Raw genomic sequence first — 256927 nt, forward strand, 5'->3', positions numbered from 1 at the left:
ATACAAACGTTCTTTCAGCTGGTCACCTCCCAGATGCCTGGGCAACCTTTCTGACGCTTCAGATTAAAGTCAATATGGTTTACAACTGGGGAATTTCCACAGGGGAAAGGCTTCAGGGAAATTTGTGCTCAAATGTCAATGTTTTCAGTGTTCCAACATCAGGGGGGATTTGGTGGGCCCTGAGGTAGCTGCTGTCTGCCCTCCATTGTCTCACTGAGGTCCCCACACTGTCCGTGGACTAAGGCTGCACTTCCCTCTCACCTCCCTCAGGCTAACAGCCTGTGAACCAGACCGGAGGGGAGAGAGAACCCAGCCAGCCTTGTCTCACTGGTGTGGGCTTCTGGCACTAAGAAGACTGTGGAAGCAAAAACTGCGTGCCCCTGAACTGCATATGGCTGAGGTAAACTCTGCACTCGCTGGACACCTTTTAATGCCCACTTTTTTGACTCTTCAGCAGCTTTTGGAAACTCTTTTTGGCAATTCTCCTTCCCTTGGGTTTTCATGGCAGCAGGCAAGCTCCTGATTTTCCAGCCTGTCAGGAATTACCCTCTCAGTCATCTTTTCGAGATCCCCTTTCAACACCCTCTCCCCAATGGTTCGTTCATTCACTTGTTTCTGTAATAGAAATCTCCCTTTAGCTACGATTCTGTGCATTGCCTCCAGCTGTCTACTGGATACCCACACCTTGATCACCCACAGGTCCCTCAGATTCAAGACGTTCAAAATGGAGTTCATCTTCTTCCTCAAACCTGCTCCTTATCAAGCACTTCCTCTTGATAGCACCTGATAGAAAGGCACTGTCATTCTGCCAGCACTAGGTCAGAGACCTGTCAGTCACACCAGAGTCCATCTTCTCTCTTCCCACGACATACAAAATACAAACCCTCATGTCAACCCAACCTTCTTATCATCTCTCAAAACCATCCTCTTCCTTCATGCAAGCTTCCAGAGCTCAGGACCTCATCATCCCTCACTTGGTCTGTTGTTCCTAGTCGGTAGTTCTTTATCTCCCTGTTTAGAATCTTCCCTTCAGTGCATCTTCACAGTGGTTGTAGGAGTAAAATGTAAATTTTGTCACACCAATCCCAGTCTCTCTCAGGCTAAAGTCCAAATCCCTTGATCCAATCACTCTGAAAACCATTTGTGCAGTGTCTACTTAAGCAAAACATGACTACCTGCTTTTAGGTACATACCCAAGAGAAATGAGTGTTTACTCAAAAAAAAACACATACAAGAATGTTCATAATGACTGTATTCACACTAGCACAAAACTAGAAATAACTCAGATCTCCATCAAATAGAGGATGCATAAACAAATTGTGAGATATTCATTCAATGGAATACTGTAGGACAATAAAATGAACAAACTCTAACACATTCAATGATGCAGAGGCATCTCATGATTATTTATATTAAGTGAAAGAAGCCGAATACAAAAGGGTACATATGGTACAGTTCCACTTCTATGAAGGTTAAGAACAGATAGAACTAATGAATTGTGATAGAGGCCAGGATAGTAATTCCCTCTGGGAATGGGTGTTGACTGGGAAGAAGCATGAAGGAACTTTCTGGAACACTAGAAATGTTTTAGATCTTGATCTGGGTGATAGATGTATACATATGTAAAAATTCACTGAGACGCTGGCTTACACGTTAAACATTTTATGCACCTTATTGTATGTGTTTTACCTCAAAAAGTAAGTTAAAACAAGAACTGCCTAGCCAAAGAGCTTTGTGGTCTGCCTGACACCCTCTGCCCTTCCAACTTCTCTCCTACCCACAAATTATGCTCCAGCAATACTGAATTACTTGTATCAGGAGTTTGCCATTTCCCACCTCATGTATCTTTTCTTTTGCTCACACCCTTCCCTTCGCCTAAAAGACACAAAGTGGGTCTCAATAAATAAAATGCAATGTCTTGATTAACAAATGATACTGTACCCCAGGGGAACGGTGTTTGCTGAGATGTCCTCCAGACAGCAATGAGATACAGATGAAAGTACTAGAGTCTGCAGGTTAGCAGGTCCTGAGAACTAATGCAGAAAAGAAAACCCATCAGCTCTCTCACACACATTCATTTCTCCTCCGTGGATGGCTTTCAGATCTCCTGAAAAACCTTTCCAGTATGTTTGATCTGGACCCACCTCCATCTGATCTTTTGTCCCTCGCAACAGATGTTTTCCCCTGCCCCAGATACCCCCTGTTCCTCAGAGGGAAGCTGCCCCACCTTCAACTTCAGGCTCAGGAGATGGTTTAAGAAGATCAGTACTTTCATTCCATTCCCCCGCAACAATCATTGGTTCAGGGATAAACACATGACAGTGTTCCAATCAGAAGCAATTTCAGTCTCTTTGCTTGAAAGGTTGGAATGGAAGAGTCCTCTTTTCTTGCTATGATATGAGTGTGGTGAATGAGAGACTGTGGCAGCCACCTTGATACCAACCCAAAGAGAGTAAATCAAGAGGAACACTGAAGCCAACCCGCAGGTACACCCCAGCTCAGGATCTCCAGGTGTGTGTGCCAGCACACTTCCTTACTGTTGTTGTTGTTGTATGTCTTTAGTTTTGGCTGCGCTGGGTCTTTGCTGCTGTGCAGGCTTTCTCTAGCTGTGGAGAGGAAGGCTGCTCTCTAGTTGCGCACTGGCTTCTCGTTGCAGTGCCATCTCTTCTTGCAGAGCATGGGCTCTAGGGCACTCTGGCCTCAGTACTTGCAGCAGGTAGGCTCAGTAGTTGCGGCTCCTGGGCTCCAAAGCACAGGCTCAGTAGTTGTGGCATGCAGGCTTAGTTGCTCCACAGCAAGTGGGATCCTCTGGATCAGGGATCAAACCCTTGTCTCCTGCATTGGCAGATGGAGTTACTAGGTAAGCCCCTTCCTTATTGTTTGAAATGGTTTTTAAAGTTATTCTTTGCTTTTTAAATTGTAAAAAATATATAACATTTACAATTTGAACCATTTTAAAGTACACAGTTTAATGGCATTGAGTATATTTACACTGTTGTGCAACCATCACTACCATCCAGATCTTTTCTCATCTTGCAAGACTAACACTCTGTACTCATTCAACAGTAATCACTCACTCCTCCACCCAGCCCCAGTTCCTGGCAACCATCGTTCTACTTTCTGTTTCTACAGATTTGACTACTCCAATCAAGATTACAGGGAGAAATATCAATAACCACAGATATGCAGATGACACCACCCTTATGGCAGAAAGAGAAGAACTAAAGAGCCTCTTGATGAAAGTGAAAGAGGAGAGTGAAAACGTTGGCTTAAAGCTCAACATTCAGAAAACGAAGATCATGGCATCTGGTCCCATCACTTCATGGCAAATAGATGGGGAAACAGTGGAAACAGTGGCTGACTTTATTTTCGGGGGCTCCAAAATCACTGCAGATGGTGATTGCAGCCATGAAATTAAAAGACGCTTACTCCTTGGAAGAAAAGTTATGACCAACCTAGACAGCATCTTTTTTTTCTTTTTTTTTTTAGTAGACAGCATCTTTTTAAGCAGAGATACTACTTTGCCAAAAAAGGTCCATCTAGTCAAAGCTATGGTTTTTCCAGTAGTCGTGTATGGATGTGAGAGTTGGATTATAAAGAAAGCTGAGCGCTGAAGAACTGATGCTTTCGAACTGTGGTGTTGGAGAAGACTCTTGAGAGTCCCTTGTACTGCAAGGAAATTCAATGAGTCCATCCTAAAGGAAATCAGTACTGAATATTCATTGGAAGGACTGATGCTGAAGCTGAAACTCCAATACTCTGGCCACCTGATGCAAAGAACCGACTCATCTGAAAAGACCCTGATGCTGGGAAAGATTGAAGGCAGGAGAACGGGCCACAGAAGATAAGATGGCTGGATGGCATCACCGACTCAATGGACTTGAGTTTGAGTAAACTCCGGGAATTGGTGATGGACAGGCAGGCCTGGTATGCTGCAGTCCATGGGGTCGCAAAGGGTTAGACACGACTAAGTGACTGAACTGAACTGAAACATTTAATACATGTTAATTCTCACATGTATGAAATGATATTATGTACAAAGCTATTCATCACAGCATTGTTTGTAGCAGCAAAAGATTAAAAGCAACTAAATGGCCAAAAATCCCAGGCAGAAATATAAATTATATGACATACATAAAATAGAACATTAACATAGCTATAAAAGAGGAAAGAGGAAACTCTATATGTTTGCATATGAAAAGATCTCCAAGATATTCTTTTAAATGAAAAAAACAAAAACAAACTACAGAACAATGTATATGTATATTTACCTTTTGTCTGGGAAAACAGAAAGAAAAACAAGAATCTATATTTGTTTGTTCTTGTATATACATAAAGAATTTATAGAAAGATATATAAGAAATTAGGAAGATGGCTGGGTACGTAGAGGCAAAGAATAGAAGTTTCAGTGATTGTCTTTATACTTTTTAGTTGTTGAACCATGTAACTGTTAATATATTGCAATAGAAGGAGGAGGAGGAAGAGGAGGACTGGAGCAGAAGTAGTTTTTATTGTCATGACCACAAAAGTAACTTAAAATTGAATGAAATCAGATCCCAGCCATTTTTGAAGATCATAGGACTTTTCAATGGGAGTCTTATTTGTAGTTCATTTTAAGCCACAGAGTATACATGCATTTCTTATGCTACCTGCGAAATGTGGATACCTGATTATAGTGAGTTATCATCCTGGACCAATTTAGGCTAGACAGGCAACAGATAACATCTTCTAAATTCTTGTGGCCACATTTTTAACTATTGCCTAAAGCCTGTGGGAAGAGAATGGGCAACCAAAACACACACACACACACACACACACACACACACACACACACACACACACACAGTGGTGAGTCATTAAAATCGTCATATAAGATTACTGATATGAGAGATGTTATAATCCTTTTAAATTAGCTCATAGAGCCTATTAATAAGATAATAAGTTAAGATGTGACCTGTGATTCCTTTCAATTATCTATTTTGCAATTTTACTGCAGATAACTATCTTAGCCCTTTCATTTATTAAAAGGTCAACACAAGCCAGTCTGTCAATTATTTCTCATTTCTGAAATAGTTTTCATGCCATTCAATTTTTTTGAAAAGAGGAAAAAAAGAAAATGGAGTTCATATATCAAAAACTGGGCAGCATATATAATAGAAGCAAAGACGTTACAATTATGTAAATACACATGTAGAAAAAGCAGCCCCTGCTTCCATCCTGCTACCATGACAGCAAAGGGATGATGACAAAGTTTCTACAACGAACACACATTACTTTTGTAATGAGGAGAAGAACACTTAAAACTGTAAATGTATATATGCCAAGTGTGTAGACGACTCCAAGCATCTTGATCAGGTCCTGTTAACCTCTCGGATCCTCAGTTTCCCCATATGTAAACTGAAAGTAATTTCACCTGCCCTGCAGGGTTACACCGAATTGTGGATGTGACAAGGGTTTTGAAGCACAGAGCACAAGTGCCGGCAGAGTGGGCACATAGTACAGGCAATTCTCATCCCGCCATACACCCATCGGACCCACGGAAGCCACACCTGGCTGGTGTCCTTTTTCCTCACTTCCTCTATCAGGGCTCTTCTACAGCTATGCCAAAGCACAGGTACTTTCCCCTGCTTGTTGGGAGAAACTTGGCTATTATTCCACACCCATAGCATGATTGTAATTAGGAAACCTGGAATTTGGGGAGATAGGGTGTTTCCCTTATTATGTTAGTGAGAAGGTTTCAGTGCAGGAAACTGAAGTAGCTCTGAAAGTATATAAGAAAAAATTAAGCACTTACAACATGTTTGGAAGCAGTGAATGGGGTGAGGTCTAGGCTGGGTCTTCAGGATCAGTACCCAGACCTAACCCGCCAGGGAAGCAACAACTGTGCAACTGTGGCAAACTTTGAGAGCTCTCCAAAGAGCTATGAATTCAGACACCTGAGCTTGAACCCTGTCACTTTTTGTCTGCGTACTTTTAACAAGTTAATTAAACTCTCAAGATTCAAGATGAGGAGGTTGCCATCATAGCAACTGCTTCTCAGGACCTGGAAATTGGTTGTCAGGTTTATCTCCATAGACTTATTCACGACCAAATCCAAACAAACAAAACCAGAAGCAGTTGGAAAATAGCCTCTGAATCACTCATACTTTTCAGTCTCATGTAAGTACATTTCACTGGCAGGACATAAGTCATATCCAGGATCCTAGCTGCAAGGGAGCCTAGAAATGCTGTTTATGATGAGGTTTTTCAGCTTGTCAGCTTACACAGTGCAGAAAGGCATTCTAGAAGGACTTGGAAGTCAGTGCTGACTACCAAACAGACAAATTCCTCACAGAGTTATTTAGTTTCTGCAAAATTTAGAACTAATTTCCCTGCCAATACCTGTTTGTGCTGCAGAGGCTCCAAGAATATTCAAGGCTTAAAGTCATTGGAAAACGTAGTGGATATTTTTTGTTGCCCTTCAAGCATCCATTACCCATGATCTCTTCCTAACAATTCATTCTTTTCATTTAGGTATCCACTTCTCCCCTAAGCCCCCTGTGTGCTTTGGAAAAAGGACCCCAACCCCATCTCCAGGAGTGTGCCTTCATTGTTTTTGACAAATTAGCACATTCCATCTTCTTGGCCATAGTCATCGGTACAAAGGCAAGTCTCTTAAAAGGAGGTAACTTAAATCTCACATTCTCTCTTCACACATTCCCTCTTCATAGCATCCAAATGGTGAGAGCACAGTTTACAATTTATCTTTGAATAAGGCCAGAAATCTAGTGTACAATGTGATGACTATAGTTATATAATACTGTATAATATACTGGAAATTTGCTTTTTAAAATAGTTTCAGGTGCTCTCACTACATACACAAAACTCAAAAGTTTGTATTTATAAAAATTCACCATTAATAGGGTAAACCATAGAATGGAAGAAATTATTGCAATATGTATTACCAACTAACAGTCATATCCAGAATGTATCAAGAATCACTACAAGTCAATAAGAAAAAGATAAATCAAGAGAAACATGAGCAAGAAGCTTGAATGGGTACTTCATCCAAAAGGATATCCAAGTAACCAATACACTTATGAAAAAACAATCAATATCAGTTATCATGAAAATGCAAAACCATTTTGCATGAGATAAACCACAGTGAGATACCACTGCACTAGAATGGCTAGAAATAAAAAGATTGGTGACATCAAGTGTTGTGTAGAATGCAGAGCACGGAGAGCACTCACACCCTGCTGTTGGCAGTAAAAATTGGTACAACTGCTTTGGAAAAGAGCTTGACCCATACTGTGTACCAGCAATTCCTCTCCTACATGGACATACCCCGCAGAAATGTGTGCACATTTTCACCAAAAGACTCCAAAAGAATGTTTGTAGAGCCATTAATTATAGTAACCAAACACTGGTAATAGCACAAATGACCATCAACAGTAAAATGGATAAATAACTTCATACTATAGGGTACAGTCATACTATTCAGTAGTTTAAATGAATGAACTTCAGCTACATGTGTTTTAAAAAAGGATAAAGTTAATTTTGAACAAAAGAAACCATACAGCAAAGAGGAAACACTGTTTGATTCCATTTGTTTTCAGTTAAGGAATAGGCCAGTAGTTCTCACCATCAGCATCACTTGGAACTTGTTAGAAATGAAAATTTTTAGACTCCAACATAGACTTATTGAATCAGAAACTCTGAAAGTGAATGCCATAAATCTGTTTTTAACAAATCTCCCAGGTGATTCTGATGTAAGCTGAAGCTTGAAAACAACAAAATTGATTTATGATGTTAGAAGTTAGGATCATGATTGTTTGGGGGAGGAAAGTGAGTGGTGATGAGATAAACACACAGGAGAGCTGCAGGTAATAGTTCTCAGCTACTCTTTCCCTGGGTTGGAGCTAGGCAAGCGTCTTCAGTTTCTGATGAGTCACTGAGCTAAAAGCACACTTGTGATTTTTACACTTTGCTGTTTATGTGTCAGGCTTCCTTTTAAAACTCTACTAGAAAAGTGCTAGATGATAAAACTGAGGAAATTTTCCAAAAATAAAAGCAAAAAACCAAAAGATGGAAAAATGAGTGAGTGGTAAGATGAAGTGTCTTAATCATAGACATTCCAGGAAAAATATAAAATGAAACAGAAGAAAGAGAGGAAAATATCCAAGAAAAAGAACTTAAGAAAATTTCCTGAGAATGAAGCCCATGAATTTCCAAATAAATTGAAAGGGTCCCTCATGTGCCTACAATGGATGAAAGAAAATACCCACACAGAGGCAAATTTTATCATCAGAAACAGAAAAGATTCTACAAGTTCTCAGAAAGGAAAAACAGGGCTCAGAAAAAGGTCAGACATCAGAGTGGTTTTGGACTTCTTAGTAGCAATGCTGGAAGCTAGAAGGCACAAGGCAATGCATTTAAAACTGGGGGGGGGGGGGGGGGGGGGGGGAGTATTTCCAAGCTAGAAGTCTTTTTCCAAACTAGCAATCTGTAAGGAAAGAATGACAACATTTTCATATATTTAAGATCTCAAAAAAATATATGTAGCCCATTATTCTGCTTTCTGTGGATGTGACTAGAAGATATGCTCCACTAAAACAATAGAATAAACTAAGAAAGAAGGTGGCATGGAACACAGGAAAACAGAATATCCAATACAGGGGAGTACAGTGAACCAGAAACCTCTGTACAATGGGCTGCCCTGAAGCCCAGAGTGATGTGGAAACAAGAGCCTGGGGCGACAAAAGCCCCAGGAGCAAGGGCTGGAGTGCAGTGCAGTGGAGCCTGGAGCACCAGTGCAGCCTGGAGTAGGTGCAAGGGTCCAGGAGAAACTGCTTTGAGAAGATAGGAATACATTGAAAATCTGGTGCAAACCAATGCATTGAGAGGAGATTTTGCCAACTGACCAAGGGTTAGGGGTTAAATGAGTGACTAATGCATGTAAATGAAACTGAAGGGACTATTCCTAAGTTACCCTCTGGCTCCAGAGCTCCCAGGGCATCAGTCAAGGCTGTGCTCAACCTGCATGACAGTGTGACTTCTTTCTCCCCTAAAACCTCAATTCTGTCTGCTCGCCCTCTATCCACAGGCGTTGATCCTCAGGATATTCTTGTAATAAATATCCTATACCAGGATCCATCTCAGAGCTTTGCTTCTGGAAACACCAACCTGCAACACAAGGCAATCCAGAGAAAAGAAAATCTATGGGGGAAAGGACAATTCATCATATTTTACTACACCACGTAGCCATCAACAGTGTTTACATAACCATAATAATGTAAACTCTACACACTGATCTAGCCAAAACTACCATAGCATTTTATCAGGAGGACATAGGGAGATGTCTCCTGGGAATACAGGAGGAACGTGAGGTAAGTCCTCAATTTCCATATCAAGAAGTGAAGAAATCATACCTAAGATGAAAAATCAACAAATAGCAATGTGAGGCTGTTATTCAGAGGTGCAGAAGTAAATACCAAAGTAATTAGCTTAATAGGATGGACGTGAAAGTGGTTGCGTCTGCTCCTGGGCAAAGAGGGAGAATGTGTAAGGGATTGCTATCTTTCATAGCAAGATTTATAGAATCATTTGACTCTTCAAACTATGAGCATTTCTAACTTTTATAAAAATACAACTAAAATCAAAACTTTAAGGCTTGATTGTCAACTCTAGTATCTTCATACAAGATATCACCCAGCCCCTAGAAAAGATACAAGATGAATATTTATTGAAACAGAAGGATGTTCATAATACTATGTTGAGGAAAAAAAGCAGACTTCAAAATTATGTGCACATTAAATCAACTTTTAAAATTAGATTCATAACTACAAGGAAATCAAGCTTGAATATTCGCTGGAAGGACTGATGCTGAAGCTGAGGCACCAGTACTTTGGCCACCTGATGCAAAGACCTGACTCATTGGAAAAGACCCTGATGCTGGGAAAGATTGAAGGCAGGAGGAGAAGGGGATGACAGAGGATGAGATGGTTGGATGGCATCACCGTCTCGATGGACATGAGTTTGAGCAAGCTCTGAGAGAAGTGAAGGACAGTAAAGCCTGGAGTGCTGTAGTCTATGAGGTTGCAAAGAATCAGATGAGACTGTGCAACTGAACAACAGAACTACACATGTGCATAGAAAAAAGTCTGAAATATATATGCCAAAATATTTGGAGTTATTCTCTTTACCTGGTAGAGAAGGATTTTTATTTTCCTCCACTTGTTTATCTTGTTTATCTCTGTATCCTGCAGTCTTCCAGCCTCACAGGATCATCCTTTCGTTTAACATTTAAATAAAAATGGCTGAAACCATCATCCTCTGTACTAAGGAAAGCATATAGCAAATGTATGTAAGCAAGTATACATATGTGCAAATTCCAATGCCCTCCTCCACACTGGTGTGAATTTCCAGATGACTAGTTCTCCTATTTGGGTTTCCCTGGTGGTTTAGTGGTAAAGAATTTGCCTTCCAATGCAGAAGACGTGGGTTCAATCCCTGGGTCAAGAAGATCCCCTGGAGAAAGAAATGGCAACCCCCTCCAGTATTCTTGCCTGAGAAATCCCGTGGACAGAAGAGCCTGGAGGGCTGCAGTCCATGGAGTTGGAAAAGAGTCAGACACAACTGAGCAACTCAAGAACCACAACAAGTTCTGTTTACTCCCATTTCCTCTTCCTGCCAGTCTCAGTTTCCCTGGCATCTCACTTTCCACAGCTGTTTCTTTCTCTGTCCATAATTAACACAAATATGAAACATTGTCCCTTCTCCTTGATTTCTCCAAAGAATATCTTGCACGAGGCACTGCTGAGGGGCTACCATTCTGCATGGTGTGGTAGACAACTTAAAATCAGCAGGAATGCCTGTGTCCTGGTGTGTCCAGGCTGATCCTTCTGGGGGGTTCTCACCGGACATTCTTCTCTGACCCCTGCCTCTCACAGGTGGCTGGGTCCCTCTCTGGATACCCTCACTTCTGCCCCCGGGGTCCCACTTTGCGTCCTCACCTTTCACCGAACCACTAAATTCTTCAAGTCCTTTGTTTTCCTTTACAGAGTATGAGGCCTCCCTTGTGGAATGTGCTTTTTCCAGCAGGAATATCCTGACCTTTCATATCCTAAAGACCATCAAGAACCCTTTAAAAAGTCCCCTCCTCCAGGCTGAATGCTCCCCATCCTTCAGGAGATGCTCATGAGGGCAGTGTGGGACTTGGAGGCCATGGCAGGCCCAGAGTTCCATGGGGCTGCTGAATCCAGTTTGGGCAGGTCAGCAACAGGATTCCAAGGAGACCCGTGGCCACTGTAGTCAAGGTCACCTTGCCCCAGCCGACTATGATGCCAGCCCCTTTTCTCTCTATTGGTATCATCAGCCGAGTCCTGGCACAGGTACAGCCCTTCCCCTGCAAGTTTTCCCCACCCACTCTCTCAGAAGCCCTGCTATTTATCAGCTGTGTGGCAAGTTAGTCCATCTCTGCCTCAATTTCCTCATCTATGAGATGGGGTTAATATTTGTAAGAATCAAAGGAGTAATACTTGTAAAATGGTTGGAATGGTGCTTGACTCAGAGTGTCAGCGATCATCACCATCATCATTCTTGTCACCATGTCTACAGACTCTGCCCTTGATGAAGGCATCATATGGGCAGGTGTGGGTGGCCGCCCTGGGAGAGCCTTGTTGTGATTTATCTCTGTTAGCAGAGCCAGCACAAGCACCAGATGGGATTTATGCTCAATGCCTATTTGACTAAAACTTTGGAGAGAAGAAACAGCCCAGCTGAGAAACCACACACGAGCATTATCTTCCCTGAAGACCATTTTGAGTTCATTTCTGTATGTGGTGCTAGGTAGGGGGTACAACTTTATTCTGCATGTGGCTATCCGGTTATCCCAGCACATTTGTTGAAAAAGACTATTCTTTCCCCTTTGAATTATTTTGGCAGCCATGTCAAAACTTAATTGATGTAAATGTGAGAATTTATCTCTGAATTCAATTCTATTCCACTGATCTATATACGTCTATCTTTACGCCAGTACCACAGTCTTGATTACTGTAGCTTTGTCATTAGTTTTGAAATCAGGAGGTGTGAGTCCTCCAACTTAGTTCTTCTTTTTCAAGCTTGTTTTGGCTATTCTAGGTCTCTTGAATTTCCACATGAATTTTCAGTTAGGATTAGTTTATCAATTTCTGTGAAGTCAGGTGGAATTCGGTAGGGACTACATTCAACTGAGGAGCTTCCCAGGTGGTGCTAGTGGTAAAGAACCCACCTGCCAGTGCAGCAGACATCAGAGACGTGGGTTCAATCCCTGGGTCAAAAGAGCCCCTGGAGGAGGACAGGGCCAGGCAGCCCACTCCAGTATTCTTGCCTGGAGAATCCCATGGACAGAAGAGCCTGGTGGGCTACGTCCATAGGGTGGCACACAGTCAGACATGTCTGAAACGACTTAGCAGGCACGCACACATTCAACTATAGATCAGTTTAGGGAGTACTGCCATCTTACCAATATTAAGTCTTCTGATCCATGAACATATTCTATTTATTTCCATCTTCTTTAATTTCCTTCAGTGATGTCTGGTATTTTGCAGAATATACATCTTTTGTTAAAGATTCTTCAGTATTTTATTCTGTTTTGATACTGTTATAAATTGTTTTAATAATTTACTTTCAGTTTGTTTATTGCTCCTGTAGAGAAACACAATTCATTTTTATATTGATCTTGTATTCTGAAACCTTGCTAAGCTCATTTATTAGTTTTCATAGATTTAGTAGACTCCTGAGAATTTTCTGTATACAAGATCATGTCATCTGCAAACAGAGACAGTTTTTAATTCCAATTTCTGATATGAATGCTTTTTATTGCATTTTCTTTCTTAATTGCTATGGACTTATTTTCAAAAGGCATTTATTTGCTAGATCCTTTCCTCTTTAGCACACAGCAATAACACAAGGCTAAATTATTTTATATACGAGAAGCAGGAAGGCACACTATCTGGGTATGTGGAACCCACAGTATTCTAAGACTAAAATCTAGCTTCCCAAATTAAAGCCTGCCTTTGGGGTTCACCAACCTTATTCAAAGTAAAGCATTATCCATGATCATCACCCACAATTGTGAATTCAGTACATTGAATCTGTTGCAAATGAAACCAGGCACCAATTTTAATTCAATTTTATGATTACTTTTTCGTACAAAGGTATATAAACCCATGTGTTCTCATGATACTAGAGGGTTAAGCTTAGCAAATCACACAGCTTGCTGAGTAACAACGGTGGGCTGAGGTCACTGAATTCCAGCTCTTGCCAGAAGTGCCTCCAAATGCCAAAACCGAAATAATAAAGCACAACCACAAAATCAGGAAGCTTTCACAGAATCTTACACAATCTGGGCTAAAGTTTTCTTTACTGGAAAGCCTGAGCCTACCGTGTTCTGTGTTATGGTTCTCAGGTGTAACTAACGTTTTCGACAAGTGAAGCATCATGATTCAAAGAGCTGCCTGGCCCATGGCTGCCTTTAGAGGTAGGGGTGGTATTGCCTGTCCCCTGAGGCCAGAACTTACTAAGGCAGAGCAGGACATCAGGAACCAACAGTTTGAACTAATCAACAGTTTGGTCCAGGGTTGCCCTTGGACTAGCTCTGGGGTCAGCATGCAAGCTATCAAAACCAGGTTCTCAGCAATTAATCCTGTAGTTCCGAGATTGCTGGAATTGTCCAGCTTGTGAAGCTCAAGTTAAAGGTCAGATCCTATAATAAGCCTCTTTCGGAAGTTGAGATCACTGAGACCCAAATCTAAACAGAAGTGTTCAGGGGCTGCCCCACCCCGGAGGAAAGAGCAGAGTCAAGGAAAGGGCAGGAAGGAAGGAACCTCAAGCCCAAAGATTCTGTTGTGCCCAGGCAGTCTCACCTCCTACAGAGTTAGTACAAGTAAAGGAAGCTCAAAACAGATCGTGTCCCACAGGTGAATGAAGCACAGATGTACTCACCATCACCCCACACATTTTAGCTTGGCTAACAGCACAAGTCTGGGTGTAAACGATGCACCCCTAATGCCTAGGAGACAACCTTGATAGCCCCTCACCTGTCAGAGGCTAAGTCCTGTCAGTCCTGCCTCTTGAGGCAACTGTAAAATCCTTTCCTTTCCCTCTCATTCTACCACCATTAGTTCAAGCTGCTCTTGTCTCTCTTATCTCCCCTTTGGCCACTAGCTGGGAAGTTTACATCAGTTCAGTTCAGTTCAGTCGCTCAGTTGTGTCCGACTCTTTGCGATCCCATGAATCACAGCACGCCAGGCCTCCCTGTCCGTCACCATCTCCCGGAGTTCTTCCTCAGAATGCAAATCTGAATGCATCCTCCACCTGCAGGAAACCCTTACCTCTCAGAGCTCCAATCAGTTCAGTTCATCCAATATCTCAGTCGCGTCCAACTCTTTGTGACCCCATGGACTGCAGCACACCAGGCTTCTTTGTCCATCACCAACTCCCAGAGCTTGCTCAAACTCATGTCCGTTGAGTCAGTGATGCCATCCAACCATCTCATCCTCTGTTGTCCCCTTCTCCTCATGCCTTCAGTTTTTCCTAGCATCAGGGCCTTTTCCAATGAGTCCATTCTTTGCATCAGGTGGCCGAAGTATTGGCGCCTCAGCTTCTGCATCAGTCCTTCCAATGAGTATTCAGGACTGATTTCCTTTAGGGTTGACTGGGTTTGATCTCCTTACAATCCAAGAGACTCTGAGTCTTCTCCAACACCACAGTTCAAAAGCATCAGTTCTTTCCAATGGTAAAGACAGAACTCCCTCAAGGTGGTCTTGAAGGCCCCGCACAGCTGGGCTCCAGCAGTCACTCAGCCTCATTCCCACCACGTTCCCCACCAGCCTCTGCTTCAACTGAGCAAACCCCTTTTGGGTCTGGTGTGCTCTGTGCTCCTTCCCACCACAGAAGGAGACACTTGGCAGAAGGTTGCTCCTTCTCCCTAGAAGTTTCTCTCCTCCTTGCCCATCTGCCTAGTTAACTTTGACCTTCAACCTCAGGGAAGTCCTCCTGACGCCTCATGTAGGCTCTTATAGCACTGGATATCTTCAAGGAAATTATCAGAGTTGCAACTTGACATTTATGTGATTTTTAAAAATTAGTATCTAACTCATTAGATTGCAAACTGCCTAAAGGCAAGAACCATATGGGTTTTTTAATCTTTTTATTATGGGAAGTTTCAAACATACAGAAGTAGAGACATCCATTGGTATAATGAACCTCCATGTTCCTCACCCAGCCTCAACAGTTAGAAACTCATGGCAACCTTATTTTCCCTGTACTCTCACTCACTCCCCTTACCTTGGATGATTTTGAAGAAATGTATTTCACTATATAGTATCTGCAAGGAGATCCAACCAGTCCTTTCTGAAGGAGATCAGCCCTGGGATTTCTTTGGAGGGAATGATGCTGAAGCTGAAACTCCAGTACTTTGGCCACCTCATGCGAAGAGTTGACTCATTGGAAAAGACTCTGATGCTGGGAGGGATTGGGGGCAGGAGGAGAAGGGGACGACAGAAGATGAGATGGCTGGATGGCATCACTGACTCAATGGATGTGAATCTGAGTGAACTCCGGGAGTTGGTGATGGACAGGGAGGCCTGGGGTACTGCGATTCATGGGGTTGCAAAGAGTCGGACACGACTCAGAGACTGAACTGAACTGAACTGATATAGTATCTGCTCACAATTTCTTCCTAAGTGCCTTGAACAGTGGCTGACACATCTAATAAATATTTGTTGGAAAAGTGAGTTAAAATACTCTTGGTGTTTTAACAGTCAAGCTAGAAGACTGGACTATGCTGACCTACTGGACCACCTGTGAACAAGACCTTTCAGTGTGCAGAGTGACAGCAGGCCCGTATGGAACTACAGGAATTCTGATCAGCAGAGAAGATGCCAAGATGGTGTCTAAAATTTTAAGTTGGATTCAATCCATGAAAGGTATGACCTGGGTCAGAGTGCTTGTTTCCTCCAAGATGGGTGTTACAGTCACAATGAAAGGAAAGCTACCCAAGGCCCCTCACACTGGAAGTGCACACCATGTACCTGAGACCACTATCTAGGGCAACCAACCTCAAGATGTATTTTAGTAAAATTACTCAACTTTAAAGAAGAAAAACCTTTTGAGCATTTGGAGGCGGGGGAGATCCAGCAGACTCTATATTGCTGGAAGCGGCAATGATGGGGAAAGATGCAATCTAGAGCTCATTGCAAAACCCAGCAAAAGAATCATAAAGTTGGCCCCTGAGAGTCTGGAGCAAAGTCATGTCATCTACAGCAGAGAATTACACACCTTTTGAGAAACAGCTCCTGGCATGTGACTGGGCCCTGGTTTAGATGAAATGGTTATCCATGAGCATCAAATGAAAAATAAGTCATGAACTTCCTGTTATAAACTGGGTTCCATCGAGCTGGCCAAGACAAAGTCAAGTGCAGCCAGCAGTAGTTTATTGTAAGATGGAAATGGTAACCTCATTTGGCTTGCAGATGGGTCAGCTTGGTATGTGGATGGAAGTCAAAAAGGACAGGGGCTGTGTGATAGCCACATCCAGGAGCTGCCTTGAAAGACAGTGGGAAGCAAGGGAAAATCTTGCCAAAGCTGCAAATGGTAATGTCAAGCAGACTCTATAGTCTTCCCAATTAGCTGCCCCTGGTAATGGAAGGAGAAGTATATACAGGAGGCTAGATACACATTCTTCAGCAGTGGTCAATAATATAGCAGGCTTGTCAAGGGACTGGAAGGGTCTGGAAGATTGGGGACAAGAAGGTTTGGGGTAGAGACATGTGATTGGACATTTAGAAGGAGGCAGGCAGTATGAAGATTTTGGAGTCATTTCATCACCGCTCACCAGAGAGCATCCATCACAGAAGAGGACTGAACTAAGTAGATTAAATGACTCAGCCACTTTGTCACTGGCCATCCTGGAACTGGCACAATAAGCAGATGAATGGAGTTGTCTATCATAAGATAGACATGGAGGCTATGCATAGGCCCACCAGCACAGACGCCCAAGTACCAAAGCTCATCTAGCTGCTGCTGCCTTCTGCCAGTGAAAGAAACAAATGCTGAGCCTCAGATACGGCATTATTCCTTGAGGAGAACAACAAATCCCTTGGTGGCAAATCAACTATCTCAGGTCCCTTCCATCCAGGGAGGGTCAGCAGTTCATCCTCGTAGGGATAGAGATCTACTCTTGAAATAAGTTTGCCTTTCCTGCCCAGAGCCAGTCAGCACCAATATCCAGAAGCTTAGAGAGTACCTGATCCCCAGGTATGGAATTCCATTGCATCCAACCAGCATACCCAGTTTGCACGGGAGGAAGTTAGGAAGTGGGCCCATGGCATTAAGATCTACTGGTGATTGATAGATACACATTCATAGTTTTTTTTTTTTAATTGTGCCATTCAGAAGACACCAGCCCTAAGGGGCCCTGGAATAGCCTTCTGAAGGCATCTGAGGCAACAATCTGCAAGAATGGTATGTCATCCTTCAGGATCTAGCATATGCATTAAATCAGAGAAGTTCAAGTGCTGCTCTGTCCCTGTGGAAGAATACCTGGTTCCAGGAACCAAAGGGCATAAGAAGTGGCCACACTTCTCATCACTTCCAAGAGTCCATTGAGGGCCACTGTGCTTCCTGTTTCTGTGGTTCTGGGTTCTGTGGGGTTGGAAGCACTGTCCTCCAAAGGGAGCACATGCTTTCCAGGGGACACAGAACTACATTCTACAGATCCCAGTCCATGGAACTACAGGTCCCAGCTGCCACCAGCCAGGGCACTTTGCATTCCATGTGTCTGAGGACCCATAGACAAAGAGTCACCATCTTGGTGGAGATAACTGAGCCTGAACAGCAGGGCGTGGCAGGACTGCCTTTATACGTAGGGGCAAGGCACACATGAAACCCAGGGCTTCTTAGAGAAATAGCTGATTCCAAGTTTAGGATAGAAAACATACAAGAGGAACTTAGGAAATGCCAGAAAGCAATCACAAGAGTCATGGCAAACAACTCAGGAGCCAACTTGAAGGGACTCCCAACAGCCAAGATGAGACAATAAAGACAATAACTGTCACAAAATGAAACCCATCAGGTAGGTTTTAACTTCTAAGTTCATAACAATTGTTTTAAATAGCCACCTTCTGAGGATAGCAGGGAACCAGTCCAGTTCATTATCTTAAAAGTTGAGTAAATAAAAGGAAATGATTAAATATTTATCCTACCTTTCCTATACAAACTCTATTCAGAAATCAAATAGATGAGAGGGTAGCATCTCCTTATAAAATTACTCCCTCTAATAAATGAAAACAAAATAATAGCTTAGAATATGTCTGTATTGCAACCTCCAGTGCATTGGTTACTGGATGTAGGTGTTGAACATCAGTGGCTGCCAACACCAATAGAAGTGACCACCAGACATGATGTACCACTTGGTAAATGAACACATGCCTAGAGTCTCATCAGTGCAGTTCAGTTCAGTTCAGTTCAGTCATGTCCGACTCTTTGCGACCCCATGAACTGCAGCACACCAGGCCTCCCTGTCCATCACCAACTCCTGGAGTCCACCCAAACCCATGTCCATTGAGTCAGTGATGCCATCCAATCATCTCATCCTCTGTCGTCCCTTTCTCCTCCTGCCCTCAATCTTTCCCAGCATCAGGGTCTTTTCAAATGAGTCAGCTCTTTGCATGAAGTGGCCAAAGTATTGGAGTTTCAGCTTCAACATCAGTCCTTCCAATGAGTACCCAGGACTGATCTCCTTCAGGATGGACTGGTTGGATCTCCTTGCAGTCCAAGGGACTCTCAAGAGTCTTCTCCAACACCACAGTTCAAAAGCATCGATTCTTTTTTTTTTTTTTTTTCATTTAGGACCACAGTTTAGTTTTGTTTTTTTTTTTAATTTAATTTTTTTTATTTTTTAAATTTTAAAATCTTTAATTCTTACATGCATTCCCAAACATGAACCCCCCTCCCACCTCCCTCCCCACAACATCTCTCTGGGTCATCCCCATGCACCAGCCCCAAGCAAGCTGCACCCTACGTCAGACATGGACTGGCGATTCAATTCTTACATGACAGTATACATGTTAGAATTCCCATTCTCCCAAATCATCCCACCCTCTCCCTCTCCCTCTGAGTCCAAAAGTCCGTTATACACATCTGTGTCTTTTTTCCTGTCTTGCATACAGGGTCGTCATTGCCATCTTCCTAAATTCCATATATATGTGTTAGTATACTGTATTGGTGTTTTTCTTTCTGGCTTACTTCACTCTGTATAATTGGCTCCAGTTTCATCCATCTCATCAGAACTGATTCAAATGTATTCTTTTTAATGGTTGAGTAATACTCCATTGTGTATATGTACCACAGCTTTCTTATCCATTCATCTGCTGATGGACATCTAGGTTGTTTCCATGTCCTGGCTATTATAAACAGTGCTGCGATGAACATTGGGGTACATGTGTCTCTTTCAATTCTGGTTTCCTCAGTGTGTATGCCCAGCAGTGGGATTGCTGGGTCATAAGGTAGTTCTATTTGCAATTTTTTAAGGAATCTCCACACTGTTCTCCATAGTGGCTGTACTAGTTTGCATTCCCACCAACAGTGTAGGAGGGTTCCCTTTTCTCCACACCCTCTCCAGGATTTATTGCTTGCAGATTTTTGGATCGCAGCCATTCTGACTGGTGTGAAGTGGTACCTCATTGTGGTTTTGATTTGCATTTCTCTAATAATGAGTGATGTTGAGCATCTTTTCATGTGTTTGTTAGCCATCCGTATGTCTTCTTTGGAGAAATGTCTATTTAGTTCTTTGGCCCATTTTTTGATTGGGTCGTTTATTTTTCTGGAATTGAGCTGCAGAAGTTGCTTGTATATTTTTGAGATTAGTTGTTTGTCAGTTGCTTCATTTGCTATTATTTTCTCCCATTCAGAAGGCTGTCTTTTCACCTTGCTTAGAGTTTCCTTTGTTGTACAGAAGCTTTTAATTTTAATTAGATCCCATTTGTTTATTTTTGCTTTTATTTCCAGAATTCTGGGAGATGGATCATAGAGGATCCTGCTGTGATTTATGTCTGAGAGTGTTTTGCCTATGTTCTCCTCTAGGAGTTTTATAGTTTCTGATCTTACATTTAGATCTTTAATCCATTTTGAGTTTATTTTTGTGTACAGTGTTAGAAAGTGATCTAGTTTCATTCTTTTACAAGTGGTTGACCAGTTTTCCCAGCACCACTTGTTAAAGAGATTGTCTTTACTCCATTGTATATTCTTGCCTCCTTTGTCAAAGATAAGGTGACCATATGTGTGTGGATTTATCTCTGGGCTTTCTATTTTGTTCCATTGATCTATATGTCTGTCTTTGTGCCAGTACCATACTGTCTTGATGACTGTGGCTTTGTAGTAGAGCCTGAAGTCAGGCAAGTTGATTCCTCCAGTTCCATTCTTCTTTCTCAAGATTGCTTTGGCTATTCGAGGTTTTTTGTATTTCCATACAAATCTTGAAATTATTCGTTCTAGTTCTGTGAAAAATGTGGCTGGTAGCTTGACAGGGATTGCATTGAATTTGTAAATTGCTTTGGGTAGTGTACTCATTTTCACTATATTGATTCTTCCGATCCATGAACATGGTATATTTCTCCATCTATTAGTGTCCTCTTTGATTTCTTTCATCAGTGTTTTATAGTTTTCTATATATAGGTCTTTAGTTTCTTTAGGTAGATATATTCCTAAGTATTTTATTCTTTTTGTTGCAATGGTGAATGGAATTGTTTCCTTAATTTCTTTTTCTACTTTCTCCTTATTCGTGTATAGGAATGCAAGGGATTTCTGTGTGTTGATTTTATATCCTGCAACTTTACTATATTCATTGATTAGCTCTAGTAATTTTCTGGTGGAGTCTTTAGGGTTTTCCATGTAGAGAATCATGTCATCTGCAAACAGTGAGAGTTTTACTTCTTCTTTTCCAATTTGGATTCCTTTTATTTCTTTTTCTGCTCTGATTGCTGTGGCCAAAACTTCCAGAACTATGTTGAATAGTAGCGGTGAAAGTGGACACCCTTGTCTTGTTCCTGACTTTAGGGGAAATGCTTTCAATTTTTCACCATTGAGGATAATGTTTGCTGTGGGTTTGTCATATATAGCTTTTATTATGTTGAGGTATGTTCCTTCTATTCCTGCTTTCTGGAGAGTTTTTATCATAAATGGATGTTGAATTTTGTCAAAGGCCTTCTCTGCATCTATTGAGATAATCACATCGATTCTTTGTCACTCAGCTTTCTTTATAGTCCAACTTTCACATCCATACATGACTACTGGAAAAACAATAGCCTTGACTAGACAGACCTTTGTTGGCAAAGTAATGTCTCTGCTTTTAAATATGCTATCTAGGTTGGTCATAACTTTTCTTCCAAGGAGTAAGCGTCTTTTAATTTCATGGCTGCAGTCACCATCTGCAGTAATTTTGGAGCCCCCAAAAATAAAGTCTGACACTGTTTCCACTGTTTCCCCATCTGTTTGCCATGAAGTGACGCGACCAGATGCCATGATCTTCATTTTCTGAATGTTGAGCTTTAAGCCAACTTTTTCACTCTCCTCTTTCACTTGCATCAAGAGGCTCTTTAGTTCTTCTTCACTTTCTGCCATAAGGGTGGTGTCATCTGCATATCTGAGGTTATTGATATTTTTCCCAGCAATCTTGATTTCAGCTTGTGCTTCTTCCAGCCCAGCATTTCTCATGATGTACTCTGCATAGAAGTTAAATAAGCAGGGTGACAATATACAGCCTTGACGCACTCCTTTTCCTATTTGGAACCAGTCTTGTTCCATGTCCAGTTCTAACTGTTGCTTCCTGACCTGCATACAGGTTTCTCAAGAGGGATCCAACCTGAGGCTCTAGCTGCTGATTTGCAGGAAATGCAGAGAACAAAAGAGCAAACTGAACTGCACCCTCAGCATAAAACCAGCAAAATCCAGGCTGTGGAAAAACTACAGATCAAAGAGCCCAGGTTCCTCAACAGATAAACTGTAAGGAAAAGACAGGGATAGAGGAGACTCCAGATTAAAAGAGATGCATCAAGTTAAAACACAAAAACAACAAATAGTACAACTATGGAGTTCCCTGGTGGTCTAGTGGTTAGGACCTGGCGACTTCACTGTCGGGGGCCCAGGTTTAATCCCCAGTTGGGGAATTAAGATTCCATAAGCCGAGAGGTGAGGCCAAAAATATAAATAAATAATAAAGTGGGTTTCTGTTTTTAACAAATAGTAAAACTACCCTATAGAGTATAGGGATGCACACGTGGGTGATAAAACAATAAAAGAAACTCAAGGAAGTGGTTTCGGTGGTCAAGAAGTTGGAAGGAGGGGAGTGGGGAACCTGGAAATGTGGGTAAATCTCTATTCCTGTCCTGGTGGTGGTTACAAGGGTGCTCGCTTTCTAACAATTCACTGAGTTCATCTGCTTGTTTATTGACCAGTCCCTGAAATCTCAGAGTCTGGGAAGCACTGATTTAGCGCAGGTGCAGAAGCCGAGGCAGGAAGGGCTGCTTGCTGAGCAAACTGAATGCATTTGACCTCCCCGGAGCTGCTGGAGAGGCAGTTGACTTGAGTGTCCTTGAAACATTGAGCTACCGAGCATGTCTGTTCTTTTCTATGTCATTCGAAAAAGGATTTGCAGCAGATTATAAAACAAAACACAGTAGAAAGTGAGACACAGCACGATCAGCTGTTAGAAGGGGCAGAGAGCTGGATGTTTCCAGGAGAGCCTTGATTTGTAAAACGTGATTCACACTCACCTTCTCGGAAGCATCTGCTAGGAAGGGCGTTGTTTCTCCACTGTTTTTTGGCTTATTGAGGCCACCAGCATCCTCCATTTAAGCATATAACCAAGAGCAGGGTGCCGTGCACCCACCACACATAGCCAAGACCCACTGGACCGTTTGCAAGTCAGTCATATCACCACATCCAGGAAGGCCATTTATCTCCAAATGGCTTGAGCACTGGCTCAGGTAATCGGCACCCACAAGCTAGAAGGAGGCAGAGGAGAGATACCCCCAGGTTACCTATATGATACTGCCCCCTCTTGCTGCTCTGAGATGTGGTCCTGTCATGGGTGAGTCTGCCCTGAGTGAGACCATACATGTGGTTATGAGCACATACTCCAGGTGACCTGTTCAGACTGCACGCTGCATTGGGGACACGCAGTTGTCATGTCTTAGCCCAATAGTTACGCTCTGACCCCAGGTTTCCATTCCACAATCAGACAAGGAGGGCTCGGAGCAGCAGCATTCTTCACAGGTGCACATGTGCACAAGGAGGGCCGCATAAAGTGGCATGGCTTTGGTTTCTGGTGTCTGCAGCGTGCATTCGCTCATTCAGTCCACATATACTGAGCACCAGCAACGTTCAAGGCCCTGGGATACCTGTTAGCCTTTTGTCTCCCATTTTGTGGGCTCATACATCTGCTCTCCTCCCTGTCTGACTCAACACTAGTACTAGGCTTCCCCATGCATCCCAGTCGGGAGGGCACATTCACATAGCCACGCCTTCGCCCATGCAGTTCGCTCTACATGCAACCTCCACTCATCTGAAAATCCTCCATCCTAAGCAGATATGGTCATGGTGAGCAGTATCTCTCTTGATGTCATGCTGCTGCTAAGTTGCTTCAGTCATGTCCGACTCTGTTCGACCCCATAGACAGCAGCCCAACAGGCTCCGCCGTCCCTGGGATTCTCCAGGCAAGAACACTGGAGTGGGTTGCCATTTCCTTCTCCAATGCATTAAAGCGAAAAGTGAAAGTGAAGTCGCTCAGTCGTGTCCGACTCTTTGAGACCCCATGGACTGTAGCCTACCAGGCTCCTTCGTCCATGGGATTTTCCAGGCAAGAGTACTGGAGTGGGTTGCCATTGCCTTCTCTGATCTCTCCTGATGTCATACTCCCCCCGAAATACTTGCCTCTGAGCTCCCTGAGGACAGGGAGTCTGGGTCATAGGAACCAGGACAGGGCTTGATACAATACAGTAATAACCATGACCAGCATTTACATACACTTGACCTGTTCTAGGTATACATGCAGTTATTCAGTCCTCACAACAAGCCTATGATACAGTCACTATAACCATTCCCATTTCATCGACAGTGAGTAAACAGCTTGCTTTCTCAGTCCCAGTTGCAGAGCAAGGATTCAACTTTGGCCCACAGTTTGTGATGTTAACAACTGCCAATGAATTCACATATTCCAGAGACACCTACTAGATACAAAACAGGTGTCAGTTAGTACTTCATGAACAAAGTCGATCGGGTTCTTCCTCATAAAGCTTACGTTTAAAATTAGCAAATAACTAGTATTTGCAGGTTACAGGTGTTAGGAAGGAAAATAAAGAACAGGGAATAAAAAGTGACTTGGTATTTTAGTGGTCAGGGCAGGTCTCTCTAAGGACATCTGAGCAGAGACCTGAATCCAGTAAGGGAGCAGCTCCAAAGCCACAAGCTTGGAGTAAACAGTGCTGGTAACTGCCGATGACTTACGTGATGTGTGGCCTTGGGCAAGTGACTAAACTTCTCCAAGTTTCAATTTCCTCACTTATAAACAGAATAATCTAAATTTGCCTTGCGAGTTGTGAGGAAAAGGGAGAGGTGTGTGTGCAAAGCATTTGGCTTAAGGTCATCTCTGGCCGAGCGCCCACAACACACAGATGCTCTGAGGCACTTTCCCTCCCACTTCCCCAACCTCAGCTTCCAAAAACACCTGGACTCCCGCGACCCGCTCACACCCCCTGCTGGCAGGACGGTGCACTGCGGCTGCCCTGAAACCTCCAGTTGCTTCCTCACCTCTTCAGAAAGCCTCACCTCAAGAATGCCTAACCTTCCCTGGTAGCTCAGACTGTAAAGCGTCTGCCTACAATGCGGGAGACCCGGATTCGATCCCTGGGTCGGGAAGATCCTCTAAAGAAGGAAGAACCCAAGAGTGCCAGGCTGCAACAGCGCAGGAGCGGCCAAGAGGAGCTACCCCACGTCCAAGGTCAGAGGTGGCGGCCAGGAGGAGCTAACCCCACCCGAGGCCATGGGAGGCAGCCGAGAGTAGCAACCCCACGTTCAAGGAGCGGCAGCTGCATGGGCACAGGAGGGCCGAGAGGAGCTACTCCATGTTCAAGGTCAGGATGGCGGTGAGGAGATATCTTTCGTCCATGGTAAGGAGCAGCGGCTGCGCTTTGCTGGAGCAACAGTGAAGAGATACCCCATGTCCAAGGTAAGAGAGACCCAAAAGACAGTAGGTGTTGCAAGAGGGCATCAGAGGGCAGACACACTGAAACCATACTCACAGAAAACTAGTCAATCTAATCACACAGAGCACAGCCTGATCTAACTCAATGAAACTAAGCCATGCCCTGTGGAGTCACCCAAGATGGGTGGGTCATGGTGGAGAAGTCTCACAGAATGTGGTCCACTTGAAAAGGGAATGGCAAACCACTTCAGTATTCTTGCCTTGAGAACCCCATGAACAGTATGAAAAGGCAAAATGATAGGATACTGAAAAAGGAACTCCCCAGGTCAGTAGGTACCCAATATGCTACTAGAGATCAGTGGAGAAATAACTCCAGAAAGAATGAAGGGATGGAGCCAAAGCAAAAACAATACCCAGTTGTGGATGTCACTGGTGATAGAAGCAAGGTCCAATGCTACAAAGAGCAATATTGCATAGGAACCTGGAATGTTAGGTCCATGAATCAAGGCAAATTGGAAGTGGTCAAACAGGAGATGGCAAGAGTGAACATCGACATTCTAGGAAATCAGTGAACTAAAATGGACTGGAACGGGTGAATTTAACTCAGATGACCATTATATCTACTACTGTGGGCAGGAATCCCTCAGAAGAAATGGAGTAGCCATGATGGTCAACAAGAGTCCAAAATGCAGTACTTGGATGCAATCTCAAAAACGACAGAATCATCTCTGTTCATTTCCAAGGCAAACCATTCAATATCACAGTAATCCAAGTCTATGCCCCAACCAGTAACACTGAAGAAGCTGAAGTTGAACGGTTCTATGAAGACCTACAAGACCTTTTAGAACTAACACCCAAAAAAGATGTCCTTTTCATTATAGGGGACTGGAATGCAAAAGTAGGAAGTCAAGAAACACCTGGAGTAACAGGCAAATTTGGCCTTGGAATACGGAATGAAGCAGGGCAAAGGCTAATAGAGTTTTGCCAAGAGAACGCACTGGTCATAGCAAACACTCTCTTCAAACAACACAAGAGAAGACTCTACACATGGACATCACCAGATGGTCAACACTGAAATCAGATTGATTATATTCTTTACAGCCAAAGATGGAGAAGCTCTATATAGTCAGCAAAAACAAGACTGGGAGCTGTGGCTCAGATCATGAACTGCTTATTGCCAAATTCAGACTTAAATTGAAGAAAGTGGGGAAAACCACTAGACCATTCAGGTATGACCTAAATCAAATACAGTGGAAGTGAGAAATAGATTTAAGGGACTAGATCTGATAGACAGAGTGCCTGATGAACTATGGAATGAGGTTTGTGACATTGTACAGGAGACAGGGATCAAGACCATCCCCATGGAAAAGAAATGCAAAAAAGCAAAATGGCTGTCTGGGGAGGCCTTACAAATAGCTGTGAAAAGAAGAGAAATGAAAAGCAAAGGAGAAAAGGAAAGATATAAGTATCTGAATGCAGAGTTCCAATGAATAGCAAGAAGAGATAAGAAAGCCTTCCTCAGCGATCAATGCAAGAAAATAGAGGAAAACAACAAAATGGGAAAGACTAGAGATTTCTTCAAGAAAATCAGACATGCCAAGGGAACATTTCATGCAAAGATGGGCTCGATAAAGGACAGAAATGGTATGGACCTAACAGAGGCAGAAGACATCAAGAAGAGGTGGCAAGAATACACAGAAGAACTGTACAAAAAGAGATCTTCACGACCAAGATAATCACGATGGTGTGATCACTCACCTAGAGCCAGACATCCTGGAATGTGAAGTCAGGTGGGCCTTAGAAAGCATCACTACGAACAAAGCTAGTGGAGGTGTTGGAATTCCAGTTGAGCTATTTCAAATCCTGAAAGATGATGATGTGAAAGTGCTGCACTCAATATGCCAGCAAATTTGGAAAACTCAGCAGTGGCCACAGGACTGGAAAAGGTCAGTTTTCATTCCAATCCCAAAGAAAGGCAATGCCAAAGAATGCTCAAACTACCGCACAATTGCACTCATATCACACGCTAGTAAAGTAACGCTCGAAATTCTCCAAGCCAGGCTTCAGCAATATGTGAACCATGAACTTCCAGATGTTCAAGCTGGTTTTAGAAAGGGCAGAGGAACCAGAGATCAAATTGCCAACATCTGTTGGATCATCGAAAAAGCAAGAGAGTTCCAGAAAAACATCTATTTCTCCTTTATTGACTATGCCAAAGCCTTTGACTGTGTGGATCACAATAAACTGGAAAATTCTGAAAGAGATGGGAATACCAGACCACCTGACCTGCCTCTTGAGAAATCTGTATGCAGGCCAGGAAGCAACAGTTAAAACTGGACATGGAACAGACTGGTTCCAAATAGGAAAAGGAGTATGTCATGGCTGTATATTGTCACCCTGCTTATTGAACTTCTATGCAGAGTACATCATGAGAAACGCTGGGATGGAAGAAGCACAAGCTGGAATCAAGATTGCTGGGAGAAATATCAATAACCTCAGATATGCAGATGACACCACACTTATGGCAGAAAGTGAAGAGGAACTAAAAAGTTTCTTAATGAAAGTCAAAGAGGAGACTGAAAAAGTTGGCTCAACATTCAGAAAACGAAGATCATGGCATCTGGTCCCATCACTTCATGGAAAATAGATGGGGAAATAGTGGAAACAGTGTCAGACTTTATTTTGGGGGGCTCCAAAATCACTGCAGATGGTGACCGCAGCCATGAAATTAAAAGACGCTTACTCCTTGGAAGGAAAGTTAGACCAATCTAGATAGCATATTCAAAAGCAGAGACATTACTTTGTCAACAAAGGTCCGTCTAGTCAAGGCTATGGTTTTCCCTGTGGTCATGTATGGATGTGACAGCTGGACTGTGAAGAAAGCTGAGCGACGAAGAATTGATGCTTTTGAACTGTGGTACTGGAGAAGACTCGAGAGTCCCTTGGACTGCAAGGAGATCTAACCAGTCCATTCTAAAGGAGATCAGTCCTGGGTATTCTTTGGAAGGAATGATGCTAAAGCTGAAACTCCAGTACTTTGGCCACCTTGTGGGAAGAGTTGACTCATTGGAAAAGACTCTGATGCTGGGAGGGATTGAGGGCAGGAGGAGAAGGGGACGACAGAGGATGAGATGGCTGGATGGCATCACTGACTCGATGGACATGACTCTGAGTGAACTCTGGGAGTTGGTGATGGACAGGGAGGCCTGGCGTGCTGTGATTCATGGAGTCACAAAGAGTCGACACAACTGAGTGACTGAACTGAACTCAACTGAAGAATGCCTGTCACCAGGGAGGGAGATGAACCATAGACCCTCTCCACCCTCTAGAAGCTCAGTCTAAGAAGTGGGCCCAACGTGAAAGCAGACAATGCCAACCCAGAAAGGAAGTCCTAGCATCTAAGAAACTGCCGGAACACAATGAAAGAGATTAACATTGCCCAGGGAGGAGTCAGTAGATGATTCCTAAAGTAAACCCTGAATAAAGAACACAAGCAGACATTAGGGTAGGCATACCAGGCAGAGGGAACAGAACATGCCAAGTCAGGGAAGCATACAAGAGGACACTGATTGGCTTGAGGGGCTGTACGTGATTGACTGCTACACCTCTGGAGCTTCCTACCAAAGCAGCTTGGTTGAAAAATAAAAACAAATCAAGCTGACTTACGGGGCCTCCCCGATGGCTCAGTAGGTAAATAACCCGCTTGCCAATGCAGGAGACAAAGGAGACACAGGTTCGATCCCTGGGTCAGGAAGACCCCTTGGAGGAGGAAATGGCAACCCACTCCAGTATTCTTCCCTGGAGAATCCTTTGGACAGAGGAGCCTGGTGGGCTACACTCCATGGGGTCGCAAAGAGTCAGACATAACTGAGCACACCACACACAAGCTGGTTTCTGGGAACCTGACAAAGCTCTATCACCTGTCACGTCGGGAAAAAGCTTTCTCTCCCGAGGGCAGACAGATCTCATGTGTCCAGTGTTCCCGTAGCTGGTCTTTCTTACCCTTAAGAAATGGCCCATCCTGTCGCAGTCAGTTGACCATCTTTGCAACTTAGGTCTTTTTTCCCCCACCTCAGCCTCCTCTGGAAGGTGGGAAAATAACCCTTATCTGCATTCCTCTCAAACAGCCATGGAAGCTCCTGGCACCACAGTGGATAGGATCCAGGACCCAAAGCCCCTCATCCCTCTGGGCAGGTCTGCTGGGGCAGGCAGTGGTATAGCCCCTTCCTCTCAGATCAAGCTGTGCTCTCCACCACCACTCCACACAGCCCCCATGCCAAAGTCAGGGGCCCACACAGTTTTGTTTCAGGTGTTTTATTAAGTGGGCCATACTGCAGCTGGTTTGTAAGTTGCAAAACAACATAAATTTAACAGTAATAACAGCCAGTTAGACTGGGACAGCTTTTTCTTTCCTTAAAAAAAATAGAAAAAATAAAAGAAAAACACTTAAAACATACAATGGAGGGTTAAATAAATAATACATTTTTTAAAAAAAGGAAAACCTGTTAAAACATGCTTATATTTACTTCTGTGCAACTGTGTGCCAAGAGGAAACATGATTCTCCGCACGATGATATATCCCAGCATGTCACCTTCCCAAATAATACTGACAAAACAGAAAAGACGTAGGGCTGACTCATCAGTGCTTACAGAGGCACTACTAAAAATCCCTTTGATTGGAGTGTGGGGATTCCTGCTCAGCACACCTGTGTGGCCCATGAAAGCCAAATATCTATAATAATGTTAATATAGAAAACATTAGTTTAAAAACGATGTGGAATGGCCTCATTAACGCGGCAGGGCGAGGAGGCAGAACTGCCCCGTGGCGCCACAGGCTCAGTCCAGGGAGGCCGCAGGCTCCAGCGTGGCCACGGCGAGGGAGGGCGCCAGCTTCAAAATAAGCGGCACCAACCTCACCTCCCTCTCCCTATCACTCTTTCACATGAAAGTGTGTAAAAAGCAAATCAGCAAATAAACTCTAAAATAGATTATTTATTCCAAAAATCCTCTACTTTTCTTTTTACAGTGAGTGTACATCTCCTCTCATCTCCTGCACAACTCGCTTAGGTCCCTCTGGGAAGAAGGGGCGAAGTTGCAGGCGAGTCTCTGGGTCCTGCTGCTGGCTGGTGCTGGGAGGTCAGATATCGATGCCCTTGACCAGAGACGTCTCCAGTGTGATGTTGAACTCCTGCAGCGTCTGCAGCACGCGGATCAAGGAATTGACAAGTGTGTGGTCTTTGATCAGTGCCACATCCTCATACATGTGTGCAGTGATGGGGCAGTCGGCCAGCAGGGCGATCCAGTGGTGCAGGAGGTGGTCTCTGGCAGGGAAGGATCCGTTCCGATGGGTCAGAAGGACAGGAGAAAGTTAGCGAAAGCCCAAGGGGGAACCTGCCCCATCACCTCCTGAACCAAGTGTGAAGCAGGAGAAGCAGGTCTCTCCCCACAGTCCCCTTCCCCCTCCCCTAAGAGCACCTGGTGAAGATGCCTTATAAGGCTTTAAAAGGCTCCTACTGGGAGGTACCTGGCTTCCCAGGTGGTTCAGTAGTAAAGAACCCGCCTGCCAATGCAGGAGACTTGGGTTCAATTCCAAGGTCAGAAGATCCCTGGAGAAGGGAATGGCTACCCATTCTAGTATTCTTGCCTGGGAAATTCCATGGACAGAGGAGCCTGACCAGCTAGTCCATAGGGTCACAAAGAGTCAGACACGACTGAGCATGAGCACAGTCAGAATCTGCTTGGGGGCTACCCAGTCCCAGGAATGCTGATCCAAACAGACCCTGTCATCCGCACAAGGCCTGCTCCTCCTCCCCTGCTGCCCCCTCTTCCCTCCAGACACACCGTCAACCAGACACTACATCTCCTCTGCATCACATCCTCCATCTCCTAGAACCTCACTCCTCTCCACAGCCACCACCACCAAAAATACACAACAAACTGACACACAAATAGCACTTAGCATGTGCCAGGCCCCTTTATAAGAGACAACCTTCATGACAACCCTATGATGTGAGGGAGCTGCTATCAGTGCTATTATTATCCCCATAGTAGAGATGAAGAAACATCTACTGGTTGATGGAGACAAGCATTTATTCAAGAGCACACCGCCAGAAAGTAGCTGATCTGCAATGTGAACCTGGCGACTCTGGTTCCAGAGTCTGTCTTTAACCACTATGCCAACTCCTCCCTTCCACGGCCTAAATAAACCGCCCTGTTTATCTGGTCTTTGTGCTCTCACCTGACCCCTGGAATAACCCCTAACAATCTTGTCCACTCTGATGTGTGCCATTCCTGATATCAAATGACTATCATTTCAGTCCGCTGATTAATCAACTCTGTCCCAGCTCCTCAAGGCCCCCATCCTACTACCGCCCATCCCACCTTCTGCCTGCTAATTCCTAACCCCACATCCTCTGCTTCGTTTAGGGCCTCTCTGCTAGTTTCGTCTGCTTCAAGCCCCCTCCTGACGTCTATCCTTTTGTTAAGGCTCACCTCAAACGCCACCTCTTCCTCAAAGCCTCCTCTGGTCTTTCTCCGCTGCGTTTTCAGCAAACCTTATCAATGAGTACTTTATCAAACTCTCCCAAGCTTCTGCTTTGTACTGTACTTAATTAGGACAAGTGAACTTCTAAATGGTAGGAACCATGTTTTTATTCAGCTTTATTCCCACACCTTCCATGAGACCTAGCACATTCAAATGTTTGTTGAAGGAGTGACTAGATACATATACTCTGCTTCAGATTTTACCAGGGGGGCAGTTTTATTCCTTCCCATCAAAATGTGGCCCTTCCTCCCCAACTAGACACACGTTCTCATCCCCACACCCCCCACACACATGGTACATGAAGGAAATTAAGGGCGTCCACCAAGCTCACAAGGCCTTACCCACCCAAGGGCATGTGGTCACATGATACTCCCCACCCCCAGCACCTCCAGCACCACCTGCAAGGCTGGCTGCCTGCACGCCGGGCCACGGGGCTGCAGTACCTGGCTCCCAAGCACACCAGCATCTGAAACTTGCCATCCTTGCCAATGTTCCGGGGATTATTGTTGATTGCTGTGACAAATCGGCAGAAGTTCCGGGCCCTCGTATGCCAGTTTTCCTCAGGGACAAGTTCGTTCTGCTCCAAAGTCTCATAATAGGTTTGTGCTTTTTCTGTGAAGAGGAGAAAAGCTTGCCAGTGACAGAGACTTTCAAAACGAACCTATCCCTGACTGTCCTACCTCAGGCCCCTCCATGTCAATGCAGGTAACTCAGTGGGAACAAGGGTGTTCTGATGTCCCTGGTCACAGTTCAAAATGATCTTTCTGTTCCCTAGCTCTGTGTTCTAAATTCCTTAATGTGACCCTTGATATAAAGATGGTCCTTTCTCAACAAAACTCCTGAGGAAGAAGCTTCTTCCATCTATTTCTCCAGGTGGGGTCTAACAAAGGGCTTGGACTCCAGTGCTATCAACTGGCCTCTTGGACCTACAAGCAGGAAGTGTGAGGGCTCATGACTAAGCCCATATTATATATAACAGATGCCTGGAAACAGTCTTTCCAATCCAGTTCACAGGAGATGAGGGGTGAATGGTGGGGTAGGGTAGGGGTAGGGGTGTTGTCTCATTACCTTCAAGAAAAGCCAGGGCCACCAAACAACAGATCTAACCTGAGACTCACTTGATTTAGCTTCTGTATCTCAGACCCTGGTGGTCAGCACCCACACATTAGACTGATGATCCCCTCATGTCTGCATGCTTCTCCCACCCTCAAGTCCTAGCCCAACTCACCCAAAAAATCCCAAATGAAGACATTTTTGAAGAGCCGTGGTGACTTAAATCCATGCTGGAAGGCCTGTTCCAGGGCCGAGACAAGGCCGCATTCTCCACAAAGCAACAGCGTCAGACTACCTCGCTATATAAGGAAACAGGGGAGAGTGCCAGGCTAGCCTTGATCAAGATGCCCTGCAACCACTACACCCCAAGCTCACCACCCAAACCTGGGACGGCAGCAACACTCAGGCAGGGACCTTGTCTAGTCTCCCAGCACCTGGAAGGGCCCAACTCAGAGCCAGTCTCAGTGAAAAGCTGTTGAGTGAACAGATGATAGTTCTGGGTCCCCAGTAGGAGACAAAGCCAATGTGGCCGCTATTAAGGAGACGCAGACAGATTCATAAGACAAGAGAAATACACACAGCTCACTGGACTCTCCTGTGTTGTCAAAATGTAAGGAAAACAAGGTAACCCTAGGCACAGGTCCCCGGAGGAAGGAATATGCTGAATCTCAAACTAACTGAGGCACATCTTTGAGCCTGGAACAAAGTTATTCTCTCTTATTCAATATAAGGCCCTGGACTGGAGGGTAGGGAGGCTCACCTCTTTCTCAGGCTTATGGAAGTGCTTCACGATGCCATTGACTGCCTCACCGATGGACTCTTGGATCTGCCCAGTGTTCAGCTCTGATTAAAAAATCAAGCAGATATCCAATCTCAGAGGTTAATAGTGCTTGGTTGACAGAGCAAAAGACTCAGGACATAGGGAAGGCCCACAGGAGAGGTGGGGCAGCCTGGACCCTGGGAAGAGTTGAGTTGTTCTTGGCTCACCCAAATTTGTGGAGCTAGCTCTTCCTAAAATCTTAGGACAAAAAGCAACATCTAATACCTTGGAGTCTAGTCTCTAACAGATGCTCGGAAAATTTATTATTTGCCCTGGAATTCTGGCAACCAAAAGAGTGCCAAGCCTTGACAGTGAAGCCAGGAACTTGATAGTGAAAACAGGCAAGGCCAGAAAAATAGACCCCTCTCCTTCATAGGGTCACATACAAATAGCACAGAGGATCGGGCCTGGCTCCAGGAGCTCTCCCCTCTCCTCCCAGTCCTCTAACGGGAGTGCCAAATCCCTGCACTGCTTCATGAGAGGAGGGTGGCAATGCCTGATGCTGCTTTGCAGAGGTAGTTCCTGAAGCAGCTGTGCAGGCACGGATCTGGGCTCCCTCATCAGGGCTCCCAGAAATCTGCCCACTCTCCAGGCTGGGCAGTATGAGGGCCCAGCCCCACCTTCCACTTACTGGGTCTGTTGTTGGGTGAGATGGTAACGAGCCTCCGGATGACGCTGGGAGACTGCTGCAGGGGCGGGGTCCGGCACGGCCTCTCATCCACCTCTGGCTGGGATGTGAGCAGCTCCCCGACCAGAACCCGCTCCAGGCTCCCGTCATCCATGCCCTTCCCCAACCAGCGGCCACATGGAAACCTGAGGTTCAGGCAATAGCCTGTCAGAGCTGTCAGCTCCTTCACTGTCTTTCCCTTTGCTGATTCACAAAGGCCATCAACAAAGCCGATCCCTGGCGACAGACTCTGAAACTGGCCTGGGACCCCTCGTGGCCCTGCTCCTCATCCCATTGTGAAGCATCAGGGAAGCCACCTGAGTGATGGGTGGCCTGGACAGTGGTAGCAGACACTTCCACTTGGAAAACCCTTTTTTGTCTCTTCCAACAAGAAGCCTCAGCCTATCACACCTAAAAGGTCTCCCTGAGAAGCCCACATACCCAAGCATCAAACACAGCCCCTGGTAGTACACCAGGCCCCACTGTCTCAGGGCAGAGCTGAAGAACACTTACTTGTAGGTATGTCCGGTGATCTCATTCCTAACCATCACATACTCCACCAACCATTTGGCGTAGAGTCCAGAGTTATCATGGCCTATCTGCACAGTAGTGAGTTTCCCCAAGTTCTGGCACTGTAAGAGAACAGGGAAACAGAGATGATAGGAAGGTCAAGAAAATAGGAGAAAAGTGCCACACTGCTCAGAGGCAGAGATCTTACTAGCTGCCTGCAAGCTGCAGAGCTCATAACTCCACCTGCCACCAAAGCTGGCAGTACAGTACTATCTCATGAGGAACGATGCTGAGAAAGAAAGATACTACAACCTAGAGGAAGACCTAGGGCCTGGGAACAGAAAGCTCTGGAAGTGGCAGAGCAGTCTGAGGTTTCTGTGAATCCTTGGGTTCAGCAGCTGAAAGAACTCTTGAGAATTCCTCAACACGCCATGGACAGGGAGGTATGCAAGTCCCGATGGGTACCTTCCAGCCAGAGACCATTTACATAGGACAGGCTCCCTCTCCTCAGGTCAACCCTTGGCTCTGGCCTCTGGTCATCCTGGGACAGGTCAGCTGTGCTGAAACATAATACTATATAGAGCAAGGCCTCTATAGAACTCTGGAGGAAGGTGCCAAAGTAGCAGCTGAAACTCAGACGCCCAGAGCCTGGGGATGTGGTCCCTGGGTAACACATACCTCGAAGGTCATCTCTAACAGGTTCCTGGGAATCTGCAGGATCTGTGTCTCACCCAGTTCTCCTGAGATGCAGATCCATGGGTTGGCGGTGAACATAGAGCCCCCCAGCTTCTTGCTCGGTACGATCAGGATGTGGTAAGGAATCACTGTTTAGGGGAAGGCATAAGGCATTGGAGGAGATCAGGAATCCCTCCCTTACCTGAGAAGGCCCTGGCCTGCCCCAGGTGTGCTGGCGTTGTCTGCAGCTCCTGGTGCAGAGCCTGGAGCAGCAGGGCCTGAGGCCAGTTTAGAGCATTAGCCAATCTTCTCAGTCTCACTCCTCCCAGGGTTATCACCCAAACGTCCACACCCACGCCCATCTGTGAGCTCAGAGCTAAGAAAAACTGTCCCTTAAACATGACCGCCAACTCAACACTACTGAATGGCTTTTCAGAGCACTTTTCTATCTGTCATCTCAAGGACTCTAGTAACAATCTCCAGGGAAGCCAGGCAGGCATCACAATCCTTTCCTAAGTCCCCGAGAGGGAAACAGTTTCCCTCAGACCTCCTACATTCCAGTCCAGCGCTGCTTCCACCCTGGGGAGGAGAATGAGTGTCATATGAAAACAAGAGTCCACAATGCTGAGTCACTAGCCAAACAACTAGCCATGGGCAAATTCAGACTCACTTCAGTTTAGCTCCTCAGTCATGTCCAGTTCTTTGCGACCTTATGGACTGCAGCACCTGTTTACCTAACAGAGCATCCTGGGCCTTTCTGAGACCATTTCAAACCCTTTTCCTCACTCTGCAAATAGGGAGATGGAGGCCCATTGCAGGGGCAGACACTGCTCACAGATCCATAGTGAGTTAGGGCAGAACAGGGTCCAGACCCAAACCTTCCACAGCTATCTGGAGTTCTTCCTGCTACTTCAGGAGCTACTTTTCCCTGAGGACGAGTCTGAAACTTTCTCTGATATTGAATGACTTTCTCAACCCAAAACAAACGGGAGATTTCTTTACAGGTGTGCAGAGCAGGCAGTGAACTTCACCATCCCCACCCCACTCCATCTTAGGCCCCCAGAGCTGTGCCCAACCACCGTGATAACACAATGGCCAAAAGTATGAGCATCCTAGTTCAAAACAAGAAGAAGAAACTTCAGAGAAAAAACAACCTCCAAGGAGGGCTAGTAAAGACCTCTCTCCCAACAGAAGAAAGGACAAGTGATCATCTTTATTTAAAAAGGGGACAGTAAGTTAGCCTCTGACAGGTTCATGAAGACTGGCAATGGGAAGGCTGGGGGGAGCACAGGGCCACTCACGGATAGTAGTGAAGACATTGGTGAAGCAGAAGTAATCGACGGCATTGAAAGAGAGGAGGTGATAGAGGAACTGCTCCTTCTCGTCGTCACAGCGCAGGAAGGCGTAGCGCTTGTAGAGTTTTCTGTCGGAGAGGAGGTAACACATCAGTCTCTCAGCCAAAAGTAGGGGAAAGAGGCTAAAAGTATTCAGTTCCGGAGGGAGATGGCTAAGGAAAGAACATGAGGGCAAGCCTCAAAGTTCTGTAGCCACCTAAAAAAGGAACAAAGCCAGCAACTCCATCTGAGGGGTAACACGAAAGTAGCTTAACCTATAGAGGAACAACAAAAGCCAAGCTCTACTCGTGTCCAAGAGCTGACGTTACTGTAAAGTGTCAGAGGTTGTGGGACCTCTTTGCTAACCTGAAGGCTTCTACAGGGCATCATGCCAGTGTGTGGCATGCAAGTAGCAATGGCAAGAGGCAGTGGTCAGCATTCCTACCAGAGCTAGTCTCAGACCCTCAGCAGACCTGAGACCCAGAGGTCAGAACACTGCTCTGAACATGTCAGAGGCAAGGAATGGAATGTCCCAGGTCACAGGTAAGGAAAAGCTGTACAGAGAATGTTCTTACCTTCTTTTCAAACTTCCTCCCATCCCCATCCGTCCAACTGCTCACTCCTCTGCTGGACAATGCAGGCACAGAGGGCCTATCTTCCCCAAGTATCAGGGACACAAAAAGCCCAATGCAGAGGACCACAGCACAGAGAAACACACAGAGAACAAAGCAAGGTCCCTGTCCTGCCTGCCCAGACTGCCATCACCATGCCAGAGAAGTGTGGGATTCAGCAGACCTGTGAGGTTCTACCTAAACAGTTTATACAGTTCTTCACACAGATAAATCACCAACCCAGGAGCCAGAGAGGGAAGCCTATCCTCAAATACGGTCTAGATGAATAAACCTGCTCACGGCCACAATACATAACATAACAAGTTGCCAAATAAAAGGCTCTAAAAGGTTCTCTCTGGAAACTGAAAGAGCCGTAAGCTTTGATGGTCCTAGAACAGAAGGGGCCTGAAGGACAGTACGTATTCAGACAGGGGTTGCAGAAGGAGGACAGGGTATAAAAGCCAGTTTAGCTAGCGTTGAGGGCTCGGGGAAGTAAACAGTTAGCAAGAGACTGAAAAGTCTGGCTAGGGTAAAATGAAAGTGAAAGTGAAGTCGCTCAGTCGTGTCCGACTCTTCGTGACCCCATAGACTGCAGCCTACCAGGCTCCTCAGTCCATGGGGTTTTCCAGGCAATAGTACTGGAGTGGGTTGCCATTGCCTTCTCCGTAAAATGAAGGCAGGCCTAAATATTCAGGCTAAAGAGATTGCAATCTGCGCTACAAGTAATAGTTTTCTTAGAGATAAAGGGAAAGACATGACCAACTTCAAGAAATTTAAATTCAGCACAGCTGAAGGGTGAAAGTGGCATGAAAGTGAAACCCAGGGAGTGGCAATAAATAAGGAGACAGATGGAACAGCAGCTAAGGCCGTGAAATGTGTATGTGGGAGGTAAAGCTAAGCAAGGGGTCACACGGACTCAAAACCAGGAACCTAAGTAGGGAAAATGCATACAGGGAAAGGTGTATGGTTCCCACCACCAAAGAAAGCAAATTTTATTTTATTTTATTTTTTGTATAGCAGAGTTTTATTAAAGCATAAAAAGCGACAGAGAAAGCTTCTGACATAGACATCAGAAGGGGGCAGAGAAAGCCCCCCTGGCTAGTCTATGCAAGGAAGTTACATACTTTTAAAAATTAGTTATAAATCAAAAGAATGTCTCAAGTTTGTAAAGATCTTACTAGACCTACTCCCATAATTTATATTTTAAGATAACAGGATCAGCCAGGTTTCAGGAAGGAGAAACTGTCCTCAATCAGGATACACTGTTGTTATATAAACCTTAGAAGAGAAGTCGCTCAGTCATGTCCGACTCTTGCGATCCCATGAACTGTAACCCACCAGGCTCCTCGGTCCATGGGATTTTCCAGGCATGAATACTGGAGTGGGTCGCCATTTCCTTCTCCAGGGGATCTTCCCGACCCAGGGATCGAACCTGGGTCTCCCGCATTGTAGGCAGACGCTTTACTGTCCAAGCTACCAGGAAGAGTTTAAACTGAATTGTTTGTTGTGTAATCATCAGTTCCTGGCTTAAAGGAAAAACTGTTTTATGTAACTAAGACTAATGAATGTAGAGAAAAATAAAAGGAAAAAGACGTTTGTCCTTTCCTTCTCCCTGAGAATTTCAGACCCCATCTCTGCTTTGAGAGCCACAGACCCCTTTCTCCTCCTCCAGTACCCTGGACTTCTTATCAACCCGCCTAGGAACTGACTCTCTCACCCCTTCTCCTTTTACCTTCCATCTTTCCCAACATCAGTTTCTCTTTTATTTTTTAATTTATACTTTAATATAAATTTATTTATTTTAATTGGAGGCTAATTACTTTACAATATTGTATTGGTTTTGCCATATATCAACATGAATCTGCCACAGGTGTACATGTGTTCCCCATCCTGAACCCCCTCCCATCTCCTTCCCCATACCATCCCTCTGGGTCATCCCAGTGCACCAGCCCCGAGCATCCTGTATCATGCATCGAACCTGGACTGGCGATTCATTTCACATATGATATTATACCATTTCAATGTTTCAATGCCATTCTCCCAAATCATCCCACTCTCGCCCTTTCCCATAGAGTCCATAAGTCTGTTCTATCCATCTCTGTCTCTTTTGCTGCAGAGAAAGCAAATTTTAATAAGTGGCAAACAAATAATGATAATGATAATATACCCCACCTGTGGTTAAAAAAAAAAAAAGGAATGAACAAGTACTGTAACAAATGCTATGGGTACCTGGGGAGGAATGGACCAGGTCGCTGGGGTGTCTGGGCAGACTCCAGCAAAGAAAACCTGTGACTAGGCCTTGAAAGAGCTTAACACATCCTGAGAAGTATGAGGGGTCTAAAGTGGCTGGAGCTGTAAGCAAACTGACAAGAAAGATGAGAGGGGTAGGATGGAGGAGTAGGTAGGTTTTGATGAAGTATCTTTCTCTCTCCCTATACCCCACCCAAAATGCAGTCTGTGGCAGCAAAACTCTCCTCATTTTCTAGTCACTGAAGTAGCACAGGGGTCAGAATATCATGTGAGAAGTTACTGTGTAGTAAATGAATTCTGAGCTGTCGTCCTCTAACAGGGCCACAGTTTAAAAAAAAAAAAACAAAATTAGCCTCCTCACCAAGGTCTGGGCCCTGTCTGCTCCTGCCTCAACCTTTAAGTTTACAGGCCCTAGACCCATCTACTGCCCTGGACTCTATCATAAAGTTCCTGGACTGGGCCCCCTTTCAACTACCTGTGTACCCTGTCCTCCTGCCAACCTGCAGCCATCTCCTAACAGACAATGCCCACACCACCCCACAGGAATCTCTCCTGTCCTGTCAGACCCCAGTGCCCACACAGCCACAGATTTTTCTAGGACACACAACTGGCCTCCAGACACTGGTATGCAACTGACTCCCTTCCAAACTCCAGGCTTAAATGTTCATTTGTTTTCTTTTAGTTGTCTCCCAATCTTCAAATTTTATTCCTATACCTTTTCATCCTTAAAGGGAATCAAATTCAAGCACTTTAAGAACTGCTATTTCATAACCTCTCAAAATGAGCTCCCTAACCTATCAAGCTTTTGAAACTAGCCTCTTGTTGTGGTTTAAACATACAATAAAGTCTTTAAAAAAATCACAGTTTCACTTTAAATAAAAACAGATTCTACAGTTTTAATCAATTCACTTACACAAAATTTCTGCTTCTCTGCTTTATCATCAAGGTCTGTTTCTCTGCTTTATTATCAACAAGCAAGTCACATAATAAAGGATACCATTAAAAGATGCTCAAGGAAATGGCAAAAAGAAAAATCCCCAATAGATTTGCTGATGATGAAAGAATCAAAAGTATTACATATAGGAGAAGACTGAGAGATGGTAATCAGAGAAGGGGGACAGCCGCCTTCTCCCTCCTGCTCTAGTAACCTGGGTACAGAATGAACGCAAACATAATATCAAGAGAAGAGAGCTGTAGGGTTAGCAGTTCTAGGAGCGAGGAAAAGCGAGAACTTAGCTACTTTGGGCTAGCCCTAGGCTCAGGAGAGAACAAAAATAGTAAGCGGATATATTAGAAGTTTCTTTTTAATTCTCCAATCCTTTCCCCCTGAAGACAAAAGAGAGACCAATAAAACATCCTATGCCCAGGAAGTATACAGGTCATTTGAGTGCCACAAAGTTTTGGAGGATCCCCAAAACTCTCAGGTACTCAATGAGGATTCCATTCTTCTCACTACCTCTGCAAGAAAGCTATTTGGGGAGGTGAGAGATGCAGGTTGAGAAGATAGGAAGAATAGATAACAGATAATAATAGAATTATCTTCTACAGATAAAGAAGGAGAAGAAGAAATGCTGCATCACAAAAATCACCCAAACAAGAAAAGTCCTCCCATCTTCTTTATGGGAACTGACCCAAGGTAGAACTCAACAAGAGCTCACTGGCTGACCAGCGGCTGAAGGAGCCAGAATAGACCACAGGAGGTCCCATAAAAGGAACCAACAGCCAAAAGGGAGGACCAGGGCTTCCTGTAGTGGTTGTGGCTTAGTCTGAAGAATCCAGGCCTTCAGAACTCAGTTCAGAGAGCACCCAGTCGACTGCTTATGTCTGAATGTTCCTACTAAAACAAGCATGCTGTGCTGAGCACTGCCAAAAGAGTTGTTATTCAACAACAGGAAAACAGAAAACATATTTTGCAGTGTAGTACACAATAGTGTTCTACACAGAAAGGAATAAAGAAGAAGAAGAAAGGCTGCAAAACCTTCCCATGCAATTTGAGTTTAGCTGAATTCAGCAGTAATGATACACCACATACTCTCCTTTCCCATGGGTTTCCAATCCCTCCCACCACTCTCAGGAGCTGGTTATACTCCAAGTGGAATGGCCTTACTTGGTGAGCTCATGGTCTGAGAGAAGCTGCTTCAGGTGTCTGGAAAGTAACTTTTTTTCCATGGACAGACGCACCCATGCTCTGGCTTTTCCCACATCAGTCTTGATTTCTCCAATGTTCTGGATGTGCCTGAAGGACAAATGGGGAAAGCGAAGTGGAGGGTGGGGTGGGAAATGAACTCACTACCAACACCTCCCCTATAATGCCAAAGGAAGCCTGGTGAGGCAGTCCCACCCTGTCCTGAGAGACTCCATCTCTCTTGTTCTCAAAATCCTGAGCTTCCATAAAGCTTTGAAGGATAGGCTCACCATAATTTAGGGAGTTGGTGAGGAAGACACTACAGCTTTCAAAAAGCAAGGCTAACCCCAGAGCTCTTATGCCTTGAAACACCCTGATATAATTCTCCAAAAATCTATGGAAACACAACTGCTTGTACAGCTCTACAAATGCATCATGAAACACAGGACCAATGAGGAGGCTTCCTGGTTAAATGAGAGGCTGTAGAAGCCCAGGTCACTGAGACTCTGCTATTTAAAGTGTACTCCTAAGCAGCAACTGAAAACAGAATTTGAGTGGCTAATCACAAATGAGCCCAGACTGACCTCATATCCTGAATGAGGGAGATTCTCAGGGGAGACATGACGGAGCTGGCATCAGACTTCCTCCGTTCTGAATCAAGAAATATTCCTAGGAAAAAAAAAAGTTGCTTAAATCCAAAGAGATCTGACTACCGAAATAGCTAAGTACTCTTTTTATCTCAAATCACAAATTTCTACAGAAAAAAAGCTGGTTACTTTGAAAACACTTTAATCAATCATTTCATGAACATTAAGTACCTATCAGGTACCAGATTTTTATACTTTTATGCATGCTGTAAACTTAATTCTCTAACAACTTATAAGATAGCCATGGACAGTATCACAGAGGAGAAAACTAAAATTCAGAGAGGTGAGCTGCTTTGCCCCCAGTCAGCAAGCAGCGAAGTTGGGACTGGAAGGAACACAGATCCTCTGGCTCCTAATCCAACATGTTCTCATCATAATCCTTGGAAGCAGTGGTTCCGCTCAGAGCTATACTCATGTCCTACTCCTGCCTCAAAATGGACTACAAAAAGACCAAGGGGATGTGTAAGGAATGCTTAGGACTTCTAGACACAATTCCTGTATATCCCCATGTCTGGCCCAATGTTTAAAATTAGTATCCTCATCATTCAGCTGCTGAGACTTTGTGGCTACACTTTATCCCTTGGCAATAACTTCCATGGCTTTCCTAAGAAGATTTTGTTCTCATACCCAGAGAGTGGACTCAAAAACTCCTTATGAGGTTACTCAGGGAGATTTTGAATCTGATTTTTTGCAAACTATTGATATTTTCCCCACGTGCAGTGACTGCTTGTTGAGATCAACTATTTCAAGGGCAAAGACAATAAACACTGAGTTGATGACTACCTTTTCACCTTCACTTAAACTGATTTTTACCATTAGGACAAGAACATTTAAGAAAAGTAAACAAACTCCCTGGCAGAGAGAGGAGAATGAGGGATGGTATGAAGAGGAGATGCTGCCAAGAAGAAAAAGGAAGAAGGGAGACAGTCCTAGAAAAGACACTGCACGAGGTTATAAAGAACAGCAGACCAGGAGACAAGAGGCCTGACTCCTGATCTGACCTCTTCTATCAATTCACTGTATGATCTTAAGTAAATTCAGTTCCTCTCTGGATCCCAGTTTCTGTCTCTTGTAAAATAAGGGGACTGGACTAGATGATTTCTGGGGTCCTTGCCAACTTTGATATTTTTAAAAATAGAAACAGAAAGCAACTTCAAGGGATCATGCACACCAGGCCTGGACTTTGAGAAGTTCCAAGGCAGGACATTGACAAACAGGCTCTCTTAATTGATGGGAAATCATCTCAACGCTCATCTCAGAGAAATAAAAGAGTCTGAAAACACTTGCTCCAAACACAGGACATCAGTGTCAATCCAAATTCATTTAAAATCCAAATTTATTCTAAGGGTGGCCTCTTGCTGATATAAATCTTCTATCTCACTCATTAAAAGTGTATAGAAACACATAATAAAAGCAAACCCCACGGCCTTGGCATGCTCTGTGGTCCAGAGAGCCCTGTGGCTTAAACACTACATAGTGAAGGCTTCATTGACATGGAACAGTCTGCTAAAGAGGATCACTTCAGTGGGGAATGGGAAAGTGAGTGGAGGGAGCTTGCCCAATGGTGCTAAGACCATCTTACCTGAGGTACTGAAGCTTCCTGATGTGAGTTTTCTCTGCCGGTTTTCCTGATAATGTAACAGGTGGGACCACAAGGCTGATTTCCCCTGGAACCAATGCAAGGGAGAAACATCTATCAGTTTAGATTTCTAAGGGTAAGTCATCTAGTGAGCAAAGTCAGAGATAATTTGAACATACAGATGTGGGCTTTTGCTAAAAAGTATCTGTCCTATTTTTTATCTCAATATATGCCCAGATGCATATATCCCCTACCTAAAATTAAGGAGAAATACAAAGAATGGAAGGGAACAGAAAAAAGAAATGGTCCCCCACTGGGAATCGGAAGGACATGGTCAAAAAAAGAGCCTGAGAATGGACCAGTGGATAAGAAAGAAAAAAGCAAATAACCTATCAATCTCTAAATGGTCTATTGGTTGAAAGTCAGCTTGGGTAGTGCATGATGGCTTTTGCAGAGGAACAGATACCCAGCCTACAAGGTTCTATAACAGCTCCCAAATTTCCTAAAATAGTTAAAAGCATTCCTGCCCTCTGCAGCCTAGGGAGAGTACATCATCACAAGGATGAGCATTTACTGTGGAAGATATTTTGAAGAAGCCTGCAGAAGAGGCAGCTGGTACTTAACTACATATCTAAGATATACTACTGTCAACACAGCAGAACCTTGGCACTTGAAAATGTAAAAGCTGCAGCTTAAACTGTTGGAGACATGTAGTAGTTTGTCATTTTCAGTTCAGTTCAGCCACTCAGTCATGTCCGACTCTTTGCGACCCCATGAACTGCAGCACACCAGGCCTCCCTGTCTATCAACAACTCCCAGAGTTTATTCAAACTAATGTCCATCAAGTCAGTGATGCCATCCAACCATCTCATCCTGTTGTCCCTCTCTCCTCCTGCCCTCAATCTTTCCCAGCATCAGGGTCTTTTCCAATGAGTCAGTTCTTTGCATCAGGTGGCCAAAGTATTGGTGCCTCAGCTTCAGCATTAGTCCTTCCAATGAATATTCAAGGTTGATTTCTTTTAGGATTGACAAATTTGATCTTTCTGCTGTCCGAGGGTCTCTCAAGAGTCTTCTCCAACATCACAATTCAAAAGTATCAATTCTTCGGCACTCAGCTTTCTTTATAGTCCAACTCTCACATCCATACATGACTACTGGAAAAACCAAAGCTTTGACTAGACGGACCTTTGTTAGCAAAGTAGTGTCTCTGCTTTTTAGCATGCTGTCTAGGTTGGTCATAACTTTCCTTCCAAGGAGTAAGTGTCTTTTAATTTCATGGCTGCAGTCACCATCTGCAGTGATTCTCGAGCCCCAAAAAATAACGTCTGCCACTGTTTCCACTGTTTCTCCATCTATTTGCAATGAAGTGATGGGACCAGATGCTATGATCTTAGTGTCCTGAATGTTGAGCTTTAAGCCAACTTTTTCACTTTCCTCTTTCTCTTCCATCAAGAGGCTCTTTAGTTCTTCTTTACTTTCTGCTGTAAGAGTGGTATCATCTGCATATCTGAGGTTATTGATATTTCTCCTGGCAATCTTGATTCCAGCTTGTGCTTCATTCAGCCCAGCGTTTCTCATGATGTACTTCTGCATATTAGTTAAATAAACAGGGTGACAATATACAGCCTTGACGTATTCCTTTCCCTATCTGGAACCAGTCTGTTGTTCCATGTTCAGTTCTAACTGCTGCTTCCTGACCTGCATACAGGTTTCTCAAGAGGCAGGTCAGACGGTCTGGTATTCCCATCTCCTGAAGAATTTTCCACAGTTTGTGGTCGAAAGCTTTGGCATAGTCAAATAAAGCAGAAATAGATGTTTTTCTGGAACTCTCTTGTTTTTTTGATGATCCAGCAGATGTTGGCAATTTGATCTCTGGTTCCTCTGCCTTTTCTAAAACCAGCTTGAACATCTGGAAGTTCATAGTTCACGTATTGTTGAAGCCTGGCTTGGAGAATTTTGAGCATTTCGTAAGTAGGCTGCGAGATGAGTGCAACTGTATGGTAGTTTGAGCATTCTTTGGCATTGCCATTTTTGGGGACTGGAATGAAAACTGACCTTTTTAAGTCCTGTGGACACTGCTGTGTTTTTCAAATTTGCTGGCATATTGAGTGCAGCACTTCACAGCTTCATCTTGTTCGTAGTGATGCTTCCTAAGGCCCACCTGACTTCACATTACAGGATGTCTGGCTCTAGGTAAGTGATCACACCATCGTGATTATCTGGGTCGTGAAGATCTTTTTTGTACAGTTCTTCTGTATATTCTTGCCACCTCTTCTTAATATCTTCTGCTTCTGTTAGGACCATACCATTTCTGCCCTTTATTGTGCCCATCTTTGCATGAAATGTTCCTCTGGTATCTCTAATTTTCTTGAAGAGATCTCTAGTCTTTCCCATTCCGTTGCTTTCCTCTATTTCTTTGCACTGATCACTGAGGAAGGCTTCGTCTCTCTCCTTCCTATTCTTTGGAACTCTGCATTCAAATGGGTATATCTTTCCTTTTCTCCATTGCTTTTCAATTCTCTTCTTGTCACAGCTATTTGTAAGGTCTCCTCAGACCGCCATTTTGCTTTTTTGCATTTCTTTTTCTTGGGGATGGTCTTGATTCCTGTTCTCCTGTATAATGTCACAAACCTCTGGCCATAGTTCATCAGGCACTCTATCAGATCGAGTCCCTTAAATCTATTTGTCACTTCCACTGTATAATCCTAAGGGATTTAAGTCATACCTGAATGGTCTAGTGGTTTTCCCCACTTTCATCAATTTAAGTTGGAATTTGGCAATAAGGAGTTCATGATCTGAGCCACAGTCAGATCCTGGTCTTGTTTTTGCTGACTGTATAGAGCTTCTCCATCTTTGGCTGCCAAGAATATAATCAATCTGATTTCAGTGTTGACCATCTGATGATGTCCATGTGTAGAGTCTTCTCTAGTGTTGCTGGAAGAGGGTGTTTGCTATGACCAGTGCATTCTCTTGGCAAAACTCTGTTAGCCTTTGCCCTGCTTCATTCTGTACTCCAAGGCCAAATTTGCCTGTTACTCGAGGTGTTTCTTGACTTCCTACTTTTCCATTTTGCATTTTACCAAGACATAAATCTGGAAAACATTTTCAAGCCTGATGTTAAGGGAGCAATTTGCCTATAAAGTAAGTGAGCCCAGCTGGCCACCTAGCAACTGCTTTGTATCCTTAGTCCAGTCATCCTTCTGTACATAGAGACCCTTGTCTCTATGTTAACTTGTTACAGGATTAAAACTTTTACTTCAGATTCATGATAAATATTCTCACATAGCAGATATAATATAAATGTAGTATAATTTTAATAGTAGGATTAGGATTTATTATGGTCATTTTACAAGTGATTTAGTTCTATATTTTACAAGAGTAATAATGACAGAAACTACCATGTCTTGACATTTTCTATGAACTAAGCACTATGTTAAAAGTTTAAAATACAATATTTTATTTAATGCTTCCAACAATCCTATAATGTAGGTACATTTATCCTCATTTTCTTTAGAAAAGAACAAACTGAGAATCAACTAAGTAACTTGTAAAAGATCATATAACTAGTAAGTATTGTGATGCAAGTTTAAGTACAGCTAATATTAGAACCATTACTGTTAATAATGATGCTATACAAATGGAGCTTCTGGAAGAGAGCATTTAGCTTCTGAAGCTGTATTTTCTGAAGAAAATTTTACATTTGGGAATGAATTTGGGGAATTAAGTCTCAAGATTTTTCCCATGAGAATATGGAGGATCTGTTTTATTTTTATCCACCAATTGACCTGATTGGGGGGGGGCGGGCGTGGAACCACGCATTTGAATGGGAAAAACCCCCCATCTACAGATCAGCAAGCTGTTGACATGAACTTTCTGTAGGTTTGGATTTCCTACAAGATTTAACCAACTTAAAACCCAACAACCTTAATGGCAGTTTTTTAAAAAACACACAACTAGAAAAGACCATTTTTTAAATTCACTGAAATACGAAATGTTTGAGAAAACAGATGTTCAACAAAATCAATGAGACTTACAATTCTTATACTGTTACGAGCTGGTTTATTAAGACTATAAAGTAAAAGACAATATGAGAGCTCAAAATATTCATGGTCTTTGATTTAGTTAATTTAACTTCTAGAAACCCATATATCCATCCATTTACCAAAACCACTATTAACTCCTGAAAAAGCAGAGATTGCCTTATGCATCACTGTATCCCCTAAATCTAAGCAGACTCAGGAGGCAGCCTCCTTTAACACAACTTTCTGGATGTGACACAGAAATGCAGCTGGTCACCAGAGTCCTCACATGTAATGATGCCAAGGGGCTAAAGGCAAGAGCAACTCCAGCCACAGTGCCAGGACACCCAGGCGCTCAGTGATTGCAAAGAGGCTGACTGGGGCTTCAAGATTCAATATAGCCCAACTACCCATTTGGGAATGTGGCCAAACAATATACAGCACCAGATTCTCCAAGAATGTCACACGCATGAAAGATGAGAAACAATCCCTTTTCACTGATCAGTCCTGAAATGGCAGCAGTTACTAAATCAGTATGAAAAAACCAAACCTCAGAAAAATATACTAAAGGAAGTCCATATCCTTGGAAAATGTCACCAGAAGCCAAAGAGAGTGGTGAGGTTAACACAGGTTCTTATAAGGACCTGATGTTGGCAGCCTTTTAGGCAGGCAGCTGGTAACAAACTGAGACTAGCAGCAAACACTGTGGTTTGTGTTCTCTTTGACTTTCTAAGCAGGTAAGTAGTTGTTCAACAAGGTGCCCCCAGAGGGGACTGAGACGATCACTCTTTGAGAGTGAATTTGGTCACAGTTGGGTACACTATTGAGGGGACCAGGGAGCCAGGTTATAATCCCTGGACTGAAACATAACTGAAGAACTTCTCATCAGGAGAGAAAAGTGGTCTAAACGAAGGTTAACAAAATGGAGGCCTAAGGAGAACAAGCTGTAGGTATTCAATCCCAGCTGAACATGTGTCCCTGCCAGAAGGCACGGATCTTCAATTCCTCTGTGACACTGTCAGTGCTTCACATTTAGAGCTCCGAAATCAGAACTCAGAACAAAATGGAAGCTCAACTGAAAAGTTCCCACTATTCTGTACTGGTTTCTCACCAGTAAGTAACCTCTGTCTATCCAGACTGAGAGGGGGAGCAAATGGGCTCCAAACAAAATTCCCCAGGCTGTGGGAATTCCTAAAGGATATGGTTGCAAAGCCTCAGAGGACAAGTTTAAGACACCTGTGATGATATGGTATTACTATCTTTTAATAACTAATTCCCTAAAGACTTTTATGGAGAATAAGAAGTTTGGGGGGTGGGGCGGGGGGAGCATATATTTCACTTAAAAACTGAAAGGGCTCAACTATAACCAGGCTTGCTAAACTTAAAAGAAATGATAAAATGATCATATATAGTCTACTAATTTATTACAGAGAAAAGGAAAGAAACATAAATCCATCATATAGAACCTGGCATAGTAAGAGTTATTATATGTTGCATACCTACCACATGCCAGGTACTTTTTTTTTTAACCATATCTAATTATCAACCCTGAAAGCAAGGTTTTATTAACTCTGTAGTATAGATAAGGAAGACGAAACTCAGAAATTGCAAGTCACTTAAAGTTATCAAGAGGAGCTAGGATTAAAAACCAGGTCTTTCTGATTTCAATGCCTATAGTGTTGCTGCTCAGGAGAAGGCAATGGCAACCCACTGCAGTACTCTTGCCTGGAAAATCCCATGGGCGGAGGAGCCTGGTAGGCTACAGTCCATGGGGTCGCAAAAAGTCGGACATGACTGAGCGACTTCACTTTCACTTTCATGCCTTGGAGAAGGAAATGGCAACCCACTCCAGTCTTCTTGCCTGGAGAATCCCAGGGACGGGGGAGCCTGGTGGGCTGCCGTCTCTGGGGTCGCACAGAATCGGACACGACTGAAGCGACTTAGCAGCAGCAGCAGCGGCAGTGTTGCTGCTCTACTACAAAACTCTCAACATTTTAGGGATGTGATACATAACTACTAACATTTTTAAAAGCTTATAATCACAGTGCTGTTCTTAATACTGATAAATCAGAAATAACTTAGATAACCAATAATAAGGGATTGATTTAAGTACTGCACATGTATACAGCGAAAACAGTCATTAAAACTGAACTTTTAGAAGAAGAATAACCACAAACATTTTTAGAGAACCTCCCAGTTATAACAGGCTCTGAACTTAGTGCTTCACTCAAATTATCTTTTCAAATTTTCATAAGCGTCCTATGGAGGTATGTTCTTTTACAATTCCATCATGGACACGAGGAAAGAGAATGTTACAGAAGCTAGGTACCATGCTCAGTTTCACAGACTGAAAGTAGGAATTAAACCCAGGACTATCTGATTTATAGTCTCAGCTCTTATACTGTCACCTAAATTAGTTAAGAACATGGAGAAGACATTCTGAGGCAAGAAAAAACAAGTTCCAAAATATTATGTACAGGATGATCCTATTTGAATTGAAAAAAAAAACAACTTTGAGACATAATTCATATTACCATAAAATTCACATTTATTAGGTGTACAATTTTCTGTACCAAAAAAAAATCAATTCCAAGTCTCACTTCACAAGCACCACGTGCCATTCTTCAAAGCCAGCCAGCTGGAAAAGTGGGGAAACTAGTATGCAAAAACAGGAAGACAGTCTGCTCAAAAGGGAGAGGCCAGACTTCATTACCTGTTTCACCTGTAGCCCATGACTCCAAATCCTTTCCAGTAGGTCACAAAGACTGGCAATCAAGGTGTTCTCTTCCACCCCCGTGATATTCACTTCCCCATGTCCTAGTTCCACAGCCTCTCGCCCCATCTTCTCCACCAGCATCCTCTTGGTCTATAAGAAATCAGTCGGTAAGATTAGACACCCACATTAGCCAGATCCCATTCAACTAGACAGGCTTGTGCCCACCTGCCAGGTACATCTGTTGGGCTGAGAGGAAGACCCACAGGTAAAGAGTGTATTTACTTTTCACCATATCGGTCAGGTTATATAGTAAAGTGCCTTCTTTAAAGAAGATAAAAACACAGAAATCACTGACCGTGGACATGTGATTTCATCACTCAGGATTCAGTTTTCTTACTTATGAGATGAAGAGTTGAATAAAACCCTGTGGTCATGCTCATCTCAGACATTCTCTGATTCTCATTGCCTAACTGACCTTTTAAACAAATCTTTAAAAGCATTTAATCCTAGAAATATATCTGAAGCAGCTGCCAAGGGGATAAAAAGTTAAGAAGTAATTTACTTTTAGGTAAAAAAATTTTCATGTGCTCACTGTAAAACAAAAACCATGCTGTATAATGATAATTGTAGGTTTCATTACTATGTGCCAGGCACTGTACTAAGTATAACATTATCTCAGTTAAGCCAAATAGCTCTGTAAGAAGATATTATTTTAAGTAGTAGCAGATCTGGTCCTTGAATCTAAAGCTGCTTGAATATTGAATCCAAGTTCTTAAGGAAGATTTAATTGTGTTATAATGTGTGACATATAAAAATCTAAGCAAGGAAAAAATCACCCCATACTCTGCCTTGCAGAAGCAACAACTCTTAACACTTTGGCATATTTCTTTTCCAGTGCTACTATTTTTAACATTTTTATTGTGAAATATATCTCATATACATACACATATATGTGTTTATGTGAGTGTATACTATTAAACTAACTTGACCTAAGGTTAAGAAAAACAATAATGCCCATCTATACCTTTGAAGAACCCTACGTGCCTTCTCCAATCACCTTCCCACTCTAGAAGTGATCACTGTCCTGACTTGTACAATAAAACTACAGAAAAACAAGGAAATGATTAACAATGTAGTTTATTTTCTTTTCTTTTTCATTCAACTTTATGTCTGTGAAATTCATCCACACTAAACAGATCCGTTGTGCAATTTAAAATATGTTAAGGTGATAAATCTCATGCTGCGTAAGCACACACACAAAAAAAACTGCAAAAGAATATAAGGAAATTTTTGGAAGTGACAGACATCCTGATTGTGCTAGCGGTATCACCAGTGTATGCATATGGATATATGTACAGCTATGGCCAATATGTGTTGCTATATGGCAGAAACCAATATTGTAAAGCAATTATTCTCCATTAAAAAAATTTTTTTTAATTTTTAAATCACCTATAGATACCTCCAAAACTAAAAAATGATCAAGACGTATACATAAATGTGTGTCATTTTTTATATATCAATTACATCTCAATAAAGTACCTTTAAAAAAATTACTATTCTTATAGAATGGCAAAAAACATGCCAACAGCAAAAAAACTGAATAACATACTTTGGTCTGACACACAGTAGGCACTCAGTGAATTCTTTTGTTTGTAGACACGAGATCAGTGTTATCAGTAAATTAGAGAGGCAAAAATATCTGCATATGTGTAAAATGAATCTCTTGACAATTTAACTACATTAAAACTAATGATTTTAAGTAACACAAGATGTCTAAAATTAAAAACTACCACTGTCTCTCAGTTTTAAAGAATACATATTAAATTTTTATCAAGCAAACTATGCTTGCTCTCAATCAATGTTACATTAACAGGACCTTAACACTAGTACTATCTCAATATTATATTAACAATATTTTAAAAATCAAGAGAAGAACGGTCAGAGCTTAGCCTTGGTCTCGCCTTGGCTGCCAAGGAAAATACACATTCAGAAGAGTCCACAGCTCACCTTGTTGCGGCATTCCTTCAGCAGACCTTCCACAAACTTCCAGTTGGTCTGGGCAATCACTGACGGGGAGAGGTTGGACAGTTTGGGCTGGCGGATGGTGCTGCCCATATTCCTGGCTTCCTGGATGTACTTCTAAAGCAAAAGGAAAAATCAAAGACTTTGTGCCCATGCATACAAATCACAGGCAACCAGTACAGATGGGTGCCTGAAGAGGGCACTACCACCCTGCACTATCTTACTGCCTCATTCTCAGGCTCAGGACAAAGTTTGAAAAGCAACACTTGTATCTTAGGGAAAACTAAGAGAACAGGGTGAATTAATTCTTTTTCTGAGGTAAAGCACTCCTTGAGTGCTGGAATTATCTTGGCTTTAATGATACAAAAGGTAAAAAACACACAGCTGCAACACGTGTGTAAACTCGTGTGTGGACAAACCAACTATAATCTCAGAGAAAAATCATTTTCCCCACCAAGTTGGGAGGAATTTAATCCCTCTGCTCATATCAAAGATATCCATCTTTGCTAAACTGTTGTAAAGTTGTCTCAGACTTTTTGTGACCCTGTGGACTGCAGCACGCCAAGCTCCCCTGTTCTTCACTATCTCCTGGAGTTTGCTCAGATTCATACCCATTGAGTCAGTGACGCTAATCATCTCATCATCTGCCACTCCTTTACCTTTTACCTTTAATCTTTCCCAGCATCAGGGTCTTTTCTAATGAGTCCACTTTTCGCATCAAGTGGTCAAAGCAGTGGAGCTTCAGCATGAGTCCTTCTAATGAATATTCAGGGCTGACTTCCTTTAGGATTGACTGGTCTGATCTCCTAGCTGTCCAAGGGACTCTCAAGAGTCTGCTCCAGCACCACCATTTGAAAGCATGAATTCTTCAACACTCAGCCTTCCTTATGGTCCAACACTCACATTCGTACACTACTACTGGAAAAACCACAGCTTTGACTAGACAGACCTTTGTTGGCAAAGTGATGTCTCTGATTTTTAATATGCTATCTAGGTTTGTCATAGCTTTTCTTCCAAGGAGTCAGCATCTTTTAATTTCATGGCTACAATCACCATCTGCAGTGATTTGGGAGCCCAAGAAAATAAAATCTGTCACTGCTTCCACTTTTTTCCCATCTATTTGCCATAAAGTGATAGGACCAGATACCATGATCTTAGTTTTTTAAATGTTGAGTTTTAAGCCAGCTTTTTCACTCTCCTCTTTCACTTTCATCAAGAAGCTCTTTAGTGCCTCTTCACTTTCTGCCATTACAGTAGTATCATTTGCATATCTGAGGTTGCTGATATTTCTCCTGGCAATCTTGATTCCAGCTTGTGATTCACCCAGTCCGGCATCTCGCATGAAGTACTCTTGCATGTGTGCACACTCAAAACAACTGCATTTTCTTCTTTTCTATAATTTGCTGGTGATTCCCCACATGCTGTGTTTTAACACAGAACCCACATCAATGCAATAAACTGTACGCTGACACCTTCTCGGTACCCCCGTTTCACAACCAACATTTGTACCCAACTTCTTTCTTGCCCATGTTTATTCCAGAAGTACAATTCTGTCCATTCTAGTTTCTGGCCCCTCCTTCTGCCCCGACTATCAACCCTCAAGATTAGGCTTCAATGACTATCACCTGCACTACTGCTATCTGCTTTCTAACTTGCTAGCTTCCTCCAGTACCTCTTGCTTCCAAAATATTCTGCCCACAGTCTCCTTTACACAATCCACCACCACACTTTGGGTCCTGCCATCTCCTCTACTTGCAATGCTCATCTCTGTTCCTAACAATCCTATCATCCTTAAGACTAAAACAGATGCTAGTTCCTCTAAGCAGTCTTGTGTGAGATTATCCCAGACAGAATGGAACTCTATTTTCTCTAATCAGTAATCAAACACTGGCATGCCTCCCATACAGCTCTTTCAAAAAACTCTTCTACTAAAGACAGTTGCATACCTACCTTTGCCCCCTTAATAAACTGGCATTCCCTGAGGACAAGGCTATCTCCTTGTTATTTTTATATTTCAAAGTGTTTACTATAGTAATTTTGACCAAGAAAACGTGCTCAATAAACCCTGCTGAAAGAAATATTATGGAGGGTAGGTAGAAGACCTAGAGGAGAACTTTAAAAATAACACCCACACCCTACACCCATTATGCCATCCTCACAAAAACACTAAGTGCAACTGTACCCTATAAACCAGCAATTGAAAATTCATGACCATACTTTGCAATTTTAATTTATTCACTTAAAAAACAGCAAAAGCAAAATATTTTCCCATCCACGGAGGTGCTAGACACATATGAAAATAATATGCTTTATTTTGTATAATATGCTTGACTTTGTATAAAATGCAAACTGCAGGGTCTTTTCTTAAAGAGAAGTTGCTGAAATAGGTTTCTGAAGCTTAAGCTCCATTTTCACAACTTCACTGCAACTCAGTAAGGCAGGGTCTGCAACTTGAGGTTTATAACTAGAAACTTTACAGGGAACAAGTTATAGCAGTGCTGAGAAACTCTGCTTACAAGCAATGAGGACTCAGGTCAACTGAAGAACCCTCAATCCCCAGGCACCTGATAAAAATATTCCCTTGGCTCCTCTGAGAAAAAAGTCAAGATTACCTCTTTTAAATTAAGATGAAGAAAAGAAACAGGTAAAAAAGGCTTCTCCTCCCCATGTTCAGAGATTCAGAGCATTAACCCAAGTTCAGCTTGTCCTCCATCTCACTCTAACAAATTAATTTCTATCATACCAGACACACACAAAAGCCTCAAGAATTTTCAAAGTAATTTTTCCAAGTTGTAGAATCTTACCTCCTAATGTTCCTGTCACCCCTACCACCCTCCCTACACCTGGGAGAGAGTGAGTATCATGCACGAGTGACTACTGAAACAACAGTGAAAGGCTTTCTTCCAAGTACTGGGAGCATCACTAAACACAAGTGCAAGTCTGGCTCAGGGAGAGGATGCATGTGGTTAGCGGCTGCTGCCACTTGTGAACCACTGTACATCCTAGATTTGTCACAAGCCAGGCCCATATCAGGTATCAGGAACTCACTCATTATTAACCCTTCCCTGTGGGAAGGATGTTTGAATCAGATCAGAGACCAAGGACGTAAAGAGAAGGAGGGTACAGCATGGTAACAGGGTCGTTTCTTATCATTCTCAAGGTGTCTTACCTCTCTCTGGTCATTGTCTAAACGCAGGTGTTCTGTGTGCTGCTTCTGCCGGTCTTTACGCCTCCACTGGGCAGGAGCATTCCTTTTTGTCCACCTGACAGAATCAAAGCAGACAATTAAGAATATTCTGCTAAGAAAGTAAGGTCAACTTATAGGAGAAAACTTAAAAACATCTAGGGACCAACGGGAAGCTACCAAGAAGGCACCAGAGGTAGCTCAAACCTTGATATAAGGGCAGGTTAAAGATCAGTGACTGGGCAATAAAGAGATATCTTTCCAAGGAACCAAGACGTTCTCTCTCTTGAAACACCTACAGAAACTTCACTTACAGATCCAAAACTATTTTCACTCATCTCTGCCTGGCCTTCGATAAACTTATCTCCAAAAGTTAACGAAGAAAAAACAATTCTGCTAAGTTACTGAGTTTCAGGTCAGACTCCAATTATTTCAACCACCACTTACTCTACTCCACCACTTACAGTGCTAGCTAGGTGCCGTGCGGGCCCAGTTATGAGATTTGCAGATTTCAACCCATCTGCAGTCTGGCCTTTTACAGGTCCTGATACATGGAGCAATCCCAATTTGCACAGTGGAGACAGGAGCTGATGATGCTCTGTCACCTGTTTCCTTGTTTAAACAAGTGAACAACCTGGACAGTTTGTATCTTCTCCACATTTGCTTTACAGAAGTCAAGGTCTTCTGGAAATGACAGTCTAGGTTCAGATACTATATTACCACTGTGGGGAATCTCTGGGGTTGACTCACTTGTTGCTGGCTGGCCCAGTGGAAAGCACGTCAGACTGTAGCTTAGGGAAGAAGCCTGGTTCATACTTCCCTTGTCCAATCTTCATGTCAAGTAAATGGGGGTGAATCGCAGTATGATCAATTTTTGCCAGTCGCAGCTCAATTGCTTTCTCTGGATAAGAATGAAAAATAAAGTCCAGTACTTTAAAAAATGTATCAAATTCTGGGCCATAAAACAAGTCTCAATAAATCTGAAATAACTTGATTCAGACAAAGTTAAGTCCTGTGACCAACAACAATCATTAATACCTTAAAACTAAATAACACATTTCTAAATAAACCAGGAGTCAAAAAGGAAATCAAAAAAGGAAATAAAGTATTTTGAGCTAAATAAAAAGGAAAACACAAGATACCAAAATTTGTGGAACTTCATTCTTTAAAAAAGAATTTCCAAGATCCCCTCTAAATGTCACGTTTTAAAGAATCTCTAAAAAGTCGCCAGTAGCTATGTTTTTACCATTTTCCAATCACACTGATTCAAGAAACTGAGATGTCCACGCAGAATGAGATGATGTAGCTGAGCTACTCTAGGCTAGAAATCTGAAGCCAGCAGGAAGAACCCTCAACAAGCATTATTGGATTACATATCTCAGGAATATACCAATGGCATTACTCCTGGGAACAGAGTGTGTAGTTGTGGGGAGGGTCTTTGATACTCATTTTTCTGAAAGGAGTCACAGAAATAAGGGTTAGTTAGCTCTCTTTCCATATCCCAAACCCCACATTCTAACAAGACCACAAGAATTCATGTCCTGGCCACAAATGAGACCAGTGTAATTCATATCAGTATTTGGTATTCAACAAATGGATTACAGATGGGCTGAGAACTGACTGCCTCAACCTCTGGGTAGGAGAAGGTCTCAAGTCACTACAGCCTCTCATTTCAGTCTCTAGTATAAACAGACTCCTCCCTTTAGCCCCACAATGTTACGTTAAGTTGCTTCAGTTGTGTCTGACTCTTTGTGACTCTATGGACTATAGCTTGTCAGGCTCCTCTGTCCATGAGATTCTCCAGGCAAGAACATTGGAGTGGGTTGCCATTTCCTCCTCCAGGGGATCTTCCCGACACAGGGATCAAACCTGCATCTTTTATGCCACCTGTATTAGCAGGCAGGCTCTTTACCACTAGCGCCACCTGGGAAGCCCTCTGACACCACAGAGCTATCTACAAAAGCAGGCTCCTGCTCTGGACACTCTTGGCTACAGAAACACATACCCAGGCAGGCCAGCTCTGCACACAGTGCCAAGGCCACACGTGTGTGGGCATGCAATCCCTGCTCTGTGGGGGACCAGCCTGACCAGCTGTAATGGGTAGACCTGGAGAACACTTCAGGATGTGAGTTCCCTGGGGACAGGACATGCAACCTGACCAAGCAGGCCCAAATTCAAGGCTTCTTGGCCTTAAGTGGTAGACCTGGGCTCTCAAAGCCATATATAAATATTGTCATTTTCAAGTATAACACAACATGAAAAGATTGGGAAGTCCTGCTTTAAAGTGATGGTTTAGGAGATCACTTTGCTCCCCAGGACCAAAACCTTAGGCAGGGTTCTGGAATCTGAAACTGGATGTGCTCTAGGAGGCAAAGATGACTATGTCAGAGTACTCCACCTGCATGGGCAACATGTCCTCAAGTCTTGGCCAAGAGGACTATCATCTTAATGAAAGGCCTAGAGCATGAGCTGAAAGATAAAGTCAGAAGGCAACCAAGCATAACGTTGAGGAAGCCAGTCACCACTTGTATCTTCAAAACCTAAAAAAATGCTTGGCACCTTCATTCAATCATTTAGTAAATACTTGGTGGGCACTTACCATACACTGGGCACGAAGTATTTACATTTAGTAAATGAACAAACAAAACATACCAACAAGCTACAAGGACACTAAATATCACTCACAGAAGTGAGCACAGTACTTAGGTTTGACACCTCAGGCTGAGACTATTCTCTAGTTAAACTGATCCAGACAGAATCTCTATGAACAAAAAGGTGTACTCCACCATGCAAGTAGCAAACAACTTTTAACATCTATATGTTCCAGGTACAATGTTAGAGGACTAGGAGTCAGACAATGAGTAAATACAGTCTCAGATCTTAAATTGCTCCCTGATAATGATACCTTAGAACAGAGATTATAAAGGGGAGGCAAGAACAAGGTACTACAGAGCTTAGTGAAGAAATCAACTCAGCCTGAGAGCATCAGAGAAGGCTCCAGAGGAAGAGAAACATCAGCTGGATTTCTGTTAGCAGCTTACTTACCCATAACTCACTCACCCCTTCTTTCTTGCTAACAGAATCTCAATACAGTTTGGGCTAACATTATACCAGGTCAATACTCACTTTCATAGCCTCCCTTGCACTTAACGGTAGTCACATAATATGCTTTTATGAGACAACAGAAGTTGTTGGGAATTTCTGGGAAAGCTTTTGCTTTCTGATATAAGAGGGACAATACAGCTGGCATCAACTTTCCCCTTTGCCCTGAATTTGAACATAGAAGGCCTCTTGTAACAATGAGGCAATAAGCATGAACATAATAAAAAGTCAACATGTTAAGAATATTGGAGTGAAAAGATAGAATTTCATTTCCTGATTACAATGCTGAGCAGCCGAACCACCACCAGTTCTGCCCTTCTTGATAATTTGAGAACAATAACCCCCATTTATTTAATGCGCTGCTAATTAGATTCTCTAGTACTTACAGGAGGACTCATTCTTAACCGACACAGTGTTAAAGGATGAGAAAAAGTTTGCCAGGCAAAAAAGACAGAGGAAAGCATTGCAGGCAATGGAAACAACTTATGCAAAAGCAGAAAACAAGAGAAAGAAGCTGGCATATTTAGGAATAAGGACACGTTAGTGATATAATCCAAGAGGCTAGAAAGCTAGCAACAAGGAGGCCTCACTTGCTTCTTCCACAGTGGTACACTTCTGGTACATGGATGTGCGCAGAGTAGGTGTCCGAACATTCAACAGCCTGATCTTGTCTACTCGGGAGTCAAACACCCGGAGCACAGGATCTTTATCATCATCGTCATGACACATGATTTTGTTGTCAATGAAAGAAGCAAACATCTGAGTCTCCAAGAATCTTGAGAGGAAAGGCAGGTAGGGCTCAGGCTGATCTGACAGAAAAGATGCCTGGTGGGACCAAAAGGAAACAGAGTGTCATCAAGAGGGAAGAGGTCATGTCAGCCTCAATCAACCAAGCCTACATACCCATGAGATTCAGTAGGTTAATTGTTCTCTGAAGCTTCCCAGGTCTTTATAAAAAGCAAAGCGCAAAACCTCATCATTTTAAGAAATTTATATATTTCAAATATCCTGCAACTTTGACACATTGGCCTAAACTTACTCAGGTAACCTACTGTGGCAATCAACATTCCCAGAATCCTAATGTTCAACCTGCATGTGCATCTTTGCCTAAGAGAGCTCTGACTGAAGGTAAATCACCTGATAGCCAATAACCAGCACTCTGCTCTAAAGCAACCAAACATTTTACCAACATCAGAAGGACCGAGAACTTGTTTCCAGCACGTTTTATGGAAGAAAAACTCATATTCAGTCACATCTTTAAATGTACTCATTTCTTACCACCTCCCCAGCAGGACTATATTAATACTTACTTTATCAAAATTTTGCATCTGCTCTCTGTTGGTAAACCAGGATTCCTTATCCTGGCTGGGCTGAATGACAAACACCTCATAATCTGCAAACATCTGAGTGAAACGATTTGCAAAAACTTCCCGGATCTGAATGTTTAGCTGGTAAATCCTGAGTTCTTCTTCATCACACTGAACTTTGAGATCCTTATTGCTACTGGGGTCTTCACGCACTTCCAGCTACAAAAACAAAACAAAATAAAACAGTTGAGAACACCCGAGTTTTTCTTTTATCCCAAAGAAAGGCAACTTATCCTTTTTTCCCCACAAGAGTCATTCAAAAGAGAAAAAATGGGGGGGAAAAGAAGAAAGGAATTCTGACATGAAGAAGAGATAAATGAGGGCGTTCCACTTGCAGGAATCCAGCAACTCAATGAAAGTGGAGAGAAACTTATTACAGGCAGAGAAATAGCATTAGAAGAAAAAGCACTAGTTATCTCAAGGGTCAGGAAAGAAGGAATTTGGGAAGGCAACAAGAAAATGATAATGTAAAGCACCAAGGTCAGACTCTCATTCTCCTTTCATCTCTTTTTCTCCCCCATATTTACGTTCCCTTTCTCCCTAAAAATTTTTCCTTATTGGTCTCTCTTAACCTTGTAAACCTCTCTAAATATTTCTCTGCTCTTCTTTAACTGGCCATTATTTTTCTTTTTTAATATCTGCGCTACTAACAAACCAGGAAAATGACATTTCACACTGCACTAAAAAAAAGAAAAAGAAAAAGCCCAACAAAATGATTATCCTATTTTGTTTATATGTAATTTAAGAAAGTGATATAACAGTGAGAATGCAGAGGGTGAAGAGATGAGTAAACAACTACAGAAAGCAGTCTCATCAAAGTCAGGCAATGGAAAGCTCATACATCCCCAGGAAGAGCAGAGGACTAGAATTCAAGAGGACCGGGTTCTAACTTCAAGTCAACCACACAGAGGCATTTAATCTTAAGCAAAACACTCAGGCTCTCTAAGTCAACAATTCCTGCTCTATGTGCTCCAGGTTGCTGTGACATTCACATGGCAATGGATCTGAAAGAGGCCCAAACTCAGACTACCACCATCATCCCTCTAAGTCTCTCTGCTGCAGCGTTTAGAGAATGACAGCAGTTTCTCCTTGATGTCCAAAGTGAAAAGCTACCCAGATTTAGATTCAAGTAGCATTCACATGGGGGATCATGTTTGCCAAAGCCAAATCCAGGGTCTTCCACACAGAGCATCCTTTCACTATTCACAGGTATGCACTGCCCTGAACTGGGTACTTTCTTACCCTATACTTTATTTGACACCTTAGCTCAGACCCATATACAACATCTTACCTTCTCCAGGCTCACCCCAGTCCTCTTGACCAAGGCCTGCAGGCGGGCGATAGTTTCATTCTCCTTGAGGAACTCATAGGACTGTAAAGGGGAGCCTGCAATGTTTCCATTCCTCTTGTCAGAGACGAGCTCAGAGGCCCGGAGCCTCTTCAGCTTGGAAGCGCTCTCGCTACAGTGAAGGTTTCCTTCAGGGGGAATGCCAAATGCCATGAGAATCTCAGAGACTTCCTGGACAAACTCCAATTTGTTGGGAAACTGAGGCAAGTCCTCTGGTAACTCAATGAAGTGGTTGTCAATGTCCACAAAGCAGAGGTTAGCCTGGTAGTCAAAACAGGAGGAGGACTGTGAACAACTCCAGAGTTATTTAGAGGAATTATGAAGAGAGGAAAGAGCAAACATCTGCAATGGGCATAAATTAGGTGTGGCATAAAGACGGGGTGGAAGGAGGTTGACCTGAGTTCCAATCCTGCCCTGATGCTTTCCAGTCTTGGGATCTTGGGAAAGTTATGAAACTCTGTTTCCTCAGTTATAAAATGAAGATAAAAATACTTATCTTAGTGATAAGGATTATATAAGTACATAGACACTTAGCATCTAGCACCAAATTCTCACATAGTAAATGCTCATAGAATATTTATTGAACTCACAAATCCTTACAACAGTAGAAAGAATACTAGGAGAGTGTCAGAAAGTCTGGGTCCCAGATCTGACTCTGTCACTATCTCCCTATATGGCCCTGAGCATGCCAGTATTCCCTTCTGAGCCTCATTCCTGATTTGTAAGATTTGATGGCTGGTCTTGTGATTTCTGTGCTTTCTTCTGTTTTTAAGACTGCTTCTGAGAGGACACAGAGAAACAGTACTTTCATACACTGCTGGGGAGGTAGGTAATCTGGATAAACAAAAAGCAACCTGGCAATAGTTATCCTTATTTTACAGACAAACTGACACAGAGAGGTTAAGTAACTTGTCCAAAGTCACACCGCTAGTAAGTAGTACAGCCGGGATTTGAACTCAGCTAGCCTGACTTAAGTCGTACCCTCAAGCTCTTAACCATCCACTCTTCTCCTGAGAGGTCTTAAACGTTTCTTGTTCAGTTTAACTATTTCATAGTTCTCAACCATGTTGGAATTCTCAAGTAATGCAGCTATAAATTAGAAAAGTCTTCTATCTTTGTATATTTATCTTATAACCATGAACTTGTTGCCAAGTATCTTTGTATATTTATCTTATAACCATGAACCAATTGCCAAGACATCCACTCTTCTCCTGAGAGGTCTTATACATTTCTTGTTCAGTTTAACTTAAATATTTCATAGTTCTCAACCATGTTGGAATTTTTGAGTAATGCAGCTATAAATTAGAAAAGTCTTCTATCTTTGTATATTTATCTTATAACCATGAACCCGTTGCCAAGTACCTTTGTATATTTATCTTATAACCATGAACCAATTGCCAAGACAATTGTCATTTGCTTCACTGCAGAGTATTACTATGTGCTTAATTAAGCATTTGTTATAACAAGGATAAAGAGACAACCAACATCAAGGATTTAGGACAGTGTCAGTATACAATAAATGTCAATCGACACTGTTATTATCACTGTGGAATATAAAATTTCAATAAATGAATATACACACAAGTACACACTATATATTATTAAATAGGAAAATTCCATAATGAAAAGATGCTAATTATCCCCACATTTATAAATTTAATGTAAAATGGTTTTAAATCCCAGAAAGATTTTTACTTTTTTGAAGGGCGTATCTGATGAACTGACTGAATCTTACCCATAAAAATAAAAGAAAAAAATAGCCAAGAAAATTCTGAGGCCACATTTACAGCAGAAAGCAAAGAAGAACTAAAGAGCCTCTTGATGAAAGAGAAAGAGGAGAGTGAAAACGCTGGTTCAAAACTCAACATTCAGAAAACTAAGATCATGGCATCTGATCCCATCACTTCATGGCAAACAGATAGGGAAACAATGGAAAGAGTGACAGACTTTCTTTCCTTGGGCTCCAAAATCACTGCAGATGGTGATTGCAGTCATGAAATTAAAAGATGCTTGCTCCTTGGAAGGAAAGTTATGACCAACCTAGATAGCATATTCAAAAGCAGAGACATTACTTTGCCAACAAAGGTCCGTCTAGTCAAAGCTTTGGTTTTTCCAGTAGTCATGCACAGATGTGAGAGTTGGACTATAAAGAAAGCTAAGTGCCGAAGAATTGATGCTTTTGAATTGTGGTGTTGGAGAAGACTCTTGAGAGTCCCTTGGACAACAAGGAGATCCAACCAGTTCATCCTAAGGAAAATCAGTCCTGAATATTTACTGGAAGGACTGATGCTGAAGCTGAAGCTCTAGTACTTTGGCCACCTATGTGAAGAGCTGACTCATTTGAAAAGACCCTGATGCTAGGAATGATTGAAGGCAGGAGGAGAAGGGACAACAGAGGATGAGATGGTTGGATGGCATCACTGACTCAATGGATATGAGTTTGAGCAAGCTCCAAGAGTTGGTGATGGACAGGGAGGCTTCAAACTCATGTCTATCAAGTCTTCCTTCTCCAGGGGATCTTTCCAACCTAGGGATCGAACCCGGGTCTCCTGCACTGCAGGCAAATTCTTTACTGACTGAGCTACAAAGATCCTGATTACAAGAAATGCGTATTTTTCATGCAATCCCTCTTCATATGTTTAGCCCATTTATCTATTGGGTTGCTCATCTTCTTACCGATTTGCAAAAGTTCTTTATAATCCCTTGATGCTAACTCTTTAAAGGCTATATGTGTCCTACACATATCTTCTCCTAGCTTTTATCTTTTCATTTTAAAATGTCTTTTTCTTAATTAAAAAAATCAAATTTGTCAATCTTTTATTTTATGGAAAGTGTTTTCTTCATCTTGTTCACAAAGTCCCTACCCCGAGATCAAGATTGTATTAACGTTTTCTTCTAGAAGATTTAAATTTCTGCTTTTGACATTTAAATGCTTATTCCATCTCAAGTTGACTTTGTTATCCGATTAAGGTAAGAATCTTTTTTTTCCTATGGACAAGCAATTTTTCCAGCTCCATTACTAAAAAGTTCTTTGGCATGGTATGTATTATTATGTATCAAAATGCTGTTCCACTGTTTCTGCTATTTATCCCTGTATCAGTAAGTCTTATATTCTAGGAGGTAGGAAGACCATATGGTAAGTCCAGCTTTATCTAACTATTTCACAGACTTTCAATCTATGAAAACTTCATGTTTTAACATGTCCATGTGCCGTGTATGCATTCATTCAATACACATTTGCTGAGTGCATAAATTACTCCATTAACAAATCCATAACTAAAGAGAACTTTCCCATAACCAAGATTCAAAAATTAGAAGAATCACTTTAAATTCCACTTTCCAGAGTTCCTCCACTAGAAAACAACTTTGAACCCTTCCTTCCTTGTTAAAGAGCTAATACATGTTTAACACCTAAAAATAACACCTACTTTTACGTTTATTCCTTTAAGATTTTAAAATCATAAATGCCTTTGGATCAAGCAATTAAAAAATACAGTAAAGACAGAATTAAATCATCTAGTCTTGAAAATCACCTGCCTCACAAGCCCTGTCCATATAGCTAACGGAAGAAAGCACTGTGACCTCTCCCCTCAGAGGCACACAGTGCAATTATTTATCCTCTTGGTTCTCCTCTCTTTAGAGGGGGGAAAAAACAGTTTGTTCAATAGGAAACACAGAGGCAGCTAAACACAACTACATCCACTCAACAATGCTTGGCTGCCGTTTCTCCCACTGCTCTTGACCAAACAGAACATCTGTGAAGAATCTGATAAACTCCAAATGCTGTATCCACATATTGCAGATACTCCTGGGCAGAGGCGGCTGGAGAAAAGAAAGCAGCTCAGGCGCACTTCGGAGGTTAAGACAGGAGCCTCTGAGACAACACCACTAGCCATTCTTCACAGAGCTGGGCTGAGGCCGGTAGGGATAAGAAGGCAAAATGAAAAGAAGGCCATTCAGCTATCAGACTAACACAAGAGCTTCATGCTCTTTCCTGTCAGGACACAGAGGGCTCTGACAAACAGAAATAACTTGAAATCTACCTTAAACCCCTTTCCTTATGTGAAAAGAGGCCAACTCCTACAAACAGCTTGAGGGACAAGAAGAAGCCTGGAAGAGGCACTGAACCCAAGTGATCAGTTTTCTTCCATTAACCTTCTGTCTCATCAGGAGAGGCCATGGGAAGACTTAGCTACTCTGGGGCAGTGATCACATAGATATCCCAAACCACAGAAGTTTCCCAAATCCCTTCCTACAAAAGGTCACATTGGTCTTTCCCAGCCCTGAGTTCCTAGCACCAAATCACAGACAGCCTCACTGGTTAGTCTCAACAGATTACTGGGGAAAAGCTACTGACAAAGTATCCTGAGAAAGAAGGAAAGAAAGAGCGACCCAAGACAGAAAGAAAGAACACCCCCTCCCCCGACACAGTTGTGGAGGAACTGCCTCCTTCCTGTGCTCAGACAATGAAACCCAAAAAAGAAGCACAGGACAAAGAAAGCTTCACAAAAGCAGCACAGCATTCTCACTTGCTCAGGGCCAGCTGAGCTCATGTGTTGGTGTAAAAAGAAACAAAGGGCTTTTCACAGACTTCGATGCCCAAAGATGGGGCAGCAACTGATGAATTCTGACTTGGGGAGGTTAGGGAATGTACACTCTTTATGCCTCTGGATAAAGTCCCTTTTATACATCAAGTGTGCCCAGCCCCAATACCCTAATGATGCCCACTTGCAAAGGCCTAAGTGAATTTCCCAGCCTTAGTTATCTCTGGGTGGTAAAATCTGAGGTAATTTTTTACTTTATACTTCTGTGTACTGTTAGAATTTGAAACTATAAATGTATCATCTCTGAGACATCCTAAAATTCTCTTTCAAAAATATTATCACTCTCCATTCATTATGTGTATCTTTGATGATGCTTTACTCCTTGAGAAACCCCCTCGTTCTTTACCAGCCTAAAGTTCACCAGGGGGACTTACACAGACTCAGATATCCCAGAGGTCATCTGCTAAAAATTAAGGTAGAAAATATCCAGCTGTGTAACTATCCCCACAAACACATGATCTTCAGAGGGACTGGCTGGATGAAGTGGGACTCTGAAACCCTAGAACTGCCTATCAAGTACACACAGGTATTCTCCAACCTGCCACTCCTTCTCAAGGGGACCACAAGGAGAGGCAGAGTACAACAGATGCAGCAACAGTGGCGTACAAGAGAGTTCAAAAGGTCCAGCAGGCTGGATGCAAAAGCGGAGGCTCCAACATCCCGGAACAAAGTGAGATTCTGGGTTTCTCAAACAACCCACAGTTTCTCAAACAGTCCTGTTAAGAAAACTGCTGGTCTCCCAGCAGCCTCTTCACATACCCACATACACAAAGCCCACACAGAATGATACTGAGAGACCCTACAGGAAATAGAACTTGACCGCAAGTATACAGCCAGCTGATGCCAAAGATGAAAATAAAACAAATCTGGCTTCTTGCCTAGTGACCTATTTATTAGATTATGCATGCCTCTTTGCCTTTCTACCTTCAATCATTTCTACTGTTATTCTTATTTGACTTTTACAAAATTATAGTTAGGTTTACCAGAATGAAGTGTCAATATTAAATATACAATCATTTAAAGCAACAACAAAAAGCTCTCCACACTCCAATCTTTGATATCTACTCTTTAGGCATTTTAGTAGACAAATACATATAAAAACCCAATACCCCAAAATGCAATGGTTTTCTCCATCATTGTGAAAGTCAAAATGGAGTCAGTATTGCTAAAAGAGATCTCTAAAATGGAGCCAGGAGGCCACTAAGGAAGTATGTTTGCACGACTCAGGCTGGATGGATTCAGACCTTTTGGCCTGATGAAGTCACCCAGAACACCTCCAAAAACTCAAGATACTAAAAGGCCCTTACCCTTAAACAATTTGTAACAGTCTATATATTTATAGGACCCCTACCATAAAATAACTTGCGATTTCTTAAGGACAAATATTCTGACTTAGGTTAGAGTCGATCACAACTCCCACAGGGCAACTTTTAACAACTTCATGGTTTTTTGTCCTTATAAGTCCCTGACTCTTTCTTTTCCTTGGAACACTCTTTCAGGGCTACCAAATCTGATTCTCCCCAACTGCAAATTTTAAGTCCCCAAATAAACTCTGTTCTTTTTGCAGACTTCTGAATTTTTTTTAAGCTGACATCATTCAGATCTTTTCTTTCTTAATTCATCTTGTCCCACCCCAAAAAGCACAAAGCACTATAGAATCAAAGAAGCAAAGGAGGCAGAAGAGCAAAAACTACAAAGAAGACATTTTGATTCTAAAACCAAAGGACAGAGAAAAAGAGATGCATCTGAATATAATTTAAATATTACAGGTATGATCTAATTATCAGGATTGTTCATCACCGTGGCTACCCAGACATGCCCAACAACATGAGGCTGCTCAGACCCAATTCCATGAGAATGGTCTCTTCTTTGGAGGTCCTTTTACTCATATTCCTCAGTTGTACATAAAAATCTTCCCCCAAAAAATCACTGGTAGAGGGATGACACCATTGTGTGAATACTCCAAAGTGTTCTTCCCAGGCCTTTCCACTGACTATGAAAATCAGAGTAGTAAAGCCCAATTCCCCCAGCTAGTTTCATACCAGCCACGAATTGACCAAAAGAGGTAGATGAGTTTTACCTGTAGTTCTAGGAAAATAAACAGTGAACAATCTTATTTCTAATGGTGCTTTAAATTTATTTTAGAATGAAGTACTAAATAAATAAATACTTATTTTTAATCAGTTATTTTAGTATTTGAAACAATAGAAATGACCAACAGACCGTTCTCACAGCAAGAGAGGAAACACATTATCTCAAGGCCTTCATTATCTTGAGCAAGGAAAATTTTCAAAGATGTCTCAGTACTACAAGAATCACTATGATCTGGTCAACTTTTACAGAGCCACTGTGGCCTATAAAAGAAAACCAATGATTTATTAATATGTCTGGCTACTAAAGTAGCTATAAAATTATATTATGTGGAATTTCTTTAAATAATATGAAATAGTATAGAAATAAAACACAATTAAATACATGATAACTGTTGAAGCTAAGTATTGAAAACAGATTCACTATGTCCTCTTCCATGTAAATTTAAAATTTTACATAATTAAGATTTTCTAATAAATGTCTTATAAATACATAAAATCCTGTGTTTGAAAAATTGTGCATGAAAAAGGCAGTTCATAATAGTATAAACACAGATTACAATAAATGTTATGTCAGGTGATAAACAAGTGTTTCTGAAATGATATAAATTGAGCTCAATGTTCATTATTTTTACTTTTTTCCTGGAAAGTTATTTATGTTCTCCAAAAAGAAAATAAACTTGGCGATACCACCGTGGGCTCATCCCAAAGCCCTTCTCTCCCAAATCCTGTATCAGGGCCACAGGCACCAGCACCCAAGCTCCACGTTTCTCTTACCTCTTGAGGCAGCTCCAGTTTTGACCGGTCATCCAAGCCATTGGAATGCAAGCCCATCAAGTATGGGACAGGAGCATCTAAGAAATGTAGGAGAGAAGCCGGGAGAATAGGAACATAGACATGCTGCCACTGGAAAGGAAACATGAGAGCTGTAATTGTCTCCGCCACAGTCATCAGTCGCTGGTAATCTAGGTCAAAAAAATAAACACATACACACAAACCAGTCAAAAACAAGGCATCTGCTTCTCCAATAGTAATTTAAAAATTTTAATACAATTCCACATGTAGAAAGAACAGTATAAACTTCAGCAAGGGCGCTCAGAGCATGATTCCCTTATGGGAATCAAAGAGACAACCCAGAAACCTCAGTGGATCACATGCTGAAGTATACATCCTCCCACACACACAGGTCCATACTCATTATAACATTTAATAGAAATACAACAGAAATCATAAATGGCACCTTGCTCTAAATACTAAATGAGAAGGTTAAGTAGATTCTCTTAAGTAGAAAGAGGGTAGAGAACTAGAACAAAAAAAAAAGGAACTGTGGTCTGGTTTCTATTCAGCATAAATGCCAAACACCTCATTTACCGCTTACATGCGTCTGCATTCTCTAAAGAGCTGATGTGAACTTTGCAGTCAAGATCAAGACCAAAGAACCACCAACCAAGCAGAAGCTGGTTTTCTACCTTTAGCCAAGTCTGCCCCCAACCTGACAACCTAGCCTGAATGGAAACAGTATGAAAGTGTCATTTTAACACTTTGATAAAAACCTTCCCTAGAACTTGACAGACTCAGAAGACTGATTTTCATTATTCAAAAGCCTATTCTAGGTCAGAGAGCACAGCTTGGAAGAGAAGGCTTATGTTCAAAGTTTAACTTTTCTTAAGGATGCAATTTCTAGACTTGTTTTTCTTTTAGTTTTTGGAGTTTTATTTTTAAAATAAGCAAAGCCAATACAATAGATTTATTAAAATCAAAATTTAACAAGTTACTATTTACAAATGGTATGATGGTTTCAGATACTTAAGGACAAAGCAGGAACAAAAATTTTAAAACCATATGAGTAATATCCTCCTGGAACAGTTGATTTCAAATGAGTGAGTTTTCACAGGGGTTAAACAGCTTTATGCACTAAAAACTCAGCCCACCATTTAAGCAAATCCCAGCTTAAAGGAGTTAAAAGTAACAAAAAGCTTTCCAGAAAATGAAGACAAATGAATAGGAAGTGAGCAGAAGCTGATATGCATCAACTAGATAGAGAAGTTTTAGCAAAGCATCCTGTGTGGTCACCAATAAAACTCTGGAGCAGCTTACACGTTGTTCCTGGCTAAGCATGACCTGGGAATAGTTTTGGGGTTTTTTTTGTTTAACTAGTAATGCAATAATTAAAAACTGATGACTAAAACTTCATCTTCTCAAATATTTACAGGTGGCCCTCTGCTTCCCTGGTGGCTCAGCTGGTAAAGAAGCTGCTTGCAATGAAGGAGACCTGGGTTCAATCCCTGGGCTGAGACGATCCCCTGGAGAAGGGAACAGCTACCCACTTCAGCATTCTGGTCTGGAGAATCCCATGGACTCTACAGTCCATGGGGTTGCAAAGAGTCAGACATGACTGAGCGACTTTCACTTCACTTCACTCTCTATCTACAGTTCCACATCCAAGGATTCAAACAACCATGGATTGTTCTTATACTATATTATAAGAATACTACTATATTCTTATAGTACATATTTATTGAAAAAAATCCACATATAAGTGGATCCATGTAATTCAAACCATGGATTGTTCTTATACTATATTATAAGAATACTACTATATTCTTATAGTACATATTTATTGAAAAAAATCCACATATAAGTGGATCCATGTAATTCAAACCCATGTTTTTCAGTGTCAGCTGTTTCACCCAGTTTAAGTCAAGAAACATGGGCTTCCTAGGTGGCACTAGTGGTAAAGAATCTGCCTGCCAATGCAGGAGACACAGGTTCAAGCCCTAGGTCAAGAAGATCCCCTAGAGGAGGGCATGGCAACCCACTCCAGTATTCTTGCCTAGAGAATCCCATGGACAGAGTACCCTGGCAGGCTACAGTCCATGGGGCTGCAGAGTCTGACACAACTGAGCAACTAAGCAGTCAAGAAACAGTAACTAAAAAAGCAACAAGACTTACACAAGTCTATACATCAGCCAGAGACAGGAGTCTGAAACATCATTATTTAAAACAAGTTGCAAAGTGAAGCCTCAGGAACCACACTCAGTCAACAGAGGCTTTTCTTGTTTGTTCTGCAGTGTTTAACAAGAACACTGTTGCTGCTGCTGCTGCTGCTGCTGCTGCTGCTGCTGCTGCTGCTGCTGCTGCTAAGTCGCTTCAGTCGTGTCCGACTCTGTGCCACCCCATAGGGTCCTCGTGAAAAACTGGAAGATCTAGAAACATCAGGCCAGGATTTCCAAAGGAATTAACTGGAGCTAACTATTGGCTGTTCATTTTAGATGGGGTATATGCTATTCAATTCAACACAGTCTCTATTACTTCAAATCATATCCAGAATCCAACCAGTTCACACCACTTTGCTGTTACCTCCTTAGTGAAGAGACAACATAGAGTCTCACTTCGATTATTACAATGGTCTCCTAACCAACATTATTCAGACTTTGCCCATGGACCAGATCTGGGACAATTTGACCTCAAAATAAAAAAAAAATTAATTATAGTAATGGACCATATAACCTACTGAATAAAATAAAAATCTATGAGTCCATACAATAATAAACAAGGGAGAATGAAATGTTCTTCCTCACAGCCTGGTAACTAATTCAGACTAGAATTATCAAAGGATGCTAAAGGTATTAGGTAAAAGTTTGAACAGCAACAATAAATTTATAGGGTTTCAAAGTATCAACTCACAAATTAGTTATTAATTACAAAGGTTAAAAATGATAACGTTCAGTTAAGAAATTCAGCAGATCACCTTAACCAAGTGATCAAATTAACATTATCAAAAATGGGACAAGCGAACATCATGTGCCTCCTGTGATAAAAATAGACATGATGTGCCTCTTGATATAATGCACTGAGAGAACCACTACATCACTTCTGTGATATCACAGCCAAAAATGTATAACCTGAATCTAGCCAGAAGGAAACATCAGAAGAAAAACCCAAATGGAGGTTCATTTTACAAAATACCTTGCCTGTACTCTACAAAAATGTCAGTCATAAGAGACATGAAGAATTGACTACTAAAAGCAATACGCATACTACATATGTTACTGGACTAAAATTCTGAACCAGGAATTTTTTTTAAATTATCATTCACTTTTCTGTGGAGTCTAAGAAATTAAACTAGGTTATAACAAAAAAGAAACAGACTCAGAACAAATGAGAGGTAAAAACTATTATGTATAAAATAAGCTACAATGACCTATTGTACAGTGCAGGGAACACAGGGAATATTGTCTGTATTCTCTGACAATATTTTATAACAACTACAACTGGAATATAACCCTTAAAAATCATGAATCACTATGGTGTACGCCTGAAACTTACATAATAGTGTATCAACTATCCCTCAATTTTTAAAAATTTATCATAAAGGACATTATTGGACAGTGGTAAATGAAACCTGAATACAGTATTATTATTTTGTTAATGTTAAATTTTCTAAATTTATTAATCATATTATGGCTATATTAAAAAATGTTCTTGTTCTTACAAAATAAAAGCTGAAGTACTAAGGAGTCAAGGAACATGGGATCTACAGTGACTCTCAATGGTTCATTTACGTTCACACACATACAGAGATACAGAGGGAATGATCAAACAATGCACCCAAATGTTAACAACTGGTGAATTGTGGCAGAGTACACAAGAGCTCTTTGAACATTTCTTACAACTCTTCTATAAGCTGGGAATGATTTCAAAATAAAAAGTCAAAAATCTTCAAACCTCTAATGACTAAACATCTCAGAGTAACAAAGTCCTTACAATGGCCTACAGGACTCTACAATTTGGCCTCCTGTTAAGTCTCTAACACCATCTGCTATTAAGCGCCTGCTCTCTCACAACATTATATCCATCAGGCACCCTCACTGTTCCTGGACATACCAACTACATTTCTGTCTCAGAACCTTTCTATTTTTTGTGCTCTTTGACTGGAAAACTTTTACCACAAACATTAACATGGATCACTCAGAGAGGCCTAATCTTTGTCAAGCAAGCAAAAATCACCTCTTTCCCACTAAAATGTAAGTTCTATTATAGCAGGAATGTTTATCTATTTTGTCCACCCTGAATTTCTAGCCCCTAGAATAACACCTGGCACACAACACACTCTCAGTAAATATGTTCTGAATGAATGAATTTTATGTTACTTAATTCACTCCCTTAATAAATATTTTTTCCTTCTGCTCTATTTATTGTTTTGTCCAAATCCGCTGCTCAAAATCACTTAACCTCTCATTTATAAAAAACAATTCAGTTATAACAAACAACAGAGAAAAGCAACACATTCTCATTTTCTCAAATATATTTTTTTCAAATATATGAAGGGTCATCACTACCATCAGGCTGAGGAAGGGGCAGAAACAACTCTGCAGAGTGATAGGACAAACTAGTAGAAAGTATGTCCCACAAACATCAACTCCTGCCTCCTCTTTTCAGCATCAGTCAGACTTTAGGAGGCAGGATTCTCCTCTCAGACTGCAGAGTCCAGCAAAAGGCCATGATGTTAGTCAATAAGAAATGGTAGACCTCTCATGTTCCATTAGTTTGCCATCCAGCGTGTGTGCATACTAAGTCACTTCAGTCATATCTGACTCTTTGGGACTGTATGGACCATAGGCTGCCAGGCTCCTCTGTCCATGGGATTCTCTAGGCAAGAATACTGGAGTGGGTTGCCATTTCCTCCTCCAGGGGGTCTTCCCAACCCAGGGATCAAACCCATATCACTTCTGTCTCCTGCTTTGGCAGGTGGGTTCTTTACCACTAGCGCCACAAGTTAATTTAGTTGATGCTAAATAGGGAATTTTGTATTTGTTCTTTGCAATTGGTTGAAAATTCACATACTTGGAATTTACAAAAGCTGATGAGTCATGGGAAGCAAAAGATCTGGATTCTGCTCAAACTCTAACAGCCCTTGGCCTTTACAGTCACCCCCACTGTTACCCGGATTGGAAAAAAAGAGAGGCCCTAGGCAGGAAGAGAGCTCTAGTAAGCACTGACTTACGCTGTGAGTAGAGCAGGATTTGAAACTCCAGAAGGGCACAAGTAAAAAGCTGAAAGACATTCTCCACTCCAAGCAGTTCAAAGACCTCTTTGACAGGAAAGTCGAACAGGGGAAGCTCATTGGTACTTGGTCTCTGGCAGACGATCGGCCCATAGACCCCAGAAAACTTCAAGGACCGGCCAGGAGGTGGGAGTGGCACCTCATATAGTACGTTGTATATGTAGCTCTCAAGGGGCAGTGGAGGGGGCTGAGGCGAAGTGACTGCCTGGTGAAGCTGTTCCAGCACACTCCGACATGCTTTCATGAAGGACATGGGCGTGATGAGGCAGATGCACTTAGAGACGTAGAGTGTATCCCGGCTAATGTCGTAGGAGTTGAAGCGCTGCAGCTTGGTCCCAGGAGTGCCATCACCATCCTCCATGCCACTGAGGTCTCGGCTATCACCAAGTGGGGCGTGGAGGACATCATACTCTGCATTGTGCATGTGGTAGAGGGTCTGCATTGCACTGCAGATCTGCTTGCTAGTCACCTCCTCATAAAATGTGAGAGCAAACCCGAAGGTCCGAGAGCCATCCTCCCTAGTGATAATAAAGGCATGGAACTGAGGCTCCCTGGGATCAGCCTGGGTCTTGAATGCCAGCCCTTTGGGCATGCATAGCTGTAAAAGACAACAAGAAAATAACGAGTGAGAACACACTGCTATTCCTCTTCTCAGAACACCATCACTACTTATTTATTAACACTTAAAGAGCACCTACTATGCTGTGTGTCTGGAATATCAAGTCCCACACAGCAAACTATCTGCCCTAAAGAACTCCCATTCTAAGACACACACTATTAACTAAAATTACATTGTAGTTATCAAGGCTATATAGAAGTATACACAAAGTACCAGAGGAACACAAAACAACTCAGTCTCAGTCTTCATTAGAAAAGGCTTCAGAGATGTGCTTATGCCTGAACTCATTAGGTAGACAAGAGAAAGACGGGTATTTCATGGGCACACACACAAAAAAAGTGCATAAAGAAGGTTAAAGAAAGCTTGGAGAATTTAGGTAGGTGGTCAAGCATGACAGCATGTATTAGGAGATGATGCTAGCAACATATCTAAAAACCAGATAGATGCAACTTCATACGTAAAAATAAACCAAGTTTTAGACTCTATCCAGTTCACAAGATTCTGTCATCAACAAAATCTTCTCTTTTCAGAGGGAAAAAAAAGGGGGGGAGGGGGGAAATGTTCATTTCATATAATGCAAAGAGATGACATAATCAGGATAAAGACGTACTTTTTTCACTTTAACTCAGATGCGTTATATAAAGAAACTGAACAGCTAATCAAAGTGACCTGAATCAATCAGTTTTCATTTTCTACTTTTTCACCAACCTAGTCATACAAATGGACTTTGAGGAGCCTGGGTTAACAAGTACAAGGAGCTACATTATGGTATTTCCATTATTCTTGAACTTGACTTCTCAAAGCCTAAATGTTTCTAGAATATACCATGTTAAAAGGAAATAAGAACCAGACTAGGAGTCAAAACACTTGAGGCTCTCTAGACTCAGATTCCTCCCCTGTAAAATGAAGATAATACTGTTTACTCTGCCTACTTCACAGGCTTATTGTGTCCATCAAACAAAATCATCCTCACAAAGCTATTAAAAAATAATGAAGTACAAAGATGTGGTCAAGGGCAGAGTTCTGGAACTAGTATTTAAGCTTACTCAAACAGCTCCTTAGCCATGTGACTTGAACACATTACCTAACCTCTCTGGATCTTAGTTTCCTTACCCATAAAATAAGTGTGTCTGTGTTTATTTAATATTATCTACATGAAGGATTTCATTTTTTGCTGTTTAGTCACTAGGTCGTGTCCAACTCATTGCGACCCCATGGACTGTAACCCACCAGGCTCCTCTATCCATGGGATTTCCCAGGCAAGCACACTGGAGTGGATTGCCATTTCCTTCCCCAGGGGATCTTTCCAACCCAGGGATTAAACTCACATCTCCTGCATTGGTACATGTGTTCTTTACCACTGAGCCACCAGGGTAGCCCACGTAAGGGGTACTATGAGAATTAAATGAGTTAATTCATGTCAAGTACTTATCACAGTACCTAGCATAAGTTGAATACTCAATAAATGTTATTCATAGTAGTATTCTTCTAGAGATTAAAAATGCTGCCTTATCTGTGTACTAAGTCACTTCAGTCATGTCTGACTCTTTGTGACTCCATGGACTGTAGCCCACCAGGCTTCTTTGTTCATGGGATTTTCCAGGGAGAACAGTGGAATGTGTTGCCATTTCCTTCTCCAGAGGATCTTCCCAACCCAGGGATTGAACCCATGTTTCTTTGGTCTCCTGCACTAGCAGGCAGGTTCTTTACCACTGGCACCAGCTGGGTGCTAAAATTATACTAAAACAAAGATTCATTTCTGCCATATTACTCAGATATATACAGTACAAATTAAGATTTAAATCTCAACATACAGTATCAATGCTGTAAGCAACTAAGAGCTCAATCTCACAAAAAAAGTTCATTAACCCAATACTAAGTACTTGTCTGACTCAACAGAAGCACACTGTGAATTTTGGTATAGCTGATATATTCTGAGTATTTGATAAAGTGATCAAAATGCAGAATCATGAACAACATGCATATTACCCCATCTTCAGAAGTTATTGATCCTTGGTGGAATCATAGCTACCATAGTCTGAACTTACAATCCTACTGTAAATTACTCCGTAAATTATCTCACACTTGTAGCTAACAAATACTAACCATTCCCACTGCATCTTGGTCAAAGGGATTCCAGTCCACATTCTCAGGATATCGTGCAAGGACCTTAGACTTGAATGTTCGTCTCAATGGTGTCTGCTCAAAATTTTCTCCTGCAAGAAAAACAACAGAGCAAATCATCTCCACAAAGTCCCTTGAAACCACAGGGTTATGAATATTAGAGCTTGGCAGTCCAGCAAGGTACAGAAATGAAGGCAAAAGGGTTAGTATGTCAACCATCTAAGAACAGGAAAGGCATTATAGTTATTAGATTATAGATCAGTAAGGAAGCTGGAAAAGTTTAGCATGGTTAATACTGGACACTGCTAGATACCTTGGCTTTTGTTTAAAATGAAATCATTACTACAAATCCAATAGTTAATCTTATTGGGAGAAGAAGGGAGAAAACACAAGGGAAGATGAAGGATTATATCATTGTTTCCCACCCCCACCCCCCAAAAGCAACATTTACTTTGGTAAAAGTCAACTGAAAACATGACAGAAGCATAAATTATTTTAAATTAAAAATAAAGTATGCATTTCTATGATCTCTGAAAAAATACAAGGCGGATTTTTCAGGATAAATGAGTTATTTGTCAGTTGAGAATCATTTGAAATTTCTGAATTCCTCCTTTGTTTCCTCCATCCCTTCCTAAAAACATTAAGAGTAGACAGAAATAAGGACATTAAGAAGAAAAGAGGAAGAATCAAAGAACCCACCACCTAGAAGGATAGGAATATGAAAAATCTATTGGTCGAAAAAAGCATAAGAAAGTTAGAATGCCAAAGGGTACAAAATGCCGCCGGAGAGACTTATATAAGAGCCACCAGAATGCTATGGGTGTTTTCAAGTTTGTTTTTACCTTCAGTTGTACTTGAAATGAAAGAGCTGGCACCATCCCTGGCTTTAGAAGCCTGTATGTACTGGCATAATGCTACATGATAAATAAAATAACACAGGATTACAATAAAGCAATGTTAATCAAACTTTTTTGACCATGACTCCAGTATGAAACAAAGTTTATATCATGAAGCAATAAACACATACATAATATGTATACATAAATTCACTTAAAAATTTCACCCAAAAAATACTTACCCTTACTACATGAGATGTCTTTTCATAATTTCTACTCTATATCATTTAAAACCAAAATGCTACCTGCAGACCTACTAATGGCCACGATTCAGTTTGAAAAACATTACAATATAGTATAATGGGAAAAAGAACTCAACAGATGTTAAAGTACTATAAAGCCACTAGTGCTTTCTCTGAAAGTATACCACCAAATATTGTTTTTCCCAAAGAATGAGGGAGAAGGGGACAAATTAAATGCACCTAAATATTTCAAACATATAAATTTACTAGTTATCATGGGAAAATATGTGGGAAACATGACCAAGGACAATTCAATTGAATTACATATCTATTTACTGAGTAATCATGTTATACAAGGGCCTTAGGTACTGTGGAGGATAGAGATGAACCACCTATCTTCAAGAACCGTTCCATCAAACGTATATGAAACATTCTATAGGAAAAAGAACACACACAAATAACAATTTTGCAGGGAGGTTATTAGGTAGGAGGCTCCACTTATGTGATTTATCCATTCAGAGCACACTTGCACAGGATCCTGTTCATGTGCTTCCAGTTGCCAGAATAAACTCTGCTCCAACTAAAGTTTTTCTAAGTTGGCTTAGAACCCCAGGAGGCTGGTGATTATTAAGGGAGATGCACTTCTCACCAACACAAGATTGGGATGAACCTAAAGTCAGAGAGTCCTTCACTTTCAATCAGCCTAGAGGCATCTTGAAGGTTTCTGGGAAAAAAAAGTTTATATTAATTCTAAGGCACCTGTTCCAGAAACTAATAGTCATTCCAGTCAGAAAGTTACTGCTTTTATAATTAAAACTTTCACATCCATTTTCTGTCAGGTTCTGTCCATCACTGTCATCATAAGCCCACTTATTCATAATTTTCAACTTCTGACAAGGCCCAATCTTCTTTCTGTTAATAAAGCCAAGTTCTACAATTTCAATTTCTCTCACATCCAATCCCTTCTTTCAAACTGATTTTTCTGAAACTCGTATCTAGCAAGTTTCATTTCTCAAAATACATTTGGTAATCTTCACTGAAGAAAACTTGCAAAATCAGCAGGCAGCTGGTGATATTGGAAGCAATGCAACAAAGCTCTACAGCTATGTCAAGCAAGTCTCAGAGCTTTCACTAACACCTGCAGAGTGCAAAGAGCCCACTCATGCAAGCCTGCACTCACTGTACAAAGTAATTAAACTGCAAGCAGCTGACAAAAGATCTTGTCTACATTCTGACATTCTCAGAATGTATTTTTAAACTGCATCCAATTCTGAGAGAAGATAAACTATTTCTTCCTCATAAGCTTCTTTACTTTTAATTGTCAGTTTTCTCATTTCTTTCTTAGTAGGCTAAAAAATCCCCTCAGTAAAAACCACAAAATATCTGAACATACACAGAAGTCAGGGCTGTTAGCAATGTCCTATATGAAAGCCTTCAGAGAAAGACATTTTCCTCAGAGGGCTATGAGGTACCCCCTAAGACCTGAAGAGCATTCAAAAGATGAAACAGGGGACTATTTAGGGGGAGAATTTCAAAGCAGTGAGATGAAGAATGGAGCTAAAAGTGAACATGATGAGCTGACCTGGAATGTAGACAAAAAGGAGGAGGAAAGCTATGATCACAGAAGTGGTCCTCAGATCCTCTGTCCCCACCACTACCTCTCCACTTCCTGCTCCTTCTTTAAACAAGCTGAGTAAAGAAGTCTTGTTAAATAGTCAGGTTCTGAGTAAACGCACAGCAGACAGTGCCTCTTAGACAAAAGTCCTGCTGTGTATTAGACTGAACCAGTAGCAGAAGCATAGTATTTTCACTGCAAGGGGAAAGGCGATGTGTAAAGAACAGGTATAAGGGCCCTGAGACCAAATCATGTTCATTATAGACACCATATGAAGTGTCATAAAGTAATAGAGGAAGGAGATCACAAACCTAAGATCTTTTTATTAAAAACAACTTAATCGCTGTTCATTTACTGAGGGCTGAATTTTTCAGAGAATAAGCAACACACACATATTGCCTCAGGAACATCTAGATAGCCCTATCTCCTCGAACCTACACGAAGCTACACGTGTCACAGGTCCCTTAAATCCTGTTATTTAGACCTCTGGAAATATAAACAATACCAGGAATATGACATCACAACCACAGCTGTTCCATTGTTCTATAAACAATAACTAATTATTTGCCCAACACAAATGTCAGCGGGTCTGAACATCAAAAGGCACATTTCTAACAACAACTGAAAAATTAGTCAACTAGGTATCAATCTATCTTTGTGAATCTGCCCCCTGGAAAGTACAGTTCAGATAAAATCACAACAGATTTTCTTTAAAAGCCTGCATGCCTTACAAGGACTTCTAATAGGTTCTTTGTTTACTTGTCCTGCTTTGGCCAAGCCAGAAACAAACTGACATTTGTATTGCTATTAGCTTCTTGGTACTAGCTTGATTTGAATAACCCTGAATGAGGGATGCTGATGCTGAGAAGCTTCAAAGGAACCCCTAAACTCTGCAATGCTTTACAAATTTTTGTAGGAAGACGTCTGCATTTTTCTGGGGAGAAAACACAATTTCTATCAGATCTCAAAGGATTTCATGACTCAAGTTAAAAGCACAGCTCCAAATATTTCTAATATGGGCAGAAAATGTTTTCACCACTTAAAAGTTAACCTAAATGAGCAGGTTTTCACAGAGTCTAAAATGAAATACACATACTACTAAATAACTGCTTTCCAGGTTGATAATGACCCAAATTAGGACATTATTTGTTGATTGCTTCATGTGAGCAAGTTAAAATAGAAAATACCTCAAAACTTCTGTCTGAAGTCCAGGTCATCAGAAAATGTTCATCAAGACCTCCACATTTATATTAAACTTATTATGTTTATATTTTTAAGTGGTAGAGGGGATATGAAAAGGTAGGTCTATCTGAGGAAGACCCAATATAGTTAAATCTCAACCTGGTTTATGCTGAACCACCTAACTTCTCCAGATCATAGTGTTAGCTTAGATTCAAGCAAAATAAAAGTAACCATTATTTCCTGGGAAACTGTTTATAGAATACATCTGTTATACCTACATCTTGGATTAGATACACCAAATAAAATGAGTATCTAATTTCTAAACTATAGTAGTCAGAGATGGGATACACTAAGGGAGCTTTATATAAAATTTGAAGTTTTTTTTTTTTTAAAAAGCTAAAAACATGTTTATATCTGGCCCCTTGGAGGACATAGGGAGGATTATATAAATATCGGTGAAACTAAAATTTAAAAAAATAAACAAACAACAACAAAAAACTGACTTTGTCAAAAGAGTAATTTATATCTAGTTTGATGGAAGTTCTACTTCCAGCCATGGCAGAAAGTCTCCTATGACACCAACTCTCTTACAGATAAACTATGAACTCCAGACAAAATATAAAAAACAACTACCCAAAGGGATGTGTGTGTGTGTGTGTGTGTTAGTAGTTCAGTCTTGTCTGACTCTTTGCAACCCCATGGACCATAGCCCACCAGGCTTCTCTGTCCATGCAATTTCCCAGGCGAGAATACTGGAGTGGGTTGCCATTCCCTTCTCCAAGGCATCTTCCCATCCAGGGACCAAATCCAGGTTTCCTGCACTACAGGCAGATTCTCTACAGTCTGAGCCACTATTGAAGCCCATCCAAAGGTAACAGAGAACAAAAAACAGGCAGATTATGAAAGGAGATGGAGGGTCAACCCTGGGGAAAAGGTAATAACACTGGAAAAGAGTCCCCTTTTGGCTAGGCAGGTCCGAGTCTGTGCCATGAGAGGTAGCTAAAATTCAGATAAAAATCCAGTCTTATTAGCTTGAAGAACCAGAGAACAGACTTTAAAGGCAACCACAACAGCTGAGAAGTGAGGGAGGGAAATTCCAAGGAGAGCCAGAGAGGGGTACCACTAACTGTATAAATGCTGCTCAAGTCTCTGACTGATCCCTAAACCATAAGGGCATGGAACAGACCCCAAACAGCTAAATTAGGGCTAAAAGAACTGAACTGAGATTTAAGCTGCTGCTCACTGCTGGGAAACGAACAAAATTCAATGTTCTCTGGAGGAAAGTGACAGAATTCAGAGTTTCTATAACATACCATACACAATGTCAAGGACACAATCTAAAATTGGTTAGCATATAAAGAAACAAGAAACATGACCCATTCTCAAGAGAAGAGTCAAAAGAAACTGACTTTGCATTGACCCAAATGTTTGGATTAGCAGTCAAGGATTTAAAAGAGGGGTGTTCATAATGAATGAAAAGCCAGTAAATCTCAGCAAAGAAATAGATACTATAATTAAATGGATGGGAAAAGTAGAATGGAGATGCAGAAGAGTTAGTGAACTGAAAAACAAATCAACCACAAAGTAACCAAACTGTAAAACATAAAGAAAAAAGATTAGAAAGAAAAGGGGGGGCAAGGGAGGGAAACCAGAGATATGAGAGACAGCAAGTCTAACATAAATATAATTGGAGCCCCAAAGGAAAGAAGAGCAAATCAGGTTAAACAGAATATTTGAAGAAATAATGATCAAAAATTTCCCTAATTTGGTAAAAGATATAAATTTACAGAGTCAAGAAGCTCAGTCAACAATTCCAAGCAGGATAAATACCAAGAAAATGATATGCAATTAAACTCTTGAAAAAAGAAAAACTTTAAGAGAAAATCTTGAATGGAGCCAAAGAAAAAGAATGTATTACATTAAGAAGAAAAATGATTGAAATTACTACTGCTTTTTATCAGAAACAATAGTGATTATAAGACATGGAAAACATTCTACATATACTAAAAGAAAAAAAAAAGCCTTGTCAATCTAGAATTTCACAAACAAAAATCCTTCAAAATTGAAGGCAAAAATTAACACATTTCAGGTAAAACAAAGCTGAGAGAATTCACTGCTGCAGACCTGCACTTACAAGAATAAGAACAGGTTATATACTGTATGATTCCATTTATATGACATTCTTGTAATGACAAAATTAAAGAAATGAACAGATCAATAGTGGTATTCATTCATTCATCACAGAAATGAATGATCAGAAGTCAGGGATGGGTGGAGGGAGGCTACAAAAGCGCAACTCCAAGAATTCTTGTGGTGACAGAACTATCCTGTATCCTGACTGTATCAGGATGCTAATATCCTGATATTAACATGTATCAATGTTAATATACTGGTTGTGACACTATACTACAGTTTTTCAAGATGTTACCATCGGGTAAAGGAAAATAATCTCCCTGTATTATTTCTTTCAGCAGCATAACTGATTCTACAATTACCTCAAATAAAAAGTTTAATGTATTTAAAAAGCATGTCTTTAATTTTAAAAAAGTGTTTTAATGTTTTAAACAACCAGCCAAGGTTTTAAAGCCGAAGCTGCAGGCAACACAAATCCAGCGTTCAAAGCTAAACCTGGGACAGAGTTCTTTGAAGACAGCTATGTTCTCCCTCTCTAAGACAGAAGCGTCATATAAACTACCTATTCTCACCTCAACACCACCAATCCTATAAGGTCTAGTTCACATTATCTACAGCAAGAGTGATGAAATTTTTTTCCCTAGAAATAGATGTATGCATGCGTGTGAGCATGCTCAGTTGCCCGCCAGGCTCCTCTGTCCATGGGATTTCCCAGGCCAGAGTACTGGAGTGGGTTGCAATTTCCTTCTCCAGGGGATCTTTCTGACCCAGGGATTGAACCTGATTCTCCTGCATTGGCAGGTGGGTTCTTTACGACTGAGCCACCAGAGAAGCCCTTGGGAATGGATATAATCAGATGATTATGCTATCCTTTGCATAATGACAACCTGGGATGTCCTAGAACTGATCCTGTTAGTGACACTGGTCACCAATTCAGTGCTACTCATGCTATAATCAATTTCTTTCCTGCATTAAAAGATTTCACTATATTTTTCCTGTTATAAACATTTCTGAAATTGATTGCCCAACTGAATAGTATTACTACCAACTTATACTTAGGTTTCCAGTGCATGTTGAAAACCAACTGTTGTATCTTCAATTCACTTCCTGCCCCAGCATTTCAATTTTCCTTGTCTTGTAGATAATTTCTGAACTTGTGCACAAATCAGAGATGACCTTCTGTCAACTCTAACAGGGCACAACGTAGAAAGAGAAGGAAATGCAAATTTCTAACTAAATTAACTTGTTATTACTTTTAGATGACAACTTCATTACTATCAGAACTTTTTAAATAGAGACAGCTTTAAAATGACACAGACTAACAAGCAGAGTTTTGGTATCTAAAGAAAACCATCTTACACTGCTCTCATCACTGTCTTCTTGTACAAAGTTGAGGTAAATTCACAGCTCCTGCATGAAGTGAAGAAGACAACCACTCCTTGAAGAGACAGCCTGTACCTTGGCCCCCCATCACCAGATGACTGTGGTGCTCAGGAGACAGACACTCACAAATATCCAGAATGCAGATAATGAGCTGCCCCCCATATGGACAAGCCACAGGCCTCTTCTAAGGCACTATTAACCCAGGAAAACTGTTTACCAGGCTTTCAAAGAAAGAGCAACAGAAACCATCTGTTACCCCTATGTGTTCCCCTGAGACAAATTTCTTCACTTTCTTTCTCAATGTATTTTCTTTGTCAGACTAACTTTAGATTTGTACATATGGACACTACCCTTATTGATGCTTTGCCTCCTACTTGATATCATCAGGGCACCACACCTAGTCCAATTCATGCAATTAGTATTCTTAAAATGGCTGAACTTCTCACATACCCAATTTTAACAAGAGACTGAGATTTGAGAACCCATCTAAAGAGGACTGCTCCAAACCACAGATAAGACAGAATTTAGGTAGCAAGGCATCAGGTACGGACACTGCCTCCCTTTCAGCCCAGCTGAATACCCTGCAGGGGACACAACTGTTGAGCTAACATATTGAACTAAGATATGTAATTTGCTGGTGTTTCGTGGGGGAAGAAAAAAGCTCTCAAGTTCATGGTATTTTAGGCTAGTCTAACAAACCCAGTCCTGTGAGCTGGAAATACACATACTGTTCTAAACAGAGTGAGGGCTCCCAGAGGCTACACATGTGCATAACTGGGGTACTCTTCTCTAAAAGCTGGGCTGTCCAGAAGACCAGGCTTAGGCAAACGCCTGGACTAGAATCTCTAAGAAAGAAGTAGCAGAGGACAAATCTGAGCAATGGTTCCCATGGGGCAATACCAAATTTTAAAATAAACAGTCTAAATTGAGTGTAAGAAACTAGGGTAGAAGGCAGGAAGAGGGTCAAGGTCCTACCTTGACTACCAGTTGTACGACCCTTAACAATTTACTGGGTTTTGTGGGTCTTACTTTCCTCAACGAAAGATTTTTTTTTTCCTAAGTGGAGAACTCATTGGTGATCTGTAAAAGTTTTTCTAGCTCGATCGTTCCATGACTTAATGACTACTGGGTCTGACCAAGCACAGAAATCCTACCTCTCAAATTGTGAGCATTGGTTATTCCTCTGCTGCCTCTCTTCCCCAAATCCCACTGAAACAATAGCAGAAGTAAGGAAGCATAAACCTACAGAATGAAAAATTGAAGATAATCTCCAAAAAGCTCAGAACTTGTAGCATCAGGTACTTATGGAAGTAGGGATAAAGATGGGGCTAAAAACAGAAGGAGTAATTGAAAGTCTATTTAAGAACCAGATGGCATCAACTCATGAACAGATAATACAAAACGTTGTATAACTACACAATGGAACATTATTTGGCTATAAAAATAAATGAAGTACTGTTATATGCTGCAATACAAATGAACCTTGAAAACATTATGCTAAGTGAAAGAAGCCAGACACAAAAGGCCACATGTTGTGCAATTTCACATATATGAAATGCCCAGAATAGGCATATTCATAGAAACAAAAAGTAGTACCAAGGGACAGACTGCTAATAGCTATGTAGTTTCTTTTGGGGATGATGGAAATGTTCTGGAACTAGATAGTGTGATAGTTGTACAACATAGTGAATACACTAAAAACCACTAACGTCTACACTTCAGAATGGCACATGTATGTTACATGAATTATATCTCAATTAAAACAGAAAAGAACCAGCTGGACCCCATCCCATCCCACCCCACCCCACCCCACCCCACCCCTTTCCCACTCCACCTGGCTCCTCCATTGCAGAAGAAAAAGGAAAGTTTATCCTTTACAATGAGTAAATAAAACAATGAGTGGGGAGGGCATTATGAGTGATTGTGGTCAGAAGCTACAAGCTTCCAATTATAAGATAAGTAAGTCCTGGGGATGTAATTCATAGAGATAAGAAAGCCTTCCTCAGCGATCAATGCAAGAAAATAGAGGAAAACAACAGAATGGGAAAGACTAGAGATTTCTTCAAGAAAATTAGAGATGCCAAGGGCACATTTCATGCAAAGATGGACTCAATAAAGGACAGAAATCGTATGGACCTAGCAGAAGCAGAAGATATTAAGAAGAAGTGGCAAGAAGTCACAGAAGAACTGTACAAAAAAGATCTTCATGACCCGGATAATCACGATGGTGTGATCACTCACCTAGAGCCAGACATCCTGGAATGTGAAGTCAAGTGGGCCTTAGAAAGCATCACTATGAACAAAGCTAGTGGAGGTGATGGAATTCCAGTTGAGTTATTTCAAATCCTGAAAGATGATGCTGTGGAAGTGCTGTACTCAATATGTCATCAAATTTGGAAAACTCAGCAGTGGCCACAGGACTGAAAAAGGTCAGTTTTCATTCCAATCCCGAAGAAAGGCAATGCCAAAGAATGCTCAAACTACCGCACAATTGCACTCATCTCACACGCTAGTAAAATAATGCTCAATATTCTCCAAGCCAGGCTTCAGCAATACGTGAACTGTGAACTTCCAGATGTTCAAGCTGGTTTTAGAAAAGCCAGAGGAACCAGAGATCAAATTGCCAACATCCGCTGGATCATCAAAAAAACAAGAGAGTTCCAGAAAAACCTCTATTTCTGCTTTACTGACTATGTCAAAGCCTTTGACTGTGTAGATCACAATAAACTGTGGAAAATTCTGAAAGAGATAGGAATACCAGACCACCTAAGCTGTCTCTGAGAAATCTGTATGTAGATCAGGAAGCAACAGTTAGAACTGGACATGGAACAACAGATTGGTTCCAAATAGGAAAAGGAGTACGTCAAGGCTGTATGTTGTCACCCTGCTTATTTAACTTATACGCAGAGTACATCATGTGAAACGCTGGACTGGAAGAAACACAAGCTAGAATCAAGATTGCTTGCTGGGAGAAATATCAATAACCTCAGATATGCAGATGACACCACCCTTATGGCAGAAAGTGAAGAGGAAATAAAAAGCCTCTTGATGAAAGTGAAAGAGGAGAGTGAAAAAGTTGGCTTAAAGCTCAACATTCAGAAAACAAAGATCATGGCATCTGGTCCCATCACTTCATGGGAAATAGATGGGGAAACAGTGGAAACAGTATCAGTTTTTTGGGGCTCCAAAATCACTGCAGATGGTGATTGCAGCCATGAAATTAAAAGACACTTACTTCTTGGAAGGAAAGTTATGGCCAACCTAGATAGCATATTCAAAAGCAGAGACATTACTTTGCCAACAAAGGTCCATCTAGTCAAGGCTATGGTTTTTCCAGTGGTCATGTATGGATGTGAGAGCTGGACTGTCAAGAAAGCTGAGCGCCAAAGAATTGATGCTTTTGAACTGTGGTGTTGGAGAAGACTCTTGAAGAGTCCCTTGGACTGCAAGGAGATCCAACCAGGAGATCAGTCCTGGGTGTTCATTGGAAGGACTGATGCTGAAGCTGAAACTCCAATACTTTGGCCACCTCACGCGAAAAGCTGACTCATTGGAAAAGACCCTGATACTGGGAGGGATTGGGGGCAGGAGGAAAAGGGGACGACAGAGGATGAGATGGCTGGATGGCATCACCAATTCGATGGACATGAGTTTGGGTAAACTCAGGGAGTTGGTGATGGACAGGGAGGCCTGGCATGCTGCGATTCATGGGGTCGCAAGGAATTGGACACGACTGAATGACCGAGCTGAACCATAGTTAACAATTCAGTTCAGTCACTCAATTGTGTCCGACTTTTTGCAACCCCATGGACTGTTTACATCCCACTTGGCAGGTAAACCCATGCACCATAACTACTGAGCCTGTGCTCTAGAGCCTGGAAGCTTCAAATACTGAGTGCACGTGCCACAACTACTGAAGCCCACATGCTCTAGAGCCTGTGCTTGGCAACAAGAGAAACCACCACAATGAGAAGCCCACACACCACAATTAGAAAGTAGCCCCTGCTCTCCACAACCAGAGAAAGCCTGTGCAGCAATGAACCAGCAGAGCCAAAGATAAATGAATAAATAAAATTATTAAAAAAAATAAAAATACGGAAATAGAAAATTTACATACTGAACATTGAGACCCCCCAGAGCTCTTCCCTTGTCCTCTCTTCAAGAAACCCTTGGCTCTCAAGAAAACTGGCAGCAAGGATTATGACTTCAAGGCGGAGATCTAAGGAGCCGTTTACGTGAACCTGACCAGCACAAGAAAAAAGACCCAGAGATACTGGTGGCCCAGGAAAAAAACTATGTAGCCAAATCAATTCTGTAGTTAACCTCTCAGTAACCAAACCCCACCTACGAACACAGAGCTTCCTAATCAGCTTCCTGGTGCATTATTCTTAGATGTGAATGCATAGCCAGAGATCATGAGGCATTTGGGGAACGACTACAATTAAAGAAAGACATCAAGGGCTTACCTCGTGGCTCAGATGGTAAAGAATCCACCTGGAATGCAGAAGACCTGGGTTTGATCCCTGGATTGGGAAGATTCCCTGGAGGAGGGATAGCAACCCACTCCAGTATTCTTGCCCAGAGAATCCCCACGGACAGACAAGCCTGGCCGACTATAGAGTCCATGGATGGCAAAGAGTCGGACATGACTGAGCCACTAAGCACAGCACACCCAATCGATCAATTAATGCAACTCTGAGGAAACAGAAACCTATACAGAAAAAGAAGTTTCAAAAATACTATTCATCAGGCTTGGAGGCAAGAGTACCCCAGTAACAATGAGCACAACTAATACCGAGATCTTGGTTTCTAATATTATTCTCCAATAAAATGACTTAAGGCTACTTAGAGAAACAGCTGGTTCTTTAACTGAGCAGGAGGTATAAAGGAGGAGCCTGGAACACCTTGTAGTGCCAAAAAGTAAGAAGTATTCAAAAAAGTCCCACAATGATTCAGGCACATCAGACACAAGAGCCCACTGAACCATCTTCCAAGGGCCAAAGCTAGAATAATTTGAACAACAAAATAAATAAGCTGAGGGAAATTCCTGGCGTGCTAATAATTAGGACACCACGCTTTCAGTGCTGAGGGCCAGGGTTTGATCCCTGGTCTGGGAACCAGAATCCTGCCAGCTGCTCAGCATGGCCAATAACAATAGTAATAATAAAGAAGTTGAATTATAACCCAAGGAATAAAATCAATATCCATGAGTGATGAGCGATACTAATATAAATAAGTCATTAAATAAATAGAGGGAGAATAGACAAATCTCATGTGCAGAAAAATTCCAAATAATTTATGTAAATAAATACTCTACTCTCAAAGCGGTGGAAAATAACTCCCCACTCCTTAAGTATGGGCTGCTCATAGGAAAAATCTGACAAACACTACGTGACAAACCTGATAAACATTGGAAAAATCTGATAAATGCTACCCGGAGATCAAGATAAACGTCAACAATGGTAAGTCATGTTCAGAATGTGTGTACTCCTGATATACATAACTCTGTAATATTCCTCTCAAAACACCATAATCCCAGTCTAATCAAGAAGAAAAATATCACATACACCCTAATTGAGGGACATTCTACAAAACAGTTGACCAATATTTTTAAAAACTGCTGAAGTCATCTAAAAGAAAATAAGCCAGTTGAATGATTTAGCTAAAAGAAGCCTAAGCAAACATAGCTCCTATTTATAATATGGTATCCTGAACGGGAATACTGGAACAGAAGGAGAATTATGCAAAAACTAAGAAAATATGAATAAAGTATCTAGTCAGTCCAGGAAGTCTAATATCCAAATAACAGAATCCCATAAAGAGAAAATTAAGGGGAAGATCAAAAAAATAATTCAACAAAATCTTCCAGAAATTAAGTGCCATGAATTCCCAAATTTGAAAGTGCACTTCAAAGATCTAGCAGAGTGGATGAAAACAGATCCACACTTTAATTAATAATGTGACAATACTGGCTCACTAACTGTGACAAATGAGTGTAATGATACTACTATTAGGGGGCAATTGTGTGTGAGGCATATAGGAACTTCCTGTACTATCTTCACAACTTTTCTGTAAGTTTAAATCTATTCTAAAATAAGAAGTTTATTTTAAAGATTTTAAAAATTATATTCCATTTAAACAAAATGTCCAGAATAAGCAAATCTACAAAGACAGAAAGTAGATTTGTAGTTGCCTACATTGGGGGGATATGAACTTCATGGTATGTAAATTATATCTCAATAAAGTTGCTTAAAAAAAGAGAGACAACAGCAAGCTTTGTGGAAATTTAAAAGGTTCTCTGCCAAAACTAAATTAACCAAGAAAGATGTATATATGAGATACAGGAAACTGAATCTATCACAGAAAAGTGTCACAAGTATAACTTCACAATAAAGTAAAAGGACAATCTAAGGTATTAATATTATCTGTGCAATAGGCAAGCCAAGATTTCAAATGAAACAGATTGACAAAGCTAAAGCAAGGATCCACAGTTTGTATCAGATTCTCAAAGGGATCTGGGAACCAACAACTACCTTAAGTTAAAGTATTCATCACAGGTCTCACTCAAGAGACAAACTACAACAAACTCCTATAAACAAAAAGAATCTTTCAAATGCTGCAAATCTCAAAGAGAAGAAATACAGAGAGTTCATTTCAGTTCAGTTCAGTCGCTCAGTTGTGGCCGACTCTTTGCGACCCCATGAACCGCAGTATGCCAGGACTCTCTGTCCGTCACCAACTCCCGGAGTCCACCCAAACCCATGTCCATTGTGTCAGTGATGCCATCCAGCCATCTCATCCTCTGTCATCCCCTTTTCCTCCTGCCCTCAATCTTTCCCAGCATCAGAGTCTTTTCATATGAGTCAGCTCTCCACATCAGGTGGCCAAAGTATTGGGAGTTTCAGCTTCAACATCAGTCCCTCCAATGAAAACCCAGGACTGATCTCCTTTAGGATGGACTGGTTGGATCTCCTTGCAGTCCAAGGGACTCTCAAGAATCTTCTTCAACAGAGAATAATAAAGATTAATATAGTTTTCCTAATTAATTATGATCATGTAGAAATAAGAAAGGAAACCGAGGCACAGTTAAAGCACTCAAGAAGCCTTATGAATGTCACTTCAGATGAAACTTGGTACCTGACTACAGAGCTTAAGACATCCTGAAGATAGTGGTATTTTATTTAACTTTGTGATTTCTGTCCCACCAATCTCAAAAAATAAAATGACATATGATAAGAAAAATCATATGAAAAATTTAAATCAGAAAAAAGAACATAAAAGCAAAGAAACAGATGTTCTTAAGTACTTATAACTTTCCCATAAATTGCAAAAAATGATAGTTTGCTTACTTTATTTTTTATTGAAGTGTAAGCATGACAACATACTCCAGTGTTCTCACTTAGAGAATCCCCATGGACAGGGGAGCCTGGTGGGCTGCAGTCCATGGTGTCGCAGAGGGTTGGACCCGACTGAGCGACTAAGCACACAGAGTTGATTTACGTTTCAGGTACACACCAAAGTGACTGTTTATATATACGTGTGTGTGCATATGTGTGTGTATTCTTCAGATTCTTTTGCATCATAGATTACTACAAGATACTGAATACTACTCCCTGTGCTATACAGCGTGTTCTTGCTGTTTATCTATTTTATATAGTGTGTATCTATTAACCCCAAATCCCCAATTTATCACTCCCCCCACATTTTCCCCTTTGGTAGCCATAAGTTTGTTTTCTATGTCTAAGAGGCCATTTCTATTTTGTAAATAAGTTCATTTGTATGTTTTCTAGATTCCACATATAAATGATATATAATATTTGATATCTGTCTTTCCCTGTCTGACTTACTTTACTTAGTATGATCGTCTCTACGTCTATCCATGTTGCTGCAGTTCAATTCAGTTCAGTCACTCAGTTGTGTCTGACTCTTTGCGACCCCATGAACTGCAGCACGCCAGGCTTCCTTGTCCTCCACCATCTCTGGAACTTGTTCAAACTCACGTCCATGAAGTCAGTGGTGCCATCCAACCACCGCATCCTCTGTCCTCCCCTTCTCCTCCCACCTTCAATCTTTCGCAGCATCAGGGTCTTTTCCAATGAGTCAGTTCTTCACATCGGGTGGCCAAACTATTGGAGCTTTAGCTTCAGTATCAGTCCTTCCAATGAATATTCAGGACTGATTTCCTTCAGGATGGACTGGATGGATCTCCTTGCTGTTCAAGGGACTCTCAAGAGTCTTCTCCAACACCACAGTTCGAAAGCATCAATTCTTCAGTGCTCAGCTTTCTTTATAGTCCAACTCTCACATCCATGCATGACCACTGGAAAAACAATAGCTTTGACTAGACAGACCTTTGTAGTCAAAGTAATGTCTCTGCTTTTTAATATGCTGTCTAGATTGGTCATAGCTTTTCTTCCAAGGAGTAAGCATCTTTTAATTTCATGGCTCCAATCACCATCTGCAGTGATTTTGGAGCCCAAGTCTGTCACTGTTTCCACTGTTTACCCATCTATTTGCCATGAAGTGATGGAACCAGGTGCCATGATCTTAGTTTCCTGACCATGTTGCTGCAAATGGCTTCAATTCATTCTTTTCATGGCTGAATACTATTCCATTGTGTATATATGCCACGTCTTCTTTGTCCATTCACTTCTCAAGAGACATTTAGGTTGCTTCCATGTCTTGGCTACTGTAAATAATGCTGCTGTAAACATTGAGGTGAATTTCAATGTATTTTTAAGTAATTCAACACAAAAACAATTATGGAAAGAAATACACAAAATATTAAACATGCCTAAGTTACTTCTGGACTTCCCTTGTGGCTCATCTGGTAAAGAATCCACCTGCAATGAGGGAGACCTGGGTTCAATCCCTGGTTTGGGAAGATCCCCTAGAGAAGGGAAAGACTACCCACTCCAGTATTCTGGCCTGGAGAATTCCATGGACTTTATAGTCCATGGGGTCAAAACGTGTCGGACACACTGAGAGACTTTCACTTTCAAGTTACTTTTAAAAGGCTGAACTATGGGTGATTGCTATTTTTTCTTTACGCTTTTATCTACTTTCTAAATTTCCTACTTTGAGCATGTATGATCCCAAGATAAAGAGATTATAGTAAAAAAAATATGCATAATAGCACATTTCTCTCCAGTTGGTAAGAGATTCTTTTCAACTTGGATTTATAATAACTAACTTATTCCTAATTTCTATATTGCAAAACTTACATGTCTTAATAATATTAAAGTACAGGATTAAAATAAAAACTCGGGATTCCCCTGGTGGTTCAGCGGTTAAGACTCCGTGCTCCCAAGGCAGGGGGCCTGGGTTCAATCCCTAGTCAGGGAACCAGATCCCACATGCCACTACTAAGACCCGGCACAGCTAAATAAACAAAAAAATTTAAAAAACAAAGAGAAACTCTTCCTATTTACATATACCAATTTAAGGGTAAATATTAGAAGACTAATATATCATGTTCAGTTCAGTTCAGTTGCTCAGTCACGTCTGACTCTTTGTGGCCCCATGAATCGCAGCAAGCCAGGCCTCCCTGTCTATCACCAACTCCCAGAGTTTACTCAAACTCATGTCCATTGAGTCGGTGATGCCATCCAGCCATCTCATCCTCTGTTGTCCCCTTCTCCTCCTGCCCCCAATCCCTCCCAGCATCAGAGTCTTTTCCAATGAGTCAACTCTTCGCATGAGGTGGCCAAAGTATTGGAGTTTCAGCTTTAGCATCAATTCTTCCCAAGAACACCCAGGACTGATCTCCTTTAGAATAGACTGGTTGGATCTCCTTGCAGTCCAAGGGACTCTGAAGAGTCTTCTCCAACACCACAGTTCAAAAGCATTAATTCTTCGGCACTCAGCTTTCTTGACAGTCCAACTCTCACATCCATACATGACCACTGGAAAAACCATAGCCTTGACTAGAAGGACCTGTGTTGACAAAGTAATGTCTCTGCTTTTGAATACGCTATCTAGGTTGGTCATAACTTTCCTTCCAAGGAGTAAGTGTCTTTTAATTTCACGGCTGCAATCACCATCTGCAGTGATTTTGGAGCCCAAAAAATAAAGTCTGACAGTTTCCACTGTTTCCCTATCTATTTCCAATGAAGTGATTTCTTTTAAACCAAAGAAACATGTATTAAAATAGTTCCACAATATTAACACAGTATTTGAAAACTGAAATGAATAAAGCTTAAAATTTAACTCAACACCAAAACAATTGTAGGAGTCCTGACTCATCACCTACAAAAGGGACTTGCATAGCTATATTACTCCCTGACAGCAAAAGGGAGAAGAAACATCACTTCCTGGCTTGTTACTAAAATTCCTCTTAGGAGGAAAAAGTATTTGAAATTCATGACCCAATACTACCTTACAGTGAAAACTCTACCAAGACTCTAAATTCAGTTTCCAATTAGGTTCAGTTTCAACTAGACTCAGCATGGTTCTCCCTTCCCAGATTACCACAAGTGAATAAAGCATGAACTACAGCATACCAGGCTTCCCTGTCCTTCATTATCTCCTGGGGCTGGTCAAATTCGTTTCCACCAAGTCGGTGATGTCATTCAGCCATCTCATCCTCTGTTGTCCCCTTCTCCTTTTGCCTTCAATCGTTCTCAGCAACAGGGTCTTTTCCAATGAGTCAGCTCTTCGAATCTGGTGGCCAAGTACTGGAGCTTCAGCTTCAGCATCAGTCCTTCCAGTGTCTATTCAGGGTTGATTTCCTTTAAGATTGACTGATCTCCCTGCAGTCCCAGGAACTCTCAAGAGTCTTCTCCATCACCACAATTTGAAATCATCAATTCTTTGGCATTCAGCCATCTTTACAGTTCAATTCTTACATCTGAACATGACCCCTGGAAAAACCATAGCTTTGACTATACAGACTTGTTGGCAAGATGATGTCTCTGGTTTTTAATATGCTGTCTAGGTTTTTGTCATAACTTTCCTACCAAGGTGCAAGCGTCTTTTAATTTTATGACTGCAGTCACCATCCACAGTAATTTTGAAACCAAAGAAAATAAAATCTGTCACTGCTTCTACTTTTTCCCCTTCTATTTGTCATGAAGTGATGGGACCGGATGCCATGATCTTAGTTTTTTGAATGTTGAGTTTTCAGCCAGCTTCTTCACTCTCCTCTATCACCTTCATTAAGAGGCTCTTTACTTCCTCACTTTCTGCCATTAGGGTGGTATCATTTGCATATCTGAAGTTGTTGATATTTCTCTCCTGGCAATCTTGATTCCAGCTGTGATTCACCCAGCCCAGAATTTCTCATGATGTATTCTGCATCGAAGTTTAAAAAGCAGGGTGACAATTTATCACCTTGCTGTACTCCTTTCCCAATTTTGAACCAGTCCTTTGTTTCATGTTTGGTACTAACTGTTGCTTCTTGATCTACATACAGGATTCTCAGGAGACAGGTAATGTGTTCAGGTATTCCCATCTCTTTAAGAATTTTCCACTGTTTGTCGTGATCCACACAGTCAAAGGCTTTTAGCCCAGCCAATGAAGCAGAAGTAGATGTTTTTCTAGAATTCCCTTGCTTTCTCTATGATCCACCAAATGTTGGCAATTTAGTCTCTGGTGCCTCTTCTCCCCTTCTTTTTTTTTTTCTTTTTCTTTTTATTTTAATTGGAGGCTAATTACTTTATAATATTGTGGTGGTTTTGCCATACATTCACATGGATCAGCCATGGGTGTACATGTGTTCACCATCCTGACCCTCCTCTGCCTTTTCTAAACCCATTTTGTACATCTGGAATTTCTCTGTCACATACTGCTGAAGTCTAGCTTGAAGTATTTTGAGCATAACCTTACTAGCATTCGAAATGAGTGCAACTGTACAGCAGTCTGAATATTCTTTGGCATTGTCCTTCCTTGGCAGTGTCCTTCTTTGGCATTGTCCTTCTTTTCCAGTCCTGTGGCCACTGTTGAGTTTTCCAAATTCGCTAACACACTGAATGTAGTACTTTAACAGCATCATCTTTTAGGATTTGAAATAGCTCAGCTGGAATTCCATGACCTCCACTAACTTTGTTCATAGTAACGCTTCCTAAAGCCCACTTCACACTCCACAATATCTGGCTCTATGTGAGTGACCACACTATTGTGGTTATCCAGGTCATTAAGACCTTTTTTGTATAGTTTTTCTGTGTTCTTTTCACCTCTTCTTAATCTCTTCTGCCTCTGTTAGGTCCTTACCGTTTCTGTCCTTTATTGTGCCTATCCTTGCATGAAATGTTCCCTTGATATTTCAAATTTTCTTGAAGAAATCTCTAGTCTTTCCCATTCTATTGTTTTCCTCTACTTCTTTGCATTGTTCATTGAAGAAGGCCTTCTTATCTCTCCTTGCTATTCTCTGGAATTCAGCATTCAGCTGGGTATATCTTTACCATTCTCCCTTGCTTTTCACTTTCCTCAGCTATTTGTAAAGCCTCCTCAGACAACCACTTTGCCTTCTTGCACTTCTTTTTCTTGGGGATGATTTTGGTCACTGCTTCCTTTACAATGTTATGAACCTTTGTCCATAGTTCTTCAGGCACTCTATCTACCATATATAATCCCTTGAATCTATTCATCACCTCCACTGTACAACCATAAGGAATTTGATTTACATCTAGTGGTCTGAATGGCCTAGTGGTTTTCCCTACTTTCTTCTTTCCCTACTTTCTTAAGCCTGAATTTTGCAGTAAGGACAGAGTTTTCTATATATCTTTTTAAGTGAAAACCACTCCTCTTCAAAAGGTCAATTACATGAACCCAAATTTTTCATAATTATCTACACATTGCTGCTACTGCTAAGTCGCTTCAGTCGTGTCTGACTCTGTGCAACCCCACAGACAGCAGCCCATCAGGCTCCTCCATCCCTGGGATTCTCTAGGCAAGAATACTGGAGTGGGTTGCCATTTCCTTCTCCAATGCATGAAAGTGAAAAGTGAAAGTGAAGTCGCTCAGTCACGTCCGACTCTGTGCGACCCCATAGACGGCAGCCCACCAGGCTCCCCCATCCCTGGGATTACTTCTGCATATTTCCTACTTGCTTGGCAAGATATGGAATGAGAAACCTTGAAGAAGAAAAAGGAAAAAACATATATACCACCTGAAATCCACTGAAAACACTTTCATATTGTATATTAGTTCATTAAGCTTCACCACAACCCTCAGAGGGCTTTTACAGATAAGGAAACTGGCTCAGAGACAGTAACTCACCAATGAGTATAAGGCAAAATGGGGTTAGAAACCCCTCCAGACATCCCATCCAATGTTCTTTACACCTACTGCATGAGCGGATGTCTCTTAAAACCTTAGAATTTACATCACGATGTTAACAGTAAGAAATCTTCATCAGAAGGTTAAAAAGCTATTAAAACCTCAAGTTTGACACTGTGATACAAAGCAGTATCCTCAACCCACAGGTCATAAGAGGGGTTCCTCCCCAACTAAAGCAACCCAAGTTCCCTGGATCCTTTCACTGCTCCAAGCACCATCAATCTTCAAGTTGCAGTTACGACAAAGATGGCCCCTCAGAGTCTTCTCTTGGCACTAGAGATCCAGAGAGAGTAATAGATGAGGTTAAACTGGGCGCCCAACTGAAGAATCAAAGCTACTCCATTTTGTAAGGTTCCAGGAAAAGAGCCTTTGGAAATCCCCTGACCTCACCCCACCACCTGCGAACCAATCAGAACCCTTGGCCAGCCCGGGAAATTCGAGCCAAGCCCGGGAAAGGAGAACCAATCAGAACTCAACACCTAACCCTTCACCAGAAGGTGACCAATCAGACCCGGAGACTCCCGTTTTTTGAATTTTTCGCGCAATAATACCCTATATAAGCAATGTAACCCAGAACTCAGGGCTCCTCCTTATAGCTGCTGCCTCGGTATTGGTGGGAGCCCCAGCTCGAGCTTGGTAATAAAAACTCTTGCTTTTGCATCGGATACCAGCTCCCTGGTGGTCACTGGGAGATTTCGCGACTTGGGCATAACATTTGGGGGCTCATCCGGGATCTCCCACCGGCTCCACGGGAAGACCGATCCGGAGAGTCATCTGCAGCCGGTAGGCTTTTTTCTGTCTTTCTTTTCACTCCTGGTAGGGCCTGGTATCTGAGACCGGTATATGACTCAGGCGGACGTGCCGGAGAGTCACCAGTGGGGGTCGTTGGGAGACGTCCCCGAGCCCGGCGTGGGGGGACGGAGTGCCCCTGTTCTCTGTAGACGATAGCAGGTCGCTCCCGCTGAACGGCTGGAGGCTGTCATCGTTCGGTTTTACCTCCGGATTCCCGGAGGTGTATTTCTCCTGTCTCTCTTGCTGTTTGTGTGGCTGTTCGTATTGTCTGTGTTAATTTACCAACATCTGACTGATCCAGGGACGATGGGGCAACACCATTCTAGCCCCACACCTCTATCCTTGGTTACTGATAATTTTAAGGAGGTCAAGATGCGCGCTCATGACCTCAGTGTAGAAATTAAAAGGAATAAATTAATCACTTTTTGCAGCGCAGAATGGCCGACCTTCCATGTAGGCTGGCCCTCAGAAGGCACCTCTGACTTGGGAACTTTACACCGGGTTCTGACCGCGGATCGGACACCCTGACCAAGTTCCCTTTGTCAGCACATGTGTCTCCTCGGACAATTCATTTCCGAGTGTTAGACAAGAGCCCAGTTTCCGGCCCTGGAAGGGGTCCCTCTTCCTGCAACAAATGGCGACTCTGGCGGGGACTCTTCTTCGCTAAGACTGACATCCTAACCACTTGGGGTACTCAGGGGCCAGCTTGCCTGCCAATGGACCAGACCCAGAGGCCGCAACTGGGACCCTTTTGTCCCTGGTCTCCTCCTGACGTAGACAACTGGCCAGAATGCCCCGACCGGTAAGGAACAAGAGACTTTATTGATCTCTCTCCCCTTCCCTCTCTGTCTCCTCTCCTTAACCCTTCCTATCCTTCCCTGATTTTCTAGTCCCCCAGTCCTGGACGCAGGAATCTGGTCAAAGGGCCCTCAGCCTGAGCTGAGGATTGGAGACTGATCACCTCCTCTTGGCAGAGAACTCGAATTTTGGTTCTGATTTCTGGTAGGGCCGAGTTCCAGTCCTCCCTTCTCTGGAGGCCCAGGAAAAAGTCCCATAAAGCCTGGGTATCTGTAGGTAGCAGGAGACGTCTGTAAGGCCACCCCTTTTGCCCCCCCTCTCCTGCCTCCTCTCCCTTCTTTTTCAACCTGGCTTCCTTTCCTTCCTTGAAATCTTTGATGTTAGTACTTGGATCTGAAGTTCTGTGTCTCTATAGGAGGTTTTCTGAGATACTGTATTTTTGTATTTAATGGCTTCTCTGGTGGAGCCAAGGTTAAAGCGTCTGCCTGCAATATGAGAGACCTGGGTTCGATCCCTGGGTCAAGAAGATCCCCTGGAAAAGGAAATTTTGCTTTGTCTGGCAACCATGTGGTTTAGACCTGCCGCCATTTTGTTAAAACTTGATTTTCTTTCCCTGTGCCTTGAGACCAGGGCTCTCAGGAACACTTATCTAGACCATCTCTAACTCCTGACACTGAGGAAAAAAAAAAAAAAAGACAGTGTAAGCTAGATCTTACACTGTGTCTGTCTAAATATGTCTTGATAATATTTTTGTATATGATCTCTATTTATTTGGCTTAAAAAAAGGTAAGCGCTTACAAATCAAGTAATTCTAAATTAAACAATAAATTCCAGGTTTATGTGAACTGGGAAATATTCAGTGTTAAATACCTGATGTTAATGTTTGTTTGTTGACCTATTTAATATAGACATGTCTTAGAGTACTTAACGTTAAGTAAAATATTTTCATTGTACCTAGGTTTAATATGAGTTAAATATTATATCTGTTACAAGTTTGTCAACAAGAAAATTACCTCAAGTAAGAAAAACTTCTAAAAAATGTAAATGAGATATGAGCATTTAGATAAACTCTATTAAAAATAATTATGCTTTAGGAATGTCTGTCTGAAATAGTCTGTCCAAACTGGGGTAACTTGAATTCGGTTGTGCTAAACTAAGTGATGGAAGTTCACTGACTAGCTAGCTCATTTCCAAATAGAGTAAAATTTTGAAACATTTATTACTGAACATTAGTTTCCTCTTACAAAGAAGCTAAAAAAATTTGGGACTGTTAATGACTAAAAATAAGCTGGCTCAAAAACTTGAATTTGGCTTTTCTCTCTGTTAAAAGGACACACTTTCTTCAGATGTTGAATTGCATTTGACAATAGATTTAAGTTCATTTGCTTCTTAAATGGTCTGTTCTGTATTTGCTTCTGAAATCCCATATTGTTACTTTGGCTGAGTGAATAGCTATTGTTTCACAGTGACCTATAGTTCCATCTGACTGAGTGTTCAAAACCTGTCTGATATTTGTCGACAAAACTTCCTAAATCATTCTATGAAGCACTTTTGGCTTCTAGCTAACTTTGGGGTGCTTCAGAGGGCCCCTGAAGCATCCCAAAGAGATATTAAACTGTGTTTATTTGGTTGGTTAAATTACATTAAAAAAAGATTATCAAATGAGTAATAAATCTGCTCATATTATAATGTAGGGTAAAGTTACTAATACAGATATCCTAAATATTATATGGAGTTTTTAACATTCTGATATGTCCTGATATTTTAATGAAAAACCTGATGACTTCACAAAATTTAGCAAAAAGACTAAAGGAACCAGTGAATATGCTTATAACTTTTATGGTTTCTATCTGAAAAATTATGGGGTTGAATCTTATGTTTTCAGGGTGTAGCGGAAATCTTCCTCTCAAACTAATTATGACAATACTTTGGTAAAATTAAACGTTATAAACAAACCAATTATATTTTCTGACTCCTCCAAAAATTAGAAGTTCTTAGGTTTCCAGTAAGTTTATCAAATGAGTTAGGAAGGTTTTCTAATGGATACAAAAATCTCAAGAAATTTTTGAGACCTTAAAAGGGAAAAATTCACCTAGATTTGTTATGCCAAATCTGTGATAAGCCTTTGGTGTGAGTTTCCCAGCCCTGTTTTATTTTAAAAGTTCAATCTGAGACTCTATAAATGTTTCAGCAAAATAAAAAGCCTATAATCAATTATGGTTATAGAAATCATCAGACCAAAATCAGTGAGAACAGACCTATTTTACAAACAAACTAGCCTTAATTTGGTTATATTTAATAAAAATAAGGGTAACTTTAAGGAAAAAAAGATATTTCGAAATGTTAAATACCAGTTTGTTAATGGAGGTCTGCATCTAGTAAGACATCTCTTAGATAGTTCTTTACTGTTATGTAATGCTAATGTAAAATTTAATTGAATTCTTGAAGAACACCCTAAGTTTGTTTCTAAAGCTTATCTCAGTAATCTATCTTTGGATGAAGATCAGATGCCTCATGACCTGCAACCAGGACTGAAAAAAAAGACATAATTTAAGGGACTGTCGTCTCCAACATGGATGGAAGGACTTTTTTTATCAGGAGAAACTACACTACACCAGGATGAGAAGACGACGACATCAAGGTAGACAGCTTCCCCAAGATGCCGGACCTGATTCGTATGATCATTTATGTTTTCTTGACTTCTTAGACCTTTGCATATAAGTCAAATGCTTTTCTATCATAGGCCTTATCCTATGCTAGTTTCAAAATCAATCCAATTATTGGGTTTGTGGCCAATAACCTGTGTCTAGTTCTGGGTTACCTTGGTAAATTTCTCTATTACCAGACTCTAACTGGTTAGCCCTGGAAAATTTACTTAAAAAAATTAAATCAAACTAAAGATAATCAGTCTAGTGACACTAGAAAACTGGGCTATGTTCCTTATAGATGGTGCCAATATATAATTTCCCTGGAAGATAAAGATTCTACAGGGCAGACTAAGTCAGATAACCTGAAGATATACTGGGCTACATCTAATGGAAGTTCTTAACATAAGTCTTACTTGTGACTTTACTAATACTGCTGGCTATGTTATTTGTATTTCACCTGTTTTACAAAATTGCTGTTTCTTACACTGTATGTGTGTGAGGCCTCTAATAGAATAATATATAGTCCCGTATGAGATCAATGATGGTAACAGTGTAACTCTAGATATGGCAAGAAGCAACAAGAGGGAATATTCTCCTGGACCAAAAAGCTAGTAAGACAGGTGGTCCAGAGAATTTTAGATACTCTTTTATGGCCTAATCCAGTAACAGCACATTGAGTGGCCTGTTTACCTGAGAATGGACACTCTCAGCACCATGGGATAAAAGGGTAATGAACTGCCCCCCTCATAATCATGATCAAGTTTATGAGCAAAAAGGGGCTCTGCCAACTGAAGACTGACACTCGCCATCTGCATCTACAAAGATTAAACCATGGCCGCTGCAACTGCTGACTTTCAACGCCCCTGAAAAAGGAGTTCAGGGTGAAAATCAGGAATGAGGCACTCTGTGCTCTGGGAAAAACTGGCAGAACAGGCCTTCAGATAGTTAGATCTTTTCAGGAAAAGATTTTATGAGTCCCAATTCTTGCATCTTCTCATACCTAGAGAAACTGACATCATTAACAGTGAAATCTGCTTTGGCTATTAAGGAAAAGTTTACAATTAAAAGTCAAAATAGAGTAGCTATGGTTCAGATAATCCTGGGAAATAACTAGGTGATGCTATGGGTGTACTTTCAGATTAGACCTTGTGTTGCTAAACCCTTGAGTTTTCTGAGTCGTGTCAGGCTTGGATGCCACCATTTTCAAAACAATGTCTGCTGGAAGCTACTAACCTGACTTTTTATAAAACTAGGCAACTGGCTACATGGCTACAAGTCTCCCTGAAGTGCCAGGTCCAGACTGGGTTTCAGACCTATTCTTCTAAAAAGAAATGAGATTAAGATTTTAATCATACAAGACTCAGATCTAAAACTTGGAACTCAGAACTACTTCCAATTCAGTGTCTATACTCCAAGCTGGGGCAGTCCTATGCCCCATTTTGACAGGAAGTTATCACAGTCACAGTTGCCTAGTTCCCTAAAATTAAAACTGAGCGGGACTCTGGGGCTCTGGAGTGCAGATCTGTTCTGTGTTCTCTGTTTCTTATCTGTAGGATATAGACTTTGTTCAGCCTCCTTGGCCTTCGCTGAATTCCAAAGCATGGATTCAAACAATTGCTAAGCAAGGAAGGGAGGGTCTACAAAAACAGAAACAATCAAAGGTTGGTACAGCCTCCAGACAGAGTCCTGGTTCCTACTCAAAGAAATATGCATAACAATGTCTTTGAGCCCCCATTCAGGTAGAAAATGGTAACTTCAGACTGAACACAAGATTCCTGGAGCACAGCTCTGTTGCCTCACCACCAACCCATCAAAAGGGGTCACAAAGCCTGCAACCCTCACCCCAAATGTTGCCTTCTGTTTCCGGGGACCAGAGATGACCATCCTGTTAGGTCTCCTGTTTGGCCCTTGTCTATTTCATCTCTGAGAGGGGCCAACTAAACTGCTGTTACTACAAGGGTAGAAGCTGGTTTCAGATGTGGAAAACCCCAACTTAGATCAGGTAGAGAGAGACTTCTGCTCTATTAGGCAGGCCTATGCCCATTCACAGCAGGAAGAAGTTTACAGAAGAAAGAGACCTCCGCCCCAATTCCCAAAAAGTATCTTGAGTATGAAGTCTCTCAGAGGGCCTATGTGCTGTGTTAAGGGAAGAATGTTGTTTTTATGTGAATCACTCAGGGGTAGTCAAGGAGTCCCTGGCCAAGATAAGAAAAGGGCTGAGTTAAAAAAAAAAAAGACAAATGTCTCAAAATTGGTTAGAATCCTGGTTCAACTCATTCCCCTGGTTCACAACTCTCATATCCTCCTTGGTGGGGCCCCTGATTATCTTGTTACTGCTACTCACCCTCAGGCCATGCTTACTAAACTAACTAGTGGCCTTCATTAAAAACTGCATCAACCCAGTGCAGCTCATGGTACTCAGATCCCAATATGTGGCCCTACCAATGGTCCCCTTAGTAGGAGACAATATAGAGCTGACCTCAGACCCATGATTGGGTCTGTCCTGGATCCTAGAGAAGGGGGGAATGAAGAATCAAAGCTACTCCATTTTGTAAGGTTCCAGGAAAAGAGCCTTTGGAAATCCCCTGACCTCACCCCACCACCTGCGAACCAATCAGAACCCTTGGCCAGCCCGGGAAATTCGAGCCAAGCCCGGGAAAGGAGAACCAATCAGAACTCAACACCTAACCCTTCACCAGAAGGTGACCAATCAGACCCGGAGACTCCCGTTTTTGAATTTTTCGCGCGATAATACCCTATATAAGCAATGTAACCCAGAACTCAGGGCTCCTCCCTATAGCTGCTGCGACGGTATTGGTGGGAGCCCCAGCTGGAGCTTGGTAATAAAAACTCTCTTGCTTTTGCATCGGATATTGGCTCCCTGGTGGTCATTGGGAGATTTTGCGACTTGGGCATAACACCAACCTGCCAGTTAACTGAGTTTAGTAAGAGTAACACGAACACATAAGACTAGGGCCTTCTATCGTCCTTGGAAGAAAACCAAGACTAAAAGCCACCACTGTTGCTGAAGCTTTAGATGAAAAGCTTCTTAGAAAGAGCCCAAGAAGCCAACGTTATTTCATCTTTTTTCCCTCTCCGCCTTCTCAACCTCCATTGTCTTCTGTATCTCTCATGGTCTCTTATCTGAACAGACTATGAAAATGAATCAGTTCCACTTATATTAACAACCCTACAAACACTGACCCTACTTTTCCTGGAAAATTACAGGTCTGCTAAAATGAGGACCCTAGCAGAATGACTAACAGAGTAGTAATTTTCCTACAAGAGTTATTTATAGAAGCAATAGTGGCAGCTGATAGTGAGAGGGTAACCCCAGGGGTCTCCAAAGGGAGGAAATAGGCTGCAAGTGTCAGACATTTTATCTCTCTTAAGGGGCAGGAGGAAACAAACTAACAATATTTTTTCCCTTCTCTATACAAATTTAAAAGGAGGTTTCTCTTAAAATACTGTGTTGCCATGACACTTGGTTTCACCTGAAGTCAACTATTCTCAAACCTTAACTAATGCATTTTTCTTATGGAAATGTTTGTCTTAAGCTATGTTAATTACCCCAAACTCTGTCTTCAAGTCTGTTCTGCCTAAGGGCTCAGAACTTACTTGACAAACCAGTATGTTATACTCAGATATTCTCCCCCTAATCTATGTAAACGAAATTATTTGTATGGTAATCTGCCCTTCTACAAGATTCAAGTCAATCGTTTTATGGTCCGGGATGAATCGTCTGGTGTCAAGATTATCCCAAAATACATCTTATGGATGAGGGGCCTGGTGACATTCTGAGTTTCAAGACATTCCTTTCTTTCACTAACAGACTGCTGCTACTGCTGCTGCTAAGTCGCTTCAGTCATGTCCTACTCTGCGTGACCCCACAGACGGCAGCCCACCAGGCTCCCCCATCCCTGGGATTCTCCAGGTAAGAACACTGGAGTGGGTTGCCATTTCCTTCTCCAATGCATGAAACTGAAAAGTGAAAGTGAAGTCACTCACTCGTGTCCAACTCTTAGCGACCCCATGGACTGCAGCCTTCCAGGCTCCTCCGTCCATGGGATTTTCCAGGCAAGAGTACTGGAGTGGGGTGCCATTGCCTTCTCCTAACAGACTGCTAGTGACTATATAACATCCAGCTGAAGAATAGCAGAGGGGTACTCTTTCTGCCCCCATCTGATGCCTATGTCAGAAGCTTTCCCTATCTCCTTTATACTTTAATAAAACTTTATTACACAAAAACTCTGAGCGACCAAGCCTCGTCTCTGGCCCCAGATTGAATTCTTCTCCTCCAGAGGCCAAGAATAACTGTCTTTTCGTGGGTCAACAACAACTTTTCGTCTTGGGGGCTCATCCGGGATCCTTCAGGACAAGGTAAGGATGCTTGGAGCTCTAGCTCTTTGTTCTCCTAGAGAATATGTTTTCTGCTGTACTTTACTAACTCTACGGTGTGCTTGTGTAAATGAATGAAACGCCCTGCACGAAGCAAGTGAGAAGCCCTGCTCTGCAGTTCCACAGTGATCTCATATGGCTTATGGCAGAAACCTGTTAGGAGTTTATACCGACCTGCCAATGCCAAGAGGCACCCAATGTCTCCTTTGGGGACTGACCAGAAATGGGCAAAGCGTGTGGACCGAACTCTCCTTTCTCGGTCAAACTTTTTGGTCTCTTTGACCATTTCATAACTCCTTGGGAATTAGAAGTATTAACCTAATCTATCGGCTCATAAACTTTCAAGGGACTTGTGATCTGTGCTGTTACTGTGTACTGTGACTTAGGTCCCAGACTTGGATTGGTAGTCAGGAAATGCCCAGCCTCGCTAGGAATTGTAAGTTCAGAAGCTAGATGGAGTTCTACCTCCAAGAACATCTCTGAGGTTAAAGGTTACTCAGATTGGAACTACAATGGGTTTTTTCCCTTAGTAACACTGGCTCTTAGTGGACCAGAGAAGGCTCTTATACTGGTGTGGTGACGCTTGGAAGGAACATCTCAGTTTTATGTCGGTATCAGTCTTATTGTGGTCAGGAATATACTCAGGGTAGTGCACAGGCACTCAGGTGACAAATGCTTCCCCCAGCGGTCTCAGCTTGGGAGGCATTCCGGAAGGTTACTCTGATTGCACCCCGGATGACATCAGAGGCAAGCAAGGTTTTAATGGTGAGGAGCTGGACGTCAGTCAGGGATGCCACCAGGTCTACCCCTGGTGCATCCCCACCCTGTCTCGGTGATAGAACCAGGAGGGACGAGTATGACACCTGCGTTGGTAAGGGACAGACTAAGTCCGACCAGGAAAGAAAAGCTTTGGTATACAGTCTGTCTACACCCCCATCTAGAGCAAGGAGGGACGCCTCCGGTAGAAAGATGGCACTGGTAGGTTTTTTTCTCTCTTACAGATGGGAGCTAACAATTCCAGCCTCACTCCTTTGAACTGTATCCTGAAAAAATGGGATAGATTTGATCCCCAGGGCTTAGAGAAGACCCCTGGCCTTCCTGCCTGTTACCCTCTCAATAGTCTTCAAGCTATTACAATCAATTACCATCATTTCTTTTTTCCCACTATTATTTTTTCACAGTCTACCTGGTATATCCTTATTTATTTTACTTGTTCCCCTAACTAACTCTTTAATCCTAGCTTCCATTACTGTACTCTAAATAGCATATGTTATAGCCAAATAGTATGACTCAAGATTGCCTAAACATGCCCCAGAGTTCCATGTTCACCCACCTTTTACCCATCCCCACCATCCTCAGGCTTCCCCAGTGGCTCAGCAGTAAAGAATCCACCTTCAATGAAGGAGATGCAGGTTTGATTCCTGGGTCAGGAAGATCCCCTGAAGAAGGAAATGGCAACCCACTCCAGTATTCTTGCCTGGGAAATCCCATGGACAGAGGAGTCTGGCAGGTTACGGTCCATGGGGTTGCAAAAGAGTCGGACACAACTTTGCGACTAAACAACAACTCACATCCTCAAGTTTAAGTCGTTCCTATCCTTCAATACTCCATCAAATGCCACCTCTGTTATACAGCTCTCTAATTAAGCTAAACAGCAGCAGCTTAATAGACTGACTTCAAGATTTACAGTTAATGCATTTCCATCCTTCCACCTGTTTCCAATGAAAGCTCAGTTCTTTTGAAAAGATCCAATTTATCATTTTTTCGAGACTGTTAACATGCCTTAAAACTTTGGTTCAGCAGTCGAGACTTAAATACTGAAATGGTTCCAACCACAAAGTGACACCTTCGAAAGAAGCTCAACCAAAGTAGCACAACATCACAAAAACTGTAAAATATATATATATATATATATATATATATATATATATATATATATATGCCCTTTGATCTGCTAAATCCACTAAATACCACCCAAAAGACACCAGGAAAACAACTAGCCCCCACTATAATAGCACTCAAGGAGCATTTTTTAGAAAAGCTATTTCTCATGGTAAAGCTATTTATAACTGCAAGAAAAAGAAGAAAAGCAAATGCTTTAAAAAAGGTTAGGTCCATTAAGGCAAAGGGATACAATCTAACCATTAAAGCAATATACATAGGAAAAGAAAGAATTCCTTATTAATTACAATATTAATACAATTGCATTAAGAAGTCTAAATACAAACAAGGTTGATCAAAATTTTTAGAGCCAAGGAGCTTCCCCAGCAATCCAGTGGCTAAGATTCTGCCCTTCCACTGAGGGGGACCAAGGGTATGATCCCTGGTCAGAGAAAGAAAATCCGACATGCCACATGATATGGCCAAAAGATAGAAAAACATTTTTTTAGAGTTAACGGCTCCCAACTAGAGGCCCATAAATGAAATGGTAATGACAGGGGCACCACTTTAAATATTTCAAAAAGCTACACTAAAACATATTTTTAAATGTTACATAAACGAGAAGGTCAAATTTCTTTGCCTGTGGCTGGAAGTACAGACATTCCTGGGCTTCCCAGGTAGCACTAGTGGTAAAGAATCTACCTTTCAGTGCAGGACACATTAAGAGACACGAGTTCAATCTCTAGATCGGACGATTCCCTGAAGGAGGGCATGGCAACCCACCCCAGTCATCTTGGCTAGAGAATCCCATGGACAGAGTAGCCTGGCAGGCTACAGTCCATAGTGTCACAAAGAGTCGGACATGACTGAAGCGACTTAGCACGCATGTACAAAGATAAACCTGAGACAGACTATGGGTTTGGTTCCAGACCACCTCAATAAAGCAGATTATCACAATAAAGCAAGAGTAAGTCACACGAATTTCTTCGTTTCCCAATGCATATATAAGTTATGTTTACACTACGCAGTAGTCTAGTAAGTGTATAACAGTATTACGTCTAAAAAGTTAATATGCAGATCTAAATTAAAAATACTTCACTGCTAAAAACTGCTAACCAACACTGAAGGCTTCAGCAAGACAAAGATCACTAATCAGAGACCACCAGAGCAAATATAATAATGAAAAAAGTCTGAAATATTGCCAGAATTACCAAAATGTGACACAGCGATATGAAGTGAGCAAACACAGTTGGAAAAATGGTGCTGACAGACTGGTTTGATGCAGGGTTGCCATAAATCTTGACTTTGTAAAAATGAAATATCTGTGAAGCCCAATAAAGGGAAGCGCATAAATGGGGTATGCCCATATTAATCCCAAATTGTACTTCTAATTATTTCAAGGCAATCAGATTGCCAATAATATACCTTTGAAAAATTTTTTAATCCAATTATAATTTTATAAATTCGGGAGGTTAAAAATACATAAACTTTTTCTAACTTTTTATTATAAAAAGTACAATGAATTACCTTGTATCCATCACCCAGTTTCAACAAATATCACTGCATGTCCAATCTTACTTTATATCTGTACACCATCATGCTGCTGCTACTGCTGCTAAGTCACTTCAGTCGTGTCCGACTCCATGCGACCCCACAAACGGCAGCCCACCGGGCTCCCCCATCCCTGGGATTCTCCAGGCAAGAACACTGGAGTGGGTTGCCATTTCCTTCTCCAATGCAAAGTGAAAGTGAAGTCGCTCAGTCGTGTCCGACTCTTCGCGACCCCGTGGACTGTAGCTCACCAGGCTCCTCCGTCCATGGGATTTTCCAGGCAAGAGTACTGGAGTGGGGTGCCACTGCCTTCTCTGTACACCCTCATATCAAATTATTTTAAAGCAAATCTAGACATATCTACAATATTTCACCATGAGTCTCTAAAAATAGAAAGACTTTTCTTTTAACATAACCACAATTCTATTAATACACCTAAAAAAATTTGACCAAAAGAATACTTAAAGCTAAATATCTAATCAGTGTTCAGATTTCCTTAATTGTCACACAAATGTTTGAAACTAGCTTTCCAATCACTAAGTGGACCTAAAGGAAAATAGTACATAGTGGTCTTCATAACTTAAAAAATTTTGTTTCCAGGAATTTTTTTAATATTAATTTATTTGCCTGCATCAGGTCTTAGTTACGGCACATGGGTTCTTCGTTGCAGTGCGCAGCACTAGAGTGTCAGATCTGCAACTCCAGATCACATGCTATCTCCAGGGCATGCGGGACTTTTAGCTCCTAGATCAGGGATTGAACCTGTGTCCCCTTGCAGACTGGTTAACTGGTTACAAAGGCAGATTCTTAACCAATGGACCATCAGGTAAGTCTCTCCAGGAATTTTTTTAATAAAATTGTTTAAGAGCCTGAGAAGAAAAGGCAGCAATTTCTCTGTATGAATAAACCACAAACAAATTAGAGAAACTTCATATCTGGCATAAAATGAGGAAAGATGGATGGTGAGCGTTAGACATGATTCTCAAAATAGTTAACAATCAATACAATGTGGGCACCAACCATTTCAGGACAAACGCTGGCCATATACATATTCACATATGGTATACAGACTGGACATCAACCCTGGACAGAACTGTGACTAAGGACAAACAGGCCTCAGGAACTTGCTTCCCATGTGAAATTCACCCGTCTGCAGTGGAACAACAAGTTACAATCAGAGCAGTCACAAGCAAAGTTGCCACAAGGTCTTAGTAAACTTATCTTCTGCTTTGCACAGCTGTAAATGATCATTATAGCTGCAACTGTTAATCCAAGCATCTATCATTTGAACTAGGCAAAGAAAGAATCCTCTTTTAAACAAACAGCATGGAATAACAGAAAGAGTTCTTGATTCTAGCATGACCCAGAATATAGGCTGCTGGTCTCTAAAAGTTAAAACCATAATATCTGGCACTGATAACTGGGAAAGTTATATTGCTTATAGATCACAGCTACTTAAGTTCTTTTAGCTTATTAAAGAATGTAAAAGATAGTCTTACATGATTATTTAGAATCCTTTCATAAACATAGGGCATGCCCTGGCCATTTTAAACTAAATATAGAACAACATACCTAAAGAAAAGAAAGATGGAGCGAACTCCAGAAAGGACACAAGAAAGCCTGGAATTCTAGGCCTGGTTCAATACACAATCAAGACTTATGCAAATCACTTTTATCTTCCTGGATTCCAGTTTCTCCACCTTCATATACAACACCTGCCAATTTCCCCACTTTCACCTCCTATAGCCCACCTCTCCCTCTTTACACAGCATCTGTACTAACTCACTTGTTCCTCAAATGTGGCATGCTTTCTCATGCCTTCATTCTTTCTGTAGATGCTATTCTCTGCCTAGAATGACCTTCATACTTTTTTTTGCCAGATTAGCCAAAATTTACATTTTTTCAAATGAATGCTATCAAAATCTATGGTATTCCAACAATGTTGCCATTTCTCCAAGTTCTTCTGGAACTGTTCTGTGGAAGCTATTGTCAGAGCTATTAACTAGTCAAAAAACAAATCTGCTCCTTTGAAAGTAGTTCATATCATATTTTCAGGTCTCTTACCATCCGAGCTCCTAGAAATAAAATCTATCTTGATAGATGTGGTCTAACATCGTTTAAAACAACACTATCCACTCACTCTTTCAACAGTAGCTATTAATGCTGGCTAAAACCAAAACTTTTTGTCAACCAAACCACATTTTTGCCATAAATCCAATTTACAGGCAACTACAAGCCTTGCATTTTTGTGTTCTTATTAAGTCCTCCCTTCTATCACACCATATTTCTGCATCACCTATTTCTTTTCTCCCTTCTTAGGTTCCCCCCCTCGGCGGCTTGCAGGATCTTAGTTCCCTGACCAAAGACTAAACACAGGGCCTTGACAATAAAAACACAGAGTTCTAACCACTGAATCGCCTGGGAACCTCCTATTTCACCACACAACTCAAATCTCTTAACCCCAACTATATTCTAATCATTCCCTTCAAAACATTCTTGAATCAAAAAATGATAGCTGACGGTATTCCCCTCCTCTAGAAGTCTACTCCCTTAATAAAGAAAAGGTGGTTATTAAGTCACCAACACATTCCTAGTGGGTCCATGTTGGCTCCTAAGAATCACAGCTTTCTTTTCCAAATCCTCATACTACATCCTTAATAAATAAACCATCCGAGATTTTGACTAGGAATATGCCAAGCTCTTACCTTCTTCTCAGACTGAAAACATGTCTACTGTGGCAATTCTATGATTCCTTAAAGATTACTGACAGTGACTAATCATCATTATAATCATCCCAAAATTCTTTCAGAACACTAAGGTGTAATTTGTCTGGGCCATGAGACTTGAATTTATTCAGAGGAATTAAATGCTTCTATGTAAATGCTTAATGATCTCAGGTTTCAGTCTCCTCTTAGCAATTCAGTTCTATCCTTGCCGATCTACTGATAATTTACCCTGACAATGGGCGTTGGAGGGACGGCTTCTGGGGCCATTTCAGTCTTGTGGAGATATTTTTTTCTAATGTGGTTATTTGGGATTTCACATTTAGAATATCACCCTGTATAAAACATCCTTCCTGAAGAAATATTTATCACAATAAAACTTTCTTTTTCTTTTTATGATTCTTCAAAGCAAATCCATAAAACTGTTAGAGGAAGCAGAAATGCTAATTATAGCACAGTTCTTACCACAGCAGCCAACACCAAACTAGTCAATGTATTACAAAATCAGGCTAAAGAAGAATTCTGAAAATGAATATACTGCTGCCACAGACAGGGAAGAAAATGTGTCAAGCCAAAAATTTCAGTTGTCTCTCAAGGTGAAAATATCCCCATAATTCGTCAACATATAAACCAACAGATATTTACTAAATGTGCAGGGCATTTAATCAAAACTTCATTCAAAACCTAACATCATACTCACACCCTCTCAAAAAATCCAAGCTATAAACATAGGCACAGAATGATGTTTCTTCCACTCAGCCACCATGGGACAGAGACACTGTCTACCCCACACTTGCCTATTATGTGACACCACTACATTATTCCATACTCATTTTTCAACCTTCACTGAGTTCCTTCCCACTGTGTGGCATCCAGCTCTAGGCTAAGTGCTACAGAGACACAAAAATTTATCATTCAAAACCAATCCCTCCTGGAATTCATGACAATTTGAATAAACTTGTATCTCTTTCTCCAAAGCAGACAGGCCTCACAGATCTGAATGGGCCTCTCATCCAGAGGAAGCTAAGGAAAGTACTGTGTTATAATACATAGTGGAACAAACAGGATTTTAATGACAGGCAAATCTAAATTCAAATACTAGTTCCATGTCTTGTTGAATTTTAACTAATCTGGACAAGGTCTCTCTCCTATAAATCTCAGTTTTGTCATCTGTATCATATAGATAATGATACCTATTTCACAGGTTTATTGAGAGGACTGAGTGTGTAAATATGTGTAAAGAATACAGGAAACATTCCTTATGACCATATTCTTGTATGGAGCACAGAGGAAAAAAAAAAAAAAATCCATACGTGAAAGTGAAAGTTGCTCAGTCATGGCCACTCTTTGCCACCCCATGGACTGTAGCCCCCCAGGTCTTCTGTCCATGGGATTCTCCAGGCAAGAATACTGGAGTCGGTAGCCATTCCCTTCTCCAGGAGATCTTCCCAAACCAAGTATGGAACCCAGATCTCCTGCACTGCAGGCAGATTCTCTACTGTCTGAGCCACCAGGGAAGTCCTAAACACGCAAGAATCCCATCTAAATCTTTAACCATGGAAACAAGACACAGACAGAAATGCCCTGGAAATTTTCAAATGCTTTACCAAAAGGAAGCCTCTACTGAATGAAAGTGACAGCATATATCAGCTTCACAGAATGAGTACTGAACAGAACTCAGAGAAGGAAACATGGCTGCACCCAGAACACTAATATGTCCCTAAATCCAAACTTAAAACCACAGCTTATCAGGAAGCACCCAACAGTCTTCTTCCCCGGGTGAACAGATTTAAGAATCTGTGAGCCTCCTGTCAAGTTACCCTCAATAAGAGAGAATTATCATCTTCACCCGTAAGTTCTTCACATCAGGCGGCCAAAATATAGGAGTTTCAGCTTCAGAATCAGTCCTCCCAATGAATATTCAGGACTGATTTCCTTTAGGATGGACTGGTTGGATTTCCTTGCAGTCCAAGGGACTCTCAAGAGTCTTCTCCAACACCACAGTTCAAAAGCATCAATTCTTCAGCTTTATAGTCTATTCTTCTTTATAGTCCAACTCTCACATCCATACATGACTACTGGGAAAACCATAGCTTTGACCAGACGGACCTTTGTTGGCAAAGCAATGTCTCTGCTTTTTAACATGCTGTCCAGGTTGGTCATAACTTTCTTCCAAGGAGCAAGCGTCTTTTAATTTCATGGCTGCAATCACCATCTGCATTGATTTTGGAGTCCAAGAAAATGAAGTCTGTCATTGTTTCCATTGTTTCCCCATCTATTTGCCATGAAGTGATATGACTGGATGCCATGATCTTAGTTTTTTGAATGTTGAGTTTTAGCCAGCTTTTTCACTCTCCTCTTTCACCTTCATAAAAAGGCTCTTGGTTCCTCTTCACTTTCTGCATAAAGGTGGTGTCATCTGCATTTCTGAAATTACTGATATTTCTCCCAGAAATTTGATTCCAGCTTCTGGGGCAGCCAGCCTGGAATTTCTCATGATGTACTCTGCTTATAAGTTAAATAAGCAGGGTGACAATATACAGCCTTGCCGTACTCCTTTCCCAATTTTGAACCAGTCTGTTGTTCCATGTTCAGTTCTAACTGTTGTTTCTTGACCTGCATACAGGTTTCTCAGGGGGCAGGTAAGGTGCTGTGGTATTCCCATCTCTTTAAGAATTCTCCACAGTATGTTGTGATCCACACAGGTCAAAGGCTTTAGCATAGTCAATGAAGCAGAAGTAGAGGTTTTTCTGGAATTCCTTTCTTTTTCTATGATCCAGTGGATGTCGGCAATTTTGTCTCTGGTTCTCCTGCCTTTTCTAAATCTGGAAGTTCTCAGTTCACATACTGTTAAATGAGCACAATTGTACAGTAGTTTGAACATTCTTTAGCACTACCCATCTTTGGGATTGTTATGATAATGGACATTTTCCAGTCCTGTGGCCACTGCTGACTTTTCCAAATTTACTGACATATTGAGTGCAGCACTTTCACAGTATCATCTTTTAGGATTTGAAATAACTCAGCTGGAATTCTATTACCTCCACTAGCTTTGATTGGAGTAATACTTCGTAAGGCCCACTTGACTTTACACTCCAGGATATTTGGCTCTAGGTAAGTAAACACACTATCATGGTTATCTGGGACATTAAGACCTTTTTTGTATAGTTCTTCTGTGTATTCCTGCCACCTCTTCTTTTTTTTATTTTTTTATTTTTTTTTTTAATTTATTTTTTAAATTTTAAAATCTTTAATTCTTACATGCGTTCCCAAACATGAACCCCCCTCCCACCTCCCTCCCCACAACATCTCTCTGGGTCATCCCCATGCACCAGCCCCAGGCATGCTGCACCCTGCGTCAGACATAGACTGGCGTTGCCACCTCTTCTTAATATCTTCTGCTTCTGTTAGGTCCTTGCTGCTCTGTCCTTCACTGTGCCCATCCTTGTATGAAATGTTTCCTTGGTATCTCTAACTTTCCTGAAGTATGAAAAGGCAAAAAATATCCAGAATAGGCAAATCCAAAGAAACAGAAAGCAGGTCAGAGGTTGGCAGGGGCTTGGGGGAGGGAGGAATAGGGAATGACTACTGTTGGATGGATGGAGGTTTCCTTTTGTGGCGATGAACCTGTTAAGCACTTACATAATGATGATACACAGTATTGTGCACAATATTGTAAGGTGTACTAAATGCCACCAAACTGTACATTTTTTAATGGCTGCTGCTGCTGATGCTAAGTTGCTTCAGTCGTGTCCGACTCTGTGTGACCCCACAGATGGCAGCCCATGAGGCTCCCCTGTCCCTGGGTTTCTCCAAGCAAGAACACTGGAGTGGGTTGCCATTTCCTTCTCCAATGCATGAAAGTGAAAAGTGAAAGTAATCTACTATCCCCTCTCAAAATAATATATATATAATTTATATATATATATGGTGAAATGATAGCACACTAGAAGTGAGCATAAATTGGCACAGCACTTCCAAGAAGAAATTCATCATACATATGAAATGTGCTTAAAGGTTTATCTAACTGTCTTACTGTTATACATACTAGAGCAACAGATACAGATGTATATAAAGTATATATGTTGTAAAATTACTTATCATAAAAGAGTATAAACAAACCACCCAAGTGCCAGTTAATCATTAAAAATTGTACAGTTCACTCATACTCTGGATAACAAATTAAAAATAAAACCAAGTAACAATTTCATTTGTTAAAAACAAATAATAATTAAAATCATGTTTATGAAGAATATTTAATGACATGGAAAAATATTTAAGACACATTAAAAAATATGGAAAAACGATCAACATATAATAGTAAATTTTAAAAGCAGGATACATTTTTTCTCATATGATCTCAATTTTATACATCTATATTCGTGTCCATATATTTTTTCACTGCAAGTGTTTCTGAAATATTTCCTAACAATCAACATATTCCAAAAGACAGTTTATGCAAGTCAATGAGAAAAAGATAAACAACACAACAGAAATCATGAACAAAGGACTAAACAAGTAATTCGCTGAAGAAATATACAAGTGTACATGAACTATATGAAAAGATGCTCAGCCTCACAAATAATTAAATTTAGATTAAAACAGACATTTTCTTCCTAGAAGATTGAAAACACTGTAGAAAAGCAGCTAATATTCCATTACAGATGTAGAGAAAAAATTGGGTAGCATCTTAAAAACTGTAGGGTCACAAAGAGTCTGACATGACTGAGTGAGCACAGAGTCTAACCTTTTGAGGAAGGCGATTTGGCAGTATCTCTCACTTTTACTTTCACTTCATTTTTAAAACACACTTGTTTATTTATTTAGTTAGCTATTTTTGGCTGCACTGGGTCTTCGGTGCTGCACGTGGGGTTCTCTAGTTGTGGTGCAGGAGATCCTAACTCCAGTGACTTCTCTTGTAGCAGACCCAGAGCTGTACCAGCTCCAGCAATTGTGGCACATCAGCTCAGTAGTTGAGGCTCCTAGGCTCTGAAGTGTGGGCTCAGTAGTTACCAGTGCTTTCATAAACTGTAAAGTGAGGATAATGTCTTGTGGTACCTAGCAATGAAATCTATTCAATAAATAATATCTGTTAATTTAATTATTAGGCATGGACCAGCTTACTCTAGCCTCATTTCCTTGACTGTGTTCCCCATGACCTAGTGTACTTGTGAGTGGGATGATCAGCAGAGGGTAGCATAAAAATGGGTAGAACAAAGTTAACTGGTCCTTAGGAAGATTGATTCAATGACCCTGGCCTCATTAAATTCATCACATTCACTACCAACTGAGCTGAGCAACTAACAGAGCTAGACCAGCAGATCAACAATCTTCCACAAAACACTAAACATTCTTCTAGAAGATAAAACTACAAATGTTTAAATATCAACTTTTCAAACAATAAAACTGCACCAAAAAGACTGTGTTTCACAGTGGGTGTAAAGGATGAATACTAGATAATGATTTAGCAAAGAAAAGGATTAAAAACCATCTGAACATACAGAATCTCAGAATTAAGCACAACTGGTTAGTTTAGCAGGCGATACTTCTAGGTTTTTGTTTTATTTTTCCCAACAAGAGACTGTGATCCTAAGTCAACTTGTCAATAGGACTGGTTAAATAACTAAAACTATACAGATTCACTTTAAAAAAAAAAAAGTTCATCCAAACTGTTATAAAATTTAGCTCTATCTATTAAAAATTATGAAATAATCACAGTGCAATATAAAATTGGAGAAGGCAATGGCACCCCACTCCAGTACTCTTGCCTGGCAAATCCCATGGACGGAGGAGCCTGTTAGGCTGCAGTCCGTGGGGTCGCTACGAGTCGGACAGGACTGAGCGACTTCACTTTCACTTTTCACTTTCACGCACTGGAGAAGGAAATGGCAACCCACGCCAGTGTTCTTGCCAGGAGAATCCCAGGGACGGGGGAGCCTGGTGGGCTGCTATGGGGTCACACAGGGTCAGACACGACTGAAGCGACTTAGCAAAAGCAGCAATACAAAATACCTCTTCTATCACCATTTTAACTCCAAATCTGCCATTGACCCTTAGCTTTTTGAGTATAGGAAAACAGTCTTTGCTACTCTTCTACAAACCTCCACATTCTTTATTACTCAGCACTTGGAAAAACTGTGGAAGTCTGACTTATTTAAGTTTTAAAAAGTTAAGTACTATGCCTTATATCAGGAAAAAAAAGCATGGTTACATACAATTCTTTGAAAGCCCGAATAATTAGGCTTTATCTTTTCATAATTAATACAAATATTTATCAAATACCTACTAGATAAAGCATGGTCTTCTAGCAAAGCTAAGAAATTTGTCTACCTGACTCTAGGACAAGTGAAGCTATAACATGGTTCTGTAATGTTTTAATTTGTATAAAGACCTATGGTCTTTATAATAAGGAGGAACTTTTAAGGTAATGGTCATTGTCAAATAAAGACTCTGGGGAAAGAAGAGACGTCTAACATACTCAAAATAAAACCTTTGGTTTTCTTCAACAGTATAGCAATAATTAATACCTATCTCCATGACACTGTTAAAAAGCTATTTGACAACTACAAAAAACAAGGGGAAAAAGGACACCAGAGATGACACAACTGAGAAAGGAATTCTTCTGACATTCCTGGAAAAGTAATTCTAATGTATTTTTTTAAATGAATCTAAGTTGTTGTAAATTGGGTTTATCCATGCGGTTTATGATTGTTACTTCTAAATCATTTTCTTCTTGCTGACTTTAAAAATCCTAAAAGTTTCTTAGCTGCTTTCCATACCCTTTCATTATAAAGAATATGGTAAATCCGAAGTCCAGGGCTTCCCTCGTGGTTCAGTGGTAAAGAATCTGCCTGCCAATGCACAGGACACGGGATTGAACCAAGACCAGGGAAGATCCCGCATGCTGCGGAGACCAGCTAAAGCCCTGCACGGCAACTACTGCGCCTGTGCTCTAGAGCCCGGGAGCCACAACTATGGAGTTAACGTGCCACAACTACTGAGGCCCACGTACCCTAGAGCCCGAGAGCCTCAGCAACAGAAGCCACTGCAACGAGAAGCCCATGAACTGCAACCAGAGTAGCCCCTCACTCGCCACAGCTGAAGAAAAGCCCTCGCAGCAACAAAGACCCAGCACAACCAAAGATAAACGAAGTTATTTTTTAGAAAAGAAGTCACAGACAGCACCCAATGACAACCAGAAAAAGATGCAAACTGCAGGCTACAGGGAGGGATTTCTGAGGTTAGCAAATGCAAACCTTTTTTTTTTTTTTCTTTCCAGAGAAAACTGACTTCAGACAAAAAGCATAAAACATCCTGAAACAGACTTACAAAAGAGAGCTTCTTAGAAACAAAGCCCCAGTAACTATTTGGTCTTTAAAAAATAAACATTTCCAGAACTGATAAGAATGGGGAGATAGGAAAATATATATATAAAAAATACCAACCAGCCTCAACAATTCAAAAAACAAGTGACCTGACTCCTCCCCTAACAGAGCTCCTCTACTGCATTGTGGTTTGGGGACTGAATCAAAGAGGGCACACAACAGTTCTGCCAGGCAATGATTAAGTTATTGCTTCAGTCAGTTCAGTTCAGTCACTCAGTTGTGTCCAACTCTGCGACACCATGGACTGCAGCAGGCCAGGCAACTCCTGCAGCTTGCTCAAACTCATGTCCATCGAGTCGGTGATACCATCCAACCATCTCATCCTCTGTCATCCCCCTCTCCTCCTGCCTTTAATCTTTCCCAGCATCAGGGTCTTTTCAAATAAGTCAGCTTTTTGCATCAGGTGGCCAAAGTATTGGAGTTTCAGCTTCAGCACCAGTCCTTCCAATGAATACTCAGGACCAGCTTCCTTTAGGATGGACTGGTTAGATTTCCTTGCAGTCCAAGGGACTCTCAAAAGTCTTCTCCAACACCACAGTTCAAAAGCATCAATTCTCAGGGACTCAGCTTGCTTTATAGTCCAATTCTCACATCCATACATGACTATTGGAAAAACCATAGCTTTGACTAGACAGACTTTCGTTGGCAAAGTAATGTCTCTGCTTTTTAATATGCTGTCCAGGTTGGTCATAGCTTTTCTTCCAAGGAGCAAGCGTCTTTTAATTTCAAGCCATCTGCAGTGATTTTGGAGTCCAAGAAAATAAAGTCTGTCACTGTTTCCATTGTTTCCCCATCTATTTGCCAGGAAGTGATGGGACCAGATGCTATGATCTTAGTTTTCTGAATGTTGAGTTTTAAGCCAACTTTTTCACTCTCCTCTTTCACTTTCATCAAAAGGCTCTAGTTCTTCGCTTTCTGCCATAAGGGTGGTGTCAACTGTGCATCTGAGGTTATTGGTATTTCTCCCGGCAATTCTGATTCCAGCTTGTGCTTCATCCAGCCCAGCATGTTGCATGATATACTCTGCATATAAGTTAAGTAAGCAGGGTAACAATATACAGCCTTGACATACTCCTTTCCCAATATGGAACCAGTCTGTTGTTCCATGCACAGTTTTAACAGTTGCTTCTTGACCTGCATACAGATTTCTCAGGAGGCAGGTAAGGTGGTCTGGTATTAATACTTAAGTCACTTCTTAAGTATTGAAAAATCTATCATTTCAAAATAATAATCTCAGGAAGTCCTTGGTGGTCCAGTGGTTAGGACCCTGCACTTTCACTGCCAAGGGGGGAGGTTTGATCCCTGGTCAAACCCCAGGTAAGATCCTGCAAGCCACTTGGCATGGCAAAAAAAAAAAAAAAGAGTAATCTCATCAATGACGAGAAGCAGACACAAGACCTGGATTCTAACAGTTCTTTCTAAATTGCTGGGGAACAGTGGACCAAAAAATATATTCTCAAATGAGGCTGAAAACATTAAAAAGTATTTTAAAACTATTATGTCATTTATAAATATTAATCATTACCACATGTCAAAAGTGGGAGCTGGACTATCTCAGGTCTGGCTCTGACAGTTTTTGATTCTATGACCAAGATAAACGAATTCATACTCAAATTATGTTTTGCCAACCAGGAGTAGTTTAGAAAACAAGGAATTGGACTCACACTCACAGAGGGATGAAGCTTAATAAGAGGAACCTCCACACATCTTCTCCCTGCTCAAGGCCCCTCAGCACTCCATAAAAACATTTTAGATTGATGCAGCTAGGTCATTGAGTACATCACAGATGGCCTAGCAAAGTTTTGACCTGAAATACCCATCACACTAAAGAACAAAACAAACAAATTACTAACTTGGCTTTCTTTAATGGGAAACTATGATAGATCCCAAGGATGAGAATCAATCAATTATCCTAAGTGTAATATTTGAAAACTTGATGGCCTAAACAATAGCCACTCCCATCTAACTTCCTGGAGCCACAGCCGACTCCTAAGAAGCACACTGAAAATAGCTTGAGGGCCAGCGCATGCCCTCATTTTCCACCAGGACAGGACTCCAACATCCAGGGTTCTACATACTTCAAACTAAAATCAGTTATCACAAAACATCTGGAACACAGACATTTAACCAGTATCTGCCTCACCTAAAAACTTTTGAGAACTAAATCTAAAATTTTAGTATCGATAGCCTGTGTGTTATCAATGAATTCCACAAGAAGACACCAGCTTCCAAAAGGCAAGGCTTTCTCTCTTTTACTAGGTCCTATGCCTATCCAGCAGTAACCTAAAACATATCAAGTACAGGTCCCCTCCTGTGTACCCAAGTTCCTGAGAGACCTCTAAGACTACCTGACAATAATTCAAATCCAAGGAAGGCAATAGGAATTGAGGAGCTGAGTCAAGTCCATCTTCCACCAGTCAGCCAAAATAAACAAGGATACACAAAAGGATATAGGACTAGACTTATAAAAGGATACAGGCCTGGAAATGGGCATTACCGAAGGAGGACCAAGGCTAGAACACCTTTATCTATAATCTACTCCAAAAGGAAGGAAGGGCTAAACAGATTCTAAGAATTTGGTTTAAATACCAAACATTGTTACTCAGGATTTCCTCCTAAGAAAAGTGGAGCAGAGCCCTAGTGTTATTAAAGTGAAATCCACTTACCTTCAGCGTGATCCTCCCTACCTAAGAGTGTGTGAAGTAGGTGCTCTTATGTTAAGAACACAGTCTCTCCAACTAAATTTAGCATATAATTCTAAACTGCCTTGGGGCTGCTCTGTAATTGTTTTCTGTGTGTTAGTCTCTCCTCCTGACTTCTTGGGCTTCCCTGGTGGCTCAGACGGTAAAGCGTCTGTCTGCAATGCGAGAGACCTGGGTTCGATTCCTGGGTCGGGAAGATCCCTGGAGAAGGAAATGGCAATCCACTCCAGCACTCTTATTTGCTCTACCTTGTAAAAGGAAACAGATGACCTAACTTAAGAACTCTCTTCCTCCTACCCTGACCTCTGAAAATATCCACAAATGCCTGAGGTAAGCCATCAGAACTTGAGTTTTGCTTCAGCTAAGAGTCTGAGCTTCAGAGAAGATCCCTTTATTAAATGACCATTTTATAAAGAGAATCTGAGAGAATCTGCCCAGAACTGACCAGGCTTGTAGAGGAAAATAAAATCTAAGGTTATTTTAAACTGACTATCTGTTTGAAACTGGCTCATCAAACTTTTTATACTCCATCTCTGAGAAGAGATAAGCTTTTTTTTTTTTTCTTTTAAGTAAAATATCCTTCTGAGTCATCCAGGAATATGCAAATCAAAACCACACTGCGATACCACTTCACACCCCCTAGGCCACCCATGATCAAAAAGATAGTAAGTGCTGGTGAGGATACAGAGAGTGTAACCCTCAAACACCACTAGTGGGAATGTAAAATAGTGCAGCTGTTTAAGAAAACAGTCTTCAATTTCTCAAAAGGTTAAACACTGGCCATTAACCCAGCCATTCCACTCCTAGGCATATACCTATGAGAAATGAAAATATACATACACAAATGTTCACAATACCATTATCTGTAATAAGTGAAAAGTATATAAATAACCCAAATGTACATCAACTTACAATAAGCAAAAGGTGGTATATCTATACAATATCATTCTGCCATGAAAAGAAACAATGTACGGATACATGTCACAACACTGATGAGCCTTGAAAACATGCTAAGTCAAAGAAGCCAGTCACAAAAGACCGTATATTATATGATTCCATTTGTATGAAATGTCCAAAACAGACAAATCCATAAAGATCAAAGATAGATTAGTGGTTCCCAAACAACCTACTGCCCTCAAACTCTCTTCTTTCTCAAACTCATCAGCACTTGTTTTTACAAAATTATAATTACAACAATAAGAGTACCTTTCATTTTAATAAAAGGTCTAGAAGAATCTATATTAAAATGTTAACTACTATTTCTGCATGAAGAGATTACATTTTTCTTATACTATGGATGTGAATAATGATGTGAACTAGTACTGATCTGGTGACAAGAAAATAAAAGGTTTCCCCCCAAAGAAAACAGTAGAATAGTGGGTGCTTACAGCTAGGGTGTTAGGGAGTTGGAAGGATACAGGTAGTAACTGCTAATGGATATAGGGCAAGTGATGGGCAAGTGATGAAAATATTCTAAAACTGATTGTAGTAATGATTGTACAACTCTGTGAATATACTAAAAAACACAGAATTGTGTATTTTAAATAAAAGACATATCTCAATAAAGACATTTTTATATATTAGAAAGAGAAAGGTGATGCATACTAAGTGATAAGGCAAATGGAGCAAAATGTTAACACTGAGTCCAGAAAAAGGAAGCACTAAAGTTCGTAGTACTGAATGACAACGTTTGGTGTGAAGTTACATCAAAAGAAAAAACTAAAAACAAAAAAACAAAAAACCCATCTCTCTCTTGTTAATCACACACTATATCCTTGCTTAACATGAAACAGAAACCTGCCCTAGGAAAAAAAAATGGTATGTCTGCTCCTGCCAAACATTTTACTGTCTCCCTACCACCCATCAAATTTCTACAAAGCATACAAAACATTACTCTAAGAGAAGAAAAAAGGATAAAATGTAGCAAGTGAGGTAAATATTCCCCAACTTTCTCAGGACCTCAGCTTCCTCATCAGTGACAACCAGGTTATATAATCTTTAAGAGTGCTTCCGAGGACTTCTCTGGGGATCCGGTGGTCACATATCCGCCACACAATACTGAAGTTCCGCATGCCTTGGAGCAACTGCCGAGCCCACGTGCCACAACTAGAGAGTCTGCACAGCACAGCAACAAAAATCTCGCAGGATGCAATGATGATCCTGCATGCCACAACTAAGACCTGATGCAGCCAAATAAATACATATTTAAAAAAAAAAAAAAGGTGCTTCCATGTTTGACATTCCATGATTCTGTTGTTCTAACTTCACTGCCCAATATAGTTAAAGAGCAGTAAGATCTATCCAGTCCTCTGGCTTTCCTGGACAGTGAGCCACTTTTTCTCTTTTAATGATATTAAAAGATGATTTCAGGGTACTGTGTTCTAAGTAGGTTCATACAGGACACTGGCTAGTTTCCCATCTATGTTCCCAAGCCTTCTCTTTAATTCTTGACAAAACCCACTACTCAGAGCCTAAGAAACTGGAGTAGCGGATTCATGAACCTAGGATACTTATATCTCAATACTGGGTGCAGGTCAGTGAAAAGGAATATAAAGATTCCAAAGTAAGAAATAGGTTATAAGCATATTGGCAACTTAACTCTCAGACAGAGATAGGGAAAATTAACTCAAGAGTCCCATATCCTGGTAAATCTGCTGCTGCAGTCACCTGGTGGTGATCATAGGAAGAAAAAGCGAAAATGAAGATGTCCAGAACACCCATCTATCAAAGAGGTAGAAAGAGAGACTGGAATCTACAACCATCTGCCTCCCCACTTACAACGGGCCAATAAAATGGGTCAATGTTTGGTAAAATCAAAATCAAAAGTGTTCCTTCCAGAATTGCTTATCTCCTTGACAAACTCAAAACCCAAACAAGCAGATACCATTTCTTCCAGTTGGCTAGACCTGTGCTTCACCAACAGATTACCTTTCTTTCCTTCTGCTCTAAGTAATTCCTCAATTAACTCAAAGAGAAACAAAACAAATTTTCATATCTTCTTCAGTTCCTGCACAAGTAACTACATGACTTGCCTAAATGCTTAAGTGTACAAAAAAGGGGAAGAGGTGACAGGGAGAAACTTCCTATAAAATTAAATGATCAAAGTGTGTTTTCGACAGTGCAAGTTCTATGGTTATTGCTGCAAACAGAAAAGAAGGAATCTTATAATCTTTCTCCATACAGCTAGAAGAACACAGCATTTTTTATCTGTTTGTTCTGGATTCACTTACTAAGAGTATAGAATCTATCTGAGGTATATAACTTAATTTGTTTGAAGAGAACATAGACTTCTCAGTACCTCCCTAGGGAATCTGGGTGCAACTCACAATTTCCTGTAGTTTCATTTACTATGACATCATCAGTTTGGGAGCTATAAGGCAGAGAGAAAATGCACCCTGGAGAGTTTCAACACTGACCCGCATAGAGCTATTCCTATTGTTTTGTTTTCCTTAAAGATTCCCTCTGGGGTCCAGATTCCCCTATCAATCTACCAGAAATGAAATGAAGAAAAAAAATAAATCCTTCAATCAGGGCTTATTCTAGCAAAAGGCCATCTACTGAATAAACAGTCTTGGCATTCCACTACTGCAACCATATTTAAAAAGAAAAATACCCCTCTTTACACATTTTATACATCTCATCCCCCTCTTTATTCTCTCAATAAGCTTTCACAAGGATATAATTTTAGCTTCCTGAAAAGCCAGATAATTAATAGATATTCACTAAAAGAGAACTAACACTTTTGAGAGTCTACTCGATAAGACGCTTTTTATTTAAATTCTCTTTTTTAGAGATGAAGACCCCAGCAGTTATATAACTTGGCCTCCAGTCACAGAGATAGTCAATAGCAGAGTGAGAATGTTTACCCCAAAACCCATGTTCTCACTAACAAATCAAATCATTCCCAATTCGACTCATAAGCTTTATCATCTGCAAATTGTTTTCTTTATTTTTGAAAATCAAATAGACACTCAAAAGCACAGCATAAAAATAACACTGGTTTATTTCACTAACTTAAAGTTTCTTTTACTGAGGAGAACTGTGTCATTTTAAGTCTTTTTGTCAACATGTTAGTGTTTTCTAAAATCCCAGCCAAGCAATGAAATGCAGTTTATGGCACAAGAGGGGCACTGGATCAAAGTGAGGCAATTTACTGTCCTTCGTGGGCTCATTTTCTTCTCTGAGATCCTTCCAGCTCCAGTACCATGAACTGAATTCCAACAACTATATCTCAAAGTCATAAATTTAACAAATAGGAAACACAGATGAAAAATTAGCGTCAGATTACAGGAATTCAAAGACCTAAAAAAGAGAACTTAAAACTACCCCAACAATAGACCAAGTATTAATTGTATTACTGCTTCATGATTTTTTTCTCCACCTGCTATTAATTTGAGGAAGTAGTGTATTTGCTCTGACCTTGTTAAAGGTCATCGATTTATCATTTTTTAAAAAAAGACAGTCCATTTTGATGCATGCATCTAATTTTTTTTCATAAGAAACACTGAAATTTTTCTGGTTGGGGGGGACACACAAAACTTGTCCTGTCATCTCTGAAGCAAAGGAAAATTAGTCAACAGGATATTCGCTTTCAGGAGAAAAACTCTACAGTAAACACATCACGACAGAACAGTAAAAAGCAATCTCTCTCATCCAAAGCAGGATGACACAACAAACCTCCACCTACATAAAACCTGCAAACTGGACACTCCAGACGAAAACTTTTCCAAAACCAATGACGGTGCAGTGGAATTTGCGGGGACTTTACAACTCTGACACCGGTGCAGTGGAATTCACGGGATTTTACAATTCTGACACTCATGTGTAATTAGTGCGAGATCTGATCTGGGCCTTATCTTCACTTCCCCACCACTTCCCTTTGAAAGATGACTTGAGAAGCATCACTACGCAACCCAGGCTCTCCAACTAAACTGCTGCCCTGTTATTCACCAATGACGCTAGTCTCATAAAGGGCATAAATTACTTTCAATTTAAAAAAAAAAAAAACGGCACGGCCCCGGGTTACGAACCCTTTCCCGAACGAAGGGAGTTCTCGCCTTCCTTGGTGTGGCCCAAGTTCACTTTATTACTTCACGTCCCATCAACTCAGGGGGCCTAGCCCAGGGCTGGGTTAAAAATGTTTTGAGGAACTGCGATCACAGGTTTCTTGGGAGGAGGCCAAACGAAACTCACCAAGTTTTTGTTTTCCTTTTTTTTTTTTTTTTTTCCAAAGTCTGGGTGGAACTTACTTTCACCATGAGTGGGATGCCTTCTTCCCTCCCTAACGGGTGTTCGAGAGCAAGCTTCCCTTTTATTTTACACTAAGTCAGTCAACCTTCACCCAACTGAGAACACAGTCCTTCCCTCCTCATCCGGGAGGACCTGGCCACAAGCGTGGCGGGGAGCAGGGACTGTTTGGACCCGTTATGGCTCAGAGCCCCTCTGCCCGTTTCCCGTCCTCAGCCCGACGCCCCCTTCCCCGCGCTCGCCCCTCGCCCGCCTCCCGGGACAAAGCCAGGGCTGAGGAGGACTTCTCGGGGGTCCCCTGCGGCCCCGGACTCAGCGCGCACTCACCCGACAGCTCGTCCGGCTCCAGCCCGGTCTCGGTGTCCAGCCCGCAGATGACAAAGTAGTCGGCGAAGCGACTGGGCGCCGAGCCCCCTCCGCCGCCGCCGCCGCCGCCGCTCATGGCGCTGGGGCAGAGCCGGGCCGGGCCGTGCGGAGCGTCGAGCCCCCGCACCCGGGCGCCCGCCCGCCCTCAGGCCGCCCCTCCCGCCGCCGCCGCCGCTATCGCGGCTCCGGCCGCCGCCCCCGGCCTTGGCCCGGTCCCCGCGGCCGCCGCGGCTGCCGTGACGGGGCAGGGGGGCACCGGGCCGCCCCGCGCCGCATCCTGGACTCCTTCCCCTCCGCTTCGCGGCCGCTGTCGCCAGCCGAGAGCGCCGCGGCCGGAGCGAGCGCGGAGAAGGGCGGAAAGCGCTGAGGAGAACCCCCACCGCGGCTCCCTCCCGCCGCGCCTGCGCAGGCGCCGTTGGGGAGGGGGCGGGCTCCTCGCCGAAAGGATGACGTGATGCTCTTCTGGCCTGGCGGGCCGCAGCTTCCCAGGCGGTCGCCGCAGCGCGGCAGGCAATTGCTGGATCGCCCGCATCCGCCACCCCCTCGGGGCTGCGACTCCGTTAGGCAGGGCTGCGGAGGTGCTGGATGAGTGGACGCATCCTTCAGAGCCTGGCCCCTGGCCCATGCTCCGCCCCCACCCCCGCCTCCCACTAAAGGTCCGACGACCTCCTCCCTAGCCCTGCTCTGTCTCGGGAATAGACTGAGCTAGGAAGCCCAGCTCATCCTAACTCTAGGAAGCCCAGCGGCGTAAACCCCAGATAGTCTTCTCCTCAGCCCCGCTCCCTGACGTCCATGGCTGGCTTTTTCTCTAGTAGAGCTGGGGATGTCTCCTCTTTCGCCAGAGGTGAATCAGCCCGCTCTGTATTTACGCTTGGCTTATAAATGGGGAAACTAAGGCTCAGAAAGAAGCGAGGCCTTTTCCCATGGTTACGTAAACTCTGAAAGACAAAGCCTGGAGTTGAATCCTGAGCTTGTGATCAGTCCCTGCCCTCTCACCCCCACTCCAAGCAGGCCTTTTCCCTTGCACATGGTTGTGCCCTTCTCCTAGAGCCTCCAGAGGCCCCTGTCACTGCGAGCTCCCCTTCTGCTTCTGACAATTCTCAGTTCCATCCCTAAGCGAGTTCTCCTGAGAGAAGTGGGGGACCAGGAGAGAAATTTGCTTCCTGGTACTTGGATTGGGACCCTCCGATTTGATTTCCCACAGAATCTAAGCAGAAAACTGGAGATCAGAAATCAAGAAGGCAATGTGTATAGTGGTTACTTCTAGTAGGCTCTAGAACAGTGCTCAGATTTGAAATCTGACTTTATCATTTACTGTGTGACCTTGGACAGTTTCCAAGTGCCAGCAGTCATGTTTCTTGTGATTACATAAAATGAATGCTCATACGGGTTAAGTGATCAGAATAGTGTCTGGAAGTAGAAGGCACTCAATAAATATTAGAGATTATATTATTATTCCAACAAGAGGTGTGCCTAGGGTCTGTTCTGACAGGCTACTGCTAAAGGCCTGAGAAGGCAGCTGGCTTCCCCAGAGGCTCACCCTGAGTTCTCTCCTAGGTACCTCTCTCAAGTATTGGTTCCCGCGGGGAGGGTGACTTGGAGGTCACAGCCAACATCACTTGAAACCATGGCACCTGATCCTCTTTGTATGTAACCTGCCTGAACCAGTAAGAAAAAAAGTGCAGAAAAGGTAGCTTTACAAAGTGCATTGAGGGTGGTGCCTCACCCTGTCTTGCATGCTGGGGACAGAGACAGGAGAAGAGGCTCAGAGAGCTAAATGGTTACAATGCATGGAAAAGCGGCATCCTTCCAGGATGGGTGATGGTCAGGGAAGGCTTCCAAGAGGAGATATAATCCAACCTGAGTTCCAAAGGACCGAAAGAAATATCTCAAGTAAAACAGGGAGGGAAAGATGTTTCAGACAACATGTGCAACAACACACAGGGAGTGACAGGTTAAAATGGTTACATAGGAGCAACAAGATATAATTCATTTCTCTGGAAGACAGAATTAAAAGATGAAACCAGGGAGAAAGAAGAGGGACAAAGCAGGAAAGCCTTCAAATGCCAGGCTAAAAAATTTACCCTGTGTCAGAGGAATGCTAAACTGGAGGAGTTTAAGCTGAGGAGTGACAGGATCTGATTTACATCTTAGAATGATCACTCTGGGAGTCATGTGGAAGAAGAGACTTAAAAAGGGCTTGATTATTCTCAGTTTGAAGTCTAGAAACTTTTATCCAATGTGTCCAGGGTGATCAGGTGCTAGGAGACCTCTCACACTAACTGAACTCATAAAACAAGTTAGAAACAAAAGACTGTATTAATTTGCCCTGGCAAATGTAACTGCTCAGAGATCCAGAATATTCAACTGTAAAGTGATCTCCTTCCAGTAGGAAATATGTTTGGCAGAGTGATTGCTTCTTCCAGATTCAGAGGAAAACAACAGAGCTGCGTGCTCATGTTTTAGATTAAATCCTCACTTCCACTCTTGCTAGTTATGTGAGCAGAGGTACATCAGTTAACTTCTCTGAAATGGGAATAATCATTCTTACCCCCACAAGATTGCTTTCAAGATTCTTAATTTTTTTCAATGAATGAAGAAAGGAATTTAAATATCTGGAACATAATATTCTCTTTTGTTGAACCAATGTTTCTTTTTAATATTTATTTATGTATTTGGCTGCACTGGGGCTTAGTCATGGCGTACAGGATCTTTGTTGTGACACATAGGCTCAGTAGTTGTGGCTCGGGCTTAGTTGCTCTGTGGCATGTGAGATCCTAGTTCCCTGATCAGGGATCTGACCCATGTCCCCTCCATCGCAAGATGGATTCTTAACCACTGGGCCACCAGGGAAGTCCCCATAACATACTCTTAATAAGCAGCAACTTGGGGCACCCATTTCAGCACTGAGGATCTGAGAGAGAGCAAATCGACATCGGAGGGAAGGTAAATACGGGAAATACTTCTGGGCTTCTCTGGTGACTCAGATGGGAAAGCATCCTACAATGCAGGAGACCTGGGTTCGATCCCTGGGTTGGGAAGATCCCCTGGAGAAGGGCATGGCAACCCACTCCATTCTTGCCTGGAGAATCCCCATGGACAGAGGAGCATGGGGGGCTACAGTATAGGGTCGCCAAGAGTCGGACATGACTGAGCGACTAAGAACAGCACAAATACAGGAAAGGGCATGAGGCAAAAGTGTGCCTGGAGTAGTTAAGGAGCAATAAGAAAGCTAGGGTAGCTAGGGGGTGTTGGAGGTGGAAGGAGTGAGAGAAGATGTGCTTCAGTTCAGTTCAGTCGCTCAGTCCTGTCCGACTCTTTGCAACCTCATGAATAACAGCATGCCAGGCCTCCCTGTCCATCACCAACTCCTGGAGTTCACTCAAACTCATGTCCATCAAGTTGGTGATGCCATCCAGCTATCTCATTCTCTGTTGTCCCCTTCTCCTCCTGCCCCCAATCCCTCCCAGCATCAGAGTCTTTTCCAATGAGTCAACTCTTCGCATGAGGTGGCCAAAGTATTGGAGTTTCAGCTTCAGCATCAGCCCTTCCAAAGAACAACCAGGACTGATCTCCTTTAGGATGGATTGGTTGGATCTCCTTGCAGTCCAAGGGACTCTCAAGAGTCTTCTCCAACACCACACTTCAAAAACATCAATTCTTCGGCACTCAGCTTTCTTGACAGTCCAACTCTCACATCCATACATGACTACCGGAAAACCATAGCCTTGACTAGATGAACCTTTGTTGGCAAAGTAACATCTCTGCTTTTTAATATGCTGTCTAGGTTGGTCATAACTTTCCTTCCAAGGAGTAAGTGTCTTTTAATTTCATGGCTGCAATCACCATCTGCAGTGATTTTGGAGCCCCAAAAAACTGATACTGTTTCCACTGTTTCCCCATCTATGTCCCATGAAGTGATGGGACCAGATGCCATGATCTTAGTTTTCTGAATGTTGAGCTTTAAGCCAGCTTTTTCACTCTCCTCTTTCACTTTCATCAAGAGGCTTTTTATTTCCTCTTCACTTTCTGCCATAAGGGTGGTGTCATCTGCATATCTGAGGTTATTGATATTTCTCCCGGCAATCTTGTGATAATCCATAGTAAAAAAGAATGATAATATTTTTAAAAAGAATGTCTACATGGTGTATAACTGAGTCACTTTGCTGTATAGCAGACATTGGCAGAACATTGTAAATCAACTATATGTCAAAAAAATAATAAAAGTTTAAAAAGAAGCAAATGAGATTAACTAATTAATTAAAATTTTAAGAAACAAATGAGGATTTTTCTATCTCTCTTTTTTGCCTTCCACGAGCTGGAAGTAGAGAATTCAGAGATTCTAAGGAATGGCAAAACAGAAGACAGAGAAACTTGGGTCTCTGAATCAACTATGTGGAGGAAAGGCTCTAGCTGACCAAGAACACCCCCATAGGACTGTTTGGTGAACAGAAAACAGACTTCAGTTGGGTTAAGCCCCTGGTAGTGTGTTGTTTTTTATTATGGCAACTAGCATTACCATCACTCAAGTAGAAGACATTGAGGTGGGGGGAAAAGATTACAGAGAGCCTTGTAGGCACATTGTAAACATTTTACCTTTGTTTCTGAATAAAATGAAAAATCACTGGAGATCCACAATGTGGATCACAATAAACTGTGGAAAATTCTAAAGAGATGGGGATACCAGACCACCTTACCTGCCTCCTGTGAAATCTGCATGCAGGTAAAGAAGCAACAGTGAGAATCGGACATGGAACAACAGACTGGTTCCAATTTGGGTAAGGAATACATCAAGGCTATATATTGTCACTCTGTTTATTTAACTTAAATGCAGAGTACATCATTCGAAATGCTGAGCTGATGACTCACAAGCTGGAATCAAGATTGCCAGGAGAAATATCAACAATCTCAAATATGCAGATGATACGACTCTAATGGCATAAAGTGAAGAGGAAGTAAAGACCCTCTTGATGAAGGTGAAAGAGGAGAATGAAAAAGCTGGCTTAAAAGTCAACATTCATAAAACTAACATCATGGCATCCGGTCCCATCATTTAATGGCAAATAGATTGGGAAACAATTGAAACAGTGACAGACTTTATTTTCTTGGGCTCCAAAATCACTTTTGCTTGTGCTTCCCTGGTGGCTCAGATGGTAAAGAATCTGCCTGCAATGTGGGAGACCTGAGTTCGATCTCTGGGTTAGGAAGATCCCCTGGCGAAGGGAATGGCAACCCACTCCAGTATTCTTGCCTGGATAATTCCATGGACAGAGAAGCCTAGTGGACTCTTGTCCATGGGGTAGCAAAGAGTGAGACACGGCTGAGCGACTGCACTTTCACTTTCCAAAATCACTGTAGATGGTGACTGCAGCCATAAAATTAAAAGCCACTTGCTCTTTGGAAGGAAGCTATGACAGATCTAAACAGTGTATTAAAAAGCAGAAACATCACTTTGCCAACAAAGGTATAGTCAAGGCTATAGTTTTCCCAGTAGTCATGTATGAATGTGAGAGTTGGATCATAAAGAAGAGTGAGCACCGAAGAAGTGATGCTTTCAAACTGTGCTGTTGGAGAAGACTCCTGAGAGTCCTTTGGATAGCAAGGAGAGAAAACTAGCCAATCCTAAAGGAAATCCACCCTGAATATTCACTGGAAGGACTGACGCTGAAGCTGAAGGTCCAATACTTTAGCCATCTGAGACGAAGAGCCAGTTCATTGGAAGAGACCTTTATACTGGGAAAGATGAAGGCATAAGGGGAAGGGGACTGCAGACGATGAGATGGTTAGATAGCATCATTGATACTATTGAATGTATCAATATTGATATCATCAATAGACATGAGTTTGAGCAAATGCTAGGAAATAGTGAGGGGCAGAGGAGCTTGGCATGCTGCAGTCCATGGGGTTACAAAGAGTTGCATACGGCTAGGCCACTGAACAACAAAAGGTACCATTTTAAGCATTTTCTATACATTAACTCTGTCTAGAACTTGTCCTGAACTCAAGATTTGTATATCCAACTGACTTCTTATCATAGAAATCTGGAGAGACATCTCAAAGTTAACATATTCCAAATCAAATTTCTAATTTACTCCCATAATACGATGCCCCTTCCATACACTTTCCCTATCTCAGTAACTGGCAACTCGTGCATTCAGTTCAGTTCAAAAGCTTCACACTCATCCCTCTCTCTCTCTCTCTTTCCCTCCCTCCTCGCACTTATACCACGTGCACACAAACACACAGACACACACATATGCACACATACCACATCATATCTATTAGAAAAGTCTATTGCTTTTGAAAATTTTAACAAAGGGGGGCAGGAGGAGAAGGGGACAACAGAGGATGAGATGGCTGGATGACATCACTGACTTGATGGACGTGAGTTTGAGTGAACTCCGGGAGTTGGTGATGGACAGGGAGGCCTGGCGTGCTGTGATTCATGGGGTCGCAAAGAGTCAGACACAACTGAGCGACTGAACTGAACTGAAAGCATAGCAAGTTGTCTACTTTTAACCCTCGTTTGGTTCAGAAAATTATCAAAGGAAGCTGGAGAAAGAACAGGTTTCTGAAAGTGTAAACCATCTTGGTTACATGAATTCCAGAAAATCACTAAGCATGGTTTGAAAAATATTGGGTTAGTCAAAAAGTTCATTTGAGTTTTTCAATACATTGGGAAAATCTGAATGAACATTTTGACCAATCCAAAACTTTGTAGCTGTATCTTATAAGTTACCCGCACGTTTAGTTAGTATTTCTGGATAATGATATCAATAATGGAAAAACTGAGGAAAAACACAAATTCATATTGTATAAAATATAATGATAGCTATGATAATAAATCCATTATTTATAATATAAAGAAAAAAGTAGATAATTTTATTAATAAGTCAGTTTATTTCCCTTTGCTTAATACATAGTCAATAAAGATTTTTAAAATATCAGGTTGAAATGCACAGGGTTACTTGCATTATAACTCTCATGAGTGTCAGTTCTTCCCTAGAGAAATGTAGGAAGAGTAGGACTAATCTTGCAAGTTTGTATCTTACATAGAAGCACCAAAGTAAAGAAAGGGAGGAAGGATGTGATCCCAATAGATCAGCTCAAGAGCAGAGAAGTGAGTCCCTAGGAATGGTCCACACAGGTCCGCTTACAGACACAAACCTTCCTTCAAAAGCAGGAATGAGGTCATTAGTATATCTTGGGTCAACACTAACTGCAAAATTATATATATTTGCATTGCAGTATTGTTTGTAAGAGCAAAACAAGACAAAACAAAACAAACAAAACCAACTGGAAACAATCTTAATATCCAGCTTTAGGGAACAGGTTAAAGAAACTACAGCTTGTACAAATACTGAAATATGCACCTGTAAAACAAAACAAGAAGAAAAGGATAAAAGAAAAGACAAGAAATAAAGGAGACTCATTAGATACTGATACAGAAAAAAATACAAGTTGCTTTGCTAATGTAAAAAGCAAGGTGCAAAACTGTGTGTATAATAGTTAAAACATGGAAGTAACATAAGTGTCCATCAGTAGGTGACTAGATAAGGAAAATGTGGCATGTAGATACAGTGGAATATTATTCAGCTTGAAAAAGGAAGGAAATTTTACATATGGTACAACGCAAGTGAGGCTTGAGGACATCATGCTAAGTGAAATAAGCCAATCACAAAAAGACAAGTACTGTGTGATTCCATTTATTTAAGTACCTGGAAGAGTCAAAGTCATAGAGACAGAAAAAAAAATGGTGGTTGTCAGGGGCTGAGGCAGGGGGAGAGGAATGAGGAGTTTTTGCTTAATTGGCATAGAGTATCTATTTTGCCCAATGAAAAGAGTCATGGATGATGATGATGGTGGCACAACATTATGAATGCACTCAATGCCTCTGAACTGTAAACTTAAACATGATTTAAATGATAACTTTTATATGTATTTTATCACAATTTCTCAAATTAAGAAAAAAATTACACAATAAAAATAAAAAGTTCAAGGTAGACTTCTGTGGTGGTACAGTGGATAGGAATCTGCCTGCCAATGCATGAAACACAGGTTCAAACCCTAGTACAAGAAAATTCCACCTGCTGCGGAGCAACTAAGCCCTTAGTGCACCCAAGCCACAGCTACTGAACCCCTGTGCCTAGAGCCTGTGCTCCGCAACAAGAGAAGCCACCACAGTGAAAAGCCTGTGCACTCAACAAAGAGTGGCCCCCGCTCACTGAAACTAGAGAAAGCCCAAGCAAAGCAACGAAGACCCAGCACAGCCAAACGCAAATAAATAAATAATTTCAAAGTAATGCGCAATTCTTCAGTTATTCTGAACTTCTTTCTTGGACACTGGTTTTTAAAAATGAAAAGGTAGATATGAGCTAAAGATACAATTAAAATGTGGAAGAAAACAATATACAGGTAGAGGATTAAAAGACACAAAATATTAGGTAGAAAATACGCTACAAGGACACATTGTACAAGGGAATACAGCTAATATTTAATATAAATATAAATGACATACTGCTGCTAAGTCACTTCAGTCGTGTCCGACTCTGTGCGACCCCATAGACGGCAGCCCACCAGGCTCCCCCATCTCTGGGATTCTCCAGGCAAGAACACTGGAGTGGAGAACATTAAAAATTGTGAATCCCTACATTGTACACTTATAAGTTTCATAATTTTTACATCAACTCTTCTTCAAACAATAAATAAAATGTAGAAGAAGCAAACTGACTTATTAAAGAAGAGCTCTGAGTGGAGCTCTAAACAGATCACTGAAGTCAGATACCCAAGGTTCAAATCTCAACTTTACCATTTATGAAATCTGTAATTTTAGGTAAATTTCTTAGCCTCTCTGAGCCTTAATTTTTTCATCTGTAAAAGGAAGACGATAATATTATTTGTCTCATATGTTTGTTGTGTGAATTAAAGTGATACGCATAAAAAAGAATGTGCATGTATTATGCTATCATCTGTTTAAAAAGGATAAAAGAAATATGTACTTTTTTCTTTCTTGTATATGCATATACTGTTTTTGGAAGAATAAATAATTTTGTTAAAATGTATTGTTCTAGAAATGGAAACTGACAGGGATCAAGAATAGAGGGGAAATATTTCATTATACATTGTTTCATACGTTTTTACTTTTGAACCATAAGAATGCATTATTTACTCAAAAAATAGACAATATTAAAACTTTTAAAAACGCTATCCCCTTCCTCCACTGCCCCCTACTCACACAGCAAGATTAATCCTCCAGACACACAGCTCTGGTCATGCTACACCCGGCCAGTCAGAATCCTTGGTAGGGCACAAACTCTTTCCAGTGTGACTGCTAAGGCTTTGTATGATCCAGGCTCAACCCACCCACCTTATTATTCTTCCAACATCCCCCTTTTACACCATCTATCTCCAGTCAAGATTTACTACTTACTACTTTCCCAGCAGTCACCCCACTTGGGATAAAGTACCCATAACCAATCCTCATTTGGAAAGCCCAGAGTTAATCACTCATTTGTGGCTCCTCCTCTGTTACCCACCCAGGGTAACAGACCCTTGGACCCTTTAACCAATAGAAGTTGATAAGAAGCCAGATGAGACATTCAAGCAAGGCTTTATGGGGACTCCTGCTGCAGTACAAGGTAACAGGGGCTCTTGCTCACTCCCTGAGGGGAGTGAGTTGATCCCTTAAATGGGATGAGGATAGGGGCAGATCAGTGGGTTGGGCTTGAGGGGTGGCTTGAACCTGCCCACTCCCAGTTCACAGTACAGCATTCAAGAAAGGCCTGCGGGTGAACTCACTGGTGCTCAAAACCCCTCTTCTCTAATGTTCAGTGAAGAGTTCACCATGTACAAACTGAAATGAATCCCACTGATTATACAGAAAAATGCAAGCTTCATAACACAGGCTTTCTTCCTTAAAAAAAAAAATATTTATTTGGCTATGCTGGCTTTTAGTTGCAGCACGCAGGATCTTGGATTTTCATTGTGGCCTATCAGGTCTTTAGTTGTGGTCTGTGAACTGTCAGTCACGGCATGGGGGATCTAGTCCGGGATCGAACCTGAACCTCCTGTGTTGGGAGCTCAGAGTCTTAGCCCCTGGACCACCAGGGAAGTCCCAATACAGGCTTTCTTAACACAAGAAAATGCTGGGTATAGAGTGACACACTCACAACATCTCAGGCAGTCAGGTCCCTCTGCACACCGATCCATGCCCTGCTGTCCCACCAGCCCCCAGTACCTCATTTGTAACCAGCATCAGGTTCCTCATGTTGCTTGTTGACGCAAGAGCTCTAAATTGGTTGAAAATCAGACATTACATTTAGCCACCATAACTCACAGCAACCAGGAAGCCCCAAAGAAGAGTCAGCAGCAAGCAACATCTCCTGCCCCATGGCCTGAGGAGGTATAAAGTTGAGCAACAGGAAGAGCAAATTGCCGATAATGTTCACAATGGTGCAACATTCCCAGAAGTTGTGCATGACCATGTGCGTGTGTTTATCTACGTATGTGTCTGTTTACTTACATGTGAGTGAACATTTGTATACAGAGTTGGTCATGTATATGTAGGCACTTAAATATTTTAGATGTGTCTTCATATTTTCATGTGTTAATAATTGTATGTGTGTGTCATTGTGAGTGTGTGCATGTGTGGGTGTGTGTTGTCTATATCTGAGAAGGCTGAACGAGTTGCTAGACCAGATAAGCAGAGGCTCTCGACAAACCTAGGAGTGACTCACTAGCGGTCCCTTCCGTCCCCTCTTCCTTTCTGTCCTCCTAGGCTGAGAGTCTTTTGAGAGCCTGGGTGAAAGTCTGTTAGTCGTTCAGTCGTATCCAACTGAGATCCCATAGACTTTAGCCCATGTGTTTCCTCAGTCCATGGAGTTCTCCAGGCAAGAATACTGGAGTGGGTAGCCATTCCTTACTCCAGGGGATCTTCCTGACCCAGGGGTCAAACCCGGGTCTCCTGCACTGCGGGCAGATTCTTTACCATCTGAGCCCCCAGGAGAGCCTGAGAGTCTGGGTGGATGACCTTATATGTGCTGCAGCCCTTAGGCTGTGAACACAGCCCCTTACTATTCCCATCAACTCGAGAGCCAAGAGCTTTCTGAGAAAGCCCAGATGGTCTGCTGAGGGGAAGTGAAAGGCCTTTGGACCAGATCCCAAGAGGAAGATATATTTAACTGTGGTTGAGCTCGCAAAGATTTTGGAGGGGGAGGTGATGAAACTGTTATATATCTTAATTGTGATGGTGGTTACATAATTGTGTATTTGTCAAAACTTACAGAATTGTACACCAAAACAGTAAATTTTACTGTAAATCATACCTTAATTTAAAAATAGGAAAAAGTCTGTACAATTGACAATTGAATAATTTAGTATTTTTTCAGCTATGAACAAAACCAGTGTCACACTATCAGTTTGCTAGTTTACGTCAATTTGTCTTTAGTATGGCAGACAAAAACCATGTAAGAGTAATTACATATAGAAAAATTAAAGAAACTTAATTGTTGAAATGATTAAATTTATAATAATGAATTGACAGACTTAAACAGCACAAGACTTAACACATCAAATATTAACTATAATCAAACTGAATTTCTAAAAAAACTCACAGAATTATGTCCTAGTTTATATTTGGGGACCTCTTTGTTTTTATTCACACGTAAGAAAATGTTCCTTTTTTTTTTGGCTGTGCCACACAGTATACCAGATCTTAGTTCCCCAACCAGGGATCGAACCCATGCCCCTTGCAGGGGAAGCACTGAGTCCTAACCACTGGACAGCCAGGAAATTCCCGAGATGTTCTCTTTTAAGAGTACAGTTTAATGTACTCTGTGGACAAAGAAGAGATATTATTGGGTTGCTGGTAAGTGTGGAGCTTGCAAAAGAATTGTTAATAATTGCTATTCAATGCAATACACTCACAGTGTTCAATAGATTTTAGCAAATGTTAAAGAAATGGTTTGGGTTTTTTCTGAGCCTGAATAAAAGTTCACGAAATTTCAGGAAGAGGAGGAGGAGGAAGAAAGATGCAGATGCCGCTCCTGGGGACTGGAAACACTCAGTGAACGACACTCAGGAACCAGGAAACCTGGGTTAGAATCCCCACTGTGCAATGTGCTCAGATGAAGTGACCTCAGCAGATTTCTCGTTCTCTCAAGTCTTTGGCTTACCCAGTTTTATAGAGAAGTACAGTTTCTAATAGCTGCAACTTTCAGAGTCCTTTTATTGCTTTCCCACCTCAGACACCCTATACTTAGAAAGATATCTCTGAAACAAACTGCATGGATAGTTTTCCCATTTTTTATTAATAAAAGATACATTAATCTTATTTCAGACCTTTTAATTAACACAAGATATGTAGACCGCAACAAGTTAATGTAATTCTAGCCAAAAGCAAAAGAAAAGGAAGCTTGGTGGGGGTTTTTAGCCTGCACAGGCTTCTCCTAGATAAAAATATTATTCTCCTCCACTAGACTTTCTCAAATGTTGGAATTGGCCAAAAGCCTTCACCAAGATAATTTCCATAAGCTCCTAGGGGCAAGGCGATATAAAGCGAAGAATTGGTTTTGATTCTCAACTGAATGTCTCTGAAGCTGCTATTCAGAGGTGTGCCTGGGCCACCCCTTGGCCTGTTGTCTCAACTGCTGCCTGCTACCCACTAAGTTTGCTAAGCTCAGGTTGTAAGTTATCCCCATTCGTGCCTCTGACTCCTGGGGACCCTGAGGGTAACAGGCAGGGCTGCCATTCACAAGTATACAGACTGAGCTCTGCCCAAGAGGTACCATTCATTGTGGTCACTATTCATTCACATAGTTATTACGACAGTTTCCCAACAGATGGCAGTAAAGTATCTAAAGAAAGGGGCATCTTTTTCTAGTTCACCCCATATCACAGCATGAACTACCAGTGGGGCTCCATTTTCTCTGCATTGCCCAATGTAGTGCTGGTAAACAGCAGGACACACGAAGTAGAACTGGGCCTCACAGAACTAGGAAGTCAACTCCAGTTTCTCTCTCTCTCTCTTTCTCCTCTCCCTGTGTCTCTCTTGGCTTCTTTCAGTTCCTCTGCTCTTTCTTCCCCTTCGCCTTCCATCCACTTTCCTTGCTCACCTGTTTATAAGTGCACTATACTGGATATAGTAATTGGAGTCTACAACCATTCTTGCCACCTTCTATTATACTGAGGGCCACCTCCATGGGTGTATGTATGTCCTATGCACAGGACTCTGTATTGAGAACTTGATTTAATGCTGGGTTGTTGCCAGCAATAAATTTTTATTTATTTATTTTTTTGGTTGTTCCAAGGGGCTTGCTGGATCTTAATTCCAGGACCAGGGATGGAATTGGGTCCTAGAAGTGAGTGCACCAAGTCACTGGACCACCAGAGAATTGCCTTAAAATTCTTAGTAACTTTATGAGCAGATGATGTTCCTTGCTGTCTCATTCCCGTACAACCTCTGCAGTACTACATGGGTAGTGAATTCCGATGGACCTATGATGCCCCTTAATTCACAAGACTCAAAGCCAGTACAAGGCAAACTCATGATGTCTACAACTGCATAAGAGGGGCCCTGACTATCCCGACAGGGTGTGCTTTCTGTTCAAACCAGAACTTGCTTCTAACCCAGAAAGAAGGCAATGGCATTCTAAGAAATGCAGGGCTTCTCTGATGGCCCAATGGTTAAGAATCCCCCTTGCAATGCAAGGGACACAGTTTCCATCCCTGGTCTGGGAAGATCCCACATGCTGAGGAGCTGCTAAGCCCAGGTGACGCCAACTACTGAGTCCACCTACTGCAACCACTGAAGCCCTCAGGCCTAGAATCCTTCTTCCCCAACTAGAGAAACCACTGCAATGAGAAGCCTGCACACTGCAACTAGAGAACGCCCATGTCTAACAGTGAAGACGCACCATAGCCCAAAATACAAAAAATCTTTTAAAATGCAGACAATGGGTTGGCCTGTGGTGCAACCATCAAGTTCCTGGCTGGTCTGGGGCTCCAGTGCTCTCTTTCTCACCGAGCTGCTGCCTGGTGCAGAAGAAGCCATGGTGCTTCGGGTCACCAGGAACACAAAGACTAATGCTGAAAATAAGCCAAAGATCAGTATGGCAGGGGCAAAGCGCTTGCCTGTGGCTACTGTTGCAACCTCTAAGCCTGGGCTGAGGCCCACAGCTCTTGGAGACATCCTTAACAAAATCAGTGAACAGCCGCAGGCCAAACTGCCCCGGGAAAAGGAAGCAAAAACTTTAGCTGCAGGAAAAGTTACTGCTAAAAAAGTAGCAAAAACCTCTGGAAAAGGCTCCTGTACCTGTGCTGGAGCCCCAGCTGGGCCCGGAGACAGAACCGGAGCCTGTTAAGGAAGAGAAACTTTCCCCTGAGCCCATTTTGGTCGATACTCCCTCTCCAAGCCCCGTGGAAACATCTGGCTACGCGCCTGCAGAAGAATATCTGCGTCAGGCTTTCTTGGATGTAATTCTTGCAGTGAGTGATGTGGATACAGAAGACGGAGTGAATCCAAAACTCTGCAGTGAATATGGAAAAGCTATCTATGTTTATCTGAGATAACTTGAGGGAAGAGCAAGCAGTCAAACCAAAATACCTAATGGGTCGTGAAGTCACTGGAAACATGAGAGCCATCCTAATTGACTGGCTAGTGCATGTTCAAATGAAATTCAGGTTACTGCAGGAGAACATGTACATGACTGTTCCAAAACTGATCGGTTCATGCAGGATAATTGTGTGCCCAAGAAGATGCTGCAGCTGGTTGGAGTCACTGCCATGTTTGTTGCAAGCAAATATGAGGAAACGTACCCTCCAGAAATCGGTGACTTTGCCTTTGTGACTGACAACACTTATACCAAGTTCTAAATCAGACAGATAGAAATGAAGATTCTAAGAGCTGTAAATTTTAGTTAGGGACACCCTCTACCCCTGCATTTCCCTCAGAGAGCATCTAAGATTGGAGAGGTTAATATTGAGCTACATATTCTAGCCAAATATCTGATGGAACTAACTATGCTGGACTACAATATGGTGTACTTTCCTCCTCAGATTGCAGTGGGAGCTTTTTGCTTAGCACTGAAAATTCTTGATAATGGTGAATGGACACCATCTCTACAGCATTACCTGTCATACACTGAAGAATCCCTTCTTGTTGTTATGCAACACCTGGCAAAAATACAGTCATGGTGAATCATGGGCTTACAAAGCACATGATTATCAAGAACAAGTATGCCACATCTGAGCATGCTAAGATCAGCACAGCTGAATTCTGCACTAGCTCAAGATTTAGCCAAGGCTGTGGCAAAGGTGCAACTTGTGAACTTTCGAATACTATCTGCAAATAAATTTGGCACCATGTGCCATCTGTACATGTTATATGTTACATTTATTTACTTTTAATAAAGTTGTATTCCTTTTTACTTATCTCTTAACTCATTTGAACATGGCTACTTTCCACTTTGGAAGGACTGATGTTGAAGCTGAAACTCCAATACTTTGGCCACCTGATCAAAAGAGCTGACTCATTGGAAAAGACCCTGATGCTAGGAAAGATTAAGGGCAGGAGGAGAAGGGAATGACAAAGGATGAGATGGTTGGATGGCATCACCGACTCCATGGACATGGGTTTGGGTGGACTCCGGGAGTTGGTGACGGACAGGGAGGCCTGGCATGCTGCAGTTCATGGGGTCGCAAAGAGTCGGACACAACTGAGCGACTGAACTGAACTGAACTTTCCACTTGAGGATAAAAGTTGTTTGTTTAAAAACAACTGTTTTAAACAACAATTGTTTAAAAATAAACAAACAAACAATTTTCAGTTACCCGGGTACCCAACTAATATATACAATTGGCTCTTCTTGGTTTTTGTTTTATGTGCCTGGCTTTACTTAAGATGATTTACTAAGCTCCTGAAGGCATTTAAAATCCTGATGTACTTTATATATCATACTGTATGTAAGCCCCTCATCTTAAGAGACTCTACTGCCTAGTTCTATATCAGGAAAAGTCTATCATCTCATTCCTAGTCCTCCTGATTGCTATTTCCTCTGGTGGTTGCTACCATAATTCTAAGTAATCTACTAGTACTGCTTTCTTAAATTATCAACTTTAGCTAGCATCAGCATTTTCACTTGGGAAAATGAGAATTTTATTTATATTCAAAGCCTAGTTTTTGTTTATTAGTTAAGAAAATAAAACAATACTTAAAACAAGATAAAAAAAATTGCAGACAATGGAAGAACCCTAGCATATTCTTATTTATGTGACTTCCTTATAGTAACTGATGACTTGCCAAAAATGATGACATAAAAGGAAAGGGAAAAACAGGGCAACCCATAGTTCTTTTCCTTTCAGGCCTTTCTCATTTATCAGTAAGTCAAAGAATATTGGTAGAACATGTGCTCATCAAGAAGTGAAATAAAATCGGTTGAGTTACCTTTTGCAATATTTCCACTATTCATGTAAGAATAAAATGCATATGCATATGTGAGTTTCAAAGCAGAACTATATAATTTTGGCAATTCTACACGCAGTAAAACCCTCTGGTATTTGCATTTAAAACTGCCACTGCATGATAAGAAATCAAATATAAAATTAAAGCTAATAATTTACTATTTTAATTTTTCTTTGCTTAGACCAACATTAAATAAAAATGCCAGGACACATCAAGAAGATTCTGGCAGGAAGGAAAAACCTCTACATTTTAGTACTTTTAATAGCACTATTTCTTTCCTGCTTTTTGAAAAAGGAGTTCTCTATTTTGTTTTCTTTTTTATTGAAATATAGCTGATGTACAATACTATGTAAGTTTCACGTGTACTACACAGTGATTTGACATTTGCGTGCATTATGAAATAATCACCATGATAAGTTTAGTACCTATCTTTCCCCAAACATAGTTATTAAAATATTATTGACCATATTCCTTATGCTATATATTACATCCCTGTGGCTTATATTTTATAATGGGAGGTTTGTACCTGTTAATTCCCTTCCACTATTTTGCCTCTACAAGCCCTGCTCCCCTTAGGCAACCACCTGTTTCTATCTCCATATCGATGACTCTGTTTCCATTTTTTTTATGCCATTTTTTTATTATACAAGTAATTCATACATAAGAGTATAAGGAAGAAAATAAAATGACCCACAATGCCACCCTGAGATAGCATCACATTTTTGTTATGCTTTGATGATTTCTGTCTTGTCTGATGTCATTTGAGCTGTACTTGGGATCTGGAATACAGACACTATAGCTGAGTGAGACTTCAATGCAACTTTTTCCCACAACTTTATCTAATTATGTTTAGGAACAGGATGCTGCTAAAAGGAATTTGGCAAACTTCCCTGCCTCCACATCCATTTGATTATGGTTATTTTTTTTACTGAAGTATAATTGACCTACAACACTATGTTAGTTCCAGGTGTACAACATAGTGATTCAATATTTCTATACACTGCAAAATGACCAATGTGATCAGTGTAATTACTTTTTGCCATATACAACATTTTTACAATATTATTGACTGTGTTCCCCATGCTATGTATTTCCTCCTGGCAGATGACTCATTTATTTTCCAACTGGAAGTATATATCTCCATTCTTGAAGGAATACCAGTTGATTGGGGCTTCATCAATTTTCCCTCTCAACAGCAAAGTTCCTGTCCTCAAAATATTCATGGTAGGTTGAGTAAATAGACCTAACTACATTGAGAATATTTATTCCTTTAGCAGCTGTACAAAATTTCCTCCTGGAGGAGGCTGTCTTGTGGTTTAAGGCTGAGAGTCCAAAGATAATCTTTTAACAGGGTAGACTCTATTAACCAGTATGCTATTTACTTATGTCTGACAAGCCAGCTACAGCCTCGTTTTAGTTTCAATTTTGTTTATTCTGCTGTTTTAAAGTCAATGATTGTAGCAATTCCAAATAATGACAGTTATATCTTTCCCTTCTTTATACCTAATAATTCTTAGTCTTTCCTTATAGCATTAGGCCAAGACCTTCAGTACCGCATCAAATTGTAGCAATCACAGTGGGACTCTTTATTTTGGTTCCCAGTCTTAAAGAGAATGCATCTACAATTTTCTATTAAGAATGACATTTGGAGGACTTCCCTGGTAGTCCAGTGGTTAGGACTTTGCTCTCCAATTCAGGAGGTGTAAGTTTGATCCCTGGTGGGGAGCTAGGATCCCACATGCTTTGAGGACAAAAACCAAAGCATAAAACTGACGCAATATTGTAACAAATTCAATAAAGATTTTAAAGATGGTCCACATCAAAAAAAAAATCTTAAAAAAAAAGAATAGCATTTGTTATAAGGTTTTGGTAAACAATTTATTAAATTAAAGAAATAATCTTTTATTATTGATTTGTAATTATAAAAATTATAATTTTTATCATATATATTGAACTTTATTAAAAAAATTTTCTGCAGCTATGAAGATAATATATAGTTTTCTCCTCTTAATATAGCAAATTACCCTGATAAATTTTTCCTATGTTGAACTATCACTATACTCTGAGAATAAGTTCTATTCATTCTTGATGTATTTTTAAAATATGAGTTGGATTTAGATATACAATATTTAGAATTTTTGCATCTGTGTTCACAAAAAAAATGTCTATAATTTTGTTTTACCTGAATTAGTCTCACCAGGTTTGGGAATCAAAATTATAAAAGGCTTGCACATTGAACTGGAAGGTTTTCTCTTTTTCTACCCTCTAGAAAAGCTTGTATAAGATAGGAATAAACTGTTCCTTCAAAATTTGTTAGAATTCACCTGAGAAACACCTGCGTTTTGAGAGCTATGTGTCTGATTCTCTTTGCAATTTCTTTTAATACATTTTGGTCTGCACGGTTTTCTGTTTTTTATTCTGCCAGTTGTGGCACTGTTTTTTTTTTTAGTTGAGGTTCATGCCAGCTTAGCTGCCCCATGGCATGAGGGCTCTAAGTTTCCCAACCAGGGATCGAACCCATGTCCCACACATTGAAAGGGAATTCTTAACCACTGGACAACCAGGGAAATCCCCATTGTACATTTTGGAAGTTTTTCCAAGAATCTATCCATTTCATCTAGATTTTTCAATATATGTTTAATTCAGAAATATAAAATTTTTCTGTTGTACATATAGCCATTTTTTCTTCTGTCTATATTTTATTTACTTGCACATTTTCCTTTTTTGCTTTGACCAGTCTTGTCAAATGTGTAACTTAATCTTCAAAGTACTAATTTTTATTTTGTTAATCCTCTCTATTGCCTTTTTGTTCATTTCATTAGTTTGTACTGTTATTTTTTCTTGTTTTTTTTGTTTGTTTTGGGCTTTGATTTTTTTCTGTTTCCAACACATTTATATAATTTGCTTGTTAGGTTATTTATTGTTCTTTGGCCAAGCTGTGTGGCTTATGGGATCTTAGTTTGTGGACCAGGGATTGAACCTCAGCCCTTGGCAGTGAAAGCAAGGAATCCTAAGCACTGGACCACCATGAAAGTTCCATCATTTTGGTTTTGGTTTTTTAACAATGTACTGCATTTTGTTTGTTTTTTAATTAAGCATTTTTTCTGAGATAATTGTAGATTTATGTGTTGCTTTAAAAAATAATGAGGCTTCCCTGGTGGCTCAGATGGTAAAGAATTTGCCTGCAATGCGGTAGACCTGGGTTTGCTCACTGGGTTGGGAACATCCCCTGAAGAAGGGAACGGCAATTCACTCCAGTATTCGTGCCTGGAGAATTCCATGGACAGAGGAGCCCAGCCAGCTACAGTCCATGGGGTCGCAAAGAGTCGGACACAACTGAGCAACTTTCACTTAAAAAATAATATGGAGAGATCTCATTTACTTTTTACCCAGTTCCCTCCAAAGGCGGTACCTTGCAAAGCAATACCACAACCAGAATATCAACATTGTTACCGTCAAGATACAGAACACTTTCATGCTACAGCAATTTCTAATGTGATCCTTTTATAGCCACACCCATTTCTGTCCTACATCTACCCTTTCCTTAGTCTTTGGCAACCACTAGTGGAGAAGGCAATGGCAACCCACTCCAGTACTCTTGCCTAGAAAATCCCATGGACAGAGGAGCCTGGTAGGCTGCAGTCCATGGGGTCACGAAGAGTCAGATATGACTGAGTGACTTCCCTTTCACTTTTCACTTTCATGCATTAGAGAAGGAAATGGCAACCCATTTCAGTGTTCTTACCTGGAGAATCCCAGGGACGGGGGAGCCTGGTGGGCTGCCGTCTATGGGGTCACACAGAGTCGGACACGACTGAAGTGACTTAGCAGCACCAGCAGCAGGATGTTACGGAGATGTATCATATCTATTATATTGTGACTGGCTTTTTTTCACTTAGTATAGCTCTCTGGAGATTAATTCAGGTGATTCATGAATCAATAACTCATTCTTTATTATTGCCGAGAAGTATTCCATGGTGTAGATGGGACACAGTTTAATGGTTCACCCACTAAAGGACATTTGCATTGTTTCCAGTTAGGGTTATTATGAAAAATGCTGTTATAAACATTAATATGCAAGTTTCTTTGTAAACAGTCTGTGTTTCTCTGGGATAAAGGCCTAGGAGCTCAGTTGTTGGATTATATGATATTCCAATCCTAAAAGCTATTTCAAATCCTTAAAGATGATGCTGTTAAAGTGCTGCACTCAACATGCCAGAAAATTTGGAAAACTCAGCAATGGCCACAGGACTGGAAAAGGCCAGTATTCATTCCAATCCCAAAGAAAGGCAATGCCAAACAATGTTCAAACTACTGCACAATCACATTCATCTCACATGCTAGCAAAGTAATCCTCAAAATTCTCCAAGCCAGGCTTCAATAGTATGTGAACCAAGAGCTTCCAGATGCTCAAGCTGAATTTAGAAAAGGCAGAGGAACTAGAGATTAAATAGCCAACATCCACTGGATCATTGAAAAAGCAAGAAAATTCCAGAAAAACATCTACTTCTGCTTTATTGACTACACCAAAGCCTTTGACTATGTTAAGCTCAGTTGCTCACTCATGTCCAACCCTTTGTGACCCAATGGACTGCACCATGCCAGGCTTCCCTGTCCATCACCAACTCCCAGAGCTTGCACAAACTCATGTCCATTGACTCAACGATGCCATCCAACCATCTCATCCTCTGTCATCCCCTTCTCCTCCTGCCTTCAATCTTTCCCAGCATCAGGGTCTTTTCCAATGAGTCAGTTTTTCGCATCAGGTGGCCAAACTATTAGAGCTTCAGCATCAGTCCTTCCAATGAATATTCAGGACTGATTTCCTTCAGGATTGACTGGTTGGATCTCCTTGCTGCCCAAGGGACTCTCGAGTCTTCTCTGACACCACAGTTCAAAAGCATCAATTCTTCGGTGCCAGTTTTCTTTATGGTCCAACTCTCATATCTGTACATGACTCCTGGAAAAACCATAGCTTTGACTAGATGGACCTTTGCTGGCAAAGTAATGTCTCTGCTTTTTAAAATGCTGTCTATGTTGGTCATAGCTTTTCTTCCAAGGAGCAAGTATCTTTTAATTTCATGGCTGTAGTCACCATCTGCAGTGATTTTGGAGTTCAAGAAAATTAAACTGTTTCCATTGTCTCCCCATCTATTTGCCGTTAAGAATGGGACTGGTTGCCATGATCTTAGTTTTTTGAACGTAGAGTTTTAAACAAGATCTTTCACTTTCTTTTTTTTTTTTTTTTTGTCTTTCACTTTCATCAAGAGGCTCTTCAGTTCCCCTTCACTTTCTGCCATAAGGGTGGTGTCATCTGCATAGCTGAGGTTATTGATATTTCTCCTGGAAATCTTGATCCCAGCTTGTGCTTCATCCAGCCCGGCATTTTGCATGATGTACTCTGCATATAAGTTAAATAAGCAGGGTAACAATATTCAGCCTTGACATATTCTTTTCCCAATTTGGAATCAGTCTGTTGTTCCATTTCCAGTTCTAATTGTTGCTTCATGACCTGCATACAGATTTCTCAGGAGGCAGGTAAGGTGGTCTGATACTCCCATCTCTTGAAGAATTTTCCACAGTTTGTTGTGATCTACAATCAAACGCTTTGGTGTAATCAATACAGCAGAAGTAGATGTTTTACCGGAATTCTCTTGCTTTTTCGATGATCCAACAGATGGTGGCAATTTGATCTCTAGTTCCTTTGCCTTTTCTAAATCCAGCTTGATCATCTGAAAGTTCTCGGTTCACATACTGTTGAAGCCTGGATTGGAGAATTTTGAGTATCACTTTGCTAGCATGTGAGATGACTGCAATTGTGCAGTAGCGTGAACATTCTCTAGCATTGCACTTCTTTGGGATTGGAATGAAAACTGACCTTTTCCAGTCCTGTGGCCACTGCTGAGTTTTACAAATTTGCTGGCACATTGAGTGCAGCACTTTCATGGATTCGAAATAGCTCATCTGGAATTCCAACACCTCCACTAGCTTTGTTCATAGTAATGCTTCCTAAGGCCTACTTGACTTCAAATTCCAGGATGTCTAGCTCTAGATGAGTGATCACACCATTGTGTGACTGTGTAGATCACAAACCATCGTTTGACTATGTACACTAAAAGAAACTGGAAAATTCCTCAAGAGAGGGAAATACCAGACCATTTTACCTGCCTGGTGAGATATCTATACGCAGGTCAAGAAGCAACAGTTGGAACTGGACATGGAACAACGGATTGGTTCCAAATAGGGAAAGGAGTACATCAAGGTTGTGTACTGTCACCCTGCTTATTTAACTTATATGCACTATGCAAAATGCCAGGCTGGATGAAGCACAAGCTGCCCTCAAGATTGCAGGGAGAAATATCAATAACCTCAGATATGCAGATGACATCACCCTTATGACAGAAAATGAAGAGGAGCTAAAAAGCCTCATGATGAAAGTGATAGACCAGAGTGAAAAAGCTGGCTTAAAACTCAACATTCAAAAACTAAGATCATGGCAACCTGTCCCATCACTCATGGCAAATAGAGGGGGAGACAATGGAAACAGTGAGAGACTATTTTTGGGGGCTCCAAAATCACTGTAGATGATGACTGCAGCCATGAAATTATAAGGCACTTGCTCCTTGGAAGAAAAGCTATGACCAACCTAGACAGCATATTAAAAAGCAGAGACATTATTTTGCTGACAAAGGTCCATCTAGCCAAAGCTATGGTTCTTCCAGTAGTCATATACAGATATGAGAGTTGGACCATAAAGAAAGCTTGGTGCCAAAGAATTGATGCTTTTGACTGTGGTGTTGGAAAAGACTCTTCAGAGTCCCTTGGACTGCAAGATCAAACCAGTCAATCCTAAAGGAAATTAGTCCTAAATATTCATTGGAAAGACTGATGCTAAAACTCCAATACTTTGGCCACCTGATGTGAAGAACTGACTCATTGGAAAAGACCCAGATTCTGGGAAAGATTGAAGGCAGAAGGGGATGACAGAGGATGAGATGGTTGGATGGCATCACTGACTCGATGGATATGAGTTTGAGCAAGTTCTGGGAGTTGGTGATAGGGAAGCCTGGAATGCTGCAGTCCATATGGTTGCAGAGTCAGACATGACTGAGCAACTGAACTGAACTGAACGTGACTAACAGATAAGGAATATATTTATTTCCATTGCCCAGAACTTTGCTCATCAGGTCTGTAAACTCAATTCCAGCTCAGATTTGAACTGATCCCTCTTTCCAACAAAGCTGGCTAGAATTGTTATCTAAAGATAAGGAGTGTGACACCCTGCTTCTCCACCCAAATCTGAGACCTAAGAAAGATGATTCAAGTGTCTTCCAGGCCTCAGGTTGAATGTGTTTCCTCATTTAAATGTCCCTAAAAATGGATCCTATAATGTTTGACCCCAGGTAGGCCTGATGTCCCAAAAGGTATTTGATAGCACCTTTATCACATGACTCAAGGCAGTCTCCCAAGTCTTACATATGGGTAGAGATTTTTCCTATTTTTCTGTAACCATAAACTATAGACATAAATCCTGACAATTATCCACATTACCATGACCATGTATAATTGTTTTTCTACCAATCACTATTATCATTTCCAAATTCCATCAGAATTCCAATTTTTCTCTGCAATACCTGTCACTATTTTTTTTCCAAATGTCTCAAGAGTGGGCATGTAGCCTCATAGCTCAGTTGGTAAAGAATCTGCCTGCAATGCAAGAGACCCCAGTTCAATTTCTCGGTTGGGAAGACCCACTGGAGAAGAGACAGGCTACCCACTCCGGTATTCTTGGACTTTCCAAAGACTTGGAAGACTTTGCCCTCGTGGCTCAGCTAGTAAAGAATCTGCCTCCAATGCAGGAGACCTGGGTAAGATCCCTGGGTTGGGAAGATTCCCTGGAGAAGGGAAAGGCTACTGACTCCAGTATTCTGGCCTGGAGAATTCCATGGACTGTATAGTCCATGGGGTCGTAGTCACACACGCCTGAGCGACTTCCACTCTCTTTTTTAACAGTAGCCTGTAACCTTTAATTAGGACTCTCCAAAGCAACAGAGCCAGTAGGAGACATGTATAAAGTATTGGGTCATATGATTATGGAGACCAAGAAATCCTATGATATGTGGTCTGCAAGTTGTAGACCCAGGAAAGTCGGTGGTATAGTTTGACGGCCTGAGAACCAGGAGTACCCAGGGCAGACAAGTTGGCACATACAATTACACACAAACTTTGACTGCTGTTCTAACATGAATTCCAATGGAGGCCGGAGTGCTCATCCAGTCACCAGGAAACCCTGTCTCAAAGGTGAAAGTGAGGTAGGGGTCTTAACTCAGCACACTCATGTCTGCCTTGGGCCTGTTAGCTTTCCAGGAAAGACAGGTTTCTAGGAAAGAATCCATTTTCTTCAGGTGATGCTGGGCAAAAGGCCATCTTCCATACTATGATTTTGTGATGAAGATTTTCACAGATTCACTCTAGAGAGAGAATGCTATAATGTGAGCGGTTTTCCATTCAAAATATAGTGTACTTCCCTCTCTCAGCTTCCAGTTTTATAATATGGACCTCAAGAGTAGTTTTCAAAAATTCCATTAGACTTTCAGGTGGTATTCCAGAGCTATCAGAGGCTAACACTGGATCAATTTCTACTCCCCAGCACTCTTTATCTAACAGTTCAGTCATAATGATGAGTGCCCACTTGCAGATCTCCAAATGCTAGATGATACTGAACTTTAAAGCCCCCCCAAATGTTATATAGTTCAATGAGTTCTCCCACATTTTATTCTCAAAGTATCATCCCTGCTAACTCGAAGTGGTCGTCAAACTTGAGATTATGGTTTCTCTTTTTAATACCAAGTCTTTGCTAGGATGAAGACTCTTCAGAAGAGTCCTTTCAGTTCCTTTAACAATTACTATTTTATCCTGTTTATACTACTAGTAAAGTAACCAAATGGGAATAGCTTTTGCTTTGTTTTCTCAAGTATTTCATTACAAATAAATGAGGCCTAGAGCTTAAACAACATCCCTTTAAGTCACCCAGCTTAGCAACTTTTTCCCAGGAAACGAAGCAAAAAGGGAAAAGGCAAAAATCAGAATAGAGCATTGAAACTGCAATAAGACCCACCTTCAAACAACTAAACTACAATCAATGAACAATTATTTAAATACCAGGAAGTTTCAGCCCTTTTGACTTATTCTACTCATTTCAAAAAGCCAAAGAGAACTTTTGCTTTAAGATTCTCCAAAGCCAACTATAAAAATTATAGGTTTAAAGTTTTTTTTCTTTGTTCTTAGAGGTGAAAATGTGCATCAGAATTTCAAGAGTATTTTTGTTCAATATAAATACTTCCATGAAATAAATCCCAAGTGCTATATTTGAGGGGTTTTCAGTACAATTTATTCTTCTTACATTTTAATTTACATTTATTACACTCAAAGTTAATTACACTCAAAGTTAATAGACTTCCAGACAGAGACCATTAACTAAGAAGGAGCAGTCTCACTAAGTCAGCTTCCCTAGTTAGTTTGCTGGCCTCCTCACTATTCACATGCTCTCTGGTGCTTATTACTATGCAACTGTCTCCAAGATGTGGTTGAAGCTTGAATCTACATCTGGCATCAGGCCAAGTCTGAATCCATGAATACCGGCCATCAACTGCATTTAGGGTACAGCCTGCAGAAGGCTCTTTCTTGACAGTCAATGATGATGAATGTGGAAAGACTGGATATTCTCTTGGGAGAAGAAAATATACCCCACCTTAAGTGACAGCTACAGTTTCCTAACAGAAAAAACAATTAGGAAAGAGAAAAGATCAATGCTAAGAATAAGGAAAATACTCTGAGAATAGAGTAATTATATATACATAATGGAGTAAACAGGCTGCTCCTGAGTCCATACTCTTATTTTTATCTTTAAAAGTCTGATAAAAATTTACTCAATTACATTTTATACAGTAATATTTAGTGAGCTTTGTCCAAAAAGGCTACGTTTTAAGTTTGCTTGTAAAAATAACAAAAGCTTTATCAGTCTCTGGTCAATAAGAAAGGAAGAAAACGTTGCTAGAAATAACAATAAATAATTTCACACAAAAGGCCAGATGACAGAAGAATAGTATATTAATGAATATATTTTCTTTGTATTTACAATAAATCCATTTGTTAATACTGTGATAGAAAAAATAATCAGTCCACATTATACAGTAGAAACAGGCTTGGAGGCTGATCATACCTGTCACAATAAAAACATACAAGGATTTCTTCCACAGCTAAAGTACTTTTCAACATGACAGTCTTGGGTGAAGGTAAAACTGACAGAGTACTTCATGTCTTAGAATCAAGGAATCGAGGGTATTACCATTAAGCAAGCAGCAAAAAGCCGTTTGGTTTTTCCAGGACTATTTATATATAGTAGTTACCATGTGAGAATTTAATTTTACTTTGAGATAGAAAAAGTAAAAACCCTCAATAGGGAAACTGCATTAATCAAAAGCAGCCCCAAACAACAAAGCCATCAATAGAGAAATGAAACAAGGCATTCTTATGTATCATGCATAAAAAGGATAATTACATAATACATACTTTAATGACCAGATTAATAAATAAATGTGATAAATTTTACAGTCATTGGAACTATGTTCAACCACTTAAGTGTTATACTGCCATTGCTTTTGTTTCAAAATATTAATATACTTAATCTAACATCTAAAAACTGCATACTTTGAACGTTTGCTTTTTTTGATTCCCTTTTGAGATAGTAAAGGGGAACCATGTAATAAAATATTATCTGAATATAAATTATCAACACCAATGATACAATTATCATGTAATTAGAATTTTGTATATGCACAGTGTAAATATTTTGAAAACTAGAAAAAAGATGAAAACAGACTGGTCAGAATTTTAAATTTCAGACTAATCCATGATAATCTAGAACAGAAGATAAAAATAAAGTTCACCAAATAGACATAACTTGATATCTTTTCCAAATTCAGTAGTCCACTGAAGATGCAACTTCTAAACAAGTCTATTATCTCAAAGGTAAAAAGAGGAAGAAAATGTAAATCTCTTTTGAGCTTCAGTTTTCAAGTTTATGCTCTCAAAAAAGGCTTGACATTAGTCAGAACAGCAATACTGTATCTTTGTTTTTGAACTTTGTATTTGCTTTTCCTATTTTAGCTATAGTACTGAACAGAGAGAAAAATATTAAATTATCGAGTCAAGGGTAACTATTTATGGCAAGCTCATGAAACATATTAAATTGAATTAATCAGCTGGGTCAAGAATTTCCTACTATCCTGCTATGTTTAATACCTATAGTCTTGGAATAGTAATTTAGGAGATGTCTATTGTAACTACTGACAGCACTTTTTATGGTATACCAATTTCCACTCTTACTTTCTTCTCTCCTTTGCCACTTAAATGCAATATTTTAACCATCTGATAAGAAGTTTTATTTACGAACTCCTGTTCCAATTACTGAAGAGGTGATTGTAACACATAAACCTGCCAATCCTGAGATGATGATGATGATGATGGTTAAATTAAAACCCAGAGGATTATTCACTCAAATTTCTGCTTTAGTTTTTTCTGGAAGATGGCTGGCAGAATAGAAAGAAGAGCCAAAATCATTAGAACAAATACTGAGTTCCAGGAAACAGCTTCCCCTGCTGTTGTAAGCTGGTATAGTGTTGTTCCTGCTTTAATTGCTACAAAAGAGGGGGGTGCAACACCTAAAATGAAAAGTAAAAACATACATTAAAAAAACAATCAATTCTAGTGAAAAATTAAAATTCTGTGTGTATAAAATTTCTTGTAAGAATACAGTGACTTACATGTTTTAAACTTTTAATTTAATTTAAAGCCCCTCAAGTTTATTTCCATATAAAGAATTTTTCATAATCACCTCTTCAGGATATTGAATTAAAAAACCCAAGCAAAGTTTCCAGAAAATAATTTTACAAAATTTATCCACAGCCTTAAAAAAAGAATGTGTTATGATTCACTAATTTCAACTTTAGGAGATACTAATGTATATAAGCAAAGATCTGGTCTCAAGGATGTTCATCTAAGAATTATAATTTAAAAATCTGGGGAAAAAACCTCCATCGAAAATAAGATTGAGTAAATTTTCATTCACTCTTGACAGAGTACATTTAATATAAAAATGAGTGGTAGGAAATACTCAGAAATAGAAAGATACTCAAAATATATGAGTAAACAGGGCACTTTATACAAAAGAATGGTGAAACAACCATATTTTATTAAAAATCAGAACTGGAAAAATTACTTTAGCCAAAGCTGAAGTTAATTTTATCTCTAGGTATTTCATCTGTAAAAGTACAAAAACTCTCTCTTCTGATCCCATAAATGTAATATTATTTTACAAAATACAAAAGTACCCCCACTAAGATATTTTTGCCACTTTTATGGGGAACCTGCTAAGACTTTCAGCTTTGTCTATGAATTGTTCTAAAAGTAGCAATAAAAAATTAAGTATTAACTTAAAGATTTAATGTAATACACAACACTTGAGGAATCTGCTCATTTTGTTGATATCTAAACAATTCAACTTAAATTTAAAAGAAACACATAATATTCTTAGTAAAAGAACACAAGAATTCACAAAATATATAAATGAATCTTTTACATCCACTGATTAATTTCAAAATTAGGTGTTAGGTCCTTGAAAGCAAGAATCTTTCTGTTGGTCCTTATTTCCCCTATACTTTTGGTAATGCCCATAATGAGTACTATGTCAATAAAAAGAAAGACAGGATCAATTCTTTACTGAAAATTAAAGTTCATTATTTAAGTACCTGATTAGAAGACAAAGGAGAAAGTACTCAAAAGAGGCACTTTCATTTTTTTTCTCTCCACTGAGGGAGAGAATGGAGTTAAGAAGTCCTGCATAATCCTGTATGACTAAAAGAATATCCAACAGACAGTGCTCTTATTTTTAAAAAGTAACAAAAAAGATTTAAATCAACACAATCCAACAAACATTTCTGAACATCAATTTACATAGACCAGGCTCTGTGACCACCAGTTATATAAACCTACCCCAGTTGGACACAGCAAGACATGTACACAATGAGTTCTGTAACATGCATGAATTCATAGACAAAGATAAAAGTCTTGGCAGGTTCTCCATAAAAGCGGGAAAAAAATCTTAGTGGGGTACTTTTGGATTTTGTAAAATAATATTGCACTTATGGGATCAGAAGAACGAGAGGCCTTGGCCTTACCTAGAAAAGTGCCAATAAAGAAAACTTTCAAGGGCACATTTATCACAGGAGATGTAATATTAATAAACCAATTAGGCAGAAATGGTGTTATTCTCAAAAATATAATGTAGTTAATGAGATGTTCTCTGTGACGTTCAACCTGTGACAAGAAAGAAACAAATTAGGATGAAGACAAATCCAATCCTGAAAATAAATTGCTTATTATAAATATACCTTATTTCAAATTCTTATCCCTGATAGCTCAGCATTTACCCAACAGAAACGATCAAAAAAGGAATTTGAAAATGACAATGAACTACTCATCAAATGCTCATTATCAGAGCTAAATAACATCAGATGAAAGTTTTTATGATAGTGCTTACAGCATAATATTACACTATTAAAGACGTTCTACATCAGCCTAGATAATATGGCTCAACAACATTTTAAACCTAAAAAGGCAAAATTAAATTTATAACTACATAGAAGATATCCAATGGTCAACTTTTTAATGCCTTTAACTTCCTATAAAGGAAGGGCTAGTATAGTACGGCTTCCCTGGTGGCTCAGAGGTTAAAGCGTCTGCCTCTAATACGGGAGACCTGGGTTCGATCCCTGGGTCGGGAAGATCCCCTGGAGAAGGAAATGGCAACCCACTCCACTATTCTTGCCTGGAGAATTCCATGGACAGAGGAGCCTGGTGGGCTACAGCCCATGGGGTCGCCAAGAATCAGACACAACTGAGCTTAAACTTAAACTTAAACTTAACTTAGTATAGTACATCAGTAAACCTAGCCTCCACTTTTTAAAAAAATTCAGATAATCTTTGTTATTACAATTTACTTCACATGAATGAATTCATTCATCATTGATAAATGAGATTAAATAAGCAAATGAAACATTCAGCTGATTAAATAGAACCACTGAATGCAGTTTATACCTCCTAGATCTTGCTATATAAATAATAATTTTGATTTGGGGCAAAATGCTTAATTTCTCTTAATTTCCTAACCTATAAAACAAAGGGGTAAATATCCAAAATTTCTCTGATTTAATAATCTGTTTCTTCCGCTTTTTTTCTTAAAAACACCATGTTAGACTTTCCTGTGTAGTAGTGTTTATATCAATATTTATCAGTGGTAGTCTTTGCAGAGATCCTAACAGAAGATAACAGTTCTTCCCACTGATGAAATGCATTAAAGGAGTTGGCTGATACAAGCTTTTCAGAGACCCACTGACAGCATCCTGCATCAACGTAAACAAGCGAGGTGTTTATATACACGGATGCCTTAACATTGACACTTTGATTTTTCTGCTTTGACTAAACTTACTAGGAATAACGAATTTACTGTTATAGACACAAAAACTTCATATTTGAAATTCTTAACATTCATTATTTGCCTACCACTTAATTTTATTTTGGCCAAAAGATTATTTTTATCAAAGCCCTGAGTCAGTTCATTTATGTAGATATTATACATTGACCTCCCAAGTAGCCAAAGAATCACATCAAATAATTTAAAAATACATGTTTACCTGCTGTGACCATTTTACTGCTTTTTCTGTTAGGTATTTATATACAACTGGCCTCCCAACTAAATAGGAGAGCATATAGCAGAATGAGGCACCGAGTCCAGAACACTAGAAAATAACAAAAACTCATAAGCATTTTGTACTTTTCCATCTTACTCACATGGATATATTCATCTAAGGCAAAACTCAACTAGTTTCTTTCTTCTGGGGTACAGGGAGGTTACTTTGCATAACACCTCTTATGCAGAGAGCAAGAACCCATCTAATCCAGTCCTTTCTCCCACCAAATTATAACTAAAATGAGACCAGCTAAAACAAACTGGAACTTGTGATTAAACTTGGAGACTATATCCAAATAGTTCACATTAGCCATTAGCCTATGAATAAAACCTCAAGAGCCAATATGTTTTCAATTGCTATGCTTGAAAACACCACCCCCAGCCTTGGGACTTAACTCCTTGTGCCCACTAACAACATTCTTGGACTGTTTGAATTACAAAACAGTACTGGAAGCAAAGGCTAGAACAGAGCCTTTGCAATTAAGTCTGTGATATCGCTGTTCTAGAAAAGAAACAAACTATAACATCTCCTTATGGAGGGACAAATATTACTTTAACATTAAACACCTCTTAAAACTAATTAAGTTTATGCTTCCAGAGACTAGAATGCCATCATCATTCCAATCATTCTATTTAAAGTCATTTTTTTCTAGCCTCCCAATTTCATTTTAAATACTTACCAAACAAACAAGAAATAAGGCTAGTGGAAAGGGATAAAGAAACCCTGAGAGTATACTGAGAAATATAGAGCCCGGAATAGCAAATGTTTGCAAGCTGTTAACTTCTAAGTTAAGGATTAAAACATAATTAAATGGATTTTTAAACCACAAATCCAACAATCCAGAAAAAAAGCATCAATGCAGAAGTTATATGTTAATAAGATTATATCCATATTTCAATATTAAAAAATTAAGTGAAATTACATCCAAAGTTTAAAAAATACATGATTACTCAGTTGTGATACCTGTAACTTGAAGCTTACAATTTACTAACATTATCAGAAATCAATGCTAATTAGAGTGCATCACTAAGAAAAAACCAAGACAAACGCCGAATGCGTACCGGACAGAGAACTAGGCACTTTAGGGGAACAGGGACACAGAAAAAAAGAAAAAGAGAACAGAAGAGGTCTTCAGTAACCTTGTAAATAATATACTTCTCTAATACATTGGATTTTTACTCTCAAATACTTTTAGGAAACATGATTTCTGTAAACACACAGGTACACAGAAGATTTACTATGCCTAATTCAATGTGTGGACATTTACCTCAACTTACTACTCATTACAAAAAGGACAAAGGTTACAAAAGACAGTAAAGTCACAAACAAATCTTATTTTTAAATAAGATCTTTTTTTTACTTCTCTGGTTCCTAGTTTGGGCCTGGACCTCTGCATCAACCATAGCATGATTTACTTACAAGTCAGAAAGAAAGAATTCCTTCAACATCTCTGTACTTTAAAACTTGTATCTTCACTCAACCTGTTTGTTCCCTCTAGCTTGCACTTTACTCTTGCTTTTGTTTCAATCTCCTTCTTCCTGGGTTCTTTAACTTCTGGCTCTTTGACAGATTCCTCCTGCATAAAACCGCTCAGATGCCTATAAACTAAAGAAAACCTGGGCTTTTTCCTTGAGCAAGGTATCCTATCCAGCTATTGCCTCTCTCATCTTCACTGCCTTAGATTCTCTCCATGTCCCTTGCCACCTGGCTTACCCATCCGCCACTCCACTGAAACCTCCTTCTGGCTGAAAGTAATGACTTTTTCTCAGTAAGAATTTTTTTAGTAATTCCTGCATAAGATTTGGAGAAGGCAATGGCACCGCATTCCAGTACTCTTGCCTGGAAAATCCCAGGTCTATGGGGTCGCACAGAGTCTGGACACAACTGAAGCGACTTCGCAGCAGGAGCAGCAGCAGCAGCGTAAGATTAGATATCCTTTAATGTGAAACTCACCTCCAGTGAACTGTATTTTTCGATATTACAGATCATTCCTTCTCTAGCTTTTTTCTTCTCCTCACCCTCAAATCTGGAGATTGTTAGCCAATCTCCTCTCACTTTTGATAAATTCAGTTATTTCCACGTATATGGACGCACACATGGCTTCAAGTATATGGTCATATGTATCTATAACATTGAATTCTCTTACCACTCTCAAATTTCCCAGCTGTCTATTAGATACCTCCACTAAAAAGTTTAAAAATTACACTTATTTATTTCAGAGCTCTTTAGAATCTTTTAACGGACAGTCTCAAACACATACGAAAGATGAGAAACTAGTACTATGATGCCCTATATACCCATAAACAGTTTTAACAAGTAACGTACAACCAATCTTGCTTTCTCTGTATCCCTTACACGCAATTAGACTGAAGCAAATCCCAGACATACCATTACAACTACTTTAATACCTTTAAAAGATAAGGATTTCTTTTCTTAACACAACGATAACACCATTGTCAGAAATTAACTATAACTTCCAATTGGTCTAAGTAGCTATTTAGTGTGTTCACAATTCCCACATGCCTTTTTTTTTTTTTGACAGCTGGTTTGTTCAAATCAGGAATGAAATGGGTCCACACATGGTATTTGCTCACTATTAGCAAATAAATATTTTTTTTTTCCCCTTGCAATTTATTTATTGAAGAAATTAGGTCATTTGTAGAATTCACCACTTTTTGAATTTTGCCTATTGTATTCCTTAGGGTGGTTAAATATGTTCCTCTGTCATTTTTTAAAATTAATTTTTGTTGGCATACACCTGATTTAGAGGGGTTTCCCCAGTGGCTCAGTAGTAAAAAATCTGCATGCCAATGCAGGAAACATGGGTATGATCCCTGGGTCTATAAGATCCCCTGGAGGAGGAAGTGGCAACCCACTGCAGTATTCTTGCTTGGACATCCAATGGGCAGGTTATAGTGCATAGCGTCTCAAAGAGCTGGACACGATTAAGCGACTGAGCACGCGTGCATGCAGTTCCTTTACAATGCTGCATTAGTTTCTGCTGCACAGGAGAGTGAATCAGCTATACATATGTGTATTTATATATATTGTTCCTCTGTCATTTATCTTGTAGTAACAAAGCCATTTGCTCTGCACAGCGATATAATTTGACCTTAATTTCCCAGCTCTGTATAGACTGTGTATTTTTTTCTCTAACACTGAAAAATCTTGGTTCTTAATACCATAGCAAAACTAGCTATTTTCATACATATTAATACATATATACACAAATATATATGTATGTGTGCATATATATGGGCTTTCCTGGTGGCTCAGACACTAAAGAATTCACCTGCAACGCAGGAAATCATTAGTATTACATATTTTAAAATTTCAGAACAATACAACTGAAAAGAGTTTAAGATTTCTTTCAAATTTTTTTTGTCCTTAAGATTTATCCCAGAAGGCACACATAATCAAATTAGTTTTTTCAAGGAAATAACTAATTCCTCTTGATAGCTAAACCTGTATCAACTCAATATATTATTAAATTTATTTCATTTTGTTAAAATATATTGAACGTAAAATTTACCATCTTAACCATTTTTAATGTATGGTTCAGTAGCATTAAGTACTTTCACACTGTTGTGAAAGCAATCTCCAGAACTCATCCTGCAAAACTGAAACTCTATACCCACTAAGTAACATTCCCCATTCCTTCCTTCCCCATCCCCCTGACAACCATCCTTTTACTTTCAGTCTCTATGAACTGGGCTACTCTTACGTGTATGCCTAGTCACTCAGTTGTGTCTGACTCTTTGCAACCCCATGGACTGCAGCCCGCCAGGATCCTCTGTCCATGGGGATTCTCCAAGCAAGAATACTGAAGTGGGTTGCCATGCCCTCCTCCAGGGGATCTTCCCAACCCAGGGATTGAACCCAGGTCTCCCATACTGTAGGTGGATTCTTTACCATCTGAGCCACCAGGGAAGCCCACTTTTCATGTGAGTGGAATCTATGTTGCAACATGTTTCAAAATTTCCTTCCTTTTTAAAGCTGATAATATTCCATTGCATGTACATAGCAAACTTTGTTTATCCATTCATTGATTAAAGGACACTTGAATCGCTTCCATTTTTTGGCTATTATGAATAATGCTGCTATGAACATGAGTATACAAATATCTCTTGAGACCCTGCTTTCAATTTTTCAGGTATATACTCAGAAATGGGACTGCTGAATCTCGTTTTTAATTTTTTGAGGTAACATCATATTGTTTTTCATAGTAGCTTTCATAGAACAGTTTTTCACACTGTTTTACACTCCCATCAACAGTGCACAGGGTTTCAATTTCTTCATATCCTCACCAACACTTGTGACTTTCTGGGATTTTTGTTTGTTTTTTTTGATTAGTAGCCATCTTAATGGGTGTGAGGGTACTTTAGGTTTTTACGATTCTTCTTTTTTCATTTTGATTTAGTTGGTTTTATACCTGTATGAAATTATTTATTTGGTTCTGAAGTCAACTTTACACAATGAAGTACACTGGGGGAAGTTCCACTTCCATCACTGTTTCATCTCTCTGTCCCCCCCATAGGTAAACATTCTTATTAGTTTTTAAAGCTATCCTTTCTATTGTTATCCACAGCTCAAAAGTCCTCAATGACTACCCAATACCAAATATTCTAAATTCCTTAGCCTAGTACTCAAAGTCCTCAACAATCTGAGTGCAATATCCAGCCTATCTTTCTAAACTTATTTCTCAAATCCTCCCCTTCTCACTTCCTATACACCAACAAAACTGGACTACTGATCACTTCCTTACCATGCCCTGTGCTTATAAGCCTTGCTCTAGATTTGCTGTGTCTAGAATGACTGTACTATATCTCTACCCATAATTCTCATTATTCCAGAGGGAAACAGTTGTTTTTGCCTTTGAACACTTAAACTAGACTGTATTTAGCATATAATTAGTACTTAAAAAAAAAAACTGGCTAAATGGATGAAATCTAAGTTAAAATTAGTGACTATAACATAAAAAGTAACGGATATATGAGTTTGAATTAGGTAATACCAATGAAAGAGCTACTGAATACAATGGCTACTAGGCACATGTGCTGTGGAGACAAGACATTAAAGTGTGCCTGGTCTGAACTGAGATGTGTTATGAGTGTGAAATATACACATTTCAAAGACTTGGTACCAAAAAAAATGTGAAATATTAATAATTTTTATGTGGTTACATTTTGAAATGATATTTTTGACATTTCAGTTCAACTAAAATATATTAAGATTATTTTATTGGGGACTTCTCTGGGGGTCCATTGATTAAGACACTATGCTTCCAATGCAGGGGACACCGATTTGATATCTGGTTGGGAAACTAAGATTCCCACATGCTGTCTGGCCAAAAAAAAGAAGAATATGCTGATATCATTATAATAAATATATTTTTAAAAATTGTTACTTTTCCTAATGTGCTAACTAAAAAATTTTAAAACTGCATGTGGTTCACATTATACTTCTATTAATCAGCACTGTACTATTAATTATATGCCTAATATACCCTAAGATAAGTCTTCTCTTCTACAGTGAATTTTAAAAAGCATCTTTTTAACACCCAGAGCTTAAGATTCCAAAGTGTAAAATAAATAGAAAATTATAAGAAAATATGGAATTAACACATTATCCTATAAAAAAATTTAAAACAATGCAGAATCATTACAATTAATTATTAAGCAAATAGTTAACCATATGCTATAAAACCTGAACTGACAATATTAACCAATGATTTATTTTTATCAAATGTATTTACAGTAACAAACCTATTCCTATATTTTCAATTCACTTTCTACAAGGCATTTTATTCTTTTCTACTAATTTGCATATGAATATTAAAGACAACTAGGCTATAACCTTTGTTCTCCCATTGACGATCAGATTCACTTATGCTATCTGGCTGATTTGCCATATGGGTGGGTTCCCTTTTATCCTTCAGCCATGAATCCTTCCCAAAGCTAGGGGGCAAATTGGACAGAAAAGATGATTTTCCAAAGTCAATAGAAACTATATGTCTTGTTCACAAAAACCTTATAAAAGCCAAATGAAAGGGATGAATCAAATTTGTTTCTTCTTTGGGGAAAATATTTAATTTTATGGCTAAAGTTTATAAATGTAAAATAACCTACAAGCCTAACACTCTGGTTTTCACAAATAAGTGATGAAATGGAAAGCAAACATCAAGAGTTAATGTCTTTCATTACCCAAGAAGATAGGGAAAATACATGGGACTAGAATAAAAGATACAAAAATTAGAAACTAACATCCACAAATTGGAAGGCTAATCACCAGTTGCACAGGTAGTTTGAAAATATGTAGAAAGAATAAAGCTATTTTCCTGCCTAGTTAAATTATAACATATATTTCTATATAAAACAAAGGAATACATACTGAGAACTATAAAAAAAATCATATCTTTTACATGACTAATTATCCTGTTAAGATTTTTTTACAGGGAACCATTAAATGGAAGAAAAAAATCATGAACAAATGATTCATAGCATAGTATCTACAAAAGCAAAAAATTAAATACAAACTATAACTTCAAATCTAAGAGAATTTTTAAAAATTATGGTATGGTAACTATTAATTCAAAATTATTATTTAAATTAAGACCACCGATTAACTAATAATCCTAAATAAAGTGACTATCTTATATAATACAAAGGAAAGAAAAAAGTTTATGATAAGCGAAATAAGCAGAAAACAGAAAAACAGGTAAATATTCAGAAATGACAACTGAGTTGAATAGACAAGATTAAAATGAGAATTTTTTCATTCTCATTTTTCAATATTTTAATGTTATACTGCGTTAGCAATTTTTAAAAGGAAAAAGTTATAACTGAGCAGCAGATCTTTCAAAACCTTTTTCTTAAACAAAACTAAAAAACATTTTTCAGTTAAAAGGATACAAAATATATGTAGCAAAATAAGCTACAAGTACTTGTACATAAAAGGTGTCCTTATATTTGGATAAAACTTTTCCTAGAGCCTTGGCATCATCCATATCTCTGGGAACCTTCATATTCATTCTTTCTTCTCTAAAGAAATAAAATTAAAGTGAAAAAAATTTTAAATAGAAATTTGCCAAGACAATTCATATCAAAGTCAAGTTCAAAACATGAAGTTTTATCCAAAATGATTTCAATGCCTTGATCTGTAATATGCTAAGTATAAAGTCATAAAATTTAACTTCAAAGTCTATATATCATTTGCTTTTTAATGCTTTAATATAGTTTTATGAGACATATAATTCATATGAAAATTCAGGATGACCCAAATTAAAGGTTAAAAGCATTTGCTCAAATACTGGAGTAAATTTTGAACTAAGAAATGAACCACTGACGTTAGCATATTTAAAACATACTAAACATCATTTTGGGTAATTATCATGATAAGCTACAGTAAATAATTAATTACAACCAAAATTAAATATAAATTTCAATGAATTTACAGTTCGTATCTTTTCTTTAAGTATCCCAGCTTAAAGTTCAGATAAAAACTTAAACATTTGTTACTTTCTATTAATTTTACTTTACATTTGGTGCCTTGTTTGGAACTGAATGTTCTATTTATAAAAGCCCCAAATAATCACCTTTGTGTTTAACATATATTGTGCCCATTTGTTTACATGAAAATATTTAATCTTGCAGAACAATGATAGAAAGCTCTCAAAAGTCCTATAAAAATAGCAGGTAAACTAAAAAGGGTTTTTCTCTATAAGTTTAAAAGATAAACTTTATGGGGAGATGCATACATCTCATACATATACACACACAGAAATAATAAGCAGAATATAGAAGATTTATAAAGCACATTATTATATAAAAGTGTTATAATTCTTAGAGCAGATTGGAAGCAAACAATCTTAAATTACACTCTATATTATATTCTTCCCCTCTTTCAGTCAGTTCTTAATTTCTTACTCCTTTGATAAAAATGAGAAAGGATCTAAAATGGAACGATACTAATATTGCCATCCTTCCGAAGGCATTTTCATTCATGTAAGAAATTAAAAGTATTAAAAATAAACAAGTTCAACTATAAAATTTCAAATATAAGGAAGTGTTAATGAAAGAAATTAACAGCAAACAGGAACTTACTGATACCCTGAAATCACATTTCACAGTTATCCATTACCACACCAAGCTGGCCCTGGTTGAAAGTCTAACTATTTACATTTTAGTAGTATCTCACATAATCTATGATTACCCAAGGGTGTTATTATTGTGGTTAAATAACCCAGAGATATTTCACCCTCATAAAATATGCCTCAGGTCTATAATCTTTTACCTGAAATTCAAAAAGCACTGAAAACCAAAAGTTCTTTGTAGCTTGTCAGCAAAAATTGATCCACATGTATATAAAGTTATTTACAGTCTTTTATGATACAAGTTTTTCTATGTATTTTATTATGGGGTACTGCCCCAGACCCTGCTGGAGATACTGCATAATATACAGTATTTATTCCATGTTATCTTTCCAAAATAGAAAAGCTCTAAATTCTGAAATACATCTCACTCCCAAGGTTTTTGCTAAGGAACTGTGGCTGTATACAAATAGACAAGTCTTTTTACAAGGTGCATTTCACAGCAAAAAGTACTTATTCAAGCCTTATCATTTCTATAAAACAGGGAACAGAAAAAGAGCCAGTAGACAGAGATGCGGTAGGGAAGTAAATGGACTGAATAGAGGCAGACAGAAACTGATCACAAGGAAAAGTAGGAAAAGAGAAAACAACAGTGGAAAAAGGGAAAAAGCAGAGAAAAAGAACATTAGTATTTCTCAAACTGCAGGTCAATTTCTATTCTAGACTGCAAGATAAATTTAGTTGGTCACTACTAGCATTAAAAAAATTAAAATACAATAAATTAATGTGGTTTATTTTCCAAAATTGCTTGAAAGCCATTAGAAAGATGCCTTAGAGGAGAAGAGCTAGAAAAAGCAGGCACAGAAAATCAAGAGACATATTTGGAAAGAAGTATTTATAGACAGTGTCAATATGAACTTGCTACTAACCATGAGAGCTGATATATAATCATTATGACAGTTCTGTTGCTTAAAATTAGTTAAACTTTTAATCCACTTTAATGCCTTATACACATTTTCTATACATATTTTTTTTAGTATACTTACTCACTAAGCTGAGGAAAATTTTTATATACCAAAAACATAACAAAAGCTGCAGCCAAGAAAATGGACACCAGTATAAGAAGTGACATTCTTGCTGACCCAGCTTCTGCACAGGCTTTCTCTGAAAGGGGAAAAAAAAAGTTGTAATTAACATAAATATAAAGGAAGAGAGTATTCGGAGCCAGTAAATAATTTCCTGAAAGATTTTCCTCCCGAGAAACTGTTTACACTTTTGCCCAAAACACTGTAACATAAAATTTTAAGTACTTCCATATTTGATGTTTTATGAACTGGCTGTAGTTCTTCTCACTGAGATATGCATTTTAAAAGCATGAAAAAACAGAATAGCAGCATTTGTAGCACTGATTTATAGATAAGCTAAAGGGGAAAAAAGGGCATTGCTCTAAATGTTATCACTGACTTGGAATTTTATGTATCTACATTGGGAGCTGACAGCATAGGCAGAATGGCTTCATAGGAAAAATGAGCTAATGTAGCAGTTACTTCAACTGTCATAAGAAAGAACCTGGAGATTGACTAATGCAACTGGTGAATGTTACATTTTCTGTTTATATCAAGGGCTTCAGAATAGAGCTGAAGCCTAGATGTTTTGGGTGACTCTGTCTGTGACTCCAAGAATGGGAGAATATGTGTTCTCCAATAAGGAAATCTTAGTGTTATCTTAAAAAAAAAAAAAATCTTATGGAAGATGACCGTATGATGTGAGAGCCAGGATACTAGAAGCAGAAGAATGAGCAGGGTGTTTTTACTGCAAGCAATCAACAGTGAGGAGGTGGGGATACCTTATAGTCCTCACTGGGAAAGAGGCAGGAGGGTGGCTCAATTTGTAGTACCTACATTTACCATAATCCCATGTATACACTGATGACATTCAGGGGACTAAGACACAAACATGAACACTATAATTCAGTTCAGTTCAGTCGCTCAGTCGTGTCCGACTCTTTGCGACTCCATGAATCGCAGCACGCCAGGCCTCTCTGTCCATCACCAACTCCTGGAGTCCACCCACCAATGCCTATTGATTTGGTGATGCCACCCAACCACCTTATCCTCTGTCGTCCCCTTCTCCTCCTCCCCTAATCCTTCCCAGCATCAGCGTCTTTTCAAACGAGTCAGCTCTTCGCATCAGGTGGCCAAAGTATTGAAGTTTCAGCTTCAGCATCGGTCCTTCCAATGAATATTCAGTACCGATTTCCTTTAGGATGGACTGGTTGGATCTCCTTGCTGTCCAAGGGACTCTCAAGAGTCTTCTCCAACACCACAGTTCAAAAGCATCAATTCTTCGGCTCTCAGCTTTCTTTATAGTCCAACTCTCACATCCATACATGACTACTGGAAAAACCATAGCCTTGACAAGGCAGAACTTTGTTGGGAAAGTAATGTCTCTGCTTTGTAATATGCTGTCTAGGTTGATCATAACTTTCCTTCCAGGAGTAAGCGTCTTTTAATTTCATGGCTGCAATCACCATCTGCAGTGATTTTGGAGCCCAGAAAAATAAACTGAGCCACTGTTTCCCCATCTATTCGCCACGAAGTGATGGGACCGGATGATATGATCTTAGTTTTCTGAATGTTGAGCTTTAAACCAACTTTTTCACTCTCTTCTTTCACTTTCATCAAGAGGCTTTTTAGTTCTTCTTCACTTTCTGCCATAAGGGTTAGGAATCTTCATAAAGGTGCATTAGGTGTCACTGCCTACTCCACTACTGCTCCCTTCTCTGAGGCCTAGCATCTTCCTCAAGTTTCCCCTAACAAAGGGGCTAATTTCATTGGCCCTATTACCACTGATGTCAACACTCTACCCGCCCAACACACAAGGCTGACTGGCCCACGGCTGGACACCTGACCCAAGTATCGGGACGGCCAAAATGTCGTTTGGGTTTTTCTTAAGATGGTATGGAGAAACCCAAACAAACTTTTTGGCCAACCCAAGAGAAACAATTCATTATTGATTGACCACATTTTCTCTTGAGAATATGAACTAAGAAAAAGAGATATACTACTGTCAAGGTGTGATGGATCTTGAGGCCAAAATGTCAAACAGCAAAAGGACACAGTCAAAAGACATGGCAAGCCAAAGACGTGTACCAGAAAATCCAAGAGGACAGGTTCAAATGGAAACCCAGACAGAAGAGACAGGAGAGGAAGCTAACCTTCTTGTTGATTTCTAACTGTCCATTTCCCTTGAAGGCTGGTGAGAATTCATTTCTTGCTCCTGGATACCAGAGTGACTGTCTCATATTCTTAGAGAAAAACCTCACTTTTTATTTCTATTGGTTTAAACTGACTCCTGTTCCTTTGAAAGGAAAAAGTTTTAACTTTTTATACTAAGTTCATCCCTTAGCTCATTATGGCAGTTTTATATATGTTACATCTGAATTATTAGAATTTTAATACATTCAATGTTGAACATAGAGCAATAGAAGTCTCTTGCTGTTCAGTGTGTTCTATAAACTACATGACTAAGCACTATCAATGAGTTTGTTAGCAATATAGATTCTCAGGCTACCATCCCAGACCTACTAAATTAGAAGCTGTATTCTAATAAAATGCCCAGGTGACAGTATATTAAAGAAGCAAAAATCTGGCCCATCCTTCCTATTTTTTGCTAAGTAACAGAGGCCCAGAGGAGACTGCACTATTTTTAAAAAGTCTTAAGCAATGAGATAGTGTGAAGTATTAAATATATTCCCAAAGCACTGTAATATCCATTTATAATCAACTCATAATTTCTGCTGAAAAAAACTGCATAGGTTAGTGCTTTAATATACTAAACATAAATTATTCCTATTGGTTCATTAAAGTATGCTTTCTAAAAGACAATATTAGGTTTACTGAGTTCTAGTATGTGGACACTAAAGTTAATTTTTTTGTAATCTTTTCCAATTTTCTATAGTCTAAATGTATCACTAATCAGCCCAACCTCCCAACTAGCCTCTATCATTTTAACTTTGTTTCATCTTAATCTCAAAAAGGACTTTACTTCAAAAACCAAGTCACACATAGAAACTTATCTGTTCACATCACACTTATAAAATTTACTGCAGGAAAGAAAGGGATGATAAAACAATACAAAAGATATCTTGAATGGAGTAATAAAGCAGTCACGTGCATGTGTGTGTTAGTCGCTCAGTCGTGTCCAACTCTTTGCAACGACATGGACTGTAGCCCACCAGGCTCCTATGTGCCTGGGATTCTCCAGGCAAGAATACTGGAGTGGGTTGACATGCCCTTCTCCACGGGATCTTCCTGACCCAGGGATTGAACCAGGGTCTCCCACATTGCGGGCACATTCTTTACTGTTTGAGCTACCTGGGAAGCAATAAATAATAAAACAGTCATGCCTGCCTCTTAATACTCCAGTCCATTAACTCACTTACATATTTATATGCATGCTTTGTTGCGACACAGAGAATTAAACAAAGACTTGAAACATCTGAGGTGGGTCAAAAGTGAAAAGGTCTCTTCAGAATCTTATGATAACAAACAAGTAATTTCCCATTACTTTTTTGCCCTGATTATGATACCTAATTCAATGCACACCTTGAGGATTCCTAATAAATCAGATCTACTCAATCTAAAAGGAAAAAGAGTAATTAGCCAAAAGTTACAAAACTATCAGTGCACTAAAACCAATTATATGAAAAATGTAGTTTTAGTTTCTAACTAAGAACCCTACTGAAATATAAACTACTCTTAAGGCTACTATGGTTAGTTTCTTATGTTATAAACTAAAGAAGTATTCTACTAAAAAAGAAATAAGGGTAATATATAGGTACTGAGTTTGGGGACATAGTTTTCTATATAGGTACTGAGTTTGGGGACATAGTTTTCTATAGGCTGACATCAAAGCAAAGACATGATAACATAAATGGTCTGAATAATTTTTCCAGAGTCCTATTACTTCTTAAAGATAGGAAATTAACTTGCCCCAGCCCTCACTTTTCACTTACTTTCCTGCTAGAATCCGGTCTAGAGTACACAAAGGACTGATATAAATATTTTAATATTATGGACATCTTTTAAAATCTTTAAAACCATTAGTTTCTGTTTAGTTTTTCATCCTGTAGATACTTGTGGATACAGCATCACAGCTAAGACTAAACGTTGATTTCCCCTCCTTTCTGGGAACATCTCCTCAGGATCTCTATTGTGCAAGGAATGCACACAAAGGTAGAGCTGCGTAGGACTATCTGCTGAGCATCTATATGGTACAAAATGTTTGGCCAATCTATGCTAAGAAGCTGGTAACACCATTAGCTAGATTTCCAAGGAATAGGACAAATGGGGTTTGAGATTATAGGAAAGCAAGATTACTGGGCTGGAGGAAGGCAAGATTCACAGAACAGGTGGAAATTTAGTTGATTAAAAGATAAGTTTACAGTCCTCTAACCTGTCCTGGAGCTAAAAGTATATGTAAAGAATCCAATAGGTGACAGTCCTCCTTAAATTACACAAGACATTTTGCATAGTAACTCTAAAATTTAACTATAATATTTTTCTCCCCATCATTAATTCACCAGTCTTAAGTAAAGGGTCTGAAGGGAGAAAGGTGTGAGACATTTAAGTGGACTACAGAACACTCTGGCCTCCTGATTTCACTAGAAAAGACCCTGATGCTGGGAAAGATTGAAGGCAACAGCAGAAGGGGGTGGCAGATGATGAGATGGTTAGATGCATCACCAACTCAATGGACATGAATCTGAGCAAACTCCAGGAGACAGGACGGGAGCCTGTCGAGCTGTGGTCCATGGGGTGGCAAAGAGTTGGGAAGGACTTAATGACTGAACAACAAGAACAGAATACTATCCTGAGTCTTCCTTGAGTACACACTTCTCTGATTGCTACTTGTTGCCTTACAGTTGGATGATGAAATACGTAAGACATTTGTTGAACAAAATTAACCTCCAGGTTTAACTCGATACCTATTTTTTCACCCTCTATAATGAAATGCTTTTTCAAGCACTGTACTCAACACAATGTAAACACAGGAAAACAGTTGATAATGCAATAAAACTAAGTGACAGTCAACTTTAAAGCTCTCTGTTCTTTCACACAAAACTTGCCAGTAGGGAATGTTGCCTATTACAATTCAATAATTCTTTCTGAGTACAGTTCTAATAAATCCAGAAGCTAGCATGCAATTAATTTAGTTCTGAACCTAGATTAAAGTTATAAACTTGGGAATTCCCTGGCAATCCAGTGCTTAGGACTCTGCACTTTGACGGCCGGGGGCCTGGGTCAGATCCCTGATAAGGGAACTAAGATCCCACAGGCCTTGTGGCAGTCAAAAAACAAGAGTCATAAACCTTGTTTTAATGATGATTCAACGTCTAAATGTGTAGCATACATAATTATAATGCCTCCTCCTTCTGGTTGCATTAGACACATGTTATTTAGCATTTAGAGCTTCCAATAACAGTGCTCTATATATTCATTAACCTCCAAATCTTTCATTATACTAATTCCCATTCTCAATTATCCCATTATCTGTTTGCCAACCTCCTCCCAGGCCAAAGGTACTGCGAGAGAAAGATCACTGTGTTCTCTTGGCCGACAAGTTCATAGGCTTCAAGCTTTTCTATCTTCAATTAAGGTTATCACTGGTAAACGATAACGATTTTACAGTACCCTCCAAAAAGACTACTTCAGGTCTCTTCAAGCCTTTAATTCTACTTTCTCCTATTCTCAACCAGCAAGGCTGCCTCCACAGCTTACCAATCTCCATCTCAAGATCTATTCTTGAATGATCTCCCCTAGCCTCTTTCCCCTTATCTTTGCATTAAATGCCAACACACTTACTTCCAGATCTTGCTCTCAGAACTAACTCTTCACAGAATGTTTTCAACTCTTCCCGCTAACAAGCAACTTTTCTCTAACTTCAAATATGCTTATATTCATCCCGAAAAACCAAAACTTAACTTTGATGCCCCTGTAGTAACTCTCTATTTCTTATTACTTTTATATCAACACTTTTTGAAGAGCAGAAAGTATTATATCTATAAGATCTCAGGAATCACTCTACTGCTGTTCTAGTACTCTAGTTCTTGACATTCAGTGTTTTCTAGACCTACATGATCCTACCGTGGAGGAAGCAAAAGAACCATCTCTCCTGAAGACACAATTTACAGGGACTCTAACAAAAATCTTTTTATGGTTACCAGAATCCATTATAACACTGCTGGAAGTAAATTTTATTTCAAGAGCTTAAAATTCTTTAAAATTATGTATTAATAATAAAAAATGGTAGTTTCATCTAGTATAAACTTAAACTAAAATAACTTTTTTTATAAAATACAAAGAATTAACAACTTGAAAAATACATACAGAGGAAGCATGTTTGCTTCCCTGGTGGCTCAGAGGTTAAAGCATCTGCGTGGAATGCTGGAGACCTGGGTTCGATCCCTGGGTTGGGAAGATCCCCTGGAGAAGGAAATGGCAACCCACTCCAGTACTCTTGCCTGGAGAATGCCATGGAGGGAGGAGCCTGGTAGGCTACAGTCCATGGGGTCGCAAAGAGTCTGACACGACTGAGCGACTTCACTCACTTCACTCATTTTGTATGAAAGCTCATTCTCTGATGTTTGTGCTCTGCGTACCTGCTACCATTCAACCCACAACGCTCATTCACGATCATCAACCACTTTCAGGCCCTTCCCTTTAAGAAGATAACAGGCAGGAAGGCAAGGGGTCTCCAAAAGGAGGAAATAGACTGTAAGTGTCAGACATTTTTTCCTCTCTCCCTTAAGCAGCAGGAGGAAACACCCTCCGTAGAAATGTTTTTCTTAAGCTATGTTAATGAAACTATGTATTTCCTTTGGAATTTGCCTTTCTTCAAAATGGTTCCACCTAGGACTAACTTAATTTCCTTTTCTCAAACCTTGGGCTGATAATAGCTCAACAAACCAGTATTCATATCAATTGTTTTACAGCTGGGGGATGACACACCTCGTGCCATCCTATCTCAAAAATGCATATTATGGGAGAGGGGTAGGTGAAACTCCCTCAGGTCTCTCTTACCTGATTCAGTTCAGTTCAGTTCAGTTGCTCAGTCGTGTTTGACTCTTTGCGACCCCATGAATCACAGAATGCCAGGCCTCCCTGTCCATCACCAACTCCCGGAGTCCACCCAAACCCATGTCCATCCAACCATCTCATCCTCTGTCATCCCCTTCTCCTCCTGCTCTCAATCTTTCTCAGCATGAGGGTCTTACCTGATTAACAGCTTTCTAACAGACATAAAACAGTTTGCTAAAACTAGCGGGGTTAGTCGGGAGGAAGCACTCTCCGTCCCCCTTCTGATGTCCATGTCAGAAGCTTTCTCTGTCCCTTTTTATACTTTAATAAAACTCTGCTACACAAAAGCTCTTGAGTGATTAAGACTGGTCCCTGGTCCTGAAGTTAAATCTTCTTCGGAAATCACGAACCGGACACCGTTTACCATAAGCTATCACCCTATTCAGCAAAGACTAAGACCAAGCTTCAAGTAAACTTCATAATCCTAAAAGATACCTCCATTTAGAAGATTTACTCAGCCTCAAAATTCTTAAGACTTTCATTTCTATTCAACCTTAGCCACCCAGTTCCAGAGATAAAGTTCTCACACCACCTGAGACTGCTCTTCCTTCAACATTTTAAGCTTCAACATGCCATTCATTGATCACATCTGTTCTTTCATGAGCTTAACACCTCTATTTTTTCCCTTCTGTTGGGCTCCTCGCTTCTCTTCCTTCTATGCCCAGCCTGTGTATCCAACACCTTTAATTTAGAATCCTTACCTTTCCTTATAGCTAATCTAACCTGAAATCAGTGTTTCAAGCTCACTTTTTTCACTCCCATACCAAGATGGGTGAGCACAAATATAGAAAAATCATGAGTGACCCATCACAGAGATCCATGTCTTTGGGAGAACTGACTTAGCCTCATTCCTACTTCCTTGTTTAGGTGTTCGAATACACAGCAGGCTGAGCCAATTAAGTTATTCTTACCCTCTGACAACAGTGATAGGCTCAGGGACAAGCATTTTATCTGAGGCAATCTAATTGGAGTGACTAGACTTTTATTGGTAATACTAGGAAAAATAGGCTCAAAATTATCAAGGAAGCATTTAGCTTTACCTGGACCTTCAAGAGAAATCAACCTTAAGTAAAGCTGATATCAAGTAAGCAAAACAAGATATGAAAGAAATCTGATCCTGATGATATTACTGAGCCACTGGTTCCAGACTAAAGCCAGTGAATCCAACTTAATCTCTCTACTTTTTAGTTATATGAACCAATAAACTTCCTTTCAGCAAAGGTTTCAATTGTACTCTACTGATTATAAACAAAAGAATCCTGATATATAATATCTGGGTTGAGTCTGACATCAGCACATCATATTAATATACCTTGGTTGATGTCCAGTTGCCAATTTTACTCTTAGTTAATCAGAGCTTCCTTCTTCTTCCTCTAAGCTAGTACTTAGTTCACAGCTGATGCTCAAAGGATATTTGTTGAACCACATTAGCAAGGCAGAACCTAGAACAGGCATCTGAGAAGGACTTTATTATCCAAGTTCAAACAATACTGTCTTCTAAGAGCAGTAAAACCAACTTCAGGACAGTGTTTCTCAAACATTTTTGGCTGCATTCCACAATAAGCAATGTATTTTATACCATGATCTGATACACACAAAACTATATGACTGAAAAATAAAATTAAAAGAATACTTAGCCTACGACATGCAAAGAACTCTATTTTTCCTTCAATTTTTTTAAATGGCTCATGATTACCTACCAAATTCATTTCACAATGCTTACAAAGGGATGACCTATATATTGAAAAATGTGGCCTTAAGAGTTCTCTTAAATCAAAATGGGGAACTTCGATGATTTGCTAGTAAAAAAGATCAGCCAGGGCAAACAAAAGAAAATAAAACACCTGGTCCATGTATTCTTGCACCAAGAGTAGGTCAAGAGCCTCTTAAGTATTATTACCTCTTGTGTCTCACCTTTTCTAATCATGCAAGAATTAGACTTTCAGTATTATTGCCCTGCTCAAATCCTCACAGTGGTCTTCAGTGTATAAGACTCAAATGTCAGACTAAAGTCAAGGTGAAAGTGAAAGTCACTCAGTCCTGTCAGACTCTTTGCAAGGAATTCTCCAGGCCAGAATACCTGAGTGGGTAGCCTTTCCCTTCTCCAGGGGATCTTCCCAATTCAGGGACCAAACTCAGGTCTCCTACATTGCAGGTGGATTCTTTTACCAGCTGAGCCACAAGGGAAGCCCAAGTCAAGATGAGGAATCCACTAAATGTACCAAATACTGCATGTGAGGTGTAAAATATTCCTTTTTTAATTTGGCCGCTCCAGGTCTTAGTTGTGGCATATGGGACCTAGTTCCCTGACAAGGAGTGGAACCTATGCCCCCTGAATTGGGAGGGCAGAGTCATAACCACTGGACCACCAGAGAAGGCCCTAAAGTATTTTAAACATACACACAGTGACAACTACTACTCGTCAAAGTTAAGTAGATGTATCAGTTAACAAAAACACAAACTTATTTAAAGTGTCCTGGAATTTACAGAAATATTCAATTACTATGTATTCAAGAGTTACTGCTGCTTTTTTTCCTCCAAAACTTTTCCTTTCTGGATACCAAGTTACCACCTACAATTACCAAAATTATTTTTCATAATAACTTGGAAAATCGGTTGCTAAGTGGTTACCACTGACATCACATCACCAGCTAATTAGCCATGCCTTCCTCCAGGGATCTTCCTGACCCAGGGATCAAACCCATGTCTCCCACATTGTAGACAGATTCTTTACCATCTGAGCCACCAGGGAAGCCCAAGAATACTGGAGTGGGTTGTCTATCCCTTCTCCAGGGGATCTTCCCAACACAGTAACTGAATCAGGGTCTCCTGTATTACAGGCAAATTCTTTTTTTTTTTTAATTTAAATTTATTTATTTTAACTGGAGGCTAATTACCAGCTGAGCTACAAGGGAAGCCCAGCTAATTACCACCAGCAAGGAACTTACACCCTATCATGTAACGGGTCCACAAAATCTTGTACACAAAGACAGAATTCCTAACACCAATTAAAAAGAAAAAGAGAGGCAGGGGAAAAGAAAAACCTGAGAATCATTAATAAGCAGATAGATAAAAAAAAATCCTTTGCCTAGGACTTAAAGCCCTTTATACTAACATCATTTTGACCACGGCCAACATTATCTCCTACTACCACCCAACAGAACTAGTCCACTCCTGACAATTTTATCTCTTTATAAACACACATGAAAAAAAAAAAAAAACACGCACACATGAGTGGTTCACATTTACTTTCAAGCCTAATGTCTCCTCTGCCCAGAATCCCTCTCGGGTCTACTAATCCAAACCCTACTTCTCCATGAAGGCATACCTTCACATCTCTACCCTCTGTCTTCCAGCAGATTTGTAGTTTCTTGACGGCATCACAAAAATAACTGTGGTGGATGTGTGAAATAAGATAAGCAATTGTAAAAGTGCTTTGGAGGTTTCAAGGTCTTATTTTTTATTTTCCGAACAGCTTTAAGTTAAAAAAAAAAGTAATAAAGCAATCGATTGCTATTCCAAACCAAATGATAATCTTTAGGGATGACTTATCTGGTAAATACTTTTTCAAAAAACCCTTGGATTACTGTCACTCTCAATCACAGCATCTTCAAAAGAAGATTCCTGTCATTTACAGTGTATTTATACTTTGAAAACAATTCATTTCTGGGTTTTTGAAGTTATTTGGCTCTAGGACTATGAGGTGGAAAAATATCCAAATATATAAAGCTGAAAGACCCAAATCAGACTGGAGGCATCTTAAAATATTTTAAAGTAAAATACCATTTTCTGCAAGACACTTTCTAAATTTTTCATATATTTTAAATTTGATTCAAAAAAATTCAGCTCAATGTTAAACATTATCTCCATTAAAGTGTGCAATACTTTATTGTTGATTATAGTTAACAATGTTGCTGCTGCTGCTGCTAAGTCACTTCAGTCGTGTCTGACTCTATGCGACCCCAAAGACAGCAGCCCACCAGGCTCCCCCGTCCCTGGGATTCTCCAGGCAAGAACACTGGAGTGGGTTGCCAGTTCCTTTTCCAATGCATGAAAGTGAAAACTGAAAGTGAAGTCAGCTCAGTCATGTCCAACCCTCAGCGACCCCATGGACTGCAGCCTACCAAGCTCCTCAGTCCATGGGATTTGACACTTAAAAGATTCTCTCTTTACCCATCACTGGTGGTGGAACACATCAGTGTGAGCTGTAGACAACTGAGACAACTAAACTAACAACTAAATGGAGACATCCATTTGCTACAATCACTCCAAGTTTACTGGACAGAGGAGCCTGGTGAGCTACAGTCCATGGGGTTGCAAAAGAGTCAGACACCACTTAGCGACTAAACAACAACTCTAAGTTAATGGGCTTTAAAAGCATTTAAAGAGTTTAATCACTTCAACTGCTGAAAATTCTAGCTCAGATGGCATCAAAGTATTTAGTTTCTGGGTATATTTTTTTCCTTAAAATAATATTTAAAGCCCTGAGAAATTCCAAGATGGAGTAGTGCAAAAAAAAAAAAAACACAACCCTTAAGAATAAGACATCTTAGCTATAATAGTAATTACTAACATTTATTCAGCCTTCACTTCAAATAAGACAAACATCACTCTAAATCCTTTACATGAATTATTTTCTTTAATCCACGCACCAACTGTAAGTAGATATTATTACTATTATTAACATCCCCCACTGTACAGCTCAGATACTGAACTTTTAAAGGATAACAAGTCCAAAGTCATAAGTGGTAGAGGAGGGACTCAAACTCAAGTGTTCTTGCCACCTGGAAGTGGCATCTGGACGTATTAACAGTTAACTCCTTGCTTTTAGCCACTACTTCACTTATCTGGCTTTGTGACTTTGTGTAAGTTACATATCCACTCTGGACCTCAGTTTCCTCATCTGTAAAAAATAAGGCAAAGAATGCTAATGTTCCTTCCAGTTCTGCCTGGCTTTAATATTATCAACATTACAATCTCCCTGAGCATCAACAAGCCAGCGTTTCATTCCCTTTTTTCGTTGAATTCAACTGAAAAATCAAAACAACATCTAGGAACGCACCCCATTTAGGTGTCTGGCCTTATGGACAGTGGGCACAAGGCGGGCAGTGGCCGTAGCCGAGGTCCTCCAATCTCTCTGCTCCCGCTCCTGGATGCCCCCTTTTCACCCGCAGATCCCCGGTACCCGCTGGGGTCCTTTCTCCTCCTAAACCCCTCCCGGCACACCTCCGCCTCTGGGCCAGGCCCCGCGCTGTTTCCTAGGTCTACTCACCTTTCAGGTGGCCTGTGCTGCCCGGCGTCGAGGGACCCCGCGTCCCCGCTGCCTGGTCCCCCGGAGGGGTCGAATGGAGTGCCGCCGTTTGCGATCTTTCGACCGCTCTGCCTTTCGTCATAATTGTTTCAGGGTAGGTGGAGGAAGCGGGGTGAGGCCGCTCCCCCTTAACAACTCCGCTGCAGGATCCTTATAACACCCAGGGGGCCGCAGCACAGCCACTTCCGGGTCGACCACCTCACCTGAGACGACCTCAGCTCCGCGAGCAGTGACGCTACGCTGAGATCTGCAGCGCCTACTCGGGCTAGGCTCCGCCCCGCCCCGCCCCCAAGGCTCGCGCGCTCGCGCCCGCCCAGTAACCGCGAGACAAGTCAGGGTGCCCGCCCCATTTGCTGCCCTACTCTGCTTCGTGACTGCGCGGAGCATGCGCAGTCATGGCACCGGCGTTAGCCGGTGTGACTCGCGGACTCAGGCTTGTAACGCACAGCTCTAATTATCCGGAAGTGCGGTCCCAGACGCTTAAATCCCTTTGTCCCGGCAGCCGGAAGTGGCCAGGAGTGATTAGTTGGTGTTTCACGGCAGATGTTGATTCCAGTCTGTACCAATTAGACAACCTGTCTTGAATCTGGAAAAGCTAGACGGAGCTTTGTCTGGAGATGTTGGAAAACATAAAGACTAAGCCGAACCCACCGAATTTCGGGAAATTAAGACTCAGCTGGCAGCTATAACCTGTGAAGGTCACAGGGTGGCAGAAATGGGTTTAGAGGGAATTCCCTGGAGGTCCAGTGGTTGAGACTCCGCGCTTCCACTGCAGGGGGCATGATTGGATCCCTTATCTGGAACTAAGATCCCACATGCCCCACAGCAGAGCAAAAAAAAAAAGGAAATGGGTTTTGAATCCTGTTCCCAAGCAAATGCTTTCCCACGTCATTGACCTGTCACCCGTCACTTGTAGATCCAGGATGGCTCATTTATCTTTTCCTTTTCCTGACCCTAAAGGTAGGGTTTTTTTTTGATGGTTACATTTTCCACTGTTACCTCCCAGAGCGGTATTCCTTTACTGGTGAGTGTATTGGAATGTCCTCTTGAAAGCAATTTGGCAATGTGTGTAAAAATACTGATTCTTTCTATCCTTTAATTCAATCGCTAAGAAACTATTCTGTGGGAATAAACATACAGAGGGAGTTATTCCTGATAGAATTATTTTTTAGTATGATAGTAAATGCAGAAGCAGTCTGAAAACCAATAGGTGATCCACTCAGTGGAACTGTTTTTTGTACACATCCTCTGCCTACTTATATTAAGACCTTCAATGACCTCTGTTAGGAGGTAGTGAAAACAGGAGGGAAGGGGGCAGGGCACAACCTTTGAAAGAATGACATAGCCTGAGAAAAGGACATAAACTGATTAGACTCAAATGGGTCCATGATGTTAGACAAGTCACCTTTGACTAGCTCTTGAGCCTCAATCAACACCCAGAGGTACTATGACAATTCCAAGGTCAACCATCAAAGATCAAAAGGTGGGCAGTGGCCCAATCCCTGGAAACCCCCATCCATTTCCCAAAATAGTTGGAATAATACTCCCACTTATTAGCCTGTGAAATTACCCAACCCATAAAAGCTAACCACACACTCTGACGCTGCTGCACTCACCCTCTGAGATGGCCCATGCTCTTCTGTGGAGCGTGTTTCTCTCCGAAGAATCCACCTCTTACCTATCACTTTGTCTCTCACTGAATTCTTTCTACGATGAGAAATCAGAAACCTGAGCTTTGTTAGGTGTTGAAACCAGATCTGTGGTCTCAGTTGGAAGCCTGTGGATTTGGGCTGGTTTAGAGTCCCAAAGGGCTTCCTTGGTGGTTCAGACAGTAAAAAATCCGCCTGCAGTTTAGGAGACCTTGGTTCAGTCCCTGGGTTGGGAAGATCCCCTGGAGGAGGGCGTAGCAGCCCACTCCAGTATTCTTGTCTGGAGAATCCCCATGGACAGAAGAGCCTGGCCAGCTAGTTGAAAAGAGTAGGACATGACTGAGCAACTAAGCACGGAGTCCCAAAATGGGTTTTGGCTGTTTTAAGTCCCAGCCACATGGGTTCAAGTCCCAAGTAGGATTTTGGGTGGGTTTGAGTCCCATTCTGAGGTAAATGATTTCAGCAGCTTCCCATTCAATTAATTCGTGGTCATTATTAAAAGCAATATTTATTTAGATTATTTGTTTACTGTCTGCCTCTACCTCCAGAATGTAAGCTCCATTAAGATAAGGGGCCTTCCCTTCTTGTCCATTTGTATGCCCCAGCACCTGACAGTGCCAACACCTAAATGGGCATTCAATAAATAAATAGATTTTCTTTTTGGTAGCACCGGGTAAATAGTTCCCTATTATATAATCATAATAATAGTTCCCTATTCCATTATTATTTTATAGTTCTGGTATCTTAGTTCCCTGACCAAGGATTGAAACTTGGGCACTCAGCATGAAAGCATAGAGTTGTGACCACTGGACAACCTTGGAATTCTGTAGATTTTTCAACCATAGAAACTTACAAAGAGACTAATAATGTGGATAATGCTTCTTTAGAAACAAATGCCAAGAGGTAAGTATAAAAAGCAAAACAAATATCAAGAAGAAATGCATAAGCAAGAAATTTATATCTTTGGTATAGAGGTCTTCTTGAGAAAGATGCAAAACCATTTTTAAACACTTCATATATTTTACTAAAAAAAACAAAAATTTTTTTTTAGCCAAAACTTGTGGGATCTCAGACCCCTGACCAGGGATTGAACCTAGGCCATGGCAATGAAAGCCCAGAATCCTCACCACTAGTCACCAGTTCAGTTCAGTTCACTTCAGTCTCTTAGTCATGTCCAACTCTGCAACTCCATGGACTGCAGCATGCCAGGCTTCCCTGTCCATCACCAACTCCTGGAGCTTACTCAAACTCATGTCCATTGAGTCAGTGATGCTATCCAACCATCTTATCCTCTGTTGTCCCCTTCTCTTCCTGCCTTCAGTCTTTGCCAGCATCAAGATCTTTTCCAGTGAGTCAGCTCTTCACATCTGGTGGCCAAAGTATTGGAGTTTCAGCTTCAGCATCAGTCCTTCCAATGAATACTCAGGACTGATTTCCTTTATGATGGACTGGTTGGACCTCCTTGCAGTCCAAGGGACTCTCAAGAGTCTTCTCCAACACCACAGTTCAAAAGCATTAATTCTTCAGCACTCTTTCTTTATAGTCTAACTCTCACATCCATACATGACTACTGAAAAAGCCATAACTTTGACCAACTTGGTAAAGTAATGTCTCTGCTTTTTAATATGCTGTCTAGGTTGGTCATAGCTTTTCTTCCAAGGAGCAAGGGTCTTTTAACTTCATGGCTGCAGTCACCATCTGCAGTGATTTTGGAGCCCAAGAAAATAAAGTCTCTCACTGTTTCCATTGTTTCCCCCATCTATTCGCCATGAAGTGATGAGAACAGATGCCATAATTTTAGCTTTCTGAATGTGGAGTTTTAAGCCAATTTTTGCACTCTCCTCTTTCACTTTCATCAAGAGGCTCTTTAGTTCCTCTTCACTTTTTGCCATAAGGGTGGTATCATCTGCGTATCTAAGGTTATTGATATTTCTCCCAGCAATCTTGACTCCAGCTTGTGTTTCTTCCAGTCCAGCGTTTCTCATGGTATACTCTGCATATACGTTAAATAAGCAGGGTGGCAATATACAGCCTTGAGGTATTCCTTTCCCGATTTGGAACCAGTCTGTTGTTCCATGTCCCGTTCTAACTGTTGCTTCCTGACTTGCATACAGATTTCTCAGGAGGCAGATAAGGTGGTCTGTTATTCCCAACTCTTGAAGAATTTTCCAGTTTGTTGTGATTCACACAGTCAGTTATGAGGGCTTCCCTCATAGCTCAGTTGGTAAAGAATCTGCCTGCAATGCAGGAGAACCAGGTTCTATTCCTGGGTCAGAAAGATCCCCTGGAGAAGAAAATGGCAATCCAAAATCCCATGGACAGAGGAGCCTGGTGGACTACAGACCATGGGGTTGCAAGAGTTGGACACGACTTATCAACTAAACCACCACCACACAGTCAAAGCCTTTGGCATAGTCAATAAAGCAGAAGCAGATGTTTTTCTGGAACTCTATTGCTTTTTCAATTTCCAGCTTGAACATCTGGAAGTTCATGGTTCACATACTGTTCAAGTCTGGCTTGGAGAATTTTGAGCATTACTTTGCTAGTGTGTGAGATGAGGACAATTGTGCAGTAGTTTGAACATTCTTTGGCATTGCCTTTCTTTGGGATTGGAATGAAAACTAGCCACCAGGGAACTTCCTAAAAAAAATTTTTTTTAATACCAAACAATAAACTTTAAAACCTAGGAATAGACTGAGAAAAAATATTTGCAACATAAATCAGAATTACCACAAATCAATAAGAAAAGTACAACTCAGGAAAGTGAACAAAAGATGTAAATAGTAAATTCACAGAAGGAAAATTAAATAGCCAACAAATTAGGAAAAGATGAACAGGCTTATTAATACTGTGAGATGACACTGATTGAGAGGTGCCTAGATTGCAGAAGAGAGGAGTGTCTGAATTAGAATGGAGCTGCAGTGAAAGTCTAGGAAGAATGATTTTTAAACTGGTTTAAAGGATGAGAGGGAATTCACAAAGGAAAGGAGGAGAAACCAGTTTTTACTACTTATCTTTGAATGGGAGCTTCAAGAAAAGAATAGGAGAATGAGAAAAAATGAGATAAGACAAGGGCATTATCACAGAATGCTAGAAGTTTGAAGTTAATCCTCAGAGATATCTGAAGGCATTGAAGAACTTTTAACTGGAGAGAAATGTATTAAGATTTGTATTTACAAAGCTTATTCTGACTGCCCAGTGACAGAATTTGAGGAGTGCCACACTACCTGCAGGAAGAGAAGGTAAGAAGTTATTGTAATAAATCTGGCTAGACCCCTGGTAGCAGACTAGAAACAAAGAGATGATGTCAGATATAAGATATGTGAGAAAAATTATTTTAAAACTTTTACTTATGTGAGTAAATACATACCAGTTATTCCAGAAGAATACTGAAAAAGCAAATTATCAGACAGAAAAATATAAAAACATCTCTAATACCACAATCCATAGATTATCATGATGTCTGGGATTTATCCTTCTGGAATATTAGAAGTATTAATTAAAGAAGTCAAATTAGGGGAGTAATGCCATAATTAGACAAGGATAATAAATGAGAGTGAAGGAGTTAGGTGTTTAGGGAATTTTTGGCTTAGGAGGCTGAGGGGAATATCTGTGTCTAAGGTTGCAGGAAGAGGAGTCACATTGGAGAGAAAGACGCTGAATTTTGTTTTGGATACTGCCTATCTATACTTCCTTGCTTCTTGACTTCTACGTCTTTTCTCACCTGAAATTTCTCTCCTTATAGTCACTAGTGAGCTTTTCACTGGATTCAGTTTTTAGTCATTTGCTACCTCTCTCCATTGCTTAATACATTAACTGCTCCCTCCTTCGTGGTTTCCATGACAATTCTCTGACCACTTAGTAAACTCTTTTTGAAGGAAATGTTTCTTTTTACTTTACCTTAAATGCTGGTATCTCCCCTAGATATCCACTCTCTTCTCAGTTTACAGACTTTTTCTAGGCAATCTTGCCCATAACTTCAACAACCATGTATAGATATATAGATGATAAATTTTTATTTCAAACACCAGAATTACACACATAATACTTATTAGACGCGTATACCAGGGTCTACCACAAGCACCTCAAACTCAAATATCCAAATCTGAAATCAGCTTTATTCTTCCAGGGACTTTCCTGGTGTCCAGTCATTAAGAATCTGCCCTCCAATGCAGGGGATGCAGGTTCAACCACTGGTCAGGGAGCTAAGATCCCCCGTGTGTGTATGTGTGTGTGCGTGTATGTGTGTATGTGTGTGTTCTAAGTTGCTGAGTTTGTACTGTAGCCCGCCAGACTCCTCTGTCCATGGAATTTTCCAGGAAATGGCAATCTGGGATGGACTGCCATTTCCTACTCCAGGGGGTCTTACTGACTCAGGGATTGAACCTTAATCTCCTGTGTCTCTTATATTGGCAGGTGGATTCTTTACCACTGCACCACCTGGGAAGCCCCAAGATCTCACATGCCAAGGGTCAACTACACTCATGAGCCACAGCTAGCTCTGGGGCCTGGATGCCACAACTAGGGACCCTGTGAGCCACAACAAAGACCCAACAAAAAAACTTCATCCTTCCAAACTTTAAACACTTCCTGTATTCATGATCTTGGGGGATGGCACCATCAGTTCCTATTTTGCTCAAATCAGAAACCTAAGAACTCTCATTTCAGTTCAGTTCAGTCACTCAGTTGTCTCCGACTCTTTGGGACCTCATGGACTGCAGCACGCCAGGCCTCCCTGTCCATCACCAACTCCAAGAGTTCACTCATTTAACTCAAGAACTCTCATTTAACATTCACTTAATTTCAACTTGTTAAATGAATAATGAATGAATATGAATTCCACTTGTTTTTTACTCTCCATCCAAACACTGGTCTAGTCACACCTGCATCTCCTCTTCCTTACCTTCCTCATTCAGATCTCATCATCTCTCTTCTTACTCTCCTTCAAGCAATTTTCCATATTACCACTAGAGTGGTGTCTAAGAGACCATCTCGAAGCCCTTCATGATCTGACCCAAGCTTAAATAGCTGACGGTGAATCCAACATGAACAAACAAATAAATGAAGAAAAGGAACCATTCTGGGGGATTTCCCTGGTGGTTCAATGGTTAAGAATCCACCTGCCAATGCAGGGACGCAGTTTGGTTCCTGGTCCAGGAAGATCCCACATGCTGTGAGTCAATTAGAGCCCATGCTCTGTGACAGGAGAAGCCACCACAATGAGAAGCCTGGGAGCTGCAACTAGAGTAGCCCCCGCTCGCTGAAACTAGAGAAGGCACACAAGAAGCAATAAAGATTCAGTGCAGCCAAAAATAAATAAAATAAAAATTTTAAAAAGAAGCCTATCCAAACCACATGTAGTAGCCTGAACATGCCATACCCATTTGTGCTGCTATGCCCTTGCAATAGTTGTCCTGCCTTTAAACATCTTCTCCCCAGTGTTTTCCTATGATCAATTACTGCTATCTTTGAAGAGTTCTCCTAAAGTTAGCTACCAGCCATGTCAGGCAGTCCCTCCCCTGGACTGACTCTATTTTAGTAATTATCTAATTATATTTGTTTACTCTTGTGGGGGCTGCACACAGCACAACGTGTACGATCTTAGTTTGCCACCCAGGGATTGAACCTGTACCCCCTACATTGGAATTGAGGAGTCTTAACCACTGGACCACCAGAGATGTCCCCTAATTGTTTACTTATTGTCTACCACATAGACTACAAACCCCTTTGGTGATCCAGCATTGTGCCTTTCTCAATATGTTTTTGTACAGTGAATGCCTTTGAGGCACATGAAACCTCTCCAAATACATATAACTTATTGTTGTTGTTCAGTTGCCTAGTTGTCTCTGACTCTTTTTGACCCCATGAACTGCAGCATGCCCTGCTTTTATATACATATATATGCATAGTTAGTTAAACGGATAAATGAAAAAAAGAAGACTGAAGGGATAGACCTCTACCAGCAAATATAAAAGATATTATAAAGTAATTAAAACAGGCATGTACAGGGTCAGGAAAAATGTAGGCAAATACATGAGATCAAACAGATTCACATAATCATAAAGATTTGTATATAATAAAGGAGGAATTTTAAATTAGAAGAAAAGAATTCTTTAATAAATGTTCTAAGATAATTGTCTAACCAATTTTTTAAAATCAGATACCCATCACATCAGTTCAGCTCAGTCGCTCAGTCGCGTCTGACTCTTTGCAACCCCGTGGACTGCAGCATGCCAGGCTTCCCTGTCCATCACCAACTCCTGAAGCTTATTCAAATTCATGTCCATCAAGTCAGTGATACCATCCAACCATCTCATCCTCTGTCATCCCCTTCTCATCCCACCTTCAATCTTTCCCAGCATCAGGGTCTTTTCAAATGACCAGTTCTTTACATCAGGTGGCCAAAGTATTGGAGTTTCAGCTTCAGCATCAGTCCTTCCAATGAATATTCAGGACTGATTTCCCTTAGGATGGACTGGTTGGATCTCCTGGCAGTCCAAGGGACTCTCAAGAGTCTTCTCCAACACCACAGTTCAAAAGCGTCAATTCTTTGGTGCTCAGCTTTCTTTATAGTCCAACTCTCACATCCATACATGACTGCTGGAAAAGCCAGAACTTTGACCAGATGGACCTTTGTTGGGAAAGTAACATCTCTGCTTTTTAATATGCTGGTTAATATGCTTTTTAATATGTTGGTCATAGCTTTTCTTCCAAGGAGCAAGGGTCTTTTAATTTCATGGCTGCAGTCACCATCTACAATGATTTTGAAGCCCTAAAAAATAAAGTGTGTTTCCACTGTTTCCCAATCTATTTGCCATGAAATAATGGGACCAGATACCATGATCTTAGCTTTCTGAATGTAGAGTTTTAAGCCAACTTTTTCACTCTCCTCTTTCACTTTCATCAAGAGCCTCTTTAGTTCTTCGCTTTCTGTCATAAGGGTGGTGTCATCTGCATATCTGAGGTTATTGATATTTCTTCCAGTGATCTTGATTCCAGCTTATGCTTCATCCAGCCTGGTATTTCCCATGATGTACTCTGCATATAAGTTAAATAAGCAGGGTGACAATGTACAGCCTTGAGGTACTCCTTTCCCAATTTGGAACCAGTCTGTTGTTCCATGTCTGGTTCTAATTATTGCTTTTTGACCTGCAAATAGATTTCTCATGAGGCAGGTCAGATGGTCTGGTATTCCCTTCTCTTTCAGAATTTTCTACAGTTTGTTGTGATCCACACAGTCAAAGGCTTTGGTGTACTCAATAAAGCAAAAGTAGATATTTTTTTCTGGAACTCTTTTACTTTTTTGATGGTCCTGCAGATGTTGGCAATTTGATCTCTGGTGCCTCTGCCTTTTCTAAAACCAGCTTGAACATCTGGAAGTTTGAGGTTCACATACTGCTGAAGCCTGGCTTAGAGAATTTTGAGCATTGCTTTGCTAGCATGTGAGATGAGTACAATTGTGCAGTAGTTTGAGCATTCTTTGGCATTGCCTTTCTTGGGATTGGAATGAAAATTTACCTTTTCCAGTCCTGTGGCCACTGCTGAGTTTTCCGGATTTGCTGGCATATTGAGTGCAGCACTTTCACAGCATCATCTTCCAGGATTTGAAATAGCTCAACTGGAATTCCATCACCTCCACTAGCTTTATTCATAGTGATGCTTCCTAAGGCCCACTTGACTTCACATTCCAGGATATCTGGCTCTAGGTGAGGGATCACATCATCATGGTTATTAAGGCCATGGAGATGTTTTTTGTATAGATCTTCTGTGTATTCTTGTCACTTCTTCTTAATATCTTCGGCTTCTGTTAGGTCTATACCATTTCTGTCCTTTATTGTGCTCACCTTTGCATGAAATGTTCCCTTGAAGCGATCCCTTGAAGCGATCCCTTGAAGAGATCTCTAGTCTTTCCCTTTCTACTGGTTTCCTCTATTTCTTTCCATTGACTGCTGAGGAAGGCTTTCTTGTCTCTCCTTGCTATTCTTTGGAACTCTGCATTCAAATGGATACATCTTTCCTTTTCTCCTTTGCCTTTAGCTTCTCTTCTTTTCTCAGCTATTTGTAAGGCCTAATAAGACAACTATTTGGCCTTTTTGCATTTCTTTTTCTTAGGGATGGTCTTGATCACTACCTCCTATTCAGTTCAGTTCAGTCACTCAGTTGTGTCCGACTCTTTGCAACCCCATGACTCGCAGCACGCCAGGCCTCCCTGTCCATCACCATCTCCCGGAGTTCACTCAGACTCACGTTCATCAAGTCAGTGATGCCATCCAGCCATCTCATCCTCTGTCGTCCCCTTTACCTCCTGCCCCCAATCCCTCCCAGCATCAGAGTCTTTTCCAATGAGTCAACTCTTCGCATGAGGTGGCCAAAGTACTGGAGCTTTAGCTTTAGCATCATTCCTTCCAAAGAAATCCCAGGGCTGATCTCCTTCAGAATGGACTGGTTGGATCTCCTTGCAGTCCAAGGGACCCTCAAGAGTCTTCTCCAACACCACAGTTCAAATGCATCAATTCTTCGGCGCTCAGACTTCTTCACAGTCCAACTCTCACATCCATACTTGACCACAGGAAAAACCATAGCCTTGACTAGACGGACCTTAGTGGGCAAAGTAATGTCTCTGCTTTTGAATATGCTAACTAGGTTGGTCATAACTTTTCTTCCAAGGAGTAAGTATCTTTTAATTTCATGGTTGCAGTCACCATCTGCAGTGGTTTTGGAGCCCCCAAAATAAAGTCTGACACTGTTTCTACAGTTTCCCCATCTATTTCCCATGAAGTGATGGGACCAGATGCCATGATCTTCGTTTTCTGAATGTTGAGCCTTAAAGCCAACTTTTTCACTCTCCTCTTTCACTTTCATCAAGAGGCTCTTTAGTTCCTCTTCACTTTCTGCCATAAGCGTGGTGTCATCTGCATATCTGAGGTTATTGATATTTCTCCCAGCAGTCTTGACTCCAGCTTGTGTTTCTTCCAGTCCAGCGTTTCTCATGATGTACTCTGCATAGAAGTTAAATAAGCAGGGTGACAATATACAGCCTTGACGTACTCCTTTTCAAATTTGGAACCAGTCTGTTGTTCCATGTCCAGTTCTAACTGTTGCTTCCTGACCTGCACACAGATTTCTCAAGAGGCAGGTCAGGTGGTCTGGTATTCCCATCTCTTTCAGAATTTTCCACAGTTTATTGTGATCCACACAGTCAAAGGCTTTGGTATAGTCAATAAAGCAGAAATAGATGTTTTTCTGGAATTCTCTTGCTTTTTCCATGATCCAGCAGATGTTGGCAATTTGATCTCTGGTTCCTCTGCCTTTTCTAAAACCAGCTTGAACATCAGGAAGTTCACGGTTCACATATTGCTGAAGCCTGGCTTGGAGAATTTTGAGCATTACTTTACTAGCGTGTGAGATGAGTGCAATTGTGTGGTAGTTTGAGCATTCTTGACTTCCCTGGTAGTTCAGACGGTAAAGCGTCTGTCTACAATGTGGGAGACCTGGGTTCGATCCCTGGGTCGGGAAGATTCCCTGGAGAAGGAAACAGCAACCCACTCCAGTACTCTTGCCTAGAAAATCCCATAGATGGAGGAGCTTTGTGCAGGCTACTGTCCATGGGGTCGCAAAGATTCGGGCTCAACTGAGCCACTTCACTTCACTTGAGCATTCTTTGGCATTGCCTTTCTTTGGGATTGGAATGAAAACTGACCTTTTCCAGTCCTGTGGCCACTGCTGAGTTTTCCAAATTTGATGGCATATTGAGTGCAGCACTTTCACAGCATCATCTTCCAGGATTTGAAATAGCTCAACTGGAATTCCATCACCTCCACTAGCTTTGTTCATAGTGATGCTTTCTAAGGCCCACTTGACTTCACATTCCAGGATGTCTGGCTCTAGGTGAGTGATCACACCATCATGATTATCCGGGTCGTGAAGATCTTTTTTGTACAGTTCTTCTGTGTATTCTTGCCACCTCTCCTTAATATCTTCTGCTTCTGTTAGGTCCATACCATTTCTGTCCTTTATTGAGCCCATCTTCGCATGAAATATTCCCTTGGTATCTCTAATTTTCTTGAAGAAATCTCTAGTCTTTCCTAGTCTGTTGTTTTCCTCTATTTCTTTGCATTGATCACTGAAGAAGGCTTTCTTATCTCTTCTTGCTATTCTTTGGAACTCTGCATTCAGATGCTTATATCTTTCATTTTCTCCTTTGCTTTTCGCTTCTCTTCTTTTCTCAGCTATTTGTAAGGCCTCCCCAGACAGCCATTTTGCTTTTTTGCAAAGGATCTTGATCCCTGTCTCCTGTACAGTGTCATGAACCTCGTTCCATAGTTCATCAGGCACTCTATCTATCAGATCTAGTCCCTTAAATCTATTTCTCACTTCCACTGTATAATCATAAGGGATTTGATTTAGGTCATACCTGAATGGTCTAGTGGTTTTCCCTACTTACTTCCGTCCATAGTTCAGGCACTCTGTCTATCAGATCTAATCCCTTGAGTCTATTTGTCACTTCCTCAGTATAATTGTAAGGAATTTGATTTAGGTCATATCTGAATGGTCTAGTGGTTTTCCCTAGTTTCTTCAATTCACCTATCACATACTGTAAAGTGAAGTAGCTCAGTCGTGTCCGACTCTTTGTGACCCCATGGACTGTAGCCTATGAGACTCCTCTGTCCATGGGATTTTCCAGGCAAGAGTGCTGGAGTGGATTGCCATTTCCTTCTCCAGGGGATCTTCCCGACCCAGGAATCAAACTGGGGTCTCCTGCATTGCAGGCAGATGCTTTACCATCTGAGCCACAAGGGAAGCCCATATACAAAATTAATTATAGATTACATTAAAGCTTTAAATTTAATAAAAGAACCATGGAAGTACAGAAAGATAAAATAGAAAAAAATGTTCTTATTATCCTGAGCAAAAAGACCTTTCTTAGTATAACCTATAAGAAAGCCTCTGATTTACCCCTGTGAAAAACAGAATTTAGCACTTTGAATGATAGTCACTCAGTCATGTCTGACTCTTTGCAACCCCATGGACTGTAGCCTGCCAGGCTCCTCTGTCCATGGAATTATTCAGCAAGAATACTGGAGTGGCTTGCCATTTCCTTCTCCAGGATTTAGTACTTTATCACACACCCAAAGGAAAATCCACTCCACAAAACAATAATGAACAATATAGACATTATTGAATTGTTTGAAGAGAAATAGAGAGACAGTAAATTCTTTTAGATATTATTGTTCCTCCCTCTCATTGTGAGCACCTCCCTTTTTCTTCCCCCTCCTAATCTCTAGAGCAAACACAATCCTTTTCCAAATTTAATCTTGACTTATAGGCCCTGGAGGTCTAGCCTCTGTGCAGGCATTCCAAATATTTATCTAATAAAAGTTGAAGAGCTTTTTTGAGAATCTAAAACTAATATTGGAATAAGGAAGAAACTGAAGTTTTTATTGTAAAGAAATGTGGGCATAATTTAAGTTTGTAATTTGCTAAATATTCACAAAGTCAACAGGGGAGTCTCTAAGAGACAAAATAGTACCAACACCCAGAAAACCCCATATTACTTTCCAAGTCACTATTCACCCTCCCAAAGAGACACTAGAAAAGCCTCTTAAGCAAAACCCAAAGCCAGTTTCACATTTCTCTATCAAACCATGACAAAGGAACTGGGGACTTCTCTGAAAGTCCACAGGAAAAACCATAGCCTTGACTAGACGGACCTTAGTCAGCAAAGTAATGTCTCTGCTTTTGAATATACTATCTCGGTTGGTCATAACTTTTCTTCCAAGGAGTAAGCGTCTTTTAATTTCATGGCTGCAGTCACCATCTGCAGTGATTTTGGAGCCCCCAAAATGAAGTCTGACACTGTTTCTACTGTTTCCCCATCTATTTCCCATGAAGTGATGGGACCAGATGCCATGATCTTCATTTTCTGAATGTTGAGCTTTAAGCCAACTTTTTCACTCTCCTCTTTCACTTTCATCAAGAGGCTTTTTAGCGCCTCTTCACTTTCTGCCATAAGCGTGGTGTCATCTGCATATCTGAGGTTATTGATATTTCTCCCAGCAGTCTTGACTCCAGCTTGTGTTTCTTCCAGTCCAGCGTTTCTCATGATGTGCTCTGCATAGAAGTTAAATAAGCAGGGTGACAATATACAGCCTTGACGTACTCCTTTTCAAATTTGGAACCAGTCTGTTGTTCCATGTCCAGTTCTAACTATTGCTTCCTGACCTGCATACAGATTTCTCAAGAGGCAGGTTAGGTGGTCTGGTATTCCCATCTCTTTCAGAATTTTCCACAGTTTATTGTGATCCACACAGTCAAAGGCTTTGGTATAGTCAATAAAGCAGAAATAGATGTTTTTCTGGAACTCTCTTGCTTTTTCCATGATCCAGCAGATGTTGGCAATTTGATCTCTGGTTCCTTGATGCTTTTGAACTGTGATATTAGAGAAGACTCTTGAGAGTCCCTTGGACTGCAAGGAGATCCAACCAGTCCATTCTGAAGGAGATCAACCCTGGGATTTCTTTGGAAGGAATGATGCTAAAGCTAAAGCTCCAGTACTTTGGCCACCTCATGCGAAGAGTTGTCTCATTGGAAAAGACTCTGATGCTGGGAGGGATTGGGGGTAGGAGGAGAAGGGGACGACCGAGGATGAGATGGCTGGATGGCATCACTGACTCGATGGACATGAGTCTGAGTGAACTCCGGGAGATGGTGATGGACAGGGAGGCCTGGTGTGCTGTGATTCATGGGGTCGTGAAGAGTCGGACAGGACTGAGGGACTGAAATGAACTGAAATGAACTGAACTGAACTGGAAGTCCAGTGGTTAAGAATCTGCCTGCAAGTTCAGGGGCATGGGCTCTATCTCTGCTCCAGGAAGATCCTACATGCCACAGAGCAACTAAGCCTCCTCGTCACAACTACTGATCCCATTCTCCAGAGCCACAACTCCTGAGCCAATGAACTTTAACTATTGAAGCCCAAGCGCCCTAGAACCTGTGCTCCTCAACACGAGAAGTCACCGAAATAAGACCGAGCAGCACAACTAAAGAGTAGCCCCTGCTCACTGCAACTAGAGAGAGCCTACACAGAGCCATAGGTAAATCAACAAAATATTGGTAAAAGTAACTTTACACCTTAAGGAGCTAGAAAAAGGAGCAAATTAAAACAATAGCTAGCAGTAGGAAGGGAATAATAAAGAATAAAACAGAGACTAATACAATACAGAATGGAGAAACAATAGAGAGAAATCAATAAAACCAAGAGCTTGTTTTCTAAAAGAATAAAACTAACAAAATTCACAAATATTTAGCTAAAGTAAGATAGGAAGCAAGAAAAATCAAAGTATTAAAATCAGAAAATGAATCGTTACTGAAAAAGTTCATGTGCCCAACTCACAGTGAGGCCTAATAAACGGAAACATTGGAGCCTGGAGCAGAGAAAGGTTTATTGAAGTAGGACGACTTTACAGATTTTACAGAAATAGAAAGGATTATAAGAGAATACTATGGCTTTTCATGAAGATGGCACCTAAAGCAGGGAAGGAAGTCCCTGCCCCTACCCAAACTGAAGCCAAAGCAAAGCATTTGAAGACCAAGAAAACAGCGCTGAAAGGGATCCACAGTTGCAGAAAAAAGATCCGAAAGTCACCCACCTTCCAGCAACCCAAAACACTGTGGCTCAGAAGGCAGTTCAAATATGCTCAGAAGAGTACCCCTAGGAGAAACAAGCTTGACTGCTACGCCACCATCAAATTCCCTCACCACCAAGTCAGCCAGGAAGTAAACAGGAGACAAGACACTGGTATTCTCTGTGGATGTCAAGGGTGACAAGCCCCAGATCAGACCGGCTGTGAACCAGTTCTATGACAGTAACGCGGCCAAGGTAAACACCCTGATTAGGCCTGATGGGGAGGAGAAGGCATATGATCAACTGGCTCCTGATTATGATACTTTGGATATTGCCAACACAGTTGGGGTCATCTAAATTGAGTCCAGCTGGCTAACTTTTCATGTCAAAGTTTTCACTAAAAAGAAAAGAGAGAGCCAGAAGATACTATAAACAATTCTCTTCAGGGTGAAGAACTGGATGGCAAGGGAACAGTGAGATTTTACTTTTTGAATTTTCTCCTGTATGCATGAATAATTAACCAATAACAACAATAAACATATGAGTCCAAGAACAGATAAAAATAATTTATTAAAGTGTAAATTATTTTTACTGTATTTTCTAAAGTATTTGCAATAGGTTTATGTTATCATCACAATTTGAAATAAAAAAGACTGTCTAGGTTTTTGTAGTGATAGTGTGCATACAATTTTTATTGTGTATCTTTAATATCAGGTCTTATCTCTTCTTTGACTAAAGGACTTTTGGTGAAAACAGCATCTTCTTGGCTGTGAGCAGGAACTGGAACCCCTAAGTTTTGCATTCCCAGATGAGGGAGCTGAACTGGGAATGGTAACAGTATGGAAACAGAAAAAGAGTAGTTCTCAGGAAGCCAAAGAAGGAGGATGTTATCCTAAAAATAGTTTGGAATGCAGTGGCTGGACTCGGGCATTTAGAAATCATTTTTAAGTCCATGTGTTCAGGCAGCTGTCAGACAAGGCAGGCCAGAAGCCAGTGAAAAACAGCTGGTAAAGCTGGAAGGAAGTAGCAGGCTATGCATGTGGGGTAGGCAGGGTTGGCACCTTCATATACTGGCACAGCAATGAGTTCTGTCCCCGAACTGAATGGGAAAAGGCCTGGGCTCCAGTCAAGAGCAACCAGCCAGGTCCAACTCTGGACTGACATCACTCTTGTGCCAAAAGAATGCAGGGAGCTCAGACTGCCTTTTCATTTGTGCTGGGTGGAAAGAGTGTTGGCAAAAGTCCAGATGGTTCAAGGCTTTGAGGCTTGGCCCTCTGGCCCGTTTCTCTTAGTGCTGCTATTTGCCCAGGCCAGTAAAGAACCCTGGTCTCTACAGAGTCAAGATTATCTGAACAAATCAGAATAGAATACCTTTTAAAATAAGAACTTTTTTTTGGCTGCGCTGGGTCTTCGTTGCTGCACACGGGCTGTCTCCCGTTTCAGCGAGCAGGGGCTACTCTTCTTGTGGTTCAGGGGCTTCTCACTGTGGTGGCTCCTGCTGCTGCAGAGCATAGGCTCTAGGACTTCAGTAGTTGTGGTGCACAGGCTTAGTTGCCCTGTGGCATGTGGGGTCTTCCCAGACCAGGGATTGAATCCATGTCCCCAGCACTGGCAGGAAGATTCTTAACCACTAGACCACCAGGGAATTCCCTAAAAAATGAAACTTTTTTTTTTTTTATGTTTTTTCCATAGGCCATGTCATCAATTATTGTTATATTATAATAGCACACTTGTACAGATTTTTAAATTTTATATTGCCTCCCCAGTTGGAATGTAAGCTTCATGAGGACAGGGGATTTTTCTGTTTCATTCACCGCTGTCTTCTCAAAGCTCAGAAGGATGCCTGGCACAAAATGTTGCTCAGCAGATTTTAGTTTAGTTACCAAAAAAAAAAAAAAAAAAATTACTGCCCAAAAATTGTTAGAAAAAGTTCAAATAGTAAAGTTCAAAAAGTGAAAATTAAGAGTCTTTGTCCATACCTCTAATTCTACCCACCCCTACATAACCATTAAAACATTTTTGTGTGTACAATATTAATCCTAGAACAATCTGTCTTTTTATTTCTGTATATCTTAAGCAGAGCACAGTGCCTGGCATAGAAGCAAGTATTCGATAAAACTAGTTGAAAAATCACTGAAAGAGTGGTAAGCAGTCTTGGAGTTGGGGTGGGGTGGCTAAAAAAAGGGTTGGCTACTATAGGTTATTTCCTCAACAAGTTAGGGTGAGTTCCTTGAATTAAGCATTCATCTATATATCACACATATCTCAGGAAGAGTGCCTAAACAGGACCAATTGTTATTTTTTTGTCTTTGAATTAATTTTTATTGGAGTATAGTTACCCTGCAATGTTGTGTTAGTTTCTACTGTACAGCAAAGTGAATCGGCTATACAAATACTTACGTCTCCTCTTTTTGGATTCCCTTCCCATTTAGGTCGCCACAGAGCATTGGATAGAGTTCCCTGCGCTATACAATAGGTTCTCCTTGTTGTTGTTGTTCAGTCACTCAGTCGTGTCCGACTTTTTGCAGCTCCATGGACTGCAGCACACCAGGCTTCCCTGTCCTTCACTCTCTCCCAGAGCTTGCTCAAACTCATGTCCATTGAGTCGGTGATGCCATCCAACCATCTCATCCTCTCTCAACCCCTTCTCCTCCTACCCTCAATATTTCCCAGCATCAGGGTCTTTTCCTATGAAGCAGCTCTTCGCATCAGGTGGCCAAATTGTTGCAGTTTCAGCTTCGGCATCAGTCCTTCCAATGAATATTCAGGACTGATTTCCTTTAAGATTGACTGATTTGATCTCCTTGCAGTCCAAGGGACTCTCAAGAGTCTTCTAACACCACAGCTCAAAAGCATCAATTCTCATTAGTTATTTATTTTATACATAATATCAATAGTATAAATATATGTCAATCCCAATCTCCCCATTCATCCCACCCCGAGGACTGATTATTTATTAAGCACTTCCTCCATGACCCAAGCATACAATGAGGAGAAAGGTTTGATTCCCCAGCCTGCTGCACTATGTCTGGCTTCCTTGAATAAGGCTCCTTGCCCTGTTAAACTGGCTCAGTGTCTTTCTACCTGAGCATGCTGGCTCCAAGGCAGAACTCCCATCCCAAGGGGCTCTCCAAGCCTTTTGGCTGCTGGCAAGATGGAATGAGAGGACTCTTCCACAGGCCAACAGACACGGACACCCATGCTCATGCCCAGCACGTCTGGATGGAAAGTTGCCCAGTTAGGACCTCTGAGAGACAGACATCTGTCAGCATTTCTTTGTGAGGGTGTCTCGGGGGATTTGTCTGAGTGCCAGCTTTTCTATGGAAAAGGCAGTCAAAGCCAGAAAAAGCCAGCCATTCAGTCACACTGGAAATACAATATTGAAGCATTCAGCTGGAATGTGGCGATTTACAGCTGTCATACCACACTCTCTAAGTGAAATCACATTTTGTGCCAGACTTCCAAAGACATAATCACATGAAAACTATTTTTATTGCCTTGATGCATGGTTACAAGTAGTTTACCACAAACGTAAGAAAATCTGCTATGGGCTCTCTGTTGAGAAACAAATATAGGGAGCAAAGTGGTGTTTTCTATTTCACTTCAGGAAACATTTAGTTATAAATAGAGTGATGCACTAAGCACAGAAGAGTGACTTAGGGTGGATTCCTTGCTGGTCAGTAACTTTATTGAGTCAATGAAACTAAATTTCCTAGAATTCACCTTAATGATAGAAGATCTTCTTAGTAGGTCTTTTAGGTTCCAATTCAGCTTCATTTTCTTCTTGACTTCTGCTTATTTCCTTACCAGATCTTTCACCTTCTAAAAGTTAAGTAAAATATTCCAGTCTTATACTACACTTAGCACTGGGTTCTCATGGGAGGGGCAGGGGTGAGAGGCGGGTGTTGGAAAGAGCGCCTGCGTTCTTAGTAACCAAAACGTTAAAAGTTGCCACATATGGGACTTCCCCAGCATTCCAGTGGTTAAGACTCTGCTTTCCAATACACTTTCACTTTCCAATCCAGGGGGTATGAGTTCCACCCCTGGTTGGGGAATTAAGGTCCCACATGCCTTGGGGTGAAGCCAAAGCAAAAAAAAGTTGCCACACATTTCCTTAAGCCCCTGCATAGCTTGTTTTTTGGTTTGAGAGGAGGCTCTTTTCCAAGTGTTTGAGTGGCTGCCTCCTCATCATTTCAGTCAAAGGTCAGTCCTTGCTGACTATCCCGTTTAATATTACCCTCCTCCCATGACTCTATCTCATGACATTTAATCTTATATTCCTCACACTATAGCATCTGAAATTTTACTTATTGGATTACTGTCTGTCTACTTAGGTTAGACCTAAGCATCATGAAAGCAAGTAACCTGTCTGCCTTGGTTACCATGGTACGCCAGCACATCTACTGGTGCTTGGTACAGAGCAGGCTTCATGTACATGCTTATTCATAATTGAATAGATGGAGGCTGATAGACGGTAGTGATTAAGTATAAAAGCTTCAGAAGAGTGATTTGTTTAAGGATTTAAAAAGATAATTTTAAATTTCCAGTCAATTACTGTCTTACTAAAAAGAAAAATGAATTGGGATTATCGTGTCCAGTGTCAACTTCTGATCATGCCCTTAGCCCCGGTTTCTGTAGCTGGTATGAGTGTATCACACACACAGTGCTGGTTTTACCACTTGGATCTGAGATCAAAGGAAACCAGAAGACATTAGCAAATCCTAGATAGATTAACCATAACATTTGTTTTCCTTAACAGCTCTTGGGAGAGTCATCCTAAAACACATTGTTGCTCAATGGAATATGTAAATTAGTAATGAAAAAGTTCATTCCATTAAGGTGAAGCGATACATGTGTATAGAGAAGACACATTTTAAAGGAATAGAAAAAGTGCCAAAAAAAAAAAAAGAAAAAGTGCCTATTGAACTTACCAACAATAAGATCATTCTTTTCTTTAGTTCTCTGTAGTGAAAAAACTGTAAGGATGGCAAAAAAACTGACATTTTATGGCTCTTATACTTGTGAATTTATACAAAGTAAAGGCATATATTTGCATCAGAAAAAAATTAACATTAGCAATCAGAGCTAAATCCTACATGTCCAAAATATGACTTTGTTGAAGAAGGAAATGGCAACCCACTCTAGTATTCTTGCCTAGAGAATTCTGTGGACACAGGAGCCTGATGGGCTGCTGTCCATGGGGTCGCACAGAGTTGGACATGACTGAAGCGACTTAGCTAGCTAGCTAGCTATGACTTTGTTAATATTACCTCTCTGAAATCTTGACTAGTTTTTTGCAGGGGGCCGCTATAGAAATTAGGTAAGAAACCAGGCTCTCTTTGCTATAAAGCACAGGAAGCTCAGCTCAACGCTGTGATATCCTAGAGGGGTGGGATGTGGGTAGGGTGGGAGATCCAAAAGGGGGAGGATATATGGATGCATATGGCTGATTCACTTCACTGTACAGCAGAAACTAACACAACATTATAAGGCAATTATTCGCCTTTCTTTTTTTAAAGAATGGGAAACAAGAGAAAAATAATGGCAATTGATTTAATTCCTCTTACCTTCACTATCCTCTTCTGTAAAATGGAGCTAATAATCCTTATCATACAGAATGGATGCTGCTAAGTCGCTTCAGTCATGTGCGACTCTGTGACCCCATAGACTGCAGCCCACCAGACTTCCCCACCCCTGGGGTTCTCCAGGCAAGAACACTGGAGTGGGTTGCCATTTCCTTCTCCAATGCATGAAAGTGAAAAGTGAAAGTGAAGTTGCTCAGTCGTGTCCAACTCTTAGCGACCCCATGGACTGCAGCCTACCAGGCTCTTCTGTCCATGGATTTTCCAGGCAAGAGTACTGGAGTGGGGTGCCATTGCCTTCTCTGACAGAATGGATAGTGTGTACTAAGTGCCTGACTTCAGTGTATATCCAATAAACATTGTTTTTGGTTATTGCTCTATTTAAAGTGCTTGAAATCCAGAAGCCCTTTGAACAGCATCTGGTCTGTGGTCGCTAACCTGCTTCAGCCATTCTGAGCTCTATTACACATCCTCCTTGGGAGGTTACTCAGCAGGCACTGTGGGAAATAAGAGTTTGTTCTGACTGTAATCGGCTCCTATTTGTCAGAACGATAACAACAATAAAAAAATCAAGCCTCACTTCCAGTTTCCTCTCCAGCACCAACTGTGCTTCAGTAATCTAACACTGGGCTTCCCTGATGGCTCAGTAGTAAAGAATCTATCTGCCAATGCAGGAGACACAAGAGACATAGGTACCATCCCTGGGTGGGGAAGATCCCCTGGAATAGGAAATAGCAACCCACTCCACAGTATTCTTGCCTGAGAAATCCCATGGACAGAGGAGCCTGGTGGGTTACAGTCCATGGGGTTGCAAAGAGTTGGATACAACTGAGCATGCACACTCACACACAAGGTAACACTAAAGAGGTATCTGAGGTCAAACTGAACATATGCCTAAGGAGATTGTGTACCCATTCAGGTGAGACTACCCCTCCACAGAGGCCACAGCAGTAGCAGGACAAAACTGAACCAGAGTAATAATCTCACGGCTGCCTCCCCAACAAGAGTAAACTAGCTACTAAAAGGAGCTCCAAAGGCCGCCTCCCTCTCCTGGACCCCTTCCTGAGAACAGGGAAGGGGACGAGGTGTCCCAGGTTGTGACTCAGCTTCCACCTGTCCTCCAGGGCACTGGAGTGGAAGGAGGATTTAAACAGTCCATGGATCTCCTCTGCCATAAGTCCAGCTTGTACCAGGGGAAGTGGAGAGCTTGGAACCAATCCTGAGATGGACATTTTAAACCAGACTGAACTGAGTTTTAGTTGTCATATTACAGAATCTGTCCAGGATGACATTGAGGTACAGGTGAGGGGGAATTGCCACATCATCCTTGAAAGTGGTAATCAAAAATAATAATAGCTAACAATTACTGAGAACTGACTATGTGTTAGCCTGTTCAAGAACTCTACATATATTGTCTAATCTTCATAATAACCTTGTGAAGCAGATCCACTACTGTCTCCATTGGACAGGAGAGGAAACTGATTCGCAGAGGAGTTAATCTGAAGAAAACAGACTCCAGCAGTCCTGCTCCAGAGCCCTGTCCCAGACCATCATGCTCCACCTCTTCTTATGCCCTGGTAGGGTGAGATTTCTTCATAAGCCTGTACTCGGTATGTGGGCTCCATCATTTATCAAGACCATATAAGCTGTCAGTGCAGAGTTCTCTCTTTCGTTTACTTAAAGAACAAAACCTCTCAAGACATCTTGACTGATGTAACCAGACCTTTTTGTTTTTGTTGTTTTGTTTATTTTGGCTGCGCCGCACAGCTTGCAGGATCTTAGTTCCCTGACCGGGACTGAATCCTGGGCTGCAGCAGTGGAAGTGCTGAATCCTAACCAGTGGACAGCCAGGAAACTCCCCAAGCAGATGTTTTAAAGGCAAGGCTACACACGGTCATTCTACAGCTTCTGAGAATGTACCTCCTCCACTCAAGCAACATGCAAATACTGAAGAAGAATTTCTCAAATTCAACCATAGTTTCTGATGGAACACATATCCTTGAAGCCAACTCTTACTTCATCAGACTTTAGAAGAATGAAACAATAATCTTCTCTTTTTCACCTGGTCTGAATTGAGTTTCTGTTATATGCACTTGAAAGAGTTCAGAATTTCTGATGGTGAAAGTTATAAAGCTCCAGAATGCATTCCAAGAAAGTTTTCATTTCTAAAGAAACTCTAAGAATTGTCTAGAAAGGACAACTTTTTCTCCCAAAGGGCCTTAAGTCTAGATTTTTGCTTCTAGATTTCAAAAGCAAATAAATAAGAAGAAATAAATCAATTGTCTCTTCATCTTCCTGGAGAGGCAGATAGATATTATTATCCCAATTTGATAGGTTCAAATGGGCACAAAAATACTGAATAATTTTTTGCTGTTATCCACCATGTCAGGATACCTGCTCAGTTCAGTTCAGTTCAGTTCAGTCACTCAGTCGTATCCGACTCTTTGCGACTCCATGAATCGCAGCACGCCAGGCCTCCCTGTCCATCACCATCTCCCAGAGCTCACTCAGACTCACCTCCATCGAGTCCATGATGCCATCCAGCCATCTCATCCTGGGTCGTCCCTTTCTCCTCCTGCCCCCAATCTCTCCCAACATCAGAGTCTTTTCCAATGAGTCAACTCTTCGCATGAGGTGGCCAAAGTACTGGAGCTTCAGCTTTAGCATCACTCCTTCCAAAGAAATCCCAGGGCTGATCTCCTTCAGAATGGACTGGTTGGATCTCCTTGAAGTCCAAGGGACCCTCAAGAGTCTTCTCCAACACCACAGTTCAAACGCATCAATTCTTCGGCGCTCAGCCTTCTTCACAGTCCAACTCTCACATCCATACATGACCACAGGAAAAACCATAGCCTTGACCTTAGTCGGCAAATTAATGTCTCTGCTTTTGAATATACTATCTAGGTTGGTCATAACTTTTCTTCCAAGGAGTAAGTATCTTTTAATTTCATGGTTACAGTCACCATCTGCAGTGATTTTGGAGCCCCCCAAAATAAAGTCTGACACTGTTTCTACGGTTTCCCCATCTGTTTCCCATGAAGTGATGGGACCAGATGCCATGATCTTCATTTTCTGAATGTTGAGCTTTAAGCCAACTTTTTCACTCTCCTCTTTCAATTTCATCAAGACAGAAATGTGGTCCACTGGAGAAGGGAATGGCAAGCCACTTCAGTATTCTTGCCTTGAGAACCCCATGAACAGTAGAAAAAGGCAAAATGATAGGATACCAAAAGAGGAACTCCCCAGGTCATTAGGTGCCCAATATGCTACTGGAGACCAATGGAGAAATAACTCCAGAAAGAATGAAGGGATGGAGCCAAAGAAAAACAATACCCAGTTGTGGATGTGACTGGTGATAGAAGCAAGATCTGATGCTTTAAAGAGCAATATTGCATAGGAACCTGGAATGTCAGGTCCATGAATCAAGGCAAATTGGAAGTGGTCAAACAAGAGATGGCAAGGGTGAACATCAACATTCTAGGAATCAGTGAACTAAAATGGACTGGAATGGGTGAATTTAACTCAGATGACCATTACATCTATACTGTGGGCAGGAATCCCTCAGAAGAAATGGAGTAGCCATCATGGTCAACAAAAGAGTCCAAAATGCAGTACTTGGATGCAATCTCAAAAACGACAGAATGATCTCTGTTCGTCTCCAAGGCAAACCATTCAATATCACAGTTATCCAAGTCTATGCCCCAACTAGTAATGCTGAAGAAACTGAAGTTGAATGGTTTTACGAAGACCTACAAGACCTTTTAGAACTAACGCCCAAAAAAGATGTCCTTTTCATTATAGGGCACTGGAATGAAAAAGTAGGAAGTCAAGAAACACCTGGAGTAACAGGCAAATTTGGACTTGGAATGAGGAATGAAGCAGGGCAAAGACTAATAGAGTTTTGCCAAAAAAATGCACTGGTCATAGCAAACACCCTCTTCCAACAACACAAGATACCTGCTAGGAATGGAAAATACTTTTTAGCCTCAGGACAACACTTCTCATTTTAAAAAGAAAACATATGGAATCTAAATCTAAAAGAATCTGAAAAAGAGGGGATATATGTTTGTATATAACCGATTCACTTTCGTGTACACCTGAAATTAACACAACATTGTAAATCAACTATACTCCAATAATTTCTTTTTAAAGGAAGAAAGAAATCTGCAACAGTGAACACTTAACCAAGAAAAAAGGTTAACTTCTAAAGCTCATTTATTCCACCAAAGTAAACTCTAGCCACTCCCTTAGTCAAGTACCAGACATAGTTCAGGCAAATGAACCCATGAGCAGAAAATGTGAGAATTAGATCCTTTAGCTTATCACCTTTTCGCCCAGTTATTTCTGTATACGTTTTCTGCTTTGAATACTCTTTCATCATTTGCTCTTCAGGGAATCTGATCATTGCATTGCCTTTTGAGATCTAGTTGTGAGGCATCTGGAGTTCATGGTGAGAACAAGATTTCCAACTGTGAGAAAGGTATTTTCCTAATAACAGCTGTTACCTCTGTGGGGGGTGGGATTGTACAGAACTTTTTTCCTAAATTAAATAATTCTGAAATGTTTGAAAATTTTCAATGAGTATGGCTTGCTTCTGTAATCAGAACAAAGTAAATACATATTTCTTTAAATGTTCAATGCCAAAAATAAAAAGGCAGCCCCACAAAAAAGAAAGATATTTTACCTGTGGAGTTCTCCAAGGGTATAGTATTTCTCTATCAGTTCAGTTCGGTTGCTCAGTCGTGTCCGACTCTTTGCAGCCCCATGGACTGCAACATGCCAGGCTTCCCGGTCCATCACCAACTCCCGGAGTTTACTCAAACTCATGTCCATTGAGTCAGTGGTGCCATCCAACCATCTCATCCTCTGTCATCCCCTTCTCCTCCCACCTTCAATCTTTCCCAGCATGAGGGTTTTTTCAAATTTCTCTATCAGCTAGTGCATTTTGTCCTTTTTATCTTCTAATGATAAAATCCTATGTTCTTCTTAAAATTTGTGATGTCTTTACAGAATTATAATAACCCCAGTTCTCTGCTTCCAGTCATCCTTTTCAAATCATTCCTCACACTGTTGCCAGAGTGATCTTTCTAAAACAGATCTGAAGAAGTTACATTCCTGTTGCAAATTTATCTGAGGCTCCTCCTCCTCTGCAGGGCTCGAGGGGCTCCATGACCAATTTCTACCTACCTGCTGCTTCTTAGCTGCATTGCCCTTTACTTGTCACCTTGCTCTTTAAGGCTCTCCAATCCCAGACTAAGTTTTAGGGACACCATCTCAAGGCCCAGACTGAACCATCTCTGTCTCTGTCTAAATGAGAATGCACAAAGATCTCTCCAAAAAGCTTGACTTGCTGGGGCTGCACTCAGAGGTGCTCCTGTGAGTAGGATTGAGGTCATATAGATTGAGCCACAAGAGCTGGCACTATAGTGGGTGGAGTGTCTTGCAACAACATGGACAGACATAGAAGGCACTGTGCTTAGAGGAGTAAGTCAGACAAAGACAAATACTCTATGTTGTCACTTATTTGTAGAATCTAAAAAAATAACAAATGAATGTATATAATGAAACAGAATCACAGACATGGAGAACAAACTAGTGGTTACCAGTAGGGAGAGTGAAAAGAAGAGGGGCAAGACAGGAGTAGTTAAGAGAGACAAACTACTATGTATAAAATAGATAAGTTACAAGGATACACTCTACAGATTAGGGAAATGTAGCCATTATTTTGTAATGATTTTGAATAGAGTATATTCTATAAAAATATTAAATCACTGTGCTATACACCTGAAAAAATACTGTAAATCAACTAGACTTCAATTTTTTAAAAGGTAGATGGAGAGCCATCACTTTGCTGATCCTCTGTGACCATCTTCTTACTCTTGTTTTGACAACAGAAGAATCACCAGCACATCTCTATATCCCTTGGTATTGGTTTTCTCTGTGACTTTAGAGATTTGACATAACTCTCTGGTGGCTGCTATGATGTCTGCTAAATGGATAACTTGGTATTTCTAGCCCAGAACAAAACTCACAGTGAGTGCCATGTAGACCTGAGGCTACTTAGCTCTACCAGGCCACCTGAGTTCCTGTTGTTGCTGAAGCATCAGGAAGGAGACTTAAGAAGGAAGAGAGGCCATACCAGAGTAGTTCAAAGGCCAGTTTGTTCCTTGCCTCCTCTTATTATGCAATAATTGGAAGCACCCCAAGCTTTGACTTCTCTTGATCATGAGTGGGATATGAACTGGGGCTTGTAAGGACAGAAAAAGCATGTGCTAGTGACTGCAACTGAAGCAAATATGCAGATGGGTGGTCAAGATCTGGAAAGGAATTAGCCAAAATATAATTAGTAATGTATCAGGTTAGTGGTATTATGGATTACTATTTCTTTTTAAAATTTTAAATAATTTAACTTAAAAAAATAATTTTTGTTTATTTAACCTTTTGGCTCTCCTGGGTCTTCGTTGCCGCAAGGGCTTTTCTCTAGCTGTGGCGAGCAGGGTCTACTCTCGTTGCAAAGCACGGGCTTCTCATTCTGGTGACTTCTCTTGTTATGGAGCACGGGCTCTAGGGTGTGTGGTTTTCAGTAGTTGCAGTTCCTGGGGTCTAGAGTACAGGCTCAATAGTTGTGGCCCACAGGCTTAGTTGTATGTGGGATCTTCCCAGACAAGAGATCAAACTTGTGTCTCCTGCATTGGCGTGGCTTCCCAAGTGGTGCCTCTTCACCACTGAGCCATCAGGGAAGCCCTAAATAATTTTTTTTTTAAGTACTTGTTAAGAGAAAAGGGAGTAAGGGAAAAAAAGAATGCTACACCCTTGAGACCTGAATTTCTGGGGCTTAGTGTAATGGGATATTTATATATATATGTAATAATCCATCCCACAAGTCACCATAGAGCTCAGTCGAATCCACCCATATAATTAGAAAGTCACTGAAGGTACCTTTGGGCACCTTAAAGACAGTCTAGTCCAATTCTTCCTTTTATAGAAGAGAAACCTGAGTTTCAGAGAGATCAAGCAGTTTTCTACACTAGCACAGCTAATCTGTAGTAGAGCTAAAAGAACTCTGGCTTACCTTTCCACCAATGAAAGGAAAAATTTTATTCTTCCTTATCACTGCCTTTCAAACACGTTCTGTCAATTCTCTCTTCCCAGCCACTTAACCTACCATCTTTGGTCCTCCAGCCAGCCTCTCACATAGCTCTCAGGTGAGAAAAAAACATCAGTTTCTCTCCACCACAAGTCAGGGGACTCTGGTCAGATTGTCCCAAGAACTCTCACCACACTCTGCTCCAGGTCTCGGCTGGCTCGGGGCAGGTCTTCCATTCACCACACATCCACCGGGGTGTCAGTCTCTCCGCTTCATAGGTCCCTATCGTTTCCTTTCCCTTGACCAGAGAGAGAGAAAACCACAGAGCTTTTTAGTTCTCTTCAAAGTAATCCTCATTTTTTTTTTTTCATATTTTAAGTGTTAAAGCCATCTTCATTTTTTAAACCTCTGCCCTTGATCTTCTTTCCTGAAACCAAAAATGGGAGTGACAGGTTACAGATGTCAGAACCAACGTGGGGGCCACCCCTTGAGCAAGCTGAGCACAAACAACCTGACAGGTCTACTTATAATATGAGGGTACTCGCTACCTACTAGCCTAAGCTCTGAAATGAAGGAAAGTAGGAAATCTCATTTAACGTGCTGGGGAGGCGGGTTGAATTGGGAGATTGGGATTGACATATATACACTACTATATGTAAAATTGGATGACTAAAGAGAATCTACTGCACAGCACAGGGAACTCTACTCAATGATCTGTGATGACCTAAATGGGAAAGAAATGTATAGCAGATTCATTTTGTTGAAGCAGGAACTAACACAAAATCGTAACGTGATGATACTCTAATAAAAAAATTTTAAAAACACACAAAACAATTGCCTCTATTTCTTTCCCGGTGTCTTTGTTTCAGCTAAATCTTTTTTCAATTTGATTTTTATTACATTAGGCGTTCAAATGAGAGAATGCATGTTTCTGATTTTTTTTTTTTTCAGTTGGTTGGATCCTATTGTGGGCCCAACTTCTCTCTCTCTCCTTCCCCTCAGCTGAGACTCTCAATAGCATCTGCAGAACCCTGCACAGAGACAAGAGGAATTTACAGTACATCCATCCCTCACTCTAGGGTTTCCTATCAAGGCTGTCGATCATCTAAACTTAGGTCGCGGTCCGATCTGGTATCTGAACTTCAGTCTTATTCTCGAGACTCAGCCCTCCTGGCCCTGCCATGGACACTCCAGACCTAGTCCATGGATTTCAGCCTAGTCTAGTGCCTTAGCTCCAATCCTGACTCCCTGCCCAATCTCGATCCCCCTGCAACTGGCACGTGCCTACCCCTTTCAGTTTCTTAAGACTGGACTGGCCCTGAACTTTAGTCCAGGGGCTAGGGTCCTGCTACCTGCTGACCAGACTTATCTGTTTATCTGAAATCCTGAGTATGTCCTACCTCAGAATTTTCTGTCTCCCATTAAGCCGTGTCATGTTCTGTTTGGTTCCGGGAAATAACTGCTTGCCCAAGCTACTGCTTGTTATTTGCTTCTGTGTCCTCCCAGTGGTGGAGCTGGCCTGCCTAGGACTATTTCAGTTGACACTGTGTTCCCTGGTGGTATCAGATCCCAGTCTCTTCTTCTCAGTTGGCTGTAGACTATCACAGGACTCCAGCCAGGCATAAACCATTTCCCGCGAGTAGAATGTTTTGTTATATAACTGCTCTAAAGAACAGCACAACCCTTGGGACTAAACCAGGAAAACACTCTTATGCAGTGAGTCATTTGAGGGCAGACCATGGGCTTCCCAAGTGGCGCTAATGATAAAGAACCTGCCTGCCATTGCAGGAGACATAAGAGACACGGGTTCGATCCCTGGGTTGGAAAGATCCCCGGGTGGAGGGCATGGCGACCCACTCCAGTACTCTTGCCTGGAGAATCCCATGGACAGAGAAGCCTGGCAGGCTACAGTCTATAGGGTCACAAAGAGTCGGACAAGAGTGAAGGGACTTAGCACGCACATATGGAATCACCTACTGTCTCTACTCAGGCACAGTCAACATGGATCACAGACTGTTGAGTCCTAGGTCAGTGAATGTATGTATAATGGACATTTATCTTGCCTGTCCAGCATCCCTTCTAGTCTGGTACCATAATTTTTCCTTTCCCATTCTCAATCCGTAGAGTTCTAGTAGGGTTGACCCAAACCTCAGGCTTACCCCTGGCCAATCAGAGCAACACAACACTCCTCAAACAGAGATTATTTCAGGGATGTGCATGTGACCCAAGCTGGGCCAAGGACAGTCTTACTTGGGAATGTTACAGGACCTATCAGAAAAGAGGTGCTTTCTTCTGGGGTTGTTAAATTGGTAGAATGTAACCTGGAGCTACTGGGAGCCATCTTTGATATCATACAGGGAGAGACTGCCCAGTTATGAAATCAATTTAGAGGAAAACAAAACAGAAAGCCAAAGGCAAACTTGTTACAGCATTGATCCAATCCTAACGCCAGCAATGCACCAATGGACTCCTTGGTTTATAAACCAATAGATTTTCTTCTACTGTGTAAGTTAGTAGGAGTTGGTTTCCTATTTAGTTCAGTTCAGTTTAGTCACCCAGTCACGTCTGACTCTTTGCAATCCCATGGACTGCAGCACGCCAGTCTTCCCTGTCCATCACCAAATCCCAGAGCTTGCTCAAACTGATGTCCATTGAGTCGGTGATGCCATCCAATCATCTCATCCTCTGTCATCCCCTTCTCCTCCTTTCTTCAATATTTCCTAGCATCAGGGTCTTTTCCAATGAGTCAGTTCTTCACATCAGTTGGCCAAAGTATTGGAGTTTCAGCTTTAGCATCAATCCTTCCAATGAATATTCAGGACTGATTTCCTTTAGGATTGACAGGTTTGACCTCCTTGTTGTCTAAGGGACTCTAAAGAGTCTTCTCCAACACCATAGTTCAAAAGCATCAATTCTTCGGCACTCAGCTTTCTTTATAGACCAACTCTCACATCCGTACATGACTACTGGAAAAACCATAGCTTTGACTAGACGGATCTTTGTTGGCAAAGTAATGTCTCTGCTTTTTAATATGCTGTCCAGGTTGGTCATAGCTTTTCTTCCAAGGAGCAAGCATCTTTTAATTTCATGGCTGCAGTCACCATCAGCAGTGGTTTCCTATTACTTGAAGCTAATACAGCTGGTAAGAAAGACTGATTGGTATTTCCTTCTGCTTTACCGGCTCAGTAAACCTCCAGGAAGGAAATATGCCAAAGAAAAGCCAGTTGAAAAAGTGTTCAAAAATGTATTCTTCATTTATTCAACTATTCAGTTTAAGAAAGCAGCATTATATAATGAAAACAAAACAAGCTTCAGAGCCTGTCAGAGCCCTACTCAAATCTTATTTTTCTTTTTCTTCCAGTTTTATTGAGATATAATTAGCATATAGCACCATATAAGTTTAAGGTGTACAGTACAATGATTTGAATTACATACATCATGAAGTGATTATCACAATAAGTTTCCTGAATGTCTATCATCTCATATAGATACAAAATTAAAGAAAGAAAAATAGTCTTTTTCTGTAATGAGAACTCTTAGGATTTACTCTTTTAACAATTTTCATGTATAACATACAGCGGTGTTAGTTATATTTATTATGGTGTACTTTAAATCCCTATTACTTATTTATGTTGCAACTAGAAGTTTGTACCTTTCGACTGCTTTCGTCCAGTTTCTCCTTCCCCAACCCCTCCCCTCAGGTAACCACAAATCTGATCTCTTTCTATGAGTTTGTTCATTTTTGAAGCATAATTAACCTACAACAGGATATTAGTTCCTGTTACACAACATAGTGACTTGGTGTTTTTATACATTTCAAAATAATCACCAGGATAAGTTTGGTTATAATCTGTCAGCATACAAAGATATTACATAATTATTGACTGTATTCTCCACACTGTACATTTTGTACCCATGACTCATTTATTCTATAGTTGGAAGTTTGTACCTCTTAATCTCCCTCACCTATATACTAGGCAGGTTAATTAATACCTCTGAGCCTCTATTTCTTCTTTTATAAAATGAGAACAACAGTACCTTCATCCTAGAGTTATTATCAGGAATAGACATGTATATGGTGCCTAAAAAAGGCTTTCAATGCTTGGTAGTTATTTTAATTAGCATACACCTTGACATGCAAAGTGCTTTGGCCTAGTTATTTTAGAGGGATTTACAAAACAAAAACAAAAGGGAAAAACTTGGTTAACTACCTCCAGAGATTCAAAATCTAACTAGAGGAAGAGATGCTAGAGAGAAAAGAAGCTGTCATGTGACTGGTAGAAACTTTGATAAACTGAGAGGAAGGAACTAATTTCCTCTGGGGTGAATACAAAAGTCTTCGTGGAAGGAATGGAATTTGGACCCTAGAATGAACAGTATTTTTGATAAGCAGAGATTGGGAGGAAGAGCATCCCAGAAAAACAAAGAGTAGGGGGAGTGAGAAAATGCATGGCTCTGTCTATGGGATTACAGAGCATATCAACATGGCTGGAGTCAGAATCCATATAGGAGAAAACGCTGAAGCTGCAGAAGTTAGCTGCTGTCAGACCTGGGCTGTGGGATGTGCTAAGGTATGTGGCTTCTACTGTAGTCTTAGGGACTAGAACCTGGCAATGGGAACCTTTGAACGCTTTAGGTCAGTGTTTGTACAAGAGGAAAGTTATGATTGGTTAGAAATCACTTAGATCCTCTTTTAAACTGCACAGTTCAACCAGCTGTCCTTACAATGCCTGCCTCAGTGAACCGCTATCACTGAGAAGTGCATGTTATAACTTTCAGCCGTGTCTTGGAACATGAAGGATGGCTGGTAAATATCATCCCAGAGGCAGAGACGTTATTCCAAAGACTATTGTGTATGATCAAAAGGGCACCAGGACCAGTAAAGCTTTAAAAAAAACGGAGGGAATGTGGGAAGGATCTGTGTCCATCTCTTGCTTGGACTCCTACAATCAATTCCTCCTAACTGCTTTCTCTGCCTGTGTTCCTTCTATTTTCAAACTATTTTATATTTCATGGCCAGATTAATTTTTCTGTCCTGATCCTGTCATTCCAACTCCAAAACCTATAATAACAAGCCACTATCTACAGAACAGACTGAAGTTCTTGAGTTCCCTTGGAAGGCTCCCTTTGAGTGAGACTTCTAGACCATGCTTCCTGGCTTTTTGTCATCAGGTACTTCTGGTCCACCAAGCAACTATTCCAGAATCCCTTGTTTTCCTGTCTCCCATGCCTTTCTCATGCTGTTCATTCTACCTGGAGTATTGAATCACTTCACATTCCCTTTCTTACTATCTTCATTTTTTTCCATCCTTAAAGGCTTAATTCAGGTGCCTTTCCTGAACCCCTCTATGTCCCACTCTACCTTTGATAATGTCTCTCCATTCTGAACTCCTGTAGAACTTTACCTGTATTTCTCTTTAGCCATGCATAATTTGCTTTTTAAAAGAGACTCTGAAGTTATTTAGTTTTTAAAAAATCAAAAATTTACAGTGTAATAAATAAAATAAAATCACACATACACCCACCACCCAGAAGCACCAATTTTTAAACTTCATATTTGTACCCGTATTCTTTTTTCTTTTTTTAATTGAGGTATAGTTGATTTACAGTGTTTCAGGTGTACAGCAAAGTGATTAATTTGTATATATATGTATATATATGTGTATATACATATATATACATATACACAAATTTGGAAAACTCAGCAGTGGCCACATGACCGGAAAAGGTCAGTTTTCATTCCAATCCCAAAGAAAGGCAATGCCAAAGAATGTTCAAACTGCTGCACAATAGCACTCATCTCACATGTTAGCAAAGTAATGTTCAAACTTCTCCAAGCCAGGCTTCAACGGTACATGAACCGTGAACTTCCAGATGTTCAAGCTGGATTTAGAAAAGGCAGAGGAACCAGAGATCAACTTACCAACATCCATTGGATCATCGAAAAAGCAAGAGACTTCCAGGAAAACATCCACTTCTGCTTTATTTATCAAAGCCTTTGACTGTATGGATCACAAAAAACTGTGGAAAATTCTTCAAGAGCTGGGAATACCAGACCACCTTACCCGCCTCCTCAGAAATCTGTATGCAGGTCAAGAAGCAACAGTCAGAACCAGACATGGAACAACAGACTGGTTCCAAATTGGGAAAGGAGTATGTCAAGGCTGTATACTGTCACCCTGCTTCAGTTCAGTTCAGTTCAGTTGCTCAGTTGTGTCTGACTCTGCAATCCCATGGACTGCAGTATACCAGGCCTCCCTGTCCATCGCCAACTCTCAGAGTTTACTCAAACTCATGTCTATTGACCTGGTGATGCCATCCAACCATCTCATTCTCTGTCATCCCCTTCTCCTCCCACCTTCAATCTTTCCCAGCATCAGGGTCTTTTCAAATGAGTCAGTTCTTCGAATCAGGTGGCCAAAGTATTGGAGTTTCAGCTTCAGCATCAGTCTTCCCAATGAATATTCAGGACTGATTTCCTTTAGGATGGACTGGTTGGATCTCCTTGCAGTTCAAGGGACTCTCAAGAGTCTTTTCCAACTCCACAGGTTCAAAAGCATCAGTTCTTCAGTGCTCAGCTTTCTTTACCGTCCAGCTCTCACATCTGTACCTGACTACTGGAAAAACCATAGTTTTGACTAGATAGACCCTTGTTGGTAAAGCAATGTTGGACCTTTGTTGGTAAAGTAATGTCTCTGCTTTTTAACATGCTGTCTAGGTTGGTCATAACTTTTCGTCCAAGGAACAAGCATCTTTTAATTTCATGGCTGCAGTCACCATCTGCAGTGATTTTGGAGCCCCAAAATATAAAGTCTGTCACTGTTTCCACTGTTTCCCCATCCATTTGCCATGAAGTGATGGGACCGGATGCCATGATCTTAGTTTTCTGAATGTTGAGCGTTAAGCCAACTTTTTCACTCTCCTCTTTCACTTTCATCAAGAGGCTCTTTAGTTCTTCGCTTTCTCTCATAAGGGTGGTGTCATCTGCATATCTGAGGTGATTGATATTTCTCCCGGCAATCTTGATTCCAGCTTGTGCTTCACCCAGCCCAGCATTTCTCATGATGTATTCTGTGTATAAGTTAAATAAGCAGGGTGACAATATACAGCCTTTATGTATTCCTTTCCTTATTTGGAACCAGTCTGTTGTTCCGTGTCCAGTTCTAACTGTAGCTTCTTGACCTGCATACAGATTTCTCAGGAGGCAGGTCAGGTGGTCTGGTATTCTCATCTCGAAGAATTTTCCACAGCTTTTTTGTGATCCACACAGTCAAAGGCTTTGGCATATCAATAAAGCAGAAGTAGATATTTTTCTGGAACTCTCTTGCTTTTTCGATGATCCAATGGATGTTGGTAAGTTGATCTCTGGTTCCTCTGCCTTTTCTAAATCCAGCTTGAACATCTGGAAGTTCACGGTTCATGTACTGTTGAAGCCTGGCTTGGAGAATTTTACTTTACTAGCGTGTGAGATAAATGCAATTGTGCAGCAGTTTGAGCATTCTTTGGCAATGCCTTTCTTTGGGACTGGAATGAAAACTGACCTTTTCCAGTCCATTGGCCACTGCTGAGTCTTCCAAATTTTCTGGCATATTGAGTGCAGCACTTTCACAGCATCATCTTTTAGGATTTGTAATAACTCAACTGGAATTCCATCACTTCCACTACCTTTGTTCATAGTGATGCTTCCTAAGGCCCACTTGACTTTGCATTCATCATGGGAAATGTCAAGCTGGATGAAGCACAAGCTAGAATCAAGATTGCCAGGAGAAACCTCAATCATCTCAGATATGTAGATGACACCACCCTTATGGCAGAAAGCAAAGAAAAACTAAAAAGCCTCGATGAAACTGAAACAGAAGAGTGAAAAAGTTGTCTTAAAACTCAATATTTAGAAAACTAAGATCATGGTATCCGATCCCATTGTTTCACGGCAAATAGATGGGGAAACAATGGAAACAGTGAGACACTTTATATTTGGAGGCTCCAAAATCACTGCGGATGGCGACTGCACCATGAAAATTAAAAGATGCTTACTCCTTGGAAGAAAAGCTATGACCAACCTAGATAGCATATTAAAAAGCAAAGACATTACTTTTCTGACCAAAGTCCATCTAGTCAAGGCTATGGTTTTTCCAGTACTCACGTATGGATGTGAGCATTGGACAGTAAAGAAAGCTGAGCACCTAATGATGCTCAATGATGCTTCTCTGACACTGTGGTGTCGGAGAAGACTCTTGAGAGTCCATTGGACTGCAAGGAGATCAAACCAGTCAATCCTGAAGGAAATCAGTCCTGAATATTCATTGGAAGGACTGATGCTGAAGCTGAAACTCCAATGCTTCAGCCATCTGATGTGAAGAACTGACTCATTGGAAAAGACCCTGATGCTGGGAGAGATTGAAGGCAGGAGGAGAAGGGGACAACAGAGGATGAGATGGTTGGATGGCGTCACTGACTCGATAGACATGAGTTTGAGCAAGCTGGTGATGGACAAGGAAACCTGACATGCTGCAGTCCACGGAGTCACAGAGTCGGACATGACTGAACAACTGAACTGAACTGATAGATATATACATATAGATGCATGCTCAGTTGCTCAGTTGTGTCTGACTCTTAGTGACTCTACGGACTGTAGCCCACCATGCTCCACTGTCGGAGGGATTTTCCCGGCAAGAATACTGGAGTGGGTTGCCACTTCCTCCTCTAGGAGATTTTCCCAATCCAGGTATTGAACCCGTGTCTCCTCCAGTGCAGGTGGATTCATTACTACTGAGCCACTGGGAAAGTCCAATATGTATGTATATATATTCTTTTTCAGATACTTTTCTATTATAGGTTATTACAGCATATGCATTTATATCCCTAAAAGACTGAAACATTATAGATAAAATTATCTCCTTTAATCACACACTTTCCCACTCAGTCCCATTTCTGCTCTCAATGTCCAGTGGTAACTGCTACCATGAGTCTGGGGTGTATCCATCCATTCCATTCCCTATAATTTTATCTGAGTATGTATATGTATCCATATCCATCACCGATGGACTGTGATGTGTGTTCTTAAATTTATGTTAATGGTATCATGACGCATGTATCAATTTGCATGTTGCTTAACCAGTTTAGGTTGATATATGAAATATACTGGGTTGGCTGAAAAGTTTGTTTGGGTTTTTCTGTAAGATGTTATAAAAAACCTAAATGAAATTTTTGGCCAACCCACTACTACTTTTATTTTATCCATTCCTTTTTGATAAAAATATAAACTATTTCTATCTTTTTGCTATTATAAACAGTGCTACAGAGGACATCCTTATACTTGTTTTTTTGTATAGATAGGTGAAAGTTTCTTTGAGACACAAACCCAGAAGTGTAATCGCTAACTCATAGGGTATGTACCTTTTAAAAAATGTTTAACTGTGGTTAAATACACATATAACATAAAATTTACCACCTTAACCATATTTAAGTGTGCAGTTCAGTAGTGTTAAATGTATTCACAATAGTGTGCAATCAATCTCCAGAACTCTTTTTATCTTGCAAAACTGAAACTCTAAGAGTATGTACACTTTAAACACATTATTAAGTTCATGACTTATTTCATCTACTAAACTGTGAGCTTTATATGATCAATATCTTATTAATTGCTACATCATGTCTACTATCATTATTCAATAGGTAAATGCATAACAAATGTTTGTTGAATAAATGAGAGAGCCAAGTAAGTAAGAGGAGTAATATAATTTTCACAATTATAGTGAGACAAAATTTTCTCATTACGCAGATGAGGTACTGGACTCAGGTCTGGGAACCTCAATTATTTGAAACTTAACCTATAAGCCCAAAAGGGACAATCATGACCTCTGAATAGATAAAATAGCTGACCAAAAAAAAAAAAAGAATCAATGCTGTAAAGTGTATGTGCTTTAGAGGATCCCTCCTGAACTTATATTTGAGGTCTACTTACTATTTTAAAAATTTTATTACATAGCATTTTTAATGCCAAAATTAGATTATAGAAATATACAAAATAGGCATTTTTAAATAATTACCCTTTGTTGCAGATAGAGAGATGCACTAGTCAGCTTCCCCCTCGAGAAAGGGCTTTTTGCCCAGCTGCAGGAAAGGTAATGGCCTTCATCTGTTAACTTCTTGATCATCCTTGTCTTTCCAGCCTGTGTCACTCTCTTCTTAGAGAGACTCAAACCAGTGACCATGGAAGGTGGTGGTACAAAGTCCTGGCTCTTATCACAGATCACAGGACACCTCCAGTAAGGCAATCTTTGCTCCAAAGCTCCCTGTTGGCAGCAGAGAATTTGTACCACATCTAACTACTACATCTACCCAATCTGGCTTCCTCCTCTTTCTTTTCAGACGAGTAACTTCCCAATGAGTTTTTCCACTTGTAGCTTCAACCCAACATTTGCTTCCTAAAGAAACCTAACTCTATCCTAATACTATAATTCCAATTACCAGAGATAATACTTCCTTCCAGTCTGTTTACCATGAATATATGTACCTTTTTTCTTTTAGGCCGCACCAGAGGCCTGCTGGATTTTAGTTCCCCAAATAGGGATTGAACACAGTTCCTGGCAATGAAAGTGCCAAATCCTAACCACTGGACAGCTAGGGAATTCCCTGAAGACACATACTTTTGCCTTTTATTTTCACTCATTTAAAATTAGCATTTTACTATGAAGTTAAATAATTCTCAAAACTGCGACTTAATAAAATCATCATATGATTGCACCATGATTTTTTAAATTATTGTCTTATGTTAGACATTTATATTATTACTAGTTTTTAAATAAATAATCCTGCAATGACTATTGTATATAAATCTGTATTTATCACCTTAGGATAAACAAATAGAAATTAAATTACTAAGACAAGCTTGTATGCTTTTATTTTTACCACATTATAAGTGAATGAAGTTTTAAAATATCTCACTGGAAATATTCCTTGACATATTGAAGAAAAATATTTCAATACTCCAATATCCTAGAGAAGATAGAGTGAAAAACACTTATCTTCTGCCTCATTCTTCTTCATAACCCAAAGACAACCAGTTTCCACTTTCCATGTTGCTTCAGGTATTTACCACCATATATTAAAAAGAAAAATGTGTTTATGTTGCTATGTGTTAAACATGCTCTGTTACCTTCCTGTTGTGGTAGATGAGGCTGTAGAACTGTGACAAATACATCACACACCCAACTGCACTTCTTCTTCCCTATCTTCCCAGAGTAGTTAAATCATAATTTTAACCTACATTAATAATCAATGCAGATTCTTTACTGTCTGAGCCACAGATGGCAATCAATGTTTATATTATGATCAACACCTATAATTTTCAGAGTCAAAAAGTGAACTCTGACTCCTGTATTGTAAAACTCTAGGGAATAAGAAATCTGGACCAAAGCAATGACTATTTAAAAAGAAACAATATTTCTCTGGGACTTCCCTGGTTATCCAGTGGTTAAAATTCTGCTGGTCCACTGCAGGAGGTTCAGGAATCAAGATTCTGCAAGCCTCCTGCCACAGTCAAAAAATTTAGTAACTAACTAAATAACTAGATAAATAATTTTTAAAAAAGTAAAACATGTTCACGATGGAAATGTTTAATGAAGAAAGAACCTGAGATCAAATGTAATCGAAGTCCCTGTGTGAAATGCTCCTCTTGCCACCTCTCTGATCCCTTGTCTTCTTTCCAAGTACAATCAATGCTACCTGGGCCATCTGCAGAGTGTCACGGAAATGTCCTTGACCCTGAGGTCCCTTGGAGCATCCACTCTGCCAACCTGCAGATCTGTGCTGCTCTTCTCTCTCTGATCAGTTGGAAAAGCCTGTCCCTTTCTCATGCAAATTTTTTTTCACGGGGAAACCCCACAGCAGTGTGTGCCAAGTGTGCCTAACAATTCAGTTCTTTCAGGGAGCTACCCAGAAAGGTATGTGGGCTCCTGGTGAGTTGGCTGCTTCGTTTTAGAACACAACCTTCTCCTTCCGTGGACTGACTGGAGGCAGGTTCAAATACAGCTTTATAAAATCCTCACAAACACCCTACCCTAGCATTCAGGCCCCTTGGCTGATTCCACCCTCTATGGAAACTCCTTCCTCAGTTGTGGATGTTTCCCTTAAGGAATCCATTACTTCTCACAATCTATGTTTCATCAAGTGGTGTTCATTTTAAAACTCAAATTTTATTTTCCATAGTACTTCTGGATCCAAGAAAATCAAGGGAAGAGGCTGCTTCAGACATCATGCAACAACAGTCCAGAGCCCAGCATGACTTTCAAGTTCTACACCAACCGTCACACTGATACCTAACAATGATCAGAGCGCTGGCAACTCCGTCAAGCCGCCAGTTACCCTCCGTATGTTACTTCCTCTGTGAATCTCTTCCTGTTCCCCCTCTACTCACTGAGTTGCTTCCTCTCTTGTCCTTGGACTTCCCTGATAGCTCAGTCAGTAAAGAATCTTCCTGCAGTGCAGGAGACCAGGGTTCAGTCCCTGGATCAGGAAGATTCCCTGGAGAAGGAAATGGCAACCCACTCCAGTATCCTTGCCTGGAGAATTACATGGACAGAAGAGCCTGGCAGGCTGCAGTCCATGGGGTCCCAAAGAGTTGGGCACGACTGACCGACTTTCTCTTCACTTTCACTTGTCCGCACTTAGAGCAGAGCTCTTAGTACACGTATACACCCCCTCTCAGCCCTGACAGGGCAGGAAACTGTGCCACAATGCCGGACGAAGAGAAAGCATAAATATTTATAGGAGGGATGAGGATCTGGGTAGTCCAGGCTACATTCTAGTGCTTAAATACCAGGAAAGGGACTTTCTACTCAAGACGACAAACAACAAGGAGGTGTTACGTTTTCTTGAGGCAGGGCAATTGGCTCGCACAACGCAGCGTGCCTTAAAAATATGCCAGGTCATTGAGTGAGAGTCGGATGGGAATGCGGGAAAACCAGTTAGGAAGTCACCCGCGGTGATCCTGCACTGAGATGTGAAGTGCAAGAAGGTTGCAGTGGCGGGGGAAGGAAGAACTACATCCGAAAGGTATTTCAAAAGAAATAATAACTAAGTTAGATTTGCTGAGTTACCGCTATTTGCTAGGCTGGGCCAACAGCACCGAAGTGGGTGTGGACTCAGCCCTATTTCGCCCAGGTGCAAAGTGAGGTTGACCAGATTGAATGATTCTCTAGGGGTGACCCACCCGACAAGTGGCAATGTCGAGCTTCCAACTTAGGTCGTGGGGCTGCCGAAGCCTCAACTGGCCCAGCCCTGTCACCCAAGCTCTGCACAGCGGGCTGTAGACTTCTGAGCTTCTCAGTTCACTGAGAGGAGCGTCGCAGGGCCCTGGAGTTAGGGCTGCTTTACAAGCTGCCGAGCCCTGTCGGAACCTTAGAGCTCGGCGCCTACCGGGGGAAAAAGGCTCGTGGCCGCGGAGGCTGGCGCTGACCGGGGCCCCGCAGAGCGGAAGCGGCTGAGTCACGGCAGGGTCGGAACGCTGGCGTCAGCTTCAGATTAGTGAGCCGTGACGCTCGGCGGCCGCACCTGCGGAACTGTCGGGAACCCCAGCTGACCCGAAGCGATGAGTCAGCGCAGGTGACGCCCGCGGATGTCGGTGCGGAGGGCGGCCGCGTGGCTCCACGGCCTCCGCGCCTCCGGCTCCCGAGCGCTGCGTCCCGGCAGCCCTTCCCCTAGGGTTGCGGATAGCAGATCCCAGGCCCTCCCCGCACCTCCGCTCCGCAGAGATTAGGCGCAGGTTTTCCGTGATCCTGCCCTGAGATTGGAATCTGAGACGGAAATTTGACATCTTCAAGAGGCCCCAAACAACAGATGCTGTCTGCAGGTTTCAGTGGAAGCTCCTGACCTTGTGAAAAGCTCCTGAACTGTGTGTCTCATAGACTGAGTGGATGTTGAAGATCAAAGGGACTTGCCCAGAACCAAAACTGATTTGCGACTCAGTTCCCAAGTTTAGTAAATAATAATGAAAACAAAACACTCATTTTTTCTTTGCAAGAGAAGAATTTCCAGAATTCCAAGAGAAAATGAACCTTGGTTTCTGAGATGACATTCCAACACGGTGGGAGCATGCCAGAGGGAACTCCAGAGATCCCTGATAAACGTGATCTGTTTCTCCAGTTTCTCCCCACTTGTGCAGTGCTGAAGCCAGAACTCATTTCAGTATAATGATATTTTATTGTTCCTTGTTTATTTTTTAGTTAAAAGATGACACCACAGAAATTGCTGCGGGGGAGGGGAATGACACCTAATTACAGTCCCTCGACCAGAAACCACAATTACTTCTGCTTCTCTCTTTACATTACTGTTCATAAAGAAGAGATTTTTCACATAGCTGCAACAGAGCTGTCATTTTCTATTTTACCCTTTTCAGGTAATGTTATGTAAACACTGGCCCTTGTCGCAAAGACCTTCAGGATCATCATTTTAAATTACTGCATTATGCTTACAACATAGACCATCCTGTTGCTATGCTTGTAGGTGTTCTGTTGACTGTAGGAGGTTGACTGCTCTAATTTCTGATTGTCAGTCTTTGTCCTCCATCAGAAAAAGTTCTCACTGAGCAAAATGAGGAAACTTACGAGGAAAAGAGGCTGCCAACCATTGCCTTACAGGAAAACTTATTTTCTTTTTAAGAGTTGGCGTCATTTCCCCAAATAGTCTTTTGATATTTTATCCCACTTGAAGCATCACAGCACTTTTTTTAATGTTGTTCGGTATACATTTTAAAAGACAAGGACTTTCCAGGAGTCTGACAGAAGGGGGATTCAGAGTTGTGTTATGAGACATTTTCAGATTTTCATCAAGCAAGTTTATGTTAAATTGCCACTGTTTACTGTCTTCTGAATGACTGAGAACATGTTACTTAACCTCAGTCTCAGTTTTCTCATCAGAAAGATGGGGATAATAATAGTACATAGTTCATAAATAAGTTGTGAGAATTAAATGAGATCATATTTGCAACGTGAGTGCTTAAAATGCCTGAACATAATACTCAGTAAGTATTTACTTTAAATAGTATCGTGTTTTTGCTATTAAAGAGAGAGCAGTGGCTCGATGCTAATGACTGGCAACATCTGCCATGGCTACCAAAGCTGAAATGGTAGAAGTGTTTCCTTACAAACTTTCCACACTCTTTGAAAGCCAACTCCATGTGTTAAATCTTCTTAATCAAATCAGTAGTTTCACAGAGAAAATTGATAAAGCTGAAAATAGGTACATAATGTCATCTGATCTTTTTTAAAGGTTTTTGTCTTAGTTTATTTTTTGGTTGGACTGGGTCTTTGTTGCTGCATGCAGGCTTTCTATAGTTGTGGACAGCGGGGGCTACTTTTCACTGTGGCGCGCAGGCTGCTCTGGCAGAGCACAGACTCTAGGCGCACCGGCTCAGTAGTTTCAACTCATGGGTTCCAGAGCACAGGTTCTCAGTACTTGTGACACACAGGCTTTGTTGCTCCTCAGTATGTGAAATCTTCCCAGACCAGGGATCGAACTCGTGTTCCCTGCACTGGCAGGCAGATTTTTATCCACTGTACCACCAGGGAAGTCCAGATCTTTCAAGCAGTTTTACCTTTAGAAAGTTGCACCTATCTGGGGTAAAGACTGAAGGTGGGAGAGAAGATGATCAAGAAGCTGTTACATTTCATTTTAGACTCCTCTGCACTGCTTTGTCACTGTGCACACATATTGCTAACTTTTTCATCATAATTTTGTGTAGCCTGAGTGCTTGGTTTGAGTCAGACAGTTTAATGGTTCTTCAAACTGAAAACTAGTAGTAAGTCCCAGATGTGATTCTGGTGTAAAACACACTAGCATTTTGCTTTTTCATTTTTCTGTCTTAGGTATTGTTTTTAACTACTGCTATTTATTCATCCATTCAGCATATATTCGTTAAGTGGCTATTATGTGTCGGGCACTACTCTTGTTGATTAAGACATTCCTCAACAGGCAAATAAAGTTTGAAACACATTGTGTGCCAACTACACAGAATGGATTTTTGTTAAAGACTTCTGTAATTGTTGGTCCTTGCACTTGTTGCTACTGAATCTTGAGATGATCTGACAGAATATAGCTTTCTTTGCAACAAAGCTGGACCTAAAACATTCTATTTCAGACTCCAGAGTCTTGCACGTATGAAATAGAGGTAGGATTGACTTTGGGCCCTGTGATGAGGGAAATTCTTCCACAACACTACTTTTCTGGAGTTCTGCCCAAAGATAATGGTATATCAAAGGTCCCTGTGGGTGCACTTTGCTGGAGAAATTATTTGATTCAAATCAATTCAATTCAAAATCAAGTATTGAGTGCCTACTATTAAAGCACTGGGGTAGGAATGGGTGTGCATGCTAAGTCGCTTCAGTTGTGTCCGACTCTTTGTGACCCTGTGGACTGTATCCCACCAGGCTCCTCTGTCCTTGGGATTTTCCAGGCAGGAGTAATGGAGTGGCTTGCCATGTCTTCCTCCAGGGGATCTTCCCGATGGGCCAACCTTGGAAATAACCCAGACATTGAAGCTTATTATCTTTTAAGGCCTTAAATCTTCATGAAGGGCTTCTCTGGTGATCTAGTGGTCAAGAATCCACTTGCCAGTGCAGGGGACACAAGTTCAATCACTGGGCCAGGAATATCCCACATGCTATAGGGCAACTAAGCCCACGTGCCACAACTACTGAGCCTGCAAGAGAACCACCACAATGAAAAGCCCATGCGCTGAAAGGAAAGAGTAACCTCCTCTTGCCACAAGTAGAGAAAGCCTGTGAGCAGCAACAAAGACCCGGCACAGCCAAAGATAAATAAATAAAAATTTTTTTAAAATGTTATCTTCCTCATTAGAAAAACAAAATCTTCCTGAAGATTGTTCTGATCTAGGTACTTCTCTTTTTAAAAAATCTTGAATGGATCTCTTTTGCTTTCAAAACAATTAGTTTTTCATCTCAAAAAAATGCTAAATGAGTACTGGGCACTGTGCTAGGGGTTGATGATACCATTTTTAAAAATTATCGTTATTGCTTGAATTATTGTTGATGGCATCTCATCCACCAATACAGTGCACTTAGATTAGTCTGAATTGTAGCCAGAACAGGTATAATTTTGTCTTGTATTGCTGCAAACATCTGACCACTGCTTTATGACTTCTAGTGTAGCTGTTCCATGAGAAACTGCATATTGAAATATACATTATTTTGTTATATCACTTTCTTTTTATTTCCTCCTTGTATTACAGCACTATATTGATTCTCTAAAAATATGTGTATTTAATCTATAGTATTTATAATCCTTATTTAGGAATAGCATAGAAGACATTACAAGAAGATGTCTGATAAAACTGAGAACAACTGGCTTAGTCAAATAAATCTAAATGACTCATTTTTGCACTTATGGCCATCATTGTATTGTCTCAGCTTTATTTTTCTTTGCTATACCTAGGATTAGGCAAAGTTGCTTCACTTGATATTACCACTTTTGGAGCAGTGCCTTCTGCTCCCACAGCTCTGAGGTCACTTTGTTCTATGCCACTGGGCTCTGTCAACTTTGACACAGCCAGTTGATCAGTCTATTCATAGTCTGTCCAGCTGCCCAAGAGAGATATTCGATAGGAATGACAATAAGTAACCAGATCAATCAATTTTTCTCTTGCAAAAATTGAATTTGAGACCCAGACAGATAATCAGTTAATGGCAGGATCAGAAGATGAAAAACATACAGAGAAAAAGCTGTAACTAGATATTATAACACAGTGGAAGCCAGGAGTAGACAGAAGTTCTTGAATATGCAGAAACAAAATGAAAAGCAGTGTTAACAGGAGCACCAGATACAGAGAGAGTGTCCCTACCTGGTCTATGGCAGACCCTTAGAAAGGGGCCCAGATAAAGTACGTGTTCCCTTGAGCTGCCTTGGATCTAGTATAACCTGGTTCCCAGACAGAATTTGGGGCTACCCACTCCAGTATTCTTGCCTAGAGAATTCCATGGACACAGGATCCTGGCTGGCTACGGTCCATGGGGTCGCGAAGAGTCAGACATGACTGAGCAAATTACACTTTCACTTTCTAAGAATTTAATCCCCCACAAGGTCTTAGTCCTATGTGACTGAGATTCCTGTCTTCTTTATTCTTCCACATTGCCTTGGAGAAATCTATCACTTAAGATAACGTGATCTTTGCAACCAAAGATCCTATCTACCAGCTACTCCAAATCATGCTACTCCATAGCTATGCCCCTGCCATAGCCTCTGTTTACAACATTCTGCTCCCATGGTCTCCTTGTCTTATGATTCAGTGTCATGTACAGAGTCCAGCTCAGACTCCACCTCCTCCATCCTGAATCTTAGCTGCAAGTAATGCTTTTCTCTTTCCTTGGAGCTCCCATTTCTACTTCTCTTAAGAATATGTCTCTCTCCCAACTCTGTTACAGAAAAACATCACCTTTATAAGGCTTCCCTGGTGGCTCAGACAGTAAAGAATCTCCTTGCAATGCGAGAGATTGGAGTTCAATCCCTGGGTTGGGAAGATTCCCTGGAGAAGGGGCTACCCACTCCAGAATTCTTGCCTGGAGAATTCCATGGACACAGGATCCTGGCCCGCTACAGTCCATGGGGTCGCGAAGAGTCAGACATGACCGAACAAATTACACTTTCACTTTCTAAAACTATTTCTCACTCCCAACTCTGTTACAGAAAAATATCACCTCTATCAAATTAGGAGTACCTTGAAGTAAATACATTGACTATTTTATCACTGTTACCTTTCACAGCAGAGCTAAACGTAAAATCATGCATAGAAAAGATGCTTAATTCTTTGCTTCTCCTTCTACTGATACATTGCCTATCTTCTCCCTGTTTATTTCTCAGTCTTAGTTTGTTCATGGTGTCAGTTATTTTTAAGAAAATGGCTTTGAGGGTGGGAGGGAGGCTCAAGTGGGAGGAAATTATAGCTAATTCACTCTGTTGTACAACAGAAACCAATACAACATTGTAAAGTAATTATACTCCAATTTAAAAAAAAGGAAAGAACATGGTCATTGAGCCTGAACTGGTTTTTACATGGTTTTACTTGATATATAGGGCAGCATCATGTCCTATGCACTGGGGATCACAAGAATATACTCAGATATTTTAAATGAAATATTTTCAGTAGCCCTGAAATATTTTCAGTTGACAGTTCCTACTACTTCATTACTGATTTCTTCTAATGGCATTACCACTCTCCAAATCACTCAGATTTAAAAACCTTGAGTCATCCAAACAAACCAAAAACAAAACCAAACCACCATGACAACAAAACCAAGCTGATTTTGACCCATGAGCCATAGTTCTCCAACACCAGATCTAGAACCCTAGAAACACGTGGCAACTCTCTTTTTTGAGCTTGCAAGAGACACTTAAAATAGTTTTACCTGCCATGGATACCTCTGGCATATCACATCTTCTGAGTCATATGACCCAAGTGGCAGAATAGCTTGCTCTGTTGCTTGGACTTGCTACAAAGTATCAGCATACAGTTGCTTGGACCTCAGTAGCAGGTCCCTCTCTCGCTCTTCAGTTCAGTTCAGTTCAGTCGCTCAGTCGTGTCTGACTCTTTGCGACCCCATGAATTGCAGCACGCCAGGCCTCCGTGTCCATCACCAACTCCCAGGGTTCACTCAAACTCACGTCCATTGAGTCGGTGATGCCATCCAGCCATCTCATCCTCTGTGTCCCCTTCTCCTCCTGCCCCTAATCCCCCCCAGCATCAGGGTCTTTTCCAATGAGTCAGCTCTTCACATCAGGTGACCAAAGTATTGGAGTTTCAGCTTCAGCATCATTCCTTCCAGTGGACAACCAGGACTGATCTTTAGAATGGACTGGTTGGATCTCCTTGCAGTCCAAGGGACTCTCAAGAGTCTTCTCCAAAACCACACTTCAAAAGCATCAGTTCTTCGGCGCTCAGCTTTCTTCACAGTCCAACTCTCACATCCATACATGACCACTGGAAAAATCATAGCCTTGACTAGACAGACCTTTGTTGGCAAAGTAATGTCTCTGCTTTTGAATATGCTATCTAGGTTGGTCATAACTTTCCTTCTTGTTCTTAGTCTCACTCAAAAGTAGGAACTTTCCTAGATACTCAATAAATGGGTAAAGCAGTATTTCCAAAGTGGCTTATGCTGTTCTCATAATTGAAAGAGGTCCAGCAAGCATAGTTTCTTTTGCTTTCTTTCCTAGTACAAGGTGAAGCAACTTGTCCTCTAACTTTTAAGGGATGCCACAAATCACTGGATCACTGAACACTTCGCCAACTTGGTAGTTTTAAATTTTCATGAGTTTACATGGCCTACATATGTATTACTAGGACTTTGGGGAGTATTTAATACTCCTGCTCACCAGATCCAATTAGTATGATGTTCTGACTACGGTGATGTTCTATACAATGTTAAGAGATCAAGGTCACTGCAGACTGTATATACAGTGACAAAGCAGGAAAATTAAATAAAACAGCCTTGAGGCAAGACACTAAATGGGTACTAGTGTCTTTTCCACTAAAGACAAAATGCTTTAGGCCCTTACTTTCTATATAGCCATAACCATTTACTAATTGCTAGAAGCTGTGTTGATGTGTTGACAGTTCCTTGTATTCAAGCTTCAAAAGAGCCATCCCCAGCAGGATATTAGGACCAGCTCCAAGTGTGCTCCTGCCAGAGAGCTGAATCTGAGTCTTGAGTGAGTGTCTCCATGTCAGTAAATTCTCACCTGTTTGGTTTAATAGTCCACTCCTTTGCTCTAACTCTCTCAAGATAAGCTCTTTTGGTTTCGGTTGTGACATATTAGCCAAGTCCTATAGTTCTTTTGCTGTGTAATTTATTTTCTCTTGCAGCAGGAAGAATATTTTTCCTCCTGGGCTATCCTGAGACCTAACCCTGGCTATTAGTATTATGAGCCCAGAGCAATGAGGGGTGACAAGGATGGATCTTAAGAAGGACAAGTCCTCTTATGAGGCATCTGCTCAGGTTAAATCTTCTCAGGATCCTCAAGGGAGGGGAGGTTTCTTTCCTTTAGCTAGAGGAAGGAAGGGCTTCTGCTAAGCTGGAAGACTTAAGAGAATCCAGGGGTTCAAAATTCTCATGCTTGTCCATCTAAGTATCTTTATCCCAGTTTCCTTTTTTTTATTATGGTTGCTTTACAATGTTTTATTAGTTTCTGCTGTACAGCAAAGTGAATCAGCTATATGTGTGCATATATACCTTCTTTTTCAGATTTCCTTCACATGTTGGTCACCACAGAGCACTGAGTAGCGTTTCCTGTGCTATGAGGACAGTTCTCATTAGTTTTCTGTCTGATACATAGCAGTGTATATATGGCAGTCTCAATCTCCCCATTCATCCCACACCTCCTGCTCCCTTTGGTGTCCTTAAGTTCGTTCATTACATCTATGTCTCTATTCTGCTTTGCTGATACATTCGTCTATACCATTTTTCTAGATTCCACATATAAATGATATTATACGATATTTTTCTCTTTGACTTACTTCACTCTGTATGACAGTTTCTGGGTTTATCCACATTTCTGCAGTTGGCAGTATTTTGTTCCTTTTTATGGCTGAGTAATATTCCATTGTATATATGCTTATATGTACGACATCTTCTTTATCCATCCTTCTGTTGATGGACATTTAGATTGCTTCTGTGTCCTGGCTATTGCAAATAGCACTTCAGTGAACGTTGGAGTACCTGTGTCTTTTTGAATAATCAATTTCTCTGAGTATATGCCCAGAAGTGGGATTGCTGGATCATATGGTAATTCTATTTTTAGTTTTTTGAGAAATTTCCATACTGTTTTCCATAGTGGATGTACCAATTTACATTCCACGTAGGAGGGTTCCCTTTTTCCCACATCCTCTCCAGCATTTATTGTTTGTTGACTTTTGGATGATGACCATTCTGACCCATGTGAGGTGATACTATCCCAGATTTAGTGCCCCACCTTCTTCCTATCAGGGACTGACTGACTTAAGACATCTGTCGCAGCTTTGAAACAATGCTACCCTTCTGATGAGAACCTAGGCCCAGTTTTCAGCAGACTGCTCTATTATTTCAGGTGATTAGAGTCTCCTGAAATGTATCACAGAGGTCCTCCTGCGTTCAAAGCTTAGTTAAGTTGTCAAGGCTAACAGAGGTTTGTCCTTTTCATTTTTTCTTCAAGTCTTACAATGCTAATAACAAATGAAGTCCCTCCACAATCTTCATAATCATCATTGCCCCAAACTCTTTAAGCGTTATAGCTGCTGTAGATAGAGCAAACACCTCCCTTTCACCTGCACCTCATCCCAATCCACCGCAGGTGACAGTCTTAGTAAATGTGATCCCAAGGAGGTCAGAGGTATCACTAACCCCGTTTTTAACAGCATGAAGTCCTCATTAGGTGATGCAATTCTTTCCAAAAGTTCTGCTTTCTAAGACCATTTAATGCATCGCTGTTCTTAGGCTGGATTGTCCTGAGAGCAGAGCTTAAGACAAAGGCATACATGATTATTTCAGAGCATAATCCCAGAGGCCAAAAGTAAGGGACAACAAGGGTTAAAACAAGGAAAGAGAAAGAAGCCACTATAAAGGGGGCTCTGCAGTTAGCTATTGTTCTGGACGACTGGGTGCTAGATTCTGTGAAGCTGTCTCAGGAGTTATAGGAAAGATATCTCAGGACTATCCACCTGAGGGGAGAAAGCGAGAAACTTCTTTTTTTTTTTTGATCCATTCCTGTTCTCATTGCTTAGGGTGTCCCCACAAAGCTTAAACTTCTCTGGGCACTTTTGGGTTATGATGTGGGAATACCCTTGCAGGTGCCCACAGGATCCTAAGAAGTGTAATCAGGGACATCCTTGGACAGGAAGTGAGAGGTAAATTACATGCCTGAAATGAGACTTTGTCAAACTACACCTGCACGAAGGTGATTGAAACCACACAGAATTGGTCACTACAGCTAAAACTAAGAGGATTTGAAGTGGTGCACAAGAAGTATAGGAGGGACTCAAGAACTTTACTTCCTGAAGTATCGCTCTACAGCAACACTTATATCTTAATCATCTCTCACCTGACTACTACAACTCATTTTGTCTGATTTATCTGCTCTTAGTCTCACTCCTTCCAAGTCAACTCATTATTACCAGAATAATCTAAAACACAGTCAATTCTCTGGTTCAGATAATAAAGCATGGTGATACGATGATGAGGATCACACATACACATACACACAAATAATAACTATCATGTCCTGAATGTATACTATATGCCAAGTACATACTGTACTATACGCCAAGTGCATATAGTATGCACTATAGAAAGGTATCAATGCAGAACAGTACACTGTATAGAAACAGTGACAGATTTTATTTTCTTGAACTCCAAAATCACTGCTGATGGTGACTGCAGCCATGAAATTAAAAGACGCTTGCTCCTTGGAAGAAAAGCTATGACAAACCTAGACAGCATATTAAAAAGAACAGACATTACTTTGCCAACAAACGGCTGTCTAGTCAAAGCTATGGATTTTCCAGTAGTCATGTATGGATGTGAGAGTTGGACCATAAAGAAAGTTGAGTGCCAAAGAATTGATGCTTTTGAATTGTGGTGTTGAAGAAGACTCTTCAGAGTCCCTTGGACAGCAGGGAGATCCAACCAGTCAATCTTAAAGGAAATCAGTCCTAAATACTCATTGGAAGGATTGATGCTGAAGCAGAAGCTCCAATACTTTGGCCACCTGATGCGAAGAACTGACAAATTGGAAAAGACCCTGATGCTGGGAAAGACTAAAGGCAGGAGGAGAAGGGGACGACAGAGGATGAGATGGTTGGATGTCAGCACCAACTCAATGGACATGAGTTTGAGCAAGCTCTGGGAGATAGTGTAGGACAGGGAAGCCCGGCATGCTGCAGTCCATGGAGTCACAAAGAATCAGACATAACTGCGTGGCTGAAGCCAAGTACTGTGCTCAGAGGTTTATGTGCATTTTCTCATTTCTCACAAGTCACTCATAAATATTATTAATTATTCTCAATAAGAAACTGAGTCTCATTGAGGGTAAATAACTTGCCCAATGTCATACACCTGCCCTGTAGTATGGTTCAGATTCAAATCCAAGGCTTTTAAATTCAAATCTGAGCTTTTCAACCACTCTAAAGTACTGCCCTAAAAATTACTTTTCACCTGTAAAGCACAACTTCTAACATGATACTTTTACATTTTGGCACTAGCTGAGCTTTCTCAATTCATCTCTCATGATTGTTCTCCCCTTTCCACACTCAAACGCCATGCTCTCTCATTATGCTGTGTCCCCGTACATGCTATGCCTTCTTCCTGGAATGCTCTTCATTCTAACTGCATTTAAAGTGTGATCTCTTATCCTCCAAGTTCAGGGATCATGATATGTAGTAATTTGAAAATCCTCCTGGACTCCTTGAAAATTAATAATTTTGACCTATATAGTCCTTCCTTCCATCTTTCTAGCCTTACTTTTTTCCTTGTTTTCCTCCCAGCTTTTGGATCTCAGATGTGGTGACTTGAGTTAATTATAATCTCAACTCCTGGCACATTTATTACCAATGGTCCTTGCTGGATTCCCTTCTTTTATTCCCCTTCGTCTGTGACTCTCATTAACATCTCTTTCCCTTCCATGGGCAACCATTTTAATATGTTTTATGTGTATCCTTGAGCAATTATTACGCTTGTAAAACATAAAATATTTTTTGTGAGTGGGCATTTTTAAATGTCAGATAAAATAGACTTTAATGAAAAAAAAGTTACTGAGCTAAAGACAATCATTTCATAACAGTAAAAGTTTCAGTCCCGAGTAAATAGCTTAGCCCCAAATATCTAATGCAAGCCAACTGATAGAATTACAAGAGAAAATTTAGACGTCCACAATCATAGATGATTTTAATTTTTTTAATATTTGAAGAAACAAAGAGGAATTAGGAAAGAAAAAAGGACAGAAGATGTTAAAGGCTAAACAGTGTCCTCCAAAATTCATGTGATGAAGCTTTAACTACCAGAATGTGACTATATCTGGAAATAGGGCCTTAAAAGAGGTGAAGTAAAAGTGAAGCCATTAGGACCTAATCCAACTTGACTGGTGTCCTTATAAGGAGAGATTAGGACACACACAAAAAGAGACTCCAGGGACACAGTGTCCACGGAGGAACCACCATGTGAAGACGGTGAGAAGCTAGCCATGTCCAAGCCAAGGAGAGAAGCCGCAGGAGAAACCATCCCTGCTGATACATTGCTGTTAGAATTTTAGCCTCCAGAACTGTGAGAAAATAAATTTCTGTTGCTTAGAAAGGAAAAAATGTGACAAGGGATACTGTTTCATTATTTTTATATTTTTTGAACTTTTAGTTTTGAATATTTCTTTATTATTTTTAATTTTAGTTTTCATACTTAAAAAAAAAAAGTACAAAAATTCCTATATACCCTTTACCCTGACTTCTCAAATGTTAACATTTTACCAGGTTAGCTTTATCATTCTCTTTGCCTGTGCTTCTTTTTTGACCATAAAGTGCAGACATGATACCCCTTTATTTTTCAGTTTTTTATAGTTTTGTTGATTATTTGTCTATCTTGGCTGTGTGGGGGTCTCTGTGCACAGGCGTTTTCTCTAGCTGCAGTGAGCAGGGCCTAGTTCCAGTGCATGGGCTTCAGTAGTCGTGGCTCCTGGGCGCTAGATCACAGGCTCCGTAGTTGTGGCGCACCGGCTTAGCTGCTCCACAGCAAGTGTGATCTTCACAGATCAGGGACTGAACCCATGTCTTCTGCATTGACAGATGGATTCTGTACCACTGAGCCACCACGGAAGCCCCCTATTTTTTATTTTTTAAGAGAAAGCGAGTTTGTTTAGAAACATACGCATTCCATAGGCAGCATGTGGTCTGTCTCATAAGGTAAGAACAGCTTACATGACACCCCTTTAATGCTAAACTCTTCAATGTGTATTTTCTAAAAATATGTTGGGTTATTTTTGAGGGTTTGTTTTCAGACTTTATCAAGTTGAATCTAGCAGAGCTTTTTCTTTAAGATATGGGCCTTATGGCTAAGGTGCCGATGTCCTAGTGACCCAGCTGAAGTCCATGGATGTTTAACGGGATCTCTTTACCCTGTCAAGGTTGGAACTCCAGTGACTCCCAGACAACTTGGTCTCTGCCATCTCTGGTCCATTCTCTAGCTCCTGGTAGCTTCTATTTGGCAAGCCTTGGATGCGTTCGCTCTGTGTGCATACAGCAAAACCCTCAGCCATGTTCTCATGGGAGACCATCACTAACTACCCAGACTTCTGTGGCTCACCTGTACAACACAGCTCCCGCTTCTGGGAAATCGCTTCTGGAAACCCCAAAGATTCCAGCAATTTCTCCTGGACTGAGTTCTAATCTCTGATTTCTTAGATCAGCAGGATCCCTGTGTTCTGCCAGAACCCTCTTGTTTAAGCTGTAATTAAGAATTATCTTCAGACAGAACAGACTGGTGGTTGCCAAGGGGGTTGGGGGTTGGATTGGGAGTTTGGGGTTAGCAGATGCTAACTGGTATGTACAGAATGGGTAAACAGGCCCTGCTGTATAGCGCAGAGAACCATGTCCAACATCCTGTGATAAACCATGATGGAAAAGAATCTGGAAAAGAATGCGTGTATGTATACGTGGGCAGTGGTTCAGTGGTCGAGAATCTGCCTGCAATGAAGGAGACTGCCTGCAGTGCCGGAGATGTGGATTCCATCTCTGGGTCTGGAAGATCCCCTCGAGGAGGAAATGGCAACCCATTCCAGTATTCTTGCCTGGGAAATCCCACAGACAGAGGAACCTTGCAGGCTACAGTCCATAGGGTCACAAAGAGTCTGAATGGCTTAACGACTAAACCACTATATATGTATATGTGTAACTGAGTGACTTTGCTGTACAGCAGTAATTACCACAACATTGTAATTCAAGTATACTTCAATAAGAAAAATTTTAATTAAAAAAAAGAACTATCTTCAGACAGATAGGTGGACAACCAACTATAAGGCTCACTTTGTACGTTCCTTTTTTCTCAGGGACCAGTCTGACACTGTCTTTTCCTTTACCTGAAGATTATCTTATGTATTTTGTCCAATTTTATAGTTGGTTACAGTGAGATGGCTCATCCCCTAGTTTCTCTGTTTTGGTCAGAAATGGCATATGTGTGGGTTTTTAATTTACATCAGTGTCATTATGCTGTGAATTTCATTAGGTTGCTTTCTTTTTCACACAACCCTGTTTTCCAGATCTGCTCATATTGCTGCAGATACATTGAGATTGTTGCTTTTAACTGCCTCATAGTGTTCCAAAATGTGAATTTATTACTTTTGTCTTTTCCACTGCTCTTCCAGACCTTCCACTGCTCTAATGATAGATACCTGGGTTCCCTTCTACTTTCCTCTAAAAGAAAACTATGAAGATTTTGCTCTAAATTGCAGACCTAGGACTGGGAGCTCTGCCTTATAGTATGAAAGCACTATTTGCTTTTGCTAAGTACTAACATTATTTTCCAAAATAGTTGAATAAGGTTATGCTTTCATAAGCAGTACACAAGAGCGCTGTTCTTCCCATATGTATTGATAAATACTTGGTATTATACTACTTTATATTTTCTTGTTGCTGTCCCAGTGGATTAAAAAGTGGCATTTCATTGTTTTATGTTTCACTAATTACTAGTGACCTTGAGCATTTCTTTATGTCCCATTTAGCAATTCCATCTTCCCCTTCTATGAATTGCCTCTTAATACTATATTTCCATTTTTCTTTGTGGTCTTAATTATACTGATTGCAGAAATTCTACATATATACTTGATAATTATCCTCTGTGGGTTTTAGATGTGGTAAATTTCTATATACACTCTGACACTGACTTTGTCTCTTGTATCTTTAATTGGATATAAATCCTTGTTTTTATGTAGATACATTTTTGTTTTTGAGTTTTAAAACCATTTCCCTCCTTCTAAGGTAAAAAAAATTCTTTTACACTTTTTTTATTAACTTTACAGTTGTACTTTTCAAAGTTATATCTGGCTACTTCCTTGGTGATTTAGTATCTAAGACTCCCCAGTTCCAATGTAGGGGGCTCCGGTTTGATCTCTGGTCAGGGAACTAGATCCCACACTCTGCAACTAAGACCCAGCACAGCCAAATCAATAAATAAATATTTTAAAATTGCTACAAAATTATATTTGTAACCACATATATAATAGAGTGCATTAATCTTAAGCAAAGACCTAGATAATTTTTTAAAATATTTGTTTATTTTTTTGGCTGCATTGTGCCTTGGCAGTGGTATATGGACTCTCTAGTTGAGGCATATGGGCTACTAGCCCAGAGGCATATGGGATCTTAGTTCCCTGACCAGGGATGGAATCCATGTCCTCTGCACTGGAAAATAGATTCCCAACCACTGAACCACCAGGGAAGTCCTAAGACCTAGATAATTTTTGCATGTGTATGTAACTGTTGTAACCACTATTTAAACCAATACATAGAAAATTTCCATCATCCCAGAAAGTTCCTTGTTTGCTCTCTCTGTCAATATCCTCTCTAGGGGTAACTACTGTTCCGACTTCTACAGCTACTGATTGATTTTCTATTCTTTTGAATTTTAATGTAAGCAGAGTCATACAATATATACAGCATCTATACGTGTGACTTCTGTCTTTCAGCATTGTCAGGGAGATTCATCCGTATCATGTGTGTATCAGCAATTTGTCCTTTTTTCATTTCAGTGTAGCATTCCAGTGCATGAATTTACTTATCCATTATTTTAATAGATGTTTTAGTCTTTTCGGTTTTGAATGATTGTAAAGAACACTGCCACAAATATTCATGTGCAAGTGTTTTGATGGACATAAACGCTAATTTCTTTAGAGTGTATGTCCAGTGTCATCAGTTCAGTTCAGTCACTCAGTTGTGTCCAAATCTTTGCATGGACTGCAGCACACCAGGCCTCCCTGTCCTTCACTATCTCCCGGAGCTTGCCCAAACTCACATCCATTGAGTTGGTGCTGACATCCAACCATCTCATCCTTTGTTGTCCCCTTTTCCTCTTGCCTTCAGTCTTTCCTGGCATCAGGGTCTTTTCCAATTTGTCAGTTCTTCGCATCAGGTGGCCAAAGTATTGGAGCTTCAGCTTCAGCATCAGTCCTTCCAATGAGTGTTCAGGGCTGATTTCCTTTAGGATGGACTGGTTTGATCTCCTTGGAGTCCAAGGGACTCTCAAGAGTCTTCTCCAACATCACAGTTCGAAAGCATTAATTCTTTGGCACTCAGCTTTCTTTATGGTCCAACTCACATTCATACTTGACTACTGGAAAAACCATAGATTTGACTACACGGACTTTTGTCAGTAAAGTAACATCTCTGCTTTTAAATATGCTGTCTAGGTTTGTCATAGCTTTTCTTCCAAGGTAATTCTACCTTATGGTGGTTTAATTTGCATTTCTTTGATGACTTAATGATGTTGAACACCTTTTCGTATGTTTATTTTTCATATTTTTTTTTCTCTTTAGTGAGACATCTATGTAAGTCTTTTGTAGGCTTTTTGAGTTGTTTTTTTTTTTTTCCCAGTTTGCAGGAATTATCTATATATTCTGGATATAAATCCTTATGTCTTTGTCTTATGTATCTTATTAACTTGCTATTCATTATTTTTTAATAAACCTTTTATTTTAGAAGATTTAGAGCAGGAGGGGAGCTAACTCTTCTCTAAACTTTCACTAGAATTTGGCTATGAAGCCATCTGGCCCTGGGCTTTTGTTTCTGGAAGGGTTTTTTTTGTTTTTTTTTTTTAATCACAGTTTTGATTTCAGTGTTTGTGATTGGTCTGTTCATAGTTTGTGTTTCTTCCTGGTTCAGTCCTGGAAGATTGTATTTTGCTAAGAATCTGTCCACTTCTTTCATGTTGCCCGTTTTATTGGCGTATAGTCGCTTGTAGTAGTCTCATATGATCTTCTGTATGTCTGCAATGTCTGTTGTAACTTCTCCTTTTTCATTTCTGATTTTATTGATTTGAGTCATTTCCCTTTTTTTCTTAATGTATCTGGCTAATGGTTTATTAATTTTGTTTATCTTCTCAAGGAACCAGCTTTTGGTTTTATTGATCTTTGCTATTGTTTCTTTCATTTCTTTTTCATTTATTTCTGCACTAATCTTTATGATTTCTTTCCTTCTGTTAACTTTGGGTTTTTTTTTCTTTGGTTCTTTTTCTAGTTGACTTACATGTAAGGTTAGGTTTTTTATTTGACCTCTTTCTTATTTCTTGAGGTAGTCTTATATAGCTATAAACTTCCCTCTTAACACGGCTTTTGCTGAATCCCATAGGTTTTGAGTTGTTGTCATAGCATGAGTCTGCGAGTGATCCTCCCTCTGCAATTTTTGGAAGAGTTTAAGCAGGATAGGTGTTAGCACTTCTCTAAACTTTTGGTAGAATTTGAACTTTTTATTTTAGAATAGCTTTAGGTTTACAGAGTTACTGCAAAGATAGAACAGAGCTCACCCATACTACACATCTAGTTTCCCCTATTATTGACATTAGCATTAATGAACCACTACTGATACATTATTATTAACTGAAGTCCTTAGTTTATTCAGATGTTCTGTTTTTCTTAATGTCCTTTTTCTTTTTTAGCATCCTATCCAGAATGCTACATGGTATTTAACATTTATGTCTTCTCAGACTCCTCTTGGTTACAATGTTTATTATTAAAAAAAAAAAAAATGTTTTTTCTTTTTTGTCTGAGTCATGCGGTTTGTGGGATCTTAGTTCCCTTACTTGGGATTGAACATAGGCCCGCAGCAGGGAAAGCACAGAATCCTAACCACTGGACCACTAGGGAACTCCCCCTAAACTTTTTATTATTATGCAATTATAGATTCACAGGAAGTTGCAAAAATAGTACAGAGGAGTCCTGTGTATTCTTTACCGCATTTCCCCATTGCATCTTGGACATTAGCACAATATTAAAACCAAGAAGTTGACATTGGTGCAATGTGTGTGTATAGTTCTATGCCATATTATCAAATGTGTTGATTCATGTAGCAGCCACTGCAATCAAGATTCAGAGCTATTCTGGGGACTTCCCTGGCAGTCCAGTGGTTAAGATTCTGGACTTCCACTGCAGGGGGCATGTGTTCAATTCCTGGTCAGGGAACTAAGATCCTACATGCAGTGCAGCCAGAAAAAGAGAAAAAAAGATATGGAGCTATTCCATAATCACATCTTCCTTAGTGTTTTCCCTTTTAAAGTCACATAACTTCTTTTCTTTCTTCTCCACCACCATCTCTAACCCTTGATAACCACAAATTTGTTCTCTACTTATATAATTTCATCATTCTGCCACTATTGATTTTTGAATTGACTTTAGTTTTTAGGGCAGTTGTAGAATAATAGAAAAAGTGAGTAGCAAGTACAGAGAATTCCCACTTATCCCTTCACCTCTCCGCACTCAGCTTCACCTGTCCTTAACATCTTGCGTTAGTGGGTACATTTGCTATAGCTGATGAGCTGATATTGATATATTATTATCATTTTTTACTACTTAATATTATTTAAAACTTTTTTATTTTGTATTGGGGTACAGTGTGTGTGTTTGGGCTTCCCAGGTGGCTCAGTGGGTAAAGAACCTGCCTGCAGTGCAGGAGACACAGGAGATATGGGTTCGATTCCTGGGTCAGGAAGATCCCCTGAAGGAACTGACTGAGCCGGAGCACAGTGAGTGTTTAGTCACTCAGCTGTGTCTGACTCTGCGACCCTTTGGACTGTAGCCCACCAGGCTCCTCTGTCCATAGAATTTTTCAGGCAAGAATACTGGAGTGAGTTGCTATTTCCTTCTCCAGGGAATCTTCCTAACCCAGGGATCGAACCCACATCTCCTATATCACCTGCACTGCAGGCAGATTCTTTACCCACTGAGCCATCAGGGAAGCTCCTCTGAAATGGTGTGTAGACGATTAATAATGCTGGACTTCCCTGGTAGCTCAGTTGGTAAAAATTCCTCCTGCAATGCAGGAGATCCAGACACAATTCCTGAGACGGGAAGATCCCCTGGAGAAGGGATAGGCTCTTCACTTCAGTATTTCTGGGCTTCACTGGAGACAGTCGGTAAAGAATCTGTCCTCAATGCAGGACACCTGGGTTTGATCCCTGGGTTGGGAAGATCCCCTGGAGGAGGGCATGGCAACCCACTCTATTCTTGCCCAGAGAATCGCCATGAACAGAGGAGCCTGGTGGGCTGCAGTCCGTGAGGTTGCAAAGAGTCGGACATGATTGAGTGACGAAGCACACAGTGCTGTGTTAGTTTCAGGTGAACAGCGAGGAGACTCAGCCATACATATACATGTATCCACTGATATTGCTATATTATAATATTTACTGACATCCACAGTTTACATTAAGGTTCACTCTTTGCGTTGTATATTCTATGGGTTTTGACAAATGTATGGTGGCATATGAGATTCCCTGGTGGCTCAGACTGTAAAGTGTCTGCCTGTGATGTGGGAGACCAGGGTTCAATCCCTGGGTCGGGAAGATCCCCTGGAGAAGGAAATGGCAACCCACTCCAGTACTCTTGCCTAGAAAATCTCACAGATGGAGGACCCTGGTGGGCTATAGTCCATGGGGTCTCAAAGAGTCGGACACGACTGAGCAACTTCACTCACTCATAGTGGCATCTATGCACTATTACTGTATCAAATAGAATAGTTTCATTGGCAAAAAATCCCCTGTGCTCTACCTATTCATCTCTTTCTCCCTGAGCCTCTGGCAACCACTAATCTACTCACTGTTTTCATAGTTTTGCCTTTTCCAGAATGTCATATGGTTAGAATCATATAGTATGTAGTCTTTTCATATTGGCTTTGTTCATTTCCTGATATACACTTATGTTTCCACTATATTTTTGTGGTTTGATAGCTTGTTTCTTTTCAGTTCAGTTCAGTTGCTCAGTCGTGTCCGACTCTTTGTGACCCCATGAATTGCAGCACTCCAGGCCTCCTTGTCCATCACCAACTCCTGGAGTTCACCCAAACCCATGTCCATTGAGTCAATGATGCCATCCAACCATCTTATCCTCTGTCGTCCTCTTCTCCTCCTGCCCTCAATCCCTCCCAGCATCAATGTCTTTTCAAATGAGTCAGCTCTTCACATCAGGTGGCCAAAGTATTGGAGTTTCAGCTTCAACATCAGTCCTTCCAATGAACACCCAGGACTGATCTCCTTTAGAACGGACTGGTTGGATCTCCTTGCAGTCCAAGGGACTCTCAAGAGTCTTCTGCAACACCACAGTTCAAAAGCATCAATTCTTTGGCACTCAGCTTTCTTTATAGTTCAACTCTCACATCCATACATGACCACTGGAAAAACCATAGCCTTGACTAGACGGACCTTTGTTGGCAAAGTAATGTCTCTGCTTTTGAATATGTTATCTAGGTTGGTCCAAAGACTCTTTTAATTTCATGGCTGCAGTCACCATCTGCAGTGATTTTGGAGCTCAAAAAAAATAAAGTCAGCCACTGTTTCCACTGTTTCCCCATCTATTTCTCATGAAGTGATGAGTCCAGACGCCATGATCTTCATTTTCTGAATGTTGAGCTTAAACCAACTTTTTCACCCTCCTCTTTCACTTTCATCAAGAGGCTCTTTAGTTCTTTACTTTTTGTCATAAAGGTGGTGTCATCTGCATATCTGAGGTTATTGATATTTCTCCCAGCAATCTCGATCCCAGCTTGTGCTTCCTCCAGCCCAGCGTTTCTCATGATGTACTCTGCATAGAAGTTAAATAAGCAGGGTGACAATATACAGCCTTGATGTACTCCTTCCTATTTGGAACAAGTCTGTTGTTCCATGTCCAGGTCTAACTGTTGCTTCCTGACCTATATACAGGTTTCTCAAGAGTCAGGTTGGGTGGTCTGGTATTCCCATCTCTTTCAAAATTTTCCACAATTTATTGTGATCCACACGGTCAAAGGCTTTGGCATAGTCAATAAAGCAGAAATAGATGTTTTTCTGGAACTCTCTTCCTTTTTCGATGATCCAGCAGATGTTGGCAATTTGATCTCTGGTTCCTCTGCCTTTTCTAAAACCAGCTTGAACATGTGGAAGTTCACAGTTCATGTATTGCTGAAGCCTGGCATGGAGAATTCTGAGCATTACTTTACTAGCGTGCGAGATGAGTGCAGTTGTGTGGTAGTTTGAGCATTCTTTGGCATTGCCTTTCTTCAGGATTGGAATGAAAACTGACCTTTTCCAGTCCTGTGGCCACTGCTGAGGTTTCCAAATGTGCTGGCATATTGAGTGCAGCACTTTCACAGCATCATCTTTCAGGATTTGAAATAGCTCAACTGGAATTCCATCACCTCTACTAGCTTTGTTTGTAGTGATGCTTCTTAGGGCCCACTTGACTTCACATTCCAGGATGTCTGGCTCTAGGTGAGAGATCACACCATTGTGATTATCTTGGTCGTGAAAATCCTTTTTGTACAATTCTTCTGTGTATTCTTGCCACCTCTTCTTAATATCTTCTGCTTCTGTTAGATCCATACCATTTCTGTCCTCATTGTGCCCATCTTTGCATGAAATGTTCCTTTGGTATCTAATTTTCTTGAAGCGATCTCTAGTCTTTCCCATTCTGTTGTTTTCCTCTATTTCTTTGCATTGATCGCTGAGGAAAGCTTTCTTATCCCTTCTTGCTATTCTTTGGAACCCTGCATTCAGGTGCTTATATCTTTCCTTTTCTCCTTTGCTATTCACTCCTTTTCTTTTCACAGCTATTTGTAAGGCCTCCTCAGACAGCCAGTTTGCTTTTTTGCATTTCTTTTCCATGGGAATGGTCTTAATTCCTGTCTTCTGTACAATGTCACGAACCTCCGTCCATAGTTCGTCAGGCACTCTATCAGATCTAGTCCCTTAAATCTATTTCTCACTTCCACTGTATAGTCATAAGGGATTTGATTTAGGTCATACCTGAATGGTTTTCTCCACTTTCTTCAATTTCAGTCTAAATTTGGCAATAACGAGTTCATGATCCAAGCCACAGTCAGCTCCCGGTCTTCTTTTTGCTGACTGTATAGAGCTTCTCCATCTTTGGCTGCAAAGATTATGATCAATCTGATTTTGGTGTCGACCATCTGGTGATGTCCATGTGTAGAGTCTTCTCTTGTATTGTTGGAAACGGGTGTTTGCTATGACCAGTGCGTTCTCTTGGCAAAACTCTTTTAGCCTTTGTCCTGCTTCATTCCTTACTCCAAGGCCAAATTTGCCTGTTACTCCAGGTATTTCTTGACTTCCTACTTTTGCATTCCAGTCCCCTATAATGAAAAGGACATCTTTTTTGGGTGTTAGTTCTAGAAGGTCTTGTAGGTCTTCATAGAACTGTTCAACTTCAGCTTCTTCAGCATTACTGGTTGGGGCATAGACTTGGATTACCATGATATTGAATGGTTTGCCTTGGAAACAAACAGAGATCATTCTGTCGTTTTTGAGATTGCATCCAAGTAATGCGTTTCAGACTCTTGTTGACTATGATGGCTACTCCATTTCTTCTAAGGGATTCCTGCCCACAGTAGTAGCTATAATGGTCATCTGAGTTAAATTCACCCATTCCAGTCCATCTTAGTTCACTGATTCCTAGAATGTCGACATTCACTCTTGTCATCTCCTATTTGACCACTTCCAATTTGCCTTGATTCATGGACCTAACATTCCAGGTTCTTATGCAGTATTGCTCTTTACAACATCGAACACTGCTTCCATCACCAGTCCCATTCACAACTGGGTATTGTTTTTGCTTTGGCTTCATCCCTTCATTCTTTCTGGAGTTATTTCTCCACTGATCTCCAGTAGCATATTGGGCACCTACCGACCCCGGGAGTTCATCTTTCAGTGTCCGATCTTTTTGCCTTTTCATACTGTTCATGGGGTTCTCAAGGCAAGAATACTGAAGTGGTTTGCCATTCCCTTCTCCAGTGGACCACATTCTGTCATAATCTCCACCACAACCCGGCCGTCTTGGGTGGCCCCAGACAGCATGGCTTAGTTTCACGGAATTAGACAAGGCTGTGGTCCATGTGATCAGATTGGGTAGATGTCTGTGATTGTAGTTTCAGTCTGTCTACCCTCTGATCCCCTCTCTCAGTGCCTACCATCTTACTTACTTTCTCTTACCTTGGACGTGGGGTCTCTCTTCACGGCTGCTCCAGCAAAGTGCAGCCATTGCTTTTTTTGTTTCTTTTCATTTGCTGAGCAATATCCCGTTGTACGGATTTACTCTGGTTTGTTTATCCATTCACCTATTGAAAAACATCTTGGTTGCTTCCAAGTTTTGGCAATTCTGAATAAAACTACAATAAACATTCATGTACGGATTTTCATTTGTACATAAGTTTTCACCTCATTTGTGTAAATACCAAAGAGTATGATTGCTGGATCATATAGTAAGTGTATTTTAGTTTTGTTAAGAAACTGCCAAACTGTCTTTCAAAGTGACTATACTATTTTGCATTTCCACGCAGTGAATGTGAGTTTCTGTGGCTTCACATTCTTGTCAGAATTTGGTGTTGTCAGAGTTTTGGATCTTAGTCATGTACAACAATAGCTATACAGTAGCATCTTGTTGTTTTAACTTGCAATTCCCTAATGACATATGAGGGCTTCCCTGGTGCCTCAGTCAGTAAAGAATCTGTCTGCGATGCAGGACACCTGGGTTTGATCCCTGGGTTGGGAAGATCCCCTGGAGGAGGGCATGGCAACCCACTCCAGTATTCTTGTCTGGGGAATCCCCATGGACAGAGGAGCCTGGCTGGCTACAGTCTGTGGTGTCTCAAAGAGTTGGACACGACTGAGCAACTAAGCACAAAGACATATGATGTTGAACATATTTTCATATACTTATCTGCCCTCTGTATATCTTCTTTAGTGAGGAATCTGTTCAAAGTGTGTGTGCACACTAAGTCACTCAATAGTGTCCAACTCTTTTCGACCCCATGGACCTGTAACCCACCAGGCTCCTCTGTCCATGGAATTTCCCAGGGAAGAATGCTGGAGTGGGTTGTCATTTTCTACGCCAGGGGATCTTCCTGACCCAGGGAATGAATGGCCATTCTTGAGTCTCCTGCATTGGCAGGCAAATTCTTTACCACTAGGGCCACGTGGGAAGCCCCATCTGTTCAAATAACTCTTGGTTAAATTACCTTACATTGTTTACTCTGTGTGCAGGGCTCATACTAGCTGTTTGATATGCATGACCTTATAACAATCTAATGATAAAACTGCTGTTGTTCCTGTTTTATAGCAAAAAATCCCCTTAGCTCCTCAGTCATGTCAAAACTAGGAAGTTGTAGGGTCAAGATTTAACCCAAGTTTGTCTCTTATGCTAATGTACCTTCTACTAAACTATAATGGTACTGAAGCTCTATGGCTACCTAGAATAATCTTTGCCAACTGAAAGCTACGTGTTTCTGGATCAGCTCTTAATGAGACTGCCTTCCTAGAAAATGAAGTCCACCAAATTACCAATCACGGACCTCCTTCCCAGAAAATGAGGTATTCTGACCTCAGGTCAGAGTTTTCTGGTTATTGGGATCAACACTACCTCACATATATTCTGACTGCTTTCTCCCTTTCAATCTGCTTGTTGGGCTGGATCTGCATATAAAGGGACTGTGGAAAGTATGTAGCAAATTTCACCCACATTATGAGTGAACAGATAAAAGGAAACTTATCCATTGTGAATTAAAATAATAATCTTCATATGCAATTTCTCTTTCTGTCCTAATGGTTATCCTGACTACTTTATGTTATAAGAGGGTATCCACAGTAGCTAAAAATGACAGTCTTCTGTTTTCGATCTCATTGGAGTAACAGTGAACACCTCCTGCTGTAAATAACTAGAAACTGGACAAAATATATGAAATAGCTGCTTTTAGACTTCAAACAAGGAGAAGAAGTGTGATCCTTGAAAGGAAGAAAATAAATGAGGCAGGTCCTATAGTTTCCCCAGTTTTCTGTCTGGAGGCACAGTCTGAACCATAGGGCAGAAAGGGGCTTACCATAAGGAGTATTGTGGTCTTACTGAGTCATAGAGACAGAATTTGAACTTCAGAGAGGTCAAGGTGATTGTGATAGCAGAGTAGGGTTTCTGAAAGGAGAGGACTTTGCAGAAACAGAACTCAAGAAATCCACATGAAGTCCCCCTGAATCTTTGTTGAATATTACAGAATTTGATGCCTTTGAAATATGGTGCTGGAGAAGACTCCTGAGAGTCCCTGGGACAGTAAGGAGATCAAACCAGTCAATCTTAAGGGAAATCAACCCTGAACACTTATTGGAAGGACTGATGCTGAAGCTGAAGCTCCAGTATTTTGGTCATCTGATGTGAACAGTTGACTCATTGGAAAAGTCCCTGATGCTGGGAAAGATTGAGAGATGAGGACATCAGAGAGTAAGATGACTGGATGGCATCACCAATGCAATGGACATGAACTTGGGCAAACTTTAGGAGATGGTGAGGGACAGAGAAGCCTGAGATGCTGCTGCAGTCTACTTCTATCAGCCAGACTGCAAAGACCTTGTTGATCACTTGGGACATTAATAGAACCCCAAAAGCCACACCTTAGTTTTACTGTAAAATAGCCCTATAATAAATGATGACTTAGACTTACCCTTCGAAACCTTGTAAACAAGGCTTGCAGGTGTCAAATTGAACCCCAAATAACTTACTGCAGACCAGGACAAAGCATTCATTAAAGAAAGACTAAAAAATTCACTTAGCAACATAAATTTTACTATATTATCCAATAAAAAAATTACTAGATCTGGGGCTTTCCTGGTGGCTCCTGCCAATGCAGGAGACACAGGTTCAATCCCTGATCTGGGAAGATCCCACATGCTGTGGAGCGACTAAGCCCATGCACCATAGCTACTGAGCCTGTGCTCTAGAGACACAACTACAGAGCCTACATACCGCAGCTGCTAAAGCCCGTGCACCCTACAGCCTGTGCTCTACAAGAAAAGCCACTGCGATGAGAAGCCCGCGCACCACAGTTAGATAGCAGCCCCACTCGCCACAGCTAGAGAAAAATCCTGCACAGCAACGAAGACCCAGTGCAGCCAAAAGTAACTAGATTAAAAGAAAATATTTACCAAACCTGGCAAGAAGTAGCAAAATGTGATACAAATTCCTAGTAACAGGAGTGAAAGAAGGGATGTCACTACATATGCTGCCGATATTAAATGAATAATGTGAATATTATAAACCATTTATTCTAATAAAGTAGACAACTTAGATGAGAGAGACAAATTCCTTGATAGACACATGTCAAAACTGACTTAAGAAAAGTAGAAAATCTGAATAGTCCTATATCCATTAAAACTTAAATTCATAATTGAAAATGTTTCCAAAAAGAAAACTCCAAGCATCTGATGGTTTCACTGTTGAATTCTACCAACTATTTAAGGAAGAAATAATATCAGTCCTACATAAATTCTTTCAGAAAACTAAAGAGGAAGGAAATATTTTATGAGGCTAGCATTACCCTAATACCAAAACCAGGTAAAACCATTTAGGAACGGAGGACTACTGAACAAAAGCCCTCGTTAAGATAGACGTACATATCTTCAAAAAAATTTAGCTAATTGAGTACAGCAATATACAAAAATGGCAATACACTATGACCAAGTGTAGTTTATTCATGGAAAGCAATACATGAAAATCAATTAGTGTAATTCATCACTTTAACAGAGTAAAGAAAAAAATCCATATGGTGATATTAAGAGTTCAAGAAAAAGATTTGACAGAATTCAACACCATGTTCATGTTAAAAGCTTTAAGGAAATTAGGAACAAATGGGAACTTTTAAAAACTCACAAAATGGGCTTCCTTGGTGGTATGGTGGATAAGAATCCACCTGCCAATGCAGGGGACATGAATTTGATTTCTGGTCTGAGAAGATTCCATTGCTTTGGAGCGACTAAGTCCATGCGCCCAACTACTGAGCCCAAGCTCTAGAGCCCTAGGGCTGAAACTGCTGAAGCCTGTGCTCCTAGAGCCCATGCTCTGCAACAAGAGAAGCCAGAACAATGAGAAGCCTGTGCACAGTAACGAAGAGCAGCCCCTGTTTGTGGAAACTATAGAAAGCCTGCAAGCAGCATTGAAGAGCCAGCATGACCAAAAAAAAAAAACAAAACCTCACAGAGAGAATCTGAAAAAGAGTAAAAAAAGTTGAGTGGATTTATACCTCCTAGGGCTATGGCCACCCACTCCAGTACTCTTGCCTGGAAAATCCCACGGGTGGAGGAGCCTGGTAGGCTGCAGGCCATGGAGTTGCAAAGAGTTGGACACGACTGAGCGACTTCACTTTCACTTTTCCCTTTCATGCATTGGAGAAGGAAATGGCAACCCACTCCAGTGTTCTTGCCTGGAGAATCCCAGGGACGAGGGAGCCTGGTAGGCTGCCATCTATGGGGTCGCACAGAGTCAGACATGACTAAAGTGATTTAGCAGCAGCAGCAGCAGCAGGGCTGAAGAGTAAGGGGTGGGGGGAAATGTATCTGGAAATGCAAATAACCTAGAATAATCTAAACATTTTGAAAAAGAATTAAAAAAATGTTGGAGGATTCATACTACCTGACTTTAAGACTTACTAGTAACCTACAGTCCATGGGGTGGCAAAGAGTCTTACACGACTGAAGGGATTGAGCATGCACACAGTAACCTATGGTATCAAGACACTGTGATATTGGCATTCCCTGGAGGAGGGCATGGCAACCCACTCCAGTATTCTTGCCTGGAGAATCCCATGGACAGAGGGGGTTGAAGAGTCTGACATGACTGAAATGACTTAGCACACACACATGTGATATTGGCATAGGAACCGAAAAACAGATCAGTGGAACAAAATAGACAGTTCAGACATAAAGTGAAAGTGAAAGGTACTCAGTTCAGTTCAGTTCAGTCGCTCAGTCGTGTCCAACTCTTTGTGACCCCATGAATTGGAGCACACCAGGCCTCCCTGTCCATCACCAACTCCCGAAGTTCACCCAAACCCATTGTCCATAGCGTCGGTATTGCCATCCAGCCATCTCATTCTCTGTTGTCCCCTTCTCCTCCTGCCCCCAATCCCTCCCAGCATCAGAGTCTTTTCCAATGAGTCAACTCTTCTCATGAGGTGGCCAGAGTATTGGAGTTTCAGCTTTAGCATCACTCCTTCCAAAGAACACCCAGGACTGATCTCCTTTATAATGGACTGGTTGGATCTCCTTGCAGTCCAAGGGACTCTCAAGAGTCTTCTCCAACACCACAGTTCAAAATCATCAATTATTTGGCGCTCAGCTTTCTTCACAGTCCAACTCTCACATCCATACACGACCACTGGAAAAACCATAGCCTTGACTAGACGGACCTTTGTTGGCAAAATAATGTCTGTGCTTTTGAATATGCTATCTAGGTTGGTCATAACTTTCCTTCCAAGGAGTAACCGTCTTTTAATTTCATGGTTGCAGTCACCATCTACAGTAATTTTGGAGCCCCTCCAAAATAAAATCTCTCACGGTTTCCCCATCTATTTCCCATGAAGTGATGGGACCAGATACCATGATCTTCATTTTCTGAATGTTGAGCTTTAAACCAACTTTTTCACCCTTCTCTTTCACTTTCATCAAGAGGCTCTTTAGTTCTTCACTACTGCCATAAGGTTGGTATCATCTGCGTGCTGAGGTTATTGATATTTCTCCCGGCAATCTTGATTCCAGCTTGTGCTTCTTCCATCCCAGCGTTTCTCATGATGTACTCTGATATAAGTTAAATAAGCAGGGTGACAATATACAGCCTTGATGTACTCCTTTTCCTATTTGGAACAAGTCTGTTGTTCCATGTCCAGTTCTAACTGTTGCTTCCTGACCTGCATACAGGTTTCTCAAGAGGCAGGTTCAGGTGGTCTGGTATTCCCATCTCGTGAAGAATTTTTCACAGTTTATTGTGATCCACACAGTCAAAGACTTTGGCATAGTCAATAAAGGAGAAATAGATGTTTTTCTGGAACTCTCTTGCTTTTTCCATGATCCAGCGGATATTGGCAATTTGATCTCTGGTTCCTCTGTCTTTTCTAAAACCAAATTGAACATCTGGAAGTTCACGGTTCACGTATTGCTGAAGCGTGCCTTGGAGAATTTTGAGCATTACTTTACTAGCGTGTGAGATGAGTGCAATTGTGTGGTAGTTTGAGCATTCTTTGGCATTGCCTTTCTTTGGGATTGGAATGAAAACTTTTCCAGTCCTGTGGCCACTGCTGAGTTTTCCAGATTTGCTGGCATATTTAGTGCAGCACTTTCACAGCATCATCTTCCAGGATTTGAAATAGCTCAACTGGAATTCCATCACCTCCACTAGCTTTGTTCGTAGTGATGCTTTCTAAGGCCCACTTGACTTCACATTCCAGGATGTCTGGCTCTAGGTGAGTGATCACACCATCGTGATTATCTTGGTTGTGAAGATCTTTTTTGTACAGTTCTTTTGTGTATTCTTGCCACCTCTTGTTAATATCTTCTGCTTCTGTTAAAGGTGCTCAGTTGTGTCCAATTCTTTGCAACCCCATGGACTGTATAGTGTATGGAAATGGACTGTATAGTCTATGGAATTCTCTAGGTCAGAATACTGGAGTGGGTAGCTTTTCCCTTCTCCAGGGGATCTTCCCAATCCAGGGATCAAATACAGGTCTCCCGCATTGCAGGAGGATTCTTTGTCAGCTGAGCTACAAGCGAAGCCCAAGAATACTGGAATGGGTAGCCTATCTCTTCTCCAGTGGATCTTCTCGACCCAGGAATCAAACCAGGGTCTCCTTCATTGCAGGCATATGCTTTACCAACTGAGCTATCAGGGAAGCCCTCAGACATAAATATACACACATATATTTGGTGAGCTGATTTTCAACAAAGTGGCCAAGTGCGTCAGTGATCAAAGAGTAAGCTTTTTAACAAATTGTGCTATAGCAGGAGGAGAAGGGAATGACCGAGGATGAGATGGCTGGATGGCATCACAGACTCGATGGACGTGAGTCTGAGTGAGCTCTGGGAGATGGTGATGAACAGGGAGGCCTGGTGTGCTGCGGTTCATGGGGTCGCATAGAGTCGGACACGACTGAGCGACTGAACTGACTGATTGACTGAACTGGCTATCCATATGCCCCCTCTCACCATACACACAAAAAATTTGTTCAACCTGAATCATAAATGAAAACATGAATGCTAAAACTATAAAAATTCTAGGAGAAAATATAAGAGAAAATCTTTACATTCTTGAAGTAAGAAAGATTTCTTATATGGAACACAAAAGGCACAATTATAAAAGAAACAGATGCATTGGACTCTATCAAAATAAAAAACTACTTTTTGAAAGACCTATGAAGAAAATGAAAAGATGCAAACTGAGAGTCACAAAACAGAAATCTGACAAAAAGAATTGTACCCAGAGTATCTTACAACCCAATAGCAGTAAGGCAACAACCCAGTTTTAAAAACAAGCGAAACAGGGTATTCCCTGGCAGTCCAGTGGATAGGACCATGGCCCAGGTTCAATTCCTGGTGGAGGAACTAAGATCCCAAAAGCCACATGGTATGACAAAATAAATAAATAAATAAATAAGACAGGCAAAACAGATACTTTTATAGATATACAGATACTACAAATAGATATTATGGCACATGAAAAGATGCTCAACATTAGTAAGCCATCAGAGAAAAGCATCGTGTACATTATTACACATCTACTATAGAAGATACACTTAAAAGACTGAGAATTCAAACTGTTGATGAAGATGTCCATAATTGCTGGTGGGAATGTAAAATTATACAACCAATTTCAGAAATGACTAGGCAGTTTCTTGTAAAGCTACATATATACTTTCCATGCAAACCAGTCTTTCCATTCTTAGCTATTTACAAAGAAATGAAAACATATATTCACACAAAGATTCATACACAAATGTACATATTATCTTTATTATGATAGTGAAAAACTGGAAATGACCCAAAGAGCCATTAACAGATGAAAGGATGATTGTTGTATATCTAGTCAATGGATAGCCGTTTAGCAATGAGGAAGGAAGACCTATGTACTCAACATCATAGAAATAATCTCAGAAACACTACAGTGAGCGGGGGAAAAAAAGCCAGACATAAAAAGTGCTTACTGAATGCTTCCATTTTTATGAAACTGCTGCTAAGTCGCTTCAGTCATGTCCGACTCTGTGCGACCCCACAGACGGCAGCCCACCAGGGTCCGCCTTCCCTGGGATTCTCCAGGCAAGAACACTGGAGTGGATTGCCATTCCTTTCTCCATTTTATGAAACTAGGAATGACAAATCTAACTGATAGTAATAGAAAGCACATTAGAGGGTTTATGTATTGTGGGGCTGAGCATGTCAAGGTTGACTAGGAAGGGCTAATGGACAGAATCTATATGTTGATTATGGTGGTGTTACATGGTGTATGATTTGGTGAAAATTCATTGATTTTGTGTAAATTATACCTTGATGAAGTTGAGCATCAGAAAATTGTTATATGGTTTAGGACTTAAACTTCGGTTTTGTGTAGGTTAGTGTGTTTCTAAAAGCTTGGCCTCTCTGTACAAATACCAGGGCTGAATCAAATCTTGGAGACAGGGTTTTGGATGAAATAGAAAAGGATAGCTTTATTCCATTGTCAAGCAAAGGGAGACATATCAGGCTTCTGCCTCAAAAACCTATGTATCTCAACCCCAAAGAACTCAATGAGGGTTTTTATAACAGAAAATCAAAGATGGGGTCTCTGACAAGATTAGGGTGTGTGCAGGGTCTTCAGGGGTAGGGTCTCCTAATCTTGATGAATTTATCTGGTCCCTTTCATCTTGCCTCAGACAATTTTTGGCTGCTCCTTCCTTGATCAGCGATTGTTCTAATCTGCCCTTTGGAACTCAAGGTCATAATAGCTGAGGTCTTGCCTAGAAGAAGTGGAGGGCAGAAAGGTCTGTAAGCCTGGAAGCCTCACAGGGCCCTGCTTGGTTTCAAATGTACTTAAAAGAAATGCAGTAATAAAATTGACAAGGGACCTCCCTAGTGGTCCAGCAGTTTAGAATCTGCCTACCAATGCCAGAGACACAGGTTTTATCCCTGGTAGGGAACTAAGATCCCACATGCTGAAAGGTGACTAAGTCCGAAAGCCACAACTACTGAGCCTTGTGCATTCCAGAGCCCGCACACCACAACGAAGACCCAGCACAGCCAAAAAGAAAAATTAAAAATAAAAATAAAATTGACAAGATTGTCTTTTACCTTTCTTTGCATATACTAAGCTTTATAAAGACACATATGTACCAAACGGCCCTTTCTTCACTTTCTTTCAGTTTCCTTCATTGCCCTCTCCTCAGTCCTTTCCTTAATACCAATAACTATGTTTGCAATGAGCATTCGAATTACAAAGCACTTCCCAACCTCATTTCATTCTCAGAATAACTTTGAGAGTCTGGGATAGAATTCTTTTCTCCATTTTATAAATGATGAAACTAAAAATTTAGGGCCAATGTGGTAAAAAACATTTTACCAAAGGCAGCACAGTTTGTATGTGCCTCACAACATAATCAATAGCTTTGTTCTTAGCTTCCGTGCCTTTTTTTTTTTTTTAAACCCCTCTACACTTTAAATTGTTTAGAGTAAAAATCTTCCCAAGGTGTGAAAATAAATCCCACTTAGTGACAAATATAATGATGTTTTTTAAAACAAATATTCATTTATTTGACTGCATCAGTTCTTAGTTGCGGCACATTGGATTTTCGATCTTCTTTGCATAAGTAGTATCTAGTTCTCTGATCACGAATCAAACCCTGACCAGGGATCAACCCCTCTTAGCCACTGGACCACCAGGGAAGCCCCATAGGATGTCTTGACAAAATCCAGTCACCTCAGTCTGGGCCTTAATATGCCCTTAGGTGCTAGGTACTTATGATCAAGGGACTTGTCATTGGTGTTCACCCACAAGAGACTCCAATGGAGGGCTGAAAAGGGAAGATTAACTCTTTCCATTTCCTTATAGCTATTATGGTCAGTCCCTCAACAGCCCCCGTCCTCCCATTTTTTCCTCTTGCTAAGCTGCAGTCAGACAGGTTTTTTCTGTTTGAGCAACAGGACCCTTGTTTATAAGATCAATTGACCAAATCACCCCTGGATTGTTCCTTTATCTCTTCCTGATTTTTGTTGAATCCCATTCTACTTCAAAACTATTGATAGTTCTGAGCTCTAGAACCCCTGTGCTTTGTACTTCTCTAAATTCCTCAGACTAAATTTCCCTCCTGACGGCAGGAGGAAAAGGGGGTAACAGAGAATGAGATGGTTTGATGGCATCACGGACTCAATGGACAGGAGTTAGGGCAAACTCCGGGAGATAGTGAGGTACACGGAAGCCTGGCAAAGGAATTGCAAAGAGTCAGACAGGATTTAGCGACTGAACAACAGCAACAACGGAATGTATAAATCAATGCTGGAATCTAAAATAGCTATGCAGGGACTTCCCTGATGCTCCAGTGGTTAAGAATCTGCCTGCCAATGCAGGGGAACGTGGGTTTGATCCCTGGTCTGGGAAGATTCCATATGCCTTGGGGCAACTAAGCTCTGTGCATCACAACTACTGAGCCTGAGCTCTAGAGTCTGCCAACAACTAGAGACAGTCCCCACTTATCCAAATTAGAGAAAACCCTTGCACAGCGATTTAGATCCAGCTTGGGCAAAAATAAATTAATTAATTAAAAATAAAATAGCTATGTAGTAGTGCAAAGATCGGAGAAGGCAATGGCATCCCACTCCAGTACTCTTGCCTGGAAAATCCCACAGGTGGAGGAGCCTGGTAGGCTTCAGTCCATGGGGTCGCTGAGTCGGACACGACTGAGCGGCTTCACTTTCACTTTTCCCTTTCATGCATTGGAGAAGGAAATGGCAACCCACTCCAGTGTTCTTGCCTGGAGAATCCCAGGGATGGGGGGGCCTGGTGGGCTGCCGTCTGTGGGGTCGCACAGAGTCGGACATGACTGACGTGACTTAGCAGCAGTGCAAAGATGATTGGCTTTGAAATCATAAAGATTGAGGTTTCAATTCTGGCTCAGCCCTGACAACTACAAGTATTTGTTGAACTCTTAGTAGACATTCAAGCTCTGTGATAGATGAAGATGCAAAAGTGAATTAAAACATAATCATCATTTTCAAGGCCCTTACATTTGAAGGATGGAACAGGGAGACGAAAATCCTAAACAGATTGTATCTGTACAATAATAGATCTAACTAAAGGTTATATTATGAAAATCTTATGACCTTTCACAATCTAAGCCTTGGAATCTTCATTTGTAAATCAGGAATAATTATACTTCACTTCCAGGCATAATGGCTGGCACATAAGAGATTAATATTGCAAAACCTGTTATTCCAGGGAAAGCCTTTTGTGTCCTTGCTTCCTTTCTGTAAAGAAAAAATAATAAGTGATCTTTTTACAAACCGCATTTGAAGGCTTTAACGTAAGATTCATTTAAAGTAAATACACTTACATAACTTTATTACAACAATAAGAGGTGTGAAAGGGAATTACTCAAAATCTCACCATGCTAGAAAATCACTTACTTTCCCTTGCTAGTCTTATTTCCCAGTTTTTGTTTGTTACAAAGCTG

General features: G+C 40.8%; 2 protein-coding genes and 2 pseudogenes across 4 annotated transcripts; 2 read left to right on the forward strand and 2 right to left on the reverse strand.

Moving 5' to 3' along the window:
- On the reverse strand, window positions 29521–128783 carry DENND5A (DENN domain containing 5A). Of its 3 annotated transcripts, none has more exons than XM_018059520.1 (23): window positions 128421–128783; window positions 78142–78213; window positions 77282–77391; window positions 74497–75154; window positions 69267–69454; window positions 61739–62056; window positions 60391–60606; window positions 59671–59905; window positions 56729–56879; window positions 55964–56057; window positions 52780–52911; window positions 50770–50922; window positions 44041–44125; window positions 42396–42480; window positions 41794–41922; window positions 36793–36914; window positions 35495–35640; window positions 34820–34938; window positions 34271–34452; window positions 33580–33662; window positions 32995–33118; window positions 32210–32378; window positions 29521–30543 (listed from the first exon to the last, which is right to left on the reverse strand). In XM_018059520.1, the coding sequence occupies exons 1-23, from the start codon at window positions 128533–128535 to the stop codon at window positions 30360–30362; spliced, it is 3870 nt and encodes a 1289-aa protein (XP_017915009.1). In that variant the 5' UTR covers window positions 128536–128783; the 3' UTR covers window positions 29521–30359. The 3 variants fall into 3 exon arrangements, with proteins under 3 accessions (XP_017915009.1, XP_017915011.1, XP_017915012.1); XM_018059523.1 differs by having other exon boundaries at window positions 30464–30543; window positions 32244–32378; XM_018059522.1 differs by lacking the exon at window positions 78142–78213 and having other exon boundaries at window positions 128421–128560.
- LOC102169115 lies at window positions 142508–143864 on the forward strand (annotated as a pseudogene).
- On the reverse strand, window positions 154287–181617 carry TMEM41B (transmembrane protein 41B). Its single transcript, XM_005689709.2, has 7 exons — window positions 181231–181617; window positions 168864–168981; window positions 166640–166768; window positions 160408–160501; window positions 159672–159776; window positions 158157–158295; window positions 154287–156641 (listed from the first exon to the last, which is right to left on the reverse strand). The coding sequence occupies exons 1-7, from the start codon at window positions 181349–181351 to the stop codon at window positions 156472–156474; spliced, it is 876 nt and encodes a 291-aa protein (XP_005689766.1). The 5' UTR covers window positions 181352–181617; the 3' UTR covers window positions 154287–156471.
- LOC102181137 lies at window positions 196437–196899 on the forward strand (annotated as a pseudogene).

The sequence above is a fragment of the Capra hircus genome, chromosome 15 (genome assembly GCF_001704415.2).
Source record: "Capra hircus breed San Clemente chromosome 15, ASM170441v1, whole genome shotgun sequence".
NCBI lineage: Eukaryota > Metazoa > Chordata > Mammalia > Artiodactyla > Bovidae > Capra > Capra hircus.

Coding starts and splice junctions, on each gene's coding strand:
- DENND5A (XM_018059520.1), bottom strand. CDS start 128,535: ATGAGCGGCGGCGGCGGCGGCGGCGGAGGGGGCTCGGCGCCCAGTCGC. Junction 50,923..52,779: donor TGAAGGAATGCCGCAACAAG/GTGAGCTGTGGA, acceptor GATTTCTTATAG/ACCAAGAGGATGCTGGTGGA. Junction 35,641..36,792: donor CAATGTCTTCACTACTATCC/GTGAGTGGCCCT, acceptor TCCCCTAAACAG/TGATTCCTTACCACATCCTG.
- TMEM41B (XM_005689709.2), bottom strand. CDS start 181,351: ATGACGAAAGGCAGAGCGGTCGAAAGATCGCAAACGGCGGCACTCCAT. Junction 166,769..168,863: donor AATTTTCCTCAGCTTAGTGA/GTAAGTATACTA, acceptor TTATTTCTTTAG/AGAAGAAAGAATGAATATGA. Junction 158,296..159,671: donor CAGTAAAATGGTCACAGCAG/GTAAACATGTAT, acceptor TTCTTGTCACAG/GTTGAACGTCACAGAGAACA.